This window comes from Bombina bombina, chromosome 6 (genome assembly GCF_027579735.1).
Source record: "Bombina bombina isolate aBomBom1 chromosome 6, aBomBom1.pri, whole genome shotgun sequence".
Taxonomy (NCBI): domain Eukaryota; kingdom Metazoa; phylum Chordata; class Amphibia; order Anura; family Bombinatoridae; genus Bombina; species Bombina bombina.
In genome coordinates this window covers 439,558,856-439,836,355 of record NC_069504.1, presented here as the reverse complement: position 1 = coordinate 439,836,355, position 277,500 = coordinate 439,558,856, and the positions used below count along the sequence as shown (strand labels likewise).

General features: G+C 38.5%; 1 protein-coding gene across 2 annotated transcripts; it reads left to right on the top strand.

Moving 5' to 3' along the window:
• The first annotated feature begins 91,401 nt into the window (after nucleotides 1–91,401).
• On the top strand, nucleotides 91,402–220,368 carry SLC25A48 (solute carrier family 25 member 48). 2 transcript variants are annotated; one of them, XM_053717200.1, is made up of 8 exons: nucleotides 91,402–91,615; nucleotides 91,816–91,859; nucleotides 128,388–128,459; nucleotides 175,085–175,337; nucleotides 200,847–201,104; nucleotides 204,091–204,224; nucleotides 217,007–217,136; nucleotides 219,975–220,368. In XM_053717200.1, exons 1-7 carry the CDS (start codon nucleotides 91,570–91,572, stop codon nucleotides 217,127–217,129), a joined length of 930 nt encoding a protein of 309 aa, XP_053573175.1. In that variant the 5' UTR covers nucleotides 91,402–91,569; the 3' UTR covers nucleotides 217,130–217,136; nucleotides 219,975–220,368. The 2 variants fall into 2 exon arrangements, with proteins under 2 accessions (XP_053573175.1, XP_053573176.1); XM_053717201.1 differs by lacking the exon at nucleotides 91,816–91,859.
• Nucleotides 220,369–277,500: the final 57,132 nt, after the last annotated feature.

The window sequence follows — 277,500 nt, the reverse complement described above, 5'->3', positions numbered from 1 at the left end:
TGATGTTGCAGCTCTGAAATATGGCCAAACTGGTGGCAAGTGGCATCTTGGCAGCTGCACGCCTTGACTTTTCTCAGTTCATGGGCAGTTATTTTGCGCCTTGGTTTTTCCACACGCTTCTTGCGACCCTGTTGACTATTTTGAATGAAACGCTTGATTGTTCGATGATCACGCTTTCAGAAGCTTTGTAATTTTAAGAGTGCTGCATTCCTCTGCAAGATATCTCACTATTTTCGACTTTTCTGAGCCTGTCAAGTCCTTCTTTTGACCCATTTTGCCAAAGGAAAGGAAGTTGCCTAATAATTATGCACACCTGATATAGGGTGTTGATGTCATTAGACCACACCCCTTCTCATTACAGAGATGCACATCACCTAATATGCTTAATTGGTAGTAGGCTTTCGAGCAAATACAGCTTGGAGTAAGACAACATGCATAAAGAGGATGATGTGGTCAAAATACTCATTTGCCTAATAATTCTGCACTCCCTGTATATATATATATATATATATATATACTATATTATAAAAATATATTATTGTAAACATGGCAGCCTCCACAAGCAACACGTGTGTGTATATATATATAGATATATATATATATATATATATATATATATATACACATGTGTTGCTCATTGAGGTTGCCATGTTTACAAGCTTGCTCTTTTCCCTCTCAGCGTTACCAGCAAGCTGGAAGCGCTGGGAGTGATGTCATCTGAGCCTTTAGCGAATGCCCAGCACCTCGCTTTGAAGGGTTTCCCGAAAGTTCCAAGCCAGCACTGGGCTTGCTGGAGGTGCTTGCCGAACGCAGCCATCGTAACCTATACATAGGTAATGTTGCTCTCCATGACAACGGGTATACAAAAAGTGAGATCGCTCCCAATATCCTATATGGACAACATATAATGCTGATCATTAATGGAGCACCACATATGGGATTACTGTTATCACACTGACCAATAGACATCCACAAATAGCAATACATGTGACCAAAGATACGTTCAAGTATATATCATTATGTGGTGCTATTCCATATAGTCGCAGCAGATAACCATTCTATGGCTAATTACTGGATCTCAATCAACCATTGTTGCTACAGCAACCATATTCAAATAGCCGCTGCTGTTACTATATGGGGTGTCATTTTGGTCATTGCTACATTAAATATTTAAGTTAAACATATTAAACATTAATTTACCCCATGCAAGTACCAAATGAATTTTGGCTGAAAAACTGCATGTAACAAATGGAGACCATCAATAGTATATTTGTAAGCCTAATTATTTAGATTGTTGGGAGGCAGAGATATAAAGCTTAGTGGGGCTACTATAATGAGCTGTATACAGTAGTACTAGTGGTATTTCTTCAGGAGCCAACACCCCCTGACCTACATCCTTTATATCTCTGTTGCTTTCAGTTAACATTTTATTTTTAATATTGGTACAACACACCAAAATCAGGTATGTTAGGGCTGGGTTTTTTCACATGACATTAAGTTAAGTGTAAAGAAATTAATTTAATTAAATCTTGCTTTCTTAAAAAACTGTTTGTTGAAAAAAAACAGGTTGAACTTGAAAATCAGGAAAATCTTTGCAAAGAAGGTCAAGAGACTGATTTGTGCAACTTTCAAAAGAAGTTTTTTGTTTCCCAACCCACTCCTAAGTTGTACCTTCAGTGAAATTAACTTTCATCTTATAAAGTGAAACTTTCAACCTGCGCTCAAATGTCAGTAAATTGCAACGTCAATTTCTGAAAGCTACACAGTGGAATGGGTTAAAAATTAAAGGTATATTTATTTCCTAAGTAAATATAAAGTAAAAAGTTTAAGTTTAACCCCTTATCTGCTAAGCTGTTTTGTAGTTATTAGATGCTGCTTACATTTATGCTCTACTGAAGACCATTTTTTAGTAAAAAAAACCTCACACATATTATATATCTTTTTTTTCAGGAGACCCAGCAGATTAAAGCAACACCATTATTTTATGTACTGTATATACCGTGGCATGTGAGAGCCCTGCAACAAATAGTGTGGAAAAATGCATTTTTAATGAAATTTTTAATAAACAATAGTATGTATGCATGTGTGTGTGTGCTTTTCCATAAACTCTTTAGTAAAAAAGGAAGTTATCCTCATATAAAGAAGTGCCTTCCAAATGTAATTTGATCTGCATATAAGGGCTCAAATGATTTAAATTCAAATAAATGGACGTTTATTCAGACCAGGTAGTCACTATTAACACAGTGATAATCTGCCTATTAAAACTTATTTAGGGGCTTTATTTTAAAAAAGAGTCTTCTGGGCTCTATGCATTTCTGATGAAGTGTTAAGACCCTGTCATTAATAAAAAATGCATGTTTTAAATAAATAGGGCCAGATCACAAGTGGTGCGCTATGTAGCACTTTAGCCAACCTGTAGTGGGAATAACTTGGATGGTTTCTATTTTATGTGGGCTGTAGCCTTTCTTCTTTATAATGTTAAAGGTACAATTGCTCATGGAATTGTATATACTAACAAAGGAGATTCTATTTAGGTTACCCCCTTTGTTTATTCTGGTACCTGTAGTGAGACTAACTTGGATGGTTTCTACTTCATGTGGGCTGTAGCCTCTCTGAATTAATTTCTCCACCATCTTACCTGACCTTTTCTTTTCTAGGTCGGTGACAATTCTGTTTACTTAAAAGCGTTCCTAAATCCCAGCTCATATGAGTAGACAGAATTGTCACCAACCTAGAAAAGCATCAGGAAAGGTCAGATCATATGGTGGAGAAATTCATTCAGAGAGGTTCCAGCCTACATGAATTAGAAACCATCCAAGTTAGTCTCAATACAGGTACCAGAATAAACAAAGGGGATAACCTAAATAGAATCTCCTTTGTTAGTATATACAATTCCATGAGCAACTGTACCTTTAACATTATAAAGAAGAACTGGTTTATGTTGAAAGAAGCTTGTCCTGAGATTCAGGAATTTAACCAGCTCCCAAGGGCAGCATACCGTAAAGGTAATACTATGGCAGAAAGTTAGTACATGCACATCAGACAGCCACTACTAAAGGAGGTCATCAAAAGTTTTTTGGTACTCCAAAAAATGGGACATATTCGTGCCTTGGATGCGCCCAATGTAATAGCATTATTAAGGGAGGGGAAATATCACACCCCTACACAGGCAAGAAATTTAAAATCCCAGGGTATTTTACATGCAATTCAACATAGTGTAGTGCCCTTGTGGCCTGTTATACATAGGCAAAACCACCCAAAAGGTCAAGGACTGCTTCTGCCAACATAAATCTAACATCAGTAATGAAAAAACATCCCATCTTCCTGTCCCCTCCCATTTTCTGGAAAAAGGCCACCAGGCAAATCAGTTAAGATTCATGGTCATTGACCATGCCAGAAAAAAGCCACGAGGGGGGACAGGTTGAAGGATTTATTGTATAGAGAAGCCAAATTGATTTTGACATTAGACACTATGTCACCCAAGGGCCTTAATAGGGAATTTGATTTAGTGCCCTTGATATAATTGGTCCCCTCATATTATGTATGTACTCTGAACATATAGGTACCCTATTTGCGTATGCTACCCTATCTGTATTGTTTTTGTTTTTAATTTACTTTCTGTTAAGTACTGAGGGCTCCCTTTTCATTATGGTCTATAATGGGTGAATAAGTAAATGTGAACTTTTAAGTTATTTTTTACCAATTATTGTTGTGTGATGTCAAGTTTAGGACACGCCCCCAGGAGGCCTGTGGATTGGTCCCTCATTAATTGCCTTGTGTATAAGTTTGTGTTAACGTATCTTTGTATGTTAGCTTAAAAAAGGGGCAGGAAGCCCCCTGACACGTTGCTTCAATAAAGGTGTTTTCCTTTCACAGAGGCTACCTTCTTCATTTCCTACTCTATAATATTTGGACCTTGGAGGGGGTCCCTGAGGGTTTGAGCACCTACCACTTGGATACTTGGATATCTGAATATTTATTGGGGATGACCCCGGCGTGCTGATCTGAACTTTGCTTTACTTACGTAACAGGCTATTATTAGCATTTAAACAGTGATCATTACCAAAGATCACTAAATTAAGGCAACATCTTCAATATCTTCTGTGTTTGTATATTGGCACCTAAGTAGCGATTGCAATCGAAAGATTACTAAAATCAGGGTAATATACTGTTTATCCTATATACTGTATGTATATTGGCGCAACATAAACGTTAATTTATATGAGACTGACAAGATTAAATAGCATGGTAAACAACTTTGGAATAGCTCGAAAAACTTAATATATTAGAACCATTGTGATATATTTCTCTGTATTAGAAATATCGTCGCCAGGATATTTATAAATAATGTTTCAACAATAGATGTCAAGCTGTTTTATTTAAATTTCCATTGCTATTTTGACCAATACAATAATGGAAGACATAAATGAACTCTATGTAACCATTTAAAACAAGCCAAGAGATTGGCTGACACTTATGTTAAAAGCCTCTACATGGTTAGATCTATTTACTGCAATCCACTTTCACCTGAGGAAGGGGAGAATCCCTGAAATGGGTAGCAAGGATTACAGACATGGCCAGACAAACAGTTTTTTTGTGTTTCCTCTAAGCTTTTTTTCCTTTATCGTTATTGATAAATGTTGTATTTAGCATAGTGTATGGACTGCTTGCTTTTATATTGTATTCTTTATGTATGTACACACTGTTTTGTTTTTTAAATCAAAGTTTTTTTTATTAAGGTATTTGGCAATACATTATGTAGAACAATACATCATGAATATCATCTCAATAACATAATAACCTGCTTATGTAGTAGATGAGAAAAGAATACAAGTGCACCCTTGTAGCAAATATGTCTAATTACATGTATAAAACGTCTGAGGGTTGTAACAAGTCATACCAAAATTCTATTATATCTTACATATATGTATTGCAGATATTTTAATGATACCTTAGATTTTATTTTGTGTATTCAGATTACCATGGTACCTCTAGTTAAACTGTCTACTAGGATGATACTTGCAAATAAAATATTTAGAATAATAAAATATAATTAGGGATAAGAGGTACAATTTATACACAATAAGAAGACTATAATGTAAAACCTCCCAACCTAAACCGGGTCACCCTGATGGTAAAATCTTAAACTGGGGAGGGTCTCAACTGATATACATGGCCTATCTTGGACCCAAACAGTGCTTCCAGAATTATTAATGGATGATGCATATGTTGAAGTAGGTGAATAATACTCAAATTCTTATAACATGTGAGGGCATAATAGATAGGGTGACCATATTGCCGCTTTAAAAAGGGACACATATGAAAAATACATATGTCAGGGCTGTTTTCAGGGCTGTTTAACCCCTTAATGACAACTGACGTACCAGGTACGTCCTGCAAAAACTTTCAGTTAGTGACAATGGACGTACCTGGTACGTCAGTTGTCTAAGAGAGTGCTGGAAGCGATCGCAATCGCTTCCAGCAGCTCTCAGGGTATTGCAGTGATGCCTCGATATTGAGGCATCCTGCAATACCCTTTAAAAAGCATCCAATGCAGAGAGAGCCACTCTGTGGCCCTCTCTGCACCGGTAGCGATGGGGCCGTTCGTTGGTGGGTGGGAGCTTACAGGGAGGAGGGTGGGCGGCCCATCGCTACCCGGCATCCGGTTCCTTCAAGTGCATTGTGCACGCCGGATGCCGGGAGCGTGCGGGGGGGCCTGCGTGCGCGCGCGCCTGCAGCAATCACTGCCACCAATGAATTTTGTTAAGAGGGAGGGGGGCAGCAAACTGTAATTTTTTTTTAATAATAATAGGATCTGGTAGGGTTAGGGGGGTGGGGGTACTGGGGGGGGGCAGCTACACTACAGAAAAAATGAAAAAAAACATTTAAAAATAAAAAAAACACTTTATTTTTTGGGGAAAACTGGGTACTGGCAGACAGCTGCCAGTACCCAAGATGGTGGCAATTAGGTAGGTGGGGGAGGGTTAGAGAGGTGTTTGGGGGGGATCAGGGAGGTTGGGGTTTAAGGCAGGGGTCCATCACAGCTGAATAATTAAAAAAAACAAAAAACAAAAAACAAAACACCTTTTATTTTAGTACTGGCAGACTTTCTGCCAGTACTTAAGATGGCGGGGACAATTGTGGGGTGGGGGAGGGAAGAGAGCTGTCTGGGAGGGATCAGGGGGTGGGATGTGTCAGGTGGGAGGCTAATCTCTACACTAAAGCTAAAATTAACCCTGCAAGCTCTCTACAAGCTACCTAATTAACCCCTTCACTGCTGGGCTTAATACAAGTGTGGTGCGCAGCAGCATTTAGCGGCCTCCTAATTGCCAAAAAGCAACGCCAAAGCCATATATGTCTGCTATTTCTGAACAAAGGAGATCCCAGAGAAGCATTTACAACCATTTGTGCCATAATTGCACAAGCTGTTTGTAAATAATTTAAGTGAGAAACCTAAAATTGTGAAAAATGTCACTTTTTTTTTTATTTGCTCGCATTTGGCGGTGAAATGGTGGCATGAAATATACCAAAATGGGCCTAGATCAATACTTTGGGTTGTCTACTACACTACACTAAAGCTAAAATTAACCCTTCAAGGTCCCTACAAGATCCCTAATTAACCCCTTCACTGCTGGGCATAATACACGTGTGGTGCGCAGCTGCATTTAGCAGCCTTCTAATTACCAAAAAGCAACGCCAAAGCCATATATGTCTGCTATTTCTGAACAAAGGGGATCCCAGAGAAGCATTTACAACCATTTGTGCCATAATTGCACAAACTGTTTGTAAATAATTTCAGTGAGAAACCTAAAGTTTGTGACAAAATTTGTGAAAAAGTGAACAATTTTTTTTATTTGCTCGCATTTGGCAGTGAAATGGGTGGCATGAAATATACCAAAATGGGCATAAATCAATACTTTGGGTTGTCTTCTAAAAAAAAATATATACATGTCAAGGGATATTCAGGGATTCCGGACAGATATCAGTGTTCCAATGTAACTAGCGCTAATTTTGAAAAAAAGTGGTTTGGAAATAGCAAAGTTCTACTTGTACTTATTGCCCTATAACTTGCAAAAAAAGCAAACAACATGTAACCATTGGGTATTTCTAAACTCAGGACAAAATTTAGAAACTATTTAGCATGGGTGTTTTTTGGTGGTTGTAGATGTGTAACAGATTTTGGAGGTCAAAGTTAGAAAAAGTGTGTTTTTTTCCATTTTTTCCTCATATTTTATATATTTTTTATATTAAATTATAAGATGTGATGAAAAAAATGGTATCTTTAGAAAGTCCATTTAATGGCGAGAAAAACGGTATATAATATGTGTGGGTACAGTAAATGAGTAAGAGGAAAATTACAGCTAAACACAAACACTGCAGAAATTTAAAAATAGCCATTGTCATTAAGGGTAAGAAAACTGAAAAATGGTCCGGTCATTAAGGGGTTAAATAAATGTTTTGTATAAGAACCCTGAAATATGTATTTTTCATATGTGTCCCTTTTTAAAGCGGCAATATGGTCACCCTAATAATAGAGCAATAATTAGATATGGAGAGTATTGGGTAGAAGGAGTGGTTATATGGGTATCTGAATAGCTGTATTTCAGTTGTTGTTATAGTGCTGAATAAGGCAGAGAAAACCAAGTATGGCCTAATTTAAAAAATCAATATGAACTCATGGTGGTATATATGCTATATCTTCTTCACAAGAAGTCTAATTAGGCGTTAATTAAGGGACCTTTATATTATAAAAGATAGCACGTTAATACATGTACAGTATACCTCTCATTGCTTAATCATACAGGGAATTCATCAATATACTGGTGTGCATGAGGGCAGCTAAGGGCGCTCACTAGCCGTGATTCAAATAGAGTTAACTTTAGCATATAAAAGGGTATAATGTGGATCTAGCCCAGATATATGATAGCCACACTGTATATTGTAATCAAATAGGTCTGCTGAAGAGATATAGGCATTTAACTCTAACAACATATTAAGAAGTATATGAATATGAGAGGTAGAGGTTGTTACTTTACTACACTGTTAACATGAGTTGAATGTTAGCCTTATTACAGTGATAATGAAAATGGGGTCTTAGTGTACATTGAACATACCTGATCTCTAGAGTGTGTTCATTATCTATATAGCTGCTAATATAGCCTACAAAACTACATATTGAGGGTAAACTGATAATCCACACCCAGTAGGGGAGTAAATACTAATGAAACGACAAAAGAGTATATTAAACACTTTTAGTATATATGACTTATCTTTGGTCTGTCAAGTGAGGAAATAAGTCCCCTCAGGCAATAGAGGGATTGTGTCCATTATAGTGCGGGTCAGTTCTTTGCTGCTATTAAGTCCACTCCTTTAACCTACACTGGCACAATTCTTAGTTGTTGTATCCTGGCGGGCATTTAAGTCCCTCCAGAACTGTAGTGGAGCATTCCTACCCAGGGACATAAGTGAGCATTTCGATGCATCTGGGGGCCACCACTCTCACAACTCCATCAATATATCTTCTCCAGGTGAGTGAGAGTTACTGACAAGCTTCCAGGTCCCACCGCAAGAGTCGGCCGCACCTCCACAACCGTGGGCACTATGTAAGAAGATAATTTGCTTCACGCTCTGAGTCACTGTAGTACTGGGGGTTGGCAGATCAATCCGAAAATATACCTCTGCAGCGGTGATATCCGTTTCTCACTTTGAATATGCCCAAGTCTCCAGACATGGAGCAGGGAACTGGTTTGTGACTGGTAAAGCTATGGGTGGCGCAGTTGCGTCTGCCTTCAGGTGGGTTGATTTTTCAGCTTCTTCTTCTGTGCTTCCATTTTTAACTATGACAAAGAGATTGTTGAATCCCCTCTCTGCCTTATGTTCGAGTTCTACCAATAGGGTGTAGATAGTTGCGTAGCATTCCTCCATCATTAGCTAGTAGTGATGTGTTTCTGTTTTACCCAGGAAAACCCGAGGGGGGGGGGGGGTGGTTGCAGTAAATGATTCAAAGAGGCCTCCTTCAAGTAGCACAAACAGTCCAGTTTTTAGGGTTCTAGGCTATTCAAGCTTCATAAGATTGGCTCAGGTCGTTATATTGATAGTTTGCCAGGTAAATATGCACATCTTTCGATGTTGTTGACTGACTGGAGTGTATATTCTCAGCTTATAACCAATATTTTGTTAGGAGCCTCTTGATCTGCGATTGATCATGGCCGCTGCTAGACACGCCCCCCACACTGTGAGACATTTTATATTTTAATAGATTCTAATACTTATATATTTGGTGCTGTCAATTTCTATCTATATTGTAACTTTTTATCAGTAAATAGCAGCTTGTATATAAGTTGTCTCTTTTTTTTAGGGTGCATTATTTGAATTTATTTCTTATATTTTATTAATACTATTTATAAAGGCGCTCTCATGGCTAGATTACGAGTTGTGCGCTAAGCTGAAAAAGCAGCGTTAACAGGTCCTAACGCTGCTTTTTCACTACCGCTGCTATTACGAGTCTTGCAGGGTTAGGAGCAATGCACACTTCTTTGGCCTTACCGCAAAACGATTTACGTAAACTTTGTAAACCTTTTTTTCTATGGGACTTCCATAGCGCCGGTATTACGCGTCTGTCCTGGGAGGCCAAACACCCTATACCCCCAAGATCTGTAACGCATTCTAAAGTCAGTAGTTAAGAATTTTATGGTACAACGCCGTAGCATAAAACTCATAACTCAAGTGCTACAAAGTACACTAACACCCATAAACTACCTATTAACCCCTAAACCGAGGCCCTTCCACATTGCAAACACTATAATAACATTTTTAACCCCTAATCTGCCGCTCCGGACATCGCCGCCACTATAATAAACATAATAACCCCTAAACTGCCGCACTCCGGCCTCGCAAACACTAGTTTAATAATATTAACCCCTTATCTGCCCCTAACATCGCCACCACCTACATTATACTTATTAACCCCTAATCTGCCGTCCCCAATGTCGCCGCCACTATATTAAATGTATTAACCCCTAAATCTAAGTATAACCCTAACACCCCCTAACTTAAATATAATTTAAATAAATCTAAAGAAAATTACTATAATTACCTAAATAATTCCTATTTAAAACTAAATATTTACCTATAAATTAAACCCTAAGCTAGCTACAATATAACTAATAGTTACATTGTAGCTATCTTAGGTTTTATTTTTATTTTACAGGCAAGTTTGTATTTATTTTAACTAGGTAGAATAGTTATTAAATAGTAATAACTATTTAATAACTACCTAGCTAAAATAAATACAAATTGACCTGTAAAATAAAACCTAACCTAAGTTACAATAACGCCTAACACTACACTACAATTAAATAAATTAAATACACTTAAATAAATTAAAGGACCAGTCAACACTGTAGATTTGCATAATCAACAAATGCAAGATAACAAGACAATGCAATAGTACTTAGTCTGAACTTCAAATAAGTAGTAGATTTTTTTCTGACAATTTTAAAAGTTATGCCTTTTTCCACTCCCCCTGTACCATGTGACAGCAATTAGCCATTCACAAATGCATACACACTTATTCTTGCACATGCTCAGTAGGAGCTGGTGACTCAAAAAGTTTAAATATAAAAAGACTGTGCACATTTTGTTAATGGAAGTAAATTAGAAAGTTGTTTAAAATTGCATGCTCTATCTGAATAATGAAAGTTTAATTTTGATTGAGTGTCCCTTTAAATTAAATTAGCTAAATCGCAAAACCCCCCCACAAAATTACAGAAAATAAAAAACAAATTACAGATCTTTAAACTAATTACACCTAATCTAATAGCCCTATCAAAAAAAAAAAAAAAAGAACCCTAGCCTAAACTAAACTATCAATAGCCCTTAAAAGGGCCTTTTGTGGGGCATTGCCCCAAAGTAATCAGCTCTTTTAACTGTAAAGAAAAATACAAACAACCCCCCAACAGTAAAACCCACAACCCAAACAACCAACCCCCCAAATAAAAGCCTAACTAAAAAAACCTAAGCTCCCCATTGCCCTGAAAAGGGCATTTGGATGGGCATTGCCCTTAAAAGGGCAGTTAGCTCTTTTGTGGCCCAAAGCCCTAACCTAGAAATAAAACCCACCCAATACACCCTTAAAAATACCTAACACTAACTCCTTGAAGATCGACTTACTGTTCTGAAGACCAGACATCCATCCTCAAGAAAGTGGCAGAAGTCTTCATCCAACTGGGCCGAAGTCCTCAACGAATCTGGGAGAAGTCTTCATCCAAGCCGGGCGAAGTGGTCCTCCAGACGGGAAGAAGTCTTCATCCAGACGGCATCTTTTATCTTCATCCATCCGACGCGGAGCAGCTCCCTTAGAATTCTATCAGCCAATCGGAATTAAGGTAGAAAAAATCCTATTGGCTGATGCAATCAGCATATAGGATTGAACTTCAATCCTATTGGCTGATCCAATCAGCCAATAGGATTGAGCTGGCATTTTATTGGCTGTTCATTCCAATTGAACAGTTCAATCCTATTGGCTGATTGCATCAGCCAATATGATTTTTTCTACCTTAATTCTACCTTATTTCCGATTGGATTGGCTTGGATGAAGACTTCTTCCGGCTTTGTTGAGGACTTCGGCCCGCTTGGATGAAGACTTCTGCCGCTTCCTTGAGGATGGATGTCCAGTCTTCAGAACAGTAAGTTGATCTTCAGGGGGTTAGTGTTAGGTTTTTTTTAAGGGTGTATTGGGTGGGTTTTATTTTTAGGTTAGGGCTTTGGGCCACAAAATAGCTAACTGCCCTTTTAAGGGCAATGTCCATCCAAATGCCCTTTTCAGGGCAATGGGGAGCTTAGGTTTTTTTAGTTAGGCTTTTATTTGGGGGGTTGGTTATGTGGGTGGTGGGTTTTACTGTTGGGGGGGTTGTTTGTATTTTTTTTTTACAGGTTAAAGAGCTGATTACTTTTGGGCAATGCCCCGCAAAAGGCCTTTTAAAGGGCTATTGATAGTTTAGTTTAGGCGAGGTTTTTTTTTTATTTTGGGGGGGCTTTTTATTTTGATAGGGCTATTAGATTAGGTGTAATTAGTTTAAATATCTTGTAATGTGAGTGGTTTTTTTTGTACTTTAGCTAATTTTATTTAATTTATTTAATTGTATTTAATTTAGGTAATTTATTTAATTGTAGTGTAGTGTTAGGTGTTAGTGTAACTTAGGTTAGGTTTTATTTTACAGGTACTTTTGAATTTATATTAGCTAGGTAGTTAGTAAATAGTTAATAACTATTTAGCAACTATTCTACCTAGTTAAAATAAATACAAACTTGGCTGTAAAATAAAAATAAATCCTAAGCTAGCTACAATGTAACTATTAGTTATATTGTAGCTAGCTTAGGGTTTATTTTACAGGTAAGTAATTATTTTTAAATAGGAATTATTTAGGTAATAATATTAATTTTTATGTAGATTTATTGTAATTTTATTTGTTAGGGGGTGTTAGGGTTAGGGTTAGACTTAGGTTTAGGGGTTAATACATTTAGTATAGTGGTGGCAACTTTGGGGGCGGCAGATTAGGGGTTAAAAAATGTAGGTAGGTGTTGGCGATGTTAGGGATGGCAGATTAGGGGTTAATAATATTTAACTAATGTTTGCGAGGCAGGAGTGCGGCGGTTTAGGGGTTAATATGTTTATTATAGTGGCGGCGACATGGGGACGGCAGATTAGGGGTTAATATATGTAGGTAGGTTGCGGCGACATTGGGGGAGGGAGATTAGGGGTTAATAAATATAATGTAGGTGTCGGCGATGTTGGGGGCAGCAGATTAGGGGTTAATAAGTATAATGTAGGTGGAGGCGATGTCCGGAGCGGTAGATTAGGGGTTAATAAATATAATGTAGGTGGTGATGATGTCGGGGCTGCAGATTAGGGGTGTTTAGACTTGGGGTTCATGTTATGGTGTTAGATGTAAACATAACTTTTATTTCCCCATAGGAATCAATGAAGCTGCGTTACTGAGTTTTACGCTGCTTTTTTGCAGGTGTTATAGTTTTTCTCAGCTGGCTCTGCCCGTTGATTCCTATGGGGAAATTGTGCACGAGCACGTACAACCAGCTCACCGCTGATTTAAGCAGCACTGGTATTGGAGTGCGGGTTGGAGCTCAATTTCGCTCTACGCTCACTTTTTGTCTTTTAACGCCGGGTTTATAAAAACCTGTAATACCAGTGCTGCATGTAAGTGAGCGGTGAGAGAAAACTGCTCGTTAGCACCGCATAGCTCCTAACGCAAAACTCGTAATCTAGCCGTCAATTTTCTAAACAGTATATATATATATATGTTGGATACACATATTTTGATATGTCTATGTGTGCATATATATGTTAAAGCCCTTTGCAACCCTTTTTTGCCACACACCTTTGAGCCCTTATGACTTTTTAAATATATATATATATATATATATATATATATATATATAATTTTTATCAGACAGAGTAACTGTACATTTAAATGTATTTAGCTTGTGTTTAATGAAACTTATTTTCTTCCCCTACCCTATACACATGCTCTGAAGTCATGCTAACCATTCGAACATAAATCTTGATAACGCTCGAGCAAACATGTTTACTTTCAACTCTTAATGAGCACACTATTTCCTTTGTGCACAAAAAGATGAGAAAAACCCTATATATACAGTTAGTGCACCACTTGTAATCTAGCCCAAAGTACAACAAGATATGTCTACACAAGATGAATCGGTGCAATAGCCATGCAAACATACATATAAGAGAGAGGTCTTATTTTTCTTATTATGTAGAGAGAAAAAAGGCACAGTCTGTGGAGAATAGAATATAGGATCTAAGTGCACCCACACTATTTTGCTCATAGGCTCTAACCCCAATCCAATGAGGTAAGTATAACGTGTTGTTTGGGAGTCGTACAGGCACTTGATGTAGTGAGCCACAATATCCTTTTTGTCACTACAGAATGGGGAATTGGTAGCAGGAAGCATCCAATTAGTAGTCCCTTAGGTCCAGGCTTCCGCACCTCTTTCAGTATCGTAGAAACAGGCCAAACTCCAGGTGAGTAAGTATTGAAAAAAAAAAAAAAATGACAGAAGAGACTAATAGTGCAATTCAGATATTTAATTAGATCACCAAAAATCAAGTACACTCTAAATGTAGTACGCTCACATTTGAGGACCTCAACACACAGTGTGGTATTTATAGATCACATGAATTGCAGGGGAAAACCCCATGCAAAGTCCCATTTCCAGAATATCTCTATCAGTGTGTGAAGTGCCTGTGGTCCGTGTAAGCAGAATACAAGTAATACTAAATTTGGTGATCAAAACAAGTTATGCAAGTTCAAAGTAAAAACAGTATTCTCTGTCCAATATGGACACTGTCACCTGACAAGTTTCGAAGGCTTTTACGATACTGCTTTCTTTTTCAGAGGTATTAGAATAAACACAATAGTTGAAAGCTGCTTGAAAATGGAGGCTGTGGCACCACCTGTATGTCTTTAAATTATTATTAATATAGCTGCTTTTATTCTGAAACATATGATGATAACCACTAAATTACGTTTGTTGTCTTTGATCTCTTGTCTAGAAACTACTTTCAGCTTTAAACTCCTAAATATTTTAACAATGACTCTTAAGGAACTGCTGTTTATTTCTTTTTACCCTTACTGTTAATCCTTGGTGATTTTAAAACCACAATTTTCCTATAACATTTCCTTGCCGAACAAGGGGTTCAAATACAATCCATCAGCATTCCGCCTCCAGTGTTGGAGAAGTCTTATTGGTTACTCATTAGGCACATGGAGCACACAGAATCTTGTCTGCACCTCTGGAGCCTGGAACGTGGATGGTTTCTTGTGGCAGTTCAGATTCTGGTGGCTGCACTGGCAATAGCACAGGGGGAGGGGCATTAGTACATCCAAGGGCTTCAATTAGAGCTTGTAACTTACTGAATGCCAGAACCTTGGTTTTTACACAGTAAGGCACCATAAGATAGCTATTTTGTTGTGGAATGCATTGGAGTGACCTGCCCTTCGTCATTCAAGATGCTGTACACTGTTGGGGGAGAGGTTTAGCTCCATTAGGGAATAAATGTGAACTTATCAATGTCCCAAACAAAAAAATATATAATGTGTATATATGCACAAAGGGTATAAGTGAAAGTCTCAACTTCAGTATAAACACAATCCTCAAACATGGTCCATATAGGATCGTCAAAGAAAGAAAATGTGAACAATTGTGAAATTCTGTTATTGATTGAAGTTAAGAGAGACTATGGAAATATACTCACATAATAATGAGCTATAGCTCTGCTCAAAGTATAAATGCACATGGAAAATCTTCCTGGATCAAACAGACCTCTAGAACTGGAGCTCAGGTAAAAATATATTTATTAAAATGGACAAAAAATCACTCAGGTTACCAGGACACAAAGACTGAACACACTGCAACAATAAATAGATGCCAAAGAACCGGAGTCTCTGTCTGCTGGAACAGTTTGTTCAAAGTCCCGCCTTCCTAGTGATGTCACGTCCAATCCGAGTATTCAATATACGTTTCACCTAATTGTTTGGCTTTTTCAAGGACATAAATACCCGAGATACATTACATTTTGCTAAAGCCTTGTTTGGCGAAACATGTTAACCCTTTAATGACCACAACACTTTTTCATTTCCTGTCCGTTTGGGACCAAGGCTATTTTTACATTTCTGCTGTGTTTGTGTTTAGCTGTAATTTTCCTCTTACTCATTTACTGTACCCACACATATTATACACCGTTTTTCTCACCATTAAATGGACTTTCTAAAAATACCATTATTTTCATTATATCTTATAATTTACTATAAAAAATTGATAAAATATGAGGAAAAAAATTGAAACAAAACACACTTTTTCTAACTTTGACCCCCAAAATCTGTTACACATCTACAACCACCAAAAAACACCCATGCTAAATAGTTTCTAAATTTTGTCCTGAGTTTAGAAATACCCAATGTTTACATCTTCTTTGCTTTTTTTGTAAGTTATAGGGCCATAAATACAAGTAGCACTTTGCTATTTCCAAACCATTATTTTTCAAAATTAGCACTAGTTACATTAGAACACTGATATCTTTTAGGAATCCCTGAATATCCATTGACATGTATATATTTTTTTTAGTAGACATCCCAAAGTATTGATCTAGGCCCATTTTGGTATATTTCATGCCACCATTTCACCGCCAAATGCGATTAAATACAAAAAATTGTTCACTTTTTCACAAATTTTTTCACAAACTTTTGGTTTCTCACTGAAATTATTTACAAACAGCTTGTGCAATTATGGCTTAAATTGTTGTAAATTCTTCACTGGGATCCCCTTTGTTCAGAAATAGCAGACATATATGGCTTTGGCGTTGCTTTTTGGTAATTAGAAGGCTGCTAAATGCCACTGCGCACTACACGTGTATTATGCCCAGCAGTGAAGGGGTTAATTAGGGAGCATGTAGGGAGCTTTTAGGGGTAACTTTAGCTTTAGTGTAGTATGCAATAAATATACTAAATATCATAAACAAACAGAATGTGAAATAAATGTGATAACAATAGTAAATAAAATAATTAAAAGAAAACCAAATAAAGTTCTGTAATAAGGATATGTCTGAGTCCTCTGGATGAATTATTCAGCTTGTTAGCGTTCCTCAGTGAGATCCCATGCAAAAGGAAACTGAAAATTGCAACATAGTGTGAAACTGTAACGGCACTTTGAGGAAGTAGTTGTTTTGTAACAAATGACTACTCACATTTGTTGGAGCTTTCAACTAAGCTCAAGGATATGCGCACTCCCACTTTATACTGATGGGAAAACAGTACACTAGGCAAAACTTGGATACAGATTTTATTTAAAATATATAAAAGCGTCACAAAAGCCTTAGTAACACCACAGTGTGAGGGTACAAAAGCAGAGTTGATATAACAAATGCTTCAAATAGCCAAACTTGCAGAGAGGTAAATGGATCAGCAGAAGTGTGACCGCCGAAACCAATATCTCTTAATTACAAGGCATCAGCGCTATTACCCAAGGTGTCCTGGCTGATGTAAAGATGCAATAAAAGTCAAATAGAACTGAACTGTTCTATTTTTTGACGCTTTTATATATTTTAAATAAAATCTGTATCCAAGTTTTGCCTAGTGTACTGTTTTTCCATCAGTACAAAGTGGGAGTGCGCATATCCTTGAGCTTAGTTGAAAGCTCCAACAAATGTGAGTAGTCATTTGTTACAAAACAACTACTTCCTCAAAGTGCTGTTACAGTTTCACACTATGTTGCAATTTTCTGTTTCCTTTTGCATGGGATCTCACCGAGGAACGCTAACAAGCTGAAAAACTCATCCAGAGGACTCAGACATATCCTTATTTCAGAACTTTATTTGGTTTTCTTTTTATTATTTTTATTTACTATTGTTATCACATTTATTTCACAGCTTTAGTGTAGTGTAGTAGACAACCCCAAGTATTGATCTAGGCCAATTTTGGTATATTTCATGCCACCATTTCACCGCCAAATGCGATCAAATTAAAAAAAAACTTTAAATTTTTCACAATTTTAGGTTTCTCACTGAAATCATTTACAAACAGCTTGTGCAATTATGGCAGAAATGGTTGTAAATGCTTCTCTAGGATCCCCTTTGTTCAGAAATAGCAGACATATATGGCTTTGGCATTGCTTTTTGGTAATTAGAAGGCCGCCAAATGCCGCTGTGCATCACACGTGTATTATGGCTAGCAGTGATGGGGTTAATTATGTAGTTTGTAGAGAGCTTGCAGGGTTAATTTTAGCTTTAGTGTAGAGCTCAGCCTCCCACCTAAAACATCAGACCCCCTGATCCCTCCCAAACAGCTCTCTTCCCTCCCCACCCCACGATTGTCCCCGCCATCTTAAGTACTGGCAGAAACTCTGCCAGTACTAAAATAAAAGCTATATTTGGGCTTTTTTTTTAGCTTATTAACATATGCTGCTGTGTAGGATCCCCCCTTAGCCCCCAACCTCACTGATCCCCCACCAAACAGCTTTCTAACCCTCCCCCTCTGCCTTAATGGGCGCCATCTTGGGTACTGGCAGCTGTCTGACAGTACCCAGTTTAGTAAAAAAAAGTATGTTTTGTTTTTTTTTATTGCCCTTTTCTGTAGTGTAGCTTCCCCCCTTTTCTGTAGTGTGGAAACAAATCCAGAAAATCACATTGTCTGATTTGGAAAGAATTTATTTGCAAATTATGGTGGAAAATAAGTATTTAGTCAATATCAAAAGTTCATCTCAATACTTATTATATATCCTTTGTTGGCAATGACAGAGGTCAAACGCTTTCTGTAAGTCTTCACAAGGGTGTCACACACTGTTGCTGGTATGTTGGACCATTCCTGCATGCAGATCTCCTCTAGAGCAGTGATGTTTTGGGGCTGTCGCTGGGCAACACAGACTTTCAACTCCCTCCAAAGGTTTTCTATGGGGTTGAGATCTGGAGACTGGCTAGGCCACTCCAGGACCTTGAAATGTTTCTTACGAAGCCACTCCTTCATTGCCCGGGTGGTGTGTTTGGGATCATTGTCATGCTGAAAGACCCAGCCACGTTTCATCTTCAATGCCCTTGCTGATGGAAGGAAGTTTGCACTCAAAATCTCACGATACATGGCCCCATTCATTCTTTCATGTACATGGATCAGTCATCCTTTTCCCTTTGCAGAGAAACAACCCCAAAGCATTATGTTGCCACCCCCATGCTTCACAGTAGGTATGGTGTTCTTTGGTTGCAACTCAGCATTCTCTCTCCTCCAAGCACGACGAGTTGTGTTTCTACCAAACAGTTCTACTTTGGTTTCATCTGACCATATGACATTCTCCCAATCCGCTTCTGGATCATCCAAATCCTCTCTAGCATACTTCAGATGGGCCCGGACATGTACTGGCTTAAGCAGGGACACACATCTGGCACTGCAGGATCTGAGTCCCTGGCAACGTAGTGTGTTACTGATGGTAGCCTTTGTTATGTTGGTTCCAGCTCTCTGCAGGTCATTCACTAGGTCCTCCCATGTGGTTCTGGCATGTTTGCTCACCGTTCTTGTGATCATTTTGACAACACAGAGTGAGATCTTGCGTGGAGCCCCTGATCGAGGGAGATTATCAGTGGTCTTGTATGTCTTCCATTTTCTAATTATTGCTCCCACAGTTGATTTCTTCCCACCAAGCTGCTTGCCTATTGCAGATTCAGTCTTCCCAGCCTGGTGCAGGTCTACAATTTTGTTTCTGGTGTCCTTCGACAGCTCTTTGGTCTTCACCATAGTGGAGTTTGGAGTGTGACTGTTTGAGGTTGTGGACAGGTGTCTTTTATACTGATAACAAGTTCAAACAGGTGCCATTAATACAGATAATGAGTGGAGGACAGAGGAGCCTCTTAAAGAAGAAGATACAGGTCTGTGAAAGCCAGAAATCTTGCTTGTTTGTAGGTGACCAAATACTTATTTTCCACCATGATATGCAAATAAATTCTTTCCAAATCAGACAATGTGATTGTCTGGATTTGTTTCCACATTTTGTCTCTCATACTTGAGGTATACCTATGATAACAATTGCAGGCCTCATCTTCTTAAGTGGGAGAACTTGCACAATTGGTGGCTGACTAAATACTTTTTTGTCCCACTGTATCTATATAATAAATATAATTAATCCCCAACTGGAGTGTATATATATGAAGCACAACCTATGCTATGAATACTCAATTCGCAATCCGAGAGTTGAATAATGATTTTAAATTTTCACACCCATTTTTTATTTGTTATTTTTTTTAATAAAGTTTATTGGTTTTAAATTTCAAGTGAATTCATGCCACAAACACAATAAGTAATTACAAGATACACAAGTTTACTATTTTATTTTGTGTATTCTTTCTAGTTATTAGTATACAAATTGGTAATGTTCAAAACAAAACATTTTCTCAACCCTAGATTCAAACATTCCTAGTACCCCGCATCAAGTGTGATTCTCTTTTACTATTGAGTATCTCAGTGGAAAATCATTCTTAAAAAAAAAAAAAATTGTTTTTCACTGTGATCCCACTCTTTGGAATATACCAGGGTATCTTATGAATATGTACTGTGTCTATTTGATGTATTTTTGGGTAATATATCTTATTAAGATTTATTTGATATATAAGTATTTCAAACAAAAAGAAACCAACTGTCTAATTAAATGACGCTTTGTTTCTAAACTCATTAGCATAACAATTAGTAAAATGCTTTACCATTTTTAATATTTGCTTCTAACATCGTAAACATCCTTAAAGGGACAGTCAAGTCCAGAAAAAACTTTCATGATTCAAATAGGGCATGCGATTTTAAACAACTTTCCAATTTACTTTTTTCATCAATTTTGCTTTGTTCTCTTGGTATTCTTAGTTGAAAGCTAAACCTAGGAGGTTCATATGATAATTACTTAGACCTTGAAGGCCACCTCTAAGCTGAATGAATTTTGTCCACTAGAGGGCATTAGTTCATGTGTTTCCTATAGATAACATTGGGTCCATGTACGTGAATTTACCGAGGAGTGAGCACTGATTGGGTAAAATGCAAGTCTGTCAAAAGAACTGAAATAAGGGGGCAGTCTGCCGATGCTTAGATGCAAGGTAATTACAGAGGTAAAACATTTATTATTATAACTGTGTTGGTTATGCAAATCTGGGGAATGGGTAATTAAGGAATTATCTATCTTTTAAAACAACAAAAATTCTGATGTTGACTGTCCCTTTAAAATATGCAATGAAATAAATGTGATGTAATAAATACATTAATTTGAAATTATCAAAGTTTTAGATAAGTCAATATTTTTTACATAAAGTTAAAAGAAGTATTATCTTAGCTTTATTATATAATGTAAGAGCTTCATAAAATACTTGGAATTATGTACTTTTTAGTTTAGTGATTTTAGTTGTTTTAGTATTTGTTAGTATAGTGTTTCATCACTTTGTCTAATAAATTAGTGATGAATTTTGTAGATAAACTTTTCTAATAAATTTTGATCAATCGCATTATATTTTAATTATCATCATGCTTTAAAATGTATCCCTTTATTTTAAATATGTATATCTTTATCTTTGACTATCTAATCAAGCAGATACACTGTGTGCTCCAAACAACACATCTGGTATAACATCTGGTTTCCATATTGCTGAAAGAATACCATGAAAAGCTTTTGGAAAATAAAATCTGGCAGAAAGTATTATGGACATTAAAGGGACATGAAACCTCAAATTTTTCTTTCATGATTCAGATAGAACATGCAATTTTAAACAACTTTCAAATTTATTTCAATTATCAAATTTGCTTCATTCTCTTTGCATTATTTGTCAAAAATGCAACAATGCAATACTGGAAGCTAGTTAACGTACTGTGTGAGCCAATAACATGAGGCATATATGTGCAGCCACCAATTAGTGGCTCCTGAGCCTACCTAGATTTCCTTTTTAACACAGTATACCAAGAAAACAAAACAAATTAGAAAATTCAAGTAAATTGGAAAGCTGTTTAAAATCACATGCTCTATCTGAATCATAAAAGAAAAAAAATGGATTTCATGTCCCTTTACAGAATAACAGAATATGTAATGCAATATTGACTACTGAGAAAAATGAATTCAAAGACCATAACTATAAAAAAATAATATAAAAAGCAAAGCATAATGTGTAAAGTAACATTAACAACATGGAATAGTAAAAGAACATCATTTAACCTAATACTCTAACCCTCTCATAAATCAGCCAAAGTAAAAAAAACACATCAAGTAACTCCTGTCAACCTGCTATAATATGGACATGAACTACAAATGACATCATTTCTGGGACATTTAGTAGTTTCTGATGCAATCTCACTGCATTGGTAATGTTGATGAATGGTAAAGGCATTGAAGACAATTGTAGGTAAAGGGAAAGGACCTTCCAAGGCCACAAGGGACTGTTAAGGAAGTCAAGGGCAGGCACAGGGTGAAATCAAGGTTCACCCAAGGGGCTTGTCCGGGGGGGGGGGTCAGAGTACCAGTCCAGGGGGAAGTCAAAGATGCAGTTTAGGGCGAGTCAAAGAGGCAGCAAAGGGGGGTCTCAAAAAAAGGAGTCAAGGAAGTTGGAAAAAAAGGAGTCAGAGGCAGTCCAAATGGGATCTAGGTAATGACAGTGGAGGCACAATTGGAGGGGGCAATAAGAACAAAAAAACAAAACAGACAAAGCCCACATAAATCCACAAAAAAAAAAAAACACACCATGGATATTCTTCCAAAGTTTCTATGTTACTAATTAGGATACCTTTTACAAAGTACTAGACATGTGCATGGGTGAAATTCTTTGTTTGGCCGAATCTTTCATTCTGAATATTCAAAGTACTTTGTATTTTCAATATTTGGTGGCCGTGGTATTCGATATTAGTTTAGTTTAAAAAAAGATGAACAGGGGGGGCAGAGCCTAGCCACGAATGGAGATGGCTGCATTTTAATTGTGCTCCGTAGTCCCTGTTGTTTTTTTCACAATAAACTAGTGTATTTGCGAAGTAAAAATATCCTCACAAAATGACAGACTAACCGATGCCGATGTGGAGCTGCAGATTTGACCAGGTGCTGACTGCCAAAATTCATAGGAGATAACGTAAGTGGAGGGGCCGGTTCACTACAGGCTAAGTGGAGAGACAAGCAGAAGCAAACGGAGGGAGCTGTCTGGCGATCCATCATAAGCTACAGGTACATACCTCATAGCCTGTCACATGCCTATACCAAAGTGGGGACAATTGCCGGAACGGTCAGGAGGGCGGACACACAGATCACACAGGCTCAATTACCTAGGCATGCACGGCTAGGCTGCACCCACGTGGCATACGGAGGGTCAGACTCGGCAGAGACTTGCTTGTAAAGGATAGTGGCTTGAATCGGGTATATGTGCCCCCCTGAGAGTCCAGAACAGCATACTGGCCCTGCAGAGATCACAGAGAGTTAACGGCAGGCTTTGCTGAGCAGGTTGCTTGTGGTAGCTGAAAGGCGAAGGTGATAGGAAATAGCCTGCAAAATTAATCAGAAGCAGTTGAGACTTGGGTGAACCTATAATATCATAAAGTAAATAGGATCTTTGTCTGGGACATACGAACTGTAACAACTGGCACTGGTCAAGCACTGGAGTGATATACAGTATGTTAAAGAGCATCATGTATCATATAGCCACAAAAATGCTAAAAGAGTGAATTGTAATAGAAAAGACTGCTTTAATATTGTTTTAAACATTGCATCAAAGAATAAAGTTCAAATAATTGAGTGTACCATAGGGTTTTGGTACTAGTCCCCTCTGACTCTTAAACATAAATAGCAGGCTGGGGAGAGTGCAGTATCACTCTATCTGAAAATCAGACATTATTGATGTCAAGTAGGAGAAACAGGAAGCCGTCAAAAAGCGCTCACTCCTCAGCCATGGAAAATTATTTAATTCTGACAGAATCCACACCATCTGCTAGAAAGGCCGTGCAGGAGCCAATTGCACAGGTTATCATAGCTCAAATTCACGACCATGAGCCTCAGACGCAAACTCAAAACTACCTTACAAGAGATGATATTAGGCACTTATCCACCAAAGAAGACATAAAAGAAGCCATGCAGGACTTTAAAAAGTATGTTTGGGGCACTGAAAAGAGATATAGCAGGGGTGGACCAGAGAGTGACTCAAATACAAGAAAGGCAGGAAACTCTCAGCTCTGACCTGCAGCTCCAGACCAGTTTTATACAGGCCCAGGAGGGCGCAGTTCAAACCCTTAGGGATCAAATTGAAGATCTGGAAAATAGGAGTAGGAGGAATAACCTCAGACTGCGAGGTGTGCCAGAAATGGTGGATCCTCCTGCTCTACAGAACTATATCCAGGAGTTTGTTAGATATCTCAAGAATAATGTTGATGCTCCCGAAGTCCATCTAGAGAGAGCCCATAGAGCCTTGCGCCCTAAACCTTCTAATAGAGCCCCTCCAAGAGATATTATAATAAAGTTTCTATCCTTCAAAGATACTCTGTTTTTACTTTCTATTTTTTTTTTTTTTACTTTCTATTAGAAATAGATTAGAAAATTAGATTCAATTTGAAGATTCACTAAGATTTAGACTACCATATTAATCTTAAGGAGACATACCACTATCTGTATATCCAATTTGAATACATAACCTCATCTCTAACTCTCTTTTAGCATATTGTGAAACCATTTACGGAAGAATTTCCCTATATCATAAATGTTTTTTTGGAAATATATTATTATCATTCCCATAGGTTAACTAAGCTACACATCCAAATTTATCTATTTAATCTGAACCAGATTAATACTCATATATATATATATATATATATATATATATATATATATATATATATAATATATGCTCATATAACCGCATTAATAAGGGCAACAATACATTTATATTCTAGTAACTCAACCCTTTAAATTCGATCTGTTATGAACTCTTTCCAGGCATCTTGTTTTAATAGTTATTATTTTAGATATTTTAGATATTATGCAATCCTCAACAATCCGAATAATATTCTAATAATATTAGGGCATCTTTTCTATCTCAATAGGCGATCTCTATACAAATAGACTTTAGTGCCGTTTTTTTAGAAAGGATTCATATACGATAATAGTTACCAGAGATCGTACATGAATCTCTGTTTACATTGGCGACTATTGACAGGTCTAACCCGGATGCTGTTAAAACCGGAACTATACGTCATATCCATTTCCGGTAGAACGTAAACACGGAACTGAGAATAATATCACTTCCAGGGGGCTAAAATCAACATCGGTAAGATATTGGGACAACGGTCCTAAAGAAAAATCAGGTATAATGCACCTAATAGAATCTGATCGCATCTAAATACATAAATATAATGATGAAATTATAACTAATACATAAGCCTCCAATATTGAAATAAAACAACATCCGGTATATGACATCCGGTATAATATGACATCCGGTCCTAAAAAACTGACTTTTTTGGCGCTAAATACGCAAATAATGCTATTGGCTAACCATACCTTTAAAAGGAACACTCTCACCTACCATGCTTTAGTCTTGAAAAAGGCCCAATACTGGGCCGAAACGCGTTGACACTACATGGTGAGTTTTGTTTCAATTATTTTACATTTATCCAAAACAATACTGTTCTATGTCGATATTGTTCTTTATTTATAGGATTTGAGGACCTCCTATAAAAACACTGTAACTCATCAAATTATTTTTTCACATCATTGGGACGTTATTGTATTATCATTTTTTTGATTGGGATTAACCTCTCCACACAGAGCTGAATCACTATTTTTAAACAGAAGATTTTTGCACATATCTATATATTTTGATACACATTTTTATATTTTTACCCTTTTTTGTATTTTTTGCACTATTTTTACTCTTTTTTTGTAGTTTTTGTACTATTTTTACTCCTCTTTTTACACTTATTTGCTGGACATTTGTATATTACATCTATTTTTTATATACAATATTTTTCACATCACAATTTGGATTAATCACTATTTGGAGGACTATTTTATAACCAACACTTGAACTATTGCACATATTTGGACAATCGATATTTATTTTTCGTTCTCATATTTTTTCATTGTTTAAACAGAACAACGTTACATTTATTTACATAATTGTTTGGCGTATCTCACATTGCTCGCTCATCTCAATTGCTTTTAAGTATTTTAAGTTATTTTAAAGTGGTTTTATATTATATAATAATTTCTATATTTTTATGAATCATGGATCCATGAATTTTACAATTGTTATATTGTTATATTGTTTATGCAGCTAATGTGACAAAATAAAATGTTATATCTATACTAATAACATAAGATATACTAATTGTATGCGTCTTGGGATACACATATGCTATAGACCCTTTTTACTTATACACTCCATTATATAGGTAATCCTATTTAGATACCTAAAGGTTAGCTGAGTCCTTGCCCTTTATAGGCGCTCCTTTAGAACCTTTTTTCCTCTGCACTTTATCCTTTCTGGTAGCTAGGGACCCAATACCTTTAGGAGCTACAGGACTCAAGGTTAAGCGCTGTTAGATATATTCCTTATTATCTTCAAAGATAAAGAAGATATCTTGAGACTCGCCAGAACAAAGCATCAGTTGGAGTTCATAAGTTCTGAAATACAGGCGTACTCAGACCTGTGCCCGACCACCTTGCAAAAAAGAAGAGATTTGAGATTCATCACATTGGTACTAAAGGAAAAGAGGGTGCCATACAGATGGGGATTTCCCATATGCCTTATAGCCATGAGGAATAATACATCTCACGTCTTCAGAACCATGGAAGATTTGCCAGCTTTTAACCAAACACTAGGCCTTAATATTAGGCCACCCTTGAACGCAGAAGCAGCCCCAGCTGGTCCTTTTGATAGAGGACAGGATGAAGTTCTACAGATCCCAGGATGAAGGGGGAAAGGAACTGATTCAAGGGATAGCAGGACTCAGGGGGGGATATGTAATTCACCCCTGAGGAACTTAACTGTGATGCTCAAAATAAACACTAAGGTCGTATATAGATAACGTTGCATTTTAAGATTGTTTTATATTGTTATTTGACACTGCTAATGTTTTGTTTTAGGATAATATGTCAGACCTCACTGCATGTGGGTTGGATTGGTTGTCGCCTTATAGATTCATAACATACACTATATAACACCCTTACACATTTGAGTGGGAGAAGGAACAGGAATTCTCGTACCTTAACATAGTGGGGTTGTAGAAGAGGGGCTGACAGACCTAGTTAAAAACCATATCAATAGAAATTGTAAAAAACCACACCCCTAACTTTAATTAGAGTGCACCCTAGAGACAATGGAGACAACCCCTCAACATGCTTATTTAAGGCTCGCATCAAATATAAGATAATAATTTAGCAAGGGGCCATATGAAGAGGAGGAACACTGGAGATAGTATTGCTACATCAAAACTGCTAGTACATAAGCTGATAAGCCCTAATGCTTAACACATATGGGGGATATATATGACAGGCCTGTATTGATCATACAACATTGTAATGCGAACAATAACGAGCTTAGCATATGACACACTAGTAGCTTTTCCCAACCTGGGTGACAACAGTTTTCGTTCAGAGGAAGAAATCTAGGGAAGGGAGATCATAAAGATATCTACTCAGCAGTATGATGAACTGCTAGATTAGATGGGGACAAACTCTAATGTTCCTCCGAGCGGTAACCGCTCTTGTCTGACCAGGCATTGAATAATAATCCACCAAAGTGCTAAAATTATATATAATAAGGATTATGTTTTGAATTGACCCAGTGTTTATAATATAGGAATGCACTAGTTCACTTAGTTATGTTTAAAAGTTTATATAATTTGTGAAAAACACAGTGACAACTATTCCTGATTTGTTATTGTAATTGTTACTGTTTATCTTTTGATAATATTTTCTGATTGTGAAACTGTGTTTGAGTATACTGTCTTTAAGCACAGTTTTTGTACTTTATTTTTTCCGCTTGGCTTATAAGTCAAGACACTTCTCTCTTTAAAATGTTATTTTCCTTCTCCTACTCCTAGTACTCTCCTCCCTCGTTCTCCCACCTTTCCTGTCCCCCCCCCTTTTTTTTTTTCTTTTCCCCTACCTGAGCCAAACATCCAATATGGCCCGACAACAGAATTGTACTAAATCCCTCCCTATAGAAGTTGTCTCAATAAATATTAAGGGATTTAATAGTCCCGGGAAATGCTCTATAGTTCTGAGAGACTTGCACAGAATAGAGGGAGACATCATATATTTGCAGGAGACGCATTTCTCAGCAGTGCACGAACCGAAATGGTTCAGTGGCAGATATCCCAATGCTTACTTTGCTTCTGGCCCTAAAAAAAAATGCAGTGGGCAAACATATAACGACCCAGAAGGCAGATATTTAATAATCACTGGTACCCTTTTTGGAAGACCTATCACATTAGCAAATTTATACTGCCCCAATCAATCCCAGCACCTTTTCCTCCAAAAAGCCACATGTAAAATACTAGAAGTACAAAAAGGGATTTTATTTTTAGGGGGGACTTTAATGCACTTCTGGACCCTGTCCAGGAGACATCGAATGGTGTCTCCAGCATCAACCATAAGATCTTAAAGCGCATGACTGCCTCTTTGACAGAACTCTCTGTACATGATATCTGGCGCACGCATCATCCTGCTCTGAAAAACTATACTTTCTCCTCCCACCCCCACAGAAAATACTCGAGGAAATATTACTTGTTTACTGACACTACAGCATTGTCACCACAAGTAGCAATAGCCACTCAATCACGTGGTCAGATCATGCACCAGTCAGCTGTTCTATTCGGTGGCCCAATGTTCCAGTCTCACCTTATGTTTGGAGGCTGGACGATACTTTGTTGGATGACCAAGTGTTTAGCACCAACATCCGAAAGTCTTTGATGGAGTTCTTCCAGCTCAATGCTAATGATCACATTAAATGCACTAACATTTGGGAAGCGCATAAGTGCACTATCATAGGGCGGAGAGCTGAACTGAACAGACAAAAAAAAAGAACATTACCAGACCCTTTTATCTCAGGTCAAAAACGCATTAAGACTATCAGAAAAAAGCCCTTATTTTGAGGCAGCTATATTTTGAACAAGTGGACAAGGCGGGGAAGCTGCTAGCACGGGCTATTGCACGTAAGAAGTAGAAAGCTTATGTGTTTCAAATGATAGATCAGGGAGGGACCATCAGGGTGGACGGGAAATCAATAGCTCACATTTTTAGCACATATTATGAGTCCTTATATAATATACAATGCACTTGTAGGGATACCGGGGCCACCCTGTCATCCATACAGGAAGAAAAGGGTATATTAGAATACCTTGCAGATAGGGATCTGCCCAAACTTACTGAGCAAGAAGTGGAACTATTCGAATCCCTATTTACGCTAGAAGAAATTAAAAAAACAATAAAAGACCTCTTGACGGAGAAAGCCCGGGGCCAGATGGCTTTGGAGCCAAGTATTATAAGACATTTGTTGATATCCTAGCCCCGGAGATGATGAATATATTCAACTCGCTGTCACACTGCCCTGATCTACCAAGCTCTATGTTGGAAGCTTATATTACAGTGATCGCTAAGCCAAGGAAATCACAAGATAGACCGGAGAATTATCGACCTATATCGTTATTAAACTCTGGCGTTAAAATCCTCGCTAAAGCACTTGCCAACGTCTAAATAAATTGCTTCCCAGATTGATCTCTACGGATCAGGTGGGATTTATACCAGCACGTGAGGCTAGAGATAATACTGTCAAAGTTATACAATGAATCACCCATGCCCAAATTCACAAGGTACCACTTTCTCTAGTTTCAACGGATGCAGAAAATGCCTTCGACCGGGTTAGCTGGTCTTTCATGCAGCATACGCTGGGTAGGTTTGACTTTGGGCCCAAGTTCATAAAAAAGGTACTGTTGCTGTATTCCGCACCACATGCAAAAGTATGGGTCAATGGAACGTTATCCGAAACCTTCCAAATAAAAAATGGGACTAGACAGGGCTGCCCTTTATCGCCACTCCTGTTCGCCCTGACTATCGAAGTGTTGGCAAGCAAAATTACAACCAACCCACGGATTAAAGGGATCAGTATTGGCAAGTCTGAATGTAAACTCGCAATGTACGCGGATGATGTTCTCTTGATGATTTCTGACTTGGTTGGCTCATTGAGAGAAGCCCTTACAGAGTTTTCAAAATTTGGAGAGGCTTCGAACTTTCTTCTAAATCCTTTGAAATCAGAAATACTAAATATCAATGAGCCCACTAGACTGTTTAATACCCTTAAAGAGAATTGTCCGATTAAAATTGCACGCCATACTATAAAATACCTAGGGATCACAATCACATCTAAATTGGCTGAAATGGCGGACCTTAATTATAAACGTATATGAGATTATATATGTCAGGACCTCTATAAATAAAAAGAGAGAAGCGCTCAACCTGGGAACGAACAATAGCATAATAGCTTGTTCTATGGCTAGTTACCACCCTAGAAGCAGCCTCTTTTTGCTCATTATGTGCCTTTCACAGAGAAGAACTTTCCTGTAGCATATCAGTCTGATCCTGACTTCACAGTACAGTACAGCACCGAAATACCAGGCAATCCCTCTCTGAACGAGAGAAATGGCAAAACCCCAGACGTACGTTTTGGCCTATTGTGGGCATCGTCAGTGAGGTGCAGCCATATCCCTCTAGGCACACTGAGCAATGGGTCCACGTCTGGATTCCCGCATCACACTTAGGGAGACTTCCCTAAGTGTCATCATTTGCATAAATAAAAAGATAGAAGCGATCAACCTGGGAACGAACAATAGCATAATAGCTTGTTCTATGGCTAGTTACCACTCTAGAAGCAGCCTCTTTTTGCTCATTATGTGCCTTTCACAGAGAAGAACTTTCCTGTAGCATATCAGTCTGATCCTGACTTCACAGTACAGTCCAGCACCGAAATACCAGGCAATCCCTCTCTGAACGAGAGAAACGGCAAAACCCCAGACGTACGTTTCGGCCTATTGTGGGCCTCATCAGGGAGGTGCAGCCATATCTCTCTAGGCACATATGTCAGAACCTCGCCAGCTGGAAAAACAAAACTATTTCTTGGATGGGCCGGGTCGGGGTCGTCAAGATGAATGTTTTACCAAGAGTGCTATACATACTGCAAACAATCCCTGTATCACCAGCCTCACAATACATACAACAGATTCAATCAGCTATTGAAGCCTATATCTGGAATGGGCAAAAGCCTAGAATCAGAAAACACACCCTATATATGCCTAGGGAGAGGGGAGGACTGGGGATACCTCTTTTGAGTGAATATCGAAAGCCATTTCTCTTCAGAGGTTGGTAGAATGGTGCCAAAACTCCAGCAATAAAGCGTGGATACAAGCTGACAATGAGATCCTAAGGAAGGGAAACGTGGGGGCATTGGCCTGGATTTCTGCTAAAAACCTCCCAGTAACTATCAAAAGCTACCCTCTGATTGATGAGGTTTTCAAGAGGTGGGACAAACTAATTAGTAAAAAAAACATTTGTCTCCTCCTTCAGTTCTCAGGTTACTCCTGTAAAAGAGAACCCGGACCTTAGCTTGGAGTTCGGGCCGCGTACTCCCGGATTATCCTATACACTGGCGGAATCTTCGATCTTTAACATACTACAACAGGACCAATTAAAAACCCAAACGGAGGTAGTTGATTGGGATCCAGGTCTTTTTTCATCATGGTAAAGAGTAGAGCAGATTAGACACTATTTTTCCACCCATAGTGAGAGGCCTGTGCTGACAAGACGTAGAACATTATTCGAAATATTATGTACAATGCATCAGAACCCAACCCACCTTGTATCACAATTATACAAGCTCTTATTGACAAAAGGAGGAACTAACCTCCCATCATATGCATATGCATGGCAGAAAGATTTAGGACAGGAGATAGAGCTTAAAGACTGGCTTAAGATCTTTAGGAGAGCTAAAAAGGCTTCAGTTCCAATGAGAATCCAGGAGATGCACTATACATTTTTAAGTAGGTGGTATATGACACCCCAAAGGCTTCAAAGAATATACCCGCATACAAGCGGGGGGTTCTCGAGAGATTGTGGGGGAGAGGGCACTCTTTTTCATATTTGGTGGACATGCCCATGTATATGCCCCTTTTGGGAGGAGGTGCTGGGAGAAATGAGCAGGATTCTTCTTGTAATCATCCCTCCTAAACCAACGTATTTGATATTCCATGAGCTTCCTAATATTATTGGAGAAGATAAGTTCCTACTTTTCTTATTGATATTGAATGGGGCAAAGGGGCTCATTCCAGCACATTGGAAAGAGCAACAGACACCAAGCTTGCAGGAGTGGAGGGCTAGAGTGGGTGATTTATTGAGGCTTGAAAGATATCACTATCTAAAATCAGGCAAACTAGCCACGCATCACATGATGACACTTACCTGGGAAGGAAAGGGGTTATGATCTTCTTTCTAATATTTTCTGTTGACCTGGACATGGATTAGAGATGGGCGGATGACAACCTCAGAAACCCTCCTGAATCTAAGAGGCTTAAATCATCCCCTTCTCCTTCCTTTTTTTTGTGTTTTCTTTTTCTCTCTTCTCTCCCCTATGTTTTCCCATCTTACTCTACTTTTCTCTTCTCTAATTCTTTTCTCAGTTCTTACACCCAGATGGGTGAATACATCAGGTTCTAAGCATATATCAGCTGTATGAGACATGTAAACTGTGGACTAATACAGAGCTGACAAAAGACATACCTGATGTAAATTATCTAAGTCTTATATTACACTCTGATTGGAAGTGTATAATATCACAAGCAACTTAATCCTTGGATACAAGTTCAAAGATAATGGTTCAAAATTAGAAAAGGGTGATTAGATAGCAACTGGACTCAATTCCATATGTATGCTATGCATAAGAAGTAAGTAAAGAACCAAGGATACACTGATATACAAAAGAAGCTCCAGATTATAAAAGTATTGATGTTATTGTTATGTTGATTTATGTGTACAGTTGTTTCTCGACTCAACAAAAAAGCTTGTTTGAAAAAAAAAAAAAAAAAAAAAAAAAAGATGAACAGAGGCTATCAATGGAGCATTTACAGTCATTAGACTAGATTACAAGTGGCAGGGTATTTTTTCGCGATCGTGAAAACTCCGCTAGAGTTAAGCTTTTTGAACTTGGGTTGCACAAACACCATCACATTTTCCCATTCCCCATGGAAGTCAAAGGAGAAAAATAATGTTGAAAAAACGAAAGATTTACAGTAAATACATTGTTAAAATCTTTATTTAATATGAATATTGCTTAAATATGTTTTATCATGTTTTCATCTACTTAATTGCAAAGGGATCTAATATATATATATATATATATATATATATATATATATATATATATATATATATATATATATTTGTACATATATATTTATGTTTTGATATGTGTATATATGATTGTAAATATATATACACATACAAATACATCTTTAGCAATGTATATGTATGTGTCTCAATGTTAAAGCTATTTGCCTGCCTTACCATACCATGAAAAGCACTCTTCCCTCTAATGTGGAGGTTTGGTACATGTAGGGTTAAAATTGAAACTTTATTGGTTTATATTAAAATGGGTAGCACGTAAAAAAATACTTGCAGCAAGTTCGATTATGTTTCTTGCTTATCCTCTAAATTTTATCTTGTGTGACAAAGTTGTCCTGGGTTAATATTACAGGCCCAAGGACAAATGTTAAGTCATTATAAGGGATATGGATGACCTAGATTAAATATCAAGTATACAGAGATTCAATCAGCTATTGAAGCGGCTAAATATGAAGGGACTGAATTAAATAATAGTAGCACTTTATCTTGGAAATCCTAAAGTGCTATTTATCAGTGTAATACAACTGAGAAATCACACAGTAAATTGAAACTATGTACATATATTGTTGCAGTTATTGAGTGAGTTGTTTGTGGACAAAAGCAGTTACTGAAGTAGCGAAAGTAATGACAGCAGGACAATGTCTTTCAGATATGGCTGTATCATAAATATAAATATCGGCCTTAGTGCCCATATTTGCTCTACTTGTATATACTCTCTACTAGGCAGAATTGTATTTAATTCCCCAGTACTGGTTATTATAGTATTATCCAGTGTATGTGGCAAAGGGCACCCTTTGCATATATATGCATATAGATCATTATATGAGTATCAGTCTTAATGGTAGTATTTGACTTGTTCCACTTTTATATACTGAAATGAGTGGTATGTAGTTCCCAACTGCTAAGTGCATTAATATTACCCACTGTGTATAGCCACAGTTGGAGGTTTAAATATTTACTCTTGCTTTTTGCTTTGTAAGTTAAGACTGCTAAGGTAGATTTACACTTGTCCTATTATAGCCTTATAAAGAGGTACTATAGTTAGAGTAGTATAGTCAGCAGTACCGCTATTACGCTTATCTGTTAAGACTCTATAAACAGAGTATAGCATAAGTAACATAAGGTCATGCAGTCACTGCTGATTGCTAACTGGCTGAAAACCACCACTATATATTATACTTTAACACACCGGAATCAATTATCAACAAGGTCATTAGTCCCTTTTCATGAGTTTAAGTTATTCTAGATACATATTGAGACTATGGCCTCTATTTATCAAGGTCTGGCGGACCTGATCCAACAGTGCGGATCAGGTCCACCAGACCTCGCTGAATAAGGAGAGCAATACTCTCTCCGTATTCAGCATTGCACCAGCAGCTCACAAGAGCTGCTGGTGCAACGCTGCCCCCTGCAGACTCGCGGCCGATCGGCCACCAGCAGGGGGTGTCAATCAACCCGAACGTACTCGATGGGGTTGAATTGCGGCAATGTCTGTCCGCCTGCTCAGAGCAGGAGGACAGGTTATGGAGCAGCGGTCTTTGGACCGCTGCTTCATAACTGGTGTTTCTGGAGAGTCTGAAGACTTGCCAGAAACATGGGCCATCAAGATCCATCTGGAGCTTGATAAATAGGCCCCTATGTGCAACATTAAAAAGCAGAACACTCAACAACCCTGCTATTCCTCCCTTTTTAAGGAAAAAGTAATATACACTAAACTAGAGGAAAAATCAAGTTAAATTGTATTGAAAACATGTCAGTTTAATTTGTATTTGCTGTAAACTAAGACTTTATATCAGTCCCAGGTGCTCTCCTGTTAACTTCACTCTCCCCTGTGAAATTCTGTATCCCAGAGAGCCTCATTAATTTCTATGGAAGTCTTATCTCATCTCTCTGGGACTTTCAGGTTCTGCCCTTTTTCTAATAGAATTAGAGTTTAGCCCCTGTGTAGCCGAATATTGAATAATTCATGCATTTGGTATTCAACCAAATAAACGAAAAGCAGCCTACATGAATTAAAAGAATTAAAAACTGAATGCATTAACAAAATTCATTCGGCTAGATCACAAGTTCTGCGTTAGCCTTAAAAAGCAGCGTTGAGAGGTCCCAATGCTGCTTTTTAACGCCCGCTGGTATTACGAGTCCTGCAGGTAAAGGTGTACCGCTCACTTTTCGTCCGCGACTCGAGGCTACCTTAAATCTTCTTACGTCAATTGAATATCCTATCATTTTAATGGGATTTGCCTAATGCTGGTATTACGAGTCTTGGAAGAAGTGAGCGGTAGACTCTCTCCTGTCAAGAATCCTACCGAATTTAAAAGTCAGTAGTTAAGAGTTTTATGGGCTAACGCCGGAACATAAAACTCTTAACTAAAGTGCTAAAAGGTACACTAACACCCATAAACTACCTATTAACCCTTAAACCGTGCCCCCCCCCACATCGCAAAGACTAAAATAAAAAAATTTAACCCCTAATCTGCCGATCGGACATCGCCGCCACTTTATTAAATGTATTATCCCCTAAAACGCTGCACTCCCGCCTCGCAAACACTAGTTAAATTGTATTAACCCCTAATCTGCCCTCCCTAACATCGCCAACACCTACCTAGATTTATTAACCCCTAATCTGCCGCACCCAATGTCGCCGCTACTATATTAAATGTATTAACCCCTAAACCTAAGTCTAACCCTAACCCCCCCTAACTTAAATATAATTTAAATAAATATAAATAAAATGACTATCATTGACTACATTATTCCTATTTAAAACTAAATATTAACCTTTAAAATATAGGGATTGGGTGGGTTTTAGAGTAGGGGTGTGTGGGTGGTGGGTTGTAATGTTGGGGGGGTATTGTATTTTTTTTTTTTACAGGTAAAAGAGCTGATTACTTTGGATCAATGCCCCGCAAAAGGACCTTTTAAGGGCTATTTGTAATTTAGTATAGGGTAGGGAATTTTTTTTATTTTGGGGGGCTTTTTTATTTTATTAGGGGGATTAGATTAGGTGTAATTAGTTTTAAAATTTATAATTTTTTTATTTTCTAATTTAATTGTAATTAATTGTAGGTAGTTTAGGTAATTAATTTAATTATAGAGTAGTGTTTGGTGTAATTGTAACTTAGGTTAGGGTTTATTTTACAGGTAAATTTGTATTTATTTTAGCTAGGTAGTTATTAAATCATTAATAACTATTTAATAACTATTGGACCTAGTTAAAATAAATACAAAGTTGCCTGTAAAATAAAAATAAATCCTAAAATAGCTACAATGTAACTATTAGTTATACTGTAGCTATATTAGGGTTTATTTTATAGGTAAGTATTTAGTTTTAAATAGGAATATTGTAGTTAATAATAGTAATTTTCTTTAGATTTATTTAAATTATATTTAAGTTAAGGGGTTTATGGTTAAGGTTAGACTTAGGTTTAGGGGTTAATAAATTTAGTATAGTGGCGGCAACGTTGGGGCAGCAGATTAGGGGTTAATAATTGTAGGTAGGTGGCGGTGACGTTGGGGGCGGCAGATTAGGGGTAAATAAATATAATGTAGGTGTTGGCGATGTTAGGGGCAGCAGATTAGGGGTTCATAGGTATAATGTAGGTGGCGGCGATGTCCAGAGCGGCAGATTAGGGGTTAATAGTATAATGCAGGTGGCAACGATGTCGGGGGTGGCAGATTAGGGGTTAATAAGTGTAAGATTAGGGGTGTTTAGACTCGGGGTTCATGTTAGGGTGTTAGGTGTAGACATATTTTTTATTTTCCCATAGGAAACAATGGGGCTGCGTTAGAAGCTGAACGCTGCTTTTTTTTCAGCCGGCTCATCCCCATTGTTTCCTATGGGGAAATCGTGCACAAGCACGTTTAGCCAGCTTACCACTGATTTAAGCAACGCTGGTATCGAGGTGAGATGTGAAGCTAAATTTTGCTCAACGCTCACTTTTCTTCGGCTAACGCAGCCATTCAGAAAACATGTAATACCAGCGTTGTTTTAAGTGAACGGGGGGAAAAAAAGGCTCGTTAGCACTGCACGGCTCTACCGACAAAACTCGTGATCTAGCTGATTATTCTTTAATGCAAAAAAGCACACAAAAAAACCTTAACAGCCTTACACTATTAACTCCTAACTGCCATAAACCCATCACATTATAAACCTCCGATGCTATTAAACCCTTAACCGCAACAACCCTCATTGCAAAAAACCCTCTCTATTAGACCCTAAACACCTACAACACCCATTGCAATACACCACCTACTCTAATAACGAATAAACTGCTACAACACACATCACAATACACCCCTACACTATTAACCCCTTACACAACCACACCCCATCTTAATAAACCCCTACACTATTATCCGCTAAACTGACATAACCCCCATATCAATTAAACCCCTATGCTATTAGCCTCAAAACCACCACAAACTAACTGCAATCTTGCTAAGACCCCTAACCTAAGACCCCTAAGTTAAAAAGAATACTGTTTAAAAAAGTCACCCCTAAAAACTACTGTACTAAAACTAAAGTATCCTAAAAAATAAAAAGCCCCTTAAAAACCCATATCCTATAACACTAACAATAAACCTGATCCACCAAGTTTTTATTACTCACTCTCTAAAGTCTTCTCTTTCTTTCTTAATCCAAAGTAATCCAAATAGTAAAGGGGTTATCTTCTTTTTGTGATCTGACTTGATTCAAATAGCCAAATAGGCCGTCCATATTTATGCTGTCCCAGCAGCACACATAGGAGCTTCTTTTTACAAAGAAAAAAAAGGCAATAGGAGAAAAGCAAATTGTTTTGGCTGATTTGTATTCAAATTTAAAACCAGGCAATTTTCTTATTGACTGTTTTAAAGAAAATAGAAGCTTCTTCTATTGGCTGATTTTAAAATGATTTTAACGTCAGCCAATGGAATTGCCAGGGCACCGCTATAGGAGGGGGACTAACTGCCAAGAATCAGTAAGCTTTGTAGAGCATGAAGACAGGAACCTAACAAGAAAAGGAAGAGCTGCCCTTGCCAAACCATGGCTGACGATACACTACCAAGAAGCCGCTACTAAGGAGAACAATTTTGCCTATTTTGACTATGTTTGATCAAGAAAAGAAGAGAAGACTTTGAATGGTAAGTAATAAAAACTTTTGGTTTAGGTTTAGTGTTAGGAATTTTTAATTTTTTCGGGGGAAGGGTCTTTACTTTTATTATAAGGTTTTCTCTTTTTTAGCTTAGTTTAAGGATAGTTTTTTAGGGTGCATTTTATTTGTTAGGGGCTTCTATTTAACATTAATCAGTTCTTTTTTTTAATTAGGGGGTCTTAAGATAGGGGTCTTGGGGTCTTACCAGTTAGTGTGGTTAATAGGGTAGGGGTTTATTATGATGGGCTTGTGGCAGTTTAGGGTTTACTAGTGTATGGTGGTTATTACAATAGGGGTTGTGGAGGTTTAAGAGTTAATAGCATTTGAGGTTAAATAGTGTTGGGGTTTGTTGTGATGGGGTTGTTGGGGTTTAGGTTTTAATAGTGTATGGGGTTCTTTGTGATAGAGTTTGTGACAGTTTAAGGTTTAATAGTGTAGGGAATTATTGCGGTGGGTATTTTAAGGGTTAATAGCAGAAGGGTTAAATAGTGTAAGTATGGGGGGTGGGCTTGTGTTTTTAGTACAGGCATTTAATTTGTTTTAACACATTTTATTAACAAACAAATTAAATATCTAACGAAAGTCAGATTACCTGAAAGGTTTTAAAATTTTGGAATAAACTATTTGACCAAACCAAAATTTTGCACGATGCACATGTCTAATAATTATTATCCAAACTAGGGAATCATTAATCATCATACCTATAGAAAGTAATGAAACTAGAAAACTGAAGCTGCAAGTTTTATTTTAAATAGAAAAAATACAAGTGCAATGTATTTTGCAAAAGATACAAATTAATATATAAAGTATGACCCTATTTTGTTACAGTTACACAGAAACTGCAAACGCATAATCAGTATTTGTAAAACTACAATCCTAAATACACTCCTGTATACAGAATCTATATGCATTAAAATGCAAAACAGAAAGTGTAAATGCAGCAAAACCCTAATTTTATGCAGTTATGTATTTCACTGGGCTTGTCTCTCTTTCACATCCAGAAATGCAGGGAATACCCATTGGAGAAGAATAGCAAAATCTGTCTATTTAGAATCATGTGAGGAATCTCACAGTGCTAGTGTATCACTTTATATAATCTCATCTGAGCAGAGAGCTTTATATCATCGGGCCCTGGGAGAGATTTAGAGTACAATGTAGATACAGATGATCAGTCCACCCTCAGGAAAACTGGTGAGTAGAAAACAAAACAATCAAATCATTAACATGTCACTTAGACACACACCTTAAATAATTTATCTCACATATCTAAACATTAAAAAACAGTCATGCACACATAAAACAACACACAAACTTAAAGGAATATATCAGACACATATATAGTTCACAATTAAAATGCATTATGCTCACACAAATCAATACACTGACAAATTATTGTTAAATAAAACTATGTGAGTTGATCACAAAAAAGTTATGTTATACTTTCCTTCACATGCATGCAGGTCCTAAATTCATATGGACAATTTGCATGAACCCGTCATGTCAGCTTTATATCTGCCAAGAGAGCAAAAGAGGGGAGGAGAGAGAGAGGGGGAGAGAGAGCAACAGAGAGGGGGAGAGAGAGCAAAAGAGAGGGGAACAGAGAGAGAGCAAAAGAGAGGGGAGAGAGAGAGAGCAAAAGACAGGCAGAAAAAGAGCAAAAGAGAGGGGGTAGAGAGAGAGCAAAAGAGAGGGGGTAGAGAGAGATCAAAAGAGAGGGGGGAGAGAGAGCAAAAAAGGGGGGGAGAGAGAGAGAGAGGAAAAGAGAGGTGGAGAAAGAGAGAGCAAAAGAGAGGGGGGAGAGAGCAAAAGAGAGGGGGACAGAGAGAGAGCAAACAATAGGGGGGAGAGAGAGAGAGCAAAAGAGAGGGGGGAGAGAGAAAGCAAAAGAGAGGGGGGAGAGAGAGAGATAAAGAAGGGGGGAGAGAGAGAGAGCAAAAGAGAGGGGGGAGAGAGAGAGATAAAAAAGGGAAGGAGAGAGAGAGAGAGAGAGAGAGCAAAAGAGAGGGGGAGAGAGAGAGCAAATGAGAGGGGGAGAGAGAGAGTAACAATAGTGTATATATATATATATATATATATATATATATATATATATATATATATACACATGTCTATATTTGATATTTCTATTTTCCTTCAGTTTCTATGTTTTGCAGATAAAAAAAAAATCTGAAAGGGACATGACAGCTCTCTCAAGCACATAGAGGCCTAGATTACAAGTGGTGAAGCAATGCATTTTGTATTGCTTATTAGCATTAATTGCGATCAAAGTACATTAGCATTCCCAGGTTGGTGAAGATCCAAAGGCGAAAGTAAGCAGTGGCTCATTTTTGTAAAAGATCTCCACTCTAAGATCTGGAATTGCAGAGATCTTAGTGTGGAGAACTTTGGTAGGAATCAATCCTGGTTTGAAAATATCCAAAGGGCTCGAGCCGCTGCTTAAATCCGCATTCAGATTCTCACAAAAGATCTGAATGTGCATTTATATGCGCTAACACTTTCTCCCCAAAGTCTTCTATATGCTGCGGTAAAGAAAGACTTTTCTATTTATCGCTTGCCCTAACCCGAAACTGTGTTAGACCAACTGTGCTAAAGACGAAGGTGTGTTAGAAATATTTTAAATTCCGGTTCTTTGCTTAGAATAAACTTACATTGAAATATGTATATATATATATATATATATATGTATATATATATATATATATATATATACTGTATATACATATATATACAAGTAGTAATGTCGCGAACAGTTCTGCCGCAAATAGTTCGCAGCGAACATAGCATGTTCGCGTTCGCAGCGGACGGCGAACATATGCGGTGTTCGATCCGCCCCCTATTCGTCATTATTGAGTAAACTTTGACCCTGTAGCTCACAGTCACAAGACACATTCCAGCCAATCAGCAGCAGACACTCCCTCCCAGACCCTCCCACCTCCTGGACAGCATCCATTTTAGATTCATTCGGAGGCTACATTCTTAGTGAGAGGATGGACAGTGTAGCTGCTGCTGATTTAATAGGGAAATCGATAGCTAGGCTAGTGTATTCAGTGTCCACTACAGTCCTGAAGGACTCATCTGATCTCTGCTGTAAGGACAGCACCCCAAAAAGCCCTTTTTAGGGCTAGAACATCAGTCTGCTTTTTTTTTTTTTTCCCTGTGTAATCTAATTGCAGCCTGCCTGCCAGCTCAGGCTCACAGCGTATACTGTGCCCACTTGCCCAGTGCCACCACTCATATCTGGTGTAACAGTAGTGTACATTTAAAAAAAACAAAAAAAAACTTTTTTTAATTTGAAATAATAGCAGTCATTTTCCTTCACACGTGTGCATTTGAGGTCCTGACAGGGCAGTGTGACACCAGTGCAAGTCATATCTGCTAAAAAAAAAGTAGTGTACAGTTAAAATAAAAAAAAAAACTTTTTTTATTTGAAATAATAGCAGTCATTTTCCTTCACACGTGTGCGTTTGAGGTCCTGCCAGGGCACAGTGTGACACCAGTGCAAGTCATATCTGCTAAAACAGTAGTGTACATTTAAAAAAAAAACAAAAAAAAACCTTTTTTAATTTGAAATAATAGCAGTCAGTTTCCTTCACACGTGTGCGTTTCAGGTCCTGCCAGGGCACAGTGTGACACCAGTGCAAGTCATATCTGCTAAAACAGTAGTGTACATTTAAAAAAAAAACAACCTTTTTTACTGTGAAATAATAGCAGTCAGTTTCCTTCACACGTGTGCGTTCCAGGTCCTGCCAGGGCACAGTGTCACACCAGTGCAAGTCATATCTGCTAAAACAATAGTGTACATACATTAAAAAAAAAAAACTTTTTTATTGTGAAATAATAGCAGTCAGTTTCCCTCACACATGTGCGCTCCAGGTCCTGCCAGGGCACAGTGTCACACCAGTGCAAGTCATATCTACTAAAACAGTAGTGTACATACATTTAAAAAAAAAAAAAAACTTTTTTTACTGTGAAATAATAGCAGTCAGTTTCCCTCACAAGTGTGCGTTCCAGGTCCTGCCAGGGCACAGTGTCACACCAGTGCAAGTCATATCTGCTAAAACAGTAGTGTGCATACATTTAAAAAAAAAAACACCTTTTTTATTGTGAAATAATAGCAGTCAGTTTCCCTCACACGTGTGCGCTCCAGGTTCTGCCAGGGCACAGTGTCACACCAGTGCAAGTCATATCTGCTAAAACAGTAGTGTACATACATTTAAAAAAAAAACAAAAAACTTTTTTTACTGTGAAATAATAGCAATCAGTTTCCCTCACACGTGTGCGTTCCAGGTCCTGCCAGGGCACAGTGTCACACCAGTGCAAGTCATATCTGCTACACTACCTGAACGATACCTGATGTTTTAAAGCACGTTATTCCAAACAATTTAGGAATGTTAGGTGATTTATTCCCTTTATGGATTAAAACCAGACTCTGCATCAACTATGTAATTTTCCATGGGAGTTTGCCATGGATCCCCCTCCGGCATACCACAGTCCAGGTGTTAGTCCCCTTGAAACAACTTTTCCATCACTTTTGTGGCCCTGTGGGTTTTAAAATTCGCCTGCCTATTGAAGTCTATGGCGGTTCGCCCGGTTCGCCGGTTCACAAACTTTTGCGGAAGTTCACATTCGCCATTCTCGAATGCAAAATTTTAGGTTCGCGACATCACTATATACAAGTAGAATGCCAAACTATTCCACCAGGGGAAGAAGGAAAGCTGCCCAGATGTCTCTGCTACAGTGCTCACTTCACTGAAAACAAGAGACCCTAATACAGCTGCTATAATCTCAATACATGTACCCCAAAACCTATACACCCCCTAGGAGGTAAGAGAAGGAGAAACACAAGGTATTAAAGGGAGAGAGGGTGAGATAGCGCTGAATAAGGGTCACAGAGCTTCAGTATAAAAAAGTAAAAAAATAATAGAATAATAATAAAAGAAATCAGTATATAAATAATTGTTAATTAGATATCTGTACAACTGAATAGGTAAGTCTCTATTGGTACTTGCAGTCAAAAAAACAACAATTAGAGAGGATAATGTTGTCACACATAGGTGGCCGGTAGGTATAGCACTTACTAGAAAATACCTCAATCATATGAGGTAAGTTGCTGCATCTATCAGTGGGGAACCTCCGGTGATAGCTTGTATCAAGTTCAGAGATGAAGATGTATTAGTTCTTCTTCCCTTGAAATATGGTGTGTGAATTTGGAGCGATAGTCATTTAGGAGTTCTTTTAGGAGGGCAAGATATCTGGACCTGCTGTATAGAGACTGGCAGGATGCTGGAGGGTCTGAATGTGTTTCATCCAACTTAAGAAGCCAGAGCTGTTCCCTTTACAAACTCTGTAACACCTGATGTTCCAAACAATGCTCGTTGCCAAGGGGATTGCTCGTTGTCAAGGAGCTGATCCTCAAATGCTCAGTTCAGCCAGTTGCAGGTGGTCACCATAAAAAAGAAACATCAATTACCTGAAACAGCATTAAAAATGCATTACGAAAAAAAATAGGAGAAGCGCAAAAACGGTTTAAAGATTTAATCAGTAACAAATAGTGCAAAAACACATAAGCCCTTACATTACAATTATGAAAGTAAGGCATCCAGAAAAACTCACTGGTATCTACTTATCAAGCCGTCAACCGCAAATACGCTGGAATTCTGCAGCGTATTTGTGGTGAGCCTGATTCCCCTTAGTTATCAAACCCTACAGACCGGCAAAAGTAGAATTTAGTGACGTAACATATGATCTGCCGGACTCAGTCCGACACAGATCGATGCTTACGTCACGAATGCAAGTTCGGCACTATCTGACTACTTTTGCTAGTTATCAAATAACTAGCAGGTACGCTCAGCACTATTCCGGCCCAGCATACCTGGTTTTCAATCAGCCGTCCTGGAGGCTGCGGATGCCATAGGAATCAATGGGAGTCTGAAAGCAGCGAATGCTCATGTTCGCTGCTGCCCGATATCCCATTGATTCCTATGGTAGTGTTTACACCCAACACCCTAACATGTACCCCGAGTCTAAACACCCCTAATCTGACCCCCCTACACCGCCGCCACTCTAATTAACTTATTAACCCCTAAACCGCCGTTCCCGGACCCCGCCGTAACTAAAGTGTTTAACCCCTAAACCGCCACTCCCGGACCCCACCGCAACTAAATAAAGTGTTTAACCCCTAAACCGCCGCTCCCAGAGCCCACCGCCACCTACATTATATTTATTAACCCCTAATCTGCCCCCCCTACACCGCCACCACTATAATACATTTATTAACCCCTAAACCTAAGTCTAACCCTAACCCTAACACCCCCTAACTTAAATATAATTTAAATAAATATAAATTAATATTCCTAGCATTAAATACATTATTCCTATTTAAAACTAAATACTTACCTATAAAATAAACCCTAAGATAGCTACAATATAACTAATAGTTACATTGTAGATATCTTAGGGTTTATTTTTATTTTACAGGCAAGTTTGTATTTAATTTAACTAGGTAGAATAGTTATTAAATATCCCATTGATTCCTATGGTAGTGTTTACACCTAACACCCTAACATGTACCCTGAGTCTAAACACCCCTAATCTGACCCCCCTACACCACCGCCACTCTAATTAACTTATTAACCCCTAAACCGCCGCTCCCAGAGCCCACCGCCACCTACATTATATTTATTAACCCCTAATCTGCCCCCCTACACCGCCACCACTATAATACATTTATTAACCCCTAAACCTAAGTCTAACCCTAACCCTAACACCCCCTAACTTAAATATAATTTAAATAAATATAAATTAATATTCCTAGCATTAAATACATTATTCCTATTTAAAACTAAATACTTACCTATAAAATAAACCCTAAGATAGCTACAATATAACTAATAGTTAGAGAATCTAAACAAATCAGAATAGAGGGTGCCACATAGTGCAGATCATAAGGTAATTCAGATGTAAATACAGGAATGGTAGAAGAATCCTACTCACAAAGTGTAAAGCACAGATGTGCAATACCAGCAGTCCGGAACCACACGCCGTCCGGGAGACCAGTAGGTAGAAAAGGAATCCTCGTCTCGCCAGGGAGAGTCCAGAGAAACCACAGAAGAGTTCTGTATGGTGATGGTCAGTCCCACAAGTCCTAAGGCCTGGGGAGAGAATCCAAAGCTCCAAATGGAAGGATGGTTCCCAAGTTTGGGAAATGATAGTCGGCCAGAAATAGAGGGTTAATATTCTAATTGTTAAAAATTTATTAAAATGATAAAAACAACAGCAACGCGTTTCTCAGTGTTACACACTGTTTCATCAGGCTATATACAAACACACTCTATGCTGCCATATTTATACCATAACAGACCAATCAGGCTGCAAGAAAAATGACACTCCCCCAACAGGTCATACCAAAATACATAGGGGTAATAAATTGGAATACAAAAATAAATATATCTTAATATAATACATAAAAAGTGTATCTAATACATAAGTGCAGTGTTTTCTCCAATGTCAGCAAATACATAATAATGAAATTATTGAAAAAAGGTGAAGAATACCCAGGAATTGCAGAAAAATATCAAAGACAAGAACAAATAAACCTGTGGATAAATTTCTCTCCCCCAGCAGGTCATACCAAAAGACATAGGGGTGATAGATTGGATTACAAAAATAAATGTATTTCAATATGATACCTAAAAATATATATCTAATGCATGAATGTTATGCCTTCTCCAATGTCAACAAATCCTTAATTATAAGATTTTTGAAAGAGAGATAAAGGATACCCAGGAATTGCAGCAAAAGATCAAAGACAAGACCAAATAAACCTGTGGCACACTAGTAATGGTACCTTCCTAATCATTGGAAAGCAAACTAACATTAATAATGCTAGTGAGTTGCTTAGTTAAAGTTAATTTCATGATATTAATATTCAGGATATTAGCTCCTGATAATTTGATGAAATAACAAAAAGAAATCAATTTGATTCAAATATTTATTCGGATTGTGTATATTGTTAATATTAGCATGTTGCTGTGATGTCAGGTGGTCGGAGGCGTGTCTAAACACGTAGGAATAAAAATGTCCCAAATTTGAGGAAGCGATCTTATCTTAACCAACAAGTGGCACCAATAACTAGCACCAGACTAAAACAGAACTATATATAGAGATTTTTTGTATATAAATAACATTGTCATGGGTCCCGATAGTGTGTATGGAGGACCTTAGTTGCCATAACGACAGAGGTATACAATGCCAAATTAACATATAGTGATGTCATTGTTTATGGGGGTGGCCAGTAACGGGGAAATACATTTCACTACCCATAGTGTGTATTCGCCTTTAGCAGTATCAGAACACTCAATAAACTACACAGTGCATAAACTACCGTACTAACCTCGACATCAATTGCTATGAAGATGTCTAGATAATCAGGGTAACAGTTTCCAATGTAATATAACCGGATCAATAGGAAAAAGCGTGATTTTACATGCTCTAAAGTATATATATAACCTTAGCGACTCTTAAACATTACTCACAGATTTAATTATTATCCTGAATTTGGATCAAGTGGATGGCAATAAGAATATGTCAAAGGGTTTTATACAATTGTTAGGAAAAGAGTGTTCAGAAAAGCAGCCAATGGCGGCCGATTCTGATCGCATTGAAGGCAACCAATAGTAACCAATAGCTATGAGGCGACCAGCAGCAGCCTATTCTAATCGTGTTAAGGATTGTGATAAAATGTACATACACATACTAAGGGACGTGTCCAGGGAAGCATATCTATAAATAACAATATAGAATGTAAGGTGAAGTGATATATATTATCAAGTGATTATAAATGATTATAAATGATTCAGCCTAGGGAAATAAAAAGCGATCTATTGTGTAAGCGAAATAGACAGATAAAGCACCGTGTTCAATAATAGTTGGTGTTATCACAACTATAATAAGCCCACCGCCACCTACATTATATTTATTAACCCCTAATCTGCCTCCCCCTACACCGCCACCACTATAATACATTTATTAACCCCTAAACGTAAGTCTAACCCTAACCCTAACACCCCCTAACTTAAATATAATTTAAATAAATATAAATTAATATTCCTAGCATTAAATACATTATTCTTATTTAAAACTAAATACTTACCTATAAAATAAACCCTAAGGCCTAGATTTGGAGTTTGGCGTTAGCCGTGAAAACCAGCGTTAGAGGCTCCTAACGCTGATTTTAGGCTAACTCCGGTATTTGGAGTCACTCAAAATAGGGTCTAACGCTCACTTTTCAGCCGTGACTTTTCCATACCGCAGATCCCCTTACGTCAATTGCGTATCCTATCTTTTCAATGGGATCTTTCTAACTCCGGTATTTAGAGTCGTGTCTGAAGTGAGCGTTAGACATCTAACGACAAAACTCCAGCCGCAGGAAAAAAGTCAGTAGTTAAGAGCTTTCTGGGCTAACGCCGGTTTATAAAGCTCTTAACTACTGTGCTCTAAAGTACACTAACACCCATAAACTACCTATGTACCCCTAAACCGAGGTCCCCCCACATCGCCGCCACTCAATTAAATTTTTTTAACCCCTAATCTGCCGACCGCCACCTACGTTATACTTATGTACCCCTAATCTGCTGCCCCTAACACCGCCGACCCCTGTATTATATTTATTAACCCCTAACCTGCCCCCCACAACGTCGCCTCCACCTACCTACACTTATTAACCCCTAATCTGCCGACCGGAAAGCGCCGCCACCTACGTTATCCTTATGTACCCCTAATCTGCTGCCCCTAACACCGCCGACCCCTATATTTATTTACCCCTAATCTGCCCCCACAACGTCGCAGCCAGCTACCTACAATAATTAATCCCTAATCTGCCGATCGCAAAGCGCCGCCACCTACGTTATCCTTATGTACCCCTAATCTGCTGCCCCTAACACCGTCGACCCCTATATTATATTTATTAACCCCTAATCTGCCCCCCTCAACGTCGCCTCCACCTGCCTACACTTATTAACCCCTAATCTGCCGACTGGAGCTCACCGCTATTCTAATAAATGTATTAACCCCTAAAGCTAAGTCTAACCCTAACACTAACACCCCCCTAAGTTAAATATAATTTACATCTAACAAAATTAATTATCTCTTATTAAATAAATTATTCCTATTTAAAGCTAAATACTTACCTGTAAAATAAATCCTAATATAGCTACAATATAAATTATAATTATATTATAGCTATTTTAGGATTAATATTTATTTGACAGGCAACTTTGTAATTATTTTAACCAGGTACAATAGCTATTAAATAGTTAAGAACTATTTAATAGTTACCTAGTTAAAATAATTACAAAATTACCTGTAAAATAAATCCTAACCTAAGTTACAATTAAACCTAACACTATACTATCATTAAATTAATTAAATAAAATACCTACAATTACCCACAATTAAACCTAACACTACACTATCAATAAATAAATTAAATACAATTCCTACAAATAACTACAATGAAATAAACTAACTAAAGTACAAAAAATAAAAAAGAACTAAGTTACAAAAAATAAAAAAATATTTACAAACATAAGAAAAATATTACAACAATTTAAACTAATTACACCTACTCTAAGCCCCCTAATAAAATAACAAAGACCCCCAAAATAAAAAATGCCCTACCCTATTCTAAATTACTAAAGTTCAAAGCTCTTTTACCTTACCAGCCCTGAACAGGGCCCTTTGCGGGGCATGCCCCAAGAAGTTCAGCTCTTTTGCCTGTAAAAAAAAAACATACAATACCCCCCCCAACATTACAACCCACCACCCACATACCCCTAATCTAACACAAACCCCCCTTAAATAAACCTAACACTAAGCCCCTGAAGATCTTCCTACCTTATCTTCACCATACCAGGTTCACCGATCCGTCCTGAAGAGCTCCTCCAATGTCCTGATCCAAGCCCAAGCGGGGGGCTGAAGAGGTCCATGATCCGGCTGAAGTCTTCATCCAAGCGGGAGCTGAAGAGGTCCATGATCCGGATGAAGTCTTCATCCAAGCGGGAGCTGAAGAGGTCCATGATCCGGATGAAGTCTTCTATCAACGGCATCTTCAATCTTCTTTCTTCGGGAGCCATCATCTTCCATCCGTTGCGGAACATCCTCTTCTCCAGACGCCTACTAGCCGAATGACGGTTCCTTTAAGGGACGTCATCCAAGATGGCATCCCTCGAATTCCGATTGGCTGATAGGATTCTATCAGCCAATCGGAATTAAGGTAGGAATATTCTGATTGGCTGATGGAATCAGCCAATCAGAATCAAGTTCAATCCGATTGGCTGATCCAATCAGCCAATCAGATTGAGCTCGCATTCTATTGGCTGATCGGAACATCGGCCAATCAGAATATTCCTACCTTAATTCCGATTGGCTGATAGAATCCTATCAGCCAATCAGAATTCGAGGGACGCCATCTTGGATGACGTCCCTTAAAGGAACCGTCATTCGGCTAGTAGGCGTCGGGAGAAGAGGATGTTCCGCGTCGGATGGAAGATGATGGCTCCCGAAGAAAGAAGATTGAAGATGCCGTTGATAGAAGACTTCATCCGGATCATGGACCTCTTCAGCTCCCGCTTGGATGAAGACTTCATCCGGATCATGGACCTCTTCAGCTCCCGCTTGGATGAAGACTTCAGCCGGATCATGGACCTCTTCAGCCCCCCGCTTGGGTTTGGATCAGGACATCGGAGGAGCTCTTCAGGACGGATCGGTGAACCTGGTATGGTGAAGATAAGGTAGGAAGATCTTCAGGGGCTTAGTGTTAGGTTTATTTAAGGGGGGTTTGGGTTAGATTAGGGGTATGTGGGTGGTGGGTTGTAATGTTGGGGGGGGTATTGTCTGTTTTTTTTTTTTACAGGCAAAAGAGCTGAACTTCTTGGGGCATGCCCCGCAAAGGGCCCTGTTCAGGGCTGGTAAGGTTAAAGAGCTTTGAACTTTAGTAATTTAGAATAGGGTAGGGCATTTTTTATTTTGAGGGTCTTTGTTATTTTATTAGGGTGCTTAGAGTAGGTGTAATTAGTTTAAAATTGTTGTAATATTTTTCTTATGTTTGTAAATATTTTTTTTATTTTTTGTAACTTAGTTCTTTTTTATTTTTTGTACTTTAGTTAGTTTATTTCATTGTAGTTATTTGTAGGAATTGTATTTAATTTATTTATTAATAGTGTAGTGTTAGGTTTAATTGTAGGTAATTGTAGGTATTTTATTTAATTAATTTAATGATAGTATAGTGTTAGGTTTAATTGTAACTTAGGTTAGGATTTATTTTACAGGTAATTTTGTAATTATTTTAACTAGGTAACTATTAAATAGTTCTTAACTATTTAATAGCTATTGTACCTGGTTAAAATAATTACAAAGTTGCCTGACAAATACATATTAATCCTAAAATAGCTATAATATAATTATAATTTATATTGTAGCTATATTAGGATTTATTTTACAGGTAAGTATTTAGCTTTAAATAGGAATAATTTATTTAATAAGAGATAATTAATTTCGTAAGATGTAAATTATATTTAATTTAGGGGGGTGTTAGTGTTAGGGTTAGACTTAGCTTTAGGGGTTAATACATTTATTAGAATAGCGGTGAGCTCCAGTCAGCAGATTAGGGGTTAATAATTGAAGTTAGGTGTCGGCGATGTTAGGGAGGGCAGATTAGGGATTAATACTATTTATTATAGGGTTAGTGAGGCGGATTAGGGGTTAATAACTTTATTATAGTAGCGCTCAGGTCCGCTCGGCAGATTAGGGGTTAATAAGTGTAGGCAGGTGGAGGCGACGTTGTGGGGGGCAGATTAGGGGTTAATAAATATAATATAGGGGTCGGCGATGTTAGGGCAGCAGATTAGGGGTACATAGGGATAATGTAAGTAGCGACGGTTTACGGAGCGGCAGATTAGGGGTTAATAATAATATGCAGGGGTCAGCGATAGCGGGGGCGGCAGATTAGGGGTTAACAAGTGTAAGGTTAGGGGTGTTTAGACTCGGGGTACATGTTAGAGTGTTAGGTGCAGACGTAGGAAGTGTTTCTGCATAGCAAACAATGGGGCTGCGTTAGGAGCTGAACGCGGCTTTTTTGCAGGTGTTAGGTTTTTTTTCAGCTCAAACAGCCCCATTGTTTTCTATGGGAGAATCGTGCACGAGCACGTTTTTGAGGCTGGCCGATTGCGTAAGCAACTCTGGTATCGAGAGTTGAAGCTGTGTTAAATATGCTCTACGCTCCTTTTTTGGAGCCTAACGCAGCCTTTATGTGGACTCTCAATACCAGAGTTATTTTTATGGTGCGGCCAGAAAAAAGCCGGTGTTAGATTTTCGGGTCATTACCGACAAAACTCCAAATCTAGCCGTTAGATAGCTACAATATAACTAATAGTTACATTGTAGCTATCTTAGGGTTTATTTTTATTTTACAGGCAAGTTTGTATTTATTTTAACTAGGTAGAATAGTTATTAAATAGTTATTAACTATTTAATAACTACCTAGCTAAAATAAAGACAAATTTACCTGTAAAATAAAACCTAACCTAAGATAAAATTACACCTAACACTACACTATAATTAAATTAATTACCTAAATTAACTACAATTAAATAAAATTAGATAAAATTATCTAAAGTACAAAAAAACAAACACTAAATGACAGAAAATAATAAAAAAATTACAAGATTTTTAAACTAATTACACCTAATCTAATCCCCCTAACAAAATGAAAAAGCCCCCTAAAATAAAAAAAGCCCTACCCTACACTAAATTACAAATAGCCCTTAAAAGGGCCTTTTGCAGGGCATTGCCCCAAAGTAATCAGCTCTTTTACCTGTAAAAAAAGTACAATACCCCCCGACATTAAGACCCACCACCCACACACCCAACCCTACTCTAAAACCCACTTAATACCTCCTTAATAAAACCTAACACTAACCCCTTGAAGATCACCTTACCGGGAGATGTCTTCACCCAACTGGGCCGAAGCCCTCAACGAAGCCGGGTGAAGTGGTCCTCCAGACAGGCAAAAGTCTTCATCCAAGCCGGGCAGAAGTGGTCCTCCAGACGGGCAAAGGTCTTCATCCAGACGTCATCTTCTATCTTCATCTATCTGGCGCGGAGCGGGTCCATCTTCAAGACATCCGACGCAAAGCATCCTCTTCTTTCTTCGTCCGACGACTGAATGAAGGTTCCTTTAAATGACGTCATCCAAGATGGCGTCCTTCAATTCCGATTATCTGATAGAATTCTATCAGCTAATTGGAATTAAGGTAGAAAAATCCTATTGGCTGATTGCAATCAGCCAATAGGATTGAGCTTGCATTCTATTGGCTGATCCAATCAGCCAATAGGATTGAACTTCAATCCTATTGACTGATTGCATCAACCAATAGGATTTTTCCTACCTTAATTCCGATTGGCTGATAGAATTCTATCAGCCAATCGGAATTGAAGGGGCGCCATCTTGGATGACGACATTTAAAGGAAGCTTCATTCAGTCGTCGGATGAAGAAAGAAGAGGATGCTCCGCGTCGGATGTCTTGAAGATGAACCTGATGGATGAAGACAGAAGATGCCATCTGGATGAAGTCTTCTGCCCGTCTGGAGGACCTCTTCTGCCCGGCTTGGATGAAGACTTCAGCCCGTCTGGAGGACCACTTCACCCGACTTGGATGAAGACTTCTGCCCGTCTGGAGGACCACTTCGCCCGGCTTGGAGGAAGATTTCTGCTTGTCTGGAGGACCACTTCACCCGGCTTGGATGAAGACTTCTGCCCGTCTGGAGGACCACTTCGCCCGGCTTCGTTGAGGACTTCGGCCCGGTTGGGTGAAGACTTCTCAAGGTAAAGTGATCTTCAAGGGGTTAGTGTTAGTTTTTTTTAAGGGGGTATTGGATGGGTTTTGAGTAGGGTTGGGTGTGTGGGTGGTGGGTTTTAATGTTGGGGGGATTTGTACTTTTTTTACAGGTAAAAGAGCTGATTACTTTGGGGCAACGCCCCGCAAAAGGCCCTTTTAAGGGCTATTTGTAATTTAGTGTAGGGTAGGGCTTATTTTATTTTGGGGGGCTTTTTTATTTTGTTAGGGGGATTAGATTAGGTGCAATTAGTTTAAAAATCTTGTAATTTTTTTATTATTTTCTGTAATTTAGTGGGGTTTTTTGTACTTTAGATAATTTTATTTAATTTTATTTAATTGTAGTTAATTTAGGGATTTAATTTAATTATAGTGTAGTGTTAGGTGTAATTGTAACTTAGGTTAGGTTTTATTGTACAGGAAAATTTGTCTTTATTTTAACTAGGTATTTATTAAATAGTTAATATCTATTTAATAACTATTGTACCTAGTTAAAATAAATACAAAGTTGCCTGTAAAATAAAAATAAACCCTAAGCTAGATACAATGTAATTATTAGTTATATAGTAGCTAGCTTAGGGTTTATTTTATAGGTAAGTATTTAGTTTTAAATAGGAATAATTTATTTAATGCTAGGAATATTTATTTATATTTATTTAAATTATATTTAAGTTAGGGGGTGTTAGGGTTAGAGTTAGACTTAGGTTTAGGGGATAATAAATTTAATATAGTGGTGGCAGTGTAGGGGGGCAGATTAGGGGTTAATAAATATAATGTAGGTGGCAGCGGTGTAGGGGGGGCAGATTAGGGTAAATAAATATAATGTAGGTGGCGGCGGTTTAGGGGTGGCAGATTAGGGGTTAATAAATATAATGTAGGTGGCGGCGGTGTAGGGGGGGTAGATTAGGGGTTAATAAATATAATGTAAGTGGTGGTGGGCTCCGGGAGCATCGGTTTATGGGTTAAACACTTTATTTAGTTGCGGCGGGGTCTGGGAGCGGCGGTTTAGGGGTTAATACATTTATTAGAGTTGTGGTGGGCTCCGGAAGCAGCGGTTTAGGGGTTAATAACTTTATTTAGTTGTGTTGGGGTCCAGGAGCGGTGGTTTAGGGGGTAAACAGTATAGTATTGTGTGGGTGTTTAGTGACAGAGTACCAATAAAGCTGGGAAAAAGCCAAAGAGCAGCGAGATTGATGACTGTTAGTTAACAACAGTTCGCTGCTCATTGCCCCGTACTTGGTGTGTGGCTTTTTGACAGCTTTTTTGGTAATTTTGGAGAGCGTATTCAGGTCCGCGGCAGCAATGTTAGGTGATCTTAGGCAAGCGTATAGGTGCCGTCGAATGCAGGTAAGTTGATGGGTTGATAAATAGATGCCAGTGTCTCTGGTGAGTTTTAGCAGCCATATTCTGGGACCCACTATCAGATATCGATATTAAAAATGCATTCAAATCCGAGGTTGAGGGGGCTCTAACAGAGCCATTATCTCCTCCCTATTTGGGCTAGAGGAACAAGTGATCCCTCATTTGAAAGAGAGTCTGCCTTTTCAAATGAAGGGTCACTACAACCTACAAGTTGCAGGTGATCACTTTAAAAATGGTGAATACCTGCAGCAGCATTTAAAATGCTGTTTTAGCAGAGTGTGAGGAGGGCTCAAGACAAAGTTGTATGAGATCCCAGTTTAAAAGAGGAAACCCCCTCTTTACAGTATTGGGTCTCACACTGTTATTTGTAGATTGACATTTGTATGCCAATCACCTACCTAATGTATTTACTGTATGGGGATAGTGTCAACAAAGGTGCGCCTATTCCCTAAAGACAGCATACAACACGGAAACACCCAATACCCCTCACATGAAAGAGGAGCTTGCCCATAATCAAATGAGTGGTCTCATACCCCTTTAAAAAGCAGGTGATTGCCATAGAAATATAAATTTCCAGTATAATTGGTACCTTTACAGTCAACTAAGCTATAAAAGGGACCAATGCACCCAAAATATGCACTACCACAAGTGACCCCTTTTTTTAAAGCGGCAAGGTTGCTCTTTTAAAGAAGGGCTCATATGTCTAGTGGCTATCAACTGAACATTGTGTTAACAATGTGTCAGGATAGGTAAAGTCCAGAGTTAGACCCAAATGCTAGAATGAGGTTAATAACACCCTAGCACAGTGAGTATATACCAGGACCTGACCCTGCGACAGCTGTAGTATAAAATATTCACAGTAATAGACTGGAAGATGACACAGCAGGGTCAGGAGAAGAAACTTTGTGTAGAAAGGGTTAACCAATAGAGTAATCAGGCAGGCAATGTCCAGCAACGTGTAATCAGGCAGGTAAGGGTTAACCAATAGAATAGTCAGGCAAGCAATATCCAGTAACGTGTAATCAGGCAGATAGGAGTTAACCAATAGAGTAGTCAGGTAAGCAATGTCCAGCAACGTGTAATCAGACAGGTAAAGGTTAACCAATAGAGTAGTTAGGTAAGCAGTGTCCAGCAACGTGTTATCAGGCAGGTAGGGGTTAACCAATAGAGTAGTCAGGTAAGCAGTGTCCAGCAACGTGTTATCAGGCAGGTAGGGGTTAACCAATAGAGAAGTCAGGTAAGCAGTGTCCAGCAACGTGTTATCAGGCAGGTAGGGGTTAGCCAATAGAGTAGTCAGGTAAGCAGTGTCCAGCAACGTATTATCAGGCAGGCAGGGGTTAACCAATAGAGTAGTTAGGTAAGCAGTGTCCAGCAACGTGATAACAGGCAGGTAGGGGTTAACCAATAGAGTAGTCAGGTAAGCAGTGTCCAGCAACGGTATCAGGCAGGAAGGGGTTTAGGTTCAGAATAAGCAGGCACAAATTCAGGAATCACAAGGATAAATTTGTACTCACATAGCCCACGAGTAACAACAAACAGGCACCGATGAGAGGAGACACCGGAATAAGAAGGCCTCCTGACGTCATCGGAAGAGCCGACAGGAACAGGGTTGCTAAGCAACCAATGAAAGCGCTACCGCGCTGAGACAGAGGAAGCGATCAGCAGCTGAGCGATCGCGACAGTGCCCCCACCTCAAGGACCCCTCCGGGGAACACGAACAGGCTTCGACGGATTCTGGGTATGGAACTGTTTGATCAAAGCAGAGGCACGGACATGAGAAGCAGGTTCCCAAGAACGTTCAGTGATGGGATATCAGTTCCAATGGACCAAATAGAACAGACGGTTACCCCTTAATTTGGAATCAAGAATTTGACTGATCTCAAATTCCGAAGTACCATCCACAAGGAACGGAGAGGGAACTCTACATTTGGTGGAAAACCGGTTAGAGACTGCTGGTTTAAGAAGAGACACGTGAAAGACAGGGTGAATCTTCAAGTTGTCTGGTAAAGCCACCCTGTAGGCAGTAGAACATACCCTGGAAACAATCCTGAATGGTCCGATGTATTTGGGACCCAATTTAGCACAGGGTTGTTTGAGTCGGATGAATCTGGTGGAAATCCAAACCTTGTCTCCAGTCCGAAAAGAGGGTGCCTTCCGGCGTCTGCGATCAGCAAATCGTTTATACTTTTGAGTAGAGAGAAGAAGGATTTCCTGAATCTTCTTCCAGTGTTTACAGAGACTTCTCACTGTACGATCTGCTCCAGGAACTCCAGAACCTCCCGAAGACATAGGAAAAGTTCTAGGTTCGAATCCATAGGCTGCCTTGAAAGGAGAAGTCTGTAAAGAAGAGTTGAAGCGGGAATTGTAAGCAAGTTCTGCTAAAGGAAGAAGCTGCGACCAATTGGAGTGCTGATGATTAACATAGTGCCTGAGATAGGACTCAAGAGATTGATTTACCCGCTCAGTTTGACCGTTGGACTGAGGATGATGCGCAGTAGAAAGAGATATGCACAGAGATTTCCAAAATCTTGAGACAAATTGAACTCCTCGATCAGAAACGATGTCCAAAGGAAAACCATGTAATCTGGTGATATGGAGTATAAACAATTCAGCGAGTTTCTGGGCCGATGGTAATACAGTTAAAGGAACAAAATGAGCTGCTTTGGAAAACCTGTCTACCACAACCCATATGGTCTTGTTTCCGGCTGAATTAGGAAGATCTGTAATAAAGTCCATGGAAACATGAGACCAGGGATAGTACGGAACAGGCAGAGGTTGTAAGAGCCCAAGAGGTAATGATGAAGATTGTTTATTTGAGGTACAGGAAGTACAAGCTGCAACATAATCCTTGACATCTTTGCCCATGGAAGGCCACAAGACATGTTGTTTGAGTCTCCACAAAGTATTACATACTCCTGGATGTCCAGACAGAACATTATCATGAGCCCAACGAAGAAGTTTTAGGCGGAATTCAGTAGGTACAAATAAGATCCCAGGAGATATGTTATAAGATGAAGGAACAGAAGCTTGAGCGGACTGTAACGCTTGTAAAGGAAACGTAGATAACTGAGCCAGAACTTTAGCAGGGCGAAGAATGGGTTCAGAATCCAGAAATGTAGAATCAGAAGCCAGAAATTGTCTAGATAAAGCGTCTGCTTTCGTATTCTTAGAGCCAGGAATATAAGAGAGGACAAAATTAAATCTGGAGAAGAACAGAGCCCATCGGGCTTGACGTGAGTTGAGGCGTTTGGCAGTATGAAGATACAGAAGATTTTTATGGTCTGTGAGTATAAGAAACGGTTGAACAGTGCCTTCAAGCAGATGTCTCCATTCTTCCAAAGCCATTTTAATAGCTAACAGTTCTTTGTTTCCAACGTCATAATTCAGTTCAGAAGTATTGAACTTCTTGGAGAAAAATCCCACAGGAAGAATCTTGCTAGAAACAGGATTTCGCTGAGATAGTACTGCCCCAGCAGCAATCAGAGAAGCACCCACTTCTAGAATGAATTGAAGAGTCGGCACAGGATGGCAAAGAATGGGAGCCGAAGTAAATGCAGACTTTAGAGATTCAAATGCCTGTACAGCTTGATCAGACCAATGCTTGCAATCCTGCCCCTTTTTAGTAAGAGCAGTAAGGGGTGCCGAGATGTTAGCAAAGTCCTTTATGAACTTACGATAGTAATTGGCAAACCCCAGGAACCTTTGAAGAGATTTTAAGGAAGTAGGTCTAGGCCAGTCTAGGATGGCCGACAGTTTGTCAGAATCCATCTTGAATCCAGACGGAGAAATAATGTAACCCAAGAAAGGAATAGATTCTTGATGAAAAGAACACTTTTCAAGCTTGGCAAAGAGAAAATTCTCACGTAATCTCTGGAGTACTAATGTAACATGATGAATGTGATCCTGTACAGTCCGGGAATAAATCAGAATATCATCAAGATAGATAATAATGAATTGATTAATATAGTCTCTGAATATTTCATTAACGAAATGTTGGAAAACTGCAGGGGCATTGCATAACCCAAAAGGCATAACTAAATATTCGTAGTGTCCAAACCTAATGTTGAAGGCAGTTTTCCACTCGTCCCCTTTACGAATTCTGACCAAATTATATGCCCCACGAAGATCCAATTTGGTAAAGATGGAAGCACCCTGGAGACGATCAAATAATTCGGGAATGAGAGGGAGTGGATAACAATTCTTGATTGTAATTTGATTTAGAGCTCGATAATCAATGCAAGGACGAAGACCTCCATCTTTCTTTTCCACAAAGAAGAAACCTGCCCCTACTGGAGAAGAAGAAGGGCGGATAAAACCTCTGGCCAAATTATCCTTGATATATTCCTCAAGTGAAACATTTTCTTGACGAGAAAGTGGGTAAGTTTTACCCTTAGGTAGAGGTGCGCCTGGTAATAAGTCAATGGGACAATCAAAGGTCCGGTGAGGAGGTAATACTTCAGCATCTTTTTTGGAAAAGACATCACAAAAAGAATGGTATTGTTCAGGCAAAGAATCAGGAACGTCCAAGACTGCCACAACAGTACTGGATGTTTTGGGAGCATTCCGTAGACACTGTGTGAAACAAGAAGATCCCCAAGCAACAAGCTCTCCTTTAGACCAGGAAAAAACTGGATCATGTAGTTGAAGCCAAGGAAGTCCCAAAATGAGGGGAAACTGTGGGGAAGAGATGATGTCAAAACAAATGGTTTCGGAATGAAGTACTCCTACAGACATGAGAAGAGGAATGGTAGAATATCGAATGAAACCAGAACCTAAAGGTTGACCACTGACAGTAGTGACTTTAATTATTTGGCTCTTGGAAAGCAAAGGAATACGAAGAGCATTGACAAACTCTGAATCCACAAACATTCCTGCAGCTCCAGAGTCGATGAGTGCTTGAGCCTGAAATTTGATGTTGCCAAAGCGGACAGTAACCGGAACAAACAGCTTGGGATTGAGGGAAGAAAAAGAACTTTGGCTTAACTCAGCCCCTCTTCCTGGAGTTAAGCCCTGGCTTTTACTGGACGAGTTGGACAATCTTTTAACATATGCCCCTTAATACCGCAGTAAAGACATAGTCCCAGATTACGCCTTCTGAGACGTTCAGCTTCGGATAATTTAATAGTACCAACCTCCATGGGTTCACTTGACTCAGAGATAGAAGTATTTGGAGTAGGAAGTTTTGGAGAATGAGGCATAGGACGAAAGGAAGATCTGATAAAGGATCTTCTATTACGGTCACGTTCATGGAGACGCTCAGAGTAACGAGCATCAAGCTTGATACATAGGTTGATAAGATCTTCTAGAGAATCGGGAAGATCCCTATAAACCAATTCGTCTTTCAAACGATCACAAAGACCTTTACGAAATGCTGCACGCAGTGCCCCATGATTCCACATAGTTTCAGCAGCTAAAGTCCGGAATTCTATAGCGTATTGTGCTACAGAAAGAGATCCCTGTCTTAAATCTAAAAGTCCTGCTTCAGCAGCCGCTGATCTACCAGGTTTATCAAACACAGAAGAAAATATGGATACAAAAGTGTCAATATCCTGGAGCAAAGGATCATCCTTTTCCAACAGTGGAGAAACCCAAGCCAGGGCTTTACCCTTCATAAGAGAAATTAAAAAGGTGATCTTGGAGGAAGAGGAAACAAACATCTGAGGATTATTTCTGAAGTGAAGGCGTCACTGATTAAGAAATCCTCGACAGTCTTCAGGATTGCCGTCATATTTATCCGGTAGTGGAATTCTAGGAATAAAGTGTTCTGCAGGTTGTGGCGGATTAAACGCAGGGTTAGAGCTGGCCGCAGGAACAACAGGTGTTGCCGAGGCTTGAGAAGGAGGAGAAAGATTATGCAAAAGAGCAGTTATTTGATCCAATTTAGAATCCAGGGTTTGCAGGTGTGCAGAATGGGTTCCAAGAAGCTGTCCCTGTAAAGCCACTGCTCTGGATAACTCACCAGGGTCCATTATATGGCCGGTTTGTAGTGTCAGGATAGGTAAAGTCCAGAGTTAGACCCAAATGCTAGAATGAGGTTAATAACACCCTAGCACAGTGAGTATATACCAGGACCTGACCCTGCGACAGCTGTAGTATAAAATACTCACAGTAATAGACTGGAAGATGACACAGCAGGGTCAGGAGAAGAAACTTTGTGTAGAAAGGGTTAACCAATAGAGTAATCAGGCAGGCAATGTCCAGCAACGTGTAATCAGGCAGGTAAGGGTTAACCAATAGAATAGTCAGGCAAGCAATATCCAGTAAAGTGTAATCAGGCAGATAGGAGTTAACCAATAGAGTAGTCAGGTAAGCAATGTCCAGCAACGTGTAATCAGACAGGTAAAGGTTAACCAATAGAGTAGTTAGGTAAGCAGTGTCCAGCAACGTGTTATCAGGCAGGTAGGGGTTAACCAATAGAGTAGTCAGGTAAGCAATGTCCAGCAACATGTTATCAGGCAGGTCGGGGTTAACCAATAGAGTAGTCAGGTAAGCAGTGTCCAGCAACGTGTTATCAGGCAGGTAGGGGTTAACCAATAGAGTAGTCAGGTAAGCAGTCTCCAGCAACGTATTATCAGGCAGGCAGGGGTTAACCAATAGAGTAGTTAGGTAAGCAGTGTCCAGCAACGTGATAACAGGCAGGTAGGGGTTAACCAATAGAGTAGTCAGGTAAGCAGTGTCCAGCAACGGTATCAGGCAGGAAGGGGTTTAGGTTCAGAATAAGCAGGCACAAATTCAGGAATCACAAGAATAAATTTGTACTCACATAGCCCACGAGTAACAACAAACAGGCACAGATGAGAGGAGACGCCGGAATAAGAAGGCCTCCTGACGTCATCGGAAGACCCGACAGGAACAGGGTTTCTAAGCAACCAATGAAAGCGCTACCGCGCTGAGACAGAGGAAGCGATCAGCAGCTGAGCGATCGCGACACAATGATCACCTGTGAGAACCTTAAGCATATGGAACAGTATCAAAGGGGATGTGGTACCTCCTATGTTGCCCCCCACAATACATACATAAACCTGAGACCCCTTATTTGAAAGTAGCAATCCTGATGTTTTTTAAGAGGTTTATTACCGCCTCACTACAAAAACATATCATAATATCCCACATTTGAAAGAATGAGGTTTAACAATTTAAATAAGGAGTTTCATGTCATTATAGCTATGAAGTGATCGTTATACTAAGACTGATTACCCGGCAGTAACAATTTACCTTCATTATGTTAGGGCTCCTAAAACAATGTTTGTCTGAACTAATAAAGCAAAAAATGTAAGAATCAAAATATATGGGATAACTGAGCGAATGTGAAACCAGGTGATATTTTATAAAAAAAAATATTTTTTTTTTGTTTATTTTATTTTAAATATAATGGCCTATACTTTGTGATTTTGGTCAGAGAGGGAAACATACATATCATTTCAAAATGGTAATTCAGAATTTTGTGTAATTGAAAAAAAATGTATAGTTAAATATTTTACACCTTGGTCTCCATTTATCAAAGTCCGTGCAGACGAGGATCACAGTCTTGAACCTTATTTGCCTAGTCTTGCGGCGAGCGGGCAGCAGTATACTGCAAAGTTAACATTGCACAATCTGCTGATTGTATAATGCCGCCCCCTGCTTGCATGTGCAAAAGGTGCCGTCAATCATCTTGATCCGATCGGATTGAAATGATGGCGATCCGTGACCTAAAGTGTCACAGATAGGTTAAGTAGCAGCATTTCAGGCTTGCTCTTAGCGAGACTGAAACTCTGGGGCTCTGAAGCAGCTTTTTCTGCTTGTTAAATGGAGCACATGGTCTGCATACATTACAAGATGGAGAATAGTAACACAAAAAATAATTGTTGTCTTTTCTGATTTTCAAATGTTAAGTTTAATTGAACCATAAATTAGAAAATCATAATTTTTACTATTTTGGGAAGGTGAACTTATGCAGTGGAGTGATTGTAAGATACGCTCCAGGGGGTGACACCACCATGCAGGAACTTATTCTACTTGAGTAATCCTTCTCCTGTGATGGTGTCACCTCACCTATTAAAACGTTGCTGTGTCTTCCTGCATGCGGGTTTATGAGATGTGGGCAGGGAAGGGCAGTGAGCAGGCTTTAGGACCCCACACAGTGTCTGAGGGCCAAAGGTACAAGGCAGAGCTTTTCAGCCGAGACTGGGAGCTGAGTGAATGGGAAGCTGCTGTGTGAGGAGATCTGCTCTCAAACAATTTTTTACCTGGTTTTAATATTGCTCTTGAAAAAGACTCTTGTGCGTTGAAACGCGTAGAGCTGAAATAAACACATTTTTATACAATTGGAGATTTTTCTTCTTCCTTTCTGCTGTGACGAGTCGGACTTATTACATTCAATAAGTAAGTTACTACTTGATTTGTTATTAGTGGTTTAACAAACTGTTGATGGAGTTTTCATTCCACTCCTAGCCAAACTGATATTTCCTTTGGAATTACATTGTTACCATTTCAAAGAGAGACACTCCTAACAAGCTGAATCCATGCTACTTAAGGAGTGAGTATACTGCACATTATTAACTTGACTTTAATACATACATCAAGCCTTTTTCTCTCTATCATCAGAGAAATTGATTTCCCACAAAGACCAGCGCCATCTATTTCCATTGTCTATTTTATAATACCTACATGAAGTTGCCTCTTTGGCACCTATGAACTTAAAGGGACAGTTTACTCAAAAATGTTCTCCCCTTTAATTTGTTCCCAATGATCCACTTTACCTGCTGGAGTGTATTAAATTGTTTACAAGTAGCTCCTTTACCCTTATATTGGCATTTGAAATTGTTAATTTAACATGTGGTATCCCCACCTATTCTGAAAGTTTGTGGCCGCGCGTACCAGCTATAGATAAGCTTTGTAAACACAGCCAGCAGAAGAAATTACACTCCCAGTGTGATAAAGCAGAGATAAGGTAGTAAAATGTTGATTTTTCCATTGTTCTCTCAAAGTATTGGTGATTGCTTTAAGGACAGATATAAGATAAAGAAGCAGGTATATGTGCACAATGTGATACAGTAATGAAATCTGATTATACCTACAAGCTCAACCTATTTTATTAGGCTGTGGCTTCAAAACACAAAATCTGAGCTTTAATATACAGAAATAAACCTTAAAAAGCTAATTTTCATACATTTTTTACTCTGCAGTTGGTAAAAAAAGCAATTGTAAACACATTAAGGGAAAAACTATTTTACAGTATACTGTCCCTTTAAATAGGATTGCAGCCTCCCCCCCTTTTGCACATCAAGCATCAGGAAATAGAAATGGTTCCCCCCATGGCACCAAATGCATTAAGGACATGAGACTGGGCTGACATGACATGTGTAGAGTTAAGGAATGTCCAGGGGTTCTTTAATTTGTACTCCCTTGCCAGCTGTGTCCCTTTTTTGGCATATAAGAGATGAAGGTACTGAAATTCTTGGCCCTGCATGAATTGAGGTCCTTAAATTTCCCATCTTTACTACTTATTGACTTGGTTTGTGCAATGTGTTTAGTAAGAACTTGATTTTACCATCTGTTTTTACTTTGTGAGTATGCTAACCTAAGGTAATAACCAGCTACAACTAACTGACGCCTGGCATCTAAGATGTCTTGATGTTCCCCTCTCTTCTTGATACCTAAGGGGTTAATGTCTTGGAGCTGACCCCTGATTCTGAATTTAAATGACCTGTTATCTGTTAACAAATTGGTAGCTGGGAGGGGCAGAAGCACAGTATATAGTTAAACATTACAGTCCTATATATATATATATATATATATATATATATATATATATATATATATATACATACATATACAGTATATATACACACAAACATAATTGATGTACAAGTAACATTAGTAAAGAAAAAAAAAATACTGGGTGGGGGGGTGAACACCATGAGTTACCGCACTGGGTGACATCAACCCTAGTGACGCCACTGAACTTATGCTAAATGTGTGAAATGTATGTTTGAAATATTTAGGAAATAATGTTCAAATGTATCTGTAATTGCAATGAGGGCCAAGCAATAAAAACACATGTAGGTGTGAATTTGCCAAGCAGAGTAAGGGTTAAATATAAAATAAACATTTTATTCTAAGTGAAAAACATAGGAAGAGTACAGGCCTCACTCACTGAATGTTCCACAACATTTACAACACATCCCTGACATTAGAGATTGCGGCAAAACAAAGATTTGTCAAGCAGGTGCATCACTGAACATCTAAAAAATGCCACACCACCTTGTAATCTCATTGGGATACAGTTTGTAAACAAATGGCACTTGTGCACTTTAAATACTTCACAGAAACATAGCAGATTGATGCGCAATGACTTGTAGCCCTTTGCAGCACATGCACGTTCACACATTCTAAATCAGATTAATCTACTTTCAAGGTTAGTGTAGACCAATGGTAGAATAACCAGACTTGCCTACCTCCTAATTACACCTCTCACAATTGTGCAATTGATTTAAAAAGATTTAAAAGAAACAAGGGGTGGAGGCGGCGCCAAAAGAGGCGATCTAGCACTTTGAAAAAAAAATTTTTTAAAAACCTGGGTAGGTATCGAATCTAAATAGTCTAATAATAACTATATCTGTTATACATATCCCCAATAAATCAGAATGAATACAATTAGACCTTATGATTAAAATAATTCAATATGTATTTCTCTAGACTAACCCAAACCACTTTTTATCAGATTTTGAACTTCTTAGGAAATTCTTAAAAAATTCTTAAAAAAATGCAAGGTGCTGCAGGTTTCAATATCAAATAACAAATTTTATTACACAAAATCCTGATAATTCTAGAAAAATTCGGATTATTCAAATAAGTATAAAATCACTTAAATACTGTGACACCGGTGTCCATTAATCTAAAAAATGAAAAATAAAAAAATAATAAATGAGAATTTAAAATTACTAATGTCCTTAAAAGACTTTCGAGCAAACTTTAAACAAATAAATGTAACGCTCTAATCAGGTTCTAGAACAGTTTCCAACCACTATGTATAGCTGTTAGCAAAAAAACAGTATTTGGAACTCTGTGCATTAATACTCAATGTAGACTGTGAAAAAAAGCCTTAAATAAAGCTATTGTGTTGTTATAAAAACAACCAGACTGGTTAACAATTGCGGTAACTTCTTATGGCAGTAACACAGTTCTTTATATATAAAAGCGCTATTGGGAGTCTGTTTGCAGCAATGTTAGTTTTGATCATATAAGTGCTGTTTTATAACATTCTTCCTTGAGGGCTTTTAGAATCTCCTAGGTGGCAATGGCTGTAATAGCTTCCACAGGTGCAAACCAGTGCTTCAGCACCTCAACGGCAATCAGTGAGTCTTTTGAAAATACATTCAGAGTACCTTTAATAAGTGCTGGTAGTCTTCTCTTGGTATCCTTAGTGTGCACACTAGTAGAAGAAACGGTTGATCTGTACTCCTACCGTATAGCCAGGTCCTCCAAGTCTTACTGGCGTGACGGTTCTGGGAGTGAATGTGAATGTGTCTCTGTAGTCTTTTTCCTTTCTGCAGGGCTGGATAATAGACAAGTCTACGCGTTTCAGCTCACCAGGGAGCCTTTGTCAAGATTTATTGGGGATATGTATAACAGATATAGTTATTATTAGACTATTTAGATTCGATACCTACCCAGGTTTTTAAAAAAATTTTTTTTCAAAGTGCTAGATCGCCTCTTTTGGCGCCGCCTCCACCCCTTGTTTCTTTTAAATCTAAATCAGATTAATGACACTTGCAAAGGGACACAGAGGTCATATCACTTACCTTTGTCTATTTCCTTTCTTGCAGATAATGTCAGCAGTAGTCCCAGAGTATAAGTATACAAATGTATGCTTCTATCAGTGGCTTTTTAAAAACATGTTAAAAATCCAGTGAGTTTCTACTTAGCCATACAAGTCACAGGTTACAGGTCACAGATTCCTATCATTACCACTAATTAACATACTGACATAACTTCCACAGTTTATGTATACTACAATCACGGCCTCAAACTTAGATTTAACCCTTAACTAATGGCAGCAAATAGTGTTTGTCCCTCACTGTGCCAAACTTACTTATAGCTGTCATGTGTCCAAGGGGTAGATTTATTATACCCTGGGCGGACATAATTCCCTATATCTGTCAGCATTTAACATTGCACATGCACAAGCAGTTCTGGTGAACTGCTTGTGCAATGCCCCCGTTCAAGATTCACGGCCAATCGGCTGCTAGCAGGGGGTGTCAATCAACCCGATTGTATTCGATCGGGCGCATTGATGTTCGCAGCCTCAGAGGCAGTGGACGAGTTAAGGAGCAGACCACTGCTTCTCAACTCCTGTTTCCTCGCGTGGAAACAGGGGTATTCAGGGCCATTCAGCCCTTGATAATGTGGCCCCCATATTTCTAATCTACATGATGTATACATGATGTATACATATAAAACACATATGTGTTTATGGTCATTAGACGTTTACAAATATATTGTGTGCCCATGTAAACCAATTGAGCCTCTGTGTAACCTCAATTAGTCAAACCATGAGATTGCTAAACTGATCATTATATTTGTGGGTATTAGAAATGTGCATTTCTTTCATTACAAATACACATTTTAACGAAAAACCAAAACGAATATCTGAATGAGTGATGTAGCATATCATGTCCGACAGACATCGCTGAATGCCGAGATTTAATGTCGCCATTTAACATTGCACAAGCAGTTCACCAGAACTGTTTGTGTAATGCCGTCCCCTGCAGATTTGCGGCCAATCGGCCGTTAGCAGGGGGTGTCAATCAGCCTGATCGTATAGGATTGGGTGGATTGCAGACCGCAACCTCAAAGCCAGCGGATCAGTTATTAACTGACTGCTTCATAACTGCTGTTTCCAGCGAGCCTGAAGGCCTAAAGGGTGGCGCAGAAACAGGGGCATCAAGCTCCATTCAGAGTTTGATCATTCAGCCCCTATGAGTGGAGTGACTTTTAGTGCTCCTGCTTGAGCATAAACTTCGCTTGACTTAGGCTTTTTGCACATGACTGGTACTGCATGTATTAGAAATTGAAAGTAAAAAGTTACCAAAAACAACCTACCATTTAATAAAAAAAAAAAAACCTAACATTACATAAAATAAAAAAAAACTATCATTACAGGAAAAAAAAATAACATTACATAAAATAAAAAAACTATCATTACAGGAAAAAACTAACATTATATAAAATAAAAAAAAATCTTAACATTACCATAGTATAAAACTAAAGCCCCATTAAAAAAGCACCCCCAAAATAAGAAAAAAACCTATACTAATACTAAAAGTTACTATAGAAATAGCCCTTAGAATGACTTTTGTAGGGGATAGCTCTTTTTCTAAAAAATAAATAAAACCCCATTCTACTATAAAAGTAAATAGTACTATAAAAAAAAAAAAGCCTCTAAAAATTGCCATGATAACGACATTTGTAAGGGCATTGCCCTAAAGGGACTCCCCTCTTTTGCTGCCCAAAAACTAAAATAAAACTAATCTAAAAAACTCTATCACAAAATAAACATGCCCTGAGAATGGCATTTTGTTGCACTTTGCCCTAAAGTGACCTAGATATTTTGCTGCCCAAAAACTACAAGAACCTAATCTAAAAAAAGATTCCCTGAAATGGGCGTTTGGTTGGGCAATGCCCTAAACTAATTGACTCAGCTCTTTTGCTGCCCAAAATATAAAAAAACTAAAACTTTATTCTATTGACTGATTTGAATTTGAAAATGAACCTGTAGGAATGCAAGGGTACCCCTTTATAAGGGGGAGCGTCGCCATGGATGAAGAAAGAAGAGGAACACAGCCGGAGGCAAACACCTATTAGCCTGATTTTTTTGGGGGGTAGGTTTATTTTTAGAATAGGTATTTTTAGTTTTTGGGCAGCAAAAGAGCTGAGTCATCTCTGAGCAATGCCCTAACAAATGCCCCTATCAGGGTAGATTTTTAGATAGGCTTTTTTTCATGGAGGGTTACTTTTGTTGTAAAAAGGGGTTGTATTATTTTTAGATAAAAAGCTGTGTCGCTTTAGGGTAATTCCCTCTAAAAAGCCTTCTAAGGGCTAATGCTATAGTAACTTTAGTATTACTATAGGGTTTTTAATTTTGGGTGTTTTTTTTTGTTTTAGAATGGGTATAACTGTGGGTTTTTTCTTTTTGGTATTTTTTTTCTGTAATGGTAGGTTTTATATTTTCTGTAATGTTAGTTTTTTCTATTATATTAGTTTTTTTCTTTTTTGTAATGTTAGGTTTTTTATTTTTATGTAATGTAGTATTTTTGTAGTAACTTAGGGAGTGTTAGGTTAGGGATGTGAGGGATGTTAGCTAGTTAGGGAGGTTAGAGGATAGTGGGTACTATGTGAGGTGTGGTGGTTTAGGAGTAATAGTGTAGTGGGGTACTTTTTGATGTGGGGGTGTGGGGCTCTAAGAGTTAAAGTGTAGCAGGGTACTTTGCCATGTGGGGATGTGGTGGTTTAGGGGTAATAGTGTATTTGGAACTTTGCAATGTGGGGTTGTGGCAGATTAGGGGTAATAGTGTAGTGGGGTACTTGGTGTTGTGGGGGTGTTGTGTTTTAAGGATAATAGTGTAGCAGGGTACTTTTCAGTGTAGGGGTGTGGCAGTTTAGAGGTTAATAGTTCAGCAAAGTAGTTTTCTATGTGGGTGTGTGGCAGTTAATGGAGATTTGTTCAAAGATGGGCAAGTTAAAAAGGAAGTCACAGATTCACAAAATGGCTGGTCAGTCACAGTGGAGTGCATTTTGCTTGACCAAGACCACTGTTTAAAATATTAGGGAACTGCTGCAGTTGAAAAGTGCCAATCCAGCAAACCTAACACTATCTACTAGTTTACAGAGGGAAATAAATAGATCACATTTGCAAACCTTTTTTAACTGCTTTTTTCTTTATACCACAGGCTGTATATTAATACAAACAGCATTTCGACAAAGCATTACAAACCACACAAAAGAAAAAATAGAAGTTTCTCGCCTAAATTACGAGTTTTGCGGTAACAGGGATGCATTGCTAACTTGCAGTTTATTCTCACTGTTCACTTCCCTATAGCGCTGGTATTACAGGTTTTTATAAACCCTGCATTAAAAGACATGAAGTAAGAGTAGAGCAAAGTTGTGCTCCATACCGCACTCCAATACCAGCGCTGCTTAAGTCAGCTGTGAGCTGGTTATACGTGCTCGTGCACGTTTTCCCCATAGACATCAATGGGGAGAGTCAACTGAGAAAAAGTCTAACACCTGCCAAAAAGCAGCGTAAAAATCAGTAACACAGCCCCATTGATTCCTATGGGGAAACATATTTTATGTTTACAACTAACACCCTAACATAAAACCCGAGTCTAAAAACCCATAATCTTGCACTTATTAACCCCTAATCTGCCGTCCCCGACCTGCATTATACTTATTAACCCCTAATCTGCCGCTCCGGACACCGCCGCCACCTACATTATACTTATGAACCCCTTATCTGCTGCCCCCAACATTGCCGACGCCTACATTATAGTTTTTAACCCCTAATCTCCCTCCCCCAATGCCGCCGCAACCTACCTACATTTATTAACCCCTAATCTGCTGCCCCAACGTCAAAGCCACTATTCTAAATGTATTAACCCTTTAAACCTAAGTCTAACCCTAACCCCCCTAACTTAAATATAATTAAAATAAATCTAAATAAAATTACTATCATTAACTAAATTATTCCTATTTAAAACTAAATACCTATAAAATAAACCTTAAGCTAGCTACAATATAACTAATAGTTACATTGTATCTAGCTTAGGGTTTATTTTTATTTTACAGGCAAGTTTGTATTTATTTTAACTAGGTAGAATAGTTAAAAAATAGTTATTAACTATTTAATAACTACCTAGCTAAAATAAATACAAATTGACCTGTAAAATAAAACCTAACCTAAGTTACACTAACACCTAACACTACACTACAATTAAATAACTTACCTAAATTAAATACAATTAAATAAATTAAATACAATTAGCTAAATTACAAACAAAAAAAACTAAGTTACAGAAAATAAAAAATAAATTACAAGATATTTAAACTAATTACACCTAATCTAAGAGCCCTATCAAAATAAAAAATCCCCCCCCAGCAAATAAAAAAGCCATAGTTTAAACTAAACTATCAATAGCCCTTAAAAGGGCCTTTTGCTGGGCATTTTTTTTACCTGAAAAAGAAAATACAAACAACCCCCAACATTAAAACCCACACAACCAACCCCCCAAAAAAAATCCTAACTAAAAAACCTAAGCTCCCCATTGCCCTGAAAAGGGCATTTGGATGGGCATTGCCCTTAAAAGGGCATTTAGCTCTATTGCTGCCCAAAGGTACCTTCATTCAGCAAGAAGACGTTGGAAGAAGAGGATGCTCCGTGCCGGATGTCTTGAAGAAGGAACTGCTCCGCGTCTGGAGGATGAAGATAGAAGATGCAGTCTGGGTGAAGACATCTGGAGGACCACTTCTGCCGGCTTCGTTGAGGACATCTTGCCGCTTGGATGAAGACTTCTCCCGGTAAGTGAACCTTCGGGGGTTAGTGTTAGGATTTTTTTAGGGTATATTGGGTGGGTTTTATTTTTAGATTAGGGCTTTGGGCAACAATAGAGCTAAATGCCCTTTTAAGGGCAATGCCCATCCAAATGCCCTTTTCAGGGCAAAGGGGGGAGCTTATTTTTTTTAGTTAGGGTTTTATTTGGGGGGTTGGTTGTGTGGGTGGTGGGTTTTACTGTTGGGGGCGTTGTTTGTATTTCCTTTTCAGGTAAAAGAGCTGATTTCTTTGGGGCAATGCCCCGCAAAAGGCCCTTTTAAGGGCTATTGATAGTTAAGTTTAGGCTAGGGTTTTTTGTTTTATTTTGGGGGGGGCTTTTTTTTATTTTGATAGGGCTCTTAGATTAAGTGTAATTAGTTTAAATATCTTGTAATTTGTTTTTTATTTTCTGTTATTTAGTATTTTTTTTGTAATTTAGCTAATTGTATTTAAATTATTTAATTGTATTTAATTTAGGTAAGTTATTTAATTGTAGTGTAGTGTTAGGTGTTAGTGTAACTTAGGTTAGGTTTTATTTAACAGGTCAATTTGTATTTATTTTAGTTAGGTAGTCAATAACTATTTAGTAACTATTCTACCTAGTTAAAATAAATACAAATTGACCTGTTAGGGTTAGGGTTAGACATTGGTTTAAAGGGTTAATAAATTTAGAATAGTGGCGGCGACGTTGGGGATGCCAGATTAGGGGTTAATAAGTATAATGTAGGTGGTGGCGATGTTAGGGGCAGCAGATTAGGGGTTAATAATATTTAACTAGTGTTTGCGAGGCGGGAGGGGTTTAGGGGTTAATATGTTTATTCTAGTGGCGGCGATGTTTGGAGCGGCAGATAAGGGGTTTATAATTTTATTTTAGTGTTTGTGATGTGGGAGGACCTCGATTTAGGGGTTAATAGGTAGTTTATGGGTGTTAGTGTACTTTGTAACACTTTAGTTTTATGCTACAGCTTTGTAGTGTAAAAATCATAACTACTGACTTTAAAATGCATTAGGAATCTTGGCAGTAGAGGGTGTACCGTTCACTTTTTGGCCTCCCAGGACAAACTCGTAATACCGGCGCTATGCAAGTCCCATTGTAAAAAGCCTTTACGAAATTTATGTAAGTTGGTTTGCAGTAAGGCCTAAAAAGTGTGCGGTGCCCCTAAACTTGCAAGACTCGTAATACCAGCGGGTGTAAAAAAGCAGCGTTAGGACCTGTTAACGCTGCTTTTTTACCTTAACGCAAAACTCGTAATCTAGCCGTCTGTTAGGTAAATTTTCTTCCCTAAAATCTTATCTTCTCACTTTTCTGCCCATGCATTTTAAATAATTTCTTCTGTAGACCAACATCTCTGTTATGGCTTAAAATTCTTGCTGACTAACTTGATGTTTATAATGGAACTATAAGATAGTTGCAATCAGAAGAACTATTATTGGTTGAAGTTTCCAGTTTGATTTTCAACCTGTGTGAGAATCTTATCAGCAAGAAGCCATACATTTCTTTTAACCTCTGATGTTAGGAAAATCCTCCTAAAGTATAAGATAGAGGTCTGATCTCCAAGCAGGAGTTCCTTAACACAACTAATTCTTTATGTGCCAGTTGTATTTAATATATAAAAACTGGTGTCACCAAAATGAAGCTTTTTTATCAGTTTTAAGTGCCCAAGGGGAGTTTTGTGGCAGCATCTCTTGAATTATTTTCTGACTATGAGACTGTTTTCCTCTCAGAATAATGGATAGCAATATTCCAACAATGTGATGAGTTGCTAATCAGTTATGACAACATTCTCAAAATGATCCAGTTTGAACCAATAGAGGTATAGAACATATCTTCAGTTTGATAAATATATACTAAAAAAGAAGGCATTGGGGCAGATTTATTAGCAGTCGAGTAGACATGATTCACTAGAGTTAATCATGTCAACTCAACAACGCTAAATTTCGACAGCATAAGCTGTCGGCATTTATCATTGCACAAGCATTTATGGTGAAATGCTTGTGAAATGCCACCCCCCTGCTCAGTGGTGGACAATCGGCCGCTAGCAGGGGCTTTCAATCATCCCGATTATATCGGATCAGGATGATTTCAATCCGTCACCTATCATTCCTATCTTATGGAAAATTGTGCGCTTGTTAAAAAAAGCCATTCAGTTCAAAAGCACCAGTGTAGTCCTAATATACTGTATCTATTCTAACTAATGAAAAAGACAAAACATTATTATGCTACCTGATAACTTCATTAATTCTGACATTTGCACCTAATAACTAACAATATTTATATTAATTTTAACAAATATAATGTAATAATGTAATTTGTATGTATAGGCTAGCATAAAAATACAAATGCACAGAATTTGTTTTAACTAGATTGGCTAAGGTGACCTGGTTTTCCATTGTAAAAATCTGTAAATGGCACAAACAATTCATAAATGTTTTAAAAAATACAATGCATATTAGAGTCATGTAAAAGCCTACTGTCTGAGTCTGTCTAACCTCCTAAGAAACTTAAAAAAAAATTCCAATCCAATTGGGTTTTTTTTACTCCAGCTTTTCACTAAGCTTACAAAGTACAAACTCAGTACATAGTGTGTTATAGAAAATTCTACAGGTTTAATTTGTAGCCAAGGCAACTGGTGGCCAACACATTTATCAAAAGGAGGACCCATTGCTTTTAAACAATAGTGTCTCTTCATTAAAGAAATGTGTTGGCTGTAGGGGCATTTGTAACATAGTAACATATTAACATAAAAGATGAAGTTGAAAGAAGACAGAAGTCCAAGTTCAGCCTGTATAGATCCTACTTGATTTACAATAAAGAAGCTGCTGATTTAACTTAAATTAATACAATTAGAAAGCTGATCCATTTATCACAAACAAGCTTATGACATATTTACATTTTGCTAAGGTATTAGCAGCCACTACCTCATTAGGCAATGAGTTCCACAATTGTATTGCTCTTTCAGTGCAAAAACAAAATTGCTTGAGATTAAATCTCCTTTACTATAGCCTTAAAGTGTGACTTTTTATCTTAAACAATTCCCTTGAAATAAACAGAGCTTCTGCCAACTCTGTATTTGGGCCTTTAATACATTTTTGTAATCATATCACGTCCCAGGCGCCTTTTTTTCTATAGAAAACAAACCCATTTAGCTAAACTCTTGTCATAATCTTAATCCCCCATTACCAATATAAATTTTGTGGTCCTTCTCTAAACTTTTTCTAATTCTGCAATGTCCTTTTTGACACCAGGTTACCAGAACTACACTCCATACTCAAGGTAAGGTCTTACAAATGGTTTATATAGCATCTGAATTATGTGTTCTTCCCTTGCATTATTGCCTCATAATAAATTCTAATATTTTATTTGCCTTAGAAGCCCCTTCCTTGCATTGTGCACTAATTTTTAGATTATTATCCATAAGCATGCCTAAATACCCTTCATAGTCTGTTTTGCTAAGTCTAGTCCTATATAAAAAATAGGTAGCCTGCATATCTTTACTTCCAAAATACAGAACCTCACAATTACCAGTATAAATATTATTTGCCAATGTCCAGGTTATTCTTCCAAAAAATTTTAAATGCCTTTGCAAAGCAATTACATCCTACACTGACCCAATCACCTCACACAACTTTGTATCATCTGCAAAAATAGAAATATTACTATTTAATCCTTCCTCCAAGTTATTTCTAAAAATATTAATTATAAATGTTTCTCTTAAATTGGGAAGCATCTCAGTAAATTGTTGGTATAGGACAGGCTTTTTCAATAACATCCCTCAGGTCTCCCTAAAAGGCCAGATTCTAAGGATATGTTTACTAGTGGTAAAGTAATTGTATGATCAGCAACCATGCTTTCACCCAAGGAAACCAGGAAAAGCTTGCTTGTTAGGGAGGTCTGAGGACTGAAATTGAAAAAACATGGTATAGGAATGTATTAGAATTTGACACAAATATCTATTAAAAAAAAAAAACATTTTACACTTGAGAGTTGATATAAAAAGGTTCTTTAGGCCTACATAAATCAAGCCAGCTGAAGCAGGGTATGCAACTTGAAATCTGCATCTCAATCTCATCTGGCTTTGATAAATTATTTGCAGTTTGGTTATATGTAGATAAATCAGATTATTTTTGTTAATAACAGATTTGTTGGATATACAAATTGATTGTAAAGGGTGACTCTACAACCAGCTTGCATTTACAAAATATCAAACCTGTGGATTATTTTACATGAGTTTCATTAACTTGCATAAAAAGAGAGAATCGCTCTACCAGGAATGAACAACAGCTCATCATCTAGTGCTATGGCAATTTACCACCCAGGAACAGCCTCTTTTAGACCAGTGTGCTTTTCACAGAGGAAAACTTTCCTGAAGTATATCAGTCTGATCCCGATAAGTAAGGTCTGGACTCTGTCCAGCCCTAAATACCAGGCAATTCTCCTCTGATCGTTTCGGCCTCCTATGGGCCTTGTTAGTGAGGTGCAACCACATTTCTCTAAGCTCACTGGGCAAGGAGTCCACTTCTGGTTTCCCCTATCACCCTTAGGGAGACCTCCCCAGGGTCATATTCATTTGTATACGAAGAGAGAAGCGCTCTACCAGCAATGAACAACAGCTCATCAGCTAGTTCTATGGTGATTTACCACCCAGGAGCAGCCTCTTTTAGACCAGTGTGCTTTTCACTGAGGAAAACTTTCCTGAAGTATATCAGTCTGATCCCGTCAAGTTAGGTCAGTCCAACCCCGAAATACCAGGCAATTCTCCTCTGAACAAGGAACATGACAACCCCATACAAGTGTTTCGGCCTCCTATGGCCCTCAAACGAGGCCGAAACATACGTCTGGGGTTTTGCCGTTTCTCTTGATTAAAGAGGGATTGCCTGGTATTTCGGGGCTGGACTGTACTGTTTAGTCAGGATCAGACTGATATGCTACAAGAAAGTTATTCTCTTTGAATGGCACATGTTGAGCAAAAAGAGGCTGCTTATTAGGTGATAACTAGCCATAGAACAAGGTATTATGCTATTGTTCGTTCCCAGGTTGAGCGTTTCTCTCTTTTTATTTATGCAAGGTTCATTAACTTGTTTATAGTCAATGCAAACTCACATTGGAATGAACAGACTTTGGTGCGAATTGCATTATTTAAAGAATTTTTAAATGTATCCCAACCATTTGCAAAGATATGTTTTGGCAGGGAAAAGTCATGAGAACCATGAAAAAAGCATATCATTTGTTTATATCTAACAGTTTCAATAGCTCATTACATTCTGGCCAAACATAAGAGATTAAGTCCTAAAGTCAGTCAGGAAGCCTGTATAAGTAACAAAACAACCTTTGGTATAGCAAAATTACCTTAACCAATTAAATAATAATAACCAATCCACAGAAAGATGGGTTTACACCCAGTAGAGTACACTTTAATGAACATAAGGCAGACTTTTTATGCACATGGCTAGGAAATTATAGTTGGTGGTCCTATAATAGCTTGTGCATAGGTGGTCATAACTATGACCTGCTGACAGAATGGAGCTTGGCTACAATTCCCTCAATCCAGGATAACACATAGGAGCACTTCAGCCAATGGCATACCAAAGAGAGGCATCCCCCAGGTTTGCACCTGGGAAAGTCACCTCTTTGCAATGACCATCACCATTGAAAAAAGAAGCATCCCCGAAGCAAACCAAAATATCCGCTAAAAATTAAAATAAATATAACCAAAACAACCACAATGTGAATAGTTAACTAAATTCATTAACTACATTAAAACAACTTTTAATCAACAAATTGTAAAACCAGACTACTATATAAAAAAAAGATTTACAATAACAAACATAGGTCCTAAATGTAATATCTCTGTGTTTGCCCATATCACATTAACCCCTTAAACCAATATGATGTATATATACATCATGCAGTACTTATCCTACCGCATGACATATATTACAATGGAGCTGCAGGAAGCTGGAGTTTCTGAGCTTCAGGCATCTGCCTGCATATGGAACCAGAGCACAATTTGTGCTATTCGGGGGATCAGGGAGGTGGGAGGGTTAAGGAGGATTACTGCACAGCAGAAAAAAATTATATATATATATATATATATATATATATATATTTAAATAAAAAAAATTAAAAAAACAACAACTCTAAACTGCATACTGTCAGACTGTCTGCCAGTACCTAAGATAGTGGTGATCAGTGGGGGTTGAGGGTGGGAAGAGAGCTGTTTGAAAGGGATCAGGTAGGAATCAGTCAGTGGGAGGTGTCAGATGGGAAGGTAATCTCTACACTAAAGCTAAAATTAACATTACAAGCTACCTGATTAACCCCCTAACTGCCGGGAATAATAGAAGTGTGGTGCGCAGCTACAATTAGGGGCATTCTAATTACCAAAAAAGCAATGACAATGCCATATATTTCCGCTATTTCATAACAAAGGGTATCCAAGAGAAGCTTTTACAATCATTTGTGCCAAGTTTGTGAAAAATTTAACAATTTTTATTTATATGATCACATTTGGTGGTGAAATGGTGGCATGAAGTATACAAAAATGGGCCTTGATCAATATACCTTCAGTTGTCTACTTAAAAAGAATATGTAGCTTTGACATTTCAATAAAAAACAAATTGGGCAAGTTCTTCTCTGAAAGTCTCGGTAGTGAAGGGGTTAAGCTCCATATCCAAATAGCATTTGATTCTCATAATTACAGAGGTCAGCACAACATGGATAATTTTCCTTATTGGTATGTGTAACACAAGTTAAAAAGATACCTACAAAATAACTAAATTCTATTATTCCTATTCAGGGTAACTATATAAAGGATTCCTTACTATTCTCTTATGTTACCCAATCACAATTATTTAAAAAGGCTGGGTAACCCCATGCTAGCCTCTTTACATTTTAGGCAAAACTAATCAACTCACACACACACACATATATATATATGTGTGTGTGAGTTGATTAGATAGAGTTTTGCCTAAAATGTAAAGAGGCTAGCATGGGGAGTGCACAGTTCCCAGCAACCCAGGAAGTTAACCCCTGAGCAGAATGGGTGACAGGCCCGCGGGGAAGCATTACAAACATTATCAACACAACACACAGAAAACCTGGCACTCACCAGCAGATTCACAGTAATGTTTAAAAGAAAAACTGGGGGAAGTCAGTTACATTTCGCTACAAAGGATCAAGCCCAGGGCCACTTCAAGGTCTCCCCCTTCCTGTGACCCTAAACCAACACCCACACAATGCATGATTTCAAACAAACCAACAGGGAACCTCCCAGGGTGACACAAGCATTTGTAATCTCCCCTGTAACTAACTTCCTCCAGTTTGTTTTTAAACATTACTGTGTATCTCCTGGCAAGTGCCAGGTTTTCTGTGTATGTATATATATATATATAGTGGGGCAAAAAAGTATTTAGTCAGCCACCAATTGTGCAAGTTCTCCCACTTAAGAAGATGAGAGAGGCCTGCAATTTTCATCATAGGTATACCTCAACTATGAGAGACAGAATGTGGAAACAAATCCAGACAATCACATTTTCTGATTTGGAAAGAATGTATTTGCATATTATGGTGGAAAATAAGTATTTGGTCACCTACAAACAAGCAAGATTTCTGGCTCTCACAGACCTGTATCTTCTTCTTTAAGAGGCTCATCTGTCCTCCACTCATTACCTGTATTAATGGCACCTGTTTGAACTTGTTATCAGTATAAAAGACACCTGTCCACAACCTCAAACAGTCACACTCCAAACTCCACTATGGTGAAGACCAAAGAGCTGTCGAAGGACACCAGAAACAAAATTGTAGACCTGCACCAGGCTGGGAAGACTGAATCTGCAATAGGCAAGCAGCTTGGTGTGAATAATTCTGTGGGAGCAATAATTAGAAAATGGAAGACATACAAGACCATTGATAATCTCCCTCGATCAGGGGCTCCACGCAAGATCTCACCCCGTGGGGTCAAAATGATCACAAGAACGGTTAGCAAACATCCCAGAACCACACAGGGGGACCTAGTGAATGACCTGCAGAGAGCTGGGACCAACGTAACAAAGGCTACCATCAGTAACACACTACGCTGCCAGGGTCTCAGATTCTGCAGTGCCAGACGTGTCCCCCTGCTTAAGCCAGTACATGTCCGGGCCCATCTGAAGTATGCTAGAGAGCATTTGGATAATCCAGAGGCAGATTGGGAGAATGTCATATGGTCAGATGAAACCAAAGTAGAACTGTTTGGTAGAAACTCAACTCGTCATGTTTGGAGGAGAGAGAATGCTGAGTTTCAACCAAAGAACACCATACCTACTTTGAAGCATGGGGGTGGCAACATCATGCTTTGGGGCTGTTTCTCTGCAAAGGGAACAGGACGACTGATCCATGTACATTAGAGAATGAATGGGGCCATGTATCGTGAGATTCTGAGTGCAAATCTCCTTCCATCAGCAAGGGCATTGAAGATGAAATGTGGCTGGGTCTTTCAGCATGACAATGATCCCAAACACACCACTCGGGCAATGAAGGAGTGGCTTCGTAAGAAGCATTTCAAAGTCCTGGAGTGGCCTAGCCAGTCTCCAGTTCTCAACCCCATAGAAAACCTTTGGAGGGAGTTGAAAGTCCATGTTGCCCAGCGACAGCCCCAAAACATCACTGCTCTAGAGGAGATATGCATGCAGGAATGGGCCAACATACCATCAACAGTGTGTGACAACCTTGTGAAGACTTACAGAAAACGTTTGACCTCTGTCATTGCCAACAAAGGATATATAACAAAGTATTGAGATGAACTTTTGAAATTGACCAAATACTTATTGTCCACCATCATTTGCACATTTTGCCTCTCATAGTTGAGGTATACCTATGATGAAAATTACAGGCCTTCTTAAGTGGGAGAACTTGCACAATTGGTGGCTGACTAAATACTTTTTTGCCCCACTGTTTATATATATATATATATATATATATATTTACATATAAAACTGTTATACTGGCCCAAACGGTCATAGAGGTGAACTAGAGACACCTGAGGTGCGTTTCACATGCTGCTTTTTACACGTACCATTAGAGATAGTTACTGTGTTAATTGTGCTGGCCTCTATAAATAGGAAAATTAGGTGCTGGATTTGGTGCTAAATGTGATATAGGCAAACACAGAGGTAGTCAATTTAAGTGTTTTTAATATAGTAGTCTGGTTTCACAATTCATTGATTAAGTTTTAATATAATTCATCACTTTGTTTGATTTTCACATTTTTGTTTTGTTTGTTTTTTTTGTCAATTTTGGATAATTTGAGGATGCTTCCTATTTTCTATATAACCTTTTACTGTTACTTAAGACATTGACCACCTATCATTTTCTAAGATAATTATATTATTAGCTATTATCTAAATTAGTTTTTTTTTATTTAAAGAACACTCCAAACCAGTAAGACCCTAGACAGCTAGTCATGCAGAATGATGTACAAAGAAGAGTAAAAGCTACCATCTCTAGACTTGCCCAGCTTCTTTTACAAGACCTGCTGGTGTTACAGACAAAAAAAAAAAAAACTAGCTACCAGCAGAAAGCCATAAAACTGATTGCCAACCACAACATGGTAGGAGGGAGAATCTTGAGACTGAGCATCAAAATGAGACTGAGCCTACTGCTCCAACAGCTTATAAGGTGAGTACAACAGCCCTCCCAAAAAACTGCAACATAATTGCCACACACTACACTGCTTTCCTATGAACCCAAGGCACTGAACATTAATTAGCATATTCTGTGACATTTGTTAAGCACATTTGTAGAAGAAATACAAGCTGAAAATAATGATGCCAAAGCAATATTACAAATAAAAAATGTAAAACTATGCAAAGAGCTACAGGCAAAACATGTAGGACTTTAGATATCAAGTTGTCTTAGGTGTTGGCATTCATCCAAAATCATGTCTTGCACCAGATGAACAATATATTCTTTGTTTGTGTTTGTATTTATCATTAAAGAACAAAAAGATGCTGCCATGTATTATATATATATATATATATATATATATATACATACAGCTTTCAGCGACTCAGCATTAAACCACAGACCAGTATGTGCGCAAAGCCCATAGGAAAAATTACAAAACAATTCGTCAAATGCAGGGGGACAGGGTTCTTTCTTAGAAATTTTGTCCGCCCAGCATTGTGGCAAGCAGTTGCACCCCCATCCCGATCGGGATAATTTAACTCTGCTATCCTTGAGGTGACACCCGAGGCTACTTAGCTAGCATTTCAGGCCTGCTTACACAAGCACACAAGCTGTATGGGCCTGTATGTATGTATATATATATATATATATATATATATATATATATACATTTATATTTACATAAGAACATAAATGCAACTTATAAAATAAAAATAATTAAGCTATTTATCCCTTTCCTGACAGGCCGAATTTGTCTACAACGGAACCAATTTCCGGTGTAAATAAAATTAAATAAAGCGATCGTGCATGTGATCGCGAGATTTCAATGATGGGATCAGGTCAGGGAATGTCTATGATCCCATTCAGGAAGTGCGTTTGGCTTCAGTACAGCCAAATTTCTAGGATGTTCCATGCCGTCCTAACAGCACTAAAGCCCAGCGCAGTTAGGACGGCATGAAATGACCTAATGGCGGGAAGGGGTTAAACTCATTTTTAGTGCACCTTCAGCTTGCCACACTTTGGTTTAGAGTACCTTCGGGTCAGCTCTCTAGCAAACTCCCGAACAAAGTTTGGTAGAGCACCTCATGGAAGTTTATCAAACATGCAGTGGAAGGTAAAGTGATGTACATAAATCCAGCAGCTTAAAAAGAAGGTATTTTACATAATTAACATCCCTCTCATGACGCCTGCTAAACCATAGCTTCAAACTTCACTGCTAGGTCCGGCAGAGGTGTTATTCAGCCTTCGACCCAGATTGTGAAAATGATCTGAAGCTGTCAGAGCAAAATTCAAGAGGGGTTTAGATTTTTTCATTATTTTAGCTTCATAGATTTAATACTTTCATATGTTTTCTATGCTAATTCAATTTATGATACAGTAATATCTATACTATAATCGCGTTTGTAATGCGTCCGTCACCGTTGCCAGTTGCTCAAGCTTCCTCAGAAGAATGTTGGCTGAGCGATGGCAGCCAAAAGAATGTTGGCTGCGTGCACAGCCAAAAGAATCCACCTTGATGCAGCAAAGCTGCATACCGGTGGATTCCAAAATTGGCAGGGTGGTGAAAGAATCCACCAAAGTGGTGAAAGAATCCACAAAGGTGGATTCTTTCACCACCCTGCCACTTTCGGAATCCACCTGGATGCAGCATAGGCAAAACCAAAGCCTTAAAAAAAAAACAAGGAATGGCCCGTACGAAATATCAAAAACACACGTAACCGCCCGCAAGAAATAAAGTAAAAAATCTCCCGCACAAAGTATTAAAAACACCGAAACCACAAACCCCCACATCGCAAAATAATAAAATAATTAACCCCTAATCCACAAATGGCATAATTAAAATATTAACCCCTTAACTACCAACCCCCCAGATCGCAATACATCTAATTAACCTATTAACCCCTAAACTGACAAAGCCCCACATCGCAATAAACCTAATTAATATATTAACCCCTAAACCGCCAAACCCCCACATTGCAATAAATCTAATTAACCGATTAACTCCCAGACTGCCAACCCCCCACAATGCAAATAACTAATTTAATTAATAAGCCCCCTAACCTAACACCCCCTAAATTAACCCCAGTTCTAAGTTACACTTAAATAAAACGTTAAATTATAAAAAAAATAATCTAAAATTACAAAAAATAAACAAAATGATAAAAAATTAAAAAATTAAACCTAATTCCTATGAAAATAACAAAGCCCCCCAACCCCCCCAAAATAAAAACACCCCCTAATCTAAACTAAATTACCAGTAGCCCTTAAAAGGGCCTTTTGTAGGGCATTGCCCTAAGTTAAACAACTCTTTTACATTTAAAAATTATTAAATCCCCCTAACCCCACCCATCAAACCCCCCCAAAAAAAAAAAAACTAACACTAAAAAAACCTAAACTACCCATTGCCCCAAAGGGGCATTTGTATGGGCATTCAGCTCTTTGACTGCCCTTAAAAGGGCAATCAGCTCTTTTCCAGCACATTAAATCCCTAATCTTAAAAATAAATAAAAAATAAAAATAAAAGAAATCCTAACACTAAGCCCCAAATAGGTACTCACCGTTCCTGAAGTCCGGCGGAGAAGGTCTTCTTCCAGGCGGCTCCATCATCTTCTAACTTCATCCGGAGCGAAGGTGGCACAGAGCGGAGGTGCAGAGCTGGCTTCCCTTATGCGTGGATCCCCTGCAGAGGTCCTCAGCGGCGTGGAGGCTCCTCTTCATGCGATCGTCCGTTGCACACTGAAGATTGAAGGCAAGGTATCCCATATTTATTGGAGTACCTTTTTGGCTGAAATGTTTAAATCAGTCAATAGGATGAGAGCTACTGAAATCTTATTGGCTTAATTGAATAGGATTTTCAGTAGCTCTAATCCTATTGACTGATTTAAACATTTCAGCCAATAGGAATGCAAGGTACCCCAAATTGATTGCGGTACCTTGCATTCAATCTTCAGTGTACAACGGACATCAAATGAAGATTTTAATCCACTCTATCATCCTTTCCTGCCTCGACTACTGCAACCCTGTCCTCTCTGGTCTACCTAGCAGCCGCATAGCTCCTTTACAATCCATTATGAATGCCTCTGCCAGACTCATCTTCCTTACACATCGCTCTTCATATGCTGCACCTCTCTTCCAAAGCCCTTCACTGGCTTCTTCTTGCCTCCAGGATTAAACACAAAATCCTCACTCTGACATACAAAGCCCTCAACTTCATTGCTCCCCCCTACATTTCAGAACTTGTCTCCAGATACTCTTCCTTCTGTCCCCTTCGATTTGCTCACAATCTCCTCCTCGCCTCCTCTCTTATTACTTCCTCACATTCCCATTTACAGGACTTCTCAAGACTGGCCTCCATCTTGTGGACCTCCTTGCCTCGCTCCACAAGACTCTCCCCTAGTTTTAACAGCTTCAAGCACTCCCTAAAGACTCTACTATTCAGGAATGCATACAACCTACACTAACCTTTCCTACTCCATTGCTTTCCCCTTGAACCCCTTAGAATGTAAGCCTATGAGCCCAGCTGTTTGCAGATCACCTTCATAAGAGCCGACTACAACAGTGAAACTCTCGGCAGGGCCCTCTACCCACTTGATCCGTACAAAAGTTATCCTGTATACTGACTATGTTTACAGCACTGCGGAATCTGTTGGCGCTCTACAAATACCTGATAATAATAAAAATAATATTATGCCGCCGTAGAACACCACCGCCGAGGACCCCCACTGTTGAGGACCGCCGATGAGGATCTATGCATCGTGGAAGACAGCTCCGCACCTCCGCTCCACACCGCTTTCATTCCGGATGAAGATAGGAGATGATGGAGCTGACATGAAGAAGACCTTCTCCACCGGACTTTAGGAATGGTGAGTACCTATTTGGGGCTAAGTGTTAGGATTTTTTTTTTTTTTTTTTTTAAGATTAGGGATTTTATCACTTAGTTTTAAATAAATCTCAATATATTTTACGTACTGTGATTTTAATATAAATTAATTTAATTAGTTAATTTAGGCTGATTTTTAGCACCCACTGGAAATCTTCTTTCTCTGTATAGAATAGAAAAACAGGAGACACATGCTTTGGAGTTTAAAAAACAAACAAACAAAAAAACAACATATGCAGATATATGTTTTAAAAATTGTAGGCCATTTTACACAGAGGCAGTGTTCAATGCATAAAGGTTAAATTAAATTGTAATATTATATTTTATATCACATATTTAACCTACAACTTACAAATGTCACTTTAAATCAAGGTTTACCAACTTAGGGCTTATTTCCATTAAGCCGTAATTAAGTTTTGTGAGGTTGCAAACTGATAAATATGCTGTAGGAAGTAATTTCGCATATTGACTGCTTCTGATGGCACATTATACCAGCAATTTAGCTCTCCACTTGTAATCTAGGGGCATATTTATCAATGTGTGATCGTATTAGATTGGGTTGATTTCTGTCCGTGGCCTCAGAGCAGTTAGACAAGTTATGGAGCAGCAGTCTTTAGAAACAAGGGGCATCAAGCTCCATACGGAGCTTGATAAATATGCCCCCTAGTCACAATTTGTTAATTGCTGACAGGATACAAGCCTCACTGACACTCTGAACAGCTGCATTATTTAAAATGCTGACACACTGAGAATATACAGCTATCCTTCACATGCACATGCAGAGAAAAATGTTAACACAAAATTAGTGATAACTTTTACAAGAAACATTTTTGCCAAAACATATATATAGCAAATATGTTTCTATTAAAAGATGTAATTCCTCTATGTGCATTTAAATTTTGACCGGAATATCCCTGTAAGTGCTAACCCATGTATAGGAATTATACAGTTATATAGTTATATAGTTATGTTCTTATGTAAATATAAATATGTATTACATATAAAATATAATAAAGCAAATATCTCCATAAATAGGTATAGGACAGCACTAAATATTACATATATCAGTAAATTGAACAATGTAATAAAACAAAGAAAACATTTTAATTTCATTTCATGTTTAATGAAATAAATGTATTTTTATTTTTGTTTCTCTCCAGAGGGGATCACAGATAAGGAGCATAGACTTTAAACGTAAATTTTATAGTGTTTGGATAAAGTTATCAATGCAACAAACTTGTTTTCGCACACGATTTTCGAGAAATCCAATGTCGGATGGAGGCTTTAATGGAATTGTAACTTACACCTACACAAAAAGAGTAACTACACGTAATGCACAAAATAATTTAATGGAACCCTGATACTAAAATGGAACCATAAACTACTTTTAGCTGTCGGCCACTTCGAAAGCTTAGGGCTCTATTTTTAACTGCTTGTTGGAAACAAGCCCTTAAAGGGATATAAAAGTGTAAAAATAAAACGCAGAAATATGTAAGAACATTTTGTTATTGCACTATTTTTTTTATATAATTGTGTTTTACCCCTCCAAAGGGGTTAAACCACATTAACTTTGTATATTATGCCTCTGTTTATATAGCACTGTGGAATCTGTTGGCCCTCTACAAATACATGATAATAATACTAATATTAATAATAATAACAACAAAACATTGCAGTGCACTATTGACAGTTAGCTGAAAATATCTGGTGAATCAATGACAAGAGACATCTATCTGTAGCCATCAATCACCAGCAGTGTATGATATTCCTTTTCAATAAAAGATACCAAGAAAACAATGTAAATTTGAAAATAATAATGGATTTAAAAGTATCCTAAAATGACATGCTCTATCTGAATCATGCAAGTTTAATTTTGACTTCCAAATCACTTTAAATTATCAGGACCCATTAACAAACCAGATTTTGAAGATGCCTAAAGTACAGCAACGGGTAACAATCACCTGCTCACTAATTATAGTTACCAAACCTGTTTACTTCCTAGGTAATGCTAACATCATACATGTGTAAGTCCAGAAGACAGGATTTGGGAAACTCAGCTATACATTATCAAAGGTTGCTATAGATTATATTCGATTTTAAAAGCCTATTATTGAATTTACAAAAATAACCATCACCTTTTTTTTCATCTGAAAAATGTTGATATGTTTTCAACTGGAAAAAACTACGTCTGTATAAATTTTGGCTGCACATTTGGAACCATAGGCCTAGATTTAGAGTCTGGCGGTAGCTGTCAAAACCAGCGTTAGAGGCTCCTAACGCTGTTTTTTACCGCCCGCTGGTATTTGGAGTCAGTCAGGAAAGGGTCTAACGCTCACTTTGCAACCGCGACTTTTCCATACCGCAGATCCCCCTATGCCATTTGCGTACCCTATCTTTTCAATGGGATCTTTCTAACGCCGGTATTTAGAGTCATGGCTGAAGTGAGCGTTAGAAATCTAACGACAAAACTCCAGCCGCAGAAAAAAGTCAGTAGTTAAGAGCTTTCTGGGCTAACGCCGGTTTATAAAGCTCTTAACTACTGTGCTCTAAAGTACACTAACACCCATAAACTACCTATGTACCCCTAAACTGAGGTCCCCCCACATCGCCGCCACTCTATTAAAATTTTTTAACCCCTAATCTGCCGCTCCGTACACTGCCGCCACCTACGTTATCCCTATGTACCCCTAATCTGCTGCCCCTAATACCGCCGACCCCTACATAATATTTATTAACCCCTATTCTGCCGCCCCCGCTATCGCTGACACCTGCATATTTTTTTTAACCCCTAATCTGCTGCTCCGTACACCGCCGCAACCTACATTATACCTATGTACCCCTAATCTGCTGCCCCTAACACAGCCGACCCCTATATTATATTTATTAACCCCTAATCTGCCGCCCCCAACGTCGCCTCCACCTACCTACAATTATTAACCCCTAATCTGCCGACCGGACCACACCGCTACTGTAATAAATGTATTAACCCCTAAAGCTAAGTCTAACCCTAACACTAACACCCCCCTAAGTTAAATATAATTTAAATCTAACGAAATAAATTAACTCTTATTAAATAAATTATTCCTATTTAAAGCTAAATACTTACCTGTAAAATAAACCCTAATATAGCTACAATATAAATTATAATTACAGGTGGCCCTCGTTTTACAACAGTTCAATTTAAACCGTTTCAGAATAACAACCTTTTTTTCCAGTCATGTGACTGCTATTGAAAGCATTGAGAAGCAGTGCATTTATTAAAATAGCCAGTAGGTGGAGCTGTTCGCTTGTGTTGCAGCAAAGCCAAGCAAGCTGAAATTAACCAGACCTGAGCTATCGAGCAGATTTCAAAGGAACAAGATCTTCCTGTCTATAAATCAGTCCAGATTGGAATGCATAGAAATAACTGTTTGCAGAAAAATGCAAGTGAAGTCTGTGTTGTGTGATTATTTTATTAGGTTTATAATGCTGTTTAGCAAATGTTTTTGTTCATTTAACTTAGTTTAATTATATATTTTGTGTTGTGTGATTATTTTATTAGGTTTATAATGCTGTTTATCATTTAAAGTCTTCATTTCAAAGCTTTAAAAATAATGTATTAGGTGTTACTTATGACAATTTTGAGAGGGGCCTGGAACCTAACTCCCTCACTTCCCATTGACTTACATTATAAACTGGGTTTCAATTTACAACGGTTTCGATTTACAACCATTCCTTCTGGAACCTAACCCCAGCGTAAACTGAGGGCTACCTGTATATTGTAGCTATTTTAGGATTAATATTTATTTTACAGGCAACTTTGTAATTATTTTAACCAGGTACAATAGCTATTAAATAGTTAAGAACTATTTAATAGCTAAAATAGTTAAAATAATTACAAAATTACCTGTAAAATAAATCCTAACCTAAGTTACAATTAAACCTAACGCTACACTATCAATAAATTAATTAAATACAATACCTACAAATAACTACAATTAAATAAACTAACTAAAGTACAAAAAATAAAAAAGAACTAAGTTACAAAAAATAAAAAAATATTTACAAACATTAGAAAAATATTACAACAATTTTAAACTAATTACACCTACTCTAAGCCCCCTAATAAAATAACAAAGACCCCCAAAATAAAAAAATGCCCTACCCTATTCTAAATTAAAAAAGTTCAAAGCTCTTTTACCTTACCAGCCCTGAAAAGGGCCATTTGCGGGGCATGCCCCAAATAATTCAGCTCTATTGCCTGTAAAATAAAACATACAATCCCCCCCCCAACATTACAACCCACCACCCACATACCCCTAATCTAACCCAAACCTCCCTTAAATAAACCTAACACTAAGCCCCTGAAGATCTTCCTACCTTATCTTCACCATGCCTGGTTCACCGATCCGTCCTCCGAAGTCTTGATCCAAGCCTCCGAAGTCTTCATCCAAGCCCAAACGGGGGCTGGCGATCCATAATCCGGCTGAAGTCTTCTATCAGCGGCGGCTGAAGAGGTTCAGAAGAGGCTCCAAAGTCTTCATCCTATCCCGGAAGAAGAGGAGATCCGGACTGGCAACCATCTTGATCCAAGCGGCATCTTCTATCTTCATCCGATGACGAACGGCTCCATCTTGAAGACCTCCAGCGCGGATCCATCTTCTTCTTCCCATGTCCAACTGAAGAATGAAGGTTCCTTTAAGGGACGTCATCCAAGATGGCGTCCCTCGAATTCCAATTGGTTGATAGGATTCTATCAGCCAATCGGAATTAAGGTAGGAAAATTCTGATTGGCTGATGGAATCAGCCAATCAGATTCAAGTTCAATCTGATTGGCTGATAGGATCAGCCAATCAGATTGAGCTCGCATTCTATTGGCTGATCTGATCAGATTGGCTGATGGAATCAGCCAATCAGATTCAAGTTCAATCCGATTGGGTGATTGGCTGATTCCATCAGCCAATCAGAATTTTCCTACCTTAATTCTGATTGGCTGATAGAATCCTATCAGTTAATAGGAATTCGAGGGACGCCATCTTGGATGACGTCCCTTAAAGGAACCTTCATTCTTCAGTTGGACGTCGGAAGAAGAGGATGGATCCGCGCTGGAGGTCTTCAAGATGGAGCCGTTTGTCATCGGATGAAGGTAGAAGATGCCGCTTGGATCAAGATGGTTGCCGGTCCGGATCTCCTCTTCTTCCCGGATAGGATGAAGACTTTGGAGCCTCTTCAGGACCTCTTCAGCTGCCGCTTGATAGAAGACTTCAGCCGGATTATGGATCGCCAGCCCCCGCTTGGGCTTGGATGAAGACTTCAGAGGCTTGGATCAAGACTTCGGAGGACGGATCGGTGAACCTGGCATGGTGAAGATAAGGTAGGAAGATCTTCAGGGGCTTAGTGTTAGGTTTATTTAAGGGGGGTTTGGGTTAGATTAGGGGTATGTGGGTGGTGAGTTGTAATGTTGGGGGGAGTATTGAATGTTTTTTTTTACAGGCAAAAGAGCTGAATTATTTGGGGCATGCCCCGCAAATGGCCCTTTTCAGGGCTGGTAAGGTGAAAGAGCTTTGAACTTTTTTAATTTAGAATAGGGTAGGGCATTTTTTTATTTTGGGGGTCTTTGTTATTTTATTCGGGGGCTTAGAGTAGGTGTAATTAGTTTAAAATTGTTGTAATATTTTTCTAATGTTTGTAAATATTTTTTTATTTTTTGTAACTTAGTTCTTTTTTATTTTTTGTACTTTAGTTAGTTTATTTAATTGTAGTTATTTGTAGGTATTGTATTTAATTAATTTATTGATAGTGTAGTGTTAGGTTTAATTGTAACTTAGGTTAGGATTTATTTTACAGGTAATTTTGTAATTATTTTAACTATTTTAGCTATTAAATAGTTAATAACTATTTAATAGCTATTGTACCTGGTTAAGATAATTACAAAGTTGCCTGTAAAATAAATATTAATCCTAAAATAGCTACAATATAATTATTATTTATATTGTAGCTATATTAGGGTTTATTTTACAGGTAAGTATTTAGCTTTAAATAGGAATAATTTATTTAATAAGAGTTAATTTATTTCGTTAGATTTAAATTATATTTAACTTAGGGGGGTGTTAGTGTTAGGGTTAGACTTAGCTTTAGGGGTTAATCCATTTATTAGAGTAGCGGCGAGATCCGGTCTGCAGATTAGGGGTTAATTATTGTAGGTAGCTGGCGGCGACATTGTGAGGGGCAGATTAGGGGTTAATAAATATAATATAGTGGTCGGCGGTCTTAGGGGCAGCAGATTAGGGATACATAGGGATAACGTAGGTTGCGACGGTATACGGAGCGGCAGATTAGGGGTTAATAATAAAATGCAGGGGTCAGCGATAGCTGCGGTGGCAGAATAGGGGTTAATAAGTGTAAGGTTAGGGGTGTTTAGACTCGGGGTACATGTTAGAGTGTTAGGTGCAGACGTAGGAAGTGTTTCCCCATAGGAAACAATGGGGCTGCGTTAGGAGCTGAACGCGGCTTTTTTGCAGGTGTTAGGTTTTTTTTCAGCTCAAACTGCCCCATTGTTTCCTATGGGGGAATCGTGCACGAGCACGTTTTTGAAGCTGGCCGCGTCCGTAAGCACCGCTGGTATTGAGAGCTGCAGTTGTGGTAAATATGCTATACGCTCCTTTTTTGGAGCCTAACGCAGCCCTTCTGTGAACTCTAAATATCAGCAGTATTTAAAAGGTGCGGGGAAAAAAAATAATGCGTAGCTAACGCACCCCTTTGGCCACAGAACTCTAAATCTAGCCGATAGGTTTTAAAGATCTCTTTATAATTAGGAGGAGACACTTTTTTTATTGCTATGCAAAAATATGTTAATGTTTTGTTCCTGTACTCCACTCCTTAAAAAGAGGTTAAATTGTGCTTGAAAGGGGACTAGCTGACAATTATAAACTAGTCCTGCGAGTAATAATCTGCATTCTGCAGTGTAAAGAAGCTATGAGAAAATACACTGCTACTGGCTGCGGAATCATTTGCTTTGCTTCTTACTACCTTTGGACTGAACAAATGCAAATATTTTTGTAACCGACTGCAAAATAAGTTACCAAATATAAACAAAAACAAAATATTTGATTATTCCGTAAAGGATGGGAAGCTTCCAGACGGATGACTTTATAGCTGGCTATATTGGAGGTATGTAACATATTTCACTTATTTGCTTTTGCTTATCCATATTTCAACTCTATACAAGCAACTTTATATCCAGTAAAACACTCAAGACATTTGTAAACCTAATATTATTAACAAATTGTGTGTTCAGCTACGTAAATTACAGAAATGTTGTATACATTACACACCCATTTTCTACTAATCTACCATTTCTTGTTTAACAGGAGCTGCTAGTGTTATTGTAGGACATCCTCTGGATACAGTAAAGGTATATTGTGTTCCGTGTTTCAATTTGGTTTTCTCTAAATTTACTTTTTATAGTAGAGTGTCTGCATTACTTATCAATGTTACATTTTGTAAGGTAGTGAGTTTAACACAATAATAATTCTTTAAAGGAATAGGAAAGTAAAAAATAAACTTGCAGGATTCAGATAGAGCATGTCATTTTAAGCATTTTAAGACACTTTTAAATTCACTGCTATTTTTTAAATGTGCTTTGTTTTCTTGGTATCCCTTGTTGGAAAATAATACGCTCATATCCTACACCCTACACTAGTGGGAGCTGCTGCTGATTGGTGCCTGCACACATTTGTCTCTTGTGATTGGCTATCTAGATGTGTTCAGCTAGCTGGCAGTAGTGCAGAGATGTTCATTCTGCAATGGATAACATGAGAATGAAACAAATTTGATAATAGTAGTAAATTGGAAAGTTGTTTGAAATTGTATGTTCTATCTGAATCATGAAAGAAAATTTTGGAGTTTCCTGTCCCTTTAAAGCTAAACTCACTAGTTACAAATAAAATTGAGTTAAACATAGCATAAAGAGGCATGGAAATTACGATTCACATTTAAAGAGACAGAAAACAAAATTAAAATGCACGTGAATGTATTTCAGTTTTTAAAAAAAACTATTTTCTGATACATCTTATCAAAAATGTTTCTAGTAAAAGTTATCGGTTTCAGCATTACTGTGCATGAAGCATATGTACATATGCCCTGTGCACTTTTATTAAAGGGACAGCAAAATCAAATGTAAACTTTCAGGATTCTGATACAACATCCAATTTTAAACAACTTTTCAATTTACTTATGTTATCAAATTTGCTTCATTCTCTGGGTATCCTTTTGTAAATATAGACTCAGGAGCAGCAACACACAACTGGGAGCTAGCTGAAACCATCAGGAATGAAGGATACAAAGATAATAAAGCAAATTTGATTTGTTGGTTTTTTTTTGGTTTTCAAAGCTGTCCTCAAGCCTCCCCAGCAGGCCAGGTTTTCAGGATTACCTTGGATGAGAGCAGGTAAAATAATTATGTTTACAACTACGCTGATTATTTCACCTGTGCTCTAGTTCAGATATCCTCAAATTGTGGCCTGTTAGGGGGAAGGGGTCTAAGGACAGCTTTGAAAACCAGTGATAGAGCATATCATTTTAAACAACTTTCTAATATATTTTTGTTACAAATGTTGCTTCCTTTTCTTGGTATCCTTCAAGAATGTTATTTATTTGCAAGAGCAGTAGATGGCAGCACTATTTACTGCAGTTCTCCAAATGTCTACCTAGGTATCTCTTCAACCTAAAATATCATGGGAACGAAGCAAATGTTATATTTGAAAGAAATTGGAAACTTTTTTTTAAAATGATATTCTCTGTCTGAATTACAAAAGAAACTTTTTTGGGTTTCATATTCCTTCTTCATAGGTACAATACACACCACTGCCAGCACTCTGAGTTTGAACACTGGTTCACAGCCCCACACAGTATATGTGTGTATACTACTGAAAAAAGTAATACCTTTTATTAGAAGCATTTTTACTAATGGAAGTATATTTCAAATTTAAATGCACCTATGCACATTTCAATTTTGATCTTTCTATCCCTTTAACCCTTTGTGCCTTAATGACCTATATCTAAGATCTATGTCCTGCAGTACATAGCCCATCATACAGCATAAAGTAGATCTACGTTGCATCTTCAGTAGTCTTGGTTGTCAAGGGACAGCCAAGAGCTGCCTTTCCTGTGCTGTAGGTGATCGGTGCTCAGTTATCACATGAAGGCAGATTGCCAGCTTGTTATAGACGGTGACACTTGCAGATCGCCATATCGTTATAGATAGTGACACTGTCTGTGTCACTGTCTGAAACAATCTACGAGGCATGGGAGGGAAGGCTGGTGGGTGGCCCAGCAGCTGAGGGGGAGGAAGGTGAAGGGAGTGGGAGGGACCCTATACTGCAGAAAATGGGGAGGGAGGGATTGGGCACTGCACTACAGAAAAAAAGTATGGGATGGGGGCCTCTAACTAGTGATCATTGGGATGGGGGGACCACTACACTACAGATTTAAAAAAAAAAAAAAATATATATATATATATATATATATATATATATATATATATAAATGAAATTAAAATATATAAATTGGGCACTAGCAGACAGCCATTAGTGGGAGGAAGATAATGAAGATGGTAGGGTTGAGGGGGGATCACTACACTGCAGGGGGAAAAAAATAGAAAAAAATGCATTCTGGAAGACTGTCTGGCTGGACTAGTGGGGATAAGTGCCAATGGGGGGAGAGTGCTGTTTGGGAGGGATAAGGAAGATGCAAGGTGTCAGGTGGGAGAGTTATCCCTACATTACAATAGTATTTCCCTTACCGGCTAATTAAGTAACCCTTTCACTGCCATGAATTTCAGATGTGTGATGTGCAGCTGCAATTAGAGGCCTACCAAAAAGCAATGGCAACGCCATGCATGTCTGCTATTTCCAAACAAAGGGAATCCCAGAGAAGCATATTTGCACAAGCAGTTTGTAAATAATTTCAGTGCAAAACCCAAAGTTTTGAAAAAAAAAAATTCTTATATGATCACATTTGCTAGAGAAATAGTGCATGAAATATACCAAAATAAAACTAGATTAATACCTTGGTAATGAAAGTATGCTGGAGATGTGAAACTTGTATACAACTTAAAAACTGACATAGGGGTCAATTTATCAAGGCTCGCCGGAAACAGAAGTTATAAAGCAGCGGTCTAAAGACTGCTGTTCCATAACCTGTCTGCCTGCTCTGAGGTCGCAGACAGAAATCAACCCGATCGAATGCGATCGGGCTGATTGACACCCCCTGCTAGCGGCCGATTGGCCGCGAATCTGCAAGGGGCGGCATTGCACCAGCAGTTCACAAGAACTGCTGGTGCAATGATAAATGCTGACAGCGTATGCTGTCGGCATTTATCGATGGGCGGCGGACATGATACGCTACATTGTATCATGTCCGTCCGCACTATCATAAATTTACCCCAATATCTTAATTATAAAATTATGCAAAATTTTATAGAATTGTTGATTGCACACATTAGAAAGCAATATTATTTGTCGGGGGGAAAAAAACAGCAATCATCTTAGTTTTGCCCATATATTTTATACTTGAAACCCCTTAAAAATCCAATGAAACACAGTTTGTTATCCATATTTTTCCTGTTATACTGTAAGCTTTAGCATAATTAAAATAAACAGAGAATATTATAGGGCAACACACCCTCAGTTTGATGAGTTTTATATATGTACTCACGCTAATCCTCAGAGATTTGCCAGGGGTATTCCAGGGCTTGCCCTTCAGTTATTTAAAATAATTAGCTATGGTACAGATTCAGAAAAGATAAATATTTATATCATACGTAATAAAATGTTGTGCACCACTGTAATAAAAAAGTGCCATTGTGAAATATTAACTGTAAAATATTCCATCATATGTCACTAAAATATATTATCCCAGAAGGATAACATTAGAGCATAATAAGAAATGATCCAGTTCCAAACTGAAAGGTATCAAACAGAGTGACCTATCATATTGTGTATGGAATGATATCAGATACAGATAAGGGGTATTATGAATTATATTTTTTCTTAATGTGTATCTTTATTTATGTGTGTGTGTGTATTTTGTTATAACTGCTGTCAGAAAAACTTGATGCTTAAAGGGACATTAACGTTTAGATCAGAGATGCATCATTGCAAAAGATCTGAAGAAAAAATAAGGGACAGATTACAAGTGGCACAGTATATTGCATTTTCGCAATCGCTAGTTGGGTTGCCCTCATATTACAAGTTAAAAAAGACGTTCACATATTCCCCTTAGAAGTTAATGGAGAAAAAAGAGTAGAGAAAAAACTCACGAATATCGTGCAAACAAGATCACCATTTTTGCAATTGCGTTAACCCAACATGAAAATATTAATATTTCATATTCAAATGTTCTTAACATAACAGAATATGTTCTATTTATTCAAAATTAAATATCTCTTCATATATCTGATAGTTTTTAAATCAAATATATATTTATACCTATATATATAAATGATTATATAGGTATAGATATACACTCACCGGCCACTTTATTAGGTACAGCTTGCTATAATTGGGTTGGACCCACTTTTGCCTTCAGAACTGCATGAATTCTTTGTGGCATAGATTCAATAAGGTGTTTTGACATAATAGCATCACGCAGTTGCTGTAGATTTGTAGGCTGCATATCCATTATGCGAATCTCCTCTTCTATCACATCCCAAAGGTGCTCTATTGACTTGAGATCTGGTGACTGTGGAGGCCATGCCATTGGAGTACAGTGAACTCATTGTCATGTTCAGGAAACCAGTTTGAGATTATTTGAGCTTTGTGACATAGTTTATTATCCTGCTAGAAGAATCCATCAGAAGATGGGTACACTGTAGCCATAAAGGGATGGGCATGGTCAGCATCAATATTCAGGTAGGCAGTGGTGTTTAAACAATGCTCAATTGGTACTAAGGGGCCCAAAGAGTGCCAAGAAAATATCCCCCACATCATTACAGCACCACCACCAGCATGAACCGTTGATAAAAGGCAGGATGGAGCCATGCTTTCATGTTGTTTATGCAAAATTATTACCCTACCATCTAAATGTCGCAGCTGAAATCGAGACTCATCAGACCAAGCAATGTTTTTCCAATCTTCTATTGTCCAATTTTGGTGAGTCTGTGCAAATTGTAGCCTCAGTTTCCTGTCCTTAGCTGACAGGAGTGGCACCCAGTGTGGTCTTCTGCTGCTGTAGCCCATCTGCTTCAAGGTTCGATGTGTTGTGCATTCAGAGATGGTATTCTGCATACCTTGGTTGTAACAAGTAGTTATTTGAGTTACTTTTGCCTTTCTATCATCTCAAACCAGTCTGCCCATTCTCCTCTGACCTCTGACATCAACAAGGCATTCTCGTCCACACAACTGCCGCAAACTAGATATTTTCTCTTTTTAGGTGGAAGCATGGAGGGGATGTAATCCCTATCTGTGGTAAAGATGTTTCCAGCTGGTATGCAGAAACTTTTAGCAGGTGGAAATCTTGATATCCCTGGAGTAGAAATATGTTGGTATTTCAGACAAACTTCTCCTCTCTGGAGTTAGGTAGAGACACTTTAATTCTTTTTGCTGGATTTCTTTCCTTGTCCAGCAAAAAGAATTAAAGTGTCTCTACCTGACTCCGGAGAGGAGAAGTTTGTCTGAAATACCAACATATTTCTACTCCAGGGATATCAAGATTTCCACCTGATAAAAGTTTCTGCATACCAGCTGGAAACATCTTTACCACAGATAGGGATTACATCCCCTCCATGCTTCCAACATACCTCACATGTTTGAGGTTAAACAAGGTGAGCACATTTAAATCTCACGTTTAGTTTTTGATTGCCTAGTACTGACATACTGCACCATAATTTGGTTTTGTTTTTGTTTTTCTCCATTCTATGTGCGCTGAACTCTGAAACTCAACTCCATACCTTTTTCCTTCATATTCCATTTGATGATAGTGGAATATTCAGAAACTAGCTGCCATTGAAATATATCAGGAGGAACTAATTAGAGCAAAATAACCATTTGCAACATACACAGCGCAGATCAAGAAATACCCAAGCAACACTATATATATAAATATATATATATATATATATATATATATATATATATATATATATATATATATATATGTTTTTTAAGTAAGACTTCCACAGTTCCATATCTTTTTACAATATATGTGATTTATTCATCATATTATAGTATATCAGTATATCAATATATGACCAACATTTTGGCCCCAACCTGGGCCTTCATCAAGGTACATATTACATACACTAATCCCTTTAAATACCCTGAGCTTCAAATGTTCCCACTAGGCTCCCCATGCTGACGTCACGTACCCATCTTGTTCCATTTTGAGCCTTACACCTCCACCTAGTGGACATTTCTAAATACAGCATTCTTTGCTTCTATAATTTCTTATTAGGGTTGTTAGAAAAGAAAGGATGATATTATCAGTACATGGAAAACCAAAAAGTCACATTACAAATTATGAAGTGTGTTTCTACTTAACAGGTTCACCAAATCTATACATTGCAGAAAACATAATAGGGAAAGGTATGTGTTCAGTCCCTTTGGTTGAAATGTGTCTAATTCATCAATCCAGTCAGCCTCTCTTTGGAGTACTACTTTCTTTCTATTCCCACCTCTTATCTCTTCAACTACCTGATATATGGGGGCACACCTCAAGCTACATGTAGGATGTATACACTACAAAAAATGTTTGGCTACTACCTGATAAGTTTTTTTCAGTATCTATTGCTGCTCTGATACTGGACCTATGCACCACCATCTCTCCTTCAATATGCACTCCGTCTTCCCCACATAGGATTTCCCACAGGGGCATATAATTAAATACACCACATATTTAGATTCAAATTAAAGGGCATATTTGATCTTGTATTTTTGCCTGTTCTACTGTGGCTAAAAGTGTCACCTAAAATCAGACTATTGCAAGTCACACACCCATGGCATTTTACACTCCCTTTTCTCATATTTCTCTATTGGGTCAGCCTTAATTAGTAGATCCTTAAGGCTTCTCCCCCTCCGGTATGAGAATATTGGCTGTTCTTTCACATAGGGTCTTAATCTGTCCCCCGCCCTTAAAATATCCAAAATCTTCAGAATTGCTTTTCTGAATTTCCAGACATCAATGAAATGTTTGTAATGTTTACCAAACTGTTTAAACCCTGTTCATACTCATGCATATAAGCATTAGCATAACTGGAGGCCACATTAGAGCCCATTGCAGTACCTCTACATTATAGATATACTTTACCCTGAAACAAAAAATATTTTTTGTGAAGCACAAAATGTAATAGTAGCAATAGGTACTCAATTGGAAGTCCCTTATATTCAACATCATCACTTAGTATTTTTCAGCCTCCAAACCTTCCTTTTGTGGTATGCAGTGTACAGACTGGATATGTCACATGTTACAAAAATCAAATTGGGATCAGTCCCATTTATTAAAGACAAAGTGACAATAAAATCTTGTGAGTCTTTGATATAAGACAGTATTTTCTTCACACTGTTTGGCAGATGACTGTTAATAGAGATGGAGACTGGTTGATTTAAAGACCCCATAGAGGAGATAATTTGTCTCCCTGGGGTGATATCAAGAATGTATGCACCTTGGGTAGGACATAAATCACCGGTGCTCTGGGGTCTGATGTTGTCATAAACTTCCTCTCAGCCTCTGTGATCCAACCATTATCCTCCCCCATTTTTAAAATACTATCCAGCTCTTTCTAGTATTGTACTGTGGGGTCCCGTGTGAGCATCATATAACTCTTCTCCTCGCTTAACTGTCTCTGTACCTCTTTTTCATAATCATTGTAATCCATCAGGACTATACTGCTGGATTTATCGGCCGACTTGAGGATGATGTCCTTATTTTTTTTAAGACCATCTAAAGTTATCCTGTCCTCCTTAATGAAATTAATGTTTCCTTTGTGTGGTACATCTATTAATTCCCCCAGATCTTTCTCAACCAATTTCAGGTATGTTTCATTAGCAGCATTTCCTTAGCAGCATTCTTGGTGACCAGATCAAAACTACTCTGGTGTTTTTCCTCTCCTGTAACTCTATTTTGGTATGTGAATATATTCCTTGTCACTCTGCAAAGTATTCACTGAACTCTGGTGTTTTTCCTCTCCTGTAACTGTATTTTGCTATGTGAATATATTCCTTGTCACTCTGCAAAGTATTCACTGCACTCTGGTGTTTTTCCTCTCCTGTAACTCTATTTTGGTATGTGAATATATTCCTTGTCACTCTGCAAAGTATTCACTGGACTCTGGTGTTTTTCCTCTCCTTTAACTCTATTTTGGTATGTGAATATTTACATAGAGTAAATGATTTTAGTTTGTTAATTTAGTCCTATATTTGTTGAACTATTATCCAATGTCTTAATTCTAATGTTTTGTTAATTGCCATGTGAGGCTAAATCCTTATCAATACTTGCTATTATTCTAAAATGTATAGCTGTTTTATGCCACAGTTTTAACCCCCTCCAAATGTTATTGTCTGTTTACTTAACATCTCACCCTGACTAGAGCAGAATCTAACTTTCCAATTGGCCTTTCCAATTGTCTTTGATTAGCAATCAACTTAGTGGACTCAGCTCACTGCCCTGCCTGCATATATTTCACATTAGTTTGAGCTGTGTATTGCTATAACAACATATGTTCACATTTTCAAAGTGAACATTTTATAAGTGAGACATTAACAATAGAATTATACAAGAATTCAACAAAGATTGGGCAAGGGGCAAGACACAAGGCAAGTACTTCTGTAATATTATGTTTCATATATATTTTGTTTTCTTATGCAATTGCTACTTTAATTCTGTGTCTTATGTGCTTAACTGGTTCCCACTTTTGTAAAAATGCTCACTATATTCATAATAATTTTTGCTATCTCTTGTCTCTATAACTAACTACATTATTCAATTACTCCTTCTCCCACTCCACCTGCACTGTTGATTAGCCCATCTCTCTTAAACTCACCTTACTTTTGTACTCATGAACTTTACCTATTCCTAAACACTCTCTCTCCCCCCTGCAGCTTGTCTCAAAAGCAGTCTGACTACTGCAAATCCGTATCTCATCTCATGTCACTCTCCCTCTTGCTTTTACTTACTGCTGGTGACATCTCCCCTACTCCTGGTCCCCAACCACTGCCTAGCCTTGCACATCCATGTGTACTATCCCATAGACTCAGAAGACAAAACTCTGCAAACCATACTCACATTCCTCTTGCATCAAAAGCCACTACCCCTTTCACTTGTGCACTCTAGAGCTCTCGCTCTATTTGCAACAAGTTCACTTCTATACATGACCTCTTCATCTCTCGCTCCCTCAACCTTCTGGACCTAACAGAAACCTGGCTCTCTCCCTTAGACACAGCATCCACTGCTGCTCTGTCACATGGGGATCTCCACTTCAGCCACACTCCTAGGTCTGGTAATAGACAAGGAGGTGGTGTAGGTGTTTTACTTTCCTCTCATTGCACCTTTCAACAAATACAACTCATTTTCCTCATTCGAAACCCACATGATTCGCTTATTCTCTCCCCTCTCTATACGTGTTGAAGTCATATACCGACCCCCTGGCTCCTCAACCCAATTTCTAGATCACTTGGCTGCCTTTCTACCTTATTTCCTTTCCTCAGACACCCCTGCCCTCATTCTTTGCGACTTCAACATCCCTCTTGACAATCCCACTGCCTCATCTGCAAAACAGCTTCTGCAACTCATTTCCTCTTTCGGTCTGTCACAATGGACTGATTCTCCCACTCACAAAGACAGTCACTCTCTTGACCTGATCTTTAGCCATTGATGAACTCTCTCAAACTTCACAAACTCCCCCTTTCCTCTTTCTGACCACCATCTCCTTACTTGCAACGTATCATCCCTCCCTACAACTCTCCCTCCTTCTACTCCTCACACTAAACTTCACAGAAGCATTATGTCATTAGATCAGCAACAGATTGCTAATTCCCTCAAACCTCTCCTCTCATCCTTCTCCTCCTTTTCCTGCCCTCAAAAATTTATCTGCCACTATAATTCCACCCTTATATCCGTCCTTGACAATCTCGCCCCACTTACCATAGCTCGGAAATCACACACTCATCCTGAGCCCTGGCATACTCCTCTGACACATTACCTACGCAGATGTTCCCGTACTGCTGAGCGGCACTGGAGAAAATATTGGAGTTCAGCTGATTTTCTTCATTACAAATTCATCTTGAACTCCTACTATTCTGCCCTTAATCTCCATAAGCAACTGTCACGGATCTGTTCAACATAGGCTTGTCCCTTTAAATCTTAAACCTAGTACCCTATTTAAGGCCCCTCCTCTCTAAGCTCCCTGCTTGGTAATTTGATCCTGTTACTATACGTGACTGTTCTCTGAGACACCTAGCCCATTCCTCTGAAATAGGGGATTACTTACCTTCACCTTGTGAATCTTTGCTGAAGTATTGTCATCTCAGCCTTCTCTACTAGAACATCAGAATCGGCTTCTGCAGTCACCGGATTCAAAACGGAACTAAAAGTTTTGCTGCAGTTTCCTTACTTTCGTTACTCCGGGTGTGTGTGACGTCACACCCGGCACTTCAGCGTTCCTGCAGCGCCTGTACCGCGCTCTCTCACTCTCTCCTTCCAGGGTAACAGTATTAACAGCATTTGCATCCACGCTGTTCCTGGAGTACATCTTGGAATTGGTCTGTATACTCTTTCTTTCTTTGCTGGATACAATATTGACTTTCATGTTTGTTATTTCATCTCCATTACGCTAAATGACTGTTTGCTGCCTCCATAAGTGAAAAACTTCATCACCTGCCATATCTCATTTTCATGCTTCTATGGATCTCTGAATTCATTGACTCGCTTGCTGTTTGCATTTCATCTAACCATATTGACTGTTTATGCTCATTATTTCTCCAGACTTCCATATTAATGATATCTGCATATTCCAATTAACTATCTGTTTATTACTAACTCCTCAAGTGTTGCAGCTACATACTGTGTGTTCTTTTGACAAACTTTATACTATGATTTGATATAAGATTCAAACAATCTCATTTTGCGCTAGTGCTCAATTAACCCCTAAATACATTATTAGTCTAGCAAATCACATATACTTGGGGTTTATATTCTATACCTATGTTGCACTTAAGTAATTGCATACTGAGTGTGTGAGTCTCTTATACATACAACCTGCCTACCATATATTGTAGCAATTTTCTATCATATGTACATTCATTTATACCCTTTTGAGATAATATTACCTAACATTAGATACATCTCTATCATCTTCATCTAATGATATTTGCCTATCTTACATTTGGTTGCGTGACAGCTCCGTTTTCACTCTGTACCCTGCAGTAGTGACCCTCAGTTCAATGAGCAAAACCGGATTCCTATAAGTTAGATCTGTGTGAATCCAAGGTTAGGTGTGAGGCTGAGTGGTCCTACAATAGTGGATACTAGGTACAAGAACTTTATACACCACTTGTTCTATTACACATCACGTATCATTACATATTACCAAGCCTCATATAGTACCTCTATCCTCTATCATGGAGCTAAGTGAGCTTTCAAACAGAGTGGGTTCTCTAGCCCAAAGTATGGACAATATGATACAAGGCTTAAGAGAAATACAGATTGAGAACCAAAATATTAGGAAATTTATTAATCAATACATGACAAATAAATCTCCCACTTCTGAGACCACACCTGAGCCTGTGGTTAGCCCCCCTGAGAAATTCTCTGGGGATAGGTCTATGTTTAGAGACTTCAGAAATTCTTGTACTCTCTTGTTTACTTTGAAACCAAAATCTTATCCCACTGATAGAATACGTGTCCTCACTGTAATTTCTTTCTTGCGTGGAGAAGCTAGATCCTGGGCCAACGCCTTCTATGAAACTGATGACCCCATATTAAATTCCCTTGATTCCTTCTTCGCTGCAATGTCCCTTCTTTATGAGGATCATAATAAGCAGAATACTGCTGAAACAGCTCTGAGATCCTTACGACAAGGGAAAAGGATGGTAGAGGAGTACATAACGGATTTCAAGAGGTGGGCTCCTGACACCCTATGGAACAATCCAGCCTTGAGGAATCAATTTCGTTTGGGTCTGAGTGATTCTTTAAAAGACGAACTAGCTAGAGGTATAATTCCAGATGACCTCGAGGCTTTAATGACTCTGTGCATTGGTATTGACCGAAGACTCAGGGAACGGAAGTCTGAGAAGTCCACAGCAGATAACACATCTAGGAAATATACTCCGTACCACTCCAATCTTCCCTCCCATTCTGCCAGGAGTGCAGATGAACCCATGGATGTTGCTGTGATTAGAGGGCCACTAAAGGCCGAAGAAAAAGCACGACGCAAACTGCTGAACCTATGCCTATATTGCGCTGAGAAAGATCATGGCGTTAAGGATTGCCCATCTCTCCTTCGTCAAAAGAAGGGTAAGAGATCAAGTAACAATCACACAGTGAATTTAGTTAACAATAGTTCACCCCATTTATCAATCCCTCTCTCATTGCAGTGGGATCATCAGAAGACAGACGTACAGGCCGCAATTGACTCTGGAGCATCTGGGAATTTCATAGATTTAGTTTTTGTTGTTAAGCACAATATTCCATTAATAAAAAAGAGTGCAGCACTAGCCATTCGTTTAGTGGACGGTTCTTTATTTAGTTCAGGTCCTATATCACACCACACAGTTCCACTTACAGTTACCTCAGATTCTGGACATACAGAACAGATATCGTTTGATGTATTGCCAAGCTCTGTCTACCCTATGATACTTGGTATTCAGTGGTTGTCTAAACATAATCCGAGTATATCCTGGACAGAAGCGACAACAGTTTTTGACTCTCCATTTTGTAAACAATCTTGTTTTAACTCTCATACACTCTGTCATGTAGCTACAGGCACACTACCAGATTGTTATAAGGAATATGCAGATGTTTTTGATGCAGTTGAGGCAGCCACACTTCCACCACACAGAAGTTACGACTGCCCTATTGATCTGATTCCTAATAGTTCCATTCCCTATGGTCATATATATCCTTTATCTCAGCCTGAATTGGCTCACCTTAAAGAATATCTAGACGAAAATCTGAAAAAAGGGTTTATACGACCATCTACTTCATCGGCGGGCGCTGCTATGTTTTTCGTGAAAAACAAAGATGGCAGTTTACGCCCGATCATAGACTATAGACAACTGAATAAATGCACTAAGAAAAACAGATACCCCCTGCCTCTCATTCCTGAACTAATTGAACGTTTACAAGGTGCCACCATTTACACCAAGCTTGATCTTAGAGGCGCTTACAATTTGATCAGGATGAGAGCAGGTGATGAGTGGTTAACGGCGTTTCGTACACGTTACGGTCTGTATGAATATACAGTAATGCCGTTTGGGCTCTGTAACACCCCAGCCACTTTCCAGTGCTTTATAAATGATGTCTTTCATGATCTTTTGGATGTCTGTATTGTTATCTATTTAGATGACATTCTTGTTTATTCAGATACTTATGCTAACCATTTATCACATGTAAAATTAGTGTTATCTCGTTTAAGGCTTCATCATCTCTACGCCAAACTAGAGAAGTGTATCTTTAATACTAACACTATATCTTTTTTGGGTTATTCTATCTCCCCCTCCGGGATAACCATGGAAACCAGTAAAGTTGAAGCCATTCTCAAATGGCCAGCACCCACTTGTAAAAAAGATGTCCAGAGATTCCTTGGATTTGCGAATTTTTATAGAAAATTCATTAAAGATTTCTCACACATTGTTAGACCTTTAACTAGCCTAACTAGAAAACATGTGAAGTTCTTATGGGATAGTAAGGCTGATGTTTCTTTTACTACCCTGAAGAACAAATTTACTTCAGCACCCATACTGCAATTCCCAGATCCCAGTTGTCATTTTACGCTTGAGGTTGATGCTTCTGAATTTGCTATTGGGGCTGTTCTGTCCCAGAGGGTCTCCCAAAAAGAGCCCTTACATCCAGTTTCCTTCTATTCCCGTGTCATGAGTTCAGCTGAGATTAACTATGGCATTGGAGATAAGGAATTGCTTGCCATCAAGTCCGCATTAGAATTCTGGAGGCATATCCTAGAAGGAACAAAATACCCTATTACTATTTATACCGATCATCGTAACCTGGAGTTCTTGAAGACAAATAAGACCTTAACTTCTCGACAAGTTCGTTGGAGCCTTTTTTTTTCACGCTTTGATTATGTGATCACTTACCGTCCTGGCTCAAAAAACCTTAAGGCGGATACTCTCTCTCGTATGCCTTCTAAACCACAAAATCAGCTGGCTCCAGCCGCTGTGATACCTGCGGATAGGATCATTTGTTTAACCAATGATTTCTTGGCAACACTAAAGCTACAACTGAAGGAGGATTCTTCAGTATCTCATCTCGATTTGGATAAACATTCTGATGGGCTGTTCTATCATAAAAATTTACTTTATATTCCCATGGCTCTTAGGAATCAGGTGTTGGCAGCAGCCCATGACTCTATATTAGCAGGTCATCCTGGGGTACATAGGACTCTCCATGTTCTTGCAAGGAACTATTGGTGGCCCAAGATGTCTGATACTGTTACTCAATATATCAATTCTTGTTTCCTTTGCACTACTAAAAAACATCAACACAAACGTCCATATGGATATCTTCTCTCTCTTCCCATACCAGAAAGACCTTGGGTGGACGTTGCCATGGACTATATAGTTGATCTCCCACCTTCTGCAAACTTTAACACTATCTTGGTGGTCGTTGATCTCTTCTCTAAGATGGCCCATTTCTTGCCACATAGAGGTCTACCTACAGCTTCTGAAACGGCTACTCTTTTCATAGATCATGTGGTCAAATTACATGGTTTACCAAATTCCATTACTACAGACAGGGGTTCACAGTTTACTTCTAGATTTTGGAATCATCTTTGTCAATCCCTTAACATCTCTAGAAAGCTTAGTACAGCTTTCCACCCTCAGACCAACGGGCAGACTGAGAGAACAAATCAAGCTCTGGAACAGTATCTCCGTTGTTATTGTTCCCTAGAACAAGACAATTGGCATTCACTCCTTTCTACTGCTGAATTTGCTCATAATAACATGGTGAATTCCTCTACAAAAATGACTCCATTTTTCCTTAACTATGGTTTCCATCCTTCTTACGATATTCACAGTTCTAACACCTCACCCATACCAGTTGTTAATGACAAAATCAATACCCTGGTTAATGGTTTTGCTAATGTAAAACAAATACTACATGATGCTCAAGCTGCTCAAAAACGTCATTATGATTTACGACGTTCCAAACCTCCTGAATATAGGGAAGGTGACAAGGTTTGGTTGAGCACTAAGAATTTGAGACTACAGGTTCCATCCAAGAAACTCGCCTCTCTCTATTTGGGTCCTTTTGAGATTAAGAAGGTTGTTAACGTTAATGCAGTAACGCTTCTACTACCTCCTTCTTTCAGAATACATACAACCTTTCACGTCTCGCTACTGAAACCTTTCACTTCTCTTAGGGCAACGTCTACGACGACTACTTCCCAGACTCATGTGGCTGATGAGATGGAGTATGAGATTGAATCCATCCAGGATTCTCGATACCTTCGGAAGCGCCTTCAGTACCTGGTTAGTTGGAAGGGTTATGGTCCTGAAGAAGATTCCTGGGAGCCTGCTGTAAATATCACGGCACCACGCCTTCTCTCTTTATTTCATCGGAGGAATCCTCACCGTCCGGGTCCTTGATCCGCTGAGCGGCTCCTTGAGGGGGGTGTCCTGTCACGGATCTGTTCAACATAGGCTTGTCCCTTTAAATCTTACACCTAGTACCCTATTTAAGGCCCCTCCTCTCTAAGCTCCCTGCTTGGTAATTTGATCCTGTTACTATACGTGACTGTTCTCTGAGACACCTAGCCCATTCCTCTGAAATAGGGGATTACTTACCTTCACCTTGTGAATCTTTGCTGAAGTATTGTCATCTCAGCCTTCTCTACTAGAACATCAGAATCGGCTTCTGCAGTCACCGGATTCAAAACGGAACTAAAAGTTTTGCTTCAGTTTCCTTACTTTCGTTACTCCGGGTGTGTGTGACGTCACACCCGGCACTTCAGCGTTCCTGCAGCGCCTGTACCGCGCTCTCTCACTCTCTCCTTCCAGGGTAACAGTATTAACAGCATTTGCATCCACGCTGTTCCTGGAGTACATCTTGGAATTGGTCTGTATACTCTTTCTTTCTTTGCTGGATACAATATTGACTTTCATGTTTGTTATTTCATCTCCATTACGCTAAATGACTGTTTGCTGCCTCCATAAGTGAAAAACTTCATCACCTGCCATATCTCATTTTCATGCTTCTATGGATCTCTGAATTCATTGACTCGCTTGCTGTTTGCATTTCATCTAACCATATTGACTGTTTATGCTCATTATTTCTCCAGACTTCCATATTAATGATATCTGCATATTCCAATTAACTATCTGTTTATTACTAACTCCTCAAGTGTTGCAGCTACATACTGTGTGTTCTTTTGACAAACTTTATACTATGATTTGATATAAGATTCAAACAATCTCATTTTGCGCTAGTGCTCAATTAACCCCTAAATACATTATTAGTCTAGCAAATCACATATACTTGGGGTTTATATTCTATACCTATGTTGCACTTAAGTAATTGCATACTGAGTGTGTGAGTCTCTTATACATACAACCTGCCTACCATATATTGTAGCAATTTTCTATCATATGTACATTCATTTATACCCTTTTGAGATAATATTACCTAACATTAGATACATCTCTATCATCTTCATCTAATGATATTTGCCTATCTTACATTTGGTTGCGTGACAGCTCCGTTTTCACTCTGTACCCTGCAGTAGTGACCCTCAGTTCAATGAGCAAAACCGGATTCCTATAAGTTAGATCTGTGTGAATCCAAGGTTAGGTGTGAGGCTGAGTGGTCCTACAATAGTGGATACTAGGTACAAGAACTTTATACACCACTTGTTCTATTACACATCACGTATCATTACAGCAACACTACTTATCTACTCTTATCTATAATCTTTCTTCAAACCCAAAATGTCTGTTCTCCACTTTCAATACTCTCCTCCGCCCTCCCCCACCTCCTAATACAACTTCTCTGTCAGCTCAAGACTTTGCCAGCCACTTCAATAACAAAATCGACTACAACAGAAATTAAATCAGCTCTCAACATAATCCCATTCTCCCCCCCCCCCCCCTCAAATGCTCTCACATAATCTTAAACTTAGCTCATTCTCCCCTGTTACTGAGGAAGAAGTTTCGGCACTTATATTGCACTCTCACCTCACTACCTGTCCCCTTGACCCTATCCCCTCACAGCTACTCCCCTCCCTCTCTGCTACACGTACCCTTATACTAACACACATTTTCAACATCTCCCTTTGCTCCGGTATAGTTCCCTCATCGCTGAAACATGCACTGGTCACACCTATCCTCAAAAAACCTTCCCTTGATCCTACCTCCCCATCCAACTACCACCCTATTTACCTCCTCCCTCTTGCCTCAAAGCTTCTAGAAAAACTAGTATAGGCACGCCTATCACATTTCCTTACGTTAAACTCCCTTTTTGACCCGCTGCAATCTGGATTTCGTTACCATCACTCCACAGAGACAGCTATTGTTAAGGTTACCAATGACCTACTTACAGCAAAATCAAAAGGCCACTTCTCTCTGCTTATCCTCCTTGATCTGTCCGCAGCCTTTAACACTGTTGACCACCCACTTTTGCTTCAAACCCTCCAATCCTTCGGCATCTGTGACACAGCCCTTTTGTGGTTCTCTTCCTACCTGTCAACCCATAACTTTAATGTAGCCTTCTCTGGGGCCTCCTCTGCCCTGTCACCACTTTCTGTCGGAGTACCACAAGGCTCTGCCCTTGGTCCCCTTCTCTTCTCAATTTACACGTCATCACTAGGTTCCCTAATAAAGTCCCACGGTTTCCAATATCTTTTGTAGGCCGACTACACACAAATCTACTTCTCTGCACCAGACCTATCTCCTTCCTTGCTAACCCATGTCACTAACTGTCTTTCTCACATATCTTCCTGGATGTCCTCTCACTACCTCAAGCTAAATCTCTCCAAAACTGAGCTCCTCATTTTCCCCCCTACCCTGCATGCCCAATGTCTCGGGGTCACATTTGGCTCAGATCTTTCTTTCACTCCTCACATTCAGTCCTTGGCTAAAGCCTGCTGCTTCCACCTTAAAAACATCTCTAAAATTAGACTTCCTTACACAAGACACAACTAAGATTTTAATCCACTCTCTCATTATTTACCGCCTCGATTACTGCAACTCTGTCCTCTCTGGTCTCCCCACCTGCCGCCTAGCTCCTTTACAATCCATAATGAGTGCCTCTGCCAGACTCATCTCCCTTACACGCCGCTCTTCATCTGCTGCACCTCTCTGCAAATCCCTTCACTGGCTTCCTCTTGCCTCTAGGATCAAACACAAAATTCTCACTCTAACATACAAAGCCCTCAACTGCACTGCTCCCCCCTATATCTCAGACCTTGTCTCCAGATACTCTCCATCCATACCCTTCGCTCTGCTCATGACCTCCTACTCTCCTCCTCTCTGGTTACCTCATCTCACTCCTGTTTACAGGACTTCTCCAGACTCTCTCCTAGTTTTGAAAGCTTCAAGCTCTCCCTAAAGACTCTACTGTTCAGGGATACATACAACCTATGCTAACCTTACTTTATACCAGTTCCACTCCTCCATTGCTATCCCCTGAACCCCCTTAGCATGTAAGCCTAAGAGTCCAGCTGTTTGTAGATCACTTTCTTAAGAGCTGACTACAATAGTGCAAATCTTGGCAGGGCCCTCTACCCACTTGATCCCTATAATTGTTTTGTTGTACTTCCCCTTTGTTTATAGCACTGCGGAATCTGTTGGCACTCTACAAATAACCGATAATAATAATAATAATAATAATACTCATTGGGTGAACTCCTACTGCCCCACTGTCCTTAGTTTTATCCCCAAAATACACATATATGTGTATATATATATATATATATATATATATATATATATATACAAATACATTTTTAGCAATGTATCTGTATGTATCTCTGTGTTAAAGTCCTTTGGCTGCTTTTTTTTTACTCTAACACCCGAAATCTCATATCTTTGAGCCCTTTTTTGTGCTATTTTTTTTAATATAGTTATTATTAGATGGTGTTATTATGAGTGTGACTGTACTTTGCAATTTATTTTTGAAGTGTTTTGTGTAACTTTTAAGTTTTGCAAAACAGGTAACCACAGCTCTGATATTGCGATAAGAATTGTAGCATAAATCCCAATTCCGTTCTTCTTGTAATATAATCGCAATCAAAACGGATTGCATAAACACAATATTGATTGCGCAAAAACGTTGTGCTCCCTTGTAATCTAACATCTATCCTAAATGTTTTAAAAGCATTTAAACTTGTTGTGTTGGAAAAATATTGTTTTGCATTGCCAGGAAAATCCTCTTGAATGTGGTTTATTGTGTTACTTTTTGCAATGACAAATTAGATCCAAACATAAATATCAACTAATAACTGTGCAGCATGTGGGATGTTCAGGGTTCTGCATTCCACAGAATACACTCCAACCTCATTGGGGCATGAGAACACTACAACTTTCCAAGCTAAGTTACAGAAAAATCAGACAAAATAAAAAATGAAAGGTCATTTTTTTTTAAATTATGCATAATTAAACATTCGGTGAGATATTATTAAGTTTTAACCCCTTGAGTGCTAACAACGGCTCTGATCTGTCGCAAATTGTCTAAGTCAGGTGCTAACGACAGCTCAAAGCCGTCGCTAGCACTCTCCCACCTTGAAGGAGATCTAGGGGCTCCCAACCGCTCATATCCCGGTTATCTGGCCTACATAGTGACAGGCATAGACGGGGCTTCACATTTTGCGTGGTGACATCACGCGCAATGACGTGATGATGTCACTGCACAACTTTATTTAAAAAATACAGTAGACAGTATAGGGAAATGGGGCATGCCACTTAGAAGCCTGTATCTCAGGCATCTAAGCAGCTACAGACCCCCAAGACCCACCGTTGGAAAGGTAATCGCCTAACCATTCCAATGGTATGGGTTTTGGGGATCAAAAAAAGTTAAAAAGTTAAAAAAATATATATTTAAAAAAATAAAACCCCCTCAAATCCAGCTTAGCACACGGGTAGGAAAGTGCTTAACACTCAAAGGGTTAAATATATTTAGAAACAAAAACTAATATTTTTGTTGTGGCTCATAAACTCAATGTAAATTTGCCAAGATATAAACTATAGTATCATATATATATATATATATATATATATATATATATATATATATATGATATGTCTGTTGTTAAATAGGTAATATTTATAGGTAATATTATAGGGTGCTTAGATAAAATATTATACCTGTAAGGGCTCTTCTTACTAAGTAAACAGGAGATTATATTGCTGATTTTCTGAAGTTGCTTGTGAAGGAGGTATTCCTCAAACCAAGATCAAGAACAAGCCAGAGTCATTAGCCATCTTAACAGACAGGAACCAGGTGTTAATGCCAGAGGATAGTGCAGGAGAATTATTAGGATACATAGATTCAGAGACAGGAGATCAGTCTGTAGCTGGGTTGCAAAGCACAAGGTGGTACCAGATTAGTAATCCAAAGTATAGTTCTAAGAGTCAGCAGCCAGGTAATACGTCCAGAACAGATATGTCCAGAAATCAGGCCAATGTTGTAAGTGGAATGTAGGGTGAGGATAATAAATGCCAGGAATATTGATAACCAATAACCAAGCTCCAAAAATAGCTTTCACAGTCCATTTAAAACTTCCCACAAGGTCATTACCAATGTTGGGTTCACAAATAACTCTGTCCTCTATTCAGGTTACATACCCTGCACTATGCTTACCACTATATCAACACTGCATCATCCTTAGTACACTCCAAGTAAGAAGCAACGTTACACTCAGGGCTAAGTCCAGCATCTCCACAAGCAAATCATTTTCCATAGACCACCCTAAAACCCTAGTACTGCTACCACCTCAGGGGGTGACAACTGAAAATGCTGAGAAACACTGGTTTAGGAATTCTGATGGCCTTTAATTTTGGCTCATTGTGTTTCAACATTACATTTAAAGGGCAATCATAGTTGAAAAATGACATGCTCTAATTGTTGTTGCTGTTAATATATTTACATATAATATTCAAAAGTGAACATTTACAAGAAATTTAGTGGGGTATTTTGCATTTAATTGTACCTCATTTATTACAAACATAATCGGCTAGATTACGAGTTTTGCGTTATAAGTGAAAAAGCAGCGTTATGGCTCTTTTTCACTACCGCTGCTATTACCAGTTTTGCATGTATAGCTGTACCGCACACTTTTTTGGCCATAACGCAACATAACTACCGCAGCTTTCAAAAAGTCCTTTTTCAATGGGACTTCCATAGAACCGGTATTACGAGTTTGCCTGTCCGGTCAAAAAGTGAGTGGTACAGCCTATACCTTTAAGATCCATACCGTAAACTGAAAGTCAGTAGTTATGGGTTTTGAGCTACAAAGCTGTAACATAAAACTCATAACTAAAGTGTTACAAAGTACACTAACACCCATAAACGACCTATTAACCCCTAAACTGAGGCCCTCCCACATAGAAAACACTAAAATAAAATTATTAACCCCTAATCTGCCACTCCGGACATTGCCGTCACTATAATAAACATATTAATCCCTAAACCGCCGTACTCCAGCATCGCAAACACTAGTTAAATATTATTAATCCCTAATCTGCTGTCCCTAACATCGCCGCAACCTACATTACTGTTATTAACTCCTAATCTGCTGCCCCCAAAATCGCCGCCACTATACTAAAGTTATTAACCCCTAAACCTAACCCTAACACCCACTAACTTAATATAATTAAAATAAATCTAAATAAAAATTAATATCATTACCTATTTAAAACTAAATACTTACCTGTAAAATAAACCCTAAGCTAGCTACAATATAACTAATAGTTACATTGTAGCTATCTTAGGTTTTATTTTTACTTCACAGGCAAGTTTGTATTTATTTTAACTAGGTAGAAGACTTAGTAAATAGTTATTAACTATGTACTAGCTACCTAGTTAAAATAAATACAAATTTACCTGTAAAATAAAACCTAACCTGTCTTACACTAACACCTAACCTTACACTGCAATTAAATAAATTACATTAATTAAATACAATTAACTAAATTACAAAAAACAAACACTAAATTACACAAAATAAAAAAGAAATTATCAAATATTTAAACTAATTACACCTAATCTAATAGCCCCCAAAATAAAAAAGCCCCCCCAAAATAAAAAAAACCCTAGCCTAAAATAAACTGCTAATAGCCCTTAAAAGGGCTTTTTGCGGGACATTGCCCCAAATAAATCAGCTCTTTTACCTGTAAAAAAATTATACAAACAACCCCCCAACAGTAAAACCCACCACCCACACAACCAGCTCCCCAAATAAAATCCTATCTAAAAAACCTAAGCTCCCCATTGCCCTGAAAAGGGCATTTGGATGGGCATTGCCCTTATAAGGGCATTTAGCTCTTTTTCAGCCCAAACCCCTAATCTAAAATAAAAAAAACACCCAATAAACCCTTAAAGGGACACTGAACCCAAATTTTTTCTTTTGTAATTCAGAAAGAGCATGCAATTTTAAGCACTTTTCTAATTTACTCCTATTATCAATTTTTCTTCGTTCTCTTGCTATCATTATTTGAAAAAGAAGGCATCTAAGCTTTTTTTTGGTTTCAGTACTCTGGACAGCACTTTTTTATTGGTGGATGAATTTATCCACCAATCAGCAAGGACAACCCAGGTTGTTCACCAAAAATGGGCCAGCATCTAAACTTACATTCTTGCATTTCAAATAAAGATACCAAGAGAATGAAGAAAATTTGATAATAGGAGTAAATTCGAAATTTGCTTAAAATTTCATGCTCAATCTGAATCATGAAATAAAATTTTTGGGTACAGTGTCCCTTTAAAAAAACCTAACACTAACCCCCGAAGATCCACTTACAGTTTTTGAAGACCGAACATCCATCCTCAACGAAGCCGGGAGAAGTCTTCATCCAAGCGGCAAGAAGTCCTCAACGAAGCCGGGAGAAGTCTTCATCCAAGCGGCAAGAAGTCCTCAACGAAGCTGGGAGAAGTCTTCATCCAAGTGGCAAGAAGTGGTCCTCCAGGAGGGCAGAAGTCTTCATCCAGATGGCATCTTCTACTTCATCCTTCCGACGCGGAGCGGCTCCATCTTCAAGACATCCGGCGCGGAGCATCCACTTCTTCCAACGGCTCTTCAAGAATGAATTCTCCTTTAAATGACGTCACCCAAGTTGGCGTCCCTTGAATTCTGATTGGCTGATAGAATTCTATCAGCCAATTGGAATTAAAGGTGAAAAAATCCTATTGGCTGATGCAATCCAATCAGCCAATAGCATGCAAGCTCAATCCTATTGGCTGATTGCATCAGCAAATAGTATTTTTTCACCTTTAATTGTGATTGGCCAATCTGAATTCAAGGGACGCAATCTTGGATGAGTCTTGCAGGTTTAGAGGCTCCGCACACTTTTTTGGCCTTACCACAAACCGACTTACATAAACTTCGTAAACCCTTTTTTCTATGGGACTTCCATAGCGCCGGTATTACGAGTCTGTCCTGGGAGGCCAAAAAGTGAGCGGTACAGCCTATACCTCCCAGATCCGTAACGCATTCTAAAGTCAGTAGTTATAAGTTTTATGCTACAAAGCTGTAGCATAAAACTTATAACTAAAGTGCTAAAAAGTACACTAACACCCATAAACTACCTATTAACCCCTAAACCGAGTCCCTCCCACATCGCAAACAATAAAATAAAATTATTAACCCCTAATCTGCCGCTCCGGAAATCGCTGCCACTATATTAAACATATTAACCCCTAAACCGCCGCACTCCTGCCTCGCAAAAACTATTTAAATATTATTAACCCATAATCTGCTGTCCCGAACATCGCCGCCACCTACATTATATATATTAACCCCTAATCTGCCAACCCCAACGTCGCCGCCACTATATTAAATGTATTAACCCCTTAACCTAAGTCTAACCCTAACCCTAACACCCCCTAACTTAAATATAAATAAAATAAATATAAATAAAATTACTATTATTAACTAAATTATTCATATTTAAAACTAAATACTTACCTATAAAATAAACCCTAAGTTAGCTACCATATATAACTAATAGCTATATTGTATCTATCTTAGGGTTTATTTTTATTTTACAGGCAAGTTTGTATTTATTTTAACTAGGTAGAATAGCTTTTAAATAGTTATTAACTATTTAATAACTACCTAGCTAAAATAAATACAAATTTACCTGTAAAATAAAACCTAACCTAAGTTACAATAACACCTAACACTACACTATAATTAAATAAATTACCTACATTAAACACAATTAAATAAATTCAATTAAATTAAATTAGCTAAATCACAAAAAAAACCACTAAATTACAGAAATTAAAAAACAAATTCCAGATCTTTAAACTAATTATCCCTAATCTAATAACCATATAAAAATAAAAAAGCCCCCCCAAAATAAAAAAAACCTAGCCTAAACAAAACTACCAATAGCCCTTAAAAGGGCCTTTTGCGGGGCATTGCCCCAAAGAAATCAACTCTTTTTCCTTTAAAAAAAATAGAAACAACCCCCCCAACAGTAAAACCCACCACCCACACAACCAACTCCCCAAATAAAATACTAACTAAAAAAACTAAGCTCCCCATTGCCCTGAAAAGGGCATTTGTATGGGCATTGCCCTTAAAGGGCATTTAGCTCTATTGCGGCCCAAAGTTCCTAATCTAAAAAATAAACCCACCCAATACACCCTTAAAAAAATACTAACACTAACCCCCGAAGATTCACTTTCTGGGAGACGTCTTCATCCAAGAGGCAAGATGTCCTCAATGAAGCTGGCAGAAGTGGTCCTCCAGACGGGCAGAAGTGGTCCTCCAGATGGGCAGAAGTCTTCATCCAGATGGCATCTTCTATCTTCATCCTTCTGACGCGGAGCGGGTCCATCTTCAAGACATCTGACGCGGAGCATCCTCTTCAAACAACAACTTCTTCGTAATGAATATCACTTAAGTGATGTCATCCAAGATGGCGTCCCTTAGATTCTGATTGACTGATAAATTTCTATCAGCCAATCGGAATTAAGGTAGAAAAAATCCTATTGGCTGATGCAATCAGCCAATAGGATTGAACTTCAATCCTATTGGCTGATCCAATCAGCCAATAGGATTGAGCTTGCATTCTATTGGCTAATTGGAACAGCCAATAGAATGCCAGCTCAATCCTATTGGCTGATTTCATTTATTTTTTAGATTAGGGACATTGGCCACAATACAGCTAAATGCCCTTTTAAGAGCAATGACCATACAAATGCCCTTTTCAGGGAAATGGGGAGCTTAGGTTTTTTTAGTTAGTATTTTATTTGGGGGGTTGGTTGTGTGGGTGGTTATTTTTACTGTTGGAGGGGGTGTTTGTATTTTTTTTTACAGTAAAAAGAGCTGATTTCTTTGGGGCAATGCCCCAAAAAGGCCATTTTAACCCCTTAACGACTGAGGACGTGCAGGGTACGTCCTCAGAAAAAAGGCAGTTAATGCCTGAGAACGTACCCTGCACGTCCTCAGTGTGGAAAGCAGCTGGAAGCGATCCTGCTCGCTTCCAGCTGCTTTCCGGTTATTGCAGTGATGCCTCGATATGGAGGCATCCTGCAATAACCTTTTTAAGTCATCCGGTGCAGAGAGAGCCACTCTGTGGCCTTCTCTGCACCGGAGATCGGTGGCTACCTGCGTTGGTGGGTGGGAGCCGGACCGGGAGGCGGGTGGCGGCCATCGATGGCCATGTGGATCTGAAGGGGGGGCGGGATCGTGGGCGGGGGGTGGCTGGGGGCGCGCACGGGCGCGCGCAGCGTGCACGGGGAGGGAGCGGGTGGGAACCGCTACACTGCAGAAAATGGGGATATAAAAAATATAATAAAAAATAAAATCCAAACAATCAGCAAGGTGGTGGGGGTTTGTTTGTGGGGGGTGGGGGGTTGGGGGAAGCTACACTACAGAAAAAAACAAAAAAAAACCCCAAAAAAGCACTTTTTATTGTAAACTGGGTACTGGCAGACAGCTGCCAGTACCCAAGATGGCCCCCAATAAGGCAGAGGGGAGGGTTAGAGAGCGGTTTTGGGGGGGATCAGGGAGGTTGGGGGCTAAGGGGGGGATCCTACACAGTAGCATATGTAAATATGCTAAAAAAAAAATTTCATTTTTTTTTTAAAAACCCTTTTATTTTAGTACTGGCAGAAAGTCTGCCAGTACTTAAGATGGCGGGGACAATTGTGGGGTGGGGGAGGGAAGGGAGCTGTTTGGGAGGGATCAGGGGGTGGGATGTGTCAGATGGGAGGCTGATCTCTACACTAAAGCTAAAATTAACCCTGCAAGCTCACTACAAACTCCCTAATTAACCCTTTCACTGCTAGCCATAATACACGTGTGAGGCGCAACAGGATTTAGTGGCCTTCTAATTACCAGAAAGCAACGCCAAAGTCATATATGTCTGCTATTTCTGAACAAAGGGGATCCCAGACAAGCATTTACAACCATTTGTGCCATAATTGCACAAGCTGTTTGTAAATGATTTCAGTGAGAAACCTAAAATTGTGAAAAATTTTAAGTTTTTTTTTATTTGATCGCATTTGGCGGTGAAATGGTGGCATGAAATATACCAAAATGTGCCTAGATCAATACTTGGGGTTGTCTACTACACTACACTAAAGCTAAAATTAACCCTACAAGCTCCCTAAAAGCTCCCTAATTAACCCCTTAACTGCTGGGCATGATACACTTGTGGTGCGCAGTGGCATTTAGCGGCCTTCTAATTACCAAAAAGCAACGCCAAAAGCCATATATGTGTGCTATTTCTGAACAAAGGGGATCCCAGAGAGGAATTTACAACCATTTATGCCATAATTGCACAAGCTGTTTGTAAATGATTTCAGTGAGAAACCTAAAGTTTGTGAAAAAATTTGTGAAAAAGTGAACAATTTTTTGTATTTGATCGCATTTGGCGGTGAAATGGTGGTATGAAATATACCAAAATTGGCCTAGATCAATACTTTGGGATGTCTACTAAAAAAAAATATATACTTGTCAAGGGATATTCAGGGATTCCTGAAAGATATCAGTGTTCTAATGTAACTAGCGCTAATTTTGGAAAAAAATGGTTTGGAAATAGCAAAGTGCTACTTGTATTTATGGCCCTATAACTTGCAAAAAAAGCAAAGAACATGTAAACATTGGGTATTTCTAAACTCAGGACAAAATTTAGAAACTATTTAGCATGGGTGTTTTTTGGTGGTTTTAGATATGTAACAGATTTTGGGGGTCAAAGTTAGAAAAAGTGTGTTTTTTTCCATTTTTTCCTCATATTTTATAATTTTTTTTATAGTAAATTATAAGATATGATGAAAATAATGGTATCTTTAGAAAGTCCATTTAATGGCGAGAAAAACGGTATATAATATGTGTGGGTACAGTAAATGAGTAAGAAGAAAATTACAGCTAAACACAAACACCGCAAAAATGTAAAAATAGCCTTGGTCCCAAACGGACAGAAAATGGAAAAGTGCTCTGGTCACTAAGGGGTTAAGGGCTATTGGTAGTTTAGCTTAGGCTAGAGGTTTTTTTTATTTTGGGGGGGCTTTTTTTATTTTGATAGGGCTATTAGTTTAAAGATCTGTAATTTGTTTTTTATTTTCTGCAATTTAGTGTTTGTTTTTTGTGATTTAGCTAATTTAATTTAATTTATTTAATTGTATTTAATGTAGAGAATTTATTTAATTATAGTGTAGTGTTAGATGTTATTGTAACTTAGGTTAGGTGTTATTTTACAGGTAAATTTGCATTTATTTTAGGTAGGTAGTTATTAAATAGTTAAGAACTTTTTAATAACTATTCTACCTAGTTAAAATAAATACAAACTTGCCTGTAAAATAAAAATAAACCCTAAGCTAGCTACAATGTAACTATTAGTTATATTGTAGCTAGCTTAGGGTTTATTTTATAGGTAAGTATTTAGTTTTAAATAGGAATAATTTAGTTAATGATAGTAATTTTATTTAGATTTATTTAAATTATATTTAAGTTAGGGGGTGTTAGGGTTGGGGTTAGAATTAGGTTTAGGGGTTAATACATTTAATATAGTGGCGGCAACGTTGGAGGTGGCAGATTAGGGGTTACTAAGTGTAGGTAGGTTGCGGCGACATTGGGGGAGGGAGATTAGGGGTTAATAAATATAATGTAGGTGTCGGCGATGTTGTGGGCAGCAGATTAGGGGTTCATAAGTATAATGTAGGTGGCGACGGTGTCCGGAGTGGCAAATTAGGGGTTAATAAATATAATGCAGGTGTCGGCGATGTCAGGGGTGGCAGATTAGGGGTTAATAAGTGTAAGATTAGGGGTGTTTATACTCGGGGTTCATGTTAGGGTGTTAGGTGTAAACATAAAATGTGTTTCCACATAGGAATGAATGGGTCTGCTTTACTGAGTTTTACGCTGCTTTTTGGCAGGTGTTAGACTTTTTCTCAGCCGGCTCTCCCCATTTATGTCTATGGGGAAATCGTGCATGAGCACGTACAACCAGCTCACCGCTGACTTAAGCAGCGCTGGTATTGGAGTGTGGAATGGAACAACATTTTGCTCCACGCTCACTTCTTGTCCTTTAACGCCGGGTTTATAAAAATCTGTAAAACCAGCGCTGCAGGTAAGTGAGCAGTGAGACAAAACTGCTTGTTAGCATCGCATAGCTCCTAACGCAAAACTCGTAATCTGGCCGATAAAAAGTAACCAAACACACTAGTTTTTTTATTTTTCCATTGTCCAGTTAATCTGGTATAATTTGCACAATCAGCTGACTGTTAGCATCACTGCCAATTCTAATAGTGTAACAGAAATTATGCAGTTCAAATAATACAGATCAAAAGTTATAAATTAAACAAGCTCCCTACTAAAAAGCTTTAAATTCAGAGAATTTAGTCGTGCTATTACTGATTAAATCATTCAACAACCTTGAACAATATGCTTCACCATGGTGGGTAAAATAAAGTCCAACTGGCATTGTATGTTAAAAGCCAGTTCACAGAGGGCATCGGGAACTCAGCAGCATTGCATATCATTAGACTAGATTCACTAAAACTCACTCTCTTGAAGATTCCTATAAATAAGGGGTGTAACCTCATAGGAGGGGCTAGTTGTAAGGTTAGCCTCATTATAGAAACAAATTTACCTGATATTTCACAGCTGCTTCCAGACTTTATTCTGATTGAACTCAGCAACACTAATTTCAGTAATTGTCAATGCCTTTATTATTTGCGTTTTTTTTATTTTTTATTCTATTTTCACACTGATATTGACATTTAAGATCAACTTTTTTTACTGTAGCTGTAATTTAAACTTAAAAATTGTGTTAAAGAGTAATTTACTCACATAATAAAAAAAATATAATTTATAATCATAAAAATCAGTATGTAATATAATTGTGTTTCAAAGCAGTCCTTAACAGAACATTTTATTTATTTATTTATTGATATAGAGACATATTTTTCATTCAGGAGTGTATATATATATATATATATATATATATATATACTGCATTTACCATTAGACATAAGCATCCTATGCACCCGCGTGCACCCCCCGTCAGTCGGAAGTGAACGGAGAGATTGAAATTCCCCACCTAAGAGGTGGAGAACAGGGCAGGGAAGCAGTAGTCTGTGCAAACCTGCAGTTCTGATAAATCATGCATAGCATATTTCTAGAAAGGGCAAGAAAAATTATTATCTTGAATACAAAAAAAATAAAATTTCTTGTTCTATGCTTGTAAATGAATTCTGTACAGCTGTTGGTAGCGTGTGAGTGTAAGTGACTTTGGGTTAAATCAGATGCAAACCTCCCAACAGGCCAGATTTTCAGGATTACCTTTAGTGAGAGCAGGTTAATAGCCATGTTTACTAATCAGCTGATCATTTTGCATGTTCTCCAGTTCAGATATAATAAAAATCTGGCCTGTTAGGGAGGCGTGAGGACAGGCTTGAAAACCCCTGGGCTAGAGTGATAGATGCTCAAAGGTTGCACAGGAGCCTCATTGTAGAGGCAAGTTAAACCATTAAACATTGCTTCACCTAACTTGTTCAGCATGTTGTTTTCAAGTGTTCTTGCCGGTAACATCTGTAGTTGTGTGACATGCCCAATAAATAGTATTTGCATATCAAGCAAGAACAGTTAGCAACATAGATAAACAATAGTTTATGTAAATGTTTGTGGTTATAAAATATTTGCATGTCTGTTTTGTTATGGTACATTAATCTTTCTGGACAGAATGAAAGGTGACTACAGAGGTTGGCTGCAGGCATTCTAGAGCTGTGGTTAGGTTTTTTCATGTAAACCTCAGCAACCTTTCTTTTTTGCATGTGCTAGAATGGACTGTTTTATAGAGGGAATCTTATTTACTATATATTTTTTTGTGATGCTGTTGTGCTTCTAAGTGGAACTATTTCTATGTGCCTAGAAATGTAGGGTTACAATATAGAGCAGGGTCTTGCAACTTGCAGCGGTTATAAGGGACGGGTACAAATCTATGAATTTGATGACATTTTTATTGAAGGTGGGTTATTAAATACAGATTATTTCAACATATTTTTTTATTTTGCAACACAGAGAAAAGTTATTAATTCTGAGGAATTGCTTTCCAGAAATGGTTGGAAGAAATTATCTTAAATGTAGAAATGTTATTTGCAAGCTATGTCCTTAAAAGAAATGAATTAAAGGTAATGTTTAAGATTTCACTCAAGCACAAAAGCTATTGATGCACATGTTTAATAGCGCATTTGAAATCATGAAAACTTTCCAAAATAAAATGATGCACCCATGTTTGGCTGGTAACAATATATATATGGCACCATGAACTACAGAGTGGATAACATCATATATAAATGATGTCCCACATATCATAAAATATATCACACAAAGGACTAGATTTCAAGTGAATGGCTAAATTATCTTTCTCTTCTACATATATCCTCCCTTCTATGAGAGTTAGATTTAAACACAAATGCTAGAATTTTGTCTAAGTCATATCAGAAGGTGAAAGAATAAGGTGTTGGACTAATTTGGAATGATATAGTGTAATTAGTTAATATAGCATTTGTGAATAAGAATTGTTCCAATATAAAGATCAAGGAATATATATGTGATAAGACGAAGTACTTATGCAGGCACCAAGTCTGTTTATATATTTGTGTTTTATATTTATGTATATGTATGTGGAAAAACCAATAAAAATAAAAAAAAATTAAAAAAAAAGATTTCACTCAAGCACAAAAGCTATTGATGCACATGTTTAATAGCTTATTCAAAATCATGAAAACTTTCCAAAATAAAATTCTGCACCCATGTTTTGCTGGTAACAAGATATATATGACGCCATGAACTACAGAGTGGATAACATCATATATAAATTATGTCCCACATATCATAAAATATATCACACAAAGGACTAGATTACAAGTGGATGGCTAAATTATTGCACGCCAAACAAATAACAAAGCAAATTTGCCTGTTTGCGGTGCCCGATAATTAACCAGACATTACAAGTGGCTGGTTATTGGTACCGTGAGCTTGCGGTAACAATTAACGCTTATAAAATTAACCAGAAATCAGATCTCTAGTTAATTTTATAAATGTGCCCCAAATGCCCCAAAATACAATGTAATGTATTTGATTTATTTTTTATTAAAGTAACTGCACTAGGCAGTATTTTGGAGCTAAAGTTGGCGAGAGTGGTGTGTTAGAAAAAATGGCACTGACAAGTGCCTTTACATTGAGGTCTATGGGAACTGTGTGGTCCCAGAAAACACATGCTGTATGTATATGCTAATATACATACTGTATATATTTATGTGTTAATATATTGAGATTACATAATTGAAGGAGCACAATAATCATATTCAATTTATACCCAACCCATGAGTTACATAATATTTTGGTTCAGTTTTAATGCAGTATAATGAAATACATGGCATTAAGAAAGTGTTTAATTGTGGTAATGCCCCAAAATGCAGTGTAATGTATTTTATTAAGAAATAAAGATAGCTGCATCTTTATTTTTTAATAAAGTAACTGCACTAGTCAGTATTTTGGGGCTAAAGTTGTTGAGAGTGGTATGTTAGAAAAAACGACACTAAAAAGGGCATTTACATTGAGGTCTATGGGAACTGTGTGTTCCCAGCAAATACATATGTATATGCTAATATACATATATATTTATGTGTTAATATATCGAGATGACATAATTGAAAAATCATATTCAATTTATACCCAATCCATGAGTTACATAATATTTTGGTGCAGGTTTAATGCAGTATAATGAAATACATGGCATTAAGAAAGTGTTTAATTGTGGTATTATTGATTAAATGCAATGTTTACGGAAATGTTTTAATGAACTATTAATGCTAAGTGGTAATATTTAATACCACTAGCATACTATGCTTATCTTTACAACTTGGTTTTATATATCAATTTTACCACTAGCAGCCAGGACTAGGAATCAAGATTATCCTGGGTTGGGATTAGGTTAGGTCATCGGTGACATTGGGTCATGTAATGGTAGTTGCTGAGATTGATGTGGGGCATGGCTAGGTGGAACCTATTTTCATCTTTTGAATCCGAGACAGTTATAGGAAAGGGATTTAAGCCAGAGGGACAATAAGACAAAGCTTCATGTCATTGTATGGCCTTAACAATATCTCACTAGATCTACAGTTATACAAGAAATACTAGTTAAGAAACAATTCATTGTGTGGTAATATTTAAGAAGAAAGCATACTTCATAATCTAAAAAGAGGCTTATTAAACCCTCTAAACAGAGGACTGGAAATCTACAAACAAGAAATGATTTCTGACCAATCCTGCCACCATTACTCAGCCCATAAGAAACAATTAACTCAACCCATACTAATCCTGACTAATTCCCAAGCCTCCAGGCTCCACAAATACTAAGTTCTAGAAATGCACTTGGAAAAAGGGTGACCATAATTACACCTGCAAAAAAAAATTAAAGAAAAATTAAACTTTGCATGCAACTAGGAAAGAAAAAAGACATCACCAAAATCAATAGTGTACAATCAAGAAAAAAATTGGTGACTTAATAATAGTCAGCCAGATTACGAGTTTTGAGCGCTATAGGAAAATTAACGACCACCACAAAAGTGGCGGTATTCAACCTCCCTATAGCGCTGCTATTACAAGTTTACAAAAAGCATGCTTGCGCGGGCGATATGGTGGCGTTGAGCTCCATGCTTCACCCAACTAAAAGCGCTGCTTTGACGTGCTCGTACATGATTTCCCCATAGACATCAATGGGGAGAGCCGGCAAAAAAAAAGCCTAACACCTGCGATCAATGAAACAAAAGGTTTGTAACGCAGCCCCATTGATGTCTATGGGGAAAGAAAAAGTTATGTTTAAACCTAACACCCTAACATAAAAACCATGTCTAAACAACTCTAATCTGATGCCCACCTACATAAAACTATTAACCCCTAATCTGCCACTAACGATATCGCCGCCACCTAAATACTCTTATTAACCCCTAATCTGCTGCCCTTAACATCGCCGCCACCTACATTACAGTTATTAACCCCTAATCTGCCGCCCCCAATGTCACCGCCACTATACTAAAGTTATTAACCCCTAAACCTCTGGCCTCTAACATCAGTAACACTAAATAGATATATTAACCCCTAAACTGAACCTCAACCCTAATGTAATCCTAACCCTAAGCATAACCCTAACGTAACCCTAACCCTAACAAGCCCTAACTTAAATATAATTAAAATCAATCTAAAGAAAATTTTCAATTATTAACTAAATAATACATAAACTAAATACAAACTTACCTGTAAAATAAAACCTAAGCTAGCTACAAAATAACTAATATTTATATTGTAGCTATCTTGGGTTTTATTTTTATTTTACAGGTACGATTGTATTTATTTTAACTAGATAGACTAGTTAGTAAATAGTGAGTAACTATTTAATAACTACCAAGCTAAAATAAATACAAAGTTATCTGTAAAATAAAACCTAACCTGCCTTACACTAAAAGCTAATATTACAATAAAATAAATTAAATTAAATTAATCAAATACAATTATCTAAATTACAAAAAAATAAACACTAAATTACACAAAATAAAAAACCAAATTATCAAAAATAAAAATGAATTACTCCTAATCTAATAGCCCAAAATAAAAAAGCCCCCCCAAATAAAAAAAAAAACCCTAGCCTACATTAAACTGCCAATGGCCCTTAAAAGGCCCACCACCCACACAACCAAATGCCCCAAATAAAAACCTATCTAAATAAAACTAAGCTAACCATTGCCCTGAAAAGGACATTTGGATGGACATTGCCCTTAAAAGGGCATTTATCTCTTTTACATTGCCCAAACCCTAAGCTAAAAATAAAACCCACCCAATAAACCCTTAAAAAAACTTAACACTAACCCCCGACGATCCACTTACAGTTTTCGAAGACCGGGCATCCATCCTCATCCAAGCGGCAGAAGTCCTCATCAAAGCCGGCAGAAGTCCTCATCGAAGCTGGCAGAAGTCTTCATCCAAGGGGACCAATAGAATTCAAGCTCAATCCTATTGGTTGATTGCAACAGCCAATAGGATTTTTCCCCTTTTATTCCTATTGGCTGATAGAATTCTTTCAGTCAATCGGAATGTGAGGGATGCCATCTTGAATGACGTACCTTAAAGGGAAACTTCATTCTATGTTGACCATTGGAAGAAGAGGATGCTCCGCGCCGGATGTCTTGAAGATGGACCCGCTCCGCGCCGGATGGCTGAAGATAGAAGATGCTGTCTGTATGAAGACTTCTGCCAGCTTCTATGAGGACTCCGGCCCGCTTGGATGAAGACTTCTGCCGGCTTCGATGAGGACTTCTGCCGGCTTAGATGAGGACTTCTGCCGTTGGGATGAGGATGGATGTCCGGTCTTCGAAAACTGTACGTGGATCATTGGGGGTTAGTGTTAGTTTTTTTTTAAGGGTTTATTGAGTGGGTTTTATTTTAAGCTTAGGGTTTGGGCAATGTAAAAGAGCTAAATGCCCTTTTAAGGGCAATGCCCATCCAAATGCCCTTTTCAGGGCAATGGTTAGCTTAGGTTTATTTAGATTTTTATTTCGGGGGTTTGGTTGTGTTGGGGGGTTGTTTGTATTTTTTTTTACAGGTAAAAATGCTGATTGCTTTGGGGCAATGCCCCACAAAAGGCCCTTTTAAGGGCCATTGGTAGTTTATTGTAGGCTAGGGTTTTTTTATTTGGGGGGGCTTTTTTATTTTGATAGGGCTATTAGATTAGGAGTAATTTGTTTTTATTTTTGATAATTTTGTTTTTTATTTTGTGTAATTTAGTGAATATTTTTTTTTTATTTAGATAATTGTATTTGATTAATTTAATTTATTTCATTTTATTGTAATGTTAGGTTTTAGTCTGAGGCAGGTTATGTTTTATTTTACAGTTAAATTAGTATTTATTTTAACTAGGATGCTAGCAAATAGTTAATAACTATTTACTAACTAGTCTACCTAATTAAAATAAATACAAACTTACTTGTGAAATAAAAATAAAACCTAAGGAAGCTACAATATTATAACTATTAGTTATTTTGTAGCTAGCTTAGGTTTTATTTTATAGGTAAGTGTTTATTTTTAAATAGGAATTATTTAGGTAATTATTGTAAGTTTTATTTAGATTTGTTTTAATTATATTTAAGTTAGGTGGTGTTAGGCTTAGGGTTACGTTAGGGTTAGGGTTATGCTTAGGGTTAGGTTTAGGGGTTAATATATTTATGTAGTGATGTGGGAGGCCAGATGTTTAGGGGTTAATAGTTTATTATAGTATATTTCATTATGGGGGGCTTGCGGTTTAGTGGTTAATAGTTTTCTTATATCGGGAGGATGGCAGATTAGGGGTTAATAATATTTAAATAGTGTTTGCGATGCGGGAGGGCGACGGTTTAGGGGTTAATAATTTTATTTTAGTGGCGACGATGTCGAGAAGCGGCGGAATAGGGGTTAATATTTTTTTAAAGTGGCAGCGATATCAGTAGCAGCAGATTAGGGGTTAATACATTTATTTTAGTGTTTGCGATGCAGGAGGGCCTCGGTTTAGGGGTTAATAGGTAGTTTATGAGTGTTAGTGTACTTTGTGACAGTTAAGTTATGAGTTTTATGTTACAGCTTTGTAACGTAAAACTCATAACTACTGACTTTAGATGGCGGTACGGATCTTGTCGTTTTAGACTGTATCACTCACTTTTTGGCCTCACAGCAAAACTCGTAATACCGGCGCTATGGGAGTCCCATTGAAAAAAGACTTTTCTTAAAGTGCGGTGCTTACATTTAGTGACGGCCAAAAAGGTGTGCGGTACACCTATTCTGACAAGACTTGTAATAGCGGCGTTAGGGAAAAAGCATCGTTATGAAGCATAACAATGCTTTTTCACTCATAACGCAAAACTCGTAATCTAGCTGATTGATAATAATAGCTATGGATTTTTTCCAGTTGTGTAAAATGGTTTAACATTGTATTTTGGAGATTGCATTGTTTTAACTATTACATGTTAAGGAACAATAATGCTTTTTTAATGATAATTGTATTTTATTTTCTTTCAGACTCGACTACAAGTTGGTCAAAGTTATGGGAATACATTAAACTGCATTCTTAAAATTTACAGGAATGAAAATGTGAGTGATTTTTTTTTTTATTAATTTATAAAATAAATATCATTATCATTAGATTGCTTTCTTATACAATTTTAATTCCCCTGCATTCTTGATAGTATTCATTATAATTAATACTAGGCAGTAATTTTAAGTAGTGTTACTTTAAATAATATATCGAATACTGATTTTGCTTTACAGGAAGTGGTTCCTAAGGAATTTCTCAGGTGATTTTAAAAACATACACATTTATTTTTACTGGATTTCTGACATTTGCATTTATAAACTGTTTTACAATTGAGTAAATAAACACAAAGGTCTCTATTTAACAAAGTCTGGCGGACCTGATCTGACAGTGCGGATCAGGTCCGCCAGACCTCGCTGAATGCGGAGATCAATACTCTCTCCGCATTTAACATTGCACCAGCAGCTCACAAGAGCTGCTGGTGCAACGCCGCCCCCTGCAGACTCGCGGCCAATGCGCCGTCAGCAGGGGGTGTCAATCAATCCGATCGTACTTTGTGACCGCTGCTTCATAACTGCTGTTTCTGGCGAGTCTGAAGACTCGCCAGAAACACGGGCCGTCAAGCTCCTTTCAGAGCTTCATAGATAGGCCCCTTTGTCTTCTTTCACTTTGCTTTACTTCCTTATACTCTAGTGGAATGAAGATGAGCGGAATATTTCCCTCTTCATTATATGTGTTAGAGTTAATACAAAATGTATTAGAGTTAACCCATGGTGTATAATGATGTCAAGATACCACAAGGCAATGAGGAGCTTTTTTTGTTGGGGAAATGATTAAGGTGAATAGGTGGGTTACAGGTGGGGAATCACATAAGGAGGATTTAAAGTATAATCTGGTAATTAGCAATGGTGACAGTGTATAAAATAGGTACTGTAAATTAGATTTAAGACAAATTGATTGCTATGAAAAGATTGTGTAAAAGTGTGCATTAGTGGAAATAAAAGGAAAATTGCTGGGTCCTGGACTGGTCTGCTTTACAACATAATACAGTATGACTGTATGACACAGACATTTCTATCAACGTAGTCAGCAGTATGGACTGTGACCTCAAATTATTTGTACTGCCCAGCTTTTCACTTTAAAAATAAAAAATGTAAAACAATAAAAAACATTACACAACGGGCAGTTGTGAAGATAAGTACAACAGAAAATATGGAGGTCAATTTTGATATGATATACTGAGCACAATGTTATATACTCAGCACAAAGTTTTTTGTTTTGTCTTTTGTTTTTTGTTTTTTGAACCTATGGCATGATAGAAGCACAGAGTGAAGCAGAGATAATCTGATTATCACTACATTGAAGCAACATTCTCCATGACGAAGACCAGAAACAGCCAAAGGAGAGGCTACTCTTTTGCTAGATACTAAAAACTTTTCATTAACTGGAGCTCTGGTATGGACTGCTGGTAGGTTAGGTTTACAGCTTCTCCCCCCAACCCCTCAGTTATCCAGGTTGCTTATTCAGAAGTAAACATATGCAAACAAGGAGCACCCATTAAATATCTCTAGCTTTACCAAAGCATCAAGGAGAGCCCACAAACATCATGGTCACCAAACTAACTTTCTTAAGAGCAACAGAAGACCTACTAGTCGAACATTTTAACAAGATTCATTAAGGCATCTCGGAGATGTTTCATCTTGATCATATCTGTGTATCAACTTTCCCTGATATTGACCAGAAGGAAGATGTCTGATGGTAGATGAATGACAACTCTCCAGCATATTGCACATGGCTTTAGGCCCTACTAAATTACCCTTTACATTAAATAAATGTGATGAAGTGACTATTAGTACTAATTTTAACAACTAAGAAGAAGCTCTAAGAAGCAATTAAGGGGCTATCCAATTATGACAGAATCAATAGTAAAAGTACATTTATTCCAGCATAAAATCATAATTTCCTTAAACAAAGTGCATGTATAGTAGAGTTATAATTTATTTATAAACCAGCGCTGGTTAAAAAAAATATCCAATTGTATCCAGTAATAGTAACAGTACAACAAAGTTAATATGTGAAAATCAATACTATTCTGTAATTTCCTTTTGTTTGGGGTTATGTAGGAATGTCTCTTTAAACAAGGATCAGTGGCAGTGGGAGATGTTCCTTTCTTGCAAACAACACACTATCCTTATGGATCAGAGCTTTAATGTATTTTTAGCCCAAAATTGCAAATATAGCTTTTCAGTATCTCAAAATATATTCTGCCCACATAGGACTAAGGTGTCCACCTATACGGTATGTCAGCAATGATATCAAGATGCCTAATTTGTAGACCAATACAAGATGTTGGCACGGCTTACAGCATTTGATCCTCATGCTCTGCTGTCCAATAATTTCTAGTGAATCTTTAACAAGTGTGTCTTTCACAAGTCGATAACTGCACTCAGCATTTGAAATCCACGCTCTGAAATTTTTTGGTACGCTCCTATTTTGGCTACGTAGTCATGGACTTTATTAAAAAAAATATATAATTTTATGTTTTAATAAATTTACTTTTATTAATGATTCTTTCATAGTTGAATATCACCTTAAGTGCTTCTTAGCACTACTTCTCTTCTTATTTGTTTAAATTGTCTACTTTTACCATTGGGATTATGGGTACCTGAGAGGTTTTAGCAACATTAAGACTACCAGGCCCATTTATCAAAGGGCTTGCGGACCTGATCCGACACTGCGGATCAGGTCCGCAAGACCTCGCTAAATGCGGAGAGCAATACGCTCTCCGCATTTAACATTGCACCAGCAGCTCACGTATTCGATCGGGTTGATGTCTGGCGATTCCTGTCCGCCTGTTCAGAGCAGGCGGACAGGGTTATGGAGCAGCAGTCTTTAGACCGCTGCTTCATAAGTTGTGTTTCTGGCGAGTCTGAAGACTCGCCAGAAACACGGCCCTTCAAGCTCCATACGGAGCTTGATAAATGGGCCTGCTAGAGTTAATATAACTTAATATTTCACTTTGATTGTGACTAACAATACTAAGTCTTGTTCACCTAGTGTGAACCTGGAAGAAAGGGAGCATGTGAATCTAACATGTAATAAAAACAGTCAGACTTGGAAGACGCTGCTTGCTACGCCCGATGTTTCTGGCTCATCTGAAACATAAGTTAAGAAGCAGCGGTCGTAAGACCGCTGCTCCTTAACTCATCCACCACCTTAACTCATCCACCACCTCATAGGTGGCATACTGCAATCATCCCGATCAGATACGATTGGGATGATTGACACCCCCTGCTAGTGGCCGATTGGCCACAAATGTGCAGTGGGTGGCATTGCACAAGCATTTCACCAGAAATGATTGTGCAATGTTAAATACCAACAGCGTATGCTGTCGGCATTTAACAATGTCGGGCGGACATGATTCGCTAAAGCAAATCATGTCTGCCCGCTGTTTGATAATTTGCCCCCACTGTCTCCACTCACCCGTCTTCATAAAGCATTTTTTTATTAACTTAGTTACAGTATTGGATACTGTCATCCTTCTTTTTCAATATGACACCCATGCAGGCTTCTGGTACCTATTTGTGGTACAGGGGCTATCTCTTCATAGGAGGTCAGGGGTAAAAGACATGTTAACTTGGTGAGCTGAAGTTCATTTCCTCACTGAAGGATCTGTGCTTTGTGTGTCACTCTTTATAGATAAACACCTTATTAAAGGTGTCCTTCTCTTACCCCTTTATTGTCACTATCTACGCATTTGCAGGGACTATTCTGACATTTATTGAACCTCCAGTAGATATAAATCAAAAAACTGTAGAACAAAATTCATAGTTATCTGAGTTTCCATAATAAAAAATAATTTTAAAGTTGCATATTTGTGCAAGTCAATGTTTAAAAGGTAAGGACAGAATTAAAAGACAATACATACATTAAATAAAATAATAGTTCTAATTGATCATAATCCTTACTTTTATAACCTATAACTTTTGAAGCAACTGATCAAACTACAGCTAAATCTTTGAATGTTGCACTGACAATTTATGTACAGTATGTAACCGTTATGGTATGTGAAGGAGAATAACGTGTTAAAATTGTCGTCAGCAACAGAAGCAGTTTGGGACAAGGCCAAGGGTAGTTGTTTGAAGAGAAACCTGAATAATTAAAAGAGGACACAAGATCATGTAAGGTGAAGAAAATATTTGTTTAGTCTCATTCCTACACTCAGCTAGTTTATCTTATAATGTATTGCATAACTGATATTTGCAGAATGATTCACAGTAATGCCTAAACAATAATATAACACAGCCGACATTTGTCCTGTAATGAACATATTTAATCTTACACAGTCAGTAGATTTACATTTCCCAATCCATTGAGAACTTAAATGTACTTAAATGTGTACTTTTGATATATAACTATAATAATAAGCTCATTCAAATAAAGAGTGAAAACAGAGTATGACTCATGTTTGTGATACTGGGTAAAAAAAGGTAAATAAACTTTTTATACTAATGTTTACAAATCATACAATTATGCAAATGTAAAAGAAAGTGAAAGCCGCCGTTTTACATAAGTGACTTGCCTACAATGGGCTAGATTACAAGTGGAGCGGGATTTCTTACTCTCGCACTAACTGCGCTCAAATTAAAATTATAATGTGGTTAGCGCATGTAATACAAGTTGAGAGTAAAAAGTCAGCACAAGAGAAAAACTTAATACGTGCTAACTTCAGGATTTCGGATATCATGACCACACTATCTTCTCCCCATAGACTTCAATGGAGCTCACTGTTAAAAAAGAAAAACCTTACTCATTGCTTGTGCTAACTCGATACAACATTAGACCAACTGTGGTAAAGCAGAAGGTAGTTATGCATACTTTAAATTTAATCTAATTGAAGAAAATGTTACTTTCATTTTAAAATAGATATGTTTGTGTATATATATATATATATATCATTATTAAAAAAATACATAGAGCTATACCTATATATTTGAATATATACAGATAAGATTTTATATATATATATATATATATATATATATATATATATATATATATACTGTATATATATTGTATATACTGTATATATTTATATATAAATATTTTTTCCTATGTGAAGAACATTGAAAAATTAAAGTATTTCAATTTAACACATTAAAACACATTAAAATTGAATACAATTTATATTTAATTGTTCATGGTATTTGACAGGAAAGGGCTAAAAAGTATGTTTATATACAGTACAGGGAGTGCAGAATTATTAGACAAGTTGTATGTTTGAGGATTAATTTTATTATTGAACAACAACCATGTTCTCAATGAACCCAAAAACTCATTAATATCAAAGCTGAATAGTTTTGGAAGTAGTTTTTAGTTTGTTTTTAGTTATAGCTATTTTAGGGGGATATCTGTGTGTGCAGGTGACTATTACTGTGCATTATTATTATGCAACTTAACAAAAAACAAATATATACCCATTTCAATTATTTATTTTTACCAGTGAAACCAATATAACATCTCAACATTCACAAATATACATATCTGACATTCAAAAACAAAACAAAAACAAATCAGTGACCAATATAGCCACCTTTCTTTGCAAGGACACTCAAAAGCCTGCCATCCATGGATTCTGTCAGTGTTTTGATCTGTTCACCATCAACATTGCGTGCAGCAGCAACCACAGCCTCCCAGACACTGTTCAGAGAGGTGTACTGTTTTCCCTCCTTGTAAATCTCACATTTGATGATGGACCACAGGTTCTCAACGGGGTTCAGATCAGGTGAACAAGGAGGCCATGTCATTAGATTTTCTTCTTTTATACCCTTTCTTGCCAGCCACGCTGTGGAGTACTTGGACGCGTGTGATGGAGCATTGTCCTGCATGAAAATCATGTTTTTCTTGAAGGATGCAGACTTCTTCCTGTACCACTGCTTGAAGAAGGTGTCTTCTAGAAACTGGCAGTAGGACTGGGAGTTGAGCTTGACTCCATCCTCAACCCGAAAAGGCCCCACAAGCTCATCTTTGATGATACCAGCCCAAACCAGTACTCCACCTCCACCTTGCTGGCGTCTGAGTCAGCCTGGAGCTCTCTGCCCTTTACCAATCCAGCCACGGGCCCATCCATCTGGCCCATCAAGACTCACTCTCATTTCATCAGTCCATAAAACCTTAGAAAAATCAGTCTTGAGATATTTCTTGGCCCAGTCTTGACGTTTCAGCTTGTGTGTATTGTTCAGTGGTGGTCGTCTTTCAGCCTTTCTTACCTTGGCCATGTCTCTGAGTATTGCACACCTTGTGCTTTTGGGCACTCCAGTGATGTTGCAGCTCTGAAATATGGCCAAACTGGTGGCAAGTGGCATCTTGGCAGCTGCACGCTTGACTTTTCTCAGTTCATGGGCAGTTATTTTGCGCCTTGGTTTTTCCACAAGCTTCTTGCGACCCTGTTGACTATTTTGAATGAAACGCTTGATTGTTCGATGATCACGCTTCAGAAGCTTTGCGATTTTAAGAGTGCTGCATCCCTCTGCAAGATATCTCACTATTTTTGACTTTTCTGAGCCTGTGAAGTCCTTCTTTTGACCCATTTTGCCAAAGGAAAGGAAGTTGCCTAATAATTATGCACACCTGATATAGGGTGTTGATGTCATTAGACCACACCCGTTCTCATTACAGAGATGCACATCACCTAATATGCTTAATTGGTAGTAGGCTTTCGAGCCTATACAGCTTGGAGTAAGACAACATGCATAAAGAGGATGATGTGGTCAAAATACTCATTTGCCTAATAATTCTGCACTCCCTGTATATATATATACATATATATATATATATATATATATATATATATATATAGATATAGATAGATAGATAGATAGATAGATATACGTGTGTGTATGTGTGTTTGTATATAAGTCAAAACATGTGTATTTATGTTTACATATTTTTCTGCCACCAAGATGACATTATTGTCAACCTAAGTGATATACCCCTCAGTGAATCCGAAAGATCACTATTGAATAGGGGTCTTCATTTATACCCTCCCATCCATCAGATGATTTCAATATATACATATCTACAGAATACTGAAGCTTAAAGGGACACTAAACCCAAAACATTTCTTTCATGAATCTGGTAGAAAATAAAATTTTAAACAACATTTCTATTTACTTCTATGATCTAATTTGCTTCATTCTTTAAATATTCTTTGTTGAAGAAATAGCAATGCACATGGGTGAGCCAATCACACAAGGCATCTATGGCAGCTACCAATAAGCAGCTAATGATCCTATCTAGATATGCTTTTCAACAAATGATATCAAGAGAACAAAGCAAAATAGATAATAGAAGGAAATTAGAAAGTTGTTTAAAATTGCATGATCTATCTGAATCACAAAAGAAAAAAATGGGTTTCATGTCCCTTTAAAGATCATTTCAGAGGGGAATTGAATGATGAAACTATATTCCCGTTCAGACCTAAGAGTCGATTCGATCCGGTGAACAACAATGCCAGCATAAAGACCTATACCAGGCTGATATCTTCTGACCTGGTATCATCCAAGAAATCCAGAGTCCACCATAACCTGAGTAAGGAAGAACAGGAGGCCATTAAAATTCTGGCGACTGACCCTACAATAGTCATTTGCCCTGTTGACAAGGGTAGGGCTGTTTGGGATTTTGAATTACAAGCACTATCGAGATGAAATCTGTGACCAACTAGCTGACCCATTGTTCTATCATAGTTTTGAAAGAAATCCTACGAAAATATTACAGAAAACTATTGATGATATGCTGAGAAAAGCACTCCAAGAGGGATATATCAATGATAATATCTTCAAATATTTACTAATGGGATTCTCCAAAGATACACAAGTCTTTGGACAGACCACCAGAATGCCCAATAGTGTCCCCTAGACTCTATCTTGTCACCCCTTGCTAAGTATATTGACTTCTTCTTACAACCCTGTGTGATGAGGCTGTCCTCCTTCCTGCAAGACTCCTCTCAATTGATTGAGGAGTTACTGAAGGGTCACTACACACTGGAACCTAACAGTTTATTAGTAACCACAGACGTGAATAGTTTGCATACTATCATTCCACATGATCTGGGAATACGGGCAATACAAAAATCATTTCTCAGAACACCATACATTGGTCCTCCCATTGATTTTTTGTTGGAAATAGTGAGATGCTGCTTGCAGATTAATTATTTCAAGTTCAATACTAAGTATTACCATCAGACCTCGGGTACGGTGATGGGGTCTAATATGGCCCCATCATCTGCCACCCTCTTTATGGAGGAGTTCGAAATTGAGATCATGAAGATTATGGATCACTCACAGGTATCTATGTATCCACGATACATGGATGACCTGTTCTTCATATGGAACGGAACTGCCTAGGAACTGGAAAGATGGTTTGAAGAATTAAATGCTCTTCAATGCCCTGTCAAATTCAAACTGAAATATATTGGAGCCCAAATTGAATTCTTGGACCTGCTGATTTATAAAGATGCTGATAAGCTAGCAACCACACTTTATTCAAAACTAACAGATAAAAATTATATCTTGTTTGCTAAAAGTGCACATCCTAGGAGCTTGATAAATTCCATACCAAAAGCTCAGTTATTGAGAACAGTTCACAATAATATGGATCCAATAAAGAAACAGATCCAGGTTGAAGAAATGGGCTATTTTTTCATACAGAGAGGATATCCCAGCAGGGTGATCACTAAATTGTATAAGGAGATACAGAGCCTAACACAAACAGATCTACTATCAACACAGATGAAGAAGAAAAAGGAGGATGATGATTTGAAGAGATTACTGTTTACTACAGAATACTCTCCAGATAAAAGAAATATCAATGACGACCTCAAACACTATTGGACTGTCGTGAACACTGATTCAACACAACCCTTCAACTACTATGGACCACCAATGATCGCATTCAAGAAAGGCAGATCCCTTAGGGACCAACTAATGTTGACAGACCCAGATCACTGTTACAAACAGAGAAGTTGGTTATGGAATAACAAGAAGGGGTGTTTCAAATGCCTATGATGCACGTGCAATTCTATGATCCAAGGAACAAAGTTCAGGCATCCACACACGAAACGATGATTCAACATCAATTATTTTCTTACATGTACCACCACACATGTTATATAGCTGTTGAACTGTACATGTGGACAGTTTTTTGTTCTAAAAACTAGCGATAATATTTGCACTCGGATAGCTAACCACAGACATTTGAGTCGAGAAGCCATTGACAAACAGAAGAGTGAATTACCTGTGGCTAGCCACTTCATGAGGCATAAACACGCAGTGAGCGATCTAAGGTCTATTCTCATAGATCACGTACCGCCTCTAAAGAGAGGAGGAGACAGAAACTAACGTTTACTACAAGTTGAATCAAAATGAATATTTAAATTGAGAACTTTGTATCCAAATGGATTAAACCATCAAATTGATTGGCGATGTTTCCTTTAATATCCATCTCTATGTACAGTATATATTGGTTGAATATACAATAACAGGTTTTTGTCTATATGATGGCGTATGAGCTCTATACAGCACTTGTTTGATTTATTAAGATCCCTTATAGTTGTTGTATTTAGCTATGGTTACAGTGTGTGCACTCTTAGTCCATTCAGGCACCATTGTTTTGTGTTGTTTTGCCCATTAAGCAGCCTAGCTAGTTCCCCTATATAAACTAGTATACTTGTTATTGTACTGACAGCTGCTAGATTGATCTTTGACCACCTCTGCATGAATGTTTATTGCAGGGATAATGTAGGTGGCGGAGGTGTCCGGAGCGGCAGATTAGGGGTTAAAACAATTTATTATAGGGTTTGCGATGTGGGGGGGCCTCGGTTTAGGGGTTCATAGGTAGTTTATGGGTGTTAGTGTACTTTATAGCACAGTAGTTAAGAGCTTCATGTTCCGGCGTTAGCCCATAAAACTCTTAACTACAGACTTTTTTTCTGCGCTTGGAGTCTTGTCGGTAGAGGCTCTACCGCTCACTTCTTCCAAGACTCGTAATACCAGCGTTAGGCAAATCCCATAGAAAAGATAGGATACGCAATTGACGTAAGGGGATCTGCGGTAGCCTGGAGTCGTGGAAAGAAAGTGAGCGGTAGACCCTTTCCTGCCGGACTCTAAATACCAGCGGGCATTAAAAAGCAGCGTTAGGACCCCTTAACGCTGCTTTTTAACCCTAACGGAGAACTGTAAATATAGGCGTTTGTGACTAGCGACATACAGGGTCATTTGTTGTCATTAAGGGGTTAAAAATACTAGGAACATGTAAAGAACATTGGAATGTAAAATATTTACAATATATACACAGTAAAACACATTTTAAAATACTAAAATTGTATTAAAAGGATTTTTCATGTTTTAAGGTATTTGAGTGGAAAGAGCTCAAAACGTATATATGTATGTATACTGTAAGTGTTTATATATGTATATACATGTATATTATGTGCCCCACAACAGAGCAGAAATAATCTTAGAACTCTTATGCACTGTGTTTGACTAATTATATCTTGTCTCTGCTAAAGAGAAAGACTTTTGTGTTCTATGCTGTTTGCAACTAAGAAGGTGCCGAATACTCATTTGATGTATGGGTGGATTGTTAGACACAATTTACAGACATCACAACTTGGAGAATCTGATTGGATTAGTCTTGCACGCGCGTAAATGCTGTACAATTGTTCTATTGTGAATATACATGGTAATTTCATAAGGGAAAAAACTTTATAAATCGGTTAACTTGACATAAGCATGTATTTTAATGCCCAAGTACATGCAGATTGCAAGTTGATGCTTTGATAAATTTAGGCCATATACTCCTCATATTCTCATTCTAAAGATATCTCCTTTCAAATTAAAGTCATTTGTGCCTCTAGACAGCATGGCCTCCATTACATATCCGGTTTTGGTATCACATATATGGTGTAACATACAAGTTGCGTGCGTATATTTCACCTGTCGCCCACAATTTTTACTCTCATAAGCTAACATGGGACCGCGTTGTAAATCGGTATCCAATATCCAGCGCAAATCTTACTCCATTTTCACCTCGCCATAAAAGGCAGCCATATCAAGCCTTGCGCTGAGTATGGGAGCACCGTAACTCCCAAAAATGCCTGCAAAAATAAACTAACACCTAACGCATGCACAATGTCTATCTACCTGTCAACAGCAACCCCCCACCGCAATAACTAAACCGCCATAGCCCACAACACAATACACCTATTAAAGTATTAACCCCTAAACCGCCATAGCCCACAACGCAATAAACCTAACCCCCCTAGCCTAACCCCCCTAACCTAACCCCCCCTAACCTAACCCCCCCAACCAAACACCCGCTAAATGAACTAAAAATACCTAATTTGCAAAATACTTGTTACTCATAAATTACAAAAAACTAACACTACTTTAAAATATATAAATTAAAGGGGCAGTCTAATCAAAATTCTGAAGTAGACTGTCTCTTTAAGACAGAATTACAGAAAATAAAAAAATCTAAGATTACAGAAAATAATAAAGAAAATTACAAAATTTTTAAAAAATTATACCTAATCCCTATCGCCTAGATTTAGAGTTTTGTCGGTAAAAACCTGTGTAGCTAACGCTGCTTTTTTTCCAAGCGCACCCTTCAAACAATGCTGGTATTTAGAGTTCTCTGAGTGGCTGCGTTAGGCTCAGAAAAGGGAGCGTTGAGCCTAATTTAGCTCCACTTCAACCCTCAATACCAGCGTTGCTTACGGTAGCGGTAAGCTGGAAAAACGTGCTTGTGCATGATATCCCCATAGGAAACAATGGGGCTGAGCTGGCTGGAAAAAACCTAACACCTGCAAAAAAGCAGCGTTCAGCTCCTAACGCAGCCCCATTGTTTCCTATGGGGAAACACTCTCTAAGTCTACACCTAACACCCTAACATGAACCCCGAGTCTAAACACCCCTAACCTTACACTTATTAACCTCTAATCTGCCGCCCCGGCTATTGCTGAAACCTGTATTTTAATATTAACCCCTAATCTTCCGCTCCGGACACCCCCGCCACCTACATTATCCCTATGAGCCCCTAATCTGCTGCCCCTAACATTGCCGACACTGCTCCGATCAGCCAATAGAATGCAAGCTCAATCTAATTGGCTGTTTGGATCAGCCAATCGGATTGAACTTGAATCTGATTGGCTTATTCAATCAGCCAATCAGATTTTTTCTACCTTAATTCTGAATGGCTGATAGAATCCTATCAGCCAATCGGAATTCGAGGGACGCCATCTTGGATGACGTCACTTAAAGGAACCTTCATTCTTCGGTAGTCGTCGGTAGAAGAGGATGTTCCACGCCGGAGGTCTTGAAGATGGAGCCGCTCCTCGTCGGATGGATGCAGATAGAAGATGCTGCTTGGATGAAGATGTTTGCCGGTCCGGATGTCCTCTTCTGCACGGATAGGGTGAAGACTTCTGCCGCTCCGGATGTCTTCTTTTGGTCCATCGCTGCTCGGCTGAGTGAAGACCACTCAAGGTAGGGAGATCTTCAGGGGGGTAGTGTTAGGTTTATTTAAGGGGGGTTCGGGTTAGAGTAGGGGTATGTGGGTGGTGGGTTGTAATGTTGGGGGGTGGAATTGTGTTTTTTTTACAGGCAAAAGAGCTGATTTCTTTGGGGCATGCCCCGTAAAAAGCCCTTTTAAGGGCTGGTAAGGTAATAGAGCTGTTAACTATTTTAATTTAGATTAGGGTAGGAATTTTTTTTATTTTGGGGGGCTTTGTTATTTTATTAGAGGGCTTAGAGTTGTTGTAATTAGCTTAAAATTCTTGTAACCTTTTTTTTTGTAATTTAGTTTAGTTTATTTAATTGTAGGTACTTGTAGTTAATTGATTTAATTTATTTATTGATAGTTTAGTTTTAGGTTTAATTGTAACTTAGGTTAGGATTTATTTTACAGGTAATTTTGTAATTATTTTAACTAGGTAGCTATTAAATAGTTAATAACTATTTAATAGCTATTGTACCTAGTTAAAATAAATACAAAGTTGCCTGTAAAATAAATATAAATCCTAAGATAGCTACAATATAATTATTAGTTATATTGTAGCTATATTAGGGTTTATTTTACAGGTAAGTATTTTGTTTTAAATAGGAAAACTTTAGTTAATAATATTTAATTTATTTCGTTAGATTAAAATTATATGTAACTTAGGGGGGTGTTAGGGTTAGACTTAGTATTAGGGGTTAATACATTTATTATAGTAGCGGCGAGGTCCGGTCCGCAGATTAGGGGTTAATACTTGAAGTTAGGTGTCGGCGATGTTAGGGAGGGCAGATTAGGGGTTAATACAATTTATTAAAGTGTTTTTGAGGCGGGAGTGCAGCGGTTTAGGGGTTAATGCATTTATTATAGTGGCGGCGAGGTCCGGTCGGCAGATTAGGGGTTAATAAGTGTATGTAGGGTAGTGGCAACGTTGGGGGGGGCAGATTAGGGGTTAATAAATATAATATAGGGGTCGGCGGTGTTGTGGGCAGCAGATTAGGGGTACATAGGTATAATGTAGGTTGCGGCGGTGTCCGGAGCGGCAGATTAGGGGTTAATAATAAAATGCAGGGGTCAGCAATAGTGGGGGCGGCAGATTAGGGGTTAATAAATATAATATAGGGGTCGGCGGTGTTGTGGGCAGCAGATTAGGGGTACATAGGTATAATGTAGGTTGCGGCGGTGTCTGGAGCGGCAGATTAGGGGTTAATAATAAAATGCAGGGGTCAGCAATAGTGGGGGCGGCAGATTAGGGGTTAATAAGTGTAAGGTTAGGGGTGTTTAGACTCGGGGTACATGTTAGGGTGTTAGGTGCAGACTTAGAAACAATGGGGCTGCGTTGGGAGCTTAACGCTGCTTTTTTGCAGGTATTAGGTTTTTTTTCAGTCTAAACTGCCCCATTGTTTCCTATGGGGGAATCGTGCATGAGCACGTTTTTCCAGCTAGCCGCTACCGTAAGCAACGCTGGTATTGAGAGTTGAAGTGGCGGTAAATATGCCTCTACGCTCCCTTTTTGGAGCCTAACGCAGCCCTTCAGAGAACTCTCAATACCAGTGTTATTTAAAAGGTGCGGGGGGGAAAAAACACGCGTAACTAACGCACCCCTTTGGCCGCAAAACTCTAAATCTAGGCGATAGGGATTAGGTATAATTTTTTTAAAATTTTTTAATTTTCTTTATTATTTTCTGTAATCTTAGATTTTTTTATTTTCTGTAATTCTAGCTTAAAGAAACAGTAAACTCCAGAATTTTGCTTAGACTGCCCCTTTAATTTCTACTTAGTATATTTTTATTTTTAAAGTAGTGTTAGTTTTTTGTAATTTATGAGTAACTTTAGTATTTTGTAAATTAGGTATTTTTAGTTCATTTAGTGGGTGTTAGGCTAGGGGGGTTAGGCTAGGGGGGTTAGGTTAGGGGTTAGGTTTATTGCGTTGTGGGCTATGGCGGTTTATGGGTTAATAATTTAGTTATTACTTGCGGTGTGGGTTTGATGGCGGATAGAGGGGTTAATAGTTTAAATATTCATATTGCGTTGTGGGGGGTTGTCGGTCCAGGGGTTAATACATTTATTATTAGTAGTGAGAGGGGGGATTGCGGATATAGGGGTTATACGTGTCGGGCTTATTTTTGGGAGGCGTGTTAGACTGTTACAGATGATTTTAGATTTTCTTTACTTTTCTTAGGCGCCGGCAGTTTCTTAAGTGCCGTAAGTCACTGGCGACGCCAGAAATTTGTATTTACGCTTTTTTCTGGACATCGCTAGTTTATCCGACTTACGCCACTTAGGAAATGCTGGTGCCATATATGTAAAACCCCGATGTGCGATGTGAAATTATGGTCGGCGCAGGTTTCCACGCTTGTGCCGAAACCTGTGCCGTATATTTGATTGTGCCCCATGTGTTTGCAACATAAATAGTAATCACTTGTGAACTAGGTGATATTTACTGTGTGCTTGGCTTTACTAAAGCCCCTGGTACCCCTTCTAAGAACCAAAATATGTTAAGTAGTTACTGTTTTGAAGGAGGAAAGTCATGTCTTTTAATTAAGTGGTGTACAAGCGGCTATCTGTTGATTATCATGGAAGTAGCAAATACCAGATAACATATTGAACAGAGTCATGGGAAGTGATTTATCCACAATTTCATCTCCCTATATGCCTAGAAGGACATAATAACTTTTATTTAAAAGGAGCACTCTCCGATCTGCCTAGTAGATAGGTGATTACCTTGACTATGTTAATTATCTCAGCATTGACCGTATTCTGTGTTATCATTGCAATAATGATCACCTTGCAGCAACTACTAGATGCATGTTCTGTTGTTATTTGTGGCCTATAGATCCTTGAATATAAAAGCTAATGCAAATCTGACTTGTGGTGTGGGCTTGGCATGCTGGTTTTATGTATATATTTGTCTGCATAGTTTGGCATATGGGTCTCATGCACCTTATAACAGCTAAATAAAAAATATCTCTAACATCTATGCATCTCCTGCAGTTTAAAGATTAGACTGAATAATAAAATACTTAATAATAAACAAGCTTTACATTGGGTGATTTTGAGTGGTAACTGTAGATGTGGTCAGACAAATGTAAAAATGACAAATTTGCATTCATCCAAAAAGCAATAAACAAATGGTCCATTAATGAAACATGAACATGAACTGAATGCAAGAATTAATATAATTGACTTTATAAAAAGACAGAGAAGGCGCCACATAGCATAATTCTGTGTGGTATGTCAGAATAAAAGTTGAAACTCTGATACACTCACGTTTTGTGAAGCACCAAGATGTAGTGCAAGCTTGCTACTTTGCCTCTTTTGGATTCCCCTGCTTGTTTAACCCTCTAATTACTGGAGGTGAAACAGTGAATTTGACCTACAAGTATCACACATATTTAGTGATTGGAAACTGGTTCCTAGGATTCTGAGCTTGAGAGGAGAGTTATACCGGACAAGTCTAAGGTTCCGGTCTGCCCAGCTTGCACTACATCTTGGTGCTTCACAAAACGTGAGTGTAACAGTTTCAACTTTTATTCTGACATACCACACAAAATTATGATATGTGGCGCCTTCTCTGTCTTTTTATAGAATAACTCGCTGTGGATGGCCTTATACCTCAAGGAGAGCTGCCTTATTTCTTTCTAGCAAGATACTGGATACTCATTGGATTTATTAAGTTCTGTGGGACAATCTTGTTATATATAGGTTTGGATTATCTGGATCTCCTGTATGCAATCCTCTTATTGGTGACATTCCGCTATAGTTTTTATATATAAAGGATTCAAAAGTTCAAATTTGCACTATTGTAACATATCTCAGCCTAATGTCACTATCCCTTTAAGAAATCCTTTTCTGACTGCTGCATTTGGGCAGTATTCACATTCAGCCTGCCTGCCTGATTAATCATTCATGCACCTGATTACCTCAGCCTCTTTTTAAGCCTTCTCAGGTCTAATGTGCCTTGCATTAACATTGAAGTTGTGATCCTGAACAGAGGTCTGTGACTGTTTCCTGCATGAACTTAGCAACTATTCCAAGATACAGCATTTCCTATTACCTATGCAAAATATCATCAAACCGCAAGTATCAAAAATATCTCCATTCTGTTTCCTGGACACAGCTACTTAACAATCTCTGAACTTTATTATAATTCAACTATGCTTTTGCTTACCATCACTCTCTAATTACAACAGCATCTTACTCAGAACTTTATAAATATTTCTCTGCTACAAGTTGTCATTGCTGAAATATCCTGCTGCAAATATGTTAACATATTCTGAACTCTGCATCTATGTGTTCAATTAAAAGCTTTCCTGTGATTCTCCAATATATGTTCAAACAGTAATTAATGCCTTAAACTTAACTTTCACCTGTGCTGCTCTGCTAATTACTGACATACAGCTCATTATAATAATATGTACTGTGAACCTGCAATAAACCAAGTTTGCATCTAAATGCACAAACAATAATTAATGCCTAAACTTGCAGCTTGTCTAAGTACCTGTGCAGCTGTGCTTTAACTCTGACATACAGCTTTATATAATATTATGTACTGTGAACCTGCAACAATCCTTAGTTTGCATCTAAGTGTCAAAGTTTCACCAGATTACTCTGAAGCCTGAACATTCCACTTTGCTATATTTCTCTCTCATTGAATCCTGCAGTTACTTCTATTAACTAACTATAAGTCACAGTGAACTCAGAATATATTGTATACAAATGTTGCACTCTCCATTTATTCTACAATAACTTCTAGCAACTATGAATCACAGAATATCATCTATCCACGTCCAGGATACTCTTCCCCGGGTCAGGGGTCGGTGTCTTCAAATCCCTACCACTGCCCCGAGGGTCTGTTTCCTGAGCGCATGTACACCGGATCATGACAGAATGTTAATGCCTAAAAAAGGGATCCGCAGTGGTAGTGGATGCACCGACCCTCAAAGGAAAATGAAAAATTACAACATAACTCAGACCCAAGCAATCCCTAAAGGAAAAACAGAAGATTTTCAAACTTTAAAAAATTTAAAGACACAGTACTCCCATTCTAGACAATCCTCTACTCATGTTCGTGGTTACCATTTTGGTGAAACTGATCCTGAATCTGACTATGAAAATGAAGAGGATTTAACCATAGCTTCAGCAGAAAAAATTCAGGCTTTCAAAGATTTAAAGAGACAGAACCACTTTTCTAAAATGTCATCTGTTCCTCATGTTCGTGATTACCATTTTGGTGAAACTGATTCTGAATCTGACTATAAAAATGAAGAGAATGTATCCATCGATTCAGCAGAAAAAAATCAGATCTTTAAAGATTTAAAGAGACAGGACTACTGTTCCAGAATACCATCTACTCCTCCTGTTTGTGATTCCTATCCTGATGATACTGATTCTGAGTCTGTATATGTCAACAAGGAGGATGACTTCACAGATCCAGCTGAATTGGCATTAGACTGGTATGAGCGCAACTTTAATTCGCCACAAACTCAGACAAGACCTCAACCTATTTGCTATAATGACATCCTTGGTTGTTATATTTACAACATGGATGATACAGACAGCTCCCATCATGAAACCTCTCATGGAAATACTGATCTTCCTATTTCTGATATTACCATGGATTCGTTAGATTGGACAGATTCAGAGCTGGAAGAAAGGACATCTGGTTTACAGACTGCTGTTAGGAGTAAAGGTCCTCTCAACTACTATGCTGATTTATCACATCAGAATTATGCATCCAGTGATGAAGAGGATTTCTGTTCTCAACCTTACTACAAGCCACAATGGCAGCAACCTAAGAAGCCTCATACTGGGAAGAAATCTAAGTTCTCTAAGAAAAAGAAGAAGAAGAAGAAGAAGAAAATCCTTCTGCCCACAGAAAATCAGAAGTGCAAAGAGGAAACTCAGCCTGATTCCCCTGTTTTAGATTCTGTTGTACCAGACCCTCTCTTGCCTCCTGACACTGTCAACACCGAGCTGGATGATGTCTATAGTCACTATCAGTCTCTTCTTAAAGCATCTAATGGTATCTCTTCTCAGACTCTACAACAACTACAAAAACTGTTTCCAACTATTGAATTCTTGCATCCCTCTCATGCTGCCTCAATACCTGTAAACCCTGTGCTAGAAGCAAAAGATAATTCTGTTCCAGATATACAACCTTTCAGTTTACCAGAGATAATCCCTGGAGAATTTAGCTCTGATATTCAAACTCAAATAAGCATGCCTGCTGAACTCCAGATAACTTCTCAGTCAGAATCTTGTGTCACAATTCCTCCGCATCTACCTGAGTGTGGCATATTGCAGTACACTTCACCTTCTCAAAATTCTTCTGTTATTGCATCTAAGAAATTGTTTCCCTTGGGAGATACTTTGCATCAACCTACATTTTCTACTACATCAGTTTCCTGTACAGGAATTCCTGATACTCAATCCTGTGAGGACAACTTTGAACCAAGTTTGCAAGTGGACATTCTTGAACCTGAAACTTGTACAAAAGTTCTTCAAGAAGATTCCCCTGTGCCCATTCCTGTTCCTGTTTTCCATGATTATACTACTAAACCTGACATCAAGGTGGACTCTCCTGTTTTTGACCCTGGTATGGGAATTCCTTTGTTTAACCCAGAAATGGGTGTAATAATACTTGATCCTGAAGATAGCCATGCCCTCTACTCAGAAGAGAGTATGGTTCTTGGCTCTAAAGTGGGTCTTGTTAATTCTTCGTTTATGAACCCTGAAGAAAGCCTTGCCCTCTGCTCAGAAGAGAGTATGGTTCCTGGCTCTAAAGTGGGTTCTTTTTCTTTCTCTATAGTTGAACCTTGCCCTGGCATGGGCATACCTTCACCTGATCCTACTGAGGATATTCCTGAACCTTGCCCAGATGTGGGTACTTCTGAACATTGCCCTGGCATGGGCATTCCTTCACCTGATCCTACTGAGGATAGTCCTGAACCTTGCCCAGATGTGGGTATTCCTGAACCTTACCCTGGTGTGGACATTCATATACCTATTCTTAGTGAGAACACTTTTGATTCTGAATCCAGTAAGGAGACATTTCATTTTGAATTAGAAGATGGCAAGAACTGGACAAATCTTGCACTCTACACTCCTATCTCCTATTTTGAAGAAAGCCCTGCTATTGCGTTAGAAGTGGCTATAGCTTTTTCTTTTGGAGTATATCTAATCCTCAGCCAAGAGGTTAATTCTGAGGATACTCAAATCTCTGACCCAAAGGTGGTTAATCTGGTTATCAATCCAGAATGCTGCATCTCTATTTCTGAAGCTGAGGAAAGCCTTTTCATATCTCTAGGACTGGCTGCCTTTTCATTGGCTATATACATGGTCATCTATCATGAAGAACATCCACCTGTCTACCCTCAGAATGATTCTGTGGTAGGAAGCTCATTGTATGTTACGTTCATGCATTCTCACGATGACTACAAAAAAGTTGACTTCAAGTTTTGCTCTCATCATTGTCAAGATCTTTTGATACCTGAATTACATGGCCTTTACTTCGTCATTCAACTTTTTCAAGAGATCTCCAATCCTCCTTTCTTGATTTCCGATTGGACTCACTACCTCCATACACCTACTACCGATTCTCCATATCAATTTTGTTCTCTCTCCTTTTGGATTGTATTGGGCGCCCGGAGGTCGCCTTTAAGGAGGGGAATCTGTAACATATCTCAGCCTAATGTCACTATCCCTTTAAGAAATCCTTTTCTGACTGCTGCATTTGGGCAGTATTCACATTCAGCCTGCCTGCCTGATTAATCATTCATGCACCTGATTACCTCAGCCTCTTTTTAAGCCTTCTCAGGTCTAATGTGCCTTGCATTAACATTGAAGTTGTGATCCTGAACAGAGGTCTGTGACTGTTTCCTGCATGAACTTAGCAACTATTCCAAGATACAGCATTTCCTATTACCTATGCAAAATATCATCAAACCGCAAGTATCAAAAATATCTCCATTCTGTTTCCTGGACACAGCTACTTAACAATCTCTGAACTTTATTATAATTCAACTATGCTTTTGCTTACCATCACTCTCTAATTACAACAGCATCTTACTCAGAACTTTATAAATATTTCTCTGCTACAAGTTGTCATTGCTGAAATATCCTGCTGCAAATATGTTAACATATTCTGAACTCTGCATCTATGTGTTCAATTAAAAGCTTTCCTGTGATTCTCCAATATATGTTCAAACAGTAATTAATGCCTTAAACTTAACTTTCACCTGTGCTGCTCTGCTAATTACTGACATACAGCTCATTATAATAATATGTACTGTGAACCTGCAATAAACCAAGTTTGCATCTAAATGCACAAACAATAATTAATGCCTAAACTTGCAGCTTGTCTAAGTACCTGTGCAGCTGTGCTTTAACTCTGACATACAGCTTTATATAATATTATGTACTGTGAACCTGCAACAATCCTTAGTTTGCATCTAAGTGTCAAAGTTTCACCAGATTACTCTGAAGCCTGAACATTCCACTTTGCTATATTTCTCTCTCATTGAATCCTGCAGTTACTTCTATTAACTAACTATAAGTCACAGTGAACTCAGAATATATTGTATACAAATGTTGCACTCTCCATTTATTCTACAATAACTTCTAGCAACTATGAATCACAGAATATCATCTATCCACGTCCAGGATACTCTTCCCCGGGTCAGGGGTCGGTGTCTTCAAATCCCTACCACTGCCCCGAGGGTCTGTTTCCTGAGCGCATGTACACCGGATCATGACAACTATTTAGGCAGGAAATGATTAAAATGTTTTCATTGAAATAATCCCATAACAATTTGATTGATTCCTGTGTCAGCCAATAAAAATGTACACTTCAGGGGGGTGGAGCCAGCCAACAACCAGCATGGCCACTTGAATAGAGAGCTCCGCAAACTGGCTACATTCCAAGGCAATTTCCAGCAGTATAGATGATGTGGTAAGATTTAAAGGGCTCAAAGCTAGAACCTCTCAACAATCATCCGATGCACCCTACATGACCACCTGAACTATAGCGGAGCACAAGCGGCAATCACCCTACCCACACCACATGGGAACGGAAAGTACTGGAGGGCACTGGAAAAGTCGATAGCCACACAAAGAGTCCCATTTATCAAGCTCCATATGGAGCTTGAGGGCCTGTTACAAGTTATGGAGCAGCGGTGTAAAGACCACTGTTCCATAACACTGTCCGCCTGCTCTGATGAGGAGGACAGGAATCGCCACAATTGAGTATGATTGAGTATGATCAGGTTATTGACACCTCCCTGCTGGTGACCCTCTTGTGAGCTGCTGGTGCAATGCTGAATACGGAGAGCGTATTGCTCTCAGCATTCAGCGATGTCTGTTGGACCTGATCCGCACTGTTGGATCAGGTCTGACAGACATATGATAATTCAGCCTCAATACCTTGCCCTAATCAGCCTATCAATGCCCCGGGAAATCACCACTGACACCCACTAGACAAGGTGGGTTACCAGCACTAGCAGACCTCACAAGTTAGAACGCAAGGCCTAAAGTTAGGCCCCAATGCCTGCTCCTCATGGTGCCATCCTCTAAGCACCACTGCTACAAGAAACCAACAATTACAGAACAACAGACCAATCCAAAGAAACCCACTAGCACTTAAAACACCAACAACAGACCAATCCAAAACAGACCAATCCAAAGAAACCCTCTAGCACTTAAAACACCAACAAAAGTACTGGTAAGACAACAGTGATATCCTATACACCTTTACCCATAACAGTCCCGCTATAGCGCCTTAGGGAGAGGCAATAAAGAGATATGTAACTGTTGATTAATAGTAATCAATGACTTAATCCCTACACTGTTAGACCCTACATTACCACAGCTAGAGGCCTACCTATAGCTGCAAGCCTCATTGAAAAGGCCGCACCTAAATATCTTACACTTCTAGGCCCCAACCTGCACTCCCAAACTATATAGCAGCATCCTCAAAGACTTATAAAACAAGTCCAACACTGACACTCTGAGAAACCTCCACATAAGGGTAATCACAGAAAAGACCCGGTATCTACTAGATACCCCCTGTCTAACTTCAATGAACTACTCAACCTAAACAGTCCTATAACAACTGAAGGGCTGCCCACCAGATTTATCTCCCTAGGTATCTGGAATAATCATGTCATAACATCCTCCTGCCGAAATGGCCTCAAGGAGAACCCCCAGACTAAACAAACAGGCCAAAGGCCTCCAAAATCCTACTGGCAAATGAAATAACTTCTATAAAATTGTGGAAACCTCTACAACACATGGGAACGGAAAGTACCGGAGGAAAAGTAACACAAAGAGGCCCATTTATCAAGCTCCGTATGGAGCTTGAGGGCCTGTGTTTCTATAAAATCGTGGAAGCCTCCACAAAATCGTGGAAACCTCCACAACAGAAGGATTAGAAACAAAAGATCAAGACACTGAGACTCCAAATATGAGAAATCAATCCCCTGCACAGTAAGAAAAAGTCCTGCTTAATAAAGCAGACCTCAAGATCCTACCTACTAAAGACGACTTTGCCTCATTTCTCACACATGTGGGGAAACTTATAAAAGATGGCCTTACTTTGGTCAAGAAGATTATATATCTGACCTAGGGGACAGAGTTCTGTACCTTGAAGAAGATGCTGAGCAAGTCAATAAAGAATTAGAATCCCAAAACACAAGACAAGATAATGCATCAGATGCAATTACATCTCGAAGATTTGGACAATCGGGGTAGGCGTGATAACACCAGAATAAGAGGGGTTCCGGAAACAATAACACTAGTCAATTAGTCCCATACTTACAGAGAATTTTTAACTTTCTACTACAAACAGAAGAGCCTCCAAACCTATCTATGGAAAGAGCCCACAGGGCTTTAAGGCCTAAACCTCCCGAGAACAAGCCACCAACAGACATTATTCTAAAATTCCAGATCTTTAATGATAAAGAAAAGATCATGGAGGCCTCAAGGAAAGCCAAGACTATCATATTTGAAGATAATAACATTCAAATATATGCAGACCTGAGCCCCATCACACTGAATAAACAGAGAAAAGCTAAATTCTTGACTAATCATCTACAAAATCTCAAAATACCATATAGATGGGGTTCCCATTCTGTATCAAGGTTTTAAAAGGCACACAAGTGATCACCTACAGCACACCAGATGACCTGGACTCATTCTGCAAGCAACTCTGCATTGTACAGCCACAGCTACCTCCACTCAACATGCCATTATCAAGAGACCCCTCGCCTTCAAGCACTCCAAAACCCCAAAGACCAGAGTGGATCAAATTTAACTGAAAAAGAACCAAGACAGGGCCAAACCTTTCTTCTCCAGATAGAGACCCTCCATGAGCTACCCCCTTTATTAAAGGAAACTGAACTTTCACGTATATATTGCACAACCGGTAAATGTCCCGCCAGGGGTATGTTGTCTTCTACTTTTATTCTGCTGAACCTTTGCTAATTGTAAAGTTTAGTTATGAAGCTTTGATTAACTACTGCCTAGACAAGACTGTTTGGATAGTTAATACACTACTTATGATATATTCTACACTTGTCAAATGGAACTGCCTTCTAGCGTGGTATATCTTTTCCATACCTACTAGATATCCCTCCCCTCTTCCCCTTAATAGAGTAGTTCTATCTATATTGTTAGACTTTTACCATTATGTACAATCTTGTTTAATTTGTTTTTATGACAGTTTATTTGAGGTTTTATTGATGTTATTTACAGGTTCTCACCTCTGTAATATTGTACCTACAACTTTATGTCAGTCTAAAGTTAATACATTACATCTACCCGACACAGTTGACGAGAGAGTTCATACTACCCTCACAAAACCCCAAAACCATTGGAACACACCAGCCCAACCCCCCCATGAAATTACCAACCTTCGTAAGAGATAACCCTATACCCCTACAACCTTACAAATTTCCATGACTCCACAGAAACTTAAAATATCCACCCAAAATGCAAAGGTCCTAAATTCCCCCACAAAGCGTTCAATTGTGCTCAACTGGTTTCACAAACAAAAAAGTTAAATTATCTTCCTACATGAGACACACTTTCTCAAAGACTCAGAACCCAAATTCACCTCCGCACACTACACGGTGGGCTTCTTTAATTCCCACAAATCAAGGGGAAAAAAATGGGGTGGGCATGTTATTACATAAGTCGATTCCCTTCCAGGTACTTCAACAACAATCAGACTCAGATGGCCGATATCTAATTTTAGTTGGACTCCTACATAACAAGCTAATTATGTTAGCAAACATTTATGCATCAAATACAGGGCAAGTGTGCTTTTTTACACGATTCATCTGGGAGCTGCTGGGTGTATCAAAAAGCATTACCATACTAGCTGGTGATTTCAACATTGCCCTAAATCCTATACTTGATTGCTCACAAACAAAAAGTTCACATCCCCTAAGTTCTCGAAACAACATATCCCAATACCTCCAATCTGCTACCCTCATTGATATTTTGAGGCTTCAACACCCATCACAAAAAACATACACTTTCTTCTACAACCCTAGACACACCTACTCCAGACTTGCTCACATATATGTAGACCAAATAGGACTCACTTTGACTTGTGATTCATACATAGAACCAACACTGTGGTCAGACCACTCTATGGTGTCCCTAATCATGGAGTGGCTAGAAAGGTCAATAGCAGACTTTACATGGAAACTGGACAATACCCTCCTGCTTCAACCAACTAGAGTAAACAAAATACAACTATCCTTACAGGACTACTTTCTACACAATAAAACACCACAATCCTCCCCTACCATGATATGGGAAGCCCACAAAGCAGTTATTAGGGGTTAATTCATTAAGCAAAAAGCTATTCTAACTATGTCCTATAACATGGAATATACTCGCTTGTTAAGTACACTACATAACACGGAACGCATCCATATGAATAACTCTACCGATACAAATTGCACTGAAGCTAGACAAGAAATTAATAACCTCTTAAACAAAGAGGGAAACGGAGCTGGCACCCTTTTAGCTAGATCCCTTAAAAAGAAGACCCTCGCTAATTTCATTCAATCAATTAAAACACAGGAAGGTATTGAAACCTCAGACTGTAACAAAATAGCTAACACTTTTAGCTCATATTACAACACATTATAAAATATAACCCCCACTGAACACTCTTCTGACAAGGCTCTGATGGACCATTGCTTAGAAGACTCACAATTTCCCACACTATCTAAAGACTTAGCAGACTCCCTAGATGACCCTATCACAACCTAAGAAATACTAATAACAATAAAAGAGATCACTCCACAATAAATCACAGGACCAGACGACCTGACAAACATGTTTTACAAACAATTTAAACAGACCTTGACCCCCCATCTAATGAACCTCTTTAACCACCTAGATAATGATGGACAACTCTCGACACAATTACATGAAGCCCATATTTCCGTTATCAAGCCAGGGAAACCCCCAACAGACCCAGGTAGCTACCGTCCGATTTCACTACTCAATAGTGATATAAAAATGTATGCAAAAGTCTTAGCTAGAAGAATGAACTCAGTACTATCCTCCCTTATACATGTAGCCCAAGCAGTTTTTGACCCTCTCAGAGATGCTAGGGATAATACTATCAGAGATATGCACCTAATGGAGTATGCAACAACACACAAAATTTCATCAGTCCTGGTCTCTACTGATGCAGAAAAGGCCTTTGATTGGTTAAACTGGACCTTTCTCACAAAAACATTATACCATTTCAGATTTGGAGAAACCATGATAAAAATAATCTTCCATTTATATAATAGACCATCAGCCAAAGTTAAAGTTAACGGAGTATTGTCCCATAGCTTCCAAATCTCAAACGGCACCAGACAAGGATGCCCCCTCTCTCTGACTCGATTCATATTGACCATGGAGGCCCTAGCTACACACATAAGGCAAAATCCAACTATTTAAGGAATTGTAGTAGGCCCTAATGAATACAAAGTCACTATGTTTGCCGACGATGTGCTAATCACATTAGCCTCTCCAATAACTTACCAAATAACGTCCATAAAAGATAGTCCCTCAGGACAAAGGCACCCTCTAGAGGCTTCTGTCGATGATTGTGGGGAGATACATCAGGATCAGCTCTTCTTAAAACAAAGTGGAGAAACTGCAAATATGAAAAAACAGAAAAAGGCGCTACAATCAAATACCCATTTACATGAGGGGAGGGAGGACACCTATCAGATAACTCAAATTGAATATATTCTGAATTCTATATATTATAATAGATTTAATAAACTACGCCAGAGAGAAACTTTCTGGATTTGGAAGTTACACATCCAGCATTTATGCACACCATTGGCCATTTAAATATTAAGAAATATTTTAATAGGAGAGTTTAGTATTGCCAGAACTACAGCCACATTGCCCTGAATATACCTGATCCCATCTGATCTTGGAAGCTAAGCAGTGTTAGGCCCAGCAAGTACCTGGATGGGGGGTACTGTGAATTCTACAAGTGTACACATACATTCTATATGAATGCACATATTACACATTTTTATATAGTATGTATTTATATTTTAGGAGCTTTGTGTTTTTAGAAGGCCTTTGCATTAAACATATTGTTTAGGTAAATTTTTTTATTACACATTTGTTATATTAATTTTTTTTTTTTTTAAATCCATTCTTTATTTATCAACAATGCATAACATACATTCACAGACAGAGGCATTTTGCTGTACAGTACGTATTCGATATAGGTCTCACATCAATGAACATACATTTTGAGCAAAGGTGGTATTTTAACAATAATTATAAACCAATCACAAACAATAAAAACAACATGAAAAACAATTCTGGTCTCTCATTTTTTTAGTTACAGTTTATGCATTCTGCCTCTAGTTATTTTATGTAACGTTTTCCTTTCATTTCTCTTATCTGCAAACAGGCTATTGGTATTACTGTTTTTAGCCTCTTTCTTTTGCCTTTTCTAGATAGAATCTATATATAATTCAGTGCCTTTCCATAGCAGATAATGGGGATGGAGGGGAAATGGGTGTAAGGGATTCATCCCAAAGGAATCTCATGTTATGGAAAAATTCTAATTTGTTTCTTTTCATATAACTATATTCCTCTAGGTGTAACAATTCTTCTACCCTTTCTAACCACATCTGCCCTGTCAATAGGGACGATGTTTTCCATTTTAATGCTATCAAGGTTTTTGCGCTATTTATTCCCACTTGTAGTAGCTGTCTCCGGAGTTTACATGGAATTTTTGGTAATTGATTGAGTAGTATTATGTAAGGTGTTAAAGTGAGGCCTGGGATCAATCCTCTTCCATAGTGATCTTCTATAAAACGCCAAAGTTGAGTTAATGATCCACACTCCCACCACATATGTATATAGCTGCCCCTTATTTTACAACCTCTCCAGCATCCGTCCCCAGAGGACGGGTATATGGAGTGAAATCTTGCCGGTGTTAAATACCAGCGTGTTAACACTTTAAAATTGAGTTCCAGTATTTTGGGTGATGTCGATGCCCTCTTAGTGTGTTGGAATATCAGCTTCCATGTTTCCCCACTCAGCGTCTCACCTAACTCTCTATGCCATTTGGTTGTATATGCGGGAAGTTCCCTCTCCATGCGAGTCTGAAGTAATGCCCGCATCTTTGAGAGGGAATGTGGGATCGGTGTATTGATGGAGCAGGTCTTTTCAAAAGGGGTCAGTTGCCTCTATAAATCTATCTTGTATGGAGATGTGTTAATAAAATGTTTGAGTTGCATATATTTTAACCAAGGGTGATACACGGCACCGGCTATGTCTTTTATTTCTTCTCTACCTAGGAGTTTACCTTCATGCATGAAGTCCCTCAGAGGTGTCGAATGACCCCATTCTACTAATCTTTGATAGTTTCTATCTAATCCCCCTGTAAGTTCAGCGTTCATTGGGATTGGGAAGAGTGGAGATCTAGGGCTAGATATATCACTATTCTATTTTTACTATTGTGTCCCATTCTTGGAAGAAATGTCTATGGATTGGGAGTGTCATACATTGTGGGGGTCTCAATGTTTTAGGTATCCAGCAGAGGGCTCCAACAGAAGGGACTCTTAACAAATGGGAGTCAATTGCTATCCAAGCTTTATGGTCTGCTGTATTGTGCCAGTCTAGAACTCTCTGTAAGATTATTGCATCTAAGTAGACTTTGATCTCTGGGAGGCCCAGTCCACCTGTTATTGTGGGTCTATACATCGTAGTTTTATTTACTCTGGGTTTGCATGTGCCCCATACAAATTTATTTATCTGTCTCTGAATCTGTGTGATAAACCATTTAGGTAAAGCTATAGGCACCGGTATATGGGTTTACCTGACCATTTATTTAGATATTTCTGTACCGAATGTAATAAAGTCTCAAAATTATTTTTAAATAGCTTCTTCTGATCTGGGGATAAATATATACCTAGGTATTTCAGGGAGTCGGTCTGGAGTTTCAGGGGACAAACCTCCGACAGTCTTGCAAATGTGTCTTGCCTAAGGGAAATATTCAATAATTCTGACTTGGAGGGGTTTACTGCAAAGTTAGAGCACTTACAAAAGTGTCATAATTGCTACTAGAGATTGGGTCGGGTCTGTGATCGTGAAAAGAACGTTGTCCGCGTAGAGCACGGTTTTAAAACTATGGGGGCCGATATCTATGCCTTTTATTAACTAATTTTCTCGAACATGTGATGCCAATACTTCCATTGTTAAAACAAAAAGTAGGGGTGACAAGGGGCAGCCCTGTCTGGTGCCATTGCCAATCTTGATTGGGTGCGATAAGATGCCGTTCGCTTTTACTTTTGCGGTGGGGTGTGCATAAAGGCTAAATATCCTATTAAGCATCTGGGGTCCTATCCCTATCTCTATTAATGTTTCTTTAAAGAATTGCCAATCAAGCCTATCAAAAGCCTTCTCGGCATCAGTCGCCAAGAAGACCGCTGGGATTTTATGGTGTTTAGCATATTACATAAGGGTCAGGGCTCTAATAGTATTATCCCTCGCTTCTCTATGAGGAATGAAACTTACTTGGTCTGTGTGTATAATGTCTTTAAGTATGTTGTTTAACCTTTTTGCTAAAATCTTGCCTAGAATTTTTAGGTCCGAGTTTAATAACGATATGGGTCTGAAATTTTTGGTATCAGTAGGGGTTTTGTCTGGTTTTAAAATAACAGATATATGAGCTTGCTGCATTTCTGTGGACAGAGAGTTACCCTTATCAATAGTCTGAAACAGAGCTAGAAGGTGCGGTGCTAGAGAAGCTATGTACATTGTATAATACAAATTGGTAAACCCATCTGGGCCTGGGCTCTTCCCTGATGGCAGGTCTTTTATAACAGAGAGAACCTCTTGTAATGTAATAGGGGTTTCAAGTTTGTCTTTTAATGATGTTTGAATTTTGGGCAGATTTGCGTCCTTAATATACTGTTTAATGTTGTTGAATCTGCTTAAGGATTGGTCTGTGCGTATGTTGTATAATTCTGAGTAGTAGGCACCAAATTGATCTGCAATCTCCTTGCTATCTATCAGAGTTTGGCCTGATGGGGTTATCAACCTATCAATATGGGATTTACTTTTCTGTTCATTGAGAAGCTTAACTAGTCTTGGTCCAGCCTTGTTGCCCTCAACAAAAATATATTTTCTTCAGAGCTAAGGCCTTTCTCTGTGCCTCCTGTGTCAGAATCTTATCAATGTCGTCTCTTACTTTAGTGATATGTGTTAGCAGTGTTGCGTCAGAGGGGTTATTTTTGTGTTTTATCTCAAGTTCATTGAGACGGGTCGTCAATGTCAGGATAGAGGAGTTGTAATGCTTCTTCAATATGGCTTTTTGTTTCATGCATTCACCCCTAATATATGCCTTATGTGCTTCCCAAATAAAGCTTGGCTGTGTTTCATTATTATTATTAAATCGGAAATATTCCTGAATTGCTTTTAATAACACTTTCTGCACTGGGGGGTGATGAAGGAGAGAATTATCCATGCTCCAGATAAAGGGGACTGTCAGGGTGTCCGGCACTCCAGATCCATAAGGACCGCTGAGTGGTCACACCATACTGTAGCACTGATCTCTGTATCTTTTAGGAGAGATAAATGATTCCTATCGAGGAATAGAAAGTCGATACGAGTGTATGAGGCCCAGGGATGGGAGTAGTATGTATAATTTCTCTGTGTTGGGTGCTGTACTCTCCAAACATCCACCAACCCCAGGGATTCTATCATTGAAAGGGCAGTGTTAGGCGCCCTAGACTTTGCGTGTCCATGTTTTGTAGAAGAGTCAAGTACGGGGTCTAATGTAGTGTTGAAATCCCCTCCCATTATCAACAGACCTCTTTTGTGTTCGAAGAGGAGCGTGAGTAGTTTTTGGAAAAAAGCTTTCCTACGGCTAAGGGGTGCATATATATTAACAAATGTGACAGGTCTCTTAAACAGGAGGCCCACCAAGATTAAGATTCTTGCCTCGGTATCTGATATTTTGTTAAGCAATTGGAAATGCAAATGTTTATGAAATAGGGTACTGACTCCTTGTTTTTTAGTGTTATATGCGTTATGGAAGCTTATAGGGAAGTCCCTTGACACTAGGGAGGGTTCTTCTCCAGCAACAAAATGGGTTTCCTGGCGAAAAAACGACAGAGTGAGAATATTTAGCAAGGTGTTTAAGAGCCACTGAGCGCTTAGTTGGGGAATTAAGTCCCTTGGTATTTTGTGAGATAATGTGTATCTTAGGAACCGCCATATCTATGTTTAGGGGGGATTACAAGCTTTTGTTGGGATTGGCTTACCTGCCGGAGACAGTCACGTGGGTATCTAAGTTGTTTTCTTGGATATTGTCCTATGGATGAGGCTTCTAGTAGGAAAGGGCAAGCAAAACAAGAGGAGAGGGTATTTTCTCCATTTGAGAATCTAAGGACGATAAACGCATGAGTATATTTGACCAGTATAACATACAAACAATAACATAAACACCAAAAAGACAAACAGTAACACATTTTGAGACTATTCACTGTGAAAATGGAGTAGTAATCTAACAGATTTCTATCGGAACTCTGAATAATCTACTAGTGGATGGGGGGGTTAAAGACTGATGGTTTTGTCTCTCCACTCTATAATGGGTATTAACAGTTTCTATCATATAGTCTATGATAACTATAACACTCAACTGGGTCTTTATTTGCGAAGCTAATCAGTTTATACTTATAGCCTGCTGTACCGGCTGTTTTAAAATTTCTAGCAAGCTGCAGGTAGATATATATCAAGTCTTGTCCATAGAGCTTGAAGCAAGGGCAGAACCAGATGTCTCAGTGTTCCTTCTTTTATGTGGCATTGTGGACCAGTTCCTCCTTTGAGGTTTAGGTGCTGTTTGCCCCGGGTGGGCCTTATTTTTATTGTCGTCCGACAGTTTAGGTAAAGAGGGTAGTGCTATATTGAGCTGTTTACAAAATTGCTCTAAGTCATCTGGTCCTTTATAGATATAGGTTTTCTCATCTTTCAAGACCTTAATAGCAAAAGGGAATCCCCATCTGTATGCTATTCCCAAGTCCTGGAGGTGCAGAGTAAGGAACCTACCTTCTTTTCGTTGGCTAATGTAATTGGACTGAGGTCTGGATAAATCTGTACTGCATTTTCCCCGAAGTGTAGGGGTGATTTTTTTCTGGCAGCTTGCAGTAGCTTCTCTTTGTCGGTGAACTTATGGCAGCACAGAATCACTTCACGAGGTGGCATATGATCAGGGGGTTTCGGTCGTAGGGCTCTATGAGCTCTATCAAGGGTGATAGTTTCTTTTTCAGGATCTAGTAGATATTTAAATAAATTCTGGAGATAGGAGGGTAATTGCTGAGAGGAGATCTGTTCGGGAATGCCACGAATCCAAAGATTCTGGTGGCGGCCTCTATTGTCCAGATCCTCCATTTGCGTTTGTAAATGATCGATAGCCTCATGCTGGAACTGAAATGCCTGTGTAGTGTTGTCTGAGGATTTACAATGTAAACAAAGAGGCAGCACTCCGTAGTATTGCAGGTAAAAAAGGATGTTTATCCCAAGGCAATTTTGAAATTACACACAAACACACTTAACTCTCTTGGAGGGTGATGAGATGCTAAATCCATATTTGGGTCGCATAAGATTTGTTTCAAAAAAAGCTCCCACATTGGGAAATATGCTTGCGCCCAGTATGGTATCTATTCACCCTGATAAGAAGAAGAAAAATTGGTTAAACCGTAAAGGTACTTTTTCTTGCTTGTCACCGAATTGTGGCACATGTGAAGTTGTTTCTGGTGGTGACAGTTTTAGAAGTTTTGCAACTGGTCTGAGTTATAAAATGAATCATTATATCAATTGTTCTTCAACTTTTGTTATCTATTTGTTGCAGTGCAACTTTTGTGGGGTTCAATACGTGGGTCAGACCTCACGTACCCTGAGAAAACGAGTTGGAGAACATAAAAGAGATATAAAAAATTATGTAAAGACATTGAGCGTTGCAAACCACTTTAATTGGTACCATTTTACTAATGTTCCCAATCTTAATATAAAAGCCATTGACAAAGTGTTCCTGCCACCCAGGGGTGGTAATAAATTCAATATTCTGACAAAGAAAGAATTATTTTGGATTTTTACATTGTGTACAAGGGAACCTCAAGGCTTAAATAAGGAATGGGACATTAGTCTATTTACAGATTAGACATGAATATGTAAATTTATTTTTATCATGTGTTTGCGTTTAACCCAAACTAAAAAAGTTCATTCATTTCATCTAGTGTTTTGTATTTCAACCTAAACTAGAAAGTTTTTATATATTTAATCTAGTGATTTGTATTTTTCTAACTTTCTTATTGAATAGTGATTAACATTAGGATTATACATAGTAGATCTGCAAGATTTAAACTGTTGTTAAAATTCTCAGTTATTCCTTCTCCTAAGTAGATAGAATACTAGGGAATTGTTTAGTCCTTAGATACAATGTTTTAATTGTTCTGGCCTGTTTGCACTTGCCTGATTATTTCCAGCCTTGATTCACGGATGGGATTGGTTCGGGTTGGAATTTAGTCAGGCAGTGCACAACAGACTAACATCCTATGACTAAGTGCCTGGAGGCACGAAACGCATAAGGACAAGCCCCCTTCTTACCTCCTACCTGTGTGTTTGTGTGTAATTTCAAAATTGCCTTGGATTAAACACCTTTTTTACCTGCAATACTACAGAGTGCTGCCTCTTTGTTTACATTGTTTATCCAGGGGACGGCTTGGTCCCTAACTTGTGCCTGCACCTTTCCGTAACTCCAACAGCTCTTTTTTGTGCTCTGATTTCATTTGCGTGAACAATCTGCAGCACCGGAAGTCTGTAACTGGCGTCTGCATCACTCACCCGGCAGGTCCGCCTGAAGCTACGCCGCCACCCTCACATGTCTAAGATTCAAGCCTCAGCTGGTGCTCGGTGAAAACCCGCCTGGGACAAGAGTAAGTGCCGTACTTTGTTACATGATATTGTTGATGTTTGGCGATGATCTCTGTTTGTAATTATTTGCTGAAGTACAGTGTGATTTAAGCATCCGGTTAAATCTGGGACACGAGTCAGCGAGTACTATAACTACGGCTACTTTTTTTCATTGCAAGTGAACTGATTTTGAGCTTGTTTGGTGAAGGAGTATATGTGAAAGTTTCTTGTATTGCTTATACACACACACAGTAATATGGAGGAGGGGGCTTTAAGTTTGAATAAAACTATTTTTAATTTGGAGAATCGTAAGGACTTTTTTGAAAAGATTTTTTCAACTAACAGTGATACAGTCAGCAAAGATCTCACTAGTCTTTTCAAACAGTTAGAAAGACTCTTAATAACAGATCTGCGTCTAATGTGGGATACAGTGGCTTTGAGCACTATATCAATGCCAATAGGATCCCAAGGGGATTAAGAATAAAGAAGTTTCCCTCATATGATCTAGAGGATGAATCTTTAATTAAAGAATGGAAAGATGCATTGACCCTGTGCTCAATTACACTGCTAAACATCCTTGTAAAAAGTAAAAATATGAAAAGAACAGCAATAAAGGAACGCATACAGTCTGTAAGAGGTGAATTAAAGTCACATAAGACTGATGAAAAATACAGAGATTTAAAGACACAGATGAAAATGAGTGTAAAAAAATCTGACGATGAATTGGCCACAGTAAAGGGTCGCAAGTACAATCGTGACCTAGAGGATTACATGAATAACAAGGTATACGACTGGTCAAGATTTGTGAGTAAGAGGAGACGCTTCACAGGAGGTGCTAATAATAAGAAGTTAAATAACAGCAAGAAATCTACAGATGAAGCATCGTCAAAGGGAGCAGAGCAAGTAAACAAGAATGAAGATTCCATGGCCTATTCCTCTAAAAAGGAGAAAGATAAAAAGAAGGGACATTGGATGAAGACCTCTACCCCACTTTCAGAACCCAAGTCCATTCTGAAAAAAAGCCAAAGCAATCGCAAAGTTAACTTTTCCTCAACTGAGGCTGAAACATCAGAGCCAAATTCTGTCAATACAGACAGCAGTGATGTGGACTCTTCTTCCTCCTCCTCTTCTTCCCTTTCTCCCCAACCCTCTCTGTCTTTGCAGGTATCCTGAAACAGAGGTATTGAAGAAGAAGCAATGGTGCGCCCCAAGGTTAAGAACACAAGGGTCCCTTTAGGCAAGAAGGGAAAAAGACGAGAAGAGCCGGTCACAGGAGAAGAAAGGAGAAGCTCAAAAAGGGAGAAAAAGAAAAATTAAAATTGACTGTATTAAATTTGTCCAGTTTTGATCTTAGTAATGAACACATCAGTGTTTTGACAAAAGGTTTGGGGTTTGCACCAACACATGATTTTTTCTGTTTTTCCAACTCTAATTGACATAAACAGGTTTGTACGCAAGCTTGCATTAAAGAGATTTTTTCACACACAGGATGACAAAGAGGATGTTTCTTATTTAGATGTTTCAATACACTTAGATGATAGTCAGGAGTTTAGTGATAGAGATGGGTCTAGTGATGGACAAGTTTCTGGTCTCACAGACATAGGTTTTGATTTTAATGATAGAATGGTCTTAGAAACATTGAAAGATTTGGACCCTGGTGATTTGGATCTTAATGATCATAGAATTACCAAACCGAAAAAGGTTGCAAAGGATTTTTATCCTGCGCAGTCCAGGGGAATGTATCTAAACTCTTTTCAAAAGAAAGTTGAACAAGAGATTATTGAATACAGCCAGAGCTTGAACTCTGAGAATACCAAGCAAGTATGTGGTAATCTCAACCACAAAGAAACTCTTGCAATAAGACAGCTACATGATAACCATGACATTGTCATCCGATCTTCTGATAAGGGTGACAATGTCGTGGTTATGAATAAAACTGATTATGTGAGAGAGGCAAAAAGGCAATTAACAGATGGAGTTACCTATAGAGCTCTGTGTTCAAATCCTACAGGAGCTTTTAAGAAGAAATTGGAGAAGCTGGTGGATGAGGGAATATCTATCGGCATTTTTGAAGATAAGGATAGGATGTCATTGATTCCAGCCTTTCCTGTGATGCCCATCTTTCCCCACCTGCCCAAAACCCACAAGGATTTAGTTAATCCTCCTGGACGCCCAATCATATCGGGCATTGGCTCGTTATTTGAACCATTATCGCAATGGGTTGATTCTGTTTTACAGCCCTTGGTAAAAGGCCTGAGTAGTTTCCTTAGAGATTCGGGGCATTTGATTTCGCTCCTTGAGAGTGTTGAATGGTGTGAGGGCTTTGGGTGGGTGGTGATAGATGTGGTATCACTTTATTCCAATATCCCCCATGCTTCAGTGGTGTCACTAGGGTTGGTGTCACCCGGTGCGGTAAGTTATGGTGTCACCCCCCCCAGAAAGCAGACACACACAAACACACAGGCACACACACATACAAACACTCAGACACACTTAAAAACATACTCAGATGCACACACAAACACTCGGAAACGCACTCAGACACACACACAAAAACTGAGACACACACACACAAAAACTCAGACACACACTTACAAAATATGTAAACTGCACTGCATTAATTATAAAGCGCATGCCTAGAGCTGCTCCCTGGCTCAGCAGAGCATCAAATGAAAGATAAACAGAGCACTCTAAAAATAAATCACTAAAGAAAAGGTTTAGGCGCAAACTATGAAAATTCTGCTCTCTGACTCTGTTCCAAGCCTGTCAGCGCACAGCCCCGGGCCGCGTGCCTACCGCTTCTTATGGCCAATCACCTCTGCACTCTGCCCACCCCCAGACCCCCGCCCGCCCTCCTACCTGTTCAGTGTGCACTTAGTGTACCGTAACCGTAATGGTCTGGTGGGCATCATACGTGGCTCCTTCACTTTAAAGACAGTGTCAAACAGTCATGCGGTCAGGTGCCAGGCATCCCTTCATGATTTGCCAGTTCCCGTTTAGAGAGATAGCACAGCAGTGAGTGACTCCACTGCTCCACATGTCACTGAGCAGTGAGCACAGATAGGCAGGCAGGTTTAGGCTAGCAGCGCAACTTTGCAAGCCCCATGGCATGCCCACAACATTCATAGCGAAATTGGGCAGAGGAGAAGCAAAGTACAAACAAGCAATTGCCGCCGGGAAAACTATTTGTTTAAATTGCAGCACTGGCTCAAGGGGCAAAAAAATTGTGTGTCTACAACTTCCCCAGTCCCACCAATGTTCACAAATGCCAGCCCCTCTAATAAAAAAAAATCTATGCATCTCAACATTGTATTTCTTTGAATTTCAATAAAATTAAAAATTTATTTTTTTTTTTTTTTTTTGGTGTCACCCCCTGGAGGGTGTCACCCGGGTGCGGCCCGCCCCCCCCCCTAGTGACGCCACTGCCATGCTTTGGGACTAAAGGCAATCAATTTTTTTCTTAGAACAAGGACAGACTATTCTGATATCTTCTGTGCTTATATTTGTGATTGTGTAGGGTTCCTGCTATCCCATAATTTTTTCATGTTTGACAACGAGTATTTTTTGCAAATTTGTGGAACAGCGATGGGGGCAAAATTTGCCCCCTCATTTGCTAATTTGTTTATGGGGTGGTGGGAGCTCGACACAATCTATAATATAAATAACCCCTTCAAGGACAATATTCATCTACATATGCGCTATATAGATGATTTGATTTTTATTGTCAAATGGGACTTTGGTTTTGAGGATTTCATGAGGTATATCAATGACAATGAATTTGGTCTGGGGTTCACGGGTGGCATGCATTTGAATGAAGCCCAGTATTTAGACTTAAAACTGGTCGTTGTGTTCAAAGTGCTAGCATATTCACTGACACATATAGGAAGCCGACAGCAGGCAACACAATTTTGCATGCCACCTCGTGTCACCCCAAACATTTGATTAAGTCTATTCCCAGAAGTCAGTTTTTGCGCTTACGAAGAAATGCTACTAGAGATGTATCATTTGAAAAACAGGCTATTGAGCTCAAATACAGACTCCAGGCAAGAGGATATAACCCAAACTCTTTGGAAAAGAGTCTTTCAGAGGTTAGAGAGGAACACTGTGTAAGAAGAAACAAGAGAAACTCAAACAAAGAGAAAGATGGCTTCTCAGATTCAATAGTTTTTTCGACACAGTATTCCTCACAATTCAATGAAGTTTGCAAAATTCTAAAGAGGAACTTAACTCTCTTGGAGGGTGATGAGATGCTAAATCCATATTTGGGTCGCATAAGATTTGTTTCAAAAAAAGCTCCCACATTGGGAAATATGCTTGCGCCCAGTATGGTATCTATTCACCCTGATAAGAAGAAGAAAAATTGGTTAAACCGTAAAGGTACTTTTTCTTGCTTGTCACCGAATTGTGGCACATGTGAAGTTGTTTCTGGTGGTGACTGTTTTAGAAGTTTTGCAACTGGTCTGAGTTATAAAATTAATCATTATATCAATTGTTCTTCAACTTTTGTTATCTATTTGTTGCAGTGCAACTTTTGTGGGGTTCAATACGTGGGTCAGACCTCACGTACCCTGAGAACATAAAAGAGATATAAAAAATTATGTAAAGACATTGAGCGTTGCAAACCACTTTAATTGGTATCATTTTACTAATGTTCCCAATCTTAATATAAAAGCCATTGACAAAGTGTTCCTGCCACCCAGGGGTGGTAATAAATTCAATATTCTGACAAAGAAAGAATTATTTTGGATTTTTACATTGTGTACAAGGGAACCTCAAGGCTTAAATAAGGAATAGGACATTAGTCTATTTACAGATTAGACATGAATATGTAAATTTATTTTTATCATGTGTTTGCGTTTAACCCAAACTAAAAAAGTTCATTCATTTCATCTAGTGTTTTGTATTTCAACCTAAACTAGAAAGTTTTTATATATTTCATCTAGTGCTTTGTATTTTTCTAACTTTCTTATTGAATAGTGATTAACATTAGGATTATACATAGTAGATCTGCAAGATTTAAACTGTTGTTAAAATTCTCAGTTATTCCTTCTCCTAAGTAGATAGAATACTAGGGAATTGTTTAGTCCTTAGATACAATGTTTTAATTGTTCTGGCCTGTTTGCACTTGCCTGATTATTTCCAGCCTTGATTCACGGATGGGATTGGTTCGGGTTGGAATTTAGTCAGGCAGTGCACAACAGGCTAACATCCTATGACTAAGTGCCTGGAGGCACGAAACGCGTAAGGATACGCCCCCTTCTTACCTCCTACCTGTGTGTTTGTGTGTAATTTCAAAATTGCCTTGGATTAAACATCCTTTTTTACCTGCAATACTACGGAGTGCTGCCTCTTTGTTTACATTGTTTATCCAGGGGACGGCTTGGTCCCTAACTTGTGCCTGCACCTTTCCGTAACTCCAACAGCTCTTTTTTGTGCTCTGATTTCATTTGCGTGAACAATCTGCAGCACCGGAAGTCTGTAACCGGCGTCTGCATCACTCACCCGGCAGGTCCGCCTGAAGCTACGCCGCCACCCTCACTTGTCTGAGGATTTATTGGTTTCTTCCATCTGCTCTTCCAGCTCCAGCACTCTATCTCCCAACTCCCTTATATCTCTCTTAACTTCTGCTAATCCATCTTTGATAGCTCTGCTGACCTGCTGCATTATTCCTTAGTAGATAGAGCTTGAAGGTCGGCACGTGTGATAGGTGCTGAGTTTTCTGGAGCAGAAGTGTTAAGCTGAGATGGGTTATCATGTTGGTCAGGGGTAGTTGAGTCATATTCCCCTGTAGTGGAAGGATCCTGGCTTTTAAAGTATGAATTCAATTTGCCTCCCGCTGGTGTATTCCCTTTAGAAGATTTGTCAGTTTTGTTTTTATTTTTGGAGGCCATTATATTATCTTTGAGCGTGTAGGCCTTTTGATATGTCAATAAAGCTCCTTTACCGGTGTCTCTTGCTATATTTCAATTATATTGTATATATGGGAGAAGCTAATAAATCCCTGAGGTGAGTTGTTAGATAACTATGTGATAAGGCCACTCCAGCGTGTGTTTATGTCTGTGGCCTATTAATAAGTTCCTGCATTAAGTTTATTTGTCGGCCGTATATCTACACAGTCCTAAGCCTTATTGTGACTCAAATGGCCGCAGTTTTCCAGTTGCAAGTGTTTAGGGTTTCATGCAGGCCGTTTAGTTATCTGCTTGTCCCAACAGCTGACTGCATCTCACATAGCTACCTATATTCCTGGTGGAGTTGGTCCGGTGTTTCATCTGTGCGTAAGATCTCTGAGAGAAGTGTTAACATCGACTGCCGGGTGCCGGGATCGTGACCTATTTCGCTATAGGATGCGACTCCTCTGTATTTCTTGTTCGGCCGTTCAGATGTGCGTAGTGCATTTCGTGCTGCGCCACAGATGGTTCCGTCTTCTCCGGTTAGGCCTCAGGCTGTCATGCGTGCCGCTCACAGATATTCTCACATCCCTTAAGTTGGCACCTATTGAGTTTCAGTGTGACCTCTTGGTGTAAAATTTACCCAGTTGGGGATAAAATAATAGGTTATAATTCGCCCATTAGAGCTGGCAACAATGGAGCTTTATCAGTGTGTGACCATTTGCTTCGATGGTCGGCTCCGCCCCTCGTAATTTTTTAATAGGATGTTTGAGAGATTTTTTTTACTTTTTTTTCAATTTATGTGATGTGTCTATATTATATGTCTATATATATGTTTTGTATGACTGCAATCTGTGCCTAATCAAACTATATATGCATGGCAGCAGAATGCTTTATGAGTGCAATTTGCCAGATTTGTGTATTATTCACAATCAGGATTTTTGCAATTAAACATGATTATAATATAACACTGCATTATTTTGCTGTCATGCTTATGAATTTGGGAGGTATAGTTTCATGGTAAACATCCTTATGAATAAATATGCACTAATAAACTCCAATAGATTAAGGACAACAGGGAGTTAACAGATAGGAAGCCTCAGAGGATCAATAGAATCAATATAGCCAGCATGTATAGACCTCAAAGAGAAGGAGGCCTAGGAGTCCCTAATGGATACTTGATTGGCATACAAAAGCAGAAGCAAAATCCTGGGTTTCATTAGACTCTCAGATCCTGAGGTCACCTTCCCCTGGCTCCCTGTGCTGGACCCTAAAAATGACAGGCCCTTACTATGCCACAAATCAGCTTTATACGGACATATTTTTAACACATGGGACCACCTGCTAGAACAGACCATATGAATCTCCACATAAACCTCCCAATTGACACCAATCTATTAAAATATGGAATTCATAGGGGGATATAAACCCACAGGCAAAATAGGCGAAATTCTAGAGACCCCTGACTCGGTCCCTTTCCTTTCCCTTTTGGATCAAGGGAAACAAACCACAAAATACCCTACAGAATGTTTTAAATGGTGCCTTTATTTCATAGCTCAAATATTCTCAAATCCATAACTTTTTACACAATATAAATCTTACACCCGACCTAACCAGGCCACTTACACCTTATGACCAATATTGCACTTCACATACTCCATTCAAGGGCTCCCTTTCCATCTCTAAGCGAATTAGACTCTGTAACTTCAGTACCCAATCCCACAAATGTTACACAATGGCATAAAGAGCTTCACAGCACATTGGATACCCAAGAATGGAAAAAAAATTATATTAACACCCGCAAATCTTCCACATTAATGCGTATACGCAAATCTTCCACATCAACGCGTATACTTGAGCTAAACATCAAAATACTCTTCAGATGGTACCTGACTCTGGTTAGATTAAACAAAATCTATCCTTCATCATCTACATTGTGTTGGAGAAGATGTAATATGAAAGGCACTATGCTGCACATGTGGTGGGCATGCCCTAGACTAACCCCTTTCTGGAATAACATAGAACACATATTTAAATCATTGTTAGGTTTGGATTTTGCACTAACACAATTAATAGCTTTACTGCATAAGAGCCCACCTAGCAGATGCAAAATCTGAAACACTTTATTACAGATGGGACTTTACAGCGCCCGACTATTGATTGCCCTACACTGGAAGTCCCTTGAACTACCCACTCAGACAATGTGGATTCTGAACAAACTACAGAACAAACAGACTTTCTTTTAACGCAGACATTAACTTCTACTGGGAATCTTTATCTAAAAGCACTACCCTAACCTCAGACTGAACCACACCCTCCTACTACAAACTCTCACTTCACAACAGTAGACCCATACAACACAAACTCTTTAATAATTACAAACTCAAATCAGTAGTACTAATAGTTCCATTTTAGTTGACTGAACCTGTAACTAGTTTATTTATTAGTTTGGTTTTGCTAAATGTTCTATTGATTTTCACATTTTCTTCAACACGTTATCCATATATGTCAATACCTGGAAAATGTCTAGTGAATGTATAATGGTCATAAGACCAAAAAGTACAAACTACTGCAACCAATTATGCAATTTAACACCATGACATGACTTATACCTTGTATATGGAAAAACTTAATAAAAATATTTATTAAAAAAATGTTTAAAAAAATGTACACTTCACTTTTGTTCTTACCCAGTCCTGACCCCATTGTTTATGTTTTACTTTTATGTACAGCTGCTGGCTTTAGACAGTAGCACTAACTACTAATTTAACTTTAATTTTAGGATGCTTTCCAGCTGTTTCTCTGCTACCCTGAAGAATTTTTAATAAGAAATAGTGAACAAATGGCTTTTTATTAACAAATTTAGAATGCTTTTTAAAAAAGAATATTGGATGAAATTAATTTTATTTTTTTGAGAAAATCATTTTTAAAACCTTTTTTCTGTCTGTGCACATCTACTGTTCAATATCTCTTAAACTTATTCTTTTTGCATAATTTATTAAGGAGAATATAATTTAATAAATCCATTTTTAGATGTAATCTTAAAAAAAGAATAAAGGCTGAAAATATAAACATAAAATAAGGCCAGTAAATGGTTGTAGAAAAGACACTGGGGCATTTGTATATGGTTATGCAATATGGGACTGTTTTGCCTTAGTTGTAAGTTTGTTGTACATTTCTTGTAAATCTTCAATATACACACTTTTTTACAAAGCACAGCACCTGAACTAAAATCCCTCCAGGTAGGTGCACGTAGGACATGGATAATACCTTTTCTACATGCAATGCAAATTCAAGAGTGGTACACAGAACCTATAAAATCCATAGTTTATTTCATACATATGAATATGCTGCAACTTTTTGGGCTCATAGGACCTTAATCATGCATGATGATGATGATTGCATGTGTTTGTGCACGCCAGGTATACCGATCATATTACAAGTTAAAAGTAAATGCAAACACATGAGCACAATTGCGATACATATTCAAATGTTTATGTAGCCTTACAAAAGCCACACAGCACTATACTGCAATTATCTGGGGACTGCTGAAAAGAATCCCCTGGGACCACAGTCAGCAGTAAAGTGAAGAGAGTGTTTTGGCTCCAAGGACATACCCAGTTCTGCCTGCATTTACACAAGAAAAAAGAAAAATCTATACCGGTATAGAGTGAATCATTCTTCTACAATCAGATAACTTCAACTGGATACGAAGGTAACAATAAACGGTTATAAGCCCTGGACAACAAACTCTGAAATTTCAATGGGACAGCACCGATAATCAGATCAATTTCTGAAAGATACAGTTCCTTATACAGAATTAGTGGCCATTTGTGTGCTTGCTTTAGGCCTTGAGACAACATTGTTCCTTTTCTTGCTACCATTATTGTACATTAACCATTATTGTGCATTAACCATATCGGTATTTTTATGTTTATGTATATTACTATAATATGTGATTTAGAACACGGAATCTGCAATATTCATTTAGGATTCCTTGATACAAATAATAACGGCTTTTAGATACAAGGAAACACTAGAACAAAGTGTATCAATTTGTTTCTATATGGTGTTGCAGACAGACATTACACAAATATAACAATGTAATGTGTGGATAAAATAACATTATTTATATAAGCACAACTGAATGTTAGACACAATAAGAGTTTAAAGTCTAAATTTTATGAAAAGTTTTATGAGTTAGTAGTAAACGGATCCGTTTAACCCTATTTAGATAAATGAATTGACTCTTTTAAAGCATAGATTTTATCTACTCCAATAAGAGTGTTTGACTTTTTTATATACTATAATTCCCAACTAATCGGTATCCATTTATTATAGAATCAATTAAGATATTTTAAAACTCAGAGATATTTTGTACTTATTTTGGTTTATGCAAATTCAGACAAAGTCGTTTCTTTTTGAAAGGCTTAGGCACATTCAAAATACCCTTTTGTTCACAGATAGATAACTATTACGAGGTTTCACTGTGTTTTTTTGTGGTTTTTTTTGCCTTAACCAATAGCACCACCTACTGTGAGGGTTAGATATATTTTTCTTTCTTGGAGGAAATATATTTTATTTATACAATGAAGCTCGCAGAGAGGTGCAGCAGATACAGAGCGATGGGAAAGGTGGATTAGCCTGGCAGGGGCATTTAGGATGGATTGAAAGTGGTATAGGTGTGAAAGAGGAAGGCCAGTAAGTAGGTTATTGCAGTAGTCAAGTCAGGAAATAACAAGGGAGGGGATTATTTGCTTTGTGGTGTTAGTGCTCAGAAAAGGGTGAATCTTGGAAATATTGCATAGGTGATTACGGCAGGATGACGAAAGCAGTTAGATGTGGGGAATGAAGGATAGATTTGAGTCAAGTGTAACTCAGAGGAAGCAGACTTATGGTGATGCTATTGACAGGGATAGAAAAGTCATAAGTCGGCTTGAGCTTGAGGGTGGAATTAGTAGGAGCTCAGTCTTGGACATGTTACTCTTTAGGTGGTGAGAGACCATCCAGGAAGAAATACCAGATAAGCAGACAGAGGCATTGGAGAGGAGGAGTCACCAGCAAGAGTTTGTTGTGTGTCTCTGTATGCCACACTGAGCATGGAGAAGAGAAAGAGCAGCAAATAATTGTCTGAGCATTTTAGAACAAAAATTGTGGAAAAGCATGGACAATCTCAAGGTTACAAGTCCATCTCCAGAGATCTTAATGTCCCTGTGTCCACTATGTGGAACATTGTCAAAAAGTTTACAGCCCATGGCACTGAAGCTAATCTCCCTGGAAGTGGACAAAAGAGAAAAATTGATCAAAGATTGCAACGGTGGATTGTTCAAATCAACTTTCAGACAAATTTAAGCTGACCTTCAGCCACAAAATACAAATGTGTCAGCTCACACTTTATGTCGCCATCTGAATGAAAAGGGACACTATGGTAGGATACCAAGGAGGACCCCACTGCTGACACAGAAACATAAAAAAGCCAGATTGGAGTTTGCTAAAACTTACCTGAGGAAACCAAAATCCTTTTGGAAGAATGTACTGTGGACAGACAAAACAAAATTACATCTTTTTGGTAAAGCCCATCATTCTACTGTTTTTAGAAAAAGAAATAAGGAAATAAGAAAAGAATACAGTCCCTACAGTCACACATGGTGGAAGTTCACTGATGTTTTGGGGTTGCTTTGCTGCTTCAAGCACTGGATGTCTTGACTATGTGCATGGCATTATGAAATCTAATAACTACCAAATAATTCTGTGGTGCAATGTAGGGCCCAGTGTCAGAAAGTTGGGTCTCCGTCAGAGGCCATGGGTCTTACAGCAGGACAATGACCCAGAGTACACATCAAAAGGCACCCAGAAATGGTTTAAGACAAAGTGCTGGAGAGAACTCACCACCAATGAGTCCAGATCTCGATCCCATAGTGGAGAGATCTCAAAACAGCAGTTGGGAAAAAGAACCCTGAGAGATCTGGAGCAGTTGGCGAAAGAAAAGTGGTCTAAAATTCCAGTAGAGAGGTATAAGAAAACCATTATTGGTTACAGGAAGTGATTGATTTCAGTTATTTTTTTCAAGGGGTGTGCTACCAAATATTAAATTGAGGGTGCCAATAATTTTGTCCAGTCCATGGAATGTTTCAGATTTTGCTTTTTTTTTCTCCACTTTTTTTGTGTCATACCAATTCAAAAAAAATAAATAAACATGAGAATGCCTAAACATTTGTAATTGCTACAATTTCCTGGCAATATTTTTGGCCATGACTGTATATATATATATATATATATATATATATATAAATACAACATATTCTGCTATGTGAAGAACTTTGAATTTTAAATATTCATAGTTTCATGTTGGATTATTGCACTTGAGAATATGTGATCAGGTTTGTGCACGCTTAGAACAATAGTTTTTTCCCCACTTTTTTTGCTCCATTGACTTCTATGGGGAATACGTTAATGAAATTGCGATATTCTAAGTTCATCGTTTTGCAAGCATAAGGTTAGTGCGCAAGTATAAACTTTTTACTTTCAACTTGTAATACAAGCGCTACCCAATGCGTGCAAAACCCTTCTAGCAGAGTTATCGCACATGTATGTTTTATAGATATGAACTATGGATTGGAACTCTCTTTAAATTTTTAAAACAACGGATACACAAAGAGTCATGTCAGATAAGTTTAGTGCATAATGCTTCCCAGAATATATTCTGTCCCAAAATAAGAAAAATGATAGTCATTTTGTATAAATATGTGAACATGCTTCTAATTTACTGTATTTTATTTTAGGTGTCTGGTTTCTTTAAAGGAATGTCATTTCCTCTGGCCAGCATTGCTATATATAACTCTGTAGTATTTGGGGTCTTCAGCAATACTGAAAGACTAATGCGTCAGCACTGGAATAGAGGTTCTAGTCAGTCTCCTGACCTTGCGTGCCTGACTGTTGCAAGCATGGTTGCAGGCTTTGTATCTGTAGGAATTGGAGGCCCAGTTGATTTAGTAAAAATAAGATTACAGATGCAGACCCAGCCTTTCATTTCAGGTACGTTTTAAATGCTTTTGTTAATTTTAGTACTGGTTAAATAAAATGCCTATTTGAGTTCATTCGACAACTGTTTGATATCCTGTGAAAACAAGTTAAAATGGAATGTTGACTAACTGCTTTTTTTTACATTCTCAGTTGATTTTTCAATGTCTCAAAATTTTAGCTAGTCAATTAAATATTGTTATTAAACATAAAGTTTTTCGACTATAACATGTCCGTACTAAAAACTTAATTATTTTGGACAAGTCAAAAGATGCTTGATAAAATAAACATAAATAACAACTTAGTACCAAACAAAGTACATGCAGAACTTTAACCCCTTCAGAACAGAGGCAATTGTCCAAGTTCTGAATGTAAACAACCATAATTTACCTCTTCCACACTTATTATTATATATAGCAAAGGAACAGAATAGCACGCCAAGGGTCTTATCACCAAATTGTCACTTTATTAGTGAACGTTTTCAGGTCCCAAACGACCCGTCCTCAGACTTACAAAGACAGTCTTGGAGTGCTATTCTGTTCTTTTGCTATATTTATCCTTTGAACAGCACCTAGGGAAAACGTTACATATTATCTGGAGTGCACTTTGTCTGGATTGTATATATATATAATTATAAATATATATAATAATATATATATATATATATATAATAATATATATATATATATATATATATATACATAAATAAAAAAGTAAGTGTGAGAAATTAAGAAATATTACGTTTTCCAGGGAATTTTGTTTTAAATATTATAACCCTGAAATTCATACTGCAATTAAATACTCATATTTGTGTTTAGCAATGTCCTACAAGTACAATGATACCCCCATGTACAGGTTTTATGAGTTTTTGAGAAGTCACAGGGCCATTGATTTTCTTGGAACATTGATTTTCTGGACCTGTCGCCTTTGGTAATTTATGATAGCCCAGGAATGAAAATTACCCCATCATGGCATACTATTTACAAAAGTAGACAACCTATGGTATTCCAAAAGTGGTATGTCCAGGCTTTTTTTTTTTAGCCACTTAGTAACAACACCTGGCCAAATTTAGTGGTAATATTTTTATTTTTTTGCATTTTTCACGCAAACACTGTCCATTTGCTGGTCATCTTCATTATATGTTTTACTGCTATAATACACCCATATTTATGTTCAGCATTGTCTCATAGTACAACAATACCCCCATGTACAGGTTTTATTGGGCCAAATATGGAACCTGCCTATTTACATGGAAATTTGACACGTTGATTTTCTGTCGCCTATGAGACAGTATGGCACCCCAGGAATGAAAATCATTGCATACTATTCGCAATAGTAGAAAACCCATGTGGCTAGATTACGAGTCTTGCGTTAGCCTTAAAAAGCAGCGTTGAGGGGTCCCAACGCTGCTTTTTAACGCCCGCTGGTATTACGAGTCAGGCAGGAGAGGGTCTATCGCACACTTTTTTTCCGAGATTTTAGCTTACCGCAAATCCCCTTACATCAATTGAGTATCCTATCTTTTTAATGGGATTTGCCTAACGCCGGTAACGATTGCGTGAAAAAGTGAGCGGTAGACCCTCTCCTGGCAAAACTCCTACCGCATTTAAAAGTCAGTAGTTAAGAGTTTTATGGGCTAACGCCGGAAAATAAGGCTCTTAACTAAAGTGCTAAAAATTACACTAACACCCATAAATGACCTATTAACCCTTAAACCGAGCCCCCCCTCCACATCGGAAACACTTAACTAAAATGTTTAACCCCTAATCTGCCGACCAGACATCGCCACCACTTTAATAAATGTATTAACCCCTAAACCGCCGCACTCCCGCCTCACAAACACTAGTTAAATTTCATTAAACCCTTATCTGCTGTCCCTAACATCGCCGTCACCTACCTACATTTATTAACGAGGAAAAACAAGAAAATTGACGCTTACCGATCTAGGTTTTTTTTAGCCGTGATACCGAGCAGCGTGTCTTCAGCATTGGCTCTTATCCTCCGTCCTGTTCCTCCGCTGTCTGGAGCCCAGCAAGAGCGCCTACGTCCCAGGCGCAAACTCACTATCAAATCACCATCCACTTCCGGGCATCACATACAGGCAAGGAGGGGCAAGCAGCCGGGGTATCGTAAAAGTAAAAAGCTATACTTTATTGGTGACAAGTAAAAACAAGTTGAGCCTCAGTTCATAATAGCAATCCGGGGTCACAGAACGGCAGCTGCAGACATGTTTCGTGTGGTTCCTACACACTTGATCACTGCTGACTTTTGCCGCTTCTGTGACCTGCTTTTAAAGCCTGAAATATTCTACAATTAACCAATTAAAAACAAAAGTTAACCCCTTCATGCCCTTGTATTAATATACATATTTAAACACTTTGATGGGCAAATATACACATACAGGTGAACGCTCTACTCACATATCAGGTAGTTTGTGAATAGCACCTATTTATGCCAAAGCTAAGAGATTGTTATACAACTTGAGAGGCTTAGAAAACAAGTACATTACTTAGCCATATTGAATTGGCTAGTTCATAATAATATTATATATATATGTACTGTTTGTTTATTTAAAGTTTCTCTACTTCCACTATGCACTAATTTAGGCTGCATTACCTGATATAACCGCTAGATTAAGGATTTTTATATGGATTATTTAAATAAATAGATTCACATCACTTTCCTTGTTAATACCTAGAGGAGATCTAGTATTTAACATGAAAATCCACTGAGCCTCCTTGTAATCTAATTTGTATATTCTGTCACCCCCTCTTTTATGTGAGGGGACATGATCAATAGCCTGGATAGACAGCAGTGAGGCATCCCCTGCATGCATAGATTTAAAGTGTCTAGATACTGGTGTATCTGTATCGGGGTCCTCTATGTCCCTTATGTGCTCAAGGGCCCTATCCTTCAGGAGGCGTTTCGTTTTACCTATATACTGGATCTGGCACCCCCTACAGGTGAGGAGATAGATTACATGATTAGATTTGCAGTTTAGTCTGAACCTGATGTCATATGTACGTCTGGTTACCGTGGAAGTAAAGGTAGTTCCCTCTGATACATGGTTGCAAGTTTTACAGCGCTGTGCCTTACACTTATAAAACCCTACTCTATGTGGTAGCCAAGTTCTAGTTTTCTCCATTTGCAGATCTGAGGGTGCTACTATATTCCCAATGGTTTTACTTTTCCTAGCAACAAATTTGCAACCTTGTGTTGCAATATTTTCTAGATTTGAGTCAGTGGTCAGAATAGGGAGACATTGCTTTATGATGTCGCAGATTTTACTATATTCAAGGCTGTATGGAGTGCTAAACACAATTTGATAATTTCTCGGCCTTTGTTGGACATTTAATTTTTTTGTATCTTAGTAGATTATCTCGTGGTATTAAATCTACCTCTTTTTAGTATTTTTTAGCAGACTCTCCGGATACCCTCTACTTTGTAATCTTTCATCTAGCACTGCGCATTGTTCCTCATATGTTTTGTTATCAGAGCCCTGGGTGGCTTGATTTGTAATTCAAAATAGTATTCCCCCCTGTGGGCTTCCTATATAAGGTTGTGCTGACAGTATTGGTATGTGTATCTACTTGGAGTGCTAGATCTAAGAATACTGTATAGGTCTTCCTCTGGTCATGTGTGAATTTCAAGTTCATGTTGTTGATGTTAATAGTGTTTATGAATAAACCCGTTGTTTCCTCGTTTCCATCCCACACCACCAGCAGGTCATCTATATATCTTCCATAGTATATTATATGCTTTTTGAAGGGGTTGTCATCTCCACAGACGTGGGCGGCTTCCCACCAACCCATGAAGAGGTTGGCATAGGAGGGGGCAAATTTTGCCCCCATAGCCGTCCCATGCCTCTGGAGATAACAACCTCCCCCAAACATAAAAAAATTGTGTGTCAATAGGAATTCTATAGCTGTAAGCAAAAAATATTTGATATCCTCTGTGTAATTGGAAAAATTATTAAGAAAATATGATACTGCTGCTAACCCCTGGTGGTGTGGGATAGATGTATATAGGGATGTAACATCTATAGTGATGAAACGGTATGTATCGTTCCATTCTAGTTCTTTCATCTGATTTAGTACTTGTGTGGAGTCACGAATATAACTAATAAGTTCTCCAACCAACGTTTGGAGATATGTGTCCACTAGTTCAGATAAAGGTTCAAGTAATGACCCCACCCCCGATATGATGGGTCGACCGGGTGGATTTTTACTGTCCTTATGTAATTTAGGGACAAAATAAAAGATAGATATAAATGGATTGGCAGGTAGAAGGGTATCAAGCAGAGATTCTTTGAAGGCCCCTGCTTGTTGGCCTAATGTAAGAATATCGGCTAATTGGGCTCTGAATTTCTGCGTAGCGTTAAAGGTTAATTTAACATATACTTCATCATCATTTAACTGACGGAGGGCCTCTGATATGTAGTATTCACAGTCCATGACCACTACATTCCCTCGTTTGTCCAATTCCTTTATTACAATGTTAGTATTTTCCCCCAACCTTTTCAGGGTTAGGTGTTGTTCACGTGTTAAATTCTGTCTGTGTATATCTCTAGTAGTTTTTTCATTTGTCACTTTCTCTGATAGTATTTTTAGTTTGTTTTCTACTGTTCGCTAGAATACTTCTATGCTTTTACTTTTGCTATTTACAGGGTAAAAGGCACTTTTTTTCATGCTTGGTTTAAACACTGGGGGAATTGTTTTTACCTCCTCCTCTACTATGTTTTCATTTAGCATTGTAGTAAGGTCTAATATTAGACATTGTTCATCGAAGGGAAGCTGATTTCTTCTCATAGGTTGGTGTGCCTGTGACTCTTTTCTACATTTATTAACCCCTAATCTGCCGACACCAACGTCGCCGCTACTATATTAAATTTATTAACCCCTAAACCTAAGTCTAACCCTAACCCTAACCCCCCTAACTTAAATATAATGTAAATAAAACAAAATAAATTTACTACTATTAAATAAATTAATCCTATATAAAACTAAATACTTACCAATAAAATAAACCCTAAGCTAGCTACAATATAACTAATAGTTACATTATAGCTATCTTAGGATTTATATTTATTTTACAGGCAACTTTGTATTTATTTGAACTAGGTACAATGGTTATTAAATAGTTATTAACTATTTCATAACTTCCTAGTTAAAATAAGTACACATTTACCTGTAAAATAAACCCTAACCTAAGTTACAATTACACCTAACACTACACTATCATTAAACTAAATACCTAAACTACCTACACTTAATTACAATTAAATTAAATAAACTAAATTACGAAAAAAACACTAAATTACAGAAAATAAAAAAAGAATTACAAGAATTTTAAACTAATTACACCTAATCTAATCCCCTTAATAAAATAAAAAAGCCCCCCAAAATAATAAAATTCCCTACCCTATACTAAATTACAAATTGCCCTTAAAAGGGCCTTTTGCGGGGCATTGCCCCAAAGTAATCAGCTCTTTCACCTGTAAAAAAAAAAACAATACCCCCCCAAAATTACAACCCCCCACCCACACACCCAACCCTACTCTAAAACCCACCCAAACCCCCTTTAAAAAAAACTAACACTACCCCCTTGAAGATCACCCTACCTTGAGCCATCTTCACCCAGCCGGGCACAAGTGGTCCTCCAGAGGGTCCAAAGTCTTCATCCTATCCGGCCAGAAGAGGACCTCCAGACTGGCAGAAGTCTTCATCAAGGCGGCATCTTCTATCTTTATCCTTCCGGAGCGGAGCGGGTCCATCTTCATGACATCCGATGCGGAGCATCCTCTTCATCCGACGGCCGACGACTGAATGACTGGTCCTTTAAGTGACGTCATCCAAGATGGCTTCCCTTGAATTCAGATTGGCTGATAGAATCCTATCAGCCAATCGGAATTAAGGTAGGAAAAATTCTATTGACTGATGCAATTTTTCCTACCTTAAAGGGCCATGAAACCCAATTTTTTTCTTTCAAGATTTAGAAGGAGCATGCAATTTTAAACAACTTTCTAATGTACTTCTATTATCTAATTTGCTTCATACTCTTGATATCCTTTGCTGAAAAGCATATCTAGATAGGCTCAGTAGCTGCTGATTGGTGGCTGCACATAAATGCCTTGTGTGATTGGCTCACCCCTGTGCATTGATATTTATTCAACAAATGTTATCTAAAGAGTGAAGCAAATTAGATAATATAAGTAAGTTGGAATGTTGTTTAAAATTGTATTCGCTACCCGAAATCATGGAAGAAAAATTTGGGGTTTAGTGTCCCTTTAATTCTGATTGGCTGATAGGATTCAATCAGCCAATCGGAATTCAAGGGACGCCATCTTGGATGATGTCACTTAAAGGACCAGTCATTCAGTCGTCGGCCGTCGGATGAAGAGGATGCTCCACGTCGGATGTCCTGAAGATGGACCTGCTCCGCTCCGGAAGGATGAAGATAGAAGATGCCGCCTGGATGAAGACTTCTGCCGGTCTGGAGGTCCTCTTCTGGCCAGATAGGATGAAGACTTCGGACCCTCTGGAGGACCACTTGTGCCTGGCTGGGCGAAGACGTCTCAAGGTAGGGAGATCTTCAAGGGGGTAGTGTTAGGTTTTTTTAAGGGGGGATTGGGTGGGTTTTAGAGTAGGGTTGGGTGTGTGGGTGGTGGGGTGTAATGTTGGGGATATTGTATTTTTTTTTTACAGGTGAAAGAGCTGATTACTTTGGGGCAATGCCCCGCAAAAGGCCCTTTCAAGGGCTATTTCTAATTTAGTATAGGGTAGGGAATTTTATTATTTTGGGGGGCTTTTATATTTTATTTACGGGATTAGATTAGGTGTAATTAGTTTAAAGTTCTTGTAATTCTTTTTTTATTTTCTGTAATTTAGTGGGGGGTTTTTTATACTTTAGTTTATTTAATTTAATTGTAATTAATTGTAGGTAGTTTAGATAATTAGTTTAATTATAGTGTAGTGTTAGGTGTAATTGTAATTTAGGTTAGGATTTATTTTACAGGTAAATTTGTACTTATTTTAATTAGAAAGTTATTAAATAGTTAATAACTATTTAATAACTATTGTACCTAGTTAAAATAAATACAAAGTTGCCTGTAAAATAAAAATAAACCCTAAGCTAGCTACAATGTAACTATTAGTTATATTGTAGCTAGCTTAGGGTTTATTTTATCGGTAAGTATTTCGTTTTAAATAGGATTAATTTATTTAATAGTAGAGAATTTATTTTGTTGTATTTAAATTATATTTAAGTTAGGGTGGGTTAGGGTTAGTAAATGTATTATAGTGGCGGCGACGTTGGCAGCGGCAGATTAGGGGTTAATAAATTTAATATAGTTGCGGCGACGTTGGGGGGCAGAATAGCAGTTAATAACTATAATGTAGGTGTCGCCGATGTTGGGGGCAGCAGATTAGGAGTTCATAAGTATAATGTAGGTGGCGGCGGTGTCTGGAGCGACAGATTAGGGATTAAGAAATATAATGCAGGTGTCGGCGAAGTTGGGGGCGGCAGTTTAGGGGTTAATAAGTGTAAGATTAGGGGTGTTTAGACCCGGGGTTCATGTTAGGGTGTTAGGTGCAGACATAAAATTTATTTCCCCATAGGAAACAATGGAGCTGCGCTAGGAGCTGAACGCTGCTTTTTTGCAGGTGTTAGTTTTTTTTCAGCCATCTCAGCCCCATTGTTTCCTATGGGGATATCGTGCACGAGCACGTTTTGCCATCTTACCGCTACCATAAGCAGCGCTGGTATTACAGTGAGATGTGGAGCTAAATTTTGCTCTACGCTCACTTTTCTGAGGCTAACGCTGGGTTGCAGAAAACTCGTAATACCAGCGTTGGCTTAAGTGAGCGGTAAGAAAAAAAGGCTCATTAGCACCGCACAGCCTTACCGACAAAAACTCGTAATCTAGGCGATGGTTTTCTTAATGGGGTATTTTGAGTTGTTGTATGTACTTAATTTATCAGCTGTTTGCATGCGTAGGGTTTTCCACTTGTATTGCAAGTTCAAAGTAAACGTGATCACTTTAGCGCAATTGTAGTTAATGTGTATTGGGTTAGTGCGACCTCAGAGTTCTTGTTAACTGTTTCACGAAACAAAAAAGTCTCACTAAACACATCAAAAATACATTACAAAGTACAGTTACACTCATAAAAACACCACCTAATAAAAATGATTTAAAAAAAATATTGCACAAAAAGTTATAAAGGCTCAAAGAAAGGTCTCAGGTTTTTAACATTGAAATACATACATATACATGTCTAAAGATGGATATGTATGTATGTGTGTATATATATATATATATATATATATATATATTTATTTACTTATATATGTATTTACACACATATATAAGGAATAAACACATAAATACATATGTAAACATATATAGACCTTTGCTGTTAAGTAGATGAAAACATGTAAAAACATATTTATGCAATATTCATATTTAATAAAGTTATAGGGGAAGATTTACCTATATCTGTCCGACCTGATACGCTGTAGAGTATCATGTCCGACAGACATCGCTGAATGCCAACAGCATACGCTGTCGGAATTTATCATTGCACAAGCAGTTCACCAGAACTGCTTGTGCAATGCAGCCCCTGCAGATTCACGGCCACTAGCAGGGGGTGTCAATAAGCCCGATTGTATAGGATCGAGCAGATTGAAGACCGCAGCCACATGCTAGCAGGGGTTGTCAATCTGCTCAATTGTATAGGATCTGGCAGATTGAAGACCACAGCCACAGAGGTAGTGGACAAGTTCTGGAGCAGCGTTCTTTAGACCACTGCTTCATAACTACTGTTTCCGGCGAGCCTGAAGTCTTGCGCGGGAACAAGGGGAACAAGGACCAATCGGCCCCTGTTAAATCAACCCCATAGTGTGTGTTTACTGTAAATATTTTACATTCAAATGTTCTACACATAGCAGAATATTCTCATATATATATATATATATATATATATATATATATATATATATATATATATATATATATATATATATACACACACAATCAAACAACAAAGTATTGGTGCACATCCAAAATGAAACCACACTTATTATAATATAAAGGATGCAAAAAATGCCTGCTAAAACTTTATACTTTTAAATAAAATTGGGATCTTAGTCACACAATATGGCCATATTCTGCTTAACCAGTCACCACTTACAAGGTGTCCCAAAATAGACTGGTCCTAACTATAAATTTTAACCTTACTGGGCTGAATCATTTGATTCTAATATAGAATTCCAACACTGTGGTACTATGTCTCAAATGAAGACTGTATTAAAGAGGCTGCCTGGCTTTATATAGCTCAATTACACTGTCTGGAACACACCTGAGCAGGTTTTTAGTGGTGTGCTTTAACCATAGGGATTTGGTCAGTCTCCCTGTAAGAAATACAACAAACATGGGGGTTTGGTTAAGCACACCTAACAAAAACATATTGTATATTAATGCATATATTATGGGAGTGCTGCCAAAATGATCAAAGTAAATACAAACAAACAACAAAGTATTGGTGCACACTTATAATATAAAGGCTGCAATAATAATAAGTGTGGTTTCATTTTGGATGTGCGCCGATTTTATTTATAAAATTGTATTACATAGCTTGACCACTCGAATGGAATATATTGCTTGAAAAGCAATCTTCCCTTAAATTTCTTAAAAAACTCATCTACACAGATGTTCTGGTCAGGGGTGTCATTTTCTGAAAAAAAATCAGAAACAAGTTTTATCAGGGGCCTGATCTTGTATAGCCTGTCATGCAAGGAGTCATTTATATGGGAGCACTGTGCATTACCATTAAAATGGAGAAACCGGGGGAGGAGCCTTGCCAAGCAGGAGAATGTGCGCTTGAGAGTTTAGCTCTGAAACCTCATGTTCGAATGCATTATAATTTGGGCATCTAATCCCCCTTTAACTATATAAATCTGGCCTTACACTGAAGCTAATACCCACTTGCAACAATTCTCGACTCTATAACCTCCAGACTGAGTCGACAATACCCTAGCATAGACAGCGGTGGTAGTGATCGCATCTGTGGTATGTCCACGACCCCTGGCATACACCTGCTCCAACTTGTGATTATCAACTGCCCTTCATCCCCCATCCTAACATTATACCTCTTGGCCTGCATACTGTTATGGCGAAGACGGGCTGAGACAGGAGATCTCACTGCCACTGAGGTCTCAGCCTAGCTCTGGCATGAACAGAGATTTTCGCTGAACAGAGGGATAAAAGTCGGCATGTGGGGCCGCCAACATAGGGACCACACTTACCCATTTTCAGCATGAGAACAACCACTCAGCTTCAGAAAACTGGTGCAAAACGGATCGGCTGTCTAACTCGCCTGAAGTCAGCATTTCAGACCCGCTAAAGACTGCAACCTGCTCCAGACCATCAGGTATTGTGCTCACACAACTTACAGTCATAATACTGGCAAAAGTTTACTGTAAAAGCACAATCACCTCAAACAGCCTAATACCCAGTCCCTAATGGTGGTCCTACGGAGTAGCACATACAACCCTAAACTCTCATTTTTAATATAAGAGGCATCGTCCTCTACTGCATTTGGACTGTCAGTCTGAACGGTATATAAAATACCTACATCAATCCTGATATAGCCCCAAAACAGCTATACCCCATCCCATCACTATGCCTATAAGGGCTATACATCTGACAGAAGGCCCACTCACTCACTTGTTGAGGCCCAGACACCGCTCATGCAGGAATAGAACATGCACCACAACAGCTGAATCAGAACGGCTAGAAAATAGCAGCGCCGCAGACGGATTGATTTCATATAAACAGCCTGATCAAGTGAAGTGTACCTTGAGGATTATTCACAGGAAATTGGCTCATGCTCTCAGTCAGATTGACCCCCCTCCAATTTAAGTGTGTATGGCACACATTCTAATATGTCCTAATTTAAGAGATGTGACAGGTGGGGTACGACATTTGAAGCTCATATCAAGAATTCAGCCTGTATCATTAGACATATCAGTGAACTCTATAAGAGATTATGTTGTGTTCAACAACTTATTTGGGTGATAATGGCCTCACTCAAAAGTCACACACAATCAGTAAGATATTGCCTTACCAAAGCACAAAAAAGAAAAAAGAACATAAAGCGGAAGTTACCATAAATCAGGATGAAATTACACAGTCTCCATCTTGCCCAAAATCTGATGACTCGTCACTCTCTACTAATGGCATATTATTAAAGCTAATTAAAACACTGTTCCTAGAAGAATCGAAAATGTCATTAGCCGAATTAAAACAAGATATTATAGACATTGGGGGTAAAACTTCTGCTTTGGAAGATAAACTGAATGAAGTGGTTGAAGAAATACCTAATGTCAATTCTATTGTACAAGATCAACAAGAAAGTCTTTGAAAATTGACCAAGGAGAGCGAATATCCGCATCCGCAATATACCTGGGTCTTACTCCAATGTGCACGATACTCTACTCCTCATTTTTCAACAACTACTACCATCTATAGAACCATCTTTGTTGCTAATGGACAGAGCTCACAGAGCATTTAATAAGCCACCACCATCAAACGTATCCTGCAGGGATGTCATTGTTAAAATGCATTATTACAACATAAAGGAGCAGATCCTACAGGCAGCACGCAACCTTCAAAAGATAGAATTTGAGCGTCATACCCTCCATCTATACAATCACTTGCCTCCAATTACCCTCAGAAAGCAAAGAATTTTCAAACCTGTTACACAGGTGCTCTCTCAGGCACGCATCACATACAGATGGAACTATCCCTTCAAGTTTCAGTTCACTCATAACAAGCAGACATATGCATGTTCTAGAATAGAAGAATAAAGGACAAACAGGAAGAGCATCTATTTAAATAATACTTAGCATTTATTGTATCCAAATAGGAATGTATTACAAGTCCATAATCCACACATACAATAAAAACAAAGATAAAAAACAGCTGTATAGAAGGTGCTTACGCCTTTCAGCTAAAAGTCTGTAATCATAGCTAATCTTAAGAGTGAGAATCACACTACTTATACCCTAACCTAAACAGCCATTGGTTGAAAACAGTGAATACACATCTGAGTGACAATTGTTAATTTAGCCTTAAAGGAGCAACCCCCTACAATGTGAGGTGAATTTTTAAATCAATGTAGAAGTACAGATCTTACCTATGTATTAAAACGTTTTAAATTCTCAATACATATACCTGTAATTAAGACAGATTACTCTATACAGTACAGTAATGTATTCCATGGATTGAGAAGAAAGGTGAATACGTGTTGATACAAACTTTGGTACTGTGGAAGTCACATAAAAAATATATATTTATTACATAAAATAGTAAATGCAATGATCACTTACTATAATGAGAATATTTTTTTTATACTATACCACATACCCCATATTCCCAATTAGAACTCAATATATTTGAAGAAAAAAATGGAGATAAGGGAGCCATTTACCAATATTTTAGCTCTGTGTAGTAAAATCAAACTAGATGTGCAGACCCTATATAACTATTGCAAACTATTATAAATAGGGAGAAAATAAGGAGAAGTAGTCCTTATAAAAAGATAGGGAATTCAGCACTCTCATATACACATTTAAAGAGACAGAGATATAAATATCTCAAGGTATCAACCTAAGTATTAAGATAAATAGAGCTGAGTGTGGAGCCAGGTGGAAACCCAGAATAAAGACTTGACAACTAGCATGCTTGCAAGGCACTCATAATTTTATTATTTACAAAAAGCAACAATATTCTTAGTAAAGGTCATGTGACCATAAAAGTAATTTGAAACAAAATTTAATCAAAAATATGAGCTAAAAAGCTAAGTGAGACGTCTCATAGGAAAATAAAGTGTCTAAAAAATGAGTGGCTAAATATAATAGTGACAATGCAACACCTCTATTAGAGGACAACCCCAAAAGAAAGAGTAATATGAGGGTAATGTTGTCATAATAATATAATGAGGATCTATGCAATTCACATAAACATTGAGCCAGAATAATACAATCACAAGAATACTTTAGAATGCATATTTTCCAATTGGAGTGAAATATAAACACAGGAAAAAGCTTTGCACAATCATATGCAGCATACAACTATACCAAGTCTTAAAACACAACACCAAAATCAGAGGACAGTCCCAAAGTTAAGGGTCAATACTGTCATGATATAAATATAGGATCTATGTGTTTTAAAGATGGATATTGTATAGTAAATTTTTCATAACTTCTGACAAACAGGATATTAGTAAAGCAGCGGCATTTAGCATGAACACATCACAATTTCTTCTAAGTTATTAAGATATATAGACCCTGGGTTCTATCCCTTATGTTCAATATAAAATAGTCATTGAACTAATATGACTTTGTTTTGCTATCAGTATAACTAGTTTAGCTCCAAATTTTCGGCTGTTAATAATATTTGTAAGAATACTTAAATGCAGTTGTTATACATTGGGACAATAAGTATATTTAACTTTAAAGGTTGTAGATCTATAATTGTTAGATCTTCATGATATATAGGTTATAGGGCTTAGAGTAGTGGGTTAATACTAGTTTAATTTGACTTTTTGTTTATAGTAGATTTGAGGTCACAGGTTCGATCCCGTTCTTGTCTCTATAAGAAACTTTTAACAATAGAAGTTTCTAAATTTACTTAATTTCTGACTTAGAATACTTTATCCCTTTCCTTATTATTTAGCCTTTATAGGAATCAGAAAAATAACAAACTGTCTTGTTAGGTGTAACTTGCTGACCCTCCCTATGTGTCCAATGCATCGTTGGGGGAGCTCTCATTTTTCTCAATTCGGCTTTTAGTTATATTTTAACGAATTGCATGCGCATCTGAGCACCATGTTTTTTATTTTGAATTAATATTATTATTTTGTAAATATATTTTATATATGAAATGTCACTTTGTATATACATACTTTTTGTTTTTTGAAACTCCCAGAGGCGTGTCCCAATATGGCCTATAAAAGGCTGAGTTTAGGTTGATGAGATCAGCCCTGAGGAGTCCCTGCTACTCATTGGGATGAAACACGTGTAGGCAGTTGCAACAGCTGATTGCTTTGATGAGACGCCTGTCTTTTGGAAATTCCTACTACACCTCAAAGAATTGCAGCTTGCTGGAGTGAATTATTACTTTGTTTTGCATCTTGTGCAACACAGGAACATTCACCGGATTTGCAGCTTCTCACCAAGGATTCTGTTCTTGATTTACATCGCAAAGGCTGTGAGTGCATGCTATGACTGTGTTGTTCTTTACAGGCAATGGAAACGTACTTCATTTTTTCCTCCTGCAATACAAGTGGATGCCTGTTTACAACAGATTTGGAAGGACTTCCTTTAAATTGTGATGTGTTCATGCTAAATGCCGCTGCTTTACTAATATCCTGTTTGTCAGAAGTTATGAAAAATTTACTATACAATATCCATCTTTAAAACACATAGATCCTATATTTATATCATGACAGTATTGACCCTTAACTTTGGGACTGTTCTCTGATTTTGGTGTTGTGTTTTAAGACTTGGCATAGTTGTATGCTGCATATGATTGTGCAAAGCTTTTTCCTGTGTTTATATTTCACTCCAATTGGAAAATATGCATTCTAAAGTATTCTTGTGATTGTATTATTCTGGCTCAATGTTTATGTGAATTGCATAGATCCTCATTATATTATTATGACAACATTACCCTCATATTACTCTTTCTTTTGGGGTTGTCCTCTAATAGAGGTGTTGCATTGTCACTATTATATTTAGCCACTCATTTTTTAGACACTTTATTTTCCTATGAGACGTCTCACTTAGCTTTTTAGCTCATATTTTTGATTAAATTTTGTTTCAAATTACTTTTATGGTCACATGATCTTTACTAAGAATTTTGTTGCTTTTTGTAAATAATAAAATTATGAGTGCCTTGCAAGCATGCTAGTTGTCAAGTCTTTATTCTGGGTTTCCACCTGGCTCCACACTCAGCTCTATTTATCTTAATACTTAGGTTGATACCTTGAGATATTTATATCTCTGTCTCTTTAAATATGTATATGAGAGTGCTGAATTCCCTATCTTTTTATAAGGACTACTTCTCCTTATTTTCTCCCTATTTATAATAGTTTTCAATATATTTGAAGGTTATCTCAATTTGAAAATTGTATATAAGTATAAAATCGAAATAGTAATAAATGGATAACTATGGGTTATTGATCCCAGGTCCCTGGTATCAGGGCTATTTAGCTAACCACTATGCCAGAACAGCACTTAACATGACTAAGGAATTATAGGTTATTAACCATTATTTAAAACCGGCATTTGCAGCAAATCCAAAATACAGATAATAATATAAATGATAAAGGTAGTGACATAAAATACCCTCAACATATTACTCAATTTATTTAAAGTATATCTTTTTAATAAAAAAAAAATAATTAATGATTATAATAATAATATTCAGCCAGATTACGAGTTTTGCGTTATGGCTGGCTCACTAATTAATTGTACGTTATTTTTCCCGCTCACCTTTTATAGCGCTGCTATTACAGGTTTGCAAAAAAAATCTCAAATGAAGGCAATTCCCAGAATTTAAATACTTTGGAAAGGAAAGCATTAGATGAGTTGAGGGAGTGCAAAGGCATTGTGATAAAATCCTCGGACAAGGGGGGATAAGTGGTAGTTTTGGACAGGGATACCTATATCCTGGAAGCCAAGCATCAGCTTGAGGATGCTAACAACTATAGGACTCTGACCACTGATCCCACCAAAGTCTTCCAGAGGAAGTTGTTACAACTCCTAGATGATGCCTGAGAAAAAAATTTTTTATCGATGAGACAGCTATTTTTTTGTATGTAGTGGTATCATTAAACAGCTATCTAACAGACACTAAGCACATTTTGAAATTGATGAGTGACATCAAGTGGGTTCCAGTGGTGCATTCCTGGTACTCTATTGATGTAGTCACTTTATATTCATTCATACCCCATCACAAAGGGTTGGAAGCTATACGCTTCTTTTTGAAGGGATATTCTGATTACAACCTTTTTTAGATTTCAGGGTACTTTCTACCTCCAAATATGTGGGATAGCTATGGGGGCAAAATTCGCCCCCTGCTACGCAAACCAAAATTTGAGTTGGTGGGAGCTGTCCCACATATTTGGAGACAGTAACCCCTTTAGAGACTGCATTTCCTTTTATAAGAAATGCATTGATGATTTCATTTTTATTTTAAAAGGGGATCATCTAATAACGAGCTCATTTGTGAGTTGGCTCAATATGAATGATCTAAATCTCAAGTTCACTTTTGATTAACCAAGGGAATCAATAAACTACCTTGATGTGACATTAAGGGCAGGAGGGGATGGCAGAGTTATCACGGATGTATACAGAAAGCCTATAGCTGGCAACACTCTACTACATGCCAAATCTTGCCACCCTGACTTTGTACCTAATGTGGTTGCAAAGGGGCAATATGTGCGTCTCAAGAGGAATTGTAGCAATAGGGGTTTATATCTAATAGTAGAACCTGACACTATATTGAATGATCATTTTGTCTATTGTATTGTTATTCTTGGACCTATTTGCTCCTAAAAGTTTTTTTATTTTTATTTTTTATGTTTACTTGTTGTTATCTAACTCTCCTTTTTTTCAGATCAAATGTATCACATTACTTGCAACCATACAAGAGGAAATATTCTAGAACACATCTTTATCCTTAATTCCCTAAAAAAATATTCAATTTATCTCACATAATGTTCGGGGTTTGAACTTGAACATAAAACGGAAAAAAAGCATTAAATGAATTCAAAGCATTAGGAGCCCATGTTGTGCTGTTACAGGAGACACATTTTCTCCACCTCTTCCACCCCTAAGTACTGGGATAAGGTGTATCCTGTCCAATACCATTCCCCTCATATGAAGAAGTGTGGGGGATCTATTTTAATTCACTCCTCAGTTAATTTTCAGGTGAAGGAGAAAATTATTGATAAGGACTGGAGGTTTCTAATACTGAGGGGAAGTATAAACAAAACTCCTCTTATTATTGCAAACATATATGACCCTAATGATAATCAAACCTCATTTTTAACAAAAATTGGTAGACTGCTAACTAACTGGAAAAAGTATCGAGTAATTCTAGGGGGTGACTTTAACACTGTCATTAATACTGCTTCTTAGACCATTCCTAAGAAAGATTCCCATACTATACTGAAAGATTTCCTTCTTGATTTAAATCTAATTGATCTTTGGAGAGCCACTAATAGGACAGCTAGAGACTATACCCATTATTCCTGAGTTCATTGCCCCTTTTCTAGGATAGATTACTTCCTTATAAGCCAAATTATGTTACTATTAGTCTCACAGACTTTTATTCACCCCATCTCATGGTCAGACCATGATGCAGTTGAGCTCACATTGTCTGGAGTTATTGATCTGGCAAGGCAGAGATCATGGATCCTTAACCCTCTTCTATTTAGCGATAAATATTTGTTAGCAATCTTCTCCAAGAAATTAGACAATTTATTTCAGGAAATGAGGGCACAGCATCCAATCACTTATATGTCTGGGGAGCATTGAAAGCCTACGTAAGAGGTGTTTTAATTAGAGAATCTAATAAACAATCTAGACTTAAGACACATAAAATAAACACTTTAAAATCAGAAATAAAAGAAATATCCCAAAAATGAAAAGATAAACCTAACACTACTCCTCCACCCAAACTGGCAAAAAAGAAAGCTTAATAACAAGAGCTCTTAAAAGCAAAAGCTGCTAGATCAATTAAGAATATAGATGCCAACTATTTCATTTTCGCCAATAAGCCAGACAGGATGTTGGCAAATAAATTAAAGGAGATCACCAGATTTACTTCCATTCCACAGATTCAACCACCAAATGGAAAAGCACTGAATAATCCTCAAGATATAGCTAATGTATATGCCACATACTACCAAAAACTCTATGAACTCCCTAAGACAACAAAATCCATCTTCTCATTATAGAGAGATTAACGACTTTTTCGCAAACTGTCATTTATCAAAACTAACAAAGGAGGAGTGACAGGATTTAAACTCCCCAATTACTTCAGAAGAGGTTAAATTAGCCAATAAAAATATAAAAATTAATAAAGCTCCAGGCCCAGGTGGTTTTTCCGGCCCCTTTTATAAGTCTTGTGCTAATATTTTAATACCCACATTAATGCAGACTTTTAATTGCATTCTAAAAGGTGATACAATTCCCAGTGAACTCTTATTAGCACAAATTTCTGTCATCACAAAACCTAATAAGTGTAGACAGCATTGTGAAAACTATCGCCCCATCTCCCTCATTAACCTTGATATAAAACTTTTTACAAAGATACTGGCCACTAGACTTAACAAATATATGCCAAAATTAATTCATTCAGATCAGGTAGGGTTTATTTAGAAAAGAAAAAAACAGATAATGTTTGCACATAGATTAACCTTTTTGATTACTCCTCTTCATCTAGAATGCCTTCTCTGTTTCTATCCGCAGCGAAGGCATTTGATAGGGTCAATTGGGACTATTTAAACAAACTGGAGTACATTGGCATACAAGGAAGTATTTGTAAAGCCATTACTACAATTTATTCAGACCCCAAGGCCTTTAATAAAATAGCAAGTTATAAATCTAATCAAATTAATATAAAAAATGCCCATTGTCACCTTTGCTTTTCACCCTCTGCTTTGAGCCAATCTCTGCTTCTATTAGGGAAAATAAAGATATTGCTGGAATTAAGATCGGTAATGAAGAATTTAAAATTGCGCTTTTTGCAGACAATTCCTCTTGAGACAGTTGTATTGCCCCTTGGCAACCGCATATGGTACAAAGTCAGGGTGGCAAGATTTGGCATGTAGTAGAGTGTTGCCAGCTATAAGCTTTCTGTATATATCTGTGATAACTCTGCCATCCCCTCCTGCCCTTAATGTCACATCAAAGTAGTTTATTGATTCCCTTTGGTAATCAAAAGTGAACTTGAGATTTAGATCATTCATATTGAGCCAACTGACACATGAGCTGGCCATTAGATGATCCCCTTTGAAAATAAAAATGAGATCATCAATGTATCTCTGATAAAAGGAAATGCAGTCTCTAAAGGGGTTACTGTCTCCAAATATGTGGGACAGCTCCCACCAACCCAAAAATAGGTTTGCGTAGGAGTGGGCAAATTTCGCCCACATTGCTGTCACACATATTTGGAGGTAGAAAGTACCCTCAAATCTAAAAAAGTTATGCGTTAGCAAAAAATTTGTAACTTCAACTATGAATTCCTGGAACTCAAGGGTGTAGTCAGAACATTCCTTCAAAAGAAGCGTATAGCTTCAAACCCTTTGTGATGGGATATGGATGAATATAAAGCAACTACATCAATAGAGAATCAGGAATGCATCGCTGGAACCCACTTGATGTCATTCATCAATTTCAAAATGTTCTTAGTGTCTCTTAGATAGCTGTTCAATGAGACCACTAGGGGGTGAAAGATGGCATCCAGCCATTGAGACAGGTGCTCCAATAGTCAGCCAATACTGCGACCCTTCACCTTTCTTAAGGATTTATGAACCTTAGGGAGGTGATGGAAAATGGGCACTATAGGGTTTGGTACATACAAAAAATTAGCTGTCTCCTCATCGATAAAACCTTTGTCTCAGGCAGCATCTAAGAGTTGTGACAACTTCCTCTGGAAGACTTTGGTGGGATCAGTGGTCAGGGTCCTATAGTTTTTAGCATCCTCAAGCTGATGCTTGGCTTCCAGGATATAGGTATCCCTGTCCAAAACTAGCACTGATCCCCCCTTGTCCGAGGATTTTATAACAATGTCTTTGCACTCCCTCAACTCATTTAACACTTTCTTTTCCAAAGTATTTAAATTCAGGAAATTGCCTTCATTTGAGATGCTTGAATTCAAAGATTTCAAATCTTTTTCAACCCTATTGTAAAAGGTTTCTAGGGTGGTACCCCTACTCTGTATTGGGTAAAAAGTGGATGGATAGGAATAGACGTAGAAGAGGTTCTAGACAGAATAATCAATGTAGGCAAGTGTATAGACAGTGAAGCATCCTCATGTGATGACAGTTCAGGAAATGAGGATGCTCCATTTGAGAGACCAGGGATTCTTAAGACCACTCCCGTCTATGCCAAAACTCCAGATTATCCAGTAGCTAATACACAGCATACTTACACTGATACTAGGTATCAAGATTATCCTACCCAGGGGCCCACAGTGATTGGTAACCTACCTCAGGTTAGACATCAGGAACAACCTACAGTAGTAAGAAGTAAAAGAGGGGGTCAACACGAACCTTACATTGTACATTCTAACTATCATTTTGTAGCACCCAATACCATTCAAACTCCCTCCTTGGAAGACAATAGACAGAAAATTGAGCAGATTTTTCCACTTATCCAGCTTCAACCCACAGGGGGAGGTACACTACAAAATACACAGAACAAATATCAGTTAAGGGGCAAAAGGGTACAGACAAAATACAAACCGACAATGTAATCAATTTGTCAAGTTAGGTGTTATCTTCTACTCAGATTAAGGTATTGGAATATGGTCTAAATTTTGTACCATGAAATAACTTTAACATATTTCAAACCATCTTTGATGTGAATAGACTAATAAGAAATATTACCTTACATAGGCATTTTGGGAATAAAGATCTAGTCCCTCCACCCACACCGACTGCTGCCAACATAGGGAAAACTGATTGCCCCTTTGATCAGGCATGTGAGGTCGTCACCTTGGAAAATATCCTATGGGATGACAGCAGTGTAGTAGGAGAGGTGGTTGAACGTAATAAATTCTGTGGTTTCAAAAATCCATCCACTTTTTGCCCAATGCAGAGCAGGGGTACCACCCTAGAAACCTTTTACAATAGGGTTGAAAAAGATTTGAAATCTTTGAATTCAAGCATCTCAAATGAAGGCAATTCCCAGAATTTAAATACTTTGGAAAGGAAAGCATTAGATGAGTTGAGGGAGTGCAAAGACATTGTGATAAAATCCTCGGACAAGGGGGGATAAGTGGTAGTTTTGGACAGGGATACCTATATCCTGGAAGCCAAGCATCAGCTTGAGGATGCTAACAACTATAGGACTCTGACCACTGATCCCACCAAAGTCTTCCAGAGGAAGTTGTTACAACTCCTAGATGATGCCAGAGAAAAAAAGGTTTTATCGATGAGACAGCTATTTTTTTGTATGTACCCAACCCTATAATGCCCATTTTCCATCACCTCCCTAAGGTTCATAAATCCTTAAGGGAGGTGAAGGGTCACCCGATAATGAGTGGTATAGACTCACTATTGGAGCACCTGTCTCAATGGTTGGATGCCATCTTTCACCCCCTAGTGGTCTCATTAAACAGCTATCTAACAGACACTAAGGACATTTTGAAATTGATGAGTGACATCAAGTGGGTTCCAGTGGTGCATTCCTGGCTCTCTATTGATGTAGTCACTTTATATTCATTCATACCCCATCACAAAGGGATGGAAGCTATACGCTTCTTTTTGAAGGAATATTTTGACTACAAACTTTTTTAGATTTGAGGGTACTTTCTACCTCCAAATATGTGGGATAGCTATGGGGTCAAAATTCGCCCCCTCCTGCGCAAACCTATTTTTGTGTTGGTGGGAGCTGTCCCACATATTTGGAGAAAGTAACACCTTTAGAGACTGCATTTCCTTTTATAAGAAATGCATTGATGATTTCATTTTTATTTTCAAAGGGGATCATCTAATGGCCAGCTCATTTGTAAGTGGGCTCAATATGAATGATCTAAATCTCAAGTTCACTTTTGATTAACATAAGGAATCAATAAACTACCTTGATGTGACATTAAGGGCAGGAGGGGATGGCAGAGTTATGACGGATGTATACAGAAAGCCTATAGCTGGCAACACTCTACTACATGCCAAATCGTGCCACCCTGACTTTGTACCTAATGTGCTTGCAAAGGGGCAATATGTGCATCTCAAGAGGAATTGTAGCAATAGGGGTTTATATTTAATAGTAGAACCTGACACTATATTGAATGATCATTTTGTCTATTGTATTGTTATTCTTGGAACTAGTTGCTCCTAAAAGTTTTTTATTTTTATTTTTTATGTTTACTTGTTGTTATCTAACTCTCCTTTTTTTCAGATCAAATGTATCACATTACATGCAACCATACAAGAGGAAATATTCTAGAACACATCTTTATCCTTAATTCCCTAAAAAATATTCAATTTAACTCACATAATGTTCAGGGTTTGAACTTGAACATAAAATGGAAAAAAAGCATGAAATGAATACAAAGCATTAGGAGCCCATGTTGTGCTGTTACAGGAGACACATTTTCTCCACCTCTTCCACCCCTAAGTACTGGGTTAAGGTGTATCCTGTCCAATACCATTTCCCTCATATGAAGAAGTGTGGGGTATCTATTTTAATTCACTCCTCAGTTAATTTTCAGGTGGAGAAGAAAATTATTGATAAGGACTGGAGGTTTCTAATACTGAGGGGAAGTATAAACAAAACTCCTCTTATTATTGCAAACATATATGACCCTAATGATAATCAAACCTCATGTTTAACAAAAATTGGTAGACTGCTAACTAACTGGAAAAAGTTTTGAGTCATTCTAGGGGGTGACTTTAACACTGTCATTAATACTGCTCCTTAGACCATTCCTAAGAAAGATTCCCATACTATACTGAAAGATTTCCTTCTTGATTTTAATCTAATTGATCTTTGGAGAGCCACTAATAGGACAGCTAGAGATTATACCCATTATTCCCGAGTTCATTGCCCCTTTTCTAGGATAGATTACTGACTTATAAGCCAAATTATGTTAATATTAGTCTCACAGACTTTTATTCACCCCATCTCATGGTCAGACCATGATGCAGTTGAGCTCACATTGTCTGGAGTTATTGATCTGGCAAGGCAGAGATCATGGATCCTTAACCCTCTTCTATTTAGCGATAAATATTTGTTAGCAATCTTCTCCAAGAAATTAGACAATTTATTTCAGAAAATGAGGGCACAGCATCCAATCACTTATATATCTGGGGAGCATTGAAAGCCTACGTAAGAGGTGTGTTAATTAAAGAATCTAATAAACAATCTAGACTTAAGACACATAAAATAAACACTTTAAAATCAGAAATAAAAGAAATATCCCAAAAATGAAAAGATAAGCCTAACACTACTCCTCCACCCAAACTGGCAAAAAAGAAAGCTTAATAACAAGAGCTCTTAAAAGCAAAAGCTGCTAGATCAATTAAGAATATAGATGCCAACTATTTCATTTTCGCCAATAAGCCAGACAGGATGTTGGCAAATAAATTAAAGGAGATCACCAGATTTACTTCCATTCCACAGATTCAACCACCAAATTGAAAAGCACTGAATGATCCTCAAGATATAGCTAATGTATATGCCACATACTACCAAAAACTCTATGACCTCCCTAAGACAACAAAATCCATCTTCTCATTATAGAGAGATTAACGACTTTTTCGCAAACTGTCATTTATCAAAACTAACAAAGGAGGAGTGACAGGATTTAAACTCCCCAATTACTTCAGAAGAGGTTAAATTAGCCAATAAAAAAGCGCCAGGCCCAGGTGGTTTTTCCGGCCCCTTTTATAAGTCTTGTGCTAACATTTTAATACCCACACTAATGCAGACTTTTAATTGACTTCTAAAAGGTGATACGATTCCCAGTGAACTCTTATTAGCGCATATTTCTGTCATCCCAAAACCTAATAAGTCTAGACAGCATTGTGGAAACTATCGCCCCATCTCCCTCATTAATATTGATATAAAACTTTTTACAAAGATACTGGCCACTAGACTTAAAAAATATATGCCAAAATTAATTCACCCGGATCAGGTAGGGTTTATTTAGAAAAGAAAAAAACAGATAATGTTCGTACATTGATTAACCTTATTGATTACTCCTCTTCATCTAGAATGCCTTCTCTGTTTCTATCCACAGAGAAGGCATTTGATAGGGTCATTTGGGACTATTTAAACAAACTGGAGTATATGGGCATACAAGGAAGTATTTGTAAAGCCATTGCTACAATTTATTCAGACCCCAAGGCCTTTATTAAAATAGCAAGTTATAAATCTAATCAAACTAATATAAAAAATGCCCATTGTCACCTTTGCTTTTCACCCTCTGCTTTGAGCCAATCTCTGCTTCTATTAGGGAAAATAAAGATATTGCTGGAATTAAGATCGGTAATAAAGAATTTAAAATTGCGCTTTTTGCAGACAATGTCATACTCTCTATCACAAAACCCTTATTATCTCTCCCAGTACTTTATAACACTTTTCAGAAATTCTCCTACATTTCGGGATATAAATTAAACGAAAGCAAATGCAAAGCTATTCATACTCACATCTCCGACCACACCATAAAATTATTAGAATATATATACATAATAATCTATATTGTGACATAATAATCGTGATAATAATTGTCCCACATCAATTACCAAACATGCTTTTATGAGTAAATGGGAAGCAGACCTGGGAAATTCCTGGGTAGGAGAGAGATGGGCAAGGGATTTAAGTAAAGGGGTCTTGTTTTCATTCTGTGCTAATTTACAAGAAAACTTTATTAAAGTTGCATTTCGATGTTATTTAAATCCAACTTGGTTTCATGCAGGCACAGGTCACTCATCTCAAGAATGCTATAGAGGGTGTGGATCAAGGGGTACATACTTTCATATGTGGTGGGAGTGCACACACACACTCAAGAGGTTTTGAAGCAGACGTCAGACTTAATAAATATGAATTTTTGAAGCAGGCATAACTCTGACACCGGCAGTCGCACTCTTACATCACCCCATAAAAACCCTTTCTCCAATGGCTAATAAACTAATAGCGCTGTTATGTACAGCAACACGGGTTTGTATTGCTAAATTTTGGAAAGGACAAATCCCCAACTTCAATATTATTAGGAATACAATTAATTATTATTACCACATGAGCAGTTATTCAGCAGATATCCTTGAAAAAAAGTATTTAGTCATTCAGCTATTGGAACCATGGATATTGTTTGTGGAATCTAGGAAGGGGAACAGAGAGCTGAGCCCTAACAAAGAGAGTTTTACGGAAATCCACAACTTGAAGTTTTATTTTTATTTTTGTTCATTAGAGTTAATAAGTTGTTGTACATTTAGATGTGATGATGATGAAAATATGCTCAATTTAAATGTTATCTGTTAAATAGGTCACATCTATGTGTTTCTGCAAGACGGACATGTAAATTTGTGATTTAGATATGGAGAGATACATGTAAGATGAGATACTTGTTTTTATTTTTTCAATAAAGTTGTTTAAACACTAAAAAAAAAAAAAATGAAGAAACCGTAGCAGCTGTTTGTATCTATCTCTTTCATCATTCCTGTGTTAAATACATGGTTAAAGATATTTGATTACTAATATTAATCTAAAACTTTTTTTAATCCACAGGAAACTTGACCACAAATCAAAGATCATCAATGATTAATTGTCAAAAAAACTACAAAGGTCCAATACATTGTGTTTATTGGGTTCTTAGACATGAAGGTTTCTTAGGAGTATACCGTGGTGCTGGTGCAATGCTTTTAAGAGATATCCCAGGTTATTGTCTCTACTTTATTCCATACACAGTTATATGTAAATGGTTAACAACAGATGGCCATACTACACCAAGTCCAGCAAATGTTTGGATAGCAGGTGGTATTGCAGGTATGTGCTCCACTAAAATGCTGCTTTCATATTTAATATTATAAAAATGGTAAAACGTTTGCAAGAGTTTATAGAATATTTAATGATGATTGTTAAAAAATGTTAACATTACTGGCAATAAAAAACTCAGTATTAATATGGACAGACATTTCATTATATCTATGGTAGTTGAACCTTTCTTATATCTACAGGCCATAGAAAAGCACACTGGGCTAATAGCTTTTGGCTAGATTACGAGTTTTGCGTTATGAATGAAAAAGACTCATAACACTGCTTTTTCACTACCGTTGCTATTGCAAGTCTTGCAGCTATAGGTGTACCGCACACTTTTTGGGCCGTAACTCAACGTAACTACCGCGCCTTTCAAAAAGTCCTTTTTCAATGGGACTTCCATAGTGCCGGTATTACAAGTTTTGCCTGGGAGGCCAAAAAGTGAGCGGTACAGCCTTTACCGTCAAGATTCGTACCTCCATCTAAAGTCAGTAGTTATGAGTTTTACGTTACAAATCTGTAGCATAAAACTCATAACTAAAGTGTTACAAAGTACACTAACACCCATAAACTACCTATTAACCCCTAAACCAAGGCCCTCCCGCATCGCAAACACTAAAATAAAATTATTAACCCCTAATCTGCCGCTCCAGACATCGCCGCCACTATAATAAACATATTAACCCTAAACCCCTGCACTCCCGCATCGCAAACACTAGTTAAATATTATTAGCCCCTAATCTGCTGTCCCCAACATCACCGCCACCACTATACTAAAGTTATTAACCCCTAAACCTAACCCTAAGTCTAACCCTTACACCCCTAACTTTAATATAATTTAAAAAAATCAATCATGAATAAATCATCAATAAATCAATAAATAAAAAATACTATCATTAACTAAATAATTCCCATTTAAAACTAAATATTTATGTGTAAAATATACCCTAAGCTAGCTACAATATAACTAATAGTTACATTGTAGCTAGCTTAGGTTTTATTTTTATTTCACAGGCAAGTTTGTATTTATTTTAACTAGGTAGTCTAGTTAATAAATAGTTATTAACTATTTACTAGCTACCTAGTTAACATAAATACAAATGTACCTGTAAAATAAAAACTTACCTGTCTTACACTAACACCTAACATTACGCTACAATTAAATCAATTACATTAATTAAATACAATTAACTAAATTACAAAAAAGATAAACACTAAATTACACAAAATAAAAAAAGAAATTATAAAATATTTAAACTATTTACACCTAATCTAATAGGCTAGAGGTTTTTTTATTTTGGGAGAGGGCTTTTTTATTTTGATAGGGCTATTAGATTAGGTGTAATTAGTTTAAATATTTGATCAATTCTTTTTTATTTTGTGTAATTTAGTGTTTATTTTTTTGTAATTTAGTTAATTGTATTTAATTAATGTAATTGATTTCATTGTAGTGTAATGTTAGGTGTTAGTGTAAGACAGGTTAGGTTTTATTTTACAGGTAAATTTGTATTTATTTTTAACTAGGTAGTTAGTAACTATTTACTAACTAGTCTACCTAGTTAAAATAAATACAAACTTAGTTGTGAAATAAAAATAAAACCTAAGATACCTGCAATATAACTATTAGTTATATTGTAGCTAGCTTAGGGTTTATTTTACAGGTAAGTATTTAGTTTTAAATAGGAATTATTTAGGTATTAATTGTCATTTTTATTTAGATTTATTTAAATTATGTTAAAGTTAGTGGGTGTTAGAATTAGGGTTACGTTAGGGTTAGACTTAGGGTTAGGTTTAGGGGTTAATAACTTTAGTATAGTGGCGGCGACATTGAGGGCAACAGATTAGGGGTTAATAAGTGTAATGTAGTTAGCAATGACATTAGGGGCCGCAGATTAGGGGTTAATAAGTGTAGGTAGGTGGCGGTGATGTCGGGGGCGGCATAATAGGGGTTAATAAGTGTAATGTAGGCGTCGGTGATGTCTGGGGCAGCAGATTAGGGGTGTTTAGACTCGGGGTTTATGTTAGGGTGAAAGGTATAAACATAACTTTTCTTTCCCCATAGGAATCAATTGGGCTGCATTACAGAGCTTTACGCTCCTTTATTGCAGGTGTTAGGCTTTTTTTTAGCCGGCTCTCCCCATTGATGTCTATGGGGAAATCGTGCACGAGCACGTAAAACCAGCTCAAAGCAGCACTGGTATTTGTGTGCGGTATGGTGCTCAACGCAACCATATTGCATGCTAACGCCGGGTTTTTGCAAACCTCTAATAGCAGCGCAATTAAAGGTGAGCGGTGGAAATAACTTGCATATTATTTCCGAGCTGCTCATAACACAAAACTCATAATCTGGGCATATGTTATTGTATTAATTCTTTATTGTTCATAGGATTTGAGTGATTTTACATCGCTCTTCTGAGTGTAAGTAATTATTTAATAATAACAATTATGCAAAACAAACTGCACAACAGAATAACACTCCATATGTATTCAATGATGTATAAAATGATATGCAAATTGAGATACAGTAGATCCTATTATAACCCTTTACTGACAAACATTACAAATCTGGCAAACATAAGGGTGCTTGTAACCCAGTATCACTTGTACAGTATATAATAAGGGATTGTGTAGACACATATACTTGAGACAAACCAACTGACACCAGTTGTACAGTATTTAAACAACTAGGGAGATACAACAACACAAAGTTTCAACTACTGCAGATATATCCCGCTACCATAGTGCTGTGCTAGGATACACTACAGGAACTAGTAACCAAAATGCACTTGTTTTTGTCTCTCTCCAGCAAATTACCATCCGACTTGCATCACAACTGTAGACTCCAAGCCTACCAATACTAGTGCTAGTTACTTCCCTATGTTTTAATATATTCAATTATTTTAATATAACTGTTATCAGAATGAAAAAAAAAATGTTATTTTACATCAACTAGTTGAAAGTATTTCTGATTTTTCAGATTTTTTTTTTTTCCAAGGGGCCATTTCCTGGGGAACTGCTACCCCAATGGATGTAGTTAAAAGTCGGATTCAGGCAGATGGTGTGCATTCCAATAAATATAAAGGTGTGGCAGATTGTATCTCTCAAAGTTACCACAATGAAGGTCTGAAAGTGAGTATTATTTTTATAAACCTTTCTAGTATTGCAACCAATTTTGTAGATTTAATGAAAATATTTGCTCCTGATGTTATCAGTATATTTAACAATATCTTAATTAAGCACAATAAATTTTGAGATTTTAAGTATCTATTTGCATACACTAAATATATAATTAATACTTGTACATTTATGCTGCTAATTGTTGTATTGCCTTAATTACAAATTCCGATTCCGCGATCAGTGGCGTTAGTTTTTTATAACACCTTCTCCTCATTGATGTCTATGCGGGAAAGCGTGCACGAGCATGTCAAATCAGTCCTTGGCTTTTGGCAGTATGGAGCGTAACACACCATAACGCACAGCACAAGGAGGCTTTTCAGTAACTCGTAATGGCAGCACTATGGAAGGTGCAATAACGTATTTTTTTGCATTATTTTCGCACCCTGTTTAGCACAAAACTCGTAATCTAGGTGACTGTTTGTAAATATGTATTTACATGTAGATTTGTTTCTGCTTGAAAATGGATTTTTAAATCTCTTTTTACTAAAATGCTTTCCTAGTGCTGAAACCAGATTGATCATTCATTGATTATATATATAATTTTACAGCAACTTAAAGGCCCTGATGACAAAAGGGATGTGCCGCAATGTCGAGCAAGTCAGTGAAATATTCCAATCTGCCGATATCATTGGTAACAGGTGGCATCTCAGAGAGGCATTTTAATATACATCACAATGGGTTGCAAGGCTGGTGATATTTTCCAACCAGCATAGCCACCGACATTGGCGATTTAATGGATCCCTTTGTAATATATAGCAACGATCATAATAAATATACCTATGTACCCCTAAACTGACATAACCCACCAAGGCAAACTAACCCCACATTACTTAACCCCTAAACTGCCAATAGCCCACCTCAATAAACGTCCTTACCTATTAACTCCTAAACTGCCTATAGCCCACCAAAATGAACTTCCATACGTATTAACCCATAAACCACCAATAGCCTATTGCAAAAAACATCCTCACCTATTAACCCCTAAACCACCAATAGCACACTACCATAAACCCTACACTACTTAAACCCTAAACTGCCACAATCCCCCACCGCAAGAAACCCTCCAAATTTTTTAACCCCTAGCCCACCAGAACCCCCAACACAAGAAACCCCCCTAACCTGTTAACCCCTAAACCACTGCAACCCCCCAATGCAAGCCACCACTACAGTACATAACTACTTAACAGTTAACCCCCCAAAGACTCCTAACCTAACACCCCCTAAGTTACACAAAATAACAAACAGTAAAATAAAAAAATAAAACACATTACAAAAAACCCTTCCAAAAATTAAAAAAAAAAAACAGTTATGCCTATCCTATAACTTAAGTCCCCTTAAAAATAGCCCACCCCAAAATAAAAAAAAACCCTATACTAACACTAAAACCTACTCTAACAATTGCCCTTAGAAGGGAATTTTGTAGGGCATTGCTCTAAAATGATTACAGCTATTTTACATTTAAAATAAAAAATCCCTATCCTAAAATCAAAGTAACCCTCCATCCATTCCCCTCAAAAAAATCTATCTTAAAAAAAAAACTAAACTAACAATTGCCCTGATAAGGGAATTTTGTATGGCATTGCCCTAAAATGATTTAATTATTTTGAGTAAAAAAAAAAAACTATTCTAAAAGACCTTAACAAAAAAATCCCTATCATAAAAAAGGTTGGCCTGATAAGAGCATTTGGTAGGGCATTGTCCTAAAGTGACCAAGCTCTTTTTCCCAGATGAAAAAAAAAAACATGTAAAAAAAAAAAAGTTGTCCTAAAAAGGACATTTGGTATGGCACTGTCCTAAATCAGATAAAGCTCTTTTGTGATTAAATAAAATCCTAAACTAAAATAAATAAAGAAAAAAAGGGAGAAACATATCCTAAAAAAAAAATTCTCTTTAGAGAAATGCCCTACAAAATGCCTTTTTTTTTGGGGGGGGGGGGGTTACTTGGATTTTAGAATAAGGATTTTCTATTTAAATGTCACGTTGATTGAAGAAGCCATGTTAGTCCAGTGATTTAGATACAAAAATAACAAGAGTATTGCATTGTGCAACGATACTTTTTTATTGGACTAACTATACTTTATACGTAGACAGGCTTTGGAAGATTGCTTCCTTTCTCAAGTCTGAAGCAATACTGACCAATTCAATGGAATTTACAGATTATATCTTAAAACACAGAATGGCTAAAAAGACAGAAAGTGTTACAGAGGTCTGAGTGCAGAGAGAGGAGGGTGTGTCATAAAAATCATGAGGGGGGCTTAGGTGACAGAGGCAGACAGTATCCAGTGTAGGAGAACAGACAGGGGAATGATATAGTTTTACACAGAGCATATACCAAAATGAAGTTATATATCATCATGGAATCAATATGTATAAAGGTGGGAAATTATGTATACAAGGGGAGTATAAAATAGTCAAAAAAAAGAAAGGAAAGAAAAACAAATAGAATAATAATAATGCCTAAAGTGTGGACATAGGCTTACCTGTTTATCTATGTATAAGGCATGTGGAATATACAATGTAATTGACAATATGAAAGTACATTACAAAAAAATGTTAATAATGTGTTAAGAACCCAGAGTCCACATTTAGTCCAGAATTTAGCGAGTTGAAGTGACATCATTTTCATTTCAAATGTTTTTCTTTCCATGGTGTTTTTGAAGTTGCTTATGAGAATTTTGATTATGAGGTTTTGGATGGAGTGGTCAGGTTGGATGAAATGGTGAACAACAGAGGTACAATATTTTATTTCACAGTGATTTTTGATTGAGTGCCTGGGTAAGGTCATCTGAAGGTGAAGTTTTCGGTTTGTTTTTCCAATATAACATTCCACTTCACATGCAATGCAATGTATTATGTATACCACATTTGCAGATATACATGAATATGCCCCTTTAATGTTGCAGGATTTATTATTGTGATATGCTGTGCTGCTTTCTCAAATGTGTTGACATAGTTTACAGAGAAAGGTACACTTAGCTACATCTCTGGCAAACCCCAAAACGAATACAGGGGACAAACATACTACCACCCAGGATTTCCATTTGACGCAAAGACACTCAGGGGAAGGAGGAAAAGACATAGGTACTATACCAAAGGGACAACACAGATATGCCCTAAGGGACAACAAGACACCACAACGATAAGTACACAATGTAATGTAATCAATTTGTCCACATATAATTTATCAGATTCTAAAAATTAGTTTATTGACTTACGGCTTGGAGTTTTGCCAAACACAGCTATATAACTTGTTTCAAATATTTTTGGACCTTAATAACTTTATTAGGAAACTTACATTGAGAACATATTTTGGATCACAACCCCCCCCCCCATACCCTCACAGGTTCACAATTTAAATTCTTCAGTCAGTACTAATGATGTTTTGTCTTCTCAAGACATAAGAGATGTACTAACGTTAGAGGATCTGGGGCAGAATTTGTTGTGACTCACATGGATATGAGTAGTAACAACAATTTTCCTAAATTGAAGTTACCTTCATCATTTTATCCAATTCCTAACAGGGGAAATACCTTGGAACTTTTTCAAAAAATAGTAGATGAAGAATTAACCATGTTGGACCAATCCAGAGCCAATGTACAATCCAATTTGTCTGTACTAGAAAAGGAAGTTTTAATTTATCTTTGTGATAATCAGTATATTGTCATTAGACAATCAGACAAAGGTGGAAGTATAGTGGTTCTGGATAAGCTCCAATATATTGATGAAGCATTACTCCAGTTGTGTGATACCACTACCTACAGTACTTGACAATTAATAGAAATCTAGTAAGAAGGTATCAGCATGAACTTAGACAAATTAAAGATGATAAAATATATTTGGGTATTATAGATGAGGATACTGCTACATTTTTATATGTTGATAATCCTATAACCCCTATATTCCATCATCTTCCTAAAGTCCATAAAGGTACAGACAAGTAAATGGTTGACCGATTGGTGCCGGTATATGATCTCTTTTAGAGCCATTGTGAGAATGGTTGAATGCTATTTTGCAGTCAATTGTTCTGAGTTTACCTAGCTTATCAAATATACCACACATGTCCTTTCTCTTGTAATGGACATAGAGTGGTCTGAGAGGCATAGCTGTTGACGTAACATCCCTCTACTCGAGCATACCACACAATTAGGGCTTGGAAGCATTGAGGTTTTTTATGGAATTGAATGGGAATATGGATACAGAATCTATGCTCTTCATTCTAAGAGTTACACGTTTTCTCTTGGAGCATAACTATTTCTGTTTTAAAGGTGTTTATTATATCCAACAACAGGGCACTGCCATGGGGGCTAAGTTCACCCCTGAATATACAAATATCTTTATGGGCTGGTTTGAATGCTCTTTCATCTATGCAGTTTGTAATCCCTTCCTTAGACATTCAGTTCTATAAAAGATTTATAAATTATCTTATTTTTGTGTGGACACTGGACAGAGATCAAGCGGAGCTATTTGTAGATTATTTGAACAACAGTGATATTGGAGTCAAATTCACTTATGAATGGCAACCAACTAACATAAATTCTCTAGTTATCACCTTAGTAGGAGATCGAGTTGAGCAATGTGTTCATACTAAACTCTATCGTAAACCAATTTCTGGCATCACCATTTTGCATGCTAAAAATGCTCATCCTAGGCATGTTTTTACGAGGATACCAGTTTACTAGAGCTAGAAGAATTTGTTCTAGAGAACAGGATTATTCAGATGAACGTACCAATATGAAAAAAATGTCTTATTAATAGAGGCTATTCACCTAGATTAGTAAATAGTAGCAAAAAGAATGTTACATCTACTAGTAGGGAAGATACTTTCCTCACTAAATAGAAAGATATTGACTACTTTTTTGATATTTACCACTTTTTATTACACAATTTTCTTCAGAATATCATTCTATTTGTAAAACAATTAAAAAATATTTTCCTCTGGGGGCGGAGCTGACCGCTGGATCGGCAGGAAGTGCATTACAGGAGCTCTTCCATTATCTTGAGTTTATAAGTAATTAAACTATATATTTCTGTGATATATCTACTTTATTTTGGGACTATATATAACAACATTACCCAGGAGTATATTTAAATCATTTAAGAGCTTCTGTTGTGATTTCGTTCCTGACCTATGCTATCCAGCGTGGCCCTGAGGAGGCTGTTATCCTACGCCATAGTTGAAACTATCTAGCTACCTTCGGAGCCTAGGCTGCTGTTTTCCCCACACCCATAGTAATGGGAGAAGCTAGGATGTGCACTATAATGGAGGATCTTTCTACAAGGCTATTTGCCCTCTTTGTAGACTTTGAGGAATCGCTACTACACATACTCGCTAATACCGCACAGAATGTCGGCCCGGAGGTTACTATTGTGCCAGAGGCGGCAAACATAGAGAGAGAAGTGCGCACACCGGATTCTCAGCGGATTCCTGTGTCCTGGGATTACGGCTCAACCCTGGATTTGTACAGTCTGGAGAACTGTGACCCTTCTTTATATTTTGGCTTTTTGGGAGCTGCGGCCAAACCTCAGGAGAGTATATTAAATCAGCCACGTGGCCACGGAGCAAGCCCTACAAAGACTGATGCCGCAGTAATGGAGGCCAAGCAGGGTGGTCAAGAAGAAGTGTGCTGCAACTTGAGCAGAACGGGCTTAGAACTGAGCCGAAATATGGAAACTTTAATCCACTCGCAGGATAAGATACAGCGGCATGGGTATGATACTGGGAGGCGCTGCTGTGTTGAGTGTACCCAGCGATCACTAATTGCTGTGGAGCGGCGACAAAGACTTGGCATCGGATAAGGCCCCAAGAAAACCTCTACTAGCCCTCAATAACTGTATGCATGGACTGTGTGGCACTTTTACATTATATGAAGTTTGGCCAGATTGAACTGCAATGTTCCGTTTGGTAGTTGCTATTGTTTTTTCTAGATGCATTTCAGCAGATTACGCCTGAGAACACTTAAATATTTTCTTTTTGCGGTGAACTACCCTATATGAGCATGCTGTTGAAAATAATGGTAACATAAGATCTCTATTTCCCTACTATCTATCAGCTGTGATATGTCTATACATTTAGGTCTCAGAGAAGTACGTGATCAGCATTTCTTAAGTACCCTCAACCAGCAATTCACATATAATATACTGTTTATCATACTTAGTCTGGAACATTACCCCGCTATAATAATCTAAACAAGTTAACTTCTACCCTACAAAACTGGTCCACCTGATTAATGTTCTGATCCTGAAAGCTACTAGCTGTATTTTCTATGTGGACAAACGGCCGCTTATTAAAGATCAGGATAGCACTATATAAGACTAGAATTCATAAAAGAGACACTTTGGTTAATATCTTGGATATCCACTGTTTCAGTGTTATGTTTATTACTGTTATTTTATGCTTACTTCAGAACCTGCAACACAGCACAGTTAGTGTTTATAGTTCAGAGGACTAGATATAAATTTAGGGTGAAATAACCTACATAACTTCTGCCTACACTAATATTTGGTTTGTAATAGATATTTTATGTATTACCTAGAGTCTATTTGTGATAGATATATGTTTCGTATCATGCTCTTAATAGTTTTTTTTTTTTTTTTTTTATTTCAATATAATTCATATAATAGCACATCTCCATATTCTATCTATTGTTGATTTCCCACTACTCACCCTGTAAAATCTATATGTATTGCAATTTGGGGGTGCTAGCTGTATATAGCAGGCTGAGGCGAATACACTACTCATTGTTGCACCCTCACATTATAACAAGCCAAGTGCTGTATTCTCATTTTTCTGTTTGGGGGTATAGGGCCCATACCCACATAACAGAATTATGGTAAACTAGATTTTCTCTCTTCTGCACACTATTAACACAATCCCGTAGATCCCATATCTGCAACTAGTCACAGTCATAATCTTTGTTACACTGAAGATACTTACACTCCATCTAATACTATAATCCACTTTAGCAACTAAGAACCTAAGCATTTCCCTTCTCCCATATTAATATAACTGGTGGCAATATTCGACTTGTGAGTGGCCACAATTAGAGTGAAGCATTTCGCTTTGTTTTTAGTATCTATACCACACATAGCTAGTTAATAGATTATGTTAAACATGTGACGTGTTAGGTCTCAGATTGTTTGAAATTTGGTTCCTATCAGCCTGACCATACATATATAAATATATTCAGATATTTTGAATGCAATGTTGTATTTCCCCTCACCCTTTCCCACTCTGTCTTTCGGAGTGGGTCATATCCAATACCCCTTCTCCGTCTGTGTCCAGTGGGGACAACAATCCCTGAGGGGAGATACAGATCACATCCCTTGCTCATAGTGGTTTGTTGTGGAGTTATGAATTAAAACATAGTTCTCAGGTATTTTTAGGGATACTATACCTTCTTTGTGCCATGAACTCCTCCTGAGACATAATAAGCCCTATGCTGTTACTTTACTTTTCTGCACCCTAGAACTTCCTTAACTCCATACTATAAACACTGCCCCAGGCATATTGTTTGCCCGATAGTCATAAGTTCAGAGGTATTGAAGCTCTGGCTCTGCCCCCCCCCCCCCGGGGGTTAGTTTACTAAGTAAACAAAGGAACGCAGATTCCCTAGTAATTTTCCCTATTATTCTTTATTTACCTGTTGCAACATAGCGGCTTAGAATATCCCCCATCCTTCACCACTTTCTATGACATAACAGATCTAGACTATGCTATTCTTATGTTTTCTACATTCCCCATATTTCTCTCTACTTGTCCATGAGTTACAACTTACAACCTATTGGTCTGGGAAATAATGTCATAGTTATAAAAGAGGTTAGAATTCCAATACACAGGACATGTTTATATATTTCTAACCACATGAGTTTATCTGTGAAAATCTTATTCTCCTCTGTGTGTCAGTTGTGAATTATGAGCTTTGTTTAATACTCATATCATTGTCGAGACATATGCCTATGTCTGTTATTGTCCTGTAAGCTTGTTCATGTTCAAAGCTGTATGACCTCAATAAAAATAAAATAAAAAATAAAAAAATATTTTCCTCTGCTATACGGAGATAGTACTTAAAAGGATATTGCTGATAAAGGTTTTAAGTTGTGTTTACTCAAAGAATGCAACATTGGTTAATATTCTATATCCTAGTCAATTGCCTTCCCCACAGACTGATGGGTCTTGGCTACAGACAAATGGCACATTCAGATGTGGCAGTTTCAGGTGTAAAGCCTATGAATATATATCCATGAGTAGGGATTTCTATTCAAGTTTTACTGGACAACATTTCCAAACAAGAGGTTTTATAAATTTCTCCACAAAATAAGTCATTTATGTAATTGAGAGCACTGAACATACTTTTCAATATGTTAGTATGATCACTAGAAATGTTAGATCTTGTATTCTTGAACATTTAGGTTATATCAAGAACGATAAGTATTGTTCAGCTTTATCAACACACTTTGTGGACATACATCATAAAAATCTGAATACTTTTAGGTGGAGAGCAATAGAAACTATTAGAACTCCAATTCGTGGTGGTGATAGAAATGGACTCCTATCCAAACAGGAAGTATATTGGATATTTAAGTTGTGTACACAGATCCCTAAGGGTCTTAACTCCGAATTTGATATGACCAACCATTGGAGATAAAGTGAATTATGCTTCTTGCTTGTGATGCGAGTCTATACAAATGTCTCTATGACTGTTAATTTATTTGTTGAATGTGATATTAACAAATATAACATAAATATATAGAGTATTATATTTTCTGGTCCCACTGACAATTTTAAGGTTGAGGGTGGATATGGTGGTCATTCAGTCCATAGTTAAGATTAGAAATGCTCTCTTTCTTCACCCCCTCTTTTTCTCACTTTAGGTCACTACTTGAACTCAATATTATCTATCAAGGTACATAACAACATAATAATAGTAAAATAAATATTTTACATTTGATGTAAATATAAATGTATCTATACTTGATGTGTATTGTTATTTTGTGACTAGTATAATTTTGCTTGTCTTAGCAAAATACTTATCTTTCCATATGCATTGTATAATTTAATTGTGTGGTGTGTAAAGAGTTAAGGTTGTAGGGTGTGTTACCCATCAATCAAATATGTTTTAGTATTCCCTTTTTAAAGTGTGGAAACTGCTTAGTGTCTATGATTACGGCTCTTTAGTCGAAACGCATAGGACCTGTCTGCTACCCTGTTATCTGTTGTTTGATTCACATTTGTGCGTTTCTTCGTTTTAACTTTTTTGAATTAAACTTTGATGTTTTACTTTGGATCCAGGACTTTTCTTTTTGCATTGTTTACAGAGAGCTTGATTGCAGTGCTTGGTTCCATTCTGAGTGTACTCTTTATCAAGCTTCCTGTGGACCAGTTTCTGTTTTAGGTTAGGTGGTTGTCTGAATGCCAGAATTGGGCATTGTGGAAAGATTTTTTTGAGTGTGGTATCCTCTATGAGTAGTGGCTGTAAGTATGTTATGATTTGTCCTATCCCTTCTAGAGCAGGGTTGTATTTGACTACTATTGGGATACGTGATATGTTTTTCTTCTCCCTGTATTGTAGTGTGTTCACGTATTGAGGGCAGAGTTAATTTTTTTTACTTATAACCCTTGTTTTGTAACCTTTTTCTTTGAATGGTTGGGACAGTGTGATGAGGTGTTTGTCACAGTCCTTGGTATCTGAGCAAATTCTGTGGCATCTGGTAGCCTTACTGTAGATTATGGATTTTTAATGTAATTGGAGTTGGAGCTGTAGCTGTGGAGGTAGCTGCATCTATCTGTTGGTTTCATGTATACAGATGAGTATAGTTTGCCATTTGTGATGGATATTGTTGTATCCAAGAAGCTGAATAAATATATTGGGCTAGATTACAAATGGAGCACTAATTTATCACGCGCCTGCAAATAGGCAAATTTGCCCGTTTGCGGACACACGATAAATAAACAACCATTACAAGTGGCTGGTTATTGCTACTGCAAACTTGCGGTAGCAATTAGGGCTTATAAAATTAACCAGAGATCAGATCTCTGGTTATATTTATAAATGTGCCTGAAATGCCCCCAAAATACAGTGTAGTGTAATTCATAAAAAAATTAAAATTGTAGCATTTCTTTTTTTTAGTAAAATAGCTGCACTGGGCAGTATTTTGGGGCTAAATTTGGCGGGAGTGGGGTGTTAGAAAATAAAACAGCACTGAAAAGTGCTGTTTACATTGCATTCTATGGGAATGTGTGTTCCCAGTAAATATTTATGTATATACACATATTAACACTTAAATATATATGTATATAAGCAAAAACATATATGTTTACAATTAGCTGCCATCGCTGCACAACTTACCCCCTTCACTGCACTTTGATTCTGTGCCATGTATGACGGCTACAGAATGAGGCTCCCTTTGGAGCCTATGGAAGCGCGCTCTTGTGAGCACAATACTTCTCAGCAATGTGACGAGAGCTTCAACTTGTAATACCAATGCACATTAGCGTGCGCTGTGATTACTCAGTGGAGTGCAAATATCACTTTTCAAGAAAGCGATATTTAGTGCCCCATAATTGTTTTAAATAAAAAAAGAACAAGCAAAAAAAAAAAGTTTAATTACTATACAATGATTAAAATAATATGCATTATACATGAAAAAGCATATAATTTAAACATTGTATAGAAATGTATCGACATAGCTCCTATAGTTATAAAGGGGAGGTTTTTGTCTTTATTAGTCAGTTATAGCAAATACATGATGTAAATCTAGGCATTCTGTGGGAGTTAGCTGAGCATAACAGTAGAGTAACCTGGATTTTATATTGGGATGCATCGCAAGTAGTAGTAGTAAAATAAAAAGTATAAATCTACCTCTTTGGTTTATAAGAGTAAGTGATGAAAACAATATTTTGAACAATGGGTTACAAAGAAAGAACAGGGAAGTCTTGATATGCGCATAGGATGCTCAACGTAATTATTGTGAGGCAAAGCTAGATTATTGGCTGCAATTATAAATGTAAGAAAATAAATGTCACTAAAAATGATTTACTTATATGAGTTGCAAGACGTGCTCTGATAAAACTGTCCACACCCAGATTAATATTTTATGATTCCATGCCCTGATGTTCCCACAGACTTTCTCATTCTTCTAGCAAACATGATAAGTTTGAAATCAATAAACTGATGATGATTTTTTTTTGTGATGGTTGAGGTTAAAATATTATTATTATTTTTTTTTTTTTATAAATCGATAACAATATTGTTTTTTGAAGGTGACAGAACACCCAACAAGCACATTCTTTTTAAAGAACTTGATAAATTGTGGCAAAACTAAATGCTTGCACGTGTAATTTACTCATCAACAGAGTGTGGACACAGTTCTGAATTATTGCAATCTTCATGTTCATGTTTATTACCAGTCAAAAAAAAAAGGTCAATAAACCAGAGGGCATCAGCAAAATATAGTTTTCTAAAGAACTTCAAGAAATAATCTAGAACTGCAAGAAATAGTTTTCAGTCACTAAACAGACAATACAGATGAGCTCCTCTATGTTATAAACATCAAACATAGGGTCCCTATTATCTACACTTCACCAGAATAGACATGGTTTTTCATACCGGCCCACACAGGGGCTGCCCTCAGCCCTGGTGATATTATCTTTAAAAAGGGGCAGTCCCTGAGAATGTCGAGATGTCTCCTATGTAAAGCAATGGATCTGTATTAAAAAGGGAAACTTTGCTGGGTACAGCGAAGCTAACAGTGAGTGGGGGGAGCCCTTTAAAAATGAAACCCTGCATGAAAAAATAAAGACTTTACCCTGCTTTCTGCTTATAATAACCTCTATTTTCTTATGCATGTGTTTTCTCTTAGGGTATTAAGAATTTTGCCTATTTTGTCACAACCTTACCACCTTTTAATTTGCAAGAAAAACTGTGAGAAAAATGCGGAAATGTTTACATAATTATGCTTGGAATTGTTTAACATTTTTTTACACGTCCATCATGTTCAGCCTATTTACAAATAAAAATACACTTTGTATTTTGCGCTTAGAAGTATGAATTTCTATGTGTTTTCTGCACATCCAGTGTACTTAAATTATGATTTACGCTGTGCATATTTAAAGGGACACTCAGGTAAAATTAAATTTTAATGATTCAGATACAGCATGTAATTTTAAACAACTTTCCAATTTACCTCCATTAAAAAAAATGTGCACATTCTTTTATATTTATACTTTTTGAGTCACCAGCTCCTACTGAGCATGTGCAAGAATTCACAGACTATACATATATGCATTTGTGATTAGGTGATTGCTATCACATGGTACAGGGGGAGTGGAAATATAAATAAATTTGTAATTTGTTAGAAAAAAATCTACTACTTCTTTGAAATTCAGAGTAAATGCTATTGTATTCTCTTGTTATCTTGCATTTGTTGATTATGCAAATCTACTGTGTTTACTGGTCCTTTAATATAATATATTTCTGTGTAATTTACATACAAATTTTAAATTTTTGATAAAATATGATTTTTGGTAAACAATTTTTGAAGCACCTTAACAATACATTTTTTTCATGCAAATTAATGTGTGAATGGAATTGTAGTAATGAGTCATGAATATAATCAAGCCCAATGATATTTGTTCATATATGTTAAAATATTATCTTGTTATTCTAATGCATTTTTTTTCTTTGCTTGCAGGAAAAATGTAATTACTTCACTCATTGTTATAATATATTGTTCAGGTCTTTTTCAGGGGGGTAACAGTAAATGCAGTAAGAGGATTTCCAATGAGTGCTGCTATGTTTCTGACATATGAACTTTCACTGAAAGCAATAAGAGCAACTAAAGTGAAATCTGACCACTAAAATGCAGGTAACATAATTTTACTGTCTATACTGGTTATAATATAATTTAAATGTATTTAAGGGACATAAAACCCAAAATATTTATTTCATGTTTTAGGTAGAACATAGAATTTTGAAGACGTTTCCATTGTACTTCTATGATAACATTTACTTTGTACTCATGGTATTCTTTGTTTAAGAACATACCTAGCTTGGTAGTGTGATCATATTGGAAATTGCTACTTTAAGTTAAAGGGCCATAATACCCAAATGTTTAAACACTTGACAGTGATGCAGCATAGCTGTAAAAAGCTGACTAGAAAATATCACCTGAACATCTCTATGTAAAAAAGAAAGATATTTTACCTCAAAAGTTTCTCAGTAGCCACATCCCATTCTAAAGGACTTCTAAGCAACAAATCAGTATGTCTGTCCCGGGACAGCAAAAGGAGCGAGCATTCGTGCACACTCATCTTATTTCCTTATTCAGTGTAAGGAAGTTTACAATGAAATCTCATGAGAGTTAAGTCAAATCTCATGAGATCACAGTAAAATAGTTCATGACCTCAGCACTGCTGATGCTGATTGGCTGCTGTTCATTTCTTCATTTATTTTATTTTTTTACCTGCAGCTGGGCTGCAGCTGAGTATAACTTTTTACACAGAACTTACTCTGCTGAGCTGAGGAGATTGTGAGGTAAAATATCTTACTTTTTTACATAGAGATGCTCAGGTGATATTTTCCTGTTAGCTTTTTACTGTTATACTGCATCAGTTTCAAGTAGGGTTGCCACCTGTCCCTTAAAATACAGAACACTTATAAGTTACACATGCTGCAGGGTGTGCATGGAGGAATATAAATAGTGCTGTCCAGAAACACAATACATGTTACGCCCTGCACACCCTGCAGCATGTGTAACTCATAAGTGTCCAGGAAAACATGGCTGAGGTGGCAACCCTAGTTTCAAGTGATTTAGCATATGAGTATTATGTCCCTTTAATATTAGAATTAGAAATAGCTGTTGTCGAAACCACCACTCATTCTCAACAACATGACCAATAAATATATATATATTTCCAAAACAACAAAGCACTCGGTTTATGATATAGTACAACTCTGCTGTTTTATAATCCCTTCCTTCAGATGTATAAAATGTTTCTCACAAAAATAATCTGTAAAAGCTTACACTTAAAGGGACAGTCTAGTCAAAATGAAACTTTCATGATTCAGATAGGGCATGCAATTTTAAATGACTTTCCAATTTACTTTTATAATCAAATTTGTTTTGTTCACTTGGTATTCTTTGTTGAAAGCTAAACCTAGGTAGACTGATAAGCCTTTGAAGACCGCGTCTTATCTCAGTGCATTTTTAAAGTTGTTTTACAGCTAGACACTGCTAGTTTATATGTGCTATATAGATAACATTTTGCTCACTCCCGTGGAGTTATTTATGATTTAGAGATGATTGGCTAAAATGCAAGTCTGTCAAATAAACTGAAGGGGGCAGTTTGCAGAGGCTTAGATACAAGGTAATCATAGACGTAAAAAGTATATTAATATACTGTAACTGTGTGGGTTATGCAAAACTGGAAGATGGGTAATAAAGGGATTATCTATCTTTTTTAAACAATAACAATTCTTGACTAGTCTGTCCCTTTAATATAAAGCCTAAATTATATTAAGAGACAGTGAACACCAGAATTGCTGTTGTTTAAAAAGAATGATAATCCCTTTATTACCCATTCCCCAGTTTTGCATAACCAGCACAGTTATAATAATATACTTTTTACCTCTGTGACTACCTTGTATCTAAGCCTCCGCAAACTGCCCCCTTATTTCAGTTCTTTTGAGAGACTTGCATTTTTGCCAATCAGTGCTCACTCCAGGATAATGTTACGTGCATGAGCTCAATGTTATATATATGAAACACATGAGCTATGTCTTCTAGTGGTCAAAATGCATTCAGTTTAGAGGCTGTCTTCAAGGTCTAAGAAATTAGCATATGAACCTCCTAGAATTAGCTTTTAACTAAGAATACCAAGAGAACAAAGCACAATTGGTAATAAAAGTAAATTGGAAAGTTGTTTAAAATTGCATGCCCTATTTAAATCATGAAAGGTTTTTTTGGACTTGACTGTCCTTTTGACATTCCACAAGCAGTTCTGGTGAACTGCTTGTGCAATGCCGCCCCCTGCAGATTCGGGTTGATTGCTGTCTGCAGTCTAAGAGGCGGCGGACTAGTTAAAGGGACACTGAACCCAAATTTTTTCTTTTGTAATTCAGATAGAGCATGCAATTTTAAGCAACTTTCTAATTTACTCCTATTATCAATATTTCTTCGTTCTCTTGCTATCATTATTTGAAAAAGAAGGCATCTAAGTTTTTTTTTTGTTTCAGTACTCTGGACAGCACTTTTTTATTGGTGGATGAATTTATCCACCAATCAGCAAGGACAACCCAGGTTGTTCACCAAAAATGGGCCGGCATCTAAACTTACATTCTTGCATTTCAAATAAAGATACCAAGAGAATGAAGAACATTTGATAATAGGAGTCAATTAGAAAGTTGCTTAAAATGCCATGCTAAATCTGAATCACAAAATAATTTTTTTGGGTACAGTGTCCCTTTAAGTAGCAGTGGTCTTAAGACCGCTGCTTCTTAACTCCTGTTTCTGGCAAGCCTGAAGACTCGCTCGGAAACACACGATTAGGCACAATACGGCCGGTAATAAATTGGCCCCTTTGCATGAGTTGCATTTTCCTTTTTAATCATCATTTTATCTTTTAAATAAAGTGTTTCGGCATCTGATATTAGCAAAAATGTTTATTAATGAAGCCTAATAATATACAACTTTGATTATTAACAGGTTCTCAGAGAATGATACAGAAATTAGCTGAGATCCATTGAATGAGCTGAAGAGACAATCACTTTTTAATACACAAAAAGCATACTCAGCATATTTGAAGGACCGGACTGTCATATCTGATGGAACTTTGTGACAGCAAGCAGCATTCAGGGGTCTGTTATCATACATTTTTCAAAAATATAAAGGACTAATAAGTGAGGGCAAGCCACAAATGAACCCACCTTTTCCAATAATTCAAAAAATAAATGATGATATGCACCAATGATTGTTTACATATAAACTAAATGGAACATATACTGTACATATATTTGTAACTATATATTTACAAATTATATAATTAAATATATTATTATTTGTAAAATAATAAAAATATGATCTGTTTTTTTTAATAAAAGCACTGGATGTGAGCCATCATTTCAATAGACCAGCTATGTAAAGGTAGTGCTAAATGTATGAGTGAAAACAAATCTAGTAGAGTGTGCAATCATAAACATTACCATGGTCCCTGGACTCACTTGTACTTTTCCACATTTTGTAGTTTTATAACCGGGAACTAAAATGCACATAGTATTGGGATTTGTACCATTCGATTTTCACAACATACCTAATACTTTGAAGGAACAAAAGCTATCTAAAAATAATAATAACAACAACAGACGTTTGTCAATACTTTGTAAAGCCTTCTTTAGCTGTAATTACAGCCATAAGTATTTTGGGATGCCTCTACTAGACACGTGCCTATGTTTTTGGATGAATGTACATTGGTACTGAAAATCAGATGTTCATTTTTAAAAGCGAAAATTAACATCCGAATGAATGCGCCAACGAAATTGAAAGAAAATGAAAACAAATCCAGTTGAAATTTGTCAGTATTTATTTGTTTCCTTTACATTGAGTTTAAATACTTACCCTAACGTGCTATGGAGAGCACACTAGCCCGATCCTCTTCTTGCCAGGTCCCTGGTCATGCTAACAGGCTAACTTTAGTGCAGGTCCTGGGAGCTGAACTGCTAAACCTCCTTTTAGCACGGTCAGGGGTTTGGCAAGAAGAGGATCGTGTCAGAGTGCTCTCCTGAGCGCGTTAGGGTGAGTATGTAACTACAGGGGAACTTTTCACCTGTAGCTTTGAAACGTTTACATTCGATTTAATGAAAACTAATGTAAATGTTAAACCAAAATTAGATTTTTGTTTCAGTATAAACAAAATGAAAACTGATAAGTGCAGGGAACGAATATTTGGGGAAACTAATATTCAGAACAAAAAAAAATTCCAGATTGAAATTGTATTCCCTGCACATGTCTAGTCTCTTCCAACTTCGCACATCGAGATCCTGAAATTTGTTATTATTCTTAGTGGCAAAAGTTATCAAGGTTTGTCAAGTTGGACGGGGACTGTTGGTAAACAGCAATTTTCAAGTCTAAATACATATTCTCAATAGGATATAAAGAGATTTGAAAGTCAAAATTACACTTTCACGAAGCACTTGCAATTTTATAGGACTATTCAAATTACTTTTGTTTCAAATTTACTTTGTTCTCTTGTTATCCTTTGTCGAAATGTATATCTAGATAGGACCAGAAGCAGCAATGCGCTACTGGGAGCTAGAGGCTAATTGGTGGTACTGACTATACATAACTGCCTAGTCATTAGCTCACCAGGGCCACATTTACATATTTACAGAAATTCTGCAGTTGTAAAACATTAAAATAATGCTTCACAAAATCCTTCTTTACGTTTGATTACATTACATTTTGCAAGGCAGATATTTTGAAACCCAATAGCTTTTAGTATTCAAGTTGTTGTGATTGGAATTTAACTGCTTTACGCTCTGTCTTGTTTGTTGGAGACCAAGATCTCTTGCACTAATTTTTTGCAAAATCAAATGTCCCAAATATTGCATTTTGAATAAATGTGATATAATATATATATAGCATTGTGTCCCCATCTTTGTAAAAAGAAACATTATGAACTTCTTAACATATGTTTTTAAATTGTTTTGTTTTTAAAAATATATTTGAAATCTGTCACAATAAATTATTTTGGAGCTTCTGGCTACATTGGAAACTTTGCCACTTCACAATCTACAGTATTAGCATTTTTAAAATACTGTTATAGAAGATTATATCAGTTGGGGCCACTTTCAGTTAAAAGGAAATCATTTCTTGGACTTTTCTTCTTGATTTTAGATTCAAATCTTGCCAAAGAAAATGGTGTTTTCTCAAAGAAAAAATGCCCAGTATACCCATAATGCCCATTTACAAAAGTCATTCCGATTGTTTAACACTTCTCAGGATGTAAATGATTATTGTTCTTAACAAATGTACAAAGGGAACAATCTATTTCCTTTTGTGAGAGATATTTTTGGTAAAGTTTGACAGTTATGAAATTATAATTTGTGCAGTGTACATGCTTTGTAAATGATTATTCAGCAGATTCCATTGATTTCAATGGGAGCCGATAATCATAAACCACTGCCGATATTTACGAACCGCTAAGTGTAAAAATGTACTATGTAAGCTACTCAGAGGTATTAAGCGTTAAAATGAAAAACTTAACACAACATCTACTGACACTTTAGGTACTATTGGCCTAGTGGTTGCTTCTCCATCCAATGCCCAGTTTAACTGGGCACTAGATTTTGTGGACAAACTTTTCAATGTAGAGCTGGGGTCGGGCCAAATTCTTTCCAGTTGTTAACATGTGCTCTAGAAATGTCAAATTTTGGGATTTGTGCTTTTTCAGGACTTTTAGAAAATAGCTTTCATTTATAACAATACAAAAATGTTTATTTATTTAATTAATGTATTATGTTCTAAACACTTTAAGCACACTTTTTTTGGTTCCAGATTTACAATCAATTCAACTTTTACAAAACTAAACTTTAGTGAATATAGTTTTAGTTTATTAAAACATGATTAATTAGAAGTTACAATTTGTTATATCTGGTAACATTGCATCATGTAACTTTTGGAAAAATGTATAAAATACCTAACCATAAATAAATATTAGATACATTTAAAAACAACCATGTCAACTTATTTTAGCAAAGTATCGGCTAGATTACGAGTTTTGCGGTAACCTGAAAAAAAGCAGCGTTAACAGGTCCTAACGCTGCTTTTTTTACGCCCGCTAGTATTACGAGTCTTGCAGGTTTAGGGGCACCACACACTTTTTTGGCCTTACCGCAAACCGACTTACGTAAACTTTGTAAAGTCTTTTTTCTATAGGACTTCCATAGCGCCAGTATTACGAGTCTGTCCTGGGAGGCCAAAAAGTGAGCGGTACACCCTATCCCATCAAGATTCCTAATGCATTCTAAAGTCAGTAGTTAGGAGTATTATGGTACAACGCCATAGCATAAAACTCATAACTAAAGTGCTAAAAATTACACTAAAACCCATAAACTACCTATTAACCCCTAAACCGAGGCCCTCCCACATCGCAAACACTAAAATAAAAATTTTAACCCCTAATCTGCCGCTCCGGACATCATCGCCACTATAATAAACATATTAACCCCTAAACCACAGCACTCCCGCCTCGCAAACACTAGTTAAATATTATTAACTCCTAATCTGCGGCCCCTAACATTGCCACAACCTACATTATACTTATTAACCCCTAATATGCCATCCCCAACGTCGCTGCCACTATATTAAATGTATTAACCCCTAAATCTAAGTCTAACCCTAACCCTAACACCCCCTAACTTAAATATAATTACAATAAATCTAAATAAAAATTTATATTATTACCTAAATAATTCCTATTTAAAACTAAATACTTACCTGTAAAATAAACCCTAAGCTAGCTACAATATAACTAATAGTTACATTGTAGCTAGCTTAGGGTTTATTTTTATTTTACAGGCAAGTTTGTATTTATTTTAACTAGGTAGAATAGTTACTAAATAGTTATTAACTATTTAATAACTACCTAGCTAAAATAAATACAAATTGACATGTAAAATAAAACCTAACCTAAGTTACAATAACACCTAACACTACACTACAATTAAATAAATTAACTAAATTAAATACAATTAAATAAATTAAATTAGCTAAAGTACAAAAAAACCCCACTAAATTACAGAAAATAATAAACAAATTACAAGATATTTAAACTAATTACACCTAATGTAATAGCCCTATCAAAATAAAAAAGCCTCCCCAAAATAAAAATAAAATCCTAGCCTAACCTAAACTACCAATAGCCCTTAAAAGGGCCTTTTCAGGGCAATGGGGAGCTTAGGTTTTTTTAGTTAGGTTTTTATTTGGGGGGTTGGTTGTGTGGGTGGTGGGTTTTACTGTTGGGGGTGTTTGTATTTTTTTTACAGGTAAAAGAGCTGATTTCTTTGGGGCAATGCCCCGCAAAAGGCACTTTTTAAGGTTTATTGGTAGTTTAGTTTAGGCTAGGGTTTTTTATTTTTTTTTTGGGGGGGGGGGGTATTTTGATAGGGCTCTTAGATTAGGTGTAATTAGTTTAAATATCTTGTAATTTGTTTTTTATTTTCTGTAATTTAGTGTTTGTTTTTTTTGTACTTTAGCTAATTTAATTTATTTAATTGTATTTAATTTGGTTAATTTATTTAATTGTAGTGTAGTGTTAGGTGTTTTTGTAACTTAGGTTAGGTTTTATTTTACAGGTCAATTTGTATTTAGTTTAGCTAGATAGTTAGTACATAGTTAATAACTATTTAGTAACTATTCTACCTAGTTAAAATAAATACAAACTTGCCTGTAAATTAAAAATAAACCCTAAGCTAGCTACAATGTAACTATTAGTTATATTGTAGCTAGCTTAGGGTTTATTTTACAGGTAAGTATTTATTTTTAAATAGGAATTATTTAGGTAATAATATAAATTTTTATTTAGATTTATTGTAATTATATTATAATTTGGGGGTATTAGGGTTAGGGTTAGACTTAGGTTTAGGGGTTAATACATTTAGTATAGTGGCGGCGACGTTAAGGGCGGCAGATTAGGGGTTAATAAATGTAGGTAGGTGGCGGCAATGTTAGGGACAACAGATTAGGGGTTAATAATATTTAACTAATGTTTGCGAGGCGGGAGTGCGGCGGTTTAGGGGTTAATATGTTAATTATAGTGGCGGCGATGTCCGGAGCGGTAGATTAGGTGTTAAAAAACATAATGTAGGTGGCGATGATGTCAGGGGCGGCAGATTAGGGGTTAATAAGTGTAAGATTAGGGGTGTTTAGACTCGGGGTTCGTGTTAGGTGTAAACATAAATTTTGTTTCCCCATAGGAATCAATGGGGCTGCGTTACGAAGCTTTATGCTGCTTTATTGCAGGTGTTAGACTTTTTTTCAGCCGGCTCTCCCATTGATTCCTATGGGGAAATCGTGCACAAGCACGTACAACCAGCTCACCGCTGACTTAAGCAGCGCTGGTATTGGAGTGAAGTGTGGAGCAAAATTTTGCTCTACGCTCACTTTTTGTCTTTTAACGCCGGGTTTATAAAAACCCGTATTACCAGCGCTGTATGTAAGTGAGTGGTGACAATAAACTGCACGTTAGCACTGCACCCTTGTTACCGCAAAACTTGTAATCTCGCTGTATGAATGCTCATTTTGTAAAGCAGAAAGGTGAATGCTAACTTGTTTTTTGTTAAGGCAGCTGCTTGTAATACCTTTGGCAGTTAGTAGTCAATGTTTTATTGGATACATTTTTGAGCCTCCTTGTAAGATTTTGTTTATGAATATGGAGTAGATTTTAGGGACTATTTTAACTTGCTTGAAAAATATCAGAGACTCTATAGAAAAATAGATGCTTGCTTACAAATGTGAAGATCCATTTAAACGTTTCATCAAATCAAGACAGGGTCTTGTTAAGAATTCATTCAGACTTCATGTCAAAGGTAATAGGACTTTCACAATTCTATTTCCACAAAAAAAATTTAACCATCATAATGTATCTACTGTATGAAGGAAAAAATTGTAAGACACTATAGAAAAATAGATGCTTGCTTACTTATGTGAAAAGACTAACAGGTTTACGGAAGATATATAGGTTGTTCATTATGTCACATTGACTTCTCTAGGGATTTTCTCGAACCAGATGTACCATATTTATTTAGACTGTCTACTCCATAACAAGAGAGAGAAAGTACTCAGCACTTATTTAGTTAGGGTAATTTAATGTTCTTGGCTTTAGAGGTGGATTCATACCTAAGCTGTGCCAGGCAGCTGTCTAGTAGTCACCCCATGTTTCTCATTGTAAATTGCATGTCTAGCAATCAGTCTCAGACACATTTGTGAAAAAGGTATCACTAATATGCTCTAATAAATATTTTTTGTGGTATATTCTCTTGAATTTTCCTACTCAATTTTGTTGTACTTTGTATTTTTCTCACTGGTGAATAATAACCAAAACATGAGCAAAAATTAAAAGAAAAAGTTTGTATTTTTGGTGTTAATTTCTAGTTATTGACAATTAAACAATTAAATTATTTTTCTCTGTGTCATTGTTAAACATTATTCAAGCCTCCTGTTTCTCCAGGCCTATCTTTATCATTATTGTAAGTTAAAACAGTACTTATGGACTTGGCTGGCAGGTCTTTTCTCCTATTGAAATGGTTGCCTCATATTAAATAGTAAATTATTTTAGCTTTTTTGTTTCCTACATCTTAATTGTGATTGCCTGTTTAATTAATAGATGTATAACTTATATGTGTTGCTTTATCTTGCCATGCTGTTCATTTGATTAAATGTCAATTTATTAAATTAAATATATTACATGTTCTTATTTGTTGCTTACCTTTTTTATCAGTACAAAGATTTTGGAGTTATCATTTCATTAATATGTTACCTTTGATAAACTGCATGAAGTATTTTTTATTGTTGGATAATCTTTTAAAATTCCTCTAATATGAAATGTGAGTAGTGCATTGTTTGATTTAAAATTAAAACCTTAATATGAACATAATCCAGTGTATAAATATATATATATATATATATATATATATATATATACACAGTGTATATATATATATATATATATATATATATATATATATATATATATATATATATATATAAAAATATGTGTCTGTCTAAAGTCCCACGAGTGCTTATTTTGATGGATGTGCATGAAGCAACATAACCATGGCAGTTCAAACAAATTGGTGAGTTGCATCTTCCTTGAGATCTCTTTCTCTCTCTTTCTCCTTTCTCCTCTCTCCTCTCTCCCCTCTGTCTCATCTGTCCTATCTCTCCTCTCTTCTCTCTCTTCTCTCTCTCTCTCTCCTCTCTCTACTTTCTTTTCCCACATTTGAGTGACAACTACAAATATAAAGGGTGCAAATTAAGATTTTAATTTACATTTGAATCAATGAGTTTAATTATGTTTTAATGATTTCTAATTATGATCACAACCTACCAGTGATTTGCTTCTGAAAATGCCTTTGGCTTTCTGACTGAATTGCTCATTGAGTTTCCTGAGTGATCACAATGCATTATCTTTGGTTTCTTAAAAGCCCAAAGCTGTGAACACCTTTTCATCAGAAAAGCTCCCAAAAAAGCAGTTATATGTGTTAAAGGGACAGTAAAGTAAAAAAAAATATATTTCATGATTTAAATAGGGCATGTCATTTTTTTTTTTTTTTTTTTAAACAAGCTTTATTAGTGAACATCCAAAGATCCACAACATAAGTGCAATACATTGAAAAGGCAGGTTTACATCTCACAGAGCATTATAAACAACATGCATTTAAATTATAATGACAAGTGTCCAACCTGAAGCTAACAGAGATTGTATCACGCTATCTCATTTGTGAAGTTTTACATAAGTCATGCTTTAATTAGAATACAGCCAGATTTCCGAGATCCGACCCATTAAGCAGATCCATGGATATGTCCACCTGCATTACTCTTTAGTGCAATTTCTGAGAAAAGGGGAGAGGAAGGAAAAGAGTAATAGAGGGAACAGCGTGTAGAGGATATAAAAGGAGTAAAGGGAGGGAAAAAAAAAAAAAAAAAAAAAAAAACACAGACCCAGATCGGTGCACAGCCCAAGTCATTCCAGACCCAGCTTTCCAGATATTATCAGACTCTTATACATCTTTGCCTTCCCATAAAAGTACCATATATTCATGTATTTCAGTTTTGCCTGATCTTATGTAGTGATATCTTTCTAAGTTCAGCAGATCTCCGACCCCATCCCTCCACTCCCTCAGAGTTGGCACATACAGAGACTTCCAATGCCTCGGTATGAGGCTTTTAGCGCAATTCAGAAACAGGAGGAACAGATTTCGCTTAGGCTCCTCAATGATTCTTGGCATTTCATGATAGATAAGTAATTTGGGGTCTGGGGGCAGGATCATTTTCAGAATCCTGCCTGCTTCACCGAACACCTCCTCCCAAAAGGGTTGAATGTGGGGGCAGCTCCACCACAAGTGCATCAATGTGCCCTCCTCTCCACAGCCCCTCCAGCACTCCCCACTCAAATGATGATATATCTTCCGTAACCGCTGTGGTGTCATATACCACCTACTTAGGAATTTAAAATGCATTTCCTGAAGTCGTATTGACATCAAAGCTTTTTTTGATTTGATGAAGATAGATCGCCAGGCCTGAACATCAATCTCCAGTCCCAGTTCTCTATGCCATGCAGTCACATAGGAGGGCAGAGTTTCTCCGTCTCCCACCAGTAGGAGTGTGTATAGTAAGGAGACCAAATGTCGTGGAATAGTTGACGCAGTACAAAGTTCCTCGAATGAGGTTTTCTGCCTGGTCAGTTGGTCCCTATTCCGTGCCTTAATAAAGTAATGGGTTAGTTGCGTTACTCTAAACCATGAGGAGAACAGCGCCGGTCTCCAAGCAGCCAGTTCCTCCTGGGTCTTAAGTTTGGCATTATCTGTTACATTGAAGATAGCTGCTTCTGCAAGAGAATAGAAAGACCCCGAGGAGTAATTTTTAGATGCTATTCCAGTGTCCGGGTTCTCCCAAAGGGGGGGTGACCGGAGCTATATCTGAAGAAATATAGTTTGTGGTTTTAATAAGCTTATCCCAGACGTGGAATACATCCTGTATCAGAGGATAATGCGAGATGTTTTTTGGGCGATGCTCGGCACTAATCCACGCCAAGGAGCCAACATTACCTCTCCGGAGGATTTCCCTGTCCAGCCCTATCCAGGCCTTGTCTGAAGAGCCGTGACACCATTCAACGATTCTTTGCAGGATCATTGCTCTATGATACTCAATGAGCAAAGGCACTCCCGCTCCCCTCTGTCTCTAGGGAGGTACATTGTCTTTTTGCTAATTCTTGGCCTCAGGCCGCCCCAGATGTAGGATTCCATTAGCATCTGAACTTGATGTATCAAGTGATCAGCTGAAGCCAAAGGGATCGCCTGCATGATATAAAGCATTCTAGGTAGCACATTCATTTTGGCTACATTTATCCTCCCCATCCAAGAGATGGATTTATTTTTCCAGGATTTCAGGTCCCCTGCAATAATGTCTCTGATATTTTTATAGTTGGTGTTCACTATCTCCCCCAGAGAAGGAGCAATCCAAACACCAAGATATTTCAAATGTTTTGTGTTGATTTTTAGAGGGCACTCACGATTCTGAGCCTCAAACACTTCACGAGGCATAGAAATGTTTAGTATTTCTGATTTTGAGAGGTTGAGCAAGAAGTCTGAGACTCGTCCATACTCTTTAAACTCCGCAAGCGCTTCTTGCAAAGAGGCTCCGTTGTCCGCAAGCGTCAGCAGCATGTCATCTGCGTACATTATGAGCTTGTGTTCTACCCCTCCGACCCGAACGCCTCGCACAGCCGAATTAGCTCTTATCTTACAAGCCAGGGACTCCATAACCAGAGCGAACAGCAGCACCCCTGCCTCGTCCCATTGGAAATTGAAAAAGGCGCGGAAAGCATACCATTCACCCTAACACGTGCACTGGGGTCAGAATATAAGGAAAACACTCCATTGATAAAGCGTGGACCAAGGCCCACCCTCACCAAAGTTTGACGCATGAAGGACCAATTGACCCTATCAAAGGCCTTTTCCGCGTCCGTTGATACAAAGACCAACGGCTCGGAGTTGGCTTGGGCTGCAGATATCAGCTGTAGTACCCGAAGGGTGTTATCTCATGCCTCTCTCGCCGGAATAAAGCCGGCTTTGTCCGTTGATATCAACCTTGACAAGTGCTTCTTAAGACGATTCGCCATGACTTTCGCCAATATCTTAACGTCAATGTTAAGAAGGGAGATTGGTCTGTAACTGCCCGATTGTGTGACTGGTTTGTCCGGTTTAGGAATAACCACTATAAAGGCCTCCAACATCTGTCGAGGTAAGGTTGCATCAGAAGCAAGTCGGTTAAACAAATTGAGCAACCCAGGTACCAGGATGTCCGCAAAGGATTTGTAATACCGAGCCCCGATTCCATCAGGGCCCGGGCTCTTACCCACCTGAAGGCACTTATTAGCCTCTGTGATCTCTTCTGTGACAAAGGGGGCCTCTAACTGCTCAGATTCAGTCTCCGACAATCGTGGGAGGTTAATTCCCTCCAGGTAGTCTATGACCTCCTGGGCAGGAATCTGGTCAGTTCCACTCTCATCCCGCACTATGCCTCTCGGATGTATGTTATAAAGGGATTCATAGAATCTCCCAAAGGTGTTAGCAATTGATTGCCCATCCTTATGTATTTCTCCGTGCTCGTCTATTAGTTCAAAGACATAGGAGCTTAGTCTCTTTCGAGACAAGGCCCGCGCCAGGAGCCTTCCTGCCTTATTGCCCTGCTCAAAGAACCTTTGCCTCAGAATGAGAGCTTTTTTGTGTTGCTCCTCTTGCAAGTGTCTGAGCAGAGCCGACCTGGCTTCAACCAATGCCTCCCAAAGCACACGGTCATCAGGATTAAGTTTGTGTTCTGCTTCTTTCTGGGTTACCCGCGTTAGCAGGGCTGAATATAAATCTCTTTTAGTTCTGCGCATCTTAGCACTGTGCCTCATTAGAATGTCTCGGAGTACACATTTGTGAGCCTCCCAGACAGTGAAATTGTCCACTTGATCGTCTGTATTTAGACGAAAATATTCCTCCAATCGAGTGCGCAGCTCCTGAGAAAATAATTGGTCATTCAGGAGAAACTCGTCCAATCTCCAAATGTAAGGAATTATTGGAGAGTCAGGCCAGTCTATGGTGCATCTAACCGGAGCATGATCCGACCACGTGATCGTATTAATAGTACTGCCGGTTGTGACCGCTAAGCCCGCAGAGTCCGCAAAAAGGTAGTCTATCCTCGTGTATTTCCTATGAGGATGAGAATAGAATGTAAAGTTTTTAGTCAAAGGATGGAAGGTACGCCACACGTCGTGTACCACTAGCTCTGTGAGGGACTTGGTAAGGTGTTTAACTACCTTGTGAGGAGTGCTGGAGAGGCCATCAGAAGTATCCAAAGCTGGATCCAACGACACATTGAAATCACCGCCCAAAAAGAGGGTGCCCTTCTGTATCTCCAAGATCTTGAGCGTGAGCTTTTTAAAGAATATGTCTTGGGCTCTGTTAGGAGAATAGAGGTTGGCCAGGGTCAGAGGTCTGCCGTATAATGTGCCGGTCAATAGCAGGTACCTACCATCCGGGTCTTTTATTATTTGATCCACCTGAAAAGGAATTGCAGATCGGAATAGTATTCCCACTCCATTTTTTTTTGATGCGCCTGAGGCAAAGTATGCCGTTGGATACTGTCTACTGAACCATTTTGGTTCATTTAGTTTAGAGAAGTGTGTCTCTTGGAGAAACACTATGTCACTCCCCATCCGGAACAGATCACGGGTAATTATAGATCTTTTCCCTGGACTATTAAAGCCCTTAACGTTTACTGTGACTAGATCAAATGTGTGTCGCCTAGCCCGTAACTGGGAGGTGGCCATCTGTGCTGCTGGAAAAAAAAAAAAAAAAGGGAAAAAGGAGGGAATGGGAAGAGGAAGGAGGGTTACAGGCAAGGACAAAACAGCTGGGGGGTAGATAGACAGAACAGGAATAAAGAGGAAGGGTAGAAAGAGGAGGGAGTCGGAGGCCTGGTAAGGACCAAGACTGCGAGAGGAGGGGGTCACCCTTCCCAAGGGGAATAGGGAGGTTAGATTTAAGGTTAAAGATAATAGTTTCCAAATCAGAGGGAAACTATAAATATAACTCAAGTGGAGGTAGTAACCTCATTACTCTTACAAATATTAGAAAGACCCAAACTGAACATTAGAACAATAATTTTAGAACCGGATATTCTTACAATAAAACCACAGAAATTCAAACCAGTCCCCCCACCCACCCGAGGAGCCAATAACTTCTGAAAGGCTCTCTTCCCACTTACTCATTAAATTGCCTGAGTTACAGAACAGTCAAAGAATTAGTATGGCTCATAGGTAAGTCGTGCTTTGTCTTCCTAGATCTTGGGGGCCGTATCTACGTCAGCATACTAATTCCTTATGCGGTCGACTGGGTCACCTTTCCCTATATAGATAGTGATACATAGACACACAAATTGTCTTGTCTCTAAAGTTCCCACACAATCCTCACCACTAACCATATCCCTCTAAAGGGGGGGTAGGGCAATAACTCCAGCATGGCTAAGATCCCTTATCATGTATTTGCTGCAGCGTTAAAATGCAGGAAGATGCTAGTCAGGACCCCATCCCCTCTTTTTTTTTTTTTTCCCCTTTTCTTTCTTCTCCCTTTCCCCCCCCACCCTTTTTCCCATTCTCTTTCCTTTCCTTGTGTGTTATGAAAGTTAGGAATGTATGTAACCCCCAGTCTGCATAACGTATATGTCCAAATTGTTGTATAAACCAGTTAATCTATGTGCTTACATGTCTGCCTCCAGCTCTACCTGTACTCTGAGAAGCTGCAGGGTCTCCCTTAAATACTTTTTCTTCAAAGAACTATTCGTCGACCCTAGTGGAAGAAAACAAATTGAAAGGCAGCGGACATCTTACACATAAAAGGCAAGCATTAGATACTAATTAATTTAAACTAGAACATTTCAAAGATAGACAGGACAGTATTTGACAGTTGGAGCGTTGGAACCCAGCCCCTCGGGCCCTGCAGGGGGACCCCAGTTATAAAGTATTAAACATTTCTACAGTTCAAGGTAATAAAGATATTTAAGATCCCTTTCCCTTTCCACCTCAGGCCTCTGCTGACCTACACCTGCACCCATGTTTGGAGGGTTAATCTGGATTCCCAGAGCCTGATTGAAAGCAGGGAGGTCCGCAGGAGACCTGAAGATGGCAGATGCTCCATTCTTAGAGGCTATTAGGCATGTGGGAAACCCCCACCTGTATGGGATCTGCTGCTCCTTTAGCCTTACGGTTATATAGCGAAGGTCTCTTCTCTTTTGAAGGGTAGCTGGGCACAAATCATTGAAGACTTGAATTTCCGCCCCCTCAAAGTGCAAAGGGTGCTTATTTCTTGCATGTCTCAAGATGTCCTCTTTGTCCTTGTACGAGAGGAGCTTTATAATAATGTCCCGGCGGGTTGCCCTGGCAGGAGGTCTGGGCCTGAGTGCCCGGTGCGCCCTTTCTACCTGTATCTCTAATGCTCCTGGTGCATTTCTGAGGAATCCAAAAAAATCCTGGATGTATCTGTTAATATCAGGTGGGTTTACTGCTTCAGGCACCCCACGGAGCCTCAGGTTGTTCCGCCTGCTCCGATTCTCCAAGTCCTCAATTCTGTCAGTCAGGGATTGCACTGTAGCTTCTTGAGATTGTATGCAGCTAGCTTGTTGTTGTAAGTCTGAGCACATAATTTCTTGTGCTTCCTCTACCTGCGCCACTTTACGGTCTACCTTCATAATGTCTTTTTTAAGCTCACCAAACATGTGCTTAACATCCACCATGGCCTCCTTGATGTCATTTTTAGATGACAAGTGGCTGATATCTTCCCTCGTAAGAAAGCTGGGTTGTTCAGATCCTGCACACCAACGGCTAGATTTGGAGTTTTGTCGGCAACGACCCGAAAAACTAACGCCGGCTTTTTTCTGGCCGCACCATAAAAATAACTCTGGTATTGAGAGTCCACATAAAGGCTGCGTTAGGCTCCAAAAAAGGAGCGTAGAGCATTTTTAACACAGCTTCAACTCTCGATACCAGAGTTGCTTACGGACGTGGCCAGCCTCAAAAACGTGCTCGTGCACGATTCCCCCATAGGAAACAATGGGGCTGTTTGAGCTGAAAAAAAAACCAAACACCTGCAAAAAAGCCTGCGTTCAGCTCCTAACGCAGCCCCATTGTTTGCTATGCGGTAACCCTTCCTACGTCTGCACTTAACACTCTAACATGTACCCCGAGTCTAAACACCCCTAACCTTACACTTATTAACCCCTAATCTGCCGCCCCCGCTATCGCTGACCCCTGCATATTATTAATAACCCCTAATCTGCCGCTTCGTAAACCGCCGCTACTTACATTATCCCTATGTACCCCTAATCTGCTGCCCTAACATCGCCGACCCCTATATTATATTTATTAACCCCTAATCTGCCCCCCACAACGTCGCCTCCACCTGCCTACACTTATTAACCCCTAATCTGCCGAGCGGACCTGAGCGCTACTATAATAAAGTTATTAACCCCTAATCCGCCTCACTAACCCTATAATAAATAGTATTAACCCCTAATCTGCCCTCCCTAACATCGCCGACACCTAACTTCAATTATTAACCCCTAATCTGCCGACCGAATCTCGCCGCTATTCTAATAAATGTATTAAACCCTAAAGCTAAGTCTAACCCTAATACTAACACCCCCCTAAATTAAATATAATTTAAATCTAACGAAATTAATTAACTCTTATTAAATAAATTATTCCTATTTAAAGCTAAATACTTACCTGTAAAATAAATCCTAATATAGCTACAATATAAATTATAATTATATTATAGCTATTTTAGGATTTATATTTATATTACAGGTAACTTTGTATTTATTTTAACCAGGTACAATAGCTATTAAATAGTTAAGAACTATTTAATAGCTAAAATAGTTAAAATAATTACAAATTTACCTGTAAAAGAAATCCTAACCTAAGTTACAAATAAACCTAACACTAGACTATCAATAAATTAATTAAATAAACTACCTACAATTACCTACAATTAACCTAACACTATAATATCAATAAATTAATTAAATACTAAATTATTAAAGTACAAAAAATAAAAAAGAACTAAGTTAAAAAAAATAAAAAAATATTTACAAACATAAGAAAAAAATTACAACAATTTTAAACTAATTACACCTACTCTAAGCCCCCTAATAAAATAACAAAGCCCCCCAAAATAAAAAAATGTGGGGCATGCCCCAAGAAATACAGCTCTTTTGCCTGTAAAAAAAAACATACAATACCCAAGCCCCCCAACATTACAACCCACCACCCACATACGCCTAATCTAACCCAAACCCCCCTTAAATAAACCTAACACTAAGCCCCTGAAGATCATCCTACCTTGTCTTCACCTCACCGGGTATCACACCGATCCGTCCAGAAGAGCTCCTCCGATGTCCTGATCCAAGCCCAAGCGGGGGGCTGAAGAGGTCCATGATCCGGCTGAAGTCTTCATCCAAGCGGGGCAGAAGAGGTCTTCCATCCGATTGAAGTCTTCATCCAAGCGGCATCCATCCGGAGCGAAGCGGCAGCATCCTGAAGACCTCCACCGCGGAACATCCATCCTGGCCGACGACTGAACGACGAATGACGGTTCCTTTAAATGACGTCATCCAAGATGGCGTCCCTCGAATTCCGATTGGCTGATCGGAACAGCCAATAGAATGCGAGCTCAATCTGATTGGCTGATCGGATCACACAAACGGATTGAACTTGATTCGGATTGGCTGATTCCATCAGCCAATCAGAATATTCCTACCTTAATTCCGATTGGCTGATAGAATCCTATCAGCCAATCGGAATTCGAGGGACGCCATCTTGGATGACGTCATTTAAAGGAACCGTCATTCGTCGTTCAGTCGTCGGCCAGGATGGATGTTCCGCGGTGGAGGTCTTCAGGATGCTGCCGCTTCGCTCCGGATGGATGCCGCTTGGATGAAGACTTCAATCGGATGGAAGACCTCTTCTGCCCCGCTTGGATGAAGACTTCAGCCAGATCATGGACCTCTTCAGCCCCCCGCTTGGGCTTGGATCAGGACATCGGAGGATCTCTTCTGGACGGATCGGTGTGATACCCGGTGAGGTGAAGACAAGGTAGGATGATCTTCAGGGGCTTAGTGTTAGGTTTATTTAAGGGGGGTTTGGGTTAGATTAGGGGTATGTGGGTTGGCTTGGGTATTGTATGTTTTTTTTTACAGGCAAAAGAGCTGTATTTCTTGGGGCATGCCCCGCAAAGGGCCCTGTTCAGGGCTGGTAAGGTAAAAGAGCTTTGAACTTTAGTAATTTAGAATAGGGTAGGGCATTTTTTTATTTTGGGGGGCTTTGTTATTTTATTAGGGGGCTTAGAGTAGGTGTAATTAGTTTAAAATTGTTGTAATTTTTTTCTTATGTTTGTAAATATTTTTTTATTTTTTGTAACTTAGTTCTTTTTTATTTTTTGTACTTTAGCTAGTTTATTTAATTGTATTTATTTGTAGCAATTGTATTTAATTAATTTATTGATAGTGTAGTGTTAGGTTAATTGTAGGTAATTGTAGGTAGTTTATTTAATTAATTTATTGATAGTCTAGTGTTAGGTTTATTTGTAACTTAGGTTAGGATTTCTTTTACAGGTAAATTTGTAATTATTTTAACTATTTTAGCTATTAAATAGTTCTTAACTATTTAATAGCTATTGTACCTGGTTAAAATAAATACAAAGTTACCTGTAAAATAAATATAATTCCTAAAATAGCTATAATATAATTATAATTTATATTGTAGCTATATTAGGATTTATTTTACAGGTAAGTATTTAGCTTTAAATAGGAATAATTTATTTAATAAGAGTTAATTAATTTTGTTAGATTTAAATTATATTTAACTTAGGGGGGTGTTAGTATTAGGGTTAGACTTAGCTTTAGGGGTTAATACATTTATTAGAATAGCGGCGAGATTCGGTCGGCAGATTAGGGGTTAATAATTGAAGTTAGGTGTCGGCGATGTTAGGGAGGGCAGATTAGGGGTTAATACTATTTATTATAGGGTTAGTGAGGCGGATTAGGGGTTAATAACTTTATTATAGTAGCGCTCAGGTCCGGTCGGCAGATTAGGGGTTAATAAGTGTAGGCAGGTGGAGGCGACGTTGTGGGGGGCAGATTAGGGGTTAATAAATATAATATAGGGGTCGACGGTGTTAGGGGCAGCAGATTAGGGGTACATAAGGATAACGTAGGTGGCGGCGCTTTGCGGTCGGCAGATTAGGGGTTAATAAGTGGAGGCAGGTGGAGGCGACGTTGTGGGGGGCAGGTTAGGGGTTAATAAATATAATACAGGGGTCGGCGGTGTTAGGGGCAGCAGATTAGGGGTACATAAGTATAACGTAGGTGGCGGTCGGCAGATTAGGGGTTAAAAAATTTAATCGAGTGGCGGCGATGTGGGGGGACCTCGGTTTAGGGGTACATAGGTAGTTTATGGGTGTTAGTGTACTTTAGAGCACAGTAGTTAAGAGCTTTATAAACCGGCGTTAGCCCAGAAAGCTCTTAACTACTGACTTTTTTCCTGCGGCTGGAGTTTTGTCGTTAGATGTCTAACGCTCACTTCAGAAACGACTCTAAATACCGGAGTTATAAAAATCCCATTGAAAAGATAGGATACGCAATTTACGTAAGGGGATCTGCGGTATGGAAAAGTCGCGGCTGGAAAGTGAGCGTTAGACCCTATTTTGAGTGACTCCAAATACCGGCGGTAGCCTAAAACCAGCGTTAGGAGCCTCTAACGCTGGTTTTCACGGCTACCACCAAACTCTAAATCTAGGCCCAAGTTTGCACAGCAGTTGTCTGTTTGCTGCAGACCGGCATTTCCCTGCCTGCACCTGGTGTTGTTTCAGGGGGGATCAAATAGTGTTCCATATTGGAGGATTGGGAACTTTTAGTAGGTTTCGTGCCTTTCCTTGCAGCCATTTCAAGTTTTGGAGTGTGGAAATGTTCAAAGGTCGCTTCTAATTTCACCCCTTTGTGCTTTACTCAGCAGATATGATGTAGCACAAGCAGGGTGCAAAGGCTCAACCTTTAGGGCCTCTGGGCTTGTGTATATAAAGCTAGTTAAAGCCAGAGATATGTAAGCCCCACTTCAAGCAACTTGTTAATAACAGTAGTAAAGAGGTTATCTTTCCTCCCAGCACTTTTAGAGCGGTTTCTTGTAGGATTATAAACACCACCTCGTTAAAACTTTTTATGCGGCACAGGTCTCCCCCCACTGTAAGAAGCCTCAGGGCAGTAAATGATAGTCCTTGTACTCAGAGAATCCCAGCCCCTCGCACAGAAGCAGCACATAAATCACTCACCCGGTCTGTGACACCGGAGCCCCTTCCGCTCGTACAGGTTGCGCTGCAGCAGTCACGCTCCTCTAAGCTGAATCCACAGCTGCGTCCCACTTTGGGTAAGGACCTAATTTGCGGCCCGCTCCGTTATCGCTGCTTCAGTCAGTGTTTTACAGATGCGGTTAGGACGGTCAAGCGCAAGTGACCCAGCTCAGTCCCTCTAGTCAGCACGGAACTTCAGACCTCTGCCCTTAGTGCGGTCTCACTCTTCAGGGTTCTGTGAATATTTAGAGGGCCTCCAGAGTCCCGGGTCTCCACCGGACCACCAATGAAAGTCTTAGCAATATCCAACTGTGGCTACCACCTTCAGGGGTAGGTGATGTGATTTTTATCCGGAACTTATGAGCTTTGGGTCTAACTAAACCTTAAGTAAGATCTTTGAGGCTTCAGAGCTCAACTAATGTGCGGCCATCAGCAAGCGTGGCCAGGCTCCGGCCCCAGGGCATGTCATTTTAAACAACTTTCCAATTTACTTTTATCACCAATTTTGCTTTGTTCTTTTGGTATTCTTAGTTGAAAGTTAAATCTAGGAGGTTCATGTGCTAATTTCTTAGACCATGAAGACTGTCTCTAATCGGAAAGCATTTTGACAGTTTTTCACCACTAGAGGGCGTTAGTTCATGTGTTTCATATAGATAACATTGAGCTCCGGCACGTGAAGCTCCTAAGAGCAAGCACTGATTGGCTAAAAATGCATGTCTGTCAAAAGAACTGAAATAAGGGGGCAGTTTGCAGAGGCATAGATACATGGTAATCACAGAGGTAAAAAGTATTTTATTATAACTGTGTTGGTTATGCAAAATTGGGGATTGGCTAATAAAGGGATTATCTACCTTTTTAAACAACAAAAATTATGGTGTTTACTGTCCCTTTAAGTACCTCTTTTTGAAACAGAAACTGGGATTCACACCTCTTACGGTTACAGTATAGCCCTATTCATGTAACCCTTTGTTCACTGTGAAAGGAAAATACTCATTTACATGTTTGACATTAACCTACAGAATTCAAAATCCATCCTCAACACTGATTAACCATATGAATAAAATATGAATCATGGCATGATGGGCATACTTCCATTGTCAATTCCGGACCCAATATCTACAAAAGGCATGTTTTTTTTTTAGTTTTCAAAGTGATGTTTATAGGACACCTTAAGATTTAAATTAGAGAGTAAATCGTATTGTTTAAATGGATCTTAAAGTAATCTATCTCTAAATATACTGTATATAAGCAAATTAACAACCTGAGCCTTCTCATTTATGTCTAATGCACTGTGATCTCCCTTGAGCAGGAGAAAAACATAATGTATTTATGTGTGTATATATATATATATATTTATAAATATAATATATATATATATAGAGAGAGATAGATAGATAGATAGATAGATAGATAGATAGATAGATTGATAGATAGATTGATAGATATTACCATATAGTAGCCACGCATTCACTTATTACTTGAATAATTTGACCAGGGGACACCTCTGAAAGATATGTGTACAACAGTCAATAAATTGTGTGAGGGCCCTCACAGGAACTTTAAAATTCATATATTTTATTTTGAATCCATAAAAAAAGATTCAAGCAGTTGTATATCAAGCAAACGTTTTGGCTTCAATTAAAGACTTTTTTAAGACATCACATTTAGTAGTATAATATGTGTACAAAATAACATCTGGGAGCTAAAAAATATAAAGCATAAAACAGTTTATCCCCATACCAAGTTATTACCATCCTAATAATCAATGGTGAATACACTACCTCTGCTAATTTCAAGTGAATTTAAAAAAGCCATTTGATTTTAAAGGGACACTGAACCAAAAAATTTTCTTTCGTGATTCAGATAGAGCATGTAATTTTAAGCACAATTTTAAGCAGTCCACAGCGGCAACAGCAGAGCAGTCCAAGGACAAACCACTAGAATGGTCAGGCAGGGGTTGGCAACAGCAAAGCAGTCCAAGGGCACACCACTAGAATGGTCAGGAAGGCAGGATTTTGCAACAGTAAAGAAGTCCAAGAGCACACCACTAGAATGGTCAGGCAGGCAGGGTTCGGCAACAAAGAGGCAATCCAGAACAACAGAGGTTAATAAGCAGAGTAGTCAGACAGGCAGGGTTCAGCAGCAGTATATCAATCCCATAATTAATGGGAATAGCAGGTAGATTAGTCAGACAGGCAGGGTTCAGCAGCAGTATATCAATCCAATAATTAAGGGGAATAGCAGGTAGAGTAGTCAGACAGACAGAGTTCAGCAGCAGTATATCAATTCAGTAGTAAAGGGGTATAGCAGGCAGCGTAGTCAGACAGGTAGGGATAATACACAAAACAGGCAAAATGATACAACGATCTGTCACACCCAGGAGCACACATAAACCCTATACTTGGGCAGTGACAGAACATTGTAGAAGAACTTACATAGGCACAGGATTTGCACCACAGACGTCCAACCGGCATCAGGAGCATGCGGCAATGACGTTAACGCTGCACGCATCCGGACCGGACACGACCCCTGGCAACGAGCAGGGAAGGGGACGCAAGGAGACACGGCCCCCCCAGCAATGGCTAGAGCAGCGTAGCATGACATAGCCTCCTCTCAAAGGTTCCCTCCGGGAACCAGAGTTGTCCTCAAAGGATGAGTAGCATGGAATCTGGAGATCAGAGATGGAGCATGCACATCACGGGCAGGAACCCAGGAACGATCTGCCACAGAGTAACCCTTCCAATGTATCAGATACTGCAGTTGTCTGCGCCTGTATCTTGAGTCCAGGATCTTAGCTACCTCATATTCGGGGTCACCACAGACCAGGAGTGGATGAGGAGGAACTTGAAGCCGGACTTATCTATTCTTGATGTAAGGCTTGAGTAGTGAGATGTGGAAGACTGGGTGTATGCGTAGGGTTTTGGGCAAGGCCACTTTGTAGGAAACAGGAGACAGTCTTTTCAGGACCTTGTAAGGGCTGATAAACCTAGGCCCCAATTTGTGACAGGGTTGATGTAGACGAATGTGTCGAGTAGAGATCCAAACATGTTCACCCACTGGGATGGCATGTACAGAAGCTCTATGATGATCACCAAACTTCTTATATATAGAGACAGCTGAACGTAGCTGAGAGTGAATACTTTGCCAATGAGTGGTGAGTCCAGTGATGTGTTGGTCTGCAGCAGGAACCCCAGTGGACTGAGCAGATAGAGGGAAGATAAAAGGTTGATACCCTGCTGCAGCTTGAAATGGAGAACATTTAAGAGAAGAGTGCCAATGAGTGTTTCTTGCCAGCTCAGCTAGGGGTAACAACTCAGGCCAGTTGGTATGGCGAGCGTTGACAAAGACTCTAAGATAGGCTTCAAGATCCTGGTTTACTCTCTCAGTTAGTCCATCGGCCTGAGGATGATAGCCAGAAGACAAGATAACAGTGGTTCTAATCAACTTACAAAAGGCTCTCCAAAAGGTAGAGATGAACTGTGGACTTCTGTTGGAAAAAATATTCACAGGTATGCCATAAAGTTGTACCACATGCAAGAGAAAAAGAGACGATAATTCTTGGGCAGAATACAGTTTGGTTATGGGTACAAAATGAGCCAGTCTGGAAAAGCGATCCACCACAAACCAGATAACTGTATGGTGGCAGAAGGAGGAAGGTCCACAATGAATCCATTGTTATGTGTGTCCATTGTTGTTTGGGAATGGACAATGGTTGGAGCAAGCCAGGAGGCAAGGATCAGGGAATTTTGTTGGCAGCACAAGTTGTGCAGGCTTCACATAATCCTGAGCATCAGACTTCATAGTAGGCCACCATACATGTTGGGAAATATGCTTAAAAGTCCTAGTAAAACCAGGATGTCCTGAGAGTTTACTATCATGAGACCAGGATAGCACAGGGGTGCGTAGGTTTAGAGGTACAAAGAGGATATCGGAGGCCACTGGGGCTCCAGGAGGTTTACTAGACTTGGCACGTTGCAATCTTTGCAGAAGGGTGGTATTTAGTTGAGCAACCACACAGGAGGGAGGCATGATGTGTTCAATAGTGATGTCGCAAACTTAAAATTGAATCGCAAACCGCCATTGAATTCAATAGGCAGGCAAACTTTAAAACCTACAAGGACTCTTTCTGGCCACAATAGTGATGTAAAAGTTGTTTCAAGGTTTCTAACACCTGGACTGTGGTATGCTGGAGGGGGATCCCTCGCAAAACTCCCATGTAAAATTACATAGTTTATGCAGAGTCTGCTTTTAACCCATAAAGGGCCTAAATCACCTAACATTCCCAAATTGTTTGCAATAACGTGCTTTAAAACATCAGTAATGATGTCGTATCTATCAGGTAGTGTAAGGGTTACGGCCGCATCACAGTGACAGAGCAAACTCCAAGTGTAACGCACTGCAATCAACCGCAAAATTATTATTAATATAAACGGATATTAACACTGGTGGCTGGCACAGAGCAATGAACCAGAGTATATGCTGTGTGAAACAGGCCTGATAGAAAATGAAAAAAAATTACACTAGCAAAATAATTAAAATTTTTGGTTAGTTAAATTTAAACTAATGTTGTTAGGGAGATATCAGTGGTGGCAGTAATCACAGCATATGCTGTGAGCCTTAAACACACAGGCTGAAAGCCAGGCAAAATATAGCCCTAAAAAGGGCTTTTTGGGGTGCTGTCCTTGCAGAAGAGATGAGTGGAGTCCTTCTGGACTGTAGTGGACACTAAATACACTAGCCTAGCTATGTATTTCCCTATAATGTCAGGAGCACAAACACAACACGTCCTCTCACTAAGAAAGCAAGGTCGTTATGAGTCTAAAATGGCGGCTTCCGAGTAGCTGGGAGGGTCTGTGAGGGAGTGTCTGATGTTGATTGGCTCTAATGTGTCAGAGGGCTGTGACATACAGGGTCAAAGTTTCCTCAATGATGACACATAGGGGGCGGATCGCCATGTGTTCGCCCGCAGCCGCGAACGCGAACAAGCTATGTTCACTGTGAACCGTTCGCGGGCGAACAGTTCGGGACATCACTAGTGTTCAATAGGAGCTTCAGATGAGTCACTTGAGTGAAGGAACTGATGGGAACGGGTGTCCGCCTTCTTGTTCTTGGTCCCAGGTATATGAGACCACAAAGTTAAAACAGGAAAAGAACAAAGCCCACCTGGCCTGTCGAGGATTGAGTCAATGAGCAGTCTTTAGGTAAGTCAGATTCTTGTGGTCGGTGAGAATCTGAATGGGATTGGCAGTGCCCTCTAACCAATGACGCCATTCAGTCAAAGCCATCTTAATGGCTAAGATTTCACGATTATCCACATAGTAGTTCCTCTCAGCAGGAGTAAAGCGTTTAGAGAAAAAGGCGACAGGGTGTGACTTGGAAGTCAAAGGATCCCTTTGGGTAAGAACTGCTCAAGCCCCTATCTCGGAGGCATCAACCTCTAAAGTGAACTGTAGGAGCCAAGCTCTAAGATGGCAGCTTAACTTGGTAGCTCCGTGCAGTAATTAAAGCCTTTCAATATAAAAGCATGTTTATTCAGCTCTACACTCCTGCATAAGCTTATGTCGAGCGTCATCTAAGGTGAAACTATCCCACCGGAGAACATTTACTACGGTAACGCTAAAAGCAACAGCGGTTTTGCTTTTGAGGCCTAACACAGTCTACAGCCTGCCACGCACCGGAGCTAACACTGTCAGAGACTGCCTTTGGGACCGGCCTGCTATCACATCAGCTACAGACTTACCCGAGCAGTGCAGAAGCAGGAGGATAGAGGACAAGAGGGAGGCATCCCCAAAAAGAGACTAGAAGATACGGGGTGAGTGACGCGGCATAACCCGGCAACGGGAATACAGCAACGCAATTACCGCGCTTGCCGCGGCTTCCACATTACGGCCAGCTCAACCGGAGGAGGTATACAGAGGTCACACGCTCTCATTAAATTCTCAGACCTACCCGGTTATATAAGCTCCACCACCAGGAGTAGTAGTGTCCCATGAAAACCTGCCTAACAGACAAAAGCAATACAGGCTGCGCAGCATACACACTGCATAGTAACAGAGGGAAGTACTGGGCGAAGTCAGGAGAGATTTTAACTGGCATATTTGCTCTATTTTATGGCACAATAAATGAACAGTGATGCCCTAATAGGTCTATAACATTGTTGTGATACCCACTGACATCTGAGAGGTGGGAAGGGAATAGAACAAGCAAGACAATAGGGTCACTGGGCACCTTTGCATCCAGTGCGCGGGACTTTTAAAGCCTCACATTTCCTCTGGGACACTTGGGAGTCATTTGCTGACAAGGCCTCATTTTGGGCATCTTTGTGAAAGTTCCTACAAATCTGCTGAGTCTTAGACTAGTGCTGATCTAACATGGCCGCCAGGAAACCCAATAAACCAGATAGAAATCAGAAATCAACGGCATTAGACCAATACCTCAAGCCAGCAAAGGGACTAACAGTAACAGAACCAGCTGAGGAGGAGGAGGAGGAAGGGAGCCAGGCTCCCGCTTTAAATACATCAGATCCCTCTGGAAGGATTACAAGTTTAACAAAAGCTGAATTTCACACATTGGTTTCTAAAGAAGATATGGCCTCAGGCCTAGAAAAACTAATGAACAAAATTGACAATCTACACTCCTCTGTTACAAGCAGTCTAGCCGAGATAAAACAAGATCTGTCTGAGCTAGGGGATAGAGTGGAGGCGGTAGAGAACGATCAAGAGTCTATAGCTGAAGGCATGGCAACTAATTCTGAGTCTATTGCATCTCACCAACAACAAATTCTAGACCTCCAGGATAAGATGGAGGATCTAGAAAACAGAAATAGAAGGAACAACATTAGACTCAAGGGGATACCGGAGAGTGTGGAAGCCTCAGATTTACACTCATATCTGACACGCCTGTTTAAAGCTATTACGGGTGAAGAAGGAGATTCAGACTTTGCTATGGAAAGGGCCCACAGGGCCCTGAAACCAAAACCAAAAGAGGGCCTCCCACCCCGAGATGTCATCGTTAAAATGCTCCGTTTCCCGGACAGGGAAACTATCATGTCAGCATCTAGAAGACATCAACCTTTTAAATACCAGGGACAGGTTATTCAGTTTTTTCAGGACCTATGTATCCGCACTCTTCAGAGAAGGTTTGCTTTACACCCTCTCACATCTATGCTGAGGAAGCAAAATATCCCATATAGATGGGGATATCCTTTTGCCCTGCATATTTCCCACAACCACAAGCTGTTCACTATTAGATCTGCGCAAGACATCCCGGAGCTATGCCAATATCTCAACATTGATTTGCCAGATTTACCGGAGGACTCTGTCACTCCACAACACTCTACGAGTAAAGAGCAGCAGAATCCGGTGAGAAAAGCCAGGTGGACCAAAGTAGCAAAAAAGAAAAAAGTTAAAACATGAACTGATCCACTAGGTAATACTGGTAATGTTTTGATTTGCTGTATGTTCTCCTAGCGTGGGATGGGATTTGATTACATGACCATTTCAGAAATGCTTATACTATTTTAGCTCATTTACTAATTGTTCTAAACATGCTTATTTTAGAAATACTGCACATTTCCTTTTTTTTTATGTTAGACATATGAATGTGCCAGGACACTTAGGTGACCAAACTGTTCTTATTGTTCAATATAGGTTTTTATTATGTTTGCTGCCAAATAGATTTTCTGTAAATAATAGATACTGTGGAAATGATATCTCTATTGTGACATTTCTATACCAAAGTATATCCAGCTCCTGGGCTGCCTGCGGGCTCCTCTCCATGTCTCACCAACAATCCTCCCTAGCTATATACAGTTTATGGGGTTTCTTAGGGATCATTGCACGAAAATCCCACACACATATATATGGCTCTCCCAACAATTAATTTAGTCTCGCACAATGTGAGAGGGCTAAACACAGATATTAAAAGGCGCACAGCATTTAACCATTATAGGAACCTCCAGGCAAATGTCATTTTTTTACAAGAAACCCACCTCACCAAACCACAAATCCCCAAATACTGGTCCAGAGGTTTCCAACAAAGTTATCACTCCACTGCTGGGGAGAAAAAAAGAGGAGTATCAATACTGCTGCACTCCTCACTACACTTTGTACATACTAACACGATATCAGACAAAGAAGGTAGATATTTATTAGTACTGGGCCAATTACAGGGAGTAGAGATCTTGTTCTGCAATATCTATGCCCCAAACGAAAAGCAGGACGTGTTCTTCAAGGAGATCACGCGTTTACTAACAGGCTGGTCACAAATTAGGATAATTTTAGCGGGGGACTTTAACGTTGACCTTCAGGCACTCATCTACACGCAACAACCACGCCCCTCCAAAAAACTGGCCCGCATGCGAGCAGTGGCTAATGCTGTCTCAAACTCATTGTCCCCACATACTCTGGTTGACACGTGGAAATCTCTATACGGGGTTACAGCGGATACGACATATTTCTCAGCTGCACACACTAGCTACTCTAAACTAGATTATATTATGATAAGTCAAATTCTATATCCACTTTTACTATCAGCCAAAATACACCCGTGTACATGGTCAGATCACTCTATCACACAGATGACGCTCCAAGGTATACGCAACTCTAGCAGAATCCAGACCTGGACATTTGACCCATCTTGCCTTCAAAATACACAGACAAAGAATAAACTGACGCGGGCTATGGAAGAGTATTGGACTTTCAATCAGGGCACCACAGATAGTCCGGTCTCGGTATGGGCTGCTCACAAAACAGTAGTTAGGGGCTTGTTAATAAAAGAGAAAGCGATGCTCAAAAAGAGAACACAGAAGGTAGCGGAGGGATTGACTAGAGATATTGAGATGTTGGAGAAGAAACATAAACAAACCCTGAGCACCCCCATCTTAAGACAATTAGACCAAAAAAGACAGCAGCTTAATGAGATCCTCAATAGTCAATCGATAAAATATGCCCATAGAATGAAAACTCAGTATTTCTTATATGCCAACAAGCCAGACAAATATTTAGCCAAAAAGATTAGAGACAATTATTCGGCCATGTCAATCCCCTCGATATGTAAAGGAGATGGTAACGAGACAAGTCATCCTCAAGAAATTGTAGATGCCTTTGCTTCCTTTTATCAAGAACTATATGATGGGAACAAAGTGTCTCACAACGCCTCCACCAAAGGTTTACTTGGGGATTTTCTCTCTAAGGCAAATCTGAGGAAAATTACAGACTCGGACAGAGACTCGCTAAACTCCAAAATCACCACGACAGAGGTGGCACAGGCCATTAAAGACCTTAAGTCAGGAAAGGCTCCCGGACCTGACGGTCTTCCGGGCGAATATTACAAGATGTTTGCAGGCATGCTAACCCCACATCTTACACAATTTGCAAATCATGTTCTAGAGGGCAAGGTGCTATCTAAAGACCTACTTCAAGCCAAAATAGTGGTCATCCCAAAGCCAGGAAAAGAACCAAAGCAATGTGCCAGCTATAGACCAATTTCCCTCATAAACCAAGATATCAAAATAGTTACAAAAATCATGGCTAACAGACTAAAACACATTCTCCCCAGTATAATCCATCCAGATCAGGTCGGCTTTATTAAAGACAGGGAAGCCCCGGACAACATAAGAAGGATGGTGTCGGTGATAGACTACCTTAAAAGTCATGGGGTGCCTTCTCTGCTTCTCTCCCTGGACGCAGAGAAGGCATTCGACAGGGTGGACTGGAGGTAAATGTTAGAGGTTATGGAGGAGATGGGTTTCAGGGGACCTTTTCTTTCGGCAATTACCACATTATATTCCACCCGCACTGCATTTGTTAGAGCGATTGGTCATCAATCTCGCACTTTTAATATCCTCAACGGCACTCGGCAGGGGTGTCCATTATCCCCCCTGCTCTTTGCAATTTGCATAGAACCCCTAGCGGAGTATATTCGAGGAGAGGAAGAGATTAAAGGTCTAGAGATAGGGGGTAAGTCCTATAAAATAACATTATTTGCGGACGATGTCCTTTTGACATTGACTAGGCCACTGACTTCCCTGCCCATTGTCTACAACATCCTGGACAAATTTTCAACTATCTCAGGTTATAAAATTAACATTGAAAAATGCGAAGCCCTTGCCATTGAAATACCTAGGCCCACTATCAAACTAATTGAGGTCAACTTCGACTTTGCGTGGGTATATGACCACGTGAAGTATTTAGGAGTTAAATTGACACCAGACTTTAGTAAGCTTTACCAGGCTAACTATCTTCAGTTATGCAAAATCATAAAACATGACATTGCGAAATGGCAACATTATGGCTTTTCATGGTATGGGAGACTTTCCTCGGTTAAAATGAATATTCTACCTAGACTCCTATAGCTTTTTAGAACACTACCGATCGAGGTCCCCAAAGCTGACTTAGATACTATTCAGTCTAAACTAATTACTTATCTGAGGGGAGGGAAGCATGCGAGAATATCTGGTCTTCTACTCACAAGACATAGGCAACTGGGGGGAATAGGCTTGCCAAACCTATGGGATTACTATCAGGCGGCTAGGTTAACTCAGACCTCTACATTAGGAAGACGGGGTTGCGATATTGTTTGGCCAACTTTGGAAACGTCCATGGGGGGACTGAGCTCCCCAGACGACGCACTTTGGAAGAGGGAGATATGGAAGGCCCCAGGGGGCTTTAAACCACAAGCACTTTTGATCTCTCATAAACAGTGGAACAAATCAATGTATACACATAAGTTAATTTCAGAACATACTCTCATAAGACCACTAAAATATTTACTTTCAGGAGATTGCCACATTCACATAGACAAATGGGAGAACAAAGGCCTATACAGGGTAGCAGATTTTTTACAGAGAGGCTCTATACTCACATTCATACAACTACAGGAAAGGATTAGTCCCTACCCCCTACACTGGTTCATATACTTGCAGATCTCTGCTGTTATCCATTCGTATACCCTTAAGGGAAGGGAGAACCAGCCAACTACACTTGGGAGGCAATGTAGCGCAATTACTAGGCCCAAACAAGCCATCTCACATATGTATCAAGCTATTCAATCAGCTAACATTAAGAGTATGCCACCCATAGTTAGCAGATGGGAAAGAGACTTGGTATTGAGCTTATAGGAGAAGATTGGTATAGTATAACATATGAAGCAAGTAGAGGTTTGTTGAGTGCAGACCTTAGAGAGAATAGCCTAAAGTCGGTGTTCCGATGGTACCTGACACCTGAGAGACTAGCGCACTCTGCCAAGGGGGACTCCAACTTCTGTTTTAGAGGGTGTAAAATTAAGGGAACCTACATACATATGTGGTGGGAGTGCCCCAAAGTTCAAGCTATCTGGATGCAGACTTCAAATCTCTTATCCAACTTGCTAGGGGACCACATCGAAGTCACTGCCCCGCAGGTACTACTAAATATTAGAAACAAGAACTATAACACTCACATCAATACCTTTTTTAGAATTATCTTCACAATAGTTAGGACCTCAATCGCCAAACACTGGAAGGTGGGGGTCCCAGATTGGTCAGAGATCATTAATAAAATCTCAAATGTGTATGCCATGCACGAGACAGCAGCCCACCTACAAAACAAGATAGACACTTTCAGTAAGCTTTGGTTCTATTGGATTATGGGGGGATCTAGTGGTGATCCTCATTGAACTTCAGGAAGGGGAAGGATTTGGAGATAATTATATATTCAAGCTTTTGACTAGCTTATGACATGGTTTAGGAGTCACAGGAGAGGAGGGGGGAGTTGAGTACACAGTGATCTGATTTGTTATTGTTGTTATCCACTACTGTTTCCTTTTTGTTTTATATATTTCTTTTTGGTTTTTTTTTCTTCAAAAAATAAAGAAAGGGTGCATTAGGTCTGGCCACTGTTGGTCTGCCTGAAAGAGGGGACTTTTGTATATGCCAACAAGAATTACTGATATGTAACACCCACTGACGGGTGAGCAGGTAGTGGCTTGTACAGTTGTAATGTCTGTTTTTCTTTATCTTATGTTGTAATGCTCTCAATAAAAATTATTTCAACTAAAGTGAACTGTAGGTCGAGATCAGGATAGCGGAGCACAGGAGCGGAATAGAAAGTCTTTTTTCAGACAAGAGAAGGCATTTATGGCTTCGGGAGGCCAATGTTTTCAGTCTTTGTTACATTTAGTCAATTCAGTGAGAGGAGCGACTCTTTGAAAAAAGTTCTTTATAAACTTGTGGTAATAATTGGTAAACCCCAAGAACCTCTGTAATTCCTTTAAAGAAGTAGGTTGAGGTCATTCTAGAACTACGGTGAGTTTAGCAGGATCCATGGAAAAACCCTCCTTCGAGATGACATAACCAAGGAATTGGATCTGAACTTGATCAAACTCACACTTTTTTAGCTTGGCTACTAAATAATTGTCTCTGAGACATAGAAGCACCTGTCTCATGTGTCTATGATGCTCCTCTAAAGTGGAAGAGAAAACAAGGATATCATCCAGATAGACGATGACAGTGGTTGAGGAGGTTATGGAAGACATTGTTGACAAATGCCTGGAAGACTGCAGGGGCGTTACACAGCCCAAAGGGCATTACAAGGTATTCATAATGCCCAGATCTTGTGTTGAAGGCGATCTTCCATTCGTGGCCTGGAAAGATGCGAATCAGATTGTATACCCCACGTAAGTCCAATTTGGTGAAAAAGCGAGCATCCTGGAGTGAGTCATGCAATTCAGTGATCAATGGTATGGGATAGGGATTCTTGATGGTTATGTTGTTCAAGGCCCTGTAGTCGATGCAGGGTCTGAGCCCACTATCCTTTTTACTGACAAAAAAGAAGTGAAGGAGGAAGGGCAAATGAAACCTTTAGCTAGGTTATCTTGGATGTACTCCTCCATGGATTTGGTTTCAGCCTTGGAGAGTGGATAAGTCATCCCTTTAGGAAGTGGGGCTCCGGGAAAGAAGTCAATCTTGCAGTCATAAGGACGGTGGGGTGGCAGCACGTCGGCTGCTTTTTTCTCAAACACATCCGCAAAGCCTGCGTATACTGAAGAAAGGTTTGAATACTGGCTATGGGAATGCTGAGAAGTGGAGTAACTTTAGCAAGGCAGGAGTGGAAACAGGAAGTACCCCTGGAGGCCAGTTGTCCTTCAGCCCAGTCAAACTGTGGATTTGAGTTCCCAAAGCCAAGGAAGACCAAGGATGACAGGATCTGCTGGGGAATGAATGAACTCGAACTGCAGCTCTTTGGTATGAAGGACTCCTACAGTCAGGGTCAGGGGTGCTGACTCAAAATGGATAAAGCCTGAACCAAGGGGGGTGCCATCCAGAGTAGTTATTTTGAGACAAGGTCTTTTCTGCAAAAAAGGCAAGCCAGCTTGAATCATGAAACGGTGATCCAGGAAGTTTCCAGCTGCCCCTGAATCAATGAAGGCTTGAGTGCGGACAGTATTCTGAAGGAAGGTAAGGGTGACAGGTACCAGCATCCGAGTGAGGGGATTTAGTAGAGATCATGCTTAGAGGTACCCCTGTGTTATCCCCTAAGCATTGGCTTTTCCCGGCCGAATGTCACAGTCCTTTAGTTGGTGGGAGTTAGATCCACAATAAAAGCATAGTCTCAGTCTCCTTCTTTTCTGTCTTTCAGACTCTAAAATGTTTGAAGGAGGAGAGATCCATGGGTTCCTCCACTGAGGTAAATGGAGCTGCTGAAGGGGTAGAGGATACTGCTGAAACCGGGCGAACAGGAAAATGGTTTGGAAGGACCCTCCTTGTTCTGTCTCTCTCAGCTTGTCTCTCCTGAAAGCGAGAGTCCAGATGTCAGCACCGCATGCATCCAGACCCAACACAACCCCTGGCAACGAGCAGGGAAGGAGAGGCAAGGAGACGCCATGCCCCTAGCAACAGCTAGAGCGGCACAGCCTGACACATATGCAGGTTGTGGATACAATCCACACCTTGTCAATACTTGTTATAATTCCTAAATTTTTAATTTCACTAATGGTATAACCCCAGCTTCCCCCAAATTCAATTGTCTGTTATTTTTACTTATCTCGCCCTTAATCAAACTTTCCCAATTGGCCTTTTGACTGTCTTTGATTATGTTATTACCTAATTTATTAGGCCTATACATTTAACACTGCTAAGGGGAAGCAATGTAGGGGTTAGCATTGCAGGTTTAGATAGCATTATCATAAGACCATTTGTTCACATCTCTTAAGTGAACATTTATAAGTGAGGCACAAATAATTATACAAGAATTGAAGAAGGATTGGACAAGGGATAAGGCAAGTTCTGTTTTAATACTGAATTGTATCCACTGTTTGACTATTTTGTAAAAATGCTCAATATCTTTATATTCCTCTTTGCCACCTTTTGTCTCTTTAGCAAACTGCTTTACTCTATTACTCCTTCCCCCTCATCACCTGCACTGTTCATTTGCCCATCTCTCTTAACCTCATCTTGCTTTTGTATTCATCAACTTCACACATTCCTAAATATTCTCTCTCCCCCTTGAACCTCATCCCAAAAACATTACTGCAAATCTGCACCTCATCTCATGTCACTCTCCCTCTTGCTCTTACTAGCTGCTGGTGACATCTCCCCTAATCCTGGTCCCCCATAACTTCCTTGCCCTGCACACCCACGTGTGCCCTTCAATAGACTTTAAAAAAAAAACCTCTGGTAACCTTAATCTTATTCCTCTTGCATCTAAAACCATCACCCCCTTCACTTGTGCACTATGGAATTCTGGCTCTGTTTGCAACAAGCTCACTTCTATCAATGACCTCTTTATCTCCCACTCTTTCAATCTTCTGGCTCTCACAGAAACCTTTCCTTCAGACATAGCTTCCATTGCCGCACTGTCACATGGGGTCGCCACCTCCACACTCCTAGGTCTGATAATAGACAAGGAGGTGGTGTTCGTATTTTACTTTCCTCTCACTGCACCTTTCAATAAATACAGCCCTTCTTATCCTTCACATTTTCTTCATTTGAAACATACATGATTAGCTTATTATCTCCCCTCTCTATACGTGTTGCAGTCATATACCACCCCCTGGCTCCTCAACTCTATTTCTAGATCACTTTGCCGCCTGTCTACCTTATTTTCTTTCCTCCCCCTGCCCTAATTCTTGGCGACTTCAACCTACCTGTTGATACTCAAACTGCCTCCTCTGCAAAACAACTTCTGCAACTCACTTCCTCTTTCAGTCTGTCACAATGGTCTTACTCTCCCACTTACAAAGATGGTCCCTCCCATGATCTGATTTTCAGCTATCTATGGACTATCTCAAACTTCACAAACTGCCATTTTCCTCTTTCTGACCATATCCACATTCAATACTCTTCTCCGTCCACCCCCACTACAACTTCTCTCTCAGCTCAAGATTTTGCCAGCTACTTCAACAAGAAAATCGACTCCATCAGAAATGAAATTGGCTCTCAACATACTACCAGTCACCCACCCACCCAAAAGCTCACAATCATCCAAAACCCACATAGCCAAAAATTAAGCTCTTTTGCCCCTGTAACAGAGGAAGATGGTTCTCCCCTTATACTATACTCTTACCTCACTACCTGTCCCCTTGACTCCATTCCCTCACAGCTACTCCCCTTCCTCTCTTCTACCCTTACCCCTATACTCACACACATATTCAACCTCTCCCTCAGCACTGGTATTTTTCTGTCATCTCTTAAACATGCCCTGGTCACACCTATCTCAAAAAACCTTCTCTCAATCCAACCTCCCCATCCAACTACCACCCTATTTTCCTATTCCCTCTTGCCTCAAAGCTTCTTGAAAAGCTAGTATATGCATGTCTATCCAATTTCCTTACAATAAACTCCCTCCTTGACCCACTGCAATTTGGATTTTGCCCCCTACACTCCACAGAGACAGCAATTGTTAAGGATACCAATGACCTACTTACAGCAAAATCCAAAGGCCACTTATCTCTGCTTATCCTCCTTGATCTGTCTGCAGCCTTTGATACTGTCAACCACCCTCTTTTGCTCCAAACCCTATATTTTTTCTGCATTTGCGACACAGCTCTCTCATGGTTCTCTTCCTTTCTGTCTAACCATACCTTTAGTGTAGCCTTCTCTGGGGCATCCTCTGCCTCGTTACCTCTTTCTGTTGGGGTACTGCAAGGCTCTGTCCTCGGTCCCCTTCTCTTCTCAATCTACACGTCATCATTAGGTTCTTTAATAAAGTCCCACAGGTGTCATTATCATTTGTATGCCAACGACACCCAAATCTACCACTCTGCACCAGAACTATCTCCTTTCTTGCTAACCCGTGTCACTAACTGTCTCTCTCATATCTCATCTTGAATGTGCTCTCACTACCTCAAGCTAAATCTCTCCAAAACTGAGCTCCTTATCTTCCCCCTTCTTCCAAAATCTCCACCCCCCCCCCCCCAATTTCTCTATAACTGTTGATAACTCCATCATTACCCAACCCCACATGCCTGATGTCTTGGGATCACACTTGACCCAGATCTCACTCTTTCACTCTTTACATTCAGACCTTGGCTAAAGCCTGCCACTTCCACCTTAAACATCTCTAAAATTAGACATTCCCTTACACAAGACACAACTAAGATTTTAATCCACTCTCTCATCCTTTCCCACTTTGACTCCTGCAACTCCATCCTCTCTGGTCTCCCTAGCTACCGCCTAGCTCCTTTACAATCCATAATGAATGTCTCTGCCAGGCTCATCTTCCTTACACGTCACTCTTCATCTACTGCACCTCTCTGCCAATCCCTTCACTGGCTTCCTCATGCCTCCAAGATTAAACACAAAATTCTCACTCTGACACACAAAGCCCTCAACTGCACTGCCCCCCACTACATTTCAGACCTCGTCTCCAGATACTATCCCTCCCGTCCCCTTCACTCCACTTATTATCTCCTCCTCTCTTGTTACCTCCTCACATTTCAGTTTACAAGATTTTTCCAGACTGGCTCCCATCTTATGGAACTTTCTGCCTCGTTCCCCTAGTTTTGAAAGCTTCAAGTGCTCCATGAAGACTCTACTATTCAGGGATGCATACAACCTACACTAACCTTCCTATCTCCACTGCTATCCCCTTAAACCCCATAGCATGTCAGCCTATGAGCCCAGCTGTTTGTAGTTCACATTTATAAGAACCGACTACAACAGTACAACTCTCGACAGGGCCCTGTACCCACTTGATACCTGCAAATGTTATCTTGTATTTCACCTATGTTCATAGCGCTGCGGAATCGTTTGGCACTCTACAAATACCTTATAATTATAATAATACACTATCACTGTTATTAAACCACATTATGTGTACCAGTTATGTTAGTAATCTCCTGTATTGACAAAATGGATGATCTGTATTCTGGTTAATTCATCAAATCTAGTCTGCCATAGGGGGCATAGTACTCTATATTTTCAAAAGTTTTTAATCATAGACCGACAGGTAATGTGCCACCTGTATTTTTAAAGTATGCAGTCCATCTATATTGCGATCCCCATGCAATAGGTACATATTTTAAGTTGATGTAAATTAATGCAATTGTAATAAACAGTACATTTGACTGCCTTTTTGATATTGATATGTGTTTAAATGTGCACCGAATACATTAATTTATTACTGAATTTGAATACAATCTAGTGTTTATTGTATTACCAATCTATATCACTAAATGTGGTTAAGATGTGTTATCATCAGCTGTATCCTTACTACAGTTCTAACCATTAGATTTTTTATAGTGCCTGGATTCTAACAATACGAACCAAACAATATTTTAAGATGTTAAAATTACTGTAATGGTATGTACCTTGTTAACCAAAAAAGGACTATAGTAATCAAAGCCCAAACCATATGTTTTTTTGTGTAAATAAACTATAATGTTGGATATGAATGTAGTGTCAGATATAAATATAACTGATTATCATAAATACTATATCCCATATAATTAAACAGTTGTATAGAGCAATATCCTCAGAACTCAACAATGTTAATGTATAGTCATTTTATATGGTTTAGTAAAAAAGAGAGTGTCCATTTTATAAATCCATAGGGTTTCCCTTTTGAGACTTCCAGCTCTCTTTCTTCAGAAGACAACAAGGTTATGTGTTTGTTCTATTCATTTAATTTATAAATTATATTACAAATAGAGATTGGTGTAAAGCATAAGGGATTAAAATTAACATCAAATGGCATTTTTAAATTCATATGATACTAGCATAGGTAGTGTATTTACCATTGATTACATGGGAGTTAAAGCCACAGGATAGTCATAAATTGGTATGGGGAAACATTGTTTTATGTTTTATATTTTTTTTAGCTCACACATGTTATTTTCTACACAGATTTGTATTACTAAATGTGATGTCTTGAAAAATGCTTTAATGGAATTCAAAATGTTGACTTGAAATACAACTGTTTGAATTATTCTTTTTCAATGGATTCAATATAAAATATAGATATTGTAAAGTACCAATGAGTGCCCTCATACAATTTATTGACTCTCTCTCTCTCTCTCTCTCTCTCTTTCTTTATATACAGGGAGTGCAGAATTATTAGGCAAATGAGTATTTTGACCACATCATCCTCTTTATGCATGTTGTCTTACTCCAAGCTGTATAGGCTCGAAAGCCTACTACCAATTAAGCATATTAGGTGATGTGCATCTCTGTAATGAGAAGGGGTGTGGTCTAATGACATCAACACCCTATATCAGGTGTGCATAATTATTAGGTAACTTCCTTTCCTTTGGCAAAATGGGTCAAAAGAAGGACTTGACAGGCTCAGAAAAGTAAAAAATAGTGAGATATCTTGCAGAGGGATGCAGCACTCTTAAAATTGCAAAGCTTCTGAAGCGTGATCATCGAACAATCAAGCGTTTCATTCAAAATAGTCAACAGGGTTGCAAAAAGCGTGTGGAAAAGCCAAGGCGCAAAATAACTGCCCATGAACTGAGAAAAGTCAAGCGTGCAGCTGCCAAGATGCCACTTGCCACCAGTTTGGCCATATTTCAGAGCTGCAACATCACTGGAGTGCCCAAAAGCACAAGGTGTGCAATACTCAGAGACATGGCCAAGGTAAGAAAGGCTGAAAGACGACCACCACTGAACAAGACACACAAGCTGAAACGTCAAGACTGGGCCAAGAAATATCTCAAGACTGATTTTTCTAAGGTTTTATGGACTGATTAAATGAGAGTGAGTCTTGATGGGCCAGATGGATGGGCCCGTGGCTGGATTGGTAAAGGGCAGAGAGCTCCAGTCCGACTCAGACACCAGCAAGGTGGAGGTGGAGTACTGGTTTGGGCTGGTATCATCAAAGATGAGCTTGTGGGGCCTTTTCGGGTTGAGGATGGAGTCAAGCTCAACTCCCAGTCCTACTGCCAGTTTCTGGAAGACACCTTCTTCAAGCAGTGGTACAGGAAGAAGTCTGCCTCCTTCAAGAAAAAACATGATTTTCATGCAGGACAATGCTCCATCACACGCGTCCAAGTACTCCACAGCGTGGCTGGCAAGAAAGGGTATAAAAGAAGAAAATCTAATGACATGGCCTCCTTGTTCACCTGATCTGAACCCCATTGAGAACCTGTGGTCCATCATCAAATGTGAGATTTACAAGGAGGGAAAACAGTACACCTCTCTGAACAGTGTCTGGGAGGCTGTGGTTGCTGCTGCACGCAATGTTGATGGTGAACAGATCAAAACACTGACAGAATCCATGGATGGCAGGCTTTTGAGTGTCCTTGCAAAGAAAGGTGGCTATATTGGTCACTGATTTGTTTTTGTTTTGTTTTTGAATGTCAGAAATGTATATTTGTGAATGTTGAGATGTTATATTGGTTTCACTGGTAAAAATAAATAATTGAAATGGGTATATATTTGTTTTTTGTTAAGTTGCCTAATAATTATGCACAGTAATAGTCACCTGCACACACAGATATCCCCCTAAAATAGCTATAACTAAAAACAAACTAAAAACTACTCCCAAAACTATTCAGCTTTGATATTAATTAGTTTTTTGGGTTCATTGAGAACATGGTTGTTGTTCAATAATAAAATGAATCCTCGAAAATACTAATAATTCTGCACTCCCTGTATATATATATATATATATATATATATATATATATATATATATATATATATATATACATATAATATACAGTACCTTGCAAAAGTCTTAGGCTACCATAAGCCTAACACCTGCAATAAAGGAGCGTAAAGCTCTGTAACGCAGCCCCATTGATTCCTTTGGGGAAAGAATAGTTATGTTTACACCTAACACCCTAACATACACCCGAGTCTAAACACCCCTAATCTGCCACCCCCAACATCGCCGACACCTACATTACACATATTAACCCCTAATCTTCTGTCCCCAATGAAGCCGCCAACTACCTACACTTATTAACCCCTATTATGCTGCCCCCAATGTCGCCGCCCTAACACCCCCTAGCTTTAACATAATTAAAATAAATCTAAATAAAAATTACAATTAATACCTAAATAATTCCTATTTAAAACTAAATACTTACCTATAAATCAAACCCTAAGCTAGCTGCAATATAACTAATAGTTACATTGTAGCTATCTTAGGTTTTATTTTTACTTCACAGCTAAGTTTGTATTTATTTTAAATAGGTAGACTAGTTAGTAAATAGTTTTTAACTATTTACTAGCTACCTAGTTAAAATAAATACAAAGTTACCTGTAAAATAAAACCTAACCTGAGTTACACTAACACCTAACCTTTCACTAAAATTAATTACATTAAATAAATACAATTAACTAAATTACAAACAAATAAACACTAAATTACACAAAATAAAAAAGAAATTATCAAATATTTAAACTAACTACACCTAATGTAATAGCCCTATCAAAATAAAAAAGCCCCCCCCCCAAAATAAAAAAAACCCCTAGCCTAAACTAAACTGCCAATAGCCCTTAAAAGGGCTTTTTGCGGGGCATTGCCCCAAAGAAATCAGCTCTTTTACATGTAAAAAAAATACAAACAACCCCCCAACAGTAAAACCCACCACCCACACAACCAAACCCCCCAAATGAAATCTTATCTAAAAAAAAATAAGCTCCCCATTGCCCTGAAAAGGGCATTTGTGAATGGGCATTGCCCTTAAAAGGGCATTTAGCTCTTTTTCAGCCCAAACCCTAAGCTAAAAATAAAACCCACCCAATAAACCCTTAAAAAAACTAAACAAAACACTAACCCCCGAAGATCCACTTACAGTTTTTGAAGACCGGACATCCATCCTCAACGAAACCAGGAGAAGTCTTCATCCAAGCGGCAAGAAGTCCTCAACGAAGCCGGGAGAAGTCTTCATCCAATAGAAATTTTTCACCTTTAATTCCAATTGGCTGATAGAATTCTACCAGCCAATCGGAATTCAAGGGATGCCATCTTGGATGACGTCTCTTAAAGGAACCTTAATTCTTGAAGAGCCGTCGGAAGAAGAGGATGCACTGTGCCGGATGTCTTGAAGATGGAGCCACTCCGCGTCGGAAGGAAGAAGATAGAAGATGCCGTCTGGATGAAGACGTCTGCTCGTCTGGAGGACCACTTCTTGCCATTTGGATGAAGACTTCTCCTGGCTTTATTAAGGACTTCTTGCCGCTTGGATGAAGACTTCTCTCGGCTTCGTTGAGGATGGATGTCCGGTCTTCAAAAACTGTAAGTGGATCTTCGGAGGTTAGTGTTAGGTTTTTTTAAGGGTTTATTGGATGGGGGTTTTTTTAGCTTAGGGTTTGGGCTGAAAAAGAGCTAAATGCCCTTTTAAGGGCAATGCCTATCCAAATGCCCTTTTCAGGGCAATGGGGAGCTTAGTTTTTTTTAGATAGGATTTTATTTGGGGGTTTGGTTGTGTGGGTGGTGGGTTTTACTGTTGGGGGTTTGTTTGTATTTTTTTTACAGGTAAAAGAGCTGATTTATTTGGTGCAATGATCTGCAAAAGGCCCTTTTAAGGGCTATTGGCAGTTTAGTTTAGGCTAGGGTTTTTTTATTTTGGGGGAACTTTTTTATTTTGATTATATTTTTATTTTTATTTTTAATTATATTAGATTTGGTGTAATTAGTTTAAATATTTGATCATTTATTTTCTATTTTGAGTAATTTAGTGTTTATTTTCTTTTTGTAATTTAGTTAATTGTATTCAATTAATGTAATTGATTTAATTGTAGTGTAAGGTTAGGTGTTAGTGTAAGACAGGTTAGGTTTTATTTTACAGGTAAGTTTGTATTTATTTTAACTAGGTAGATAGTAAATATTTAATAACTATTTACTAACTAGTCTACCTAGTTAAAATAAATACAAACTTACCTGTAAAATAAAAATAAACCCTAAGATAGATATAATGTAACTATTAGTTATATTGTAGCTAGCTTAGTATTTAGTTTTAAATAGGAATTACTTAGGTATTAATTGTAATTTTTATTTAGATTTATTTTAATTATGCTAAAGTTAGTGGGTGTTAGGGTTAGGGTTAGACTTAGTGTAAGGTTTAGGGATTAATAACTTTAGTATAGTGGCTGCAATTTTGGGGGCAGCAGATTAGGGGTTAATAACAGTAATGTAGGTTGCTGTGAAGTTAGGGACAGCTGATTAGGGGTTAATAATATTTAACTAGTGTTTGCGATGCAGGAGTGCGGCGGTTTAGGTGTTAATATGTTTATTATAGTGGTGGCGATGTCGGGAGTGGCAGATTAGGGGGTAATAATTTTATTTTAGTGTTTGCAATGTGGAAGGGCCTCTGTTTAGGGGTTAATAGCTAGTTTATGGGTGTAAGTGTACTTTGTAACACTTTAGTTATGAGTTTTATGTTACGGCTTTGTAACATAAAAACCATAACTACTGACTTTCAGTTTACGGTACGGATCTTGACGGTATAGGCTTTTCCGCTCACTTTTTGGCCGGACAGGCAAACTTGTAATACCGGCGCTATGGAAGTCCCATTGAAAAAGGACTTTTTGAAAGCTGCGGTAGTTACATTGCGTTACGGCCAAAAAGTGTGGGGTACAGCTATACCTGCAAAACTCGTAATAGCAGCGGTAGTGAAAAAGAGCCATAACACTGCTTTTTCACTCATAATGCAAAACTCGTAATCTAGCCGATTGGCTAAAGTGGCAAGTATTTAGTGTGACCTCCCCTTACACTTGAGCGATATCAGGAACCTGGCTCTCGTAAACCTAAATGGAATCTAACCCTAATTAATGTCATTGCTAACACCTGTATTTGTCCTACTATTTCATGTCAAAATGAATGCAGTGAAAAAGGTCTATTACACCAGGTTTATGCAAGACATGATTAAGCATTACATACACATGTGGTATGAGTTGAATTCATTAAAAGCTTTATAATAAGACTGATTTTCAATCACATCATTCCATTCAAAATGCCAACAAACACAGAATTTGACAGACATACAATAATACTTTTTCATCAGCAAGGCCACTCTCAAAAGGAAATCAGCAAACAAACTGGATACTCAAGATGTGGTATGCAAGCTGTTTTAAAGAATCTTTTAAAATATGATGAAAAGTTTCTCAGAGTTTCTTCTTTGAGAGACCGGAAGAAGTTTAGCAAGGACCTGGCTCAGCATCTGGCAGCTTCATCGTGATGCGAAGTTGACCATTCTACAGTCCAAAGAAGCTTGATCAGGAATGATCTTTGTGGAAGGGTAGCAGCCAAGAAACCACTTTTTGGAAGGGGAACAGGTTGAAAACACTAAAATATGCTAAAGCTCACAAAGATTGGAATGAATATCAATGGAAAAGAGTTTAATGAAGTGACTAATCCAAGTTTTACATTTTTGGGTCTAATTGTCGACAATATGTGAGTAGAAGAGTTGGAAAGAGATGGAACAATGAGTGCTTGCGGCCTTCAGTGAAACATGTGGCAGGTCTGTCCCAATTTGTGGCTGTATTTCTGCTATTGGTGTTGGCAATATTGTCCGAATTGATGTGATCATGAATAATGAAAAGTACAGACAGGTTTAAATTCATCATGCCATTCCTTATGCAAAGTGCTTAATTGGAATTTTTTATTTTTCAGCATGATAATGATCCAAAGCACACTGCTAATGCAATAAAATCATATTTGAAGAAACAGCTGATAAAAACACTGTCAGCAATGGACTTGCCTCCACAAAGTCCAGACCTGGATATTATAGACAACCAAATCTAAAGAAGAACTATGGGATGTCCTGAAAGAAGACTGGTACAATATACCAGAAGATTACTTCAGAAAACTTGAGCACAGTCTCCCCAAAAGAGTTCAAGATGTGTTTAGTGCCAAGGGAGGTCACTCTGACTTTTGCCTGAAGTAGACACTTTGTTCTGGAAATTAAAATGTTATGTACATATTTCCTGTATTTTCTGTTTGTATCTTAATAAAGATACAATAATGGATGGTCATTATATACAGGGAGTGCAGAATTATTAGGCAAGTTGTATTTTTGAGGATTAATTTTTTTATTGAACAACAACCATGTTCTCAATGAACCCAAAAAACTCATTAATATCAAAGCTGAATATTTTTGGAAGTAGTTTTTAGTTTGTTTTTAGTTTTAGCTATTTTAGGGGGATATCTGTGTGTGCAGGTGACTATTACTGTGCATAATTATTAGGCAACTTAACAAAAAACAAATATATACCCATTTCAATTATTTATTTTTACCAGTGAAACCAATATAACATCTCAACATTCACAAATATACATTTCTGACATTCAAAAACAAAACAAAAACAAATCAGTGACCAATATAGCCACCTTTCTTTGCAAGGACACTCAAAAGCCTGCCATCCATGGATTCTGTCAGTGTTTTGATCTGTTCACCATCAACATTGCGTGCAGCAGCAACCACAGCCTCCCAGACACTGTTCAGAGAGGTGTACTGTTTTCCCTCCTTGTAAATCTCACATTTGATGATGGACCACAGGTTCTCAATGGGGTTCAGATCAGGTGAACAAGGAGGCCATGTCATTAGATTTTCTTCTTTTATACCCTTTCTTGCCAGCCACGCTGTGGAGTACTTGGACGCGTGTGATGGAGCATTGTCCTGCATGAAAATCATGTTTTTCTTGAAGGATGCAGACTTCTTCCTGTACCACTGCTTGAAGAAGGTGTCTTCCAGAAACTGGCAGTAGGACTGGGAGTTGAGCTTGACTCCATCCTCAACCCGAAAAGGCCCCACAAGCTCATCTTTGATGATACCAGCCCAAACCAGTACTCCACCTCCACCTTGCTGGCGTCTGAGTCGGACTGGAGCTCTCTGCCCTTTACCAATCCAGCCACGGGCCCATCCATCTGGCCCATCAAGACTCACTCTCATTTCATCAGTCCATAAAACCTTAGAAAAATCAGTCTTGAGATATTTCTTGGCCCAGTCTTGATGTTTCAGCTTGTGTGTCTTGTTCAGTGGTGGTCGTCTTTCAGCCTTTCTTACCTTGGCCATGTCTCTGAGTATTGCACACCTTGTGCTTTTGGGCACTCCAGTGATGTTGCAGCTCTGAAATATGGCCAAACTGGTGGCAAGTGGCATCTTGGCAGCTGCACGCTTGACTTTTCTCAGTTCATGGGCAATTATTTTGCGCCTTGGTTTTTCCACACGCTTCTTGCGACCCTGTTGACTATTTTGAATGAAACGCTTGATTGTTCAATGATCACGCTTCAGAAGCTTTGCAATTTTAAGAGTGCTGCATCCCTCTGCAAGATATCTCACTATTTTTGACTTTTCTGAGCCTGTCAAGTCCTTCTTTTGACCCATTTTGCCAAAGGAAAGGAAGTTGCCTAATAATTATGCACACCTGATATAGGGTGTTGATGTCATTAGACCACACCCCTTCTCATTACAGAGATGCACATCACCTAATATGCTTAATTGGTAGTAGGCTTTCGAGCCTATACAGCTTGGAGTAAGACAACATGCATAAAGAGGATGATGTGGTCAAAATACTCATTTGCCTAATAATTCTGCACTCCCTGTATATATATGAAGGTACAAGCTGAAAATACAGGAAATATGTACACAAAATATAAAAAAAACACAATTTTCATAACAAAATGGCTATCTATCAATCTATATATGAATATATATAGTTATAGGTATATATATATATATATATATATATATATATATATATATATATACACATACTGTATATATATATATAGATTGATAGATAGCCATTTTGTTATGAAAATTGTGTTTTTTTTATATTTTGTGTACATATTTCCTGTATTTTCAGTTTGTACCTTCATAAAAAGACAGAAAAATAAATATGGATGCTCATTAAAACTTTGCTAAAACAACAAATTGAATCTAAACGTTTGCAAAGTACTGTATGTATGTGTGTGTGTGTGTATATATATATATATATATATATATATACATATACATATATTATATGTATATATATATTATATAACATACATATACATATATATTTATATATATATATATATATATATATATATATATGTATATATATATATATACATATATATATATATATATATATATACATACAAACAAAGAGATATCAGCGCACATCCATTTTCCAAAGCACAACATATTTTTTACTGCTGCAAAAAATTGCCTGCAAATACATCAAGAGACAACTATTCTTTTTTAAATAATATTGGGAACTTAGTCACACAATATGGCTATATTCTGCTTAGCCAGTCACCACTTTCAAGGTGCCGCAATTCGACTGGTCCTACTCTACAGTCCTTTTGCCACAGAGGGCTGAAACATTCCTGCTTTTACTCTTCATAATAGAATGAGACTCCCTGGCTTTTTATTCACAACTCTATAACACTGTTATGAGCACACCTGAACTTGGGTGGGGTGCTTAAACCAATGGGAGATGGTCAGTCTCCCTGGTAATTTTAAATACATATATATATCTCAAGACAGGAAAAATGGCACTTACTGGACTTTTATAAAAAGTTATACTTTATTCCAAACAAATTAAAACAGCATACCATTTCGAGGTTACTGCAAACCCTTTGTCAAATGCCAGGTCATGGTCCACAAGTGTGAACCTAAAAACAAGTGCTTACATCGTCTCCCAACCTACATTATATAGCCACGAGCAAACACGAACTCCACAAACGTCAAAATGCTGCCATCATCAGAACGCACGTGGAGAGAACGGTTGTCAGGACTACAATAAGACAACAGGAAGTACGCATGCGCATATAGAATGTACAGCAACCAGACAATCTCATCCGTCCTTACGCTGCAAACCACTAATGATAACGTCATGTAGTGCGACGTAACATGTGGTACAACTAAACAGAGGACCGGTTGTCATGACAACATTGTATACAATATCCATGCAGCGAGATTAAATATCAAATGTAACAAACATAATAATGCTTTGGCAGTTACAGAGTACACATATGGCTAAACTTGAAACATTTCAACTGAGTCAAATCTACCAGAAAACAAAAATATTGCATGCAAATGCTATTCACATTCAATCATATTAAGATATAAAACATTTAATACCATAAGTGTCTGATATACTTGAGTTAGAACACTATTCAAACTCACAATTTAGTGTCTTACAAAATGTAATACGATAAAAGGGGGACAGATCCATATATTTAAGGAGAGATTAGGCAATCATACTTCTTATGGGGCACCCCTACTCTATTCTCCTAAGATATAGCTTGTTATAAAGCTTCACAGTGAAAACTATTCCTTCGGTCACAATCGAAGTATGGTAAAAACCAGTGAGAATCTAATAGATTATACAATCATGTAAAGTCCCGCTGGAAAAATCTTGAAAAATTCCATATTATCCATAAAGTTGACTAAAATCCATAACTGTGTTTAGTCCCTTGGGTATCAGGGTCTCCAAAACATGTATCCATATTGTTTCATGGCAAAGGAGCATATTACCGATGTTTCCCCCACGCAGTGGTGGTGGCAAATGATCAATGTTTATGGTGCGCAAGCTGGATATACTATGCTTCTGTTGTAGAAAATGTCTCATGACCAGTTGATCTGAATCACCCTCTTTATATGCTTTCTGGATTGCAGAGCGGTGATTGGCCATCCTCTCTCTTAAAGTAGTTACTGTCTTGCCAACATATACCAGATAACATGGGCATATAAGAATGTATAGTATGTGGTCACTAGTGCACGTCAGCCTGTGACGAATAGCATATCTTCTATTTGTATGTGGGTGTTGAAATGAACCCCTCAACATACTATTGCATGTTATGCAGCTTCCACACGTAAAACATAATTTCTTCGATGATTGCAACCAAGTACTCTTTTGGTAACATGCCGTTGGATCAGTCTTAACCAGCAAGTCCCTCAAGTTTTGGGCTCTTAGATATACCATCCGGGGTGGTTTCATATTTTGAAATGGCAAAGTTGTATCAGATTCAACCAGTCCCCAGTTTTTGCACACCAATTGTGTCAGTCTCATAAGTGATGGTCCATAGGTAGTGACAAAATTGATAGTAGTTTGTTCAGTATTTGTATTGATCTTCCTCTTTCGTAGTTGATTACTGGGCACACTCAGTAGTCCCTCTTTAATGTTGTGTACCAACTGTGTATCATAACCCCTTGCAATGAGTTTAATCACCATTTCCTCCAATTGGATCATCATAGTAGAATTCTCACAGTTATTACGTATCACACAAGTGAGTAGAGAGGTGACAATACCCCTCTTCTGATAATAAGAATGAAAACTAGAAGCTGACAATAGTGAGTTACGATCTGTTACCTTAGTATATAATGGTAGCAAAGCGACATATGTCCCCCTCAACTACTTTGATAATATTAAAATCTAGAAAATGTATAGTAGTATGATCATATTCTAATTTAAAGTGCATAGGACTATCCAGGCTATTTAAATCAGCTACCCATTTTTTCAATTCGCTAATGGACCCTCTCCAAATTAAAAATACATCATCAATATAATGAGTATAATAAATGATGTGTGTATTAGTGAATGTATAGGATATAGCACTCCACTGATGGTTGATTACAAACTTTGGAATATATTGTTATTCAGTGAACCTGTGATTTTTTGCTTACATTGCCTCTATCCAGATTTGACTTTTTTACATTATTATTACTATTATCTGTCCTAAGCATACAGATGGAGCCTTTGGAGAGTGTACCTCTATGGACAATCTTTACAAGGATGAAGATTTCAATATGGATCCATTTGTATTAACTTATGAAGACACTGAGACTATACGTGTCACTGATGATCTGAGTGAGTTGAGGGGTGACATCCCAATTAATATCTATCATAAGTTGTTGTTTCTAAGCAAGAGAGAGATAGATTTTCATTTACATGCCATATACCTCTCTAGCTATCACCACAATAGATATATCCCTAGAGGATTTAGGGTGACAAATATATCCACAATGAGGGCTTCATGTACTAAGCCGTCAATTCATCCGTCATTGTAGATGCGGATAAACTCGCTGTTACTCGCCGCGGGCGAAATGGTGTCCGCTGTCGCTATGTACTAATAATCCCCCAATAAATAGACACGTCTAGCCCGCCGCGAGCAGTGGCGGAATATTAATAAATTTGACGCCTCGCACGCCGCGACAATTTGTGCAGTATGCAGCAAACCAATATAATTTTTGCAACTTTCTCAGGTGCATACTGCATAGCACCACCAGAACGATCAAGATATCGAAACCGCATTTTCAAACCGCATGTACATGAGTACCCTCCATCTCCTAATAGAAGATATAATAAATATAAATATTAATATAAAAATAATTATAAAGATTGACAACTATACAATACAAATTTAAAATATACAGATTACTCTTTAATTACAGTCGACAAATTGGGCGCAATTTATGTACATGGAAATGAGAGACAAATTAGACGCCAGTTATGCTTACCTAGAAGCCATCCTTCAGGCATATTTCCGTCCGAAATGAACAACGTAAGTACAATGCAGATATTACTGCCTTTTATATATATCTAGACTGGCGTCTAGAGTGACTTTCCTATTGTTTTGTACCTTGCCCGCCAAAAATAACAAAGTGGGAGCGGAAATTGTTTCGAGCGGACAAATAGATTTGTTAGTGCATTCGTTTTTGGCGAGTTGGTGGTCAAATGTGTCTAATTACAGTGAAAAATGGAGAGGTAGCGAGGTTTGGCGGATAAGTACGCTCGCAATTTTAAAGATGCAAGTTTGAACATAGTTGACGACTTTGTACATATCAGTTTGCGAGTTTTGACGCGAGATTTGTTGCGGGTAGCTCGCTGACTGCTTAGTACATGGAGCCCTAGGCAGACAGAATGTGGAATTTTGTAAGACATGGTGTTTTATCTTAAACAAATGCTCATATTACCTCATGTTGTTGTTCAAGAGGTTAATAGATTAGAAAAAAAATCAAACAAGAGATTGATATTGTGAAGGATAGGAGTATGCATGTTCTTGCTAATGACACCTCACAAGATTGGGTTTCTAAACTTGATAGCTTGGTAGCAAAATATAGAAGTGAGCTGATATGCTTTAAAAACAAAAACTCACTACAGTTGAAAATGATTACAGGGAGAGACGGGTGTACAGGTGTCTTTACGGCAAAGATGATGAGTCTTTTAAAAAAAAGCGCAGATATGTTTGTGCTAAAAATCAGTTAAGTGATGTAGATAGCAGTGGTGGGGATTCCTCTGAACCTGACACATCTGATCAAGCCAATAGTAACACATCTAAGGATAATCAGGGCCCCTTACAATCCCAGTCTTTTTCCGGGATAACTACCCGATCTACTGCAAAACCTCCACCTATGCTGCCCAGTGCAAAAGATCCAGACGCCCACATAATAGAAGAGCTAGACACAAATCGAAAAAAAAAATCACAAAGAAGAAGTGAATATAGTGTTTAAACTCAGCAGAAGGTCCCTCAGTAGTGACAAATTATCCATACTTAATAGAGGGTTATCATTTGTACCTACTCCTAGGGAGGATAGTTTTTACACCATTGTATATATGCATAAACTACAGCAACAACTAAAACTCAAAGATTTTTTTAAGAGACACTACCAGGGAGGTAACAACACCGTTCTAAAAAAAAATCTACCTTTGAACCTAGAATCACGAATTCTTCCATCAAACAATTTACACGTATGCTTTGCAATGTTCAGAATACTATGATATATCCTAATCCATCAAAATCCGATAGTCTGGCTCTCACGACCCTTAGAAATGACAACACCATCATTATTCGCCCTGCGGATAAGGGTGGTGCAATTGTCATCCTGGATTATAATGATTATCGTGAAGAGGCTCTCAGACAATTGTCAGGTTCAACTGTATATATCAAATTAAAGAATAATCCTACCACAGTTTTAAAAAAACAAGTAGACCAATACCTTGAGAGGGGCCATGAAGCTGGTATCCTAAATGATGGGGAGTTAGCATTTTTGATTTGTGATACACCGAAAGTACCCGTACTGTGTTTATTAGCTAAAATACATAAGAGCATGTTTAAACCACCAGGGCGGCCGATTGTCTCTGCTAGGGACTCTTTGTTGTCTAATACGGCAAAATATATTGATTACCATCTGCAACCAGTTGTTAAAGTAACTCCATCCTATTTAAAAGATTCACCTAGCTTAACGCACACTTTATGTGATTTCTCTGATCTGTGTGTAGATGACATATTTGTGACCATGGATGTAGACATTCTGTCTACATCCATGGCTGTCAGGGCTATGCTATCTAATTGTGACATATACTCAGGCCCGCTTATTGAATTTCTTTGTGAGCTGATTCAATTGTGCCTTGAAAAGAATTACTTTAAATTTGAAGTGGATTATTATCTACAAGTTTCAGACAACGCAATGGGCTCAAACATGGCCCCCAGTTATGCCAATTTCTATATGGCATGGTATGAGCAGTTCATTATGAAACCATTCTCTAATACAAACATTATTTATTTTACTCATTATATTGATGATGTATTTTTTAATTTGGAGAGGGTCTATTAGCGAATTGACAAAATGGGTAGCTGATTTAAATAGCCTAGATAGTCCTATGTGCTTTAAATTAGAATATGATCATACTACTATACATTTTCTAGATTTGAATATTATCAAAGTAGCTGAGGGGGGCATATGTCAGTTTGGTACCTCATTATATACTAAGGTAACAGATCGTATCTCACTATTGTCAGCTTCTAGTTTTCATCCTTATCATCAGAAGAGGGGTATTATCAGCTCTCAACTCACTCGTGTGATATGTTATAACAGTGAGAATTCTACTATGATGATCCAATTGGAGGAAATGGCGAATAAACTCATTGCAAGGGGTTATGATACACAGTTGGTACACAACATTAAAGAGGGGCTACTGAGTGTGCCCAGTAATCAACTATGAAAGAGGAAGATCAATACAAATACTGAACAAACTACTATCAATTTTTTCACTACCTATGGACCATCACATAAGAGACTGACACAATTGGTGTGCAAAAACTGGGGACTGGTTGAATCTTATACAACTTTGCCATTTCAAAATATGAAACCACCCAGGATGGTATATCTAAGAGCCCAAAACTTGATGGACTTGCTGGTTAAGACTGATCCAATGGCATGTTACCAAAAGAGTACTTGGTTGCAATCATCAAACAAAGAAAGGATGTTTTACGTGTGGAGTCTGCATAACATGCAATAGTATGTTGAGGGGTGCATCATTTCAACACCCACATACAAATAAAAGATTTGCTATTCTTTTACAGGCTGACGTGCACTAGTGACCACATAATATACATTCTTATATGCCCATGTTCTCTGGTATATGTTGGCAAGACAGTAACTACTTTCAGAGAGAGGATGGCCAATCACCGCTCTGCCATCTGTAAAGCATATAAAGAGGGTGATTCAGATCAACCGGTCGCAAGACATTTTCTACAACAGAAGCATAGTATATCCAGCTTGCGCACCTTACTCAATGATCATGTGCCACCACCACCGCGTGGAGGAAACAGAGGTAATATGCTCCTTTGCCGTGAAACAAGATGATACATGTTTTGGAGACCCTGATACCCAAGGGACTAAACACAGTTATGAATGTTAGTCCATTTTATGTATAATGTGGAATTCTTCAAGATTTTTCCAGTTGGACTTTACATGATTGTACGATCTAGTAGATTCTCACTGGTTTTTACCATACTTAGATTGTGACCGAATAAATAGTTTTCACTGTGAAGCTTTATAACAAGCTATATCTTAGGAGAATAGAGTAGGGGTGTCCCATTACAAGTATGATTGCATAATCTATTCTTAAATATATGGATCTGTCCCCCTTTTATCATATTACATTTTGTAAGACACTACAATGCGAGTTTGTATAGTTTCTAACTCAAGTACATCAGACACTTATGGTATTAAATGTTTTATACCTTAACTAGTTCTAAAGCCCGTTCACACGGGCCATTTTTTGCAGTACAGCGGTCCCACCCCTTGCTCTCTCCCTCCCCCTCTCTTTTGCTCTTTCTCTCTCCCCCCTCTCTTTTGCTCTTTTTATCTCCCCCCTCTCTTTTGCTCTCTCTCTCCCCTCTCTTTTGAGCTCTTTCGTTCCCCCCTCTCTTTTGAGTTCTCTCTCTCCCCCTCTCTTTTGAGTTCTCTCCCCCCTCTCTTTTGCGCTCTCTCTCTCCCCCTCTCTTTTGTGCTCTCTCTCTCCCCCCTCTCTTTTGCACTCTCTACCCCTCTCTTTTTTGCTCTCTTTCTCCCCCCTCTCTTTTGTGCTCTCTCTCTCCCCCTCTCTTTTGCGCCCTCTCTCTCCTCCATCTCTTTTGCGCTCTATCTCCCCCCTCTCTTTTGCGCTCTCTCCCCCCTCTCTCTCTCCCCTCTTTTTTGCGCTCTCTCTCTCCCCCTCTCTTTTGCACTCTCTCTCCCCTCTCTTTTGCGCTCTCTCTCCCCCCTCTCTTTTGTGCTCTCTCCCCCCTCTCTTTTGCGCTTTCTCTCCCCCATCTCTTTTGCGCTCTCTGTCCCCCCTCTCTTTTGTGCTCTCTCTCCCCCCTCTCTTTTGCACTCCCTCTCCCCCCCTCTCTTTTGCGCTATCTCTCTCCCCCCTCTCTTTTGTGCTCTCTCCCCCCTCTCTTTTGCGCTCTCTCTCCCCCTCTCTTTTTTGCTCTCTTTCTCCCCCTCTCTTTTGTACTCTCTCTTTCCCCTCTCTTTTGCGCTCAATATCTCCTCCATCTCTTTTGCTCTCTCTCTCCCCCCTCTCTTTTGCGCTCTCTCCCCCCTCTCTCTCTCCCCTCTCTTTTGCGCTCTCTCTCTCCCCCTCTCTTTTGCACTCTCTCTCCCCTCTCTTTTGCGCTCTCTCTCCCCCCTATCATTTGCTCTCTCTCCCCCTCTCTTTTGCGCTTTCTCTCCCCAATCTCTTTTGCGCTCTCTCTCCCCCCTCTCTTTTGCGCTCTCTCTCCCCCCCTCTCTTTTGCGCTCCCTCTCCCCCCTCTCTTTTGCGCTATCTCTCCCCCTCTCTTTTGTGCTCTCTCTCTCCCCCCTCTCTTTTGCGCTCTCTATCCCTCTCTTTTTTGCTCTCTTTCTCCCCCCTCTCTTTTGTGCTCTCTCTCTCCCCCTCTCTTTTGCGCCCTCTCTCTCCTCCATCTCTTTTGCGCTCTATCTCCCCCCTCTCTTTTGCGCTCTCTCCCCCCTCTCTCTCTCCCCTCTTTTTTGCGCTCTCTCTCTCCCCCTCTCTTTTGCACTCTCTCTCCCCTCTCTTTTGCGCTCTCTCTCCCCCCTCTCTTTTGTGCTCTCTCCCCCTCTCTTTTGCGCTTTCTCTCCCCCATCTCTTTTGCGCTCTCTGTCCCCCCTCTCTTTTGTGCTCTCTCTCCCCCCCTCTCTTTTGCGCTCCCTCTCCCCCCTCTCTTTTGCGCTATCTCTCTCCCCCCTCTCTTTTGTGCTCTCTCCCCCCCTCTCTTTTGCGCTCTCTCTCCCCCTCTCTTTTTTGCTCTCTTTCTCCCCCTCTCTTTTGTACTCTCTCTTTCCCCTCTCTTTTGCGCTCAATATCTCCTCCATCTCTTTTGCTCTCTCTCTCCCCCCTCTCTTTTGCGCTCTCTCCCCCTCTCTCTCTCCCCTCTCTTTTGCGCTCTCTCTCTCCCCCTCTCTTTTGCACTCTCTCTCCCCTCTCTTTTGCGCTCTCTCTCCCCCCTATCATTTGCTCTCTCTCCCCCCTCTCTTTTGCGCTTTCTCTCCCCAATCTCTTTTGCGCTCTCTCTCCCCCCTCTCTTTTGCGCTCTCTCTCCCCCCCTCTCTTTTGTGCTCCCTCTCCCCCCTCTCTTTTGCATTATCTCTCCCCCCTCTCTTTTGTGCTCTCTTCCCCTCTCTCTTGCAGTCTTCCCCCTCTCTTTTGCACTCTCTCTCTCCCCCCTCTCTTTTGCGCTCTCTCTCCCCCTCTCTTTTGTGCTCTCTCCCTCTCTTTTGCACTCTCTCTCTCCCCCCTCTCTTTTGTGTTCTCTCTCTCCCAATCTCTTTTGCGCTCTCTCTCCTCCATCTTTTGCGCTATCTCTCTCCCCCCTCTCTTTTGTGCTCTCCTCCATCTCTATTGCGCTCTCTCTCCCCCATCTCTTTTGCGCTTTCCGATCTAGTAGATTCTCACTGGTTTTTACCATACTTAGATTGTGACCGAATAAATAGTTTTCACTGTGAAGCTTTATAACAAGCTATATCTTAGGAGAATAGAGTAGGGGTGTCCCATTACAAGTATGATTGCATAATCTATTCTTAAATATATGGATCTGTCCCCCTTTTATCATATTACATTTTGTAAGACACTACAATGCGAGTTTGTATAGTTTCTAACTCAAGTACATCAGACACTTATGGTATTAAATGTTTTATATCTTAACTAGTCCTAAAGCCTGTTCACATGGGCCATTTTTTGCAGTACAGCGGTCCCACCCCTTGCTCTCTCCCTCCCCCTCTCTTTTGCTCTTTCTCTCTCCCCCCTCTCTTTTGCTCTTTTTATCTCCCCCCTCTCTTTTGCTCTCTCTCTCCCCTCTCTTTTGAGCTCTTTCGTTCCCCCCTCTCTTTTGAGTTCTCTCTCTCCCCCTCTCTTTTGAGCTCTCTCCCCCCTCTCTTTTGCGCTCTCTCTCTCCCCCTCTCTTTTGTGCTCTCTCTCTCCCCCCTTTCTTTTGCGCTCTCTCCCCCTCTCTTTTTTGCTCTCTTTCTCCCCCTCTCTTTTGTGCTCTCTCTCTCCCCCCCTCTCTTTTGCGCCCTCTCTCTCCTCCATCTCTTTTGCACTCTATCTCCCCCCTCTCTTTTGCGCTCTCTCCCCCCTCTCTCTCTCCCCTCTTTTTTGTGCTCTCTCTCTCCCCCTCTCTTTTGCACTCTCTCTCCCTCTCTTTTGCGCTCTCTCTCCCCTCTCTTTTGTGCTCTCTCCCCCCTCTCTTTTGCGTTTTCTCTCCCCCATCTCTTTTGCGCTCTCTGTCCCCCCTCTCTTTTGTGCTCTCTCTCCCCCCCTCTCTTTTGCGCTCCCTCTCCCCCCTCTCTTTTGCGCTATCTCTCTCCCCCCTCTCTTTTGTGCTCTCTCCCCCCTCTCTTTTGCGCTCTCTCTCCCCCTCTCTTTTTTGCTCTTATTCTCCCCCTCTCTTTTGTACTCTCTCTTTCCCCTCTCTTTTGCGCTCAATATCTCCTCCATCTCTTTTGCTCTCTCTCTCCCCCCTCTCTTTTGCGCTCTCTCCCCCCTCTCTCTCTCCCCTCTCTTTTGCGCTCTCTCTCTCCCCCTCTCTTTTGCACTCTCTCTCCCCTCTCTTTTGCGCTCTCTCTCCCCCCTATCATTTGCTCTCTCTCCCCCCTCTCTTTTGCGCTTTCTCTCCCCAATCTCTTTTGCGCTCTCTCTCCCCCCTCTCTTTTGCGCTCTCTCTCCCCCCCTCTCTTTTGCGCTCCCTCTCCCCCCTCTCTTTTGCGCTATCTCTCCCCCCTCTCTTTTGTGCTCTCTCCCCCTCTCTCTTGCAGTCTTCCCCCTCTCTTTTGCACTCTCTCTCTCCCCCCTCTCTTTTGCGCTCTCTCTCCCCCTCTCTTTTGTGCTCTCTCCCCCTCTCTTTTGCGCTCTCTCTCTCCCCCCTCTCCTTTGTGTTCTCTCTCTCCCAATCTCTTTTGCGCCCTCTCTCTCCTCCATCTCTTTTGCGCTCTATCTCCCCCCTCTCTTTTGCGCTCTCTCCCCCCTCTCTCTCTCCCCTCTTTTTTGTGCTCTCTCTCTCCCCCTCTCTTTTGCACTCTCTCTCCCTCTCTTTTGCGCTCTCTCTCCCCTCTCTTTTGTGCTCTCTCCCCCCTCTCTTTTGCGTTTTCTCTCCCCCATCTCTTTTGCGCTCTCTGTCCCCCCTCTCTTTTGTGCTCTCTCTCCCCCCCTCTCTTTTGCGCTCCCTCTCCCCCCTCTCTTTTGCGCTATCTCTCTCCCCCCTCTCTTTTGTGCTCTCTCCCCCCTCTCTTTTGCGCTCTCTCTCCCCCTCTCTTTTTTGCTCTTATTCTCCCCCTCTCTTTTGTACTCTCTCTTTCCCCTCTCTTTTGCGCTCAATATCTCCTCCATCTCTTTTGCTCTCTCTCTCCCCCCTCTCTTTTGCGCTCTCTCCCCCCTCTCTCTCTCCCCTCTCTTTTGCGCTCTCTCTTTCCCCCTCTCTTTTGCACCCTCTCTCCCCTCTCTTTTGCGCTCTCTCTCCCCCCTATCATTTGCTCTCTCTCCCCCCTCTCTTTTGCGCTTTCTCTCCCCAATCTCTTTTGCGCTCTCTCTCCCCCCTCTCTTTTGCGCTCTCTCTCCCCCCCTCTCTTTTGCGCTCCCTCTCCCCCCTCTCTTTTGCGCTATCTCTCCCCCCTCTCTTTTGTGCTCTCTCCCCCTCTCTCTTGCAGTCTTCCCCCTCTCTTTTGCACTCTCTCTCTCCCCCCTCTCTTTTGCGCTCTCTCTCCCCCTCTCTTTTGTGCTCTCTCCCCCTCTCTTTTGCGCTCTCTCTCTCCCCCCTCTCCTTTGTGTTCTCTCTCTCCCAATCTCTTTTGCGCTCTCTCTCCTCCATCTCTATTGCGCTCTCTCTCCCCCATCTCTTTTGCGCTTTCTCTCCCCCATCTCTTTTGCGCTCTCTCCCCCTCTCTCTCCCCTCTCTTTTGCACACTCTCCCCCTCTCTTTTACACTCTCTCTCTCCCCCTCTCTTTTGCGCTCTCTCTCTCTCCCCTCTCTTTTGCGCTCTCCCTCTCACCCTCTCTTTTGCGCTTTCTCTCCCCCCTCTCTTTTGTGCTCTCTCTCTCCCTTCTCTTTTGCGCTCACTCTCCCCACTCTCTTTTGTTCTTTCTCTCCCCCCTCTCTTTTGCTCTCTCTCTCCCCCCTCTCTTTTGCGCTCTCTCTCCCACCTCTCTTTTGCACTCTCTCCCGCCTTCTCTTTTGCGCTTTCTCTCCCCCATCTCTTTTGCACTCTCTCTCCCCATCTCTTTTGCGCTCTTCCCCCTCTCTTTTGTGCTCTCTCTCTCCCCCTCTTTTTTGCGCTCTCTTTCCCCCCCTCTTTTGCGCTCTCTCCCCCTCTCTTTTGTGCTCTCTCTCCCCTCTCTTTTGCGCTCTCTCTCCCTCCTCTTTTGTGCTCTCACCCACCTCTCTTTTGTGCTCTCTCCCCCCTCTCTTTTGCGCTCTCTCTCCCCCTCTCTTTTGCGCTCTCTCTCTCCCCCTCTCTTTTGTGTTCTCTCTCCCCCATCTCTTTTGCGCTCTCTCCCCCTCTCTCTCTCCCCCCTCTCTTTTGTGCTCTCTCTCTCCCCTCTTTTGTGCTCTCTCTCTCCCCCCTCTCTTTTGTGCTCTCTCTCCCCCTCTCTTTTGCGCTCTCTCTCTCCCCCTCTATTTTACGCTCTCTCTCTCCTCCATCTCTTTTGCGCTCTCTCTGCCCATCTCTTTTGCACTCTCTCCCCCTCTCTCTCTCTCCCCTCTCGTTCGCACTCTCTCCCCCTCTCTTTTGTGCTCTCTCTCCCCCTCTCTTTTGCGCTCTCTCTCCCCCCTTCTCTTTTGTGCTTTCTCTCCCCCCCTCTCTTTTGCGCACTCTCTCCCCCCTCTCTTTTGCGCTCTCTCTCTCCCCCCTCTCTTTTGCGCTTTCTCTCTCCCCCA

Excerpts from the sequence above, each read along its gene's own strand:
- SLC25A48 (XM_053717200.1), top strand. The coding sequence starts at position 91,570 with ATGGGAAGCTTCCAGACGGATGACTTTATAGCTGGCTATATTGGAG. Across the intron at positions 175,338-200,846 it reads GACCCAGCCTTTCATTTCAG|GAAACTTGACCACAAATCAA; the intron begins GTACGTTTTAAA and ends TTTAATCCACAG. Across the intron at positions 204,225-217,006 it reads ACCACAATGAAGGTCTGAAA|GTCTTTTTCAGGGGGGTAAC; the intron begins GTGAGTATTATT and ends TATATTGTTCAG.